This window comes from Aricia agestis, chromosome Z, assembly GCF_905147365.1.
Source record: "Aricia agestis chromosome Z, ilAriAges1.1, whole genome shotgun sequence".
Lineage (NCBI taxonomy): Eukaryota > Metazoa > Arthropoda > Insecta > Lepidoptera > Lycaenidae > Aricia > Aricia agestis.
Window position 1 is genome coordinate 18,874,177 of NC_056428.1, and position 221,861 is coordinate 19,096,037.

Here is a 221,861-nt window from a genome sequence, read left to right on the forward strand (position 1 = left end):
ATTGTGTGAAAAATCTACCAAAATATTCCTTCTTGCTTATGCTTTATAAATTATAGACTATACTTACTTATCGCAAAGTGATGTACTATAGTCTTATAGAGGACATTAATATCAACGTAAAAGTCCGCGATATCGTATGTCTGACTACTACAATTATTATTATCTTACAATAACTACTTTTTAATCTAAAAATATGCAATAGTAACGTTGCGCTGGTACAAACCATGCCAAACTACTTATCAGCAGGTATTAGTACTTACCAGATTTAATAATCTATACTAATATTATAAATGCGAAAGTATCTCTGTCTGTCTGTCTGTCTGTCTGTCTGTCTCGCTTTCACGCCAAAACTACCGAACCGATTGTAATGAAATTTTGTATACAGATAGTCTGAAGCCTGAGAAAGAACATAGGCTACTTTTTTACTGGAAAAAAAGGTTGTAAGGGGGTGAAAATACGAAAATTTGTTCAAATTAAGTTAGTTCCAAAAATTCATACTAGATGGCGCCGTGCGTCTTTTACATCGCGCTAACGCTTGACTAACATCTTTCTATAAGAGGTTTTTCGATCGTAATTTCTTTTCTACGTTATTTAATAAGTCAGTACTTAATATTATAATATACATTATACAGTGACGTAACCTTAAACCTATCAATGATAAATAGTTTATGGGTAAAGTTAAGGGGGCTAAATAAGCTTTAAAATTTGGCATAATATATAAAGTTTAATTTAAAAAAAATGAAATATTATGTGCACACTGCACAGCTGTTTTGATTTAAGGGGTACCAGGGTTTTTTTTTATAAAAGCTTTTGACACAAATTTTGTTGACATCGCGCGCTATAAACTGAAGTCCACGCGGACGAAGTCGCGGGCAACAGCTAGTTGTTTCATATTCACATTGATTTAGGGCTCCCACACTGCGAATTAGCATCGCATCGCAATGTCATTTTAATTTTGTCGCAAAATATATTTGCGTTGCGATGCGATATCGCAGTTATGTGTGGGAGCCCTTAATGGTATAGCCGTTAAATAAAAAAGGGAATTTTTAAAATATTTTTATTCAACGATAGATATAGCCCATAATATCTTTAACTACCAACAACACTACACTAGGGAATGATCTAATTTACAACAAAATTCGATGTAGTATTGCTCAGGTAACACACAATCATTATCATTACACCATAATAACAATAAATGAATAGTCACATCTTATCAAGCGCACTAAACATTCCTAGGTTTAGTAAATAATATATACATAGTTTTATATTTTTATATAGTTATATAAAGTTCAATAAGATATATTACTGCAATGTTTCCACGCTAGAGGCATCACCAGCGTCCAGCACATAGGTACCGTAAACAAAAAGATTTCAGTTAACATTCTGATATGTCAGGCTACTCAGGCACCACAGACATAGATCATGATCTATGTCTGCACCTTGTCGGATTTTTTACTGTATGTGTTATTAGCGCCCTCTGCTCCGACCTTTGCGTCATATAGGATATATAGGAATTAGGATATATATTTTGAAACGCTGACAAAAAAATTCAGTGACTCTTCGCGACACGTTTTGCACGACTAACCTTTTGGTTTATAATAAAATAGTATTTTAAAAAGATAAAACCGACTTCAAGTTGTACGTAATTAAGAATTAAAATTCCCTATCTCAAAAACCACTGAAACATAAAAACATACATACATACATACACTTTTGGATTTGGCACATTTGATCAGAAGCTGCTATAGATTAACAAATACAAAGTTCTGGAAATGTTACATACATACGCGTCGAATTGATAACCTCCTTTTTTTGAAGTCGGTTAATAAATCGTCAAATCTTCAGAAATTTTACAATGACAGTAGGTTTCTTATTAAACTTATTTTCCGCTATTTTAAGGACGCTATCACAAAAATTATTACAAAAATTAGCAGGTCAGTACGAATATCGACGTTAAGGACATTAAAATAACATTCAATATCAGCGCGCCTTGTACAGTGGCGGTTACGACGCTCGCCGTGTTCTTGATAGGGCGAAAATGTATGAAGAAATTTGAGAGCGTTTCTTATTTTTCTTAGGAAATGTTATTTATTTTTATTTAAAATATTTAGCTATTCGTACAGGGGACTAATTAGGCAACATTTTTTTTGTATATTTATTTTTCTTAGTTCAGTGTATTTAGCTATAATGGTACATAATCAAACCTAACCAAACCCAAAATCATCTTTTGCGATTGTTGTGATGGTTAAAACGTATTTAAGTGAAAATTTTGTATGCGGCTATAACATTTTTATAGCATAGACGTGGAGATTAATATATTATTATCGTTTATTTCAAACCAAAATATCCTCGCAGTGTGACTCCTAATTCTTTAAAATGGTACCTGAAAATCGCTGATATTTGTGAAAAAATGTGATAGCGTCCTTAACCATGTTACTAACATAATATATAGTATAAGTACATAATGGCAAAACAATAGTGTTACATCATACTTGCGTAGATCTAGTCTCTGGTTTATTTGCCTCCTAAGGGCCCAAACACACCGCAACGCGACGCGTAGATGTATTTCTAAATTTGTATGGATTTGACAGATTTGCAAGACGTCTCACGCAATAATTGAAATAGAAATGTATGTACGCGTTGCGGTCTGAATCGACCCGAGGACACGACAAATTTACTCTTCTGTGATAAATCGGCAATGCTAGTTTATTGTTCATTCGCGTTTTACTGTACAGTCTTACTGACAAGTTTTTTAAAGTGTAGAGTGTAGAGATGTTTGACTATTTAGACAATGCTCGTTGGGGCATGTTCATACATGCCCCCAACGAGCATTGTCTATAGTCTATACTCTATAGTATATACTAAACATCGTCGAATGTGCATGTCATAGACAACTTCGCAATCAAGACCCAAAAAAAAGTGTACAATAGGTTACATCTAAAAAAATTAATTCAAAGGCAGGTGGTGTTTCTACGTCATTCGGTTGGTTTATTGTCAAATGAATGCTAGTCGTGATCTCTTGGCTAGGTTTGACACAAGGCGACCAAATTACGTAGGTCCGCCATCTGCCTATAATTCAACATCTCTGATAATAGGGATGATGACAAGGTCAAAGATTAGCGAATTTTGTTAATAAAATAAAGAAATCACGGTAAAAAATAAGTGTTTCCAAAATTTCAGCTTGATAGCATTTGTATTTTTTTTGTTATGCGCCTTTAAAGTTGGATATTCAAGTCGATTTTTTTTTAAATTAAATTTCTTAATATTTGTATACAATTTGATAACTTATGCAATTAAAAGCAACTTTTTTTTATGAAACCACTTTCATAAACGCAATATTTAATATACCTGTCGAACAAAGTTGTCTCCCGATGCGTACAAACTACGAAAGACTGACGTCAGTCTTTCATAGCACTTTGTATGGAGCGTTTCGGGCAGGTCTTTTTTATGAGATATTTGAATTGTCATATCTTGGTGAATTTATAAGCTATCAGAGGAATTTCAACGATGTTTCTATTTTTTAAGTGTCCTTCAATTACCGATAAGAAAAAAAAAATAGTCATCATGCCTATTGTATTGTGAATTATAATATTGTTTTAACACATATCATTTTGTGCAACCATCTTTCCCTAAGGCACCACAGGCATTAATTCATAAAGCAACCCTTAATAATAATAATATTCATCGATTAAATTAAAAAGTAATATACTTTTTAAATAATGCATTTCCTGACTTCGATAGCGGGATTTGACATAACTCATCGCTAACCCCGCGTTCCATTTGATATTAAAATCGATCAAAACGCTCAAAATCACTCCTACTTTGAGCGTTTTGGTCGCTTTTAACATTAAATGGAACGCGGAGTAAGTGTCATGGCGGTAGCAAAGCGTTATGTCACATCAAGAAACTAGCAGGGGTATTAAACCTTTCATTTATGAATCAGAGATACCATAGTATTTAGAATATTTTTAATAAAAATATTATAGTCCAGATACTCTTTGACCAAAAAAAGATTTAATCCTTTTCGACCAAAGGAAGAATTATTGAAGCCTTTCATCTCACAAAACACTTCCATTAATATGAACGTCGATAAGATAAAAATAGACTTTTATTTGACTTTAAGTACGTTTCACCTTATACGAATTATACAATTTTGTTTACTTTTGACACAGTGCAACAGACGAGAAACAAATGCCTAGAACCAACGTCAAAATATTTTACTGTGATATATTTTAGGGTCAATTCACATTGCTACGTCACAAGATGTTGCGATGCATTTAAAATGACTTAAAATTTGCAAAACGCAGCCTGACTGCAAGCGACAAGTCTGTCAATCCAATGTGTATATCTGTGTCTAGTCAATAAAGTTCAGTTTTGTATGATTAATTTTACGATGCATCGCATTGTATCGTCGCGTCGCAATGTGAATCGATCCTCACCGTCAAATCGCCCCAAAAGTAGGGCAGTTGAAAAGGAGACACTTAATTCTGCTCCCATCCCAAGGACCTCTCTACGGCCATCTTCCACTGCTTGTATCTCATGTCTCTTTCGTCCTCTGATATTTTGGGGGTGTAAGTGGTACCTGTAAGATAAGAGTAAAATATTATATTTAAGTATTTACATTAATTATATTTGTTTAAATATAATAAATCTTACGTAATTTAATAGAGTAAAAATTATATCTAATATCTTATTTTTGTCTATTTTGTACGTTGACATTGTATAATTTAAAGTTACAGCACTGTAAATTTTATTTTAAAAGAATAATTTTTTAACCTCCCTTTTTTTGGTAAAAAAAGTGGGCTCCGTGCGAGTTTATTACGCCGGTTCTTTTCGCCGGGATAGTTCCCGAACCGGTGGTAGGCACCGTAGCTAATATTAACATTCTGAAAGTATTTTTTAAAAATCTACTCAGAAATAAAACATTTTTTATTTATTTTATGTATTACTTAATAAATTTATTACTTCAACCATGGGCGGGGCGTACCCAGGTAGGGGATTTTAAATAAAAGTAAATTTTCCTGGCAAATGGGTATTAAAAACGTGTTACCTACTGTGCGCAAAATTAAGTGTTGGAAACAAAACATCTTTTCAGTAAGATATTTTGTTTTTTTTTCAATATACCAATCCGACCATCTTTTCGAAACACGTATGACCTGCCCTGAAATCCTGGGTGCGCCCTTTTCTTCAACTTATTTATTATGATACATAATATTGCTCTAGTCCAGTCTACTGTCTGTATTTAATATTGAGAATGTAAAATGTTAATTGTTTTTTGTTATCAAAGATTAAATATTTGCATGTTGTTCATCATTATCAGGGAGAACATGTACAGTAGAACACACAATTATTAAGTTATACTACAGAAAACCTTATTTTCAGCTTTTATAGTGTTTTCAAACGAAAATCTAAGGTGCAATAAAAATTAGATAACTGTCAACTATGGATTTCCCCTATAGACATATCCATTTCATATTTGTAACAATCATTGGGCGCCAAATCGCTATCTTTAGGGGCGCCCAAACTAAGGACCCAAAAAATTTGCCTAAAGGGGCCCCAAAATCCTTTTTTTGCACACAGGTGCCAGTAGCCCTTACGGGGGCCATGGTAACAACGCCAAGTTGTATGCATATAAAGAAACATTTTACCTGTAGCGATTTTGATGCTCTTACTGTGGTTTTCCAAATTTTGTTCGGATTGTTCCAAGCCCCAGTATGCCACAAGGGCCGCGCCGAGCGCCGTACTCTCTGTGAAACCGGCTCGAACCACCTCTATACCTATTAGGTCCGATTGCATCTGCATCACGAGGGCATTGTATGTCATTCCTCCGTCGACCTACAAATTGTAGTATTATAGGTCATTAAAGCAATTATGGTGGTTGATATTTGACGCTAGGGGGCAGGGTGATTCTGTATGCGACAGCAATTCAACAAGCAAAACAATTTACATATCTAAGGACAAACGGCGGACACTCACGGGGCGGTTTCAAAAACTATCGTTATCCACTATTATAACTCCACCTATGGAGTTCTACATCAATCCTTGTATCAAACGGCTGTCAATTCTTACAGGTAAGTATTCTATAATACTCTAGCCACAATGTTTAACATAACAGTTCCTTCAGGTGATTGCACATTCATGTGTGCTATGCGGAGCGTTTGACGCGAACAACGTGTACGGTGCTGACAAACGTGCGATCAGATTTAACCGGCGGTTGGCATAAGGCAACATAGACTTTCCAGAAAGAGTTACATTTTGTATGTAACCTATTCGGAAATAAAGCTTTTTTTATTTCATAACAACATAATTTATTGATGCAGGAACTAAAAGTAACACACCATTACGAACAAACAAAAGTGAAAGCGAGTATAGTTGTCTCTTTTTTATATTTAAAAAAGTATAATATTTGCTGAATACCTATATTTTCTGGTGTATATGACTTTATATTACAGTCGATGATCCTACATACCTTTAAAACTTGCAGTGGTATCCCACAGTCCTCGTTCATAGCGTCCAATATATCTCTAACTTGATAGCACACCGCCTCTAACGCCGCTTTTATTATGTGGTTAGATTTCGTGTCCTCTGTTATGCCGCAAATTACACTGAAAATAACATTGTCATATACTTGTCACAGTGAAATTGTAAAGTTACTTTGTAATATTATAAAAATAACTCCTGATTGCGATTGTACGGATGCCATCACCGAAACAGATGTAAAAAGCATTATAGAAGGTGAGAAGCGTCACCATAAATTTATTGTATTTAATACCATAAGTATGTTTTATTTTCTCAGCTGATTGCTAAAATCCTATGCGATATACTCATGCCAATTTTTCCCCTTTCCACTTCCTTTGATATCGTCTTAAAAAGGACTATGAGAAGAAACGTCCCCACCAAACAACAGAGCAGAAACAGGTCTCATTCGAAAGATCTACTAGAATAGAGTTTTTTTTACTATGGCGACATCTGTCAAATACGTGGGGTTACAGTGCAATTCCATCAAACTTGGCGCGGCGTCGTCATCGTGCCATGACACGATGCCGCCACCCAGGGCCCGTACCACGAAACGGTTTTGAGACTCAAACCATTGCACGAGAATGTTGCGTCCTACTCTAACAAACGTGAAATAACGTTGTTAGAGCAGGACGCGGCATTCTCGTGCGATTGTTTGAGTCTCAAAACCGTTTCGTGGTACTGGCCCTGACACGGTGCGACGCCGCATAGTGTCCCGGTGACACGAACGGTGCACCGCGCGCCCCTATTCAGGGTGAAACTTCCGAAAAATGGCGTTCCAAACTTAAACGAGGCATGTGAAATACCTATCAAACAAAGTCGCGTAGTGGAAATATTGTCAGATTTCAATCAAACTTAATGGGCCACGGGGCAGCGCACTGTTCGTGGTACCGGAAGTCGGAATACGCGTCACGTGTCAGGGTGGCTGCGTCGTATCGTAGCGCGGTGACGATGCCGCGCCGTGTTTGATGGTGACGCGGCCTTAGGTTTTATAATAATATATTGTTTTTATTTTATTTTTTCTCTTTTACATACGCATTTCCTTACTGTGCGAATAAATAGTGTTAAAATATGGAGATCATATTAATATTATTGTCTTCAATTAAATCGCCATTTGTTTGTACATGAAATTAAAAACCAGAACAGTGTGTATCGGGTCACGCGTAATTTAGGGCTCTGTAGTACCGCTAGTTTTTGATAATTTTTATATCGTCAATGAATGTACATTTGTAACGTGTTTTTCACTACCAACAATACCATCTCATTTACGTTCAAAAGAATTTGAACGAAGAGTTTCTTTATACTTCTTCGAATACATTTTTTTAGTTGATCGACTATTACTCAATTACTTATTTATGAAGTTTTCTTAGCCGTGATAGTCCTTTAAAGTGTAATAACGTGTAATCCTTTAAAGACAACATAATATCTCCTACGAATTTTTCCATATTTCCAGAAGCAACCTGAGCTAAACACCTAAACCTGAGCTAAAATAATTTGAGCTAGTGGAAGGGGACTCTAACGATTTTTTCCACTTTAAAACTTCATATTTCACAAGTGGATCCCTAAATCGGAAAATGATCTTTGAATACTCTGAATAATATTTTTTAAAAACGTACCCAAAACGACACCCCACACGATAGGATGGACGAGGAAAAAAAATCACCCCTGCTTGATGTGTATGGGGAGGTACCATAAAAAAAAAAGATTTTATATACCATTTTGTCGCCATCATTAAGTTAACATGCCTACATATGCCGAATTACAGCTTTGTAGGTCGTATAGTCTCTGAGAAAAATCGTGGACAGACAGACAGACACACAGACTGATGGACAGACCGAAACTATGAGGGTTCCTTGTTGACTACGGAACCCTGATATGCTTTTTGTTTGTAGAAAGAAGTGATTTTTTTTGTTCAAAAATAAACACCTTTTTTTTGGAGAAAAGTTTATTTTTTTAATAAACCCAATTGATTTTGAAACTGACACTGGTACTTAAGACTTTTCTGGGTCCCAGTGAACAAATCGAGACGCATCCCATGACTGTTGAAGGGTGGGGATGGAGTCCATACAAAATCCCCCATAGGCCTTTGTCCCATTTTAGCATTAAAATTATTTATCTTAGCAGCGTGCTTCAAAATAATTTTTGAATTTGGTACCTTATTTCCAAAACATTTTACTTTGTTTTCTGCCACTGTCAGTAGCGGTCTCAGCTACTGCCTATGCCTTTTAACCCCCTAATTTTCAAAACTCACCCCCTAGCGTACTGCCGCCAATACGGCGCGTACAGCCCACTGAACGCCGACAGGAATACTACGCTGCCGTTGTCAGAGACGGTCTCAGCTACTGCCTATGCCTTTTAACCCCCTAATTTTCAAAACTCACCCCCTAGCGTACTGCCGCCAATACGGCGCGTACAGCCCGCTGAACGCCGACAGGAATACTACGCTGCCGTTGTCAGAGACGGTCTCAGCTACTGCCTATGCCTTTTAACCCCCTAATTTTCAAAACTCACCCCCTAGCGTACTGCCGCCAATACGGCGCGTACAGCCCGCTGAACGCCGACAGGAATACTACGCTGCCGTTGTCAGAGACGGTCTCAGCTACTGCCTATGCCTTTTAACCCCCTAATTTTCAAAACTCACCCCCTAGCGTACTGCCGCCAATACGGCGCGTACAGCCCACTGAACGCCGACAGGAATACTACGCTGCCGTTGTCAGAGACGGTCTCAGCTACTGCCTATGCCTTTTAACCCCCTAATTTTCAAAAGTCACCCCCTAGCGTCCTGCCAGCTGCCGCCAATACGGCGCGTACAGCCCGCTGAACGCCGGCACGAATACTACGCTGCCGTTGTCAGAGGCGGACTCAGCTACCACCTACGCCTCTTCATCCCCTTATTTTGAAAACTTACCCTCTAGCGTCTTGCCGCCAATACGGCGCATATAGCCCGCTGAAAGCCGGCACGAATACTACGCTGCCATTGTCGGTGGCGGTCTCGGCTATCGCCTGCGAGTCGCTGGCGCTCTCTATCAGACCCATGTTGTCGCGAAGCCAACCTAGCGCCGCCCCCGCTATAGCCACCTGTAAATTAAGAAAATTAGATTAGGGCCTGTTTCAGCACTTTCTGATAAAGTGCCGAATAGGCTATTTACAACTTTTCTGACAGATTATCCATACTTCATCTGTCAAGTTAAGTGGTGGATACTGGATAGCCTTATCAGGAAGTGGTGAAACAGGCCCTTAATGTAGGGTTTTGTTTTGGTGCTGCTAGCTGTGTGTCAGATTTATTTTTCTTCCTAATGCATACTTTAGCAAGGAATTAATGTTTTAACAGTTAAGCATTACGATTCGACTTTTTTTTAAGTGTTCCAACTTCCAAGCCCAAAGGGTAAGAAACAGCACCCTATTACTGTGTCTGTATTTCTGTCTGTCTGCCCGTCTTTTATCAGAATGTACCTCATTAGCCATGAATGACATGATAGCTAACCAAAGGTAATTTTCACAGACGTCTGCTAAAACGTTCTGTCGGCTCGGTTTGACATAACTCGAACAAATAACGTCAGACCGTGATCTGCCTAATTATGAATTTCTGTAATAGTACTATCAGAGAAGTTGATTCCTAAGCAGAAGGGGGACCTACGTGGTTTGGTCGCGTTGTCGCGCAAACCGACAGATCACCATTAACATTGAATTGACATGATCCGACCAAATGACGTGTGTCTGTCAACTGCCTAGGAATCAACTTCCTTGATAGTACATACAAACTTTTTCATACATACCGACCCCTCCAACGCATAGCACGGTGGAGTATTCGCACCGAGTTGGTAAGCCACTGTAGTTAGCAGACCCCGACTGGAGTCCACTCGCTTGTCTCCCGTGTTGTATAACACGAAACATCCTGTACCTGTACAAAATAAAAAAATTGTAATTTTTTTTATGATATAAGGGTGCAAACGAGCAAACGGGTCACCTGATGGATAGCAACTTCCATCGCCCATGGACACTCGCAGCATCAGAAGAGCTGCAAGAGCGTTGCCGGCCTTTTAAGAGGGAATAGGGTAATAGGGGAGGGTAGGGAAGGGAATAGGGTAGGGGATTGGGCCTCCGGTAAACTCACTCACTCGGCCAAACACAGCGCAAGCGCTGTTTCACGCCGGTTTTCTGTGAGAACGTGGTATTTCTCCGGTCGTGCCGGCCCATTCGTGCCGAAGCATGGCTCTCCCACGTATAAAATAGTAGGACACAGTTTTTAAAGAATATATAATTTATGTATCCAATATAATATTTTGACGAAATAAACCAGAGCAAAGAGTAAGTTTTAGAAACTTCTTAAAGTGAGGACGTTAATTACTCGTAGAATTTGTATGCAACTAATTCAATAACTGTCCAGTCTTGGTGATGAAATAACGAAGATCCCTTACCGTATGTAGCTTTCGCCTGTCCCTTCTGTAGACACATCTGACCGACTAGCGCCGCTTGCTGGTCGCCCAGACAACCTGACAGTGGCACTCCCTGCAGCGGACCCGATGATATGCGACCGTATATCTGAAATTATTGTATTTTTTTTTATTATTATACACTCAAGCAGAAGTACTTTTACACTAGCGAGGGCAGTATAAGCAAGAACACTATTTTCCTTTCTCGTAATCCAAAAGATGACTGATGAGACTTGGGAGAAAGCAGTAGCAGAGCCGATTTTTTACATGTCCATCCGGTTCATGAATCATGCTAATTCTTATTAGAAAATTAGGTGATCAGCCTGCATTCTCCTAATCAATCTTAGAAACCGCACTTTAAGTTGTTGCAATATGCGAATCAAACTCACGATCTCTGAGTCGACATGCAAGCTCTAATGGCACTGGAGCATGGGGGCGAGAGGCGTAGTAAGCAACAAAACAATAGTTTGATTTTTATGATGAAACCGCCAAAAGTTTCAGTCCAAATTATTAGGCCGCTCTCATAGCAATCAATGTCGATACGCGCTCAAATAAAGAATTTTATAATCGCTGAGCGCGTATAAAATTCTTCCGTTGGTTATGTAAAGAGTGTGTAATGATATTTGGATACCGATCGCCAAATTCATTTTATTATCTATTAATATATTTTATACGTGGGAGAGCCATGCTTCGGCACGAATGGGCCGGCTCGACCGGAGAAATACCACGTTCTCACAGAAAACCGGCGTGAAACAGCGCTTGCGCTGTGTTTCGCCGAGTGAGTGAGTTTACCGGTGGCCTAATTCCCTCCCCTACCCTCTCCTATTCCCTTCCCTTCCCATCCCTACCCTCCCCTATTACCCTATTCCCTCTTAAAAGGCCGGCAACGCACCTGCAGCTCTTCTGATGCTGCGAGTGTCCATGGGCGACGGAAGTTGGTTTCCATCAGGTGACCCGTTTGCTCGTTTGCCCCCTTCTTTCATAAAAATAAAAAAAATTATCACATTCACTCTATTCATACTGAGTGTCAACGCTACACACGTTGATACTCAGTAAGAACTGAGTAAACTGAATAATAAGTGTGACTGTTGTGTGAATAATAAGTGTAACTGCTTATAAAATCTACTAATTAAAAGACTACTTAATGATATATTTACCTCGGAGCTAGACTTAATCTCGGGCAACACGGCCCGGGGCACCTCAAAGAACTTGAGCAGGAGCGGCTCCCACTTGAGCGTCTGTATATTCATCAGCATGGTCCTGGAAGCATTCGACACGTCAGTTATATGTACCCCGCCCGCCGCGCCGCCTGAAACATATGCATTACTTCAAATAACATTACCGTATTCATAATAAAATTGAAATATGATCCTTGTCATTATAATCATCACGAAGAATAGTGATTTTGCAGGCCCAGCAAGCTAGGCGATCAGCACGCGACGAATTCGCAACGGATTCGCAGCGCTCGCTAGATGTATGAGCGCCGCGCAAAGGTTCTGCCCGCAAACCGTTAGCACAGTATAGCAATATTAGTCCCTACAGTAACGAAACGCCTTTGATGTCGCACGATGCCGCCACCGATGACAGGTACCGAGCAGATATGCCAGGGTTACCACGAAACGGGAAATAAAATAAAAATAAAATATTGTGCTTGTAATGAACATGTTATCATTTAATCTGTTTAATCCGCGTGTTATATTTACATATTATGACGTACTGCCAGATATTTACGTGAAACTTTATTTTTAGATGATTTTAGTTCTCTATTTAAAAATTTAATTAACCCATCAAGCCCCATAAGCTCACCGGTGGGCGGTGAGCGAGACACAATAGAATAACAATAGATTTCCAAGGATCCATGAATCACGATCGAAGGATTAATAATGAAGACGCATTCGAAATTTCGAATATATAAAATATCCAATAATTAATCACATGTCAGGTGTAAGAGAAGCACTTCAAAACCAGGGATGTCAGATGTACCAATTTCTTGGTACACATACCAGGTTTTGGTTCCACGTACCATGTACCAAGACTACTCGGTCCTTGTACACAAAAACACCAAGATTGGCCCTTGACCGACCAAAATACACTGACCATATAGAATAACCGGCAAATTTCAAAGATGCATGTAAAAACATTCCAATCAGATTTCCTTTATAATATAAAACTTTTTTATAGCAAGCAGTCTCGATAAACAGCTGTGTTGTGTGTAAAAATGTTTTTTCGAAATCTCAATTTGTTTACTTCGGACTTCTTTTCCATTGTTTGGTTAAGCAAACGAACCCGCGATTCTTATAAAAATCTTCGTTATGAATCATTTATCAATTTTTTTCAATATATTTTACATTTTATACTCGAATTATGCAGTATAATATCAAAAAGATAATGCAGTTCAAAATGATATTTCTTCCGTGCGTTCGATGATTACTGCCCTCTATTAACAGTATACGAAATTAAATTATTAATTTTTTTCACTGGGATGCGACTTCCGACACAGTTTGTCATCAGTGTTCGCAGCGCCGGAGCGGAGCACAGGCATACCAGTTTTCTGTCTCCGATACCAGTTTTCTGTCTCCGATACAAGGATTTCCAAGTGGCCGTCTAACATCCCTGTTCAAAACTCTTATTACGTGCGCGGTAAGGGCGGTCCAAAGGACAAAATGTTACACTTGGTGTGTGTACCTAGCTAGGTAGGTACTAATTAGTATGTAACAGGGTATTTGACAGAATTTTAATTTATTCTATATTGTTTCTCTCCTTGTTACACTTCTTACAACGTAAACAATAAAACAGAGATGCAAATAAATGCCGCCAAGGCCAACACAATATTAATGTAAACTGTGAGCCGATATTTATGAAAATTTAAATCCTTTTTGTTTTTTGAATCAAATTTACATCCGTACACTGAACATTTATTATAATATCCCATATTATAAGATAAGTTATCGTTTTACAACACAAAATTCGTAGACAACGCGCCAACGTCACCCCTGTGGGCGCAGGTATACAAACTCCGCGAGTTTGTGTACGCGGGCCCGCGCCGCCCGCTTCCCCGCGGGTACCCCTCCGTTGCTCTGCGCAAGTACATTCGTTTCACTACTGTAGGGATATGTCATATTGCTATACTGTGCCGTTAGTGTGATAAGACCCTAATGCTATCCCTTCAGCTTAAATCCGACGTGTACGTGAAAGGTGAGGTTTGACTAGAACCTCCCTAAATGACTTGCATAATTCATGAAAGTCCCCTAAACTCTCCTTTAATAAAAGATGTATGTTTAAAATTATGACTAAGTACATATTCTCATTATTGGCGGTGACACAGTGAGACAACATTCGCATTTGCAATATAATTATTATAGTCCAAGGCTAGCCACAAACCTAAATATTAAATGTCAAAATGTAAAATTTTTGACCTTGTGGTTTGGCTACTTAGTATCAGAGTAGACAGAATTATATGTCGTTATGTCTATTGTGTTAGTATGTTGGTTTACCTGTCAAATTCCAGATGATCCAACTGTCAACAGTTCCGAAGCAACATGTTCCATTTTTCATTGCCACTTGCACTGACTCCACATTGTCGCTCAGCCATCGTAGCTTCACCGCACTGAAGTATGGAGACATTGGTAGTCCACAGAGCGGCTGCAAATAGTATGGTTATGTCACTGTAAACTGTATTGTGCAATATTAATGTTTAAATATGTCACGCATTTCACACCTACTTTAAATTAGCTATATATTATGTTACTATTATTTATTATACACAAACTGATACGTCTTTAATTATCTTATATTTAAATATTAAGTATATATTATTTAAATGAATATATTAAATGTTTATATACATTATACATAGTACACAAGTTTTACATACTACGGGGACAAGTGCTTGCGGAAGACCAGGGACAGCGGCAACGCTGCTGTCAAAACCTGAGCGACCCCCCTTTTCTTTTTTTCGTGGCAAAGCACTGCCATGCCGTATTTTTGTCCTTTTTTCATAACGTATGTATGTTTTGTTTGTTTTAGAATGTTTTTTTTTTTTATTTCCTGCTTTTTTTTTCTTTATTGTTATTATATTCTGTTATTTTTCTGTATATTTTATAATGGTAGTGTTTTCTGTCATTTAAAATGAATAAAATTATTCTTATTATTATTCTTAAGTGTGCATATTCCGATATTCCATACTGTTAGTACTTTAATACTTGTAAGTTGCAAGTTGCAACATCTTTTTAACTTAATTTTCTATGGTTTATAATCTGAGGGACACAATCTAGATTAACTAGACTCTAGTCTAGACCACAAAATTTCTATTTAGCGGTTTTTAATCTGAGAGAGGGAACCCTTGGTCTAAAGCAGGGGTTCCCAAACTTATTTTTATACTTAAGCCCACTTTAGAACAAATTACATTTTAGCGCCCCCCATTGTTTCAATTTAAAATGCACTCAAGTGAAATGAAATAACAAATCATTCCTCTACACAACACCCCCATTTTTATTCTGGATCCCATACCTTTAGAACTTCAGCACCCACAAGGGGGCGTTTTCGCCTACTTTGGGAAAGGCTGGTCTAGGGCCAGACTATAGAGTAGACTCTATAGTCTATACTCTATAGTCTGTAAAAATAATAAAATATATAAACTTATACAATCCAATACCTATACAATATACTGTATGTAACAAAGTTAAATAAGACAGAGGACTTTATAACTATCAATAGTAATTTAAAAACCATTACACAGACATATTTCTAATATAATGGATCATTGTTATCATTTGTACTATACAATTTACACAACTTTAGATAAAGAAGTTTTTAATTACTGCGTACATCATTATAATTCAATATGATAAGAATTATAATGATGTATTTTTGCCTCATTTCTCTGGTAAACCATTTTACATATTATCACATACTGTTTATGTTCTTATGTATAGACATTAAATAAAAAGGAAAAACTTGGCCTTGTATGCATAATTAATGACTTCTTAAAATGAATGTTTTCATAATTTTTCAACTGCAATTGCAACAAAGTTTATTATCTTTTGTCTACAATAAGCAGGCACATAATATACTGAATATAATATAACACAGGCAAAGAAGAGAGTGTATAATCACATGACAGACATAATATAACATAAGTACAGTAGACCTTAAAAAGTGTTGTGCTGCATAAATATTTTATTAGTGAGATATTTTGTGTATGGTCAATGGTGGGCACGATATTATTATGATAGTTAGATATTGATTTAATAGAGAGAGAAGGTCCGTTTTTGATACTAAAGTTGTTTATTGATTGACTGATAAAATGATATGAGTACGCGCAGAACTATTGATGACCAAATGCGAACTAATCTTATTGCTAACAATTACCAAAATCATGTCAAATGCTGATGATACAATTTTGTGTATGCGCTTGCCCGTACAGTTTGTGATTTTTCTATTACAGGAATATGTCTTCCTACACCAGAGGATTTTGGAAAGTGTCAATGAGCAGCATTACCCCTAAACCATTGGATGATCAGCTTGTTTTGTGGTACATTAAAAAAATTTGTTTAAGATACCTTCAAATAATTCTTGTTCATAGTTTTGTTTGGCACCATTTCTAATAGCTTGTCTATTGTAGATGAAGTTCTCATGTCCAGCCACACTATCGCATTGTGTAGAGGTTTTCCTGTTGTTCTGTCCCACACTATTGTTGTTTCTCTCTGGTTTGTTACCCCAACTGCTATGATGTCCTGTAACATAATACCAATACAGAATAATATTCTATAGTTTTACTTCTATATGTGAATATTTTCATCAAAAATCAAAGGCTCAGGCCATAAACATAAATGTGCATCAGCCTCACAAATTTAAAAAGGCAAGTTTAAGTTGGGCTTTCACATGTGCAAGCTTATATATTATGAAACAAGCACAAAGGCCAAGGCCATAACATAAATGTGCATCAGCCTCACAAATTTAGGGTTTCGGGAAAACTTGAGTCAAAGATTAGGCCAATCTACAACATAATAAACGATTAATGATTATAGTAAGTATATTAAGAGACAAGACAAGGTAGATACAATATAGGTATTGGTCATATTGTATAAGCTGATAAGAATTACCTTGGGACTTCCTCCTAGAGCTATTAATTTCTCCACAGCCTTGTTTACACACGTAACCACCACTTCTAATATAGCCATGGGGTCCTGTTCCACCCATCCTTCCTGAGGGAATATCTGCTCCAACTCTTTCTGGTGTGTGGCAACCACATCACAAGAATTTGCTTTGAATATAATAAACCTTGCACTGGATGTTCCTTCGTCAATCGCTCCCACAAGTGGACCAAACTTGCCGAAGCCCGACATTATGGCAAAATACAATCCCTTGCTTCTTTACGCAACGCAACAGTGTGCTTATCTAATTGCACTTTGATCACCGTTCAAGTCCATAACAAAATAATAAACAAAATACTTGGAGCGGTGGAAAATTGTGGTGTGTTCCAGTGTTGCCAGATAATCTCGGCGCCGTACCCCTGAACTTATTTAATTTCCCCCCAGAATCCCCTATTTTGCCCCTATCATGGTTAAAAACCCCCTAAATCTAGGGGGAAATCCCTGATCTGGACTGTGTTCCTAAACTCTTAGCAGTTTAGGAACACAGTCCAGTGCAGCACAGAATACAAATTACTCACGGAGGGGAACATCCACTTCAATAAATTATCTTAAATCGTGTCGTATCGTGTCTCGTGGGAAAGCGCCCTAATTTACACGATTTTTACACCAAATGCAAAGTCACTATCACACAATTTTCACAGCAGTAAAGCACGGGGAGAAGCTCAAAAACAGAGGAATCGAAGCTCTACTCAACGTTAATGGGCAGCACAGTTTAGTAAATTTATTGCGATAATTAAAAAAGAACGGGATTACAATTTACAAGAAATCATTCGCGTACACAACAAAGACAATAGCAGACAAATGTCTGCCATTCTTGTGAGTTGTGACGTAATGACACAAATATTTTGTGTCTAAGTATATTTAACAAAAAATATTAGTTTTAAAATATTTCTACATTGGCAGCCCAGGTCTAGCCCCCGCTGCGATATAAGCAAAAAGTAGGGAGCTGACCACCCCGAGTATACTGCCGAATTAAGAGAACCTACTCATCGCCAGTGCTATGGTGCTGACAGGTGGCAACTCACGTAAGCGTATATATTAAAAGTCTATGCACGTAAGCAGAGTTGCCAATTTGTAGCGAATTCCCCAAATTTACGCGGTACGCCTCTAGTACAACCCTGACAGTACAACCCGTACAGACCCTGCTTAACGCGAAACAGCGGCGAACTGATTTGATATCTCACTCGCCAGTCGTCACACGGCAATGCGTTATAATAATATAATAGCATCTCGCCTATTCCTGTTGCGCAGTTATTTCGCTTTTCGCAGCGTCGGTGTACTAGAGGTGTAAACAACAAAAAAAATTGATTGTATGATCTTTTTATCCTCATTGAACTTTAATATCCCTGTTGGAGTGCCTAGAAAAAAAGTAACGATATTGTTACGGTACATGGTATACGGACACGTAGTGCCATCTAGCGACAAACCAGCAAAACTTACCGAGGGAACACAGGCAATCTAAATCCCCTACTCAATACTAGATGGCGTTAGGTGCGCTAGTACATACTCGAATAGACTGTGCTCGAACTTTCTAGAAGTGTCTTGTTTACGTGTTTACCGGTTTATTTTGTTTACGTGTTTAGTTGTTTATGTTTATTGTGATACATGTTCGAGCCTCCTAGAAAGTTCCGACACTTGTTTACTTGTTTACGGGTATTGGGAACTTTCTGGAATTCGACTCGCCATATAAAAGCCGCAGGTAGACGGAGCGGCAATTCAGTTCGTTTCGAGCTATCATCAAGGTGACGTCGGAGTGAACACAAGTGATCAATAGTGAGTGAACCAGTGAAACCTGCGACTTGGCTACGACCTAGGACAGTGATAGTCCTTAGTGTTTTGGACTTAGTGCTAAGTGTTGTGACCTAGTGTGTGCTTGTGTGACATGGACTTAGTGAATAAAGTCTTCAAGAGAGTCAGCAGGTTTTTCTCTCCAAATCCTCGAACCCTAGCACGTAACAATATTAATTAGATCCACTGAATACAAAACTAACCTGTAGTCAAAATATTTTAAAGTTGCACCAGCGGTCATTGACCTTTCTAGTCTAGGAGCTATGTGAAAATTGTTCGCACTGTATTCTAATAACTTAAGACAAAAATTGAAGTATTATCAAGACTCACACCCATATTCTTAGTTGTTTCCTTACGGTTTCCATTAATTTGCAAGAAATCATGTTTAAAAGAAAAGTATGGAAGATTTTATTGAGTTTCTGGATTATGTCTATGAAAATCCGTATTAATGATTAATCGGTTGTTTTCTTTTTTTAATCTCCACCAGATGGTATGATGATAGACACTGCTAGACTTTCATCATTTATCATTCATCAGATCATTGGAATATTATTGCGTCTTTTTCGAATTGAAATGTATCAAGTTTTACATTCTTTTGCCCAATTTTGTAGCAGTTAATGATGATATCACCGATAGTTGTCTAACCATACTCCATCTAGTTACCGTTTGACTGAAAATGAAAACTGTTTGACAATCAAATTAAAAAAATAAGAAAATGCCTCATTGTGAAAATGCGTCATACCTCCACCTCCACCTCCACTATATATATATATATATATATATATATATATATATATATATATATATATATATATATATATATATATATATATATATATATACATATATATATATATATATATATATATATATATATATATATATATATATATATATATATATATATATATATATATATATATATATATATATATATATATATATATATATATATATATATATATATATATATATATATATATATATATATATAGTGGAGGTGGAGGTATTATTATTTCTTATATATATATCTTAATATATATATTTCTTGTGTGCGTGTGTATGTGACTGAACTCCTCCTAAACGACTGGACCAATTTTGATGAAATTTTTTGTGTGTGTTCGTGGAGATTCGAGAATGGTTTAGATTTACAGTTTGGTCTACTGGAAAATGTTTTTTCAATTAATTTCTTATTTATAAGGAGTTGTTGATTTTGGAATGTTTTACATTAGATCCGGCGGACGGCGCTATCATCGCATTCAATATTATTCTATTTCAATTTTAGTTTGTCCTGACAGATGGTGCTACGATTAATTTGAAAAAAAATTTGTTATTCAATTCATGTGCTGATTAAAATATTAAATAAATAACACATAGGCTACAATTTTAACCGACTTTCAAAATGGGGGAGGTGTTATGTTCGTTTTCTTATATTCAACGATTACTCCGCCGTTTGTTAACCGATTTTCAAAATTTTTCTTTTGGTATATAGGGTATCATCCCAATTTGGTATTTTATTCAGAAAAGTGGTGATCTGATGAAGGATCCATAAGTAATCGAGGGAACTCCTCAAAACTTATAGGGAAACATATGGTGACTTCGGTTTCGTGAGAAGTATTCTAAGCATATGCTACCAACAAGTAAGATTTTGCACCGAGATATACCTGGTATACCGTGGTTCGGAAGGTGCTGAGAGAATTCCTGATTCTTTATAGATACAAGTTTGGGAGTTTCGGCGTTGTTTTAAGAACAGAAAGCATATGCTACTACGCAAATTACATTCTTCATCATCATCATCATCATCATCACTACCATATTATACCATTTCATAGTCTTTTAGATCGAGACTCGAGTTTGTCAAGCGATAATTTAAAAAAATCTATATCTACCTAATATTATAAACCTGAAGAGTATGTTTGCTTGAACGCGTCAATCTCAGAAACTACAGGTCCGATTTAAAAACTTATCTCAGTGTTAGATAGATCATTTATCGAGTAAGACTCATCATTTATCGAGAAGGTTATATTATATTATTACTCTAAGACTAATACGACAGAAGAAACTCAGGAAAATGTGGGAAAAACGGGGGAAATATTTTTTATGGGAAAATGTACCTACGGATTCTGTAAAATTTCTAATTTACGCGGGCGAAGCCGCGCGGGACATCTAGTATATATATATATATATATATATATATATATATATATATATATATATATATATATATATATATATATATATATATATATATATATATATATATATGACATTCTCTTTGTTATATACCAAAATATTCAAACAATAAAAATATTTTTTACACATTTTTTTTTTTTTGAACGGCATTTTTAAATTTTTGTGCAGGAACCTAGTTAATTACTATTTTAAGCTGAAAAATAACTCAAACATGTTAAATATTTTCGTATGAAAAAAATATTTTGGTATTACCTATGTATTGGAATTTCGATGGCACCCGGCCTCTTATGAATACCGTTGAGGTTACAACTAACTTAGGAAACAACTAAGAATACTGGTGACAGTCCACAGAGATGTAGATTCATCGGGAAACCTCATGGTAACTATTTAGTACTAGATGATGCTCACAACTCCGTTGTGCCGAAACTCGTTTACCGCGCGGGGACCGTACATTTTATCGGAACAAAAAGTATCCTATGTCCTTTCCCGGTACCTAAAGTATCTCCATGATCTCCATGCCGAATTTTTAGCAAAATCGATTTTAGCGTGAAGAGGTAACAGACAGACGGACACACTTTCGCATTTATAATATTAGTATGGATGATAATCTCCAGCTGTCTATGAACTCGAAGTAACTTCATACTCAGTTCACATCCATGATCCAGATTCCAGTATACAAAATACGATAACGCCCGGCCCTCAGACTAGAAACATCTGTCACTTCATTGTCAATGGTGGTTTAAGTATAAATAAAATCGACCAAGCGCGAGTCGGACTCGCGCACTAAGGGTTCCGTACCGCCTTAAGGCGAAAGTTGGCAAAAAATTGTGTTTCTTGTATAGAAGCCCTAAAATAATTGTATTTTTAATTTTATAATAATATTTTGTTAAAGTATAAATATAATTATGTATTTTGTGAGCATTTCAAGTGTCTACTCATTAATAATAGGTAAATAATCGGCCATGTGCAAGTCGGACTCGCGCACAAAAGGTTTCGTACTAAATAATAGGCGAAAAATTGTGATTTTATTTTAATATTATTATTAATTATCAAAGTACACAATATAATATAACTAACCGATTCAGTGCGGTGTCATTTTTTGCAATTTTTTGCGCCTGGTGGCGAAAAAATTAATATTTCGTGGCTCCTCTGAGGAAAATGTAACTAATCGAGGTATTTATTGCTTTACATGTGGTAAGAGATTCCACGTGTTTTGATTACTTTCGAGTCATATTTCACACAATTTAAAAACAGACCACGGCATTTTTAATTTATTTAGGTGAGTACAAAAGTAGGTATGAAAAAAGTGACACGCTCGTGTTCATACAAATTGGAGCAACATGGCGCTTCTATCTTGATCTATTTCTGTGGTTTGCACGATAGTCGGCCAACTTTAAATTATTGTAAGTCTGCGGGGACTCTTGTTCGAATCGGATTATTTGGCAATGAGGGATTTTCCTATATTTTTAATTTGATTGTCAAACAGTTTCCATTTTAGTAACTAGATGGCGAATGGGTAGACAACTATCGGTAATACCTGGGAATACCATCAATAATTGCTACAAAACTGGGCAAAAGAATGTAAAACTTGATACATTTCAACTTGAAAAAGACGCAATAATATTCCAATGAATGTTATTCCAATGAATGTTCTAGCTAAAATTCACGGAAGAAATAGCCCTATTTACCGATATTCACACCAAATGTCACAAGAATTATACATTTTGGTTTTGACAACATCTTACCTGCACTTGTGCAAGATAATGGATATTTAATGGCTAATATTTTACCAATAATGAATATCAAAAACCCAAAAACCACAATTTGGGAAAAAAATAATAAAAACCACACCAACAATAAAAAGTAGAAGAAGTTTGAAAGTGACATGCCCGCCAAAACTCTTTCAGTTGTCAAGTTTCAGTTTGACAAGTTTTTGTCAGCGTGTTCCTAAACTATTACCAGTGTACTGGCCTAATCGCTTAGGCCAATGATCGCTTAGGTTTAAGATATTTTGATTTATGTCACACTTGACAGTACACTGATATTTTTTGGAAACACAACCCATATGTTGTCAGTGATGCCAACCTGCAGATAATTTCAGATCGGTGAGGAACCAATAGAAAATCTAGAAGTGTCTATCCTTACGCCATCTAGTTAAGATTGTTAAAATTAAAATTAAAAAATATAAATGAAAATCCCTCATTGAAAAAGTCTGCATAGGCAAGTGGCAACCCTGCTTACAATTGGCCATTTTTAAAGAAGAAGAAGAATATAGTCAGTCTACGTTTGAACTTTGATGGAGATTTCAGCAGATTATGTAGATTGTGCTGCACAAATAGAAATGTTGAAGTGAAATTTAGCTTTGAATTTTGATATTATTCAATAAAGCCATAAGAAAAATTGATTTAGGATAGCGTCCAGCTACATTTTTGAAAGCATGAGCTAAAGTCACTCGAAACATCCAACTCAGAAAAATGTTACTTGAGTCAACATTTATGTTATAAAAATTTCTAGGTCGAAAGAAATGTGTTTTCATATACATTCTACATGTACACAAAATGTAAACAGAACATAAAAACTTTAAAATGGGTTCCAGGTTAAGGTATGTATCATAATATTATTTTTGTATCGTAATCTCTTTAACAGTTACTTTTTTATCATCATTGCGCCTCGATCATTAAGATTTGCTCATCACACGTTAATGAACAACGCGTCACTCTGAAGCTGTGCCAAATTTTTGAAGTCCTTATTAACTGAAACACACATTTGTACATTGTTCATTCTAAGTAAATTGTATAGAAGCATGTGCCAAGTTAATTTCTCCATATTGACTTACATAAACATGCAGTCTTTAAAAATTATTTTTAGCAACCTTTGTTTAACATCCTGTAACAGTATACTGTATACACCCCATATCTTGTCGTGTTTTGTAAGTTTGTTCACAATAGGGATTCGGATAGCTGTCAATTTAGTTGTGGGCGGCTCCTGATAATGAAGTTATTGATAAAAGCTTTTAATGAAACTCAATGCTCGTATTCTCTCATTCTTGTTCACTGACAAGATATTATATTCAGTCTGCTCCCCTGACCTGTTTTGTTGTTAGTTTAATACAGACTATAAATGATGTTGTGTTCAGTCGGCTTAAGTCATTTTGTTGTTAGTCTTATTACTCTCGCGAGTGGCATTAGAAGAGTTAACAGTGCATTAAAGTGATCTAAAAATGCTGTAATATTTATTATAATGATTCGTTTTATGTCATCCATGGCTTTGCTTTAGATTTGATTAATTTAATGAAGCGTTGGATGCAACTTCTTTAACAATCACTTTTCAGAGAACCTGGTAATTTGTTTGAGCTGTATTGTGAGGTGTCACCGGGCGATCATACGAGCGAGCCGCACATACTGAAGAAATATCCTGAAAACTATAAAAATGAAGAGGAGTTAAAAAACTTACCAAAGTTCACATTTCCTTGTCCTTTAGATAGGTAAGTTATAATTTTTGGAACAGCTTACTTGATAGTTTTGTCACTTTTGCTCAGTTAAAATTTCATTAAATTAACAATTCACTTAAGGAAAACTGTGTTGCAATATTTCTTGTTAAACATTGTTATTTATACCATAATGTTTCCATCATCATTGTTGAGAGAGTTGTATGATTTTAATAAAGAGTGTAAACAGTAAAAGTAGTAAAAGTGAAACAAAATAATTATAATATCATTGATAAATAAAGTTAAGGAATTTAGAGTCAAATTAAGGGTTGAATAAATTAATAAAATATGTAAGACTAAAGAAATGTCTCCATAACTTTCTTAACTGTAACATTTTTGTGTCAAAATACATGTTTTTTTTCAGTGCGTACGTTCAGCAATACTCATTTGTTTTAACATCGGTGGATTCCAAATACACCTTTTGTTTCTGCCGCTATGATCCCAAAGCGAACAAGGCGCTGGTGATTTTGTCTCATCTACCATGGCATGATCTTTTTTACAAGTAAGTTGAAAAGTTCAAACTGGACAATTTTTAATAATAACCATGTTATTATAAATGTATTTTCATTTAAATTTTTCTCTGATGATTTTTCTTCAAATGCAACTATTTTGAATGCCTGTATAAACATATGTGCAAAATTGTTAATTTCTAGCCCTAAGTAAGGTTGTGCTGTGCGTCAATATTTCACATATTACCTCTATATTCACTCAGGGACAATATTGAAAAGCATATCTTAAATCTTCATCACTATTTGACACTTTCAATTTATAAATCAAAAAAATACAAAGTTTTGTACAAAATTTTATTATCTATTTAATTTTCATTTTTAAAGAGGTTTGAGTTTTAAAAATAATAATTTCTTACTGGATGCGTACGACATAGTAAGGGAGACATAATATTAACAGGCCAAAGGTCTTTACATTATATTATAGAATTGTGTGTAAAATTATCCTTTTTGCTGGAATTGGGTTTGGCGTTACTTTGAGTCCCGGGAAAGGACATAGTATATTTTCTATCCCCCTAACATGTACCGTTTCTGCAGTCTGCGACAAACGAATTGCAGCGAAGTTGCGGGGTTACATCTAGATAATACTGTTAGTTGTTACATAAGCAAACAATGTGCTATAGATTGCGAAATTGCCTCAAACAAGCGTCTATTAACTGGGGGGCATGGTGCTTTTATTGATTTAATGTGTTACCAGGAACACTCTTTATGCAAGAGATTGATGGAAAAGGTCGTATCTATTATTTAGACTATAATGCAGACTGTAGATATTTCTAGAACATAATACATATTAGCGAAGTATTTGTTTTTGTTTTACTTGCGAAAGAAAATGTGGGATGTCTCATATATTTTTTATTTGTGCTTATGATTGGCTAATGCGATAAAGTTTTGTAAGTGGTTTTTATTGTTATACTATTTAATATTCAATTTTTATGATCTGTAAGGTGTTATTTGACAATATGTATTTTTACTACTTTAATACTTTGTGTTGTACTACTTCATGGACCTAATAATTAAGCATTTATAAATAACTAGCTGTGCCCCGCGGTGTAACCAGTGGTTTCTAAGTGAAATATGTATATATGTATAATAATTATAATCTATGAAATGTACCAATAATAGGATCATACTATAATGATGAATGGTGTAATGCATGATGATGATAAATGTGATGTTTACATTAAGTAGCATATTATATACTCTCGGTTCTTGAAACAACGCTGAAACCTCCAAACTCGTATCTATATACCTTGGTGCAAAATCTTACTTTTTGGTAGCTATTATGCTTAGAATACTTCTCATGAAAACGAAATCACCACATGATTCCATATAAATTTTGAGGAGTTCCCTCGATAACTGATGGATCCCTTCATCAGATCACCACTTTTGTGAACATCGTACCAAATTGAGATGATGCCCTATATGTCAAAAGAATCGTAGAACATAAAAAAAGAGCATAATATATCACCTTCTCCATTTTGGCAGTCGGTTAAAAATGTAGCCTATGTGTTCATCCAGGATGTCAACTAACTCCTTGTGAAATTTTGTCCAAATCGTTAGAGCCGTTTAAGCGTGAAGAAGTAACAAACATACACACTCACATAGTTTTTTATGTGCCTTATGAAATGAACAAATTTCAGGTTACTAAACTGCATAGCGAACCTAGTGAACGGTCCAGACAGACACAAACTCAACTCGTTTCTAGAAGTATCTAGATGTAGACGGCCGAGCCCAGGAAGCACATTCAAAGTGGCATGCGACAACGATGGCATTATATTCTCAGCGGAGTGCCCAGATAACAAGCTGCCTAGGATACCTGATAATGTAAGTTTCAACTGAAAGCTTTTTTTTAAATAAGGAGGCAAACGAGCAAATGGGTCACCCGATGGAAAGCAACTACCGCCACCCATGGACACTCGCAACATCATAAGAACTGCAGGTGCGTTGCCGGCCTTTTGAGACGGAATGCGCTCTCTTCTTGAAGCTCACGGTGGAAGACTGCCACTCATCAAGATGATGAGGACGGTATATTTTTGTTTTCAGGATTCCGTAGTCACACGGTACCTCCATAGTCACATGGTATCTGGATTCTTGTATAAACAAGATCGAAATCTATACAGTGTGTAACTAAAATAAGTGATGATACTTTAGGGTGTGTACGTTTTCCTTGTAGAGAGTTCACAGTGAAAGTAGCAGCGTTGAAAGACGAAAATTTTTTTTCACTTTTGTATGGGCAAGGGCCCGAGCGTCACGAGTTTCCCCATACAAAAGTGAAAAAAAATGTTGGTCTTTCAGCGCTGCTACTTTCACAGTGAACTCTCTACAAGGAACACGTACACACCCTTAAGTATTATCACTTATTTTTGTTAAATCTGTATAAATAATAAATATCAATACGAACGGGTAGGGATAAAACATTGATGTATATCATTATAATATACTATGGTCTATCCCTACCCGTTGTATTGATATCGCTTATTATGTATGTGTGTATGTGTTTTTTCACTGTAAACCCTGTTTTCTCGTTTACACAATTTTATCAATCCCATTTTAGTGGATGTGAAGTCAAATTCGTAATGTTACTAGCCCGAGAAACTTGGTGTGTTATCATAATTTACAGTATTGGATTAAGTACAGTTTTTAAATTTTTATCATTCCATCTCCCACACCTAAATTTGATGCAAATGTAACCGCGTAATAAAAAATGTAACTTTAAATCACTTTCATCTGAGTTTTCTCTTTAACTAAAACTGAGAATACTATTTATTTTCAGTGTAACCTAACAGAATACTTCAGCGCATTGGACGCTCACTGTATGGCCGGGCTATGGGCGGCCCTTCTACACGAGCGGCGAATAGCCATAGTCGCCTCCAAACCGTCGAGATTGTCCGCGTGTGTGCAGGCCGCTAATGCGACGTTATTCCCCATGTCCTGGCAACACATCTTCATACCCATACTGCCGAAACATCTGATCGATTACCTGCTAGCGCCCATGCCGTTTCTCATTGGAGTGCCGAGGAGTGTTATGTCGGTAAGTGTTAGGGAGATCGCAGACGGTATACTTTTTGTGTGATGGAGTCTGCGCCGCATAAAAAGTGGGCCGTCTGCGATCTCCCTTATCGTTTGTTTTGTTTTAACATCTGAATGCCTACCAACACCATATCAAACACCCAAGGATTTTTTTTCTAGGCAACCTATTTAATCTCTTAAGAAGTATGTACTTACTTTTATTATTTCGTCTAAAGAGATATAGAAGTCGCGCAAACGGGCGACTTATTGCTGACTTACAATAATTAAATTACACGTTTTCGTATTCTACCGAAAATTGTTTAGGATAAAGAATAGATACACAGGCTAGATGCGTCGAGTTTATCCTTGCAAACAAATAACATTATACAGTTGGTATAGTGTTTTTCTCAAAGTTTATATGAAAATAAACCTTATGTTGTCCGCACAAAGGTCAGGGTTAAATAGTATTGGTCTGTACCCTTGACGCGAAAATTGCAATAATTTCAATTGATAAATTGGACGCCAAGATTGCATTGTGACTATCAATACAAGGTGCGTTAGTACCAATTGATAAAACTGCTATACATTTATTATAACTAAGGTTTCCTTTTCATTCAATTCCATAATAGATTAAGTCTTTATAGTATTTTGTAAAGTTACTCGCTGTGGAAATTGTAAATATTTATCGATGTAAAACGGTAACGTCGTATTATTATATGCTAAAGCTGGTATTTTTATTAAAAATTCTCTTATGCCTCATTAACTAGCGAATTAGGTTTACAAAGGTAGGGGATGGTAGTTTTTATGATGAATCTTCTCTTGTAAAGCAACTTGTAACATTTTAGAAGATTCTCCACCTAATTTATTAGTTTTTAATTTGATTATTACATAATATTTCAGTCTGTCCGTCTGTCGGAAGTGGGTGAAGTGGTGATAGTGGACGTGGACGCGAACGAGCTGCGGTCGCCGTTCAACGATCTCGACACACTACCACCTGATATGGTAAGTATTTTGCATGATCGCGATAGAAGGGTTAAGAGGCCGGGTGCCATCGAAATTCTCATACATACGTTATACCAAAATCATTTTCTTATACTAAAATATTTAACATGTTTGAGTTATTTTTCAGCTTAAAATAGGAATTTCCTAGGTTCCTGCGTAAAAATATACTGCAAAATATTTAAACACTAAAAAATATTTAAACATGGATCAGCAGCTTGCCTTTTCCTGTCGTTGCTCGTTTAAAGATATAAGATACAACGGGAAAGGATAAAGCCCATAATATTATATTGCGCTAAAATGTACGGTTCTAGAGCGCTGGGCAAATGTTAGCATTTAGCATTAGCATAGCATTGCGTATATGAAACGTCGTCGGGTTATGACTATCTTTCATTGTCAACAGGTAGCTAATTTACAGAAGGCTCTGAGTGACAAGAACGCGTTAGGTGACGCCGTGTCGCGGGCGTTTCTGCGCGCGCTTGTTACTCTCATAGGAGGTTATAGAGATGCTATCAAGTGAGTATACATTATAATATATGATTTTTTTATTATTGTTTATTAGGGTAAAAAAACAATATACGGACTGTGCAGTCGGTTTCTTGGTTAATACATTTTAAAAATTACCCATTATGACAACGTTTACTACGCTAATCCATGTTGTTTGTTGCTCTCTAATACGTTTTTGAAAACTATATAATAGACAATGACGGCAATATGGATTGGTGTAAATCTAGAATCCATATTAACCCGTCGATCGTGGGAAAACGAGACAGAATAGATATTCTATTGTGTCTCGTTCACCGGTGAGCGTATGGGGGCTTGATGAATTAAATAATCTTATTTATAAGTGAGTTTATATATGTTGCTCTACAGAATAGAAAAAGGTCACATGATAACGTTTAGCGAAGAGGCATTCATCAAGACAAGGAAAAACATGCAGCCATTCCTAAAGAAAATACTCCAGTCACAAATATTTCAACAGGTAAGCTTATTATATCTTCTATGTGAAATAAAAAGCTAATTGAGTAAAAGATGAACATTGAACATACAGAGAAATTGAAGTGCTAGAAATTGCACACACGCGTTTATTTTATGATGTAAAATAAGGGAGGATTTTGTGTAATATCGCGTCGAAGTTTGCCAGAAATACTTTCAAAAAGCAGGCCCATTCATATTCTAAAATGTAAAATAATGCTTTAAATAATGCATTAGAGGTTATCTAGGTATCTAGGTATGTTTGGCTTAAGCAAGCAGAGAAAGAAAAAATAACAATGTTACATGTTATCTAAGTATAAACTAAGTATCGAATTTAACGAATGCAACCTTACTAAAGAGATTATCCTCATCTTACCTTAATTTCACATTAAAAAATCTTCATTTCCAGTTCATAGATGAGAGGTTAGAACTCCTAAACTCCGGTCGTGGTTTCAACGATGAATTCGAGGTCGAATGTAATTACTTTGCCGACCGAGTCAACGCAGCAGGCGGTCAGAAACTCAAGCAGCAGTATAAAGACTGGGCGAAGAATGTGAGGAAAGAAGGAGGGGCTTTCTTCAGAAATGTTAAAGATAAGGTAAGGGAAGCTATAGGTGTGACCGTGAGACGAATTATAACGCGTGCTAGCTCCGAGGAATTAGAGCTAATTTTGTAAGAGTTTGTTGACTGTTCCATAGAAATGGTAAAATACGAAAGTGTGTCTTGTTTGTTACCCGTTACGGTCAAATCCCTAAACGACACTGAACTAATTCATCGGGTATGAAGATACTAAATTTACGTCCGGGAATTACTTTCTTTACCCTTCGAATTGTACGGTTCCCGCGTGGTAAACGTTGCATGCAACATCTACAACACGGTCACATTAACTTGACCCAACGAAAAAAAAAATCTTTATTAATTTCTCCCACAATACAAAAAAAAAAAACACATATACAATCATTATGATGCTTAGTTAAAAATTATAGTAGGAGACTGGTGCCCTTACTAGGTTGCCCTGTGTTAAGGGGTCACCTCAGAAGGTATTATTGAATCGTGTCTTACATCATTTATAATTTAAATTCTAACGAAATATATAATATACAAGTTATAACATGCGAGCTCCATAATGACGTCATCAAACCGTGCGTCTAGTTAATTTGACCGTGTTATAGTTTCTTATTCCTTGAAGCTTACGGTTAATCTATGTTTAACACTACGTCTCACGGTTTTATATATTATGATGCTAGCTATTAAGTATCATTGTTGCTTCAGTTACGGCTAAGCGTCAATTCAGAGTTCAGACCGCAACGGGACGCGTAGATGCATTTCTAAATTTGTATGGATTTGACAGATTTGCAAGACGTCTCACGTAATTTGAAATCTGTCAATTCAGTACCAAATGGATGATTTAGAAATGGATCTACGCGCCGCGTTGCGGTCTGAATTGTCCCTAGCGATTTGTGGTTAATATTATAATTAGGCTGTTATTAAAAAAGCGAATAATTCATCAGCTGTTGATTTATTTGGTGATTTGTCGCTTAATTTACAGCTATTAAATGCTAGTACTGAATAACTATAAACTAACAGTAGTTTGCAAATAGTTGCTAATAATATCAGTAAATTAGGAAAAGCTGTTGCGAAAGAAAGAAAAGATGCGATAATATTCCAATTCCAAATATAAATGATGGTATGTAACGTTTGATATGATTATATGATTATTATATTACTGGACATTCTGCGCGGCTTTGCCCGCGTACGGCGTAAATTAGATATTTTGCAGACAAATTAGTCCACAAAAAATAGCATATGATCCTTTACTTGGTCTAACTTCTTATATGTGATAAATAACATAAAAATTGCTCCAGTAGTTCGTGAGATAAGACCTTTCAAATAATTTCCCCGTTTTTTCCACATTTTTCTCTATTTCTTCGCTCCTATTAGTCTTAGCGTGATAAAATATAGTGTATAGTAAAGCCTAAAGCCTTCCTCGATAAATGGGCTATCTAACGCTGAAATAATTTCTCAAATCGGACCAGTAGTTGCTGAGATTAGAGCGTTCAAACAAACAAACTCTTCGGAATTATAATATTAGGATGATTTGACGACCTCTGTGGCTCAATAATTGGTAAGCGAGTTGGTACCTCAAGCCGCTCAAAGCGGGTTCGAATCCAAAAATCCGCCGACGGAACAAAAGTTTTCAATGTTCCTGGGTCTTGGATGTGTATATTAAATAATCTGTATAACTAGACGTTCCGCGCGGCTTCGCCCGCGTAAATTAGGAATTTCACGGAAACCGTACATTTTTTCGCAAATCGTAGTCTATTCCAAGTGGTCTATTCTATATTAGTACCAAATAACATAAAAATTGCTCCAGTAGTTCATGAGATAAAGTTGTTCCCTTTTAAATAATTTCCCCGTGTTTTCCACATTTTCCTCTTTTTCTTCGCTCCTATTAGTCTTAGCATGATAATATATAGCCTATATTCTATAACCTTCCTCGATAAATGGGCTATCTAACACTGAAAGAATTTAAAAAAATCGGACCAGTAGTTCCTGAAATTAGCGCGTTCAAACAAACAAATAAACAAACTCTTCCGCTTTATAATATTTTAGTATTAGTATAGATAATATAATACAATTTTTAAATATATTCATGGTATAAAAATATTAAATATATTTCCGCTGTCCGGTACCTGTAACACAAGTCCTTCAGGTACCTACCTAGCACTGTGCCAGACTGACGTGATGTGAAGCGTCTATAGATACTATTATTATGAAAAAATTGTTACCACAGTTCAAAATAATAAATAAAATAATATAAATAGCCACAACAAGAATAGACTACTAGACTAGAATTTCATTTTAAGCGAAGCTTCATATATAAAGTCCGGTCTCCGCATGCTCCCAATTAAAAAAAAAATAAAGACATCTCTTTTAAATTTATTCTTGTGAACCGGACTTTCAAAACGAACGTTTAAAGCAAAATGACAATGTATGTCTCTTTAAAATATGTAGTACTAGCGACCCGCCCCGGCGTCGCACGGGTATAAAATATATTAAACTCGATAGCCTATGATCCTTCACGTGGTCTACTTTTTATCAGCTGTGCCAAATAACATAAAAAATGCTTCAGTAGTTCGCGAGATAAGCCCTTTTAAAAATTTCCCTCGTTTTTTCCGCATTCTCCTATTAGTCTTAGCATGATAAAATATAGCCTATAGCCTTATAAATGGGCTATCTAACACTGAAATAATTTTTCAAATCAGACGAGTAGTTCCAGAGATTAGCGCCGTCAACTTAGCCCTTTTAAAAAAAATTCCACGTTTTACCCGTTTTTTCCACATTTTCCTCTATTTCTTCGCTCCTATTAGTCTTAACATGATAAAATTTAGCCTATAACCTTCCTCGATAAATGGGCTATCTAACACTGAAAGAATCATCAAAATCCGTTGCCTAGTTTTAAAGATTAAAGGGAACAAACGGACATGAGGAAAAAAAGCGACTTTATTTTATAATATGTGTAGATTATTTGTAATTTGTATTGAACAAATAATCACTACATAATATTATAAACCAAAGTCGCTTTTTTCCTTTATGTCCCTTTGCTCCCTTTAATTTTTAAAACTACGCTACGGATTTTGATGCGGTTTTCTTTAATAGATAGAATGATTCAAGAGGAATGTTTATAAGTATAATAACATTAATTATAGTTATTTAGGCACCAAATTAAGCAACTTTTGAAATACGCATCGGATCACAAAAAATATTGAATGGCACGTTTATGATTTAACTAAAGATTTCTTCAGAAAAAGGACAAATTAATACGAAAAGGTTCGCCATCGTCGCTATAGATGGTCGCTTCGAAAATGTTCCTTAACGGTTTTTAGTGTCATGGGGATAGGCTTACGTACGTGGAACGTTACCGCTTTTCACGCTTTAAAATGTATAATAATATGACGTATAAAATTATATGGCATATCTAGATAATGCCAAGATGTGTAACAAAATCCCATAAAGTTAATATACCTAGCGGAATAGAGCAACAATCTCGAGCTGTCAAACGAAACCGAAATTGGTTTCATCTGTGTGTAAAAATATGTGTACGTATACACTTACACAAGCATGATTGAACATGATTTCTATGAGATTAAATTGTCAACGTGCGGCACGTGCCGACTGGACGTCAAAAAAAGAGTGCTGCTGTAATGCATCATACGTCTCTTTTTACCATGCAGTGTTACTGATCGTGACATCTCTCTTGCCTTTGTTTCTCTATTCCGCTAGGTATACTAACTTTATGCAAAATCCTCATGACACTGAACCACCCTTAAACAACGTGTTAATAGGTTAACAAACCCTATGAGTGTTGGTTGCCGCTTAGCTTGGGCATGTAGTGGGTTTGAGCTTATATTGTGTAATATTTGCAGGCGAATCCCGCGGTACAGTCGGCGGTGAAAACGGTGAGTCTACCGTGAGCCTCACTACTCTGTGGAAACACTTTACCTTAAACCCCCTAACTAATAAAAATATATATATACACACATAATTAAATAGGGTGTAACAAAACTTAAGTGATAATACTTTAGGGTGTGTATAATGGGTACTCTGTATAGAGTTGAATGTGAAATTATGTACAACTACAGTGCTCCCAAAGTGATAATGCGCATAGAAATTTTCGTAATTTTTCGGCAACGATTATACGAATATTTCCCGAGCGTCGGAAGACGTCGCTGCAAGCGCTGTTTTAAACTTAACTTTAAGAAAAACACCGCTTTGCAGCGACGTAGAGACGCCTGACGTTGCTTGGATGTTACCATGGTAACGCCGCGATGGCTTCCCAGTGACTTATTTAACACTTTGACGGACCGGCGACAACGGACAGCCGCCGGCTATATGATATTAAATATTAACTTCTATAAAAAAAAAAAAAAAAAAATTTTGTTTGTTATTATTTTTAGCAATATTCCGCGAAAACAACTTCCACCTTTAAGTAAATGAGTGAGTGTACGCATAGACATGCGTACACTCACTCATTTACTTAAAGGTGGAAGTTGTTTTCGCGGAATATTGCTAAAAATAATAACAAACTAAATTTAAACTATGGATTTCCGCAAAGTAACGCCTGATTCCATTAACTATTAACTTCTATTTCCTTTGAACAAGGTGCCAAATGCAAGTGCATTGTTTGGGGCTCTTACGTTTCATGGATTCGGGTGTTTTCGTGATTACGACAATTAGCGAAGATTTTCATGCGCATTATTAATTTGGAAGTACTGTAGTAGAATAAGAAAATAAATGGCGCTGTGGCGCTTGCCACAAATAATGATTAGTACAGACTAATGATTAGTCTGTACTAATCATTATTAGTCACTAATCATAAAAAAAGATTGATCTTTCAGCGCTGCTACTTTGTGTGTGACACAGTGAACTCTATATAAGGGACAATTACACACTCTAAAGTCTAAAGTACTACTTTTTTTTGTTATACCCTGTATAAACGTTAAAGGTATACAATGTTTCGTCTTGTTTGTTAAGTGACTTATCTAATGTGTCAGATAAGGACAAAACATCGTATAATTATGTAAAAATAACGATTGCATACACAGTGTCAATGGTTTGTAACCCCCGACAAAAAAGAGGGGTGTTAAAAGTTTGACGTGTCTGTTTGTCTGTCTGTGTGTGTATCTGTCCGTGGCATCGTTGCATCCAAACGGGTGGACCGATTTTGATCTAGTTTTTCTTCTTCTAAGGCTATTTGCCTGTCAGTCGCTAAGACTGCCCTTTTATTCGCCTTTTATTAGTTTTTTCGCACTATAGTACTTATATGTCTTAATAGTTTTCTTTTATGACGAGAAATTTAATTCCTAATAAAATACGATTTGTTGTTTACTACAAATATCGGCTTTTTTGACGACGAATTTAAATTCTTTCATACTAATATAATGAAATTATTGAATTTACTATGAATACATAGGCCCCTTTTACTGTATTATACAGATGTGTAATTTTATTGTTCTTAATATATTTTTGTATCGCCTAAATTTTTTTTTCCTATAAATAAATACAAAACTAAAAAAATAGGCGACTATGAAAGAAAGTTGAAAACTATATTTAAACCATAATAATAGGTTGTATTTTTTAATATGCATGTAAGTATGTATTTGCCTTAGTGATCATGAATATTATTCTAAAAATATTTCCACAGAGTAGTGAAGTGGCGAAATAATTGGTTACAGTATTGTGCACTTAAAAATATTAAAAAATTTCACTTCAAAATTTCATAGTTTTTATATTTTGCATGCGTATTTTAAATGATTCTTGATGTATGGTGTTTCCATTCTAAGATTTCTGTGTACATGGATGGTACATATGACAATAGGGTTTAAAGCATAATAACGGTTATCTTTTATCGATAAGAGTTATTATGCTTTGAACCGTGAGTGTTGATTCTTGTTTTACTGTACTCTATATATACATATAATTTCGTTGCGAGAGTCTGTAATATAGGCTGGCCACCGAACACGCTAAACTCGCGCTCCTTTCACGTCATACTGAAAACGAGATAGATTTTGTGCGCACAGCGCAAGTGACAAGCGATAGATAGGGCAATGAGCCTACATGTTTTGTGACCGGCCTATAGACATAATTTTAATTTAGGTAATTATGTCACATTGCAAACTTTTTTATAAGAAATATTTTTCTTGCTTTCTTCATTGTCTGACTGCTTTTATTTCTACGCTTGTAGTATCGGATACGCGCTTTCTTGGTGATGGGGTAAGTTGTTATATGCTTGTAGACCTACTTATAATCTACTTAATATGTTTTTGAGTTAAATGTTTATTTATAAGTAATTTTATAGGTATATGAAAGTATTTACTGTTCCCACGCACCAATGAACTCCTTATTAGTTAAATATTTACACAGCGGAAAGATACTTTATAATAGTTATAGATTGTGTAAAATGGAAATATTTTTTTATTCTAATGACATAATAGATATATATATATATATATATATATATATATATATATATATATATATATATATATATATATATATATATATATATATATATATATATATATATATATATATATATATATATATATATATATATATATATATACTAGATGTCCCGCGCGGCTTCGCCCGCGTAAATTAGAAATTTTACAGAATCCGTAGGTACATTTTCCCATAAAAAATATTTCCCCCGTTTTTCCCACATTTTCCTGAGTTTCTTCTGTCGTATTAGTCTTAGAGTAATAATATAATATAACCTTCTCGATAAATGATGACTCTTACTCGATAAATGATCTATCTAACACTGAGATAAGTTTTTAAATCGGACCTGTAGTTTCTGAGATTGACGCGTTCAAGCAAACATACTCTTCAGGTTTATAATATTAGGTAGATATAGATTTTTTTTAATTATCGCTTGACAAACTCGAGTCTCGATCTAAAAGACTATGAAATGGTATAATATGGTAGTGATGATGATGATGATGATGATGATGAAGAATGTAATTTGCATAGTAGCATATGCTTTCTGTTCTTAAAACAACGCCGAAACTCCCAAACTTGTATCTATAAAGAATCAGGAATTCTCTCAGCACCTTCCGAACCACGGTATACCAGGTATATCTCGGTGCAAAATCTTACTTGTTGGTAGCATATGCTTAGAATACTTCTCACGAAACCGAAGTCACCATATGTTTCCCTATAAGTTTTGAGGAGTTCCCTCGATTACTTATGGATCCTTCATCAGATCACCACTTTTCTGAATATAATACCAAATTGGGATGATACCCTATATACCAAAAGAAAAATTTTGAAAATCGGTTAACAAACGGCGGAGTAATCGTTGAATATAAGAAAACGAACATAACACCTCCCCCATTTTGAAAGTCGGTTAAAATTGTAGCCTATGTGTTATTTATTTAATATTTTAATCAGCACATGAATTGAATAACAAAATTTTTTTCAAATTAATCGTAGCACCATCTGTCAGGACAAACTAAAATTGAAATAGAATAATATTGAATGCGATGATAGCGCCGTCCGCCGGATCTAATGTAAAACATTCCAAAATCAACAACTCCTTATAAATAAGAAATTAATTGAAAAAACATTTTCCAGTAGACCAAACTGTAAATCTAAACCATTCTCGAATCTCCACGAACACACACAAAAAATTTCATCAAAATTGGTCCAGTCGTTTAGGAGGAGTTCAGTCACATACACACGCACACAAGAAATATATATATTAAGATATATATATATATATATATATATATATATATATATATATATATATATATATATATATATATATATATATATATATATATATATATATATATATATATATATATATATATATATTTACATTCACCTTTCTTATTATTATATAAACTTTGAAACGTTATAGTTGAATTAGATTTATAAATGCATGGATACAATATAATAGCAAGCTGCACCTTGTTGAAAATCAGAACTTCTGGTTAATTTTGCACTATACAAAGCAACGAATTTAGTTTAAATAGAATTAAGTCCCTCGCCTTTAAACAGTAAATATAATCGATACAATACTATTTCTTTTCTAGGTTCGTCAAGGCGGCAAGAACATGAAGTCTGCAGTGAAAGGGTTCAAAATTAAAATGCCCAAAACTGGATCGAGACCTTCATCGTTGAATACTACGGACGATAGCAGGTAAATACTACTCTTATTTTACTATTTTACAAAAGCTGTTTCTACTGATGCAAAGATTGATTTTATATTTATACAATGTTTTGTTAGAGTTTTGTTTAGACAGGGACAAAATATTCTATAAGTGTGGTGTATAAAAGTAGTGTATAATCTCTACATAGGTAATATTAAAATGTAGGAATATTGTACCGCTACTCTTCATACTGAATTTTCACAGCTCATTCTATTCATACACTTCTTAAATTTTTAGTCGCGAACAATCTTATATATATAATTCTCGTGTCAGTTACCGTACTCCTCCGAAATGGCTTTACTGATTTTTACCAAATTTTATATGCATGTTCAGTAGGTCTGAGAATAATGAGATACAATATAATTATTGCAATAAAAATATTTACACAAACAACATAATCATATTATCTGAAGAGTGAAGACCCTTAATTTAACCAAAAACACAAACATTTCAGGTTCTCATGCGGCTCCGCGACCCCCGTATCATCGGACTCTGAGAGCCCACCCGAGCGGCCGTCACGCGACCCCCCTCTCCCACTCGATCTGCTCACCGAGATGGAGTTCCTTTTCGGGGGGTCGAGGAGGGACAGCCTCCCCCCTACCACAACAGCTCAGCTGAGGATAGAGGATAAGTCGGTAAGTGTAGATATAATAGAGGTCTACATTTTATACGTATATTCATAGTATACAAGGTGTAACAAAAGTTATAATACTTTAGTGTATGTGTTCCTTGTAGAGAGTTCACTGTGAAAGTAGCAGGCGCTGAAATACCACATTTATTTTTATATATACTTTTGTATGGACAACCGGCGCGGCAGTCGTGCGCAGCGTCGCGAATTTCCTCATACAAAACTGAAAATTGGTCTTTCAGCGCTGTTACTTTCACAGTGAACTCTCTACAAGGAACACATACAAATCCTCAAGTATTATCACTTAGTTTTATTACACCATGTATACTATAGATCTGTGTTTTTCAACCTTATTATGATGCGAATACCCTGGTAGAACCCCAGGGGGTCGCGACCCACAGGTTGAATAACACTGCTATAGATTGTAAAAATGATGAAAATTCGTCCGTCCTGCTGCGATCCATCGTAACGTGCGCGTAGCTTTAAAGTTGCAGGGTTTTGGCGGTTTTCATACAAAACATATTTTTGGAAATATTATTTTCGAAGACTTAGGGCGTTCGCTGCGTTGAGCGTGTGCCCGGCGCGGGCGCCCGCCTGCCTACCCACCCACCTAGTGCTAGTCCTACCTAGTAGTTACCTAGCCAACAGACGACGACGCCGACGTGTACAAAGGCGTCAGCCAATCAGCCCATTTGTCACGTCTAGATTGTTGATCCGTCGCCCGCAGGACCGCTGCACGCGCCGCGTGCGACGGCTGAATCGCGTCACGCAGCGCTGCTCTATGGGATGACATGAAACAAGCACGCCTCGCGGGTGGGTGGCCATGGCGGGCGCACGCTTAACGCAGCGAACGCCCTTAATAAAATACATTCGTTCTATTCCATTCTCGAAGGCTAAACAAAACTAATTTTATGTGGAATATAAAATCATGAAGGAATTGATTAAGTATTGTAATTTTGTGATACTCCTACGCTGAATAAAATGACAAAATACAACAATTTTACTAAAATAATATTATGTACTTAAACTATAATTAGTTATTTAATTTGACTTACTCAAATGTTTAAGAACATTGAACGTAAGTAACATGTTTTAAGTTGAAATTAATGATTTTTTTGCTGTTTATTAGTTTTAATTATTTCACTTTTGATTTAAGCTATTTAACATTAAAATAATACAAGAACTGACAGTTATTATTCGTTTGGTTTTCGTTTAAATAACTCTTATTTAGCATGGCACCTTTGAATGACCATATTAATAATATGCGTATGCTGCTATTTGCTCGGTTTGCTGAAAATATTATGTAGTGTTTTTTTGCTTGATTTATATGCGTCGGATACGAGCGGATTGGCCGTTACACCTCGAGATCACAAGCTAATGTATGTAACGATTCATTTAAATAGCGGCGCGGTCGCGCATCTGTCGTGTACATAATATACAATTGCCTGTGATATCGCGGTGTATGCCATAAAGACGCATATAATTCGAGCCTTATTCCTAGATGTGTCCCATTCTGTAGGTCCTTTATCATTGATTAATTAAAAGTAGTTATAGTCTGCGCACCGAACACAGATTTTCGGTTATTGAGCTATTGTTACTTACCTTTTTCAATCGACCTCGAATATTTGGCTGTAACTAGGTGACGTATGCGTTGCCCCTAAACTCGCTTATCGCGCGAAAAACGTAATTTTTACGGGATAAAAGTATCCTATGTGTTTTCCCGGAACTCGAGGTATCTCCATACCAAACTTCAGCAAAATCGATTCAGCGGTTTAGGCGTGAAGAGGTAACAAACAGACTAACACACTTTCGCATGGATATTTGTCTGTCTTGTTTACAGGATATTTTCGCGTGTGAAAGAAATATATAATCTGTAGCGATAGCTATAATGGCCAAATTTCTACAAATCTACACATTCTGTGACCGTGCTAATAGTGCCAAAAGAAGTATTAAAATGCACTTATCTTCAATTACTTAGACCACATAACTAACTACATATTACAAATAAAGAAACTTTATCCTCATAAAATAAACATGATACACTTTGTAGTTATCACTTTATTAGGCTACAATCCTACAAAGACACGTTTTTTGCTTATTCACGCTTTTATTTGCGTTTCTTGATGGTATGCGCGCACCTCGGCTAGGGTAAATCACAAAGTTATAGGCACTATTCATTATTTTTTTATATCCATTCAATAAACTTGTTATTAAAATGAAATGTTGATTTAAATACTTATTTTACTACACTTGACCGAATAAATCCAAATATAGAGTGTGTATGACCATGTGCTTTACCCAGTATTCTTAGCCTAGTTTAGCAGAACACACCGTTTGGTATGCGCTAGCACTTTAAACTACCCAGTTATTGGCCAAAATGTGTCAGTTAATGACCGGGTGGTTTATGTATACTTTTGTTTTGCAGAAGACACTGTCGCCCCGTCCCCCTCCTCGCTTACCTGAACGCCCTCCCCCAACCCTCAGGTACCCTATAGTTTCCACCAGAAAACTAGTCGACCTATCCGACGCCCCTGTACCGCCACCCCGAAACACACACTCCAACCATTTCATTAGCAACATCACCAAAAACGACACAGCCACCGAATTCCAAACTACCACCATCCGGTTCCAAGACAACGGGAAGGAGAAATTGAAGTTGAGTTTGAGCAACCAGCGCCGGCCGAGTAAGACGCTTCGGCCCCCAGAAGTGACCAACAAGGGACGAACGCACGAGGTAATGATATGGGCTGTCGTACTCATATCCATAATATACTATATCATACACGATTTCTCACTGGGCTAACGGACGCACTAAATATGAGAGGGGCTTACCCAACGTGTTTTCTTTGTCGCGTCTTTATATAATCGCCGAACAAAAATGTATGGAATAGGATATATCCTCTGCCGTCTAGTGTGAAAACGTTGCAGTAATCTAATAGCGTTTTCGGCATCTAGAACTGCTCCGACATGCTCACGTCTTAACAGAATATTGACAGAATCGTTGTCAAACGTCGAACAAAACTTTTTGTTTATTGTCTGTGCTGGTGCTACATTTATAGCGTTTTCGGCATCTGGAACTGCCCCAGGGCAGGGCAGGCACGGCAGGCCGAATGGATACGGAAATAGCCGAACAAAACCGATGATCCACGAAGCACGTCGACTTAGTACTAGTGCAATACGTAGTTTATGTCCTTAATTTAAACTTCGGCTATTTTCGTATCCGTTCGGCCCACCCTGCCTGCTCTGCCCCGGGGCAGTTCCAGATGCCGAAAACGCTATAAATGTAGCACCAGCACAGACTATAAACAAAAAGTTTTGTTCGACGTTTGACAACGATTCTGTCAATATTCTGTTAAGACGTGAGCATGTCGAATTTTGTCGGTATAATTTACTGAATGTTTGTAGCGCACTTTGCCTAATATTGAAAGCGTTAGATATAAACTTGACGTTCGACTCATTTCATTCCATATATTTTGATCGGCGTTTCTATAAAGAAACGATAAAGAAAACATGTTAGTTAAGCCCCAAAGCCGTTTTTGGCCAACTAACGCTCAAAATGTTATGTCGGCGGTATTTCACCCCATGCTTCTGTACGCTTGGTTTTGTCTGGAATGTTAGTCTAGTATTCCTTTTAGTCCTAGTCTTATCTAGTCTAGCACTAGTAATTATTTTTATCAACATTTCTAAATGCTTTGTATATTGGCGCATTAAAAGTTCAGTTTTTGGTAAACATATTACGGCTATATAAAAAAAAAACCATTAAAATATTATGAGTTTACATTTACAAGTAAGAGCATTTAGAAGTTATAAGATTTAAATAAGTGATATCGAATGTTACATTTAGGAACAATTCTATGTTTATTGTATTGTTATTCTGTGCATGTATTTTTAATTATCTATTTTAAGGATTTTGAGCAGCACTAACTTGTTAATTTTTATATCGTTTTTTATTTATTAATTTGTCAGTTATTTAATAAACCTGGTCAGATTATTACTTTTTAATACGATTTTGTATAATTTTTTTTTTAAATTAAAATTAAGAGTATCATATAAGTCGAAGTCAGCGTGCTACAATTAAAATAATATTATGTCTTGTTTTAGCATAATACTGCCCAACTGAAAAATTAAAACTATTAAGTACTGAAAGTAAAATGCTTCCATATATTTATATAATAATTGTTAATTGTTAATTTAATATTTGTTTACAAAATGTTTATAAATATTCTGTATATTTTGTAACATAAATACTAATAAAGACATTGATTACTTTAATAACCAATTATTTTATTACGCGGTAACTTATTTTATCTACCTCTTAGATTTTGACATGTTAATATTTTTTTCATAATAATTAAGGAACATGTTTTTTCTGTACAAAAAACATTTTGTGGTGGTAGTGGTAGTATAAAATGGGTTACAAGTTCTGCAAATGTTTCCACTTTTAAGGTTCAAAAGAACTTAAAACGATGTTATGGTAATGCTACGTCCATGATTTGATGAATAACGCTTATAACAAATTTAATTATAGCAATACGAGAAGCAAATTTGCTAAGCTTTTATTTTGTGGTTTTAAATTTCATAACAAAGAAAGGCATGTTATTATAACAACTAAAATTACCAATGTATTATTGCCAGTGTTAATGCCAACGGTAACAGTTTCTGCAATGAAAATATTTCCTTTCTCTAATAATTGCTATAACATGCAACTATAATTTAAGGCTCTCTTATCTGGACGTCTCTATATAAAGCTAAAATTCTAAACTAATTAAAAACTGTTATGAAAGTGATTCTCACTTTGGTGCCTGGGAATTTTATACTTATATATCAGTTTTCAAATGTTTATTTTTAATGGCATCACATATAATATTTTAAATGTAGATTTGTTTTGCCACCAAATTATATGTCAGTATCAAGGATTGAAAATAAAATAAACTATGTTGTTGTAAGAGTTTAGTGACCGATTTTTGTTTTATCAAGGTAGGATAGTGTCCCCCGATTTTTTTATCTAAATGCTTGCGACAGTTACAATACAGAGTCTAGACTTTGTTATGACTAGTGACTAACACAGTTAGAACACTGGACAGTGTGAAATGTGTTTTCAAGGGCGATTTCATTTGTTTGTGTGTGTTGCTTTTCAGTGTCTTCATTTCATTACTGTAAGAAAATTGTGTTTATCTTTTTGAAATTATTAAACTTTGCCTATGAAAATATATTTGAAACAGTATTGTTGTAAAATTACTAGTTGTTAATTACAAAAAAGTTTCTTCGAAACTGTAAAAGCACATTTTTCCAAAGCCAAAATTGACAGCAACATAAAACGCGAATTTCTTTTCAGACGTTATTGAAACATTTGTCTTGGGGCGTTACGAACGGAGACTATGAGAATGTTTATTTCTGATTATGTTATTTATTGTTTCGATGGTAAGTGTGGAGTGAGCATTACAATAGCATCGCTTATACATTGCTGTGGGGGCGTTTGCCAGGGGCGTATATAGATGCTCATCTAAAGGGGCGCTCTGTTTTCAGCCCGCTGAGGAGGTGGACCTTATAAAGTTGGACGACAGTCCCCCCGATTTAGCGGATTTTGACCCCTTGAAGCGAAGGGAGCCCGACCCACTCAAGTCTACGGACAGCGCGCTACTTCACGAGTACGGTTTGGACTTCAGTCAGTTCGGAATGTCGGATTTCTCCGCCGGTTCGAGTACTCAGGACTCATCTGTACCTAAGGGATGGACCACATTCAACTAAAACTTTCTGAATGATCGTATTCTACGTTCGTGGATACTCATGTTTAACAGCAATATAACAGTTTTCTTGCCCTATTTGCAATGTAACTGTTGAATAGAAAAGGAACTGCAGAAATTAAAAAAAGCGCATAAAGGAATGTGGAATCTATCTTCCTACCTGGGAATAACAAGCGCGTAACTGACCGGAGTGGAGAAACACTGTGCAAAGAAAGATTCATCAAAGGCAGATAAGGTTTTCGAAATAGACCGCTTTCTAACATCCGGTAGGAAGGCGTGAGTAGATGAAGTGGCTAACATTTTATAACATAAGAGCAATAATTCATTCCTTCCCTTATAATTTGAACGTACCTTGTAACTTACCTACTTCATTATCAGGCTAACTTTGTAAGTATACATAAAATCTACATTTTTATTGCAATTCATTTTTCCGATCCTAAAGCCACAAATAAAATTCAAAAATTTTAGTTAGCCACTTCATCCACTTAAATCTTTAACTATTACTAGGTGTTTACGAACAATTACAGCCAAAATTACATCAGCCATGTGAGGATACAAACCAAATTACACATTATATCAGTAGTCGCGGTTGAAATCGGCCTGGAGATAATCAAACACATTGGAAATAGTGCAGAAATATTATAATAATAATATAATAATAATATCTATGGACGCTTCACACCACGTCAGTCTGGCCCCGTGCTAAGTACCTGAAGGACTTTACAGGTACCAGACAACGGAAATATATTTAATTATTATACTATACAGTATACATATATTTAAGATTTTTATTATATCATACACATATATTTTAATACACATCCAGACCCGGGAACATTGAAAACTTTTGGTTCCGTCGGCGGGTTTCGAACCCGCGACCCCCGGCTTGAGCTGCCACACACTCAACCAATTGCGCCACAGGGGTGGTCTATTTTTAACCGACTTCCAAAAAAGAGGAAGTTATATTATTGTGTTCGTCTGTTTATATATTATTTTTGAAGAGATTGTGTTGTATTACTGCTAGACTATGTCAGATATTAGACCCTTTGTCGTGGCTCTATGGTCTTTCTATTCAGCCGAAAATACCTTTAAATTTTACGACGTTTTGTCGCGTATTATTTAGGTATGGAGTATGAAAATTATTCAATTCAAGGGTGTTGTTCTGTGTCCTATTTTTGCATTGATAAGAAAGTATGATAAAAAGTTCTAATATATTAAATTTTAATTATTTCTTCTAAAAATACTAGAAAGTATTTTAGATGAAAGGATTGCTATAAGTATTAAAGTTTTTTTTTTGTCAATTCTCCGAAACAAAATTTATTTAAAATAACCTCTCGAAATATAAAGAGATCAGAATCAGATAATATTTTGCTGCAAAATATGAAAGAGACCAAGGTTGCCTGTTGTACGACTAAATTTTTAAAACGAACTGAATAATCTGGGTCATCCACCTTTATTTTATACACAAATAAGAATGTAAAAACAGAAAGAACTAATAGGGGTATAAAATAAATAATAAAGCGCATACGCAAACCGTTTTTTTGTATGTAAAGGAGAGCCAATAATTTGCTAGAGCCAATAACTATTCCATCTATGGCCAGAAAACATGAACATTATCAGCTGTTTACCTCCTAATATAAATATATACAGGGTGTAACAAAAATAAATGATAATACTTTAGTGTGTGTACGTGTTCCTTGTAGAGAGTTCACTGTGAAAGTAGCAGCGCTGAAAGACCAAAAATTTTTTTCACTTTTGTATGGGGAAACTCGTGACGCTCGGGCCCTTGTCCATACAAAAGTGAAAAAAAAATCTCGTCTTTCAGAGCTGCTACTTTCACAGTGAACTCTCTACAAGGAACGCGTACACATCCTAAAGTATATCACTTATTTTTGTTACACACTGTATACAATATACACAGCGAATATTATGTGTGCGGAAATCGTTCGACGGGTTAAGTCACCTTGTCTTTGTCTAGCTCATTTGAAAAGTCAGGACAAGAAAGCGAAATATGTACATTATTATCTAGTAACACAACGTAAATATATTTTTAGTAAGAAGGGGTTTCCTTAGTACCTACATATTTTGTTCGGAGCCACTGTGATCTTTAAATATCTTTTAAGGTGATTGTCATAATAATATGCAATTGGAGATCTATCCTAATATTATATTTTCGTTTAAATTTTTCAAAATTCATGCTGGCTGTGAATTTTTTCATCTTTGATTTTGTTAAATTCTAACTAGTAATAGATAATATAAATAATGTTACATTTAGGTTAAACACTTTCCTGTTTTTACTTTAGCAAAATGTTACTTACACAATGAATTTCTGATCACTTTTCTTTTGTTCAGTCCAGTGGCGTAAAATTGATGGGATCAGTAAAAATCGTCCCGTTAATAATAAAACGGGTACAATAAATGTATAAAAAATTCCTGACCTCACGGCCCCTTTTGGGTCGGGGGCCCGTGGCATTTTGCCACCCCTGCCACCCTATAGTTACGCCACTGGCACTGGTTCAGTCGTAAATATATATTTTTGATGTATGGTTACGCTTTTAGTATAAAAAAATATATTTAACTAAAATATTTATTTATAGTCCAATAAAATTATGACTCAAAATGGGTTAAATAAACATGAACGAACACAGTTTGGGGATTTTAAGGATCGATATGGGTGTATTCTGAGCATAAATTCCAATTTGAGGGGTTCTACTGAGGTCAGCTCAAGGACATTTCGATGGAAACGCGTTTAATTCCATATCTCGAGAATGATCAGTGTTAGGCAAAAAATTGTAGAGACCTTTTCTCTTCCAAATTAAATTTACTAACTTTTTTATGTGAAACTTTTTTTAACATTAATATTTTTCAACTTATTACTCCTGCAAGGCAAAAATTTTACTTTTTTTCTATTTAAAAAAATCGGCTAAGTGCGAGTCGGACTCGCGCACGAAAGGTTCCGTACCGTTATAGAGCGAAAATAAGAAAAAAATTGTGCTTTTTGTATGGGAGTCCCCCTAAATTATTTATTTTATTTTAATTGTATTATTGAATATTAAAGTACGCATATAATTGAAAATTTTGTGAAAATTTCAAGTGTCTATATGTTGCCACTATGGATTACGAGCCAAAAAGACCAAAAATATAACGTTTCTTGTATGGAACCCCCCTTAAATATTAATTTTATTTTGTTTTTAGTATTTGTTATTATAGCGGCACCAGATATACATAATCTGTGAAAATTTCAGAAGTCTAGCTATAGCGCTTCTTGAGTTACAGCCTGGAGACAGACAGACAGACGGACTGACAGACGGACAGAGAGACGGACATACAGACGGACAGACAGATGGACAGACAGACGGACAGACATCGAAGTCTCAGTAATAGGGTCCCGTTTTTACCCTTTGGGTACGGAACCCTTAAAAGTAAAATGTTTTTCTTACGGGAGTAATAAGTTGAAAAATATTAATGTTAAAAAAAAGTTTCAGATAAAAAAGTTAGTAAATTTAATTTGGAAAAGGTCTCTACAATTTTTTGCCTAACACTGATCATTCTCGAGAAATAACCTTGAGCTGACCTCATTAGAACCCCTCAAATTGGAATTTATGCTCAGAATACACCCCCCTATCGATCCTTAAAATCCCCAAACTGTGTTCGTTCATGTTTATTTATTTCGTAATTTGATTGGACTAATATTATATCCCTTCATCTGTCACGAACTGTCAAACCATTTTCGAAAATATATCGAAATGGTCTTAGGGTAAGACCATAAAGTTAATATACTTAGCGGAATAGAGAAACAAAGGCCTGATCAAGCGAGATGTCACTATCAGTAACACTGCGTGGTCAAAAGAGACGTGTGATACATGACAGCAGCACTCTTTTTTCGACCTCAACTCAGGACGTGCCGCACGTCGACAATTTAATCTCATAGAAATCAAGTTCCATCATGCTTGTGTAAGTGTATACGTACACATATTTTTACACACAGATGAAACCAATATCGGTTATATGACAGCTCGAGATTGTCGCTCTATTCCGCTAAGTATATTAACTTTATGGACCAACGTGAATAAATCGTGTTACGTCACATACCGACGACAGATCACGATAATTACCGTGCCCCCAAAGTGATAATGCGCATAGAAATTTTCGTAATTTTTCAGCAACGGTCCCATTTCCCGAGCGTCGGAAGACGTCGCTGCAAAGAGTTGTTTTTAAACTTAATTTTAGGAGAAATACCTCTTTGCGGTGACGTAGAGGCGCACGACGTTGCTTGGTCGTTACCATGGTAACGTCATTGGCCACGTCGCGAAGGCTTCCCGGTGAGTTATAGCACTTATTGACGGACCGGCGACAGCGGACAGCCACCGGCTATATGGTAATATCTATTTCCTTTGAACAAGGTGCAAAATGCAAGTGCATTGTTTGGGGCTCTTACGTTTCATGGATTCGGGTCACGTGTGTTTTCGTGATTACGACAATTAGCGAAGATTTGCATTGCGCATTATTCATTTGGGAGTACTACTGAGTTGACATACCCCGATGAAAAGAGTTTACGGCCGTTCCCAATATTTGATCTATCTCTGGTTTTGCCGTACTAGAGATAGGAATAGCTCACATTAGACATTAGAGGCATATATTTTATGTAAATTGTGAGCTATTCCTATCTCTAGTAGATCCGAGAAGCTTAGTAAGGAAAATGTGAAGTTTTTTTTTTTTAGTGGCTACAGGCTTACCTAATCTTTGAATCGTGAGTGCTTTATATGGAATCTTCTTTGGGGTATATTAAACATCCCCTATCTTAAAATCTTACATATCCGATGAAATTACAATATTCGAAAATAAACTTTTTTTCAACCCACCACGTGAGAAATCTGATTTCTATACCATAATAACTAGACACATGTCGGAAGCCTATACAAGCTTAATCTGACGACTGACACGCTCGAGCTTATCGCGAAATCCCCTCTTCCCCTCCCTAACTAATATACATTGATGTAATTTTTGTATATAATACGAATGTGTCAAATTGGAATTACTAGTTACTACTAGTAACTCCAATTGTATTCTGCTGATTATGTAAGTTGTAAACCAGTATAATACGAATGTATCAAATGGGAGTTACTAAGTAACTCCCATTTGATACATTTGTAAGTAGGCAGAAAATTCAGGCGATCTATTGCTCAAAGTATGCTGAATGCTTTGATCAATAATACGAAATCATTCAAAAGAAAAGGTTATCAGATATTACTTTATAATGTTTGTTTGCTTTTTAAGGAAGTTAAGTTGCAGAAATACTCTATATTTTTAAAATAAGGATAATAATAATATCCACAATAAAGCTTTCTCGTCCGAGTCTTCCATATTCCCTCACAAATTGTGTGACAGTAAAATTGTTCTGAGGCAGCAGTATTTCTGTCAACCGAAATTCTGCGACTCACGACTTAAAATTACGCTCGTTTGGTTTCACCCATTAAGTTTTTTTTCTGAATATAAATCATTCGACCTATATTAAATTATAGTTTCTATAACAATTATTGTAAACATAAATATCATATTATCACTAAAATGGCATCTGAAAGCAGCCAATGCTGTAATTTATTTGTAATGTTGTACGTTATTCTTATGTTTATTTATTTGTACATTTAAGTTTGAGTTAATCACAAGATAAATAGTTATTTAATAGTATAGTGATGTAAAATGACTATTACGATGTACATATAAGTTGTACGTATGTAAATAATATAAAAACTTTGTATTTGCCTAACTCGAAATAAGTACATATTAGATAAGCACTACAGGGGTTGCTAACTTTTTTCAATGTACGCTAAAAATATTTTTCGTTTCTTTTGCCAGAGTAAGAAAAATCTTTTTCTAAACTACGTATTAGAATATGATTTATTTTGTACCTACGAATAATAAAAACTAAGGAGTCGTAACTCCCATACTATTACTGTTTTAAATTTAGTTCCTTTTGATCTGTCATGTAACGTTAGCCTAGTACCGCTTAAGGTCACCTAAATATTGCAAATGTATTGAAATGTGTATCTAAGGTACACTTTTTTGACAAGTTTTGTGGAGCATGTTTTTTGACGGAGTTACTTTTCCTTAGTTTTTATTATTCGTAGTTTTGTACTATATTTATATATTTGAGATTTTCGATACTGTTTCATGTTTATTCATGCTCTAAATGTGCAACACCTGTAGTATAAGATGCGTAAATTATTATTACTTATTAAATATATTGTAGACTTTTGGCCATTGCGTAAAAATTGTAATTAATAATTATTGTAAACGTTGAGTTGCCTTGTAAATAACTATAGTTATATTATTTATACTTCTTTTCTTGTATTAGAACCTTTTTTGATTTTTAACTCAAATTATGTTCCTATTTGCCTTGTAATATCTTTTTCTCTTTTAAACCCATATAAAGAAATGAAGTGTTCGCGCACAAATTTATGTTAAAATGGTATTATCAAATCTCTATGTAAGTACCTACTGTTAGGTGTTAACGGCCAACGAAAAAAGACATTTAGTATGTACGCGATAGGTTTTTGAGAAATATTTATGAATTTTGTATTCTCATAACATAGTTTATATTTATGTTGATTTGATTTTTATTAAAAGTACAACTAGCTTTTTTGGTATTTTACTCGTACATGTGAAGTTATATTTTTGTAAGGTGCTGTACGATACGGGATTGTGTTTATTGTTGTCTTTTGACGGAGATTAAACGCTTTAAACTATTTATTTTTATTTACTGATGACAAGTTCCCAAAGGTTTATTACCACTTTGTAGTTGCTTGCTTTAAAGTCTACGAATAATAAAAAGTTGAAACTATTTTTTTTACTTATTTTAGCTAATAGCAAGTGCCCAACAGTTGACTACCCCTATGCAGTGCCGTAAACAGTGCGGTGCCACCGGTGCCCAGGCACAGGGCGTAGACTCTGGGGGGGCGCAAAAATGGCCAAACCAGGCAGGAGTAGGTATTATTTTTTCGGCTTGCTCCCGATAATAGTTCCCGCTGCGCCCCTAGAGCACGATTCCAACAGTAAAATAGACCTATACATTGCTTTGGGTAATATAATATCTAAAAAAGCAAGGGCGCAGTTGTAGAAGCTCGCACAGGGCGCAAAAAAGACTGTTTACGGCACTTGCCCCTATCTAGTAGCTTGCTTTACTTTGGAGTACGAAATTCTATAATTTCATTACTTTCCAACCATAATTTAATATTATAAAAATATTCGAATACTAATTACAAGCATATTTTCACTCAATTCATTAAAATATTGTATTAAGAAAAGAAACTAAATAATAATTATGAGCAATAAAAAATCTTCCAAGCTTCACAGGAAACATTTTTTGATGATGGGCTCATAGATGGCGTTTGGGTTTTTAATTTTAAAATTTTAGTTCCGCTATTCGACAATAGATGCCACTACAATGTACATTCGAATCTTTGAACGATATTTTGATGTTAAGAATTTTTTATTTTGACAACTTCCCTGTTTATCCGTCTGTCTGTTTACATTATACATATCACGTTTAAAACACTGCACTAATTTATACAAAATTTTGTATGGAGATAGTTTAAGAGTGTCCTAAAGGATATACATAATATTTTTGTTACCCGGGAAAAAGTATACGGATAAACGAATTCCGTAAACATCGCAACGAAGTTACGGGCAATATCTAGTATCAACCATAGAATTAGAACTTTGATATCGTTGGTATCAACGTCTATATCAATATCAACTTCTATTACATATAAGTCGGCCATTAAAATTTCTCAATTCAATATATTTTTTAAAATTAACTGGTGTATTTTACGTAATCAATTTAAAATAACTTTAAAGTTATTCTTGAAAATACACCACAGCAAGAATCGCTAACCTCGTTCTACTTGCAGCTAACATTATACTGTAAGTAGGTTTATTACATAGATCTACAAAGAAAATATTATACCTATGCTGTAGGTATACTTTTTTTTCATAAAACAATTGAATGCAGAATAGGGCAGATAAAACAACAATCGTGGTGTTTAACTTTTTAATTTATTTGTAATAATTATTATGTCTTAAAAAATCAAAAACTTTAAACTTAATGGCTGTGTTCACAAGGCGTCAAATTGTCGACTCGTCGAAATCCCTAACCTCTACAACCCCGTCTAACCTCGTCTAACCTCTTACTCGTCTAACCCCTAACCTCGACTAACCCCGATCCCGTTTCATTAAACACTACCGGTACTTGTCGAACTTTACCTAATCAAATTCGATATTAACATGAAACGGCAGATTTTTGATGTACGATTCTGCGAAAAACTTATTACTCATTTTTATTTCTTTGAGAGATCTTTTAGAATCTGTCTATCTTCTTTTAGAATCTAAGAGGATTTTTATGAGCTGTATCCTTACAGTTGATAAAACTTTATTTTTAAAGTAGGCTCTTTGATAAATATACAGTTCGTTACAGAATACACAATATTATACACATATCGAAATTTTGACCCAATATACACATATTTCCTATTCCTATAGGTACTTAGTTAATGGATTGAAACCTGATGAGTTCACTTATTTTACTGTTTGGTCAAAATGTGTCTTGGCCATTTAGATGCATAAAAAGTAAAAACCGGCCAAGTGCGAGTTGGGCCACGCGCAATAGTATAAGGGGAAGACTTCCGTATTACTGCTAGTTTTTGATAATTTTTGTATGATCTATGAATGTACATTTACAACGTGTTTTACGATACCGGCAACATCACCTCAGTTACGTTTCTTTGAATTTGAACGAAAAGTTCCTTTATACATCGCCGAATACATTCTTTTTAGTTGATCGATTATTACTCAAAAACTTATAAAGTCTTCTTAGCCGTGATAGTTTTTCTTATAAATTAGCATATTCCCTACTCCCGTGAATTTTTTCACATTTCCAGAAGCAACCGTTTAGCTGGTAGAAGGGGGACACTGGACTCTAACGATTGTTTCCACTTTAAAACTTCATATTTCACAAATGGATCCCTAAATCGGAAAATGAATTATGAATACTCAAAATAACTTTAAAAAAAACTATCCCTACCCCACACGGTCGGGTGGACGCAAAACAAAAAAGTCATCCCTGCTTGATGTGTAGGGAAGGTACCATAAAAAAAAATTAAGAATTTATAATATACAGTTTGTTCGGCATCATTAATATCTGCATTCATGCCGAATCACAGCTTTGTAGGTCTATCTATAGTCTCTGAGCAAAACCGCGGACAGACTGACGGAGGGACGGACGGATGGGCAGACCGAAAGTATAAGGGTTCCTTGTTGACTACGCTACCCTGAAATGGGCATTAAAATACAAAATACTTTTAAAAATATTTCGAAAAAGCGAACGAAAAATAGCTAGCTTGCTGGGCGCTATAATGTGTCCAAATCTCGGTATGAGTTATTTTCATAGAAATCAAAGAAAGACAAAAAAATTGACTTAGGCCACATTTAGTTTGCGTGACTCGCACTTCACTATATTGTCCAGAATCTTTTGTTATCTTAGGCAGTAAGCTTCATTGGAAGTTGCGACTTACAAACAGATTCAAAGCAGTTAAATGTATTGTGTCATGTATATTCCTCTACTCTCGTTGAAGAGGTTAGGAGCTTAATAGGTTTCAAAGGTGCAGCTGGTGCCACTAAAATTGCGGTTAAATGGGACGCAAGTGGCTTTAAATTTGACTTAATTGACCGGGTCCATTTTAGGATGTGAATAAATTACAAGAATAAAACTGTCTTGCTTTACCTAGGACCTATGTTCTTTATTTAGACGACTTGGACGGGAAAAGGGACCGCGTTTGAATATAAGCTTTCAGAGATTGAAGAGGCATTTTAAGTCTGAAGAGCTACTGAAGAGAAAGATTGAGACGGGGAGAGAATTTATAGGAATGAAGATTTAGTAGATAAAATGAATACCTACACTTTTAAATCAGACATAACTCTAGATAGGTACCTACATCTAGTACTTAGGTATAACTATGTATGACTAGATGCTGCTGTCTGTAACATTTTACTCCAAAAATAGTATTTCCACCTTCCTCGTGATCGACTATAATGATCCAGTATGAATCGTATCATCAATATGATATTAGATTATTTCCACTTAACAGAGGTTAGTTAGTTTTCCGCGTATCGGCTGCCGGCTGGCCTTACAAATAAATTTGGGCCCAAACTGACTAACTGCTTTGCTTAAATGTACCCGCATAAATTGCCATTTGAATTACAAATCCGGCTTCCGTGTAACCCAAAAAATAAATTAATTACTTTCATCGTAGCAGTGTATCACGTCGAAATGTTGTTTTAAGCCTGAAGGCTCAGGATTAGGTACATTGTATTGTTGGAATGACTCTGAAATTAACTCAGTCACTGAAAGAGTAGGCAGCCAGTCCTAGGCTCGTTTTATATCTGTCCGCCCGATCCGCGTGATCTCACGGTTTAGGCTGCGTTTACACCAGAGATGTGTTGCGAAGAATGTGTTTTTGAGAACCAATAGAATCGCTTCATTGACGTGAGTTTGCCATAACATCGCTCAGCGCGCCGATGCTATTGGATCTTAAAAACACATTCCTCACAACACATCTCTGGTGGAATCGCAGCCTGGGGCCAAACGGCGCGTTCGGGCGGATGCACATATATCGAGCCGATGCAATCATGGGCGTACCCAGGTTCTGGGCCAGGGGGGGGCAAATTACCCAGGTTCTGGGCCAGAGGGGGGGGGGGGGGGGCAAATCAGATTTTTCATAATCTAGGTGTTTAAAAAGAATAAAATATTAATAATTTCCAGTTGTAAAAATATTGTATTGCAAACAAAAGGCAAAAATTCGTTTTCTTAATTTTTAATTTTTATAGATAAAAGTACTAGATAATATACTTAGTATAGGGACGTCAACATGATCCCCCCCTCGGTACGCCCATTGATGCAATGCTACGCGTTTTGGCATAGGATACTTCGGATAACTATTAAAACAGTTACAGCGATAATTTTGTGTCAAAGTCTTAATGAATACAACTAAATAATGAAGTACTTACCTACTTTATAGTTTGGACAAGACTACAACTTTATAACATTATTGGAAGTGGCTTAATAACTGAAACATGATGAACGAACAAAAGTATCTACTAACAAGGATATTTATTTATTTTACAGTATTTTATTTTTGCATATTATATCTTGTTCCTCTCTTTTTAACCGATTTCAAAGAACAAGGAGTTTGTCAATTCGTCCCGTATGTAGGTAGGTACTTTTGTGATATTTCCAGAACAGCCCGGAGGTTTTTGTAGTCTAAATCACTGTCTGAATAAATGTGCTAAATATCAAAAGTATGTTTTTAAGTTTGTATTCGCATATCTCCGGAAGTACAAGTCCAATTTCAGCAATTATTTTCTTTTTGTAATAGGTATTGTTCAACTTAGGGAATACTGCAAGTTTAATCAAAGTCGGTTCTGTAGTTTTTGAGATGGGAATTTGAAATACAATTTTGATGCCGGTTTCTTTTTAACATATAACCAGCGACCACCATATAACTAATTGTCATAGTTTCCATTATGCCTTATCTCTCCAAATTCTTTGATTTTAATCTAGTGTGTCATTTAAAGCTCACTCATCTATTTCCATCATCGCGTCGTCAACTCGCGAGCTGTTACAAAATGCGTGGGTTACCTGTTAAAACGAGTACGAAGTTCCCCCTGTATTTGTGAATGTTATCATTCTGATTGTTTGCCAACTTCGTACCAACATCGTCGAGTTTGATGACATAACTCCTGTTGTTAATGCCTTATTGTCACGACTCCTGATAAGTACTTTAATAATTTGCCTAAAGTGGATTACTTGCTCGATTCTGCTGAATTATCCTACAGTGTTATATTGTATATATCGCGATATAATGAAAACTGCAAGATGGTATTCTGAATTATTATTCTGTATTCAAACCGAAGTCCAACACGTTCTATTGGTCAAAGGCAATATTAATATTATTATTATCAAGACGATTTTCTTATAATATTAGTTACTTACGTATTGATAGAGTCTATGGGTCAAATCCATAAAGTTAATATACCTAGCGGAATAGAGATACAAAGGCCTGAACAAGAGAGATGTCACTATCAGTAACACTGCGTGGTAAAAAGAGACGTGTGATACCTACATGTCAGCAGCACTCTCTTTTTGACGTCCAGTCGGCACGTGCCGCACGTTGACAATTTAATCTCATAGAAATCATGTTCAATGATGCTTGTGTAAGTGTAAACGTACACATATTTTTACACACAGATGAAACCAATTTCGGTTTCGTTTGACAGCTCGAGATTGTTGCTCTATTCCGCTAGGTAGGTATATTAACTTTATGGTCAAATCACGAAGCGAGTAATAAGTTTATGCCTACAACTATTGACCGTTGTGCAGAATTTTGTTTATAGCGCTCGCGCTGGAACCGTACATTTTTCCGGGATAAAAACAGAAAACGGTTTCTATGTTCATTCCCGGAACTCAAAGTATCTCCATACCTTTATCAAAATCGGTTCAGCGGTTTAAGCGTAAAGAAGTAACCGACCAACACACATTCGCATTTATAATATTAGTGTGGATGTCAACATTTTTAACAATGTTCTAAAAAAACAAAACGACTCTCTAATGTTTTATTCTAAGGGACCTATCAGATAGAGAGTGGTCACGCGGCCATGCGTTCAAGCAGTCAGTTTTGCGTTCTTTCTATTGTATTACATAGACTAGAGATCGCCCAATGGTCGAAATTCAACCTTAGTTTCAACGACATCAGGTAAAAAAATATTGACTTTATCATATTTTTTTCAACTCTTGTCTCTAGGACTCAGCTGCGGGGCTAAAATGGTCGCTTTGAAGAATCATGATATGAATCATGTTATGATTCATTTTTCTAAAATCGCAAATGCAACTCTGCTTGCAATTCATTTCTGTATTTTTGTTTTATTTGACATTTGTCAGTTTGACAGTTTTGACAATTCATTTGCTGAATTGATTGAGAGGTAAGTATTGCTAAATGTGACCATTTTAGCCCCGCTGATCTCAGACTGGAGTATCTAAGATTCAATAAAAAAAACTATGATCTATTTTCAATTTGTCACCTTGTTGTCAACAGACTTCAACCATAAATAAAAGAGTATAATTCGTATGTACAGGCTAGTCACTCAAAAATCTGTCATTTTCCCTAGTGTGTGTGTTGTAGTGTGTGTAATGTTTTATTTGTTAAAAAAATGTATGATAAAAACATAATTTCAAAATAATATTAGCTCGATGCACTCCTTCACCATATAAACTATAACTGTGCAAAATTTCACTCACCTACGTTTTATAATTTTTCGTCAAAAGGGATACAAAGTTTTTGGCTCACGTATTAATGAGCTATGTTCCTCTCTCTCTGCTTGAATCATGGATACTTACCTGACAGCTTGCTCAAGACTGTAGTTGTACCGGTAGTCAAAAATAAAACAGGAGATACTAGTACTAAAACTAATTATAGACCAATATCCCTGGCAACTACTGTGGCAAAAGTACTGGACAGGTTGCTTGACCAGCACTTGAGGGCCCATATTAGTCTTAATGATGCCCAATTTGGTTTTAGGCCGGGTCTGTCTACTGAAGCAACTATCCTGTGCCTCAAGCATACTGTTCAGTATTATACGACCAGGAATACTCCAGTTTATGCTCTCTTTCTCGATCTGTCCAAGGCCTTTGATTTGGTCCAATACGACAAGCTCTGGAGAAAACTCCGTGAAGATACGAATCTGCCATATGCATTTATCTCAATCTTGAAGTATTGGTATGCGAATCAGAGGAATTACGTGAAGTGGGCAGGAGCGCATTCTGACATGTTCAGATTGGAATGCGGTGTGAGACAGGGGGGGGTAAGCTCTCCAACGCTTTTCAATCTGTACATAAATGGGTTAATTGATGAGCTCAGCAGTGCTGGTGTCGGATGCTCTATTGATGGTACCTTTGTCAACAATATTAGCTACGCAGATGACACGGTCCTGCTGTGCCCATCAATTAGCGCTCTTAAGAAGCTCGTTGGCATCTGTGAGCGTTTCGCTATGGCCCATGGCCTCAGGTATAATACTACCAAAAGTGAGTTGCTGGTTTTTAAAGCTGGTAACAAGAGCTATAAGGTCCCACCTGTGACACTCAATGGTGCCGTGGTTGCACAGGTTAAAAGCTTTAAATATCTGGGGCACTGGGTCGGCGAAACGCTCAAAGATGATGAGGATATGGAACGGGAGCGCAGGGCTCTATGTATTAGAGCTAATATGTTGTCCCGTAGGTTCGCCCGATGTTCCAGACGAGTGAAAATAACTCTTTTTAAAGCATATTGTCACTCTCTGTACACGGGCAGCCTGTGGGTCAATTATAGTCAAACTACATATAGAGCCCTGCGCACCCAATATAATAATGCCTTCAGGACGCTGCTGGGGCTGCCCCGACACTGCAGTGCTTCAGGGATGCTAGCTTCAGCTGAAGTGGATAGCTTCTCAGCTATCATAAGGAAATGTGTGGCATCCCTGATACATCGGGTTCGGGGCAGCACCAACAGCCTCCTGAGAACAGTTGCGGAGAGACTGGACGTGGACAGTGCTATGATGCAGCACTGGACTCGCGTCCACCTAGTTAAGGACACTAATATCACGTATAATAATTATATTATACGTGATATTGTGCTTGTCCCATAATATATTATTATAATTCGCAATGCTGTACTCTTGCTAACATAGTTTTTAAGTTAAATGTTTACTAACACTATATGGTCCACAGACCGAAATAAAAACGTTTTATTTTTATTTATTTATTTATTAATATAATATATAGATAGATAGATAAGATGTACTCATACAGGGGGCGTTCTGACATCTGACTGCGTCAAAATTCCTCCTGTGCGACTGACCGCTAGAACGCAGAACGCTTGAACGAGTGACCGGTTTCTGTCTGATAGGTATAGGTCCCTAAAAACTATAATTGGCTAGGATAGGTATCAGTGAAAGCTCTATCGAACATTTGCCGAATAGGCCCCAAGGGAGAAACGGCACTCGAATGCGACACGACAATATCACATGCTGCATAATACTCCCCTATACACTCCGGCCTCGCGATAACTACCCTTATCTTAGAGTTATAAGACTCGATTTCCTTTGTACTTTGAATGGCCACATTTAAATATTTAAACCCTTTCGGATATTGGAGAGTTTCGTTTTGTTAATGAATTCGTGTGTCATATAATTTATTAAATGTAATTTAGAACTTGGTTTATTACAGACCAAATAACTGTTAATATAAGTTACGAAACATTTAGATGCTCTAACTTTTCGGTGCATTTTCTGTGAACTACAGAAAAGGCACTAAAAAGTAAAAGTATATTCTTCAAACGCATTATTTCTTATATAGAATTCTTTGATTATTTCTCTTTCGATAAAATAAAAAATTTAATCGTTAAAATAACCCGACAAAATAACTATTGTTGTGGCATTGTTCGTCCAAACGTATGGACTGATTTTGATATATTTTTAAAGCTGACATTATTTATATAAGTATTAACTAGCTATTTGACCGAGCTTTGCTCGGTATTCAATAAAACACGAATTAAATGACATTTTCTAAAAATGATTCCTAGCTAGATCGATTTATCACCCCCGAAACCCCCTATATACTAAATTTCATGAAAATCGTTGGAGCCGATTCCGAGATTCCAATTATATATTTATATACAAGAATTGCTCGTTTAAAGATATAAGATAAGATTACTCGTATCCAAATATTATATAATTAATTTGACGGAGCTCGCGCGGAGGTAGGTGCAGAAATTGCTTTAGCCTATACAAGGTGTAACAAAACTAAGTGATAATATACTTTAGGGTTTGTTCCTTATAATATTATAGAGTTCACTGTGAAAGTAGCAGTGCTAAAAAGCAATTTTATGTGATTTGTTTGGACAAGCGCCCGCGTGTCATGAACTTTTTCATACAAAGGTGAAAAAAAAGTTAATCTTTCAGAGCTGCTACTTTCACAGCGAACTCTGTTCTCGTTACCCATACACACCCTAAAGTATTAATATCACGTATTAGTTTTGTTACACCCAGTATTATTTTCTTTTCAATATATTTTATTGAAAAGAAAATAATTTTACAAAATCCAACCGTCTTGAGGCCTTACTGTTGTATTTATCTAAGTATCGCGCGTTTCAAAGCTTTGAGCCGCCCACTCATATACGTTAGTATAAGCCTGTCCAGTTTCCATTTCTATTACCAACCAGAAAACAATGTTCCATTGGTTGATATATAATATATTTTGTTAAAGACCTAAAAGACATTTTAATGTTGTACCTAGAAAATAAGCAATTGGATACTGGATAGCCTAATGGATCGCCTTATCTATCATACTCAAAATTTACGTAGGGACACGCAAAAAGTAACTTGGCACCTGCTTTCACAGAGCGAGGTGTCTAGTAAACTCCATGATGGATTGAGCGGGAAGAGGTAACAGATACACTTTGGAGACTCCATCCTATAATGTTATAAATGTGAAAGTGTATCTGTTACCTCTCCACGCTTAATAACCGTAACTTATGTCACAGAAAGTACCCCCTTTGGCGTGGCGAGTGTTCGTCTAAGGCAGTGTTTCCCAAACTTTTTCAGCCATGGACCCCCAGGATGTAAAGCACAGTTTTCACGGACACCCTTAATAAAATAGACAGCAAAAAAAATCGGATTACGTATGGTCCAGAGATGACACCGCGGACCCCCAAACATATACTCGCGGACCCCCAGGGGTCCGCGGACCACAGGTTGGGAAACACTGGTCTAAGGTTGATAATCGTTTACCATCAAATGATTCGCCCCATGTCCTGGTTCATTTAATAAAAAACTTATTAACACTACAAACGGGTTCCTTCCCATCTCCTTCCCACGCTTCACAAATCACGCCACGTCAGTCTGGCCCCGTGGTAAGTACCTGAAGGATTTATGTAACAGCCTACAGGTACGATACAACAGAAATATAATATTTAACACTTTTATATTATATACATTCATATTATATTTAAATATATAATAGATTAATATAAGATTTACAATATATAAGATTTGTATTATATATGATATACCCATACCCATGATCCAGGAACATTGAAAAAAATATTTTTTCACGGCGGGATTCGAACTCGCGACCTCCGGCTTGAGCGCTGACCACGCGCTCAACCACTGAGCCACAGAGTTCGTCAAACTGTTTGTGACTGTGGACATAACACAAAATCATGGTGGTGTTGGTACTGCTGATGGTTATGGGGATGATGATAATGATGATGATATTTCTAGGCATTGATCGGCACTGTTGTGTCTTGAACAAACAAGTAGGTACAGTAAGCTGGTTATGCGTGGTCGCGTACACTATTGTCCACACTGAGTAGAATGGATAATGCTAGGTGTCGGATTTACAGAATGCATTGTGTAATACGAAAATAATAGTATTTTACGGTTAGGATTCGGAAAAGCAGTTTAAAAAGTTCAGCCATTATCCTGTTATTTTATTAAGAGGATTCCACACCGCCATTTTTTCCATACAAACGCTGTCCCCTGTTTCCTCCCTGGATAATGCTAGTAGAGTTATAATTTTTTTCCTGAATATCTAAGGCCACTAATACAATGTCCCTATGTTTTCTTTTTTTTCATAATTTAATTATTAAATAAGATATGAACGTTCAAAAACCCAAAAAAATGGCCAGATTTTCCACTGTGTTCAAACGTCCAGAAAACAGATTTGGATAGATTATACAAAAAAAGCAAAACATAGGAACACAGCTCAAGCCTTTTTTTAATCTTTAATGAAAAAAGTACTTAAATCGGTTAAGTTTTGGAGAAGGAATCAGGGGACAACGAATCGTTGATTTTCTGGATTTTCTGCAGTTGTCTCTATCGCGTTCTGCGGTATAGGCTTGAGGTAAGGGAGACAGCTATAGATATTATACGTACTTTTTTTTCATTTCTCTAGCCGCTGTGGTATCCTCTTAAAAATACAAAATGCACCAAAACACGCAACTTTAATCCTATTATGGGCTACACTATATTCGTACTTTTCGTAATAATTGGTCCAGTACTTTCAGATCTCAGTACAATACCATACCTTTACAATATCTTCTCCATTTATAATTATTAAGTAGGTATAGCTATAGATTTACAAGTACCAAACAAAATAAAAGGTATAATAAAAAAATAATTAAAATAAATAATTGTTAAAAATTGTCCTGTAATAATATAAGGTTCTTCTATAGGTCGTGCTCCAATTCAAGTTAATGAAATAATAGAAGAAATTAAAATTCAAAATATAATTTGATTAATAGGATGAAATTATTGAATTCCTTGTATTTTTTTATTAAACTTTTCCAACTTCATTTTAGGGTTCCGTACTCAAAGGCCCTATTACTAAGAGGAACCCTATTACTAAGACTTCGTTGTCTGTCCGTCTGTCTGTCTCCAGGCTGTATCTCAATAACCGCTGTAGCTAGACTTATGAATTTTTCACAGATTATGTATATCTGTTGCCACTATAACAACAAATACTAAATACAAAATAAAATTAATATTTAACACTTCCATCGTGGGTATCGCAGACACAATAGATTTTCAATTGTTATGCGGCAGCCGGCTACCGCTTGGGGATTGATGGGTTAAGGGAGACTCCCATACAACAAACGTGATTTTTTGGCATTTCTTGGCCGTTATCAATAATGGCAACAGGTAGGCACTTGAATTTTTTACAGAGGCCTAAATTATATGTGTACTTTAATAATTGATAATAATATTGAAATAAAATAAAATGAATCTCTCATACAAAAAACACAATTTTTGGCTTATTTTACTCTATAACATTATTAACAGTACGGAACCCTTCGTGCGCGAGCCCGACTCGCACTTGGCCGATTTTTTCAATGTTTTCTAACTAAAAAATGGTAACTTCAATAGTTTTACATTTGGTAGGTTATTCCTAGCAAATGTACGTCCTCTGTAGTCCTGTGAAACAGTTTCGACGTGAAACAGGATAGATATCGTGAATATTCAGGGCTTGGATATCGATTGGCTCAAACGAAGGGCTCAGGCCGACCGCCGAGCTGTTCAATATTAAAATCCCGTGGCGTGATTAATTTTGTTAAGTATTTATTACTTTTGTTCGAATCCTCAGGCTGGATAAGGTTAATTTGATGATACTCAAGTATTCTTTTACGCCATTCTTTAGAGTCAATAGGTCAAATTGTAGAGCCTTTACCCCAGATTTAATATAATTATTGTGTAATATTTTTCCTGTGCCTGATTTGTTGTCGGTCGTATCATTTTGTTTGTCCTTGTAGGTTATGTTATGAGATTAGAGGAACAGTCTGTTCTTGCGCAAACACTTAAGCACTTTACAAATCACTTTTGCGTAACTGGTTTGACCATTGATTCTTGATCCCTTGACCTTTGATCCTTGACTCACTATTCAGTTTTGGCAGTAGCGGCGTTAGGAGGCGCCGGATAAAAATGGGCGTCGAATGTAAACAAAAAAGGCCACCACAGGCGCCCCCTTTTTTATTAATATTACATTATTAATATTAATAATAATCATAATTTTCTATTGTGTCTAATATAATACTCGTGTAGGCGCGTGACAGTGCCTCATTAGGAAAGTAATTAAGGGCAATATTACAACAATGTTCTGCCCAGAAAAGTTCCGTACAGGAAACAATTTGGAAGTTTTCGACCCCGAGGGGCGCAGGGGGGAGGAAGTAATGACAAAAGACTCAAGTTGGAATATGTTGAGGGCTCTTTACGATGTTATTGTCATTCGAGAATAAAGCAAAAAAGCCAAGGTTGTATCTACATATTTTTGGAGTGGAGTGTATGAAGCCGATAACTAACATTTCACAACACAGGAACAATCACTAATTTTTTCCCTTATTATAATTTGAACAAACCTTGTAACTTACCAACTTCATCATTTAGCATATCTAACTATATTACATAGCATCCACATTTTTATGATTTCAAATAAATTCCCGGTCCTAAAGCCTCCATAAATGCAAAAAAAAAACGATATTTTTCAAATTTTTACTTACGTTATTCATCCACTCACTTCAGTTGGTTTCACTAGTTATTTTGTTCACGTGAAGCCACAACATAAAATTTTCTTTAATTGAAATCGTGCGAAATCGTAGAACGTCTACGAGCGGCGTAGACATGTGCTACTAAGTTACGCAAACTTCAAACAATTTGATCAGTGAGTATGACTAATATTTAAAGTTATAATAATAATTATATTAGGTATTATATATTGTATACTAGCTGTCCCGGCAAATGTTGTTGTGCCATAAAATGATTTTCCCTGTTTTCCTGCTTTTCTCTTGAAGTTTTTTCTGTTTTTTTCTATAGACCGTTGTATACTCTCCCACGTATGTTTATACGTGGGAGAGCCATGCTTCGGCACGAATGGGCCGGCTCGACCGGATAAATACCACGTTCTCACAGAAAACCGGCGTGAAACAGCGCTTGCGCTGTGTTTCGCCGAGTGAGTGAGTTTACCGGAGGCCCAATCCCCTAACCCCTACCCTATTCCCTTCCCTACCCTCAACTATTCCCTTCCCTTCCCTTCCCTACCCTCCCGTATTACCCTATTCCCTGTTAAAAGGCCGGCAACGCACTTGCAGCTCTTCTGATGCTGCGAGTGTCCATGGGCGACGGAAGTTGCTTTCCATCAGGTGACCCGTTTGCTCGTTTGCCCCTTATTTTATAAAAAAAAAAAAAAAAAACGACCTCACGGAGCCCGAGACCTTTCTAACGAATGCAAAACCCTAGAAATCAGTTCCTGCGTTCGGGAGATATAGCGTCAGGAAGGAAAACCTCGACTTATTTTTATATATTAGATAATTAAAGGTACGTTAGGATACCTACGTAATTAAAAATACAAAAAAGTTACAAGCTAAAAACTGCCCTTAAAAACTGGTGCATGAATTTTGATGAAATTCAATGCAGATAGACAGGTGGACAATTGATTTATTTTAGCATTATGTAGCATTAAAATGGTGATTACCTAACTATGACCCTAAAAGCTAATTAATATTGAAATAATATCAGTAACAAAAGGCGGGCTTTACGTCGCAAATATTTAATGCTCTCCCTAAACCTCACGTATCAACGTAAACTTGTTAACGCACTCCCATACTGTGCGAACTGATAAGCGTATGTTTACACCATTATATCCTGACACAAACGAGTATATTATTCAGGCGAAACTATAACCCAACTAATAACAATATTTACACAGCGTATTAATTTTATACTAGATTTTGTCTATGTCTGGATCATTGGAAATGTCAGATGACAGAAAAAGACAGCGAAATCGGAAAAAATTAGTAGTACCCTGATAAATATTACCTTTCTTAATATAGGGGCTAGTGAACAATTGTGCCTAATTAATACACTATTTTTAACCGACTTCAAAAAACCGAGTTTAACAATTCGACCCATACACGTATGTTATATTTCCAGAACTGCCCAGTTTTCGTATATTATGTTAGTCTACATCTGCAGCGTCTGAAGTCTGAACAAATATACCAAATTTCTATATGTATGTTTTTATGTTTGTATTCACATATCTCACCGGAAGTACAAATCCGATTTAAGCTATTTTTTGTTGTACCTACTAGGTGTTTTTCAATTTAGGGAATGCTGCAAGTTTAATAAAAATCGGTTCCGTAGTTTTCGAAATACGGAAATTTTATTCTTATTAATTACGTACAATTTTAAAGTCGGTCTTATCTTTTTAAAATACTATTATTATTTTTTCATCGTTTACTATAAGTATGTATTGGTTGTCAGAAATTATTTTATCTTTTTTCCGGAATGAGAACTATCCCGGGACTTAAGCTGCCTACACACTAGAGCCGCCGGGCACAGCGGCATAACCCGTCGGGCAAGGCCGGCGGCCTCATTTTGAAACAATCTTGCCGACGGCACACCAAAGCTGCCGGGCCGGCGGCACAAGTCATGACAAGGCCGGGGCAACACACCAGCGGCGCGGGCGGCGGCCTGCGCCGACGTTTGAATTGCAACATTCAGAAGCCGCCGGGTTTGCCCGCCGGCATTAACCCGCCGGGTTCGTGCCGGCGGCGGCTGTGGTGTGTAGACAGCTCTAAGTAGCTCCACGCCAAATTCCATCAAAATATTCTCAGCGGGGCTAAAATGGTCACATTTCGCAATTCCTCTCAATCAATTCAGCAAATGAATTGTCAAAACTGTCAAACTGACAAAATATGTCAAATTAGTACGAATTACTAGATATGAATTGGGAGCATACTTGCATTTTGCGAATTTAAAAGAATTAATTATAACATGATACCTAATGTGATTCTTCAAAGCGACCATTTTAGCCCCGCTGTTCATAGCTTTAAGCATAAATAAGAAACAAACAGGCACATTTAGCGATTCCCAAGCTAAAGAGAAATGACTGGATCAAAATTTTAGACGTCCGTTGCTTATGCTGAGTTTAAAGTCAATTTAATGTTGGATCAGATTTACATTATTTTCAGCTCGCTCAGAATTTCTGGAGTACCTACAAAATAATATCTCATATAAATGCGGAATAAAATACATACTTTAAAGGTGACGTTCCGATTCTCGTGACAACTGACAAGCGACCGCGGCCGACAAAAAATCAAATAAAATCCCACTTTCTGAAGTAGGTTTCATTTTGTTCTACAGCCACCATTACAGAGCTGCAGCGGCGGCAATGTCTGTAGAAAATGAAACCTAAAACCTTCTTGAAGTGGCATTTTATTTGATTTTTTTTTCGGCCGCGATCGCTTGCTGGAAAAATCGGTAAGTCACCTAAAAGCGAGGCCACACGGTGCGTTGCGTTGCGTCGACGCAGCGTTGCCGTTGCGTTGTTTTACATACAATTAACCAAGGTGTTCACACGGAGCGCTGCGTCGTCGCAACGCATACATGACGGACAGCAGCAACTGAGACGAAGCGGGAGGGGGTGTTAACGTTAAAACTACTTCGTAATAACGCTGCGATGGCACAGCGTCCGTGTGGCCGGCTATGCATCAAACGGCAGCGCTGCGTCGACGCAACGCTGAATCAACGCGCCGTGCGGACTGGCCCTTAAGTTGGTACCCCTATTCCTCTATTTTAAATTTTAATATAACATTAATGCAGTTTCGTTACGTCTAGTATTGTTACGTCTAGTCCGTTTTCTCTGCAACTACAAAACAGTATTCTCATTAAATGTGAAAACAATTTTTATTAAAAGTTTGCTTAACATAATATATGAAAATTCTATTTTGCCATTTAATAGGAATTCAAACTGGATCGAATAGAAAACGAAGCTGTATAAACTAATATTATAGAATCAGGATACTCTTAGTACTTTTGTTTTTGTTTTTTACCTATGCGATGTTGTGACTACTTACTTAGAATTTCAAAGGTTTAAAGCGCTAAAACAGTTTTAAAACCTTTAAATGATAATGTTCTAAAAATGGCCGCGCTTTTATTTGCGCGTCAATTCCTTTTTTTTTTTAACATGGGGCATGTTGTGTGCAGGGGGCAATGCTTTACGCACCCCCGGCAAATTGGGGATATCGGCCGGGGTATGTGGGACTCCTGCTACCCACTAAAACACCATGGTGTTCCACTCATCGCTTAAGGCAGGGTTGCGGGTACGATAGAACCTACCGCAATGCGCGTCAATTCCCTTATAAAAATGCCATGACAAAAAGTAGCCTAGGTATATGCTTCCTCGAAGTGTATCATATATTATCCTTTTATCAAATCCTTTATCAATCACTAAAAACATGCAAGAATATAACATAGAGTTACAATAATATGTTATACCGGTAGTACAAAATATCGCCAAAAGACAATCAGGATTTTATGGGTGACATTATCAAAGCAGTTAAACACGTAACTCACATAGAACCCGCCGTAATAACTTGGGTACACGGACCCCTAAACCGTTTGACGTAGGCTTATGTTCGACCTCAGGCCCGGGTATTATGCTAATACTGTTTTTCACCGTCAACGCTTGCTGCTAAAGTCAGCTCATATTCACGCATTAATTCGTACTCGATGTTGCCCGCAACTCCGTTGCGGCAAAACCCGGGAACCATATATTTCTTCGGGATAAAACGTATCCTATGTCCTTTCTCGGGACTCAAAGTATGTCCATGCCAAATTTCAGCAAAATCGGTTTAGCGGTTTGAGTGTGAAGAGGTAACAGACAGACAGACAGACTTTCGTATTTGTAATATTAAGTATGTATTATTTTATTAAATTAATCCATACTTAATATTACAAATACGAAACACCATGCTTCGGCATGAATGGGCCGGCTCGACCGGAGAAATTCCACGTTCTCACAGAAAACCGGCGTGTGTTTCGTCGAGTGAGTGAGTTTACCGGAGGCCCATTTCCCTATCCTATTCCGCTCCCTACTCTCCCCTATTCCCTTCCCTTCCCTGCCCTCCCCTATTACCCTATTTCCTCTTAAAAGGCCGGCAACGCACTTGCAGCTCTTCTGATGCTGCGAGTGTCCATGGCCGACGGAAGTTGCTTTCCATCAGGTTACCCGTTTGTCCGTTTGCCCGTTATTTCATTAAAAAAAAAAAAAAAAAACTAGGGGATGTCCCTATCTCTGTTGCGTGAAACTGTACATTTTTCCGCTACAAAAACTATCCTGAGTCCTTTTCCGTCTCTCAAAGTATCAACAAACCGAATTTTGCTAAAAACTGTTTCAACCGATTAAGAATTTCATCTTAATAGGTTCGGCCTAAGTGTGAGGAGACAAACGCATTTTTGCATTTATAATATTAAGTAAAGGACAAGAATATTCTCTCACTTGCACATACAAATTATATTATACATATATATTTAATTAGATGACGCGTTACCTCTTTACGCCCAAACCCCTGATCGGATTTTGCTGAAATTTGGTATAGAGCTACTTTGAATCCCCGGAAAGGACATAGGATGCATTTTATCCCGGAAAATGTAGGTCCCCGCGCGATAAACGAATTTGGTGCAACGGGATTGCGTCTATAGTTTAAAATAAATGATATTGCCTTTTAAACGCATTCATGAATTATATTTTACAGACCATAAAGGTGAAATGCGAAATATAAATATTTTAAATTAAATTTCATAAGTGATTTAAATGAATTAACACATAATTGGATCGTGGTAAAAGGAGATTTATTTTTTTGAGATCATTGCAAGAAATAAATGTGTGATATTGTTTTACCAATTTCTATTTATCAATTAAATAGAAATTGGTAAAACAATATCACACATTTATTTCTTGCAATGATCTCAAAAAAATAAATCTCCTTTTACTCGACGAAATATTAAACTTGCAAACAAGTAAGGCCAGGTTCACACGGCACAATCCAGCACGTTTCCTGCACGTTTTTCGCAATCTACGTCTTAACGTATAGTATACAATGTATATCGAACCATTCACACGTCGACGATCCACGATTAACTTTCATCTAAAATAACCTAGACTTTTAATTAAGCTAGTCTGAATTAAAATCTAGAAATTAATTATTTCCAAACACGTTTATGTAGATGTTATTACACATTAGAACATTCTCTAAGACATAGTCGATTGATCAACGAACCCGAGGTGTGTTGTATGGGTAGGGACTAGGGTGTTTAAGGGACGAAGGAGGGGTGCGCCCTTGCTAGGGATGTGATATAATTACGAGGCTCGATATTTCGGCCCTTTTCCTATGATCAATATCACCATCGTTGACGTAATTTAAAAACTCAATGAGAAAATAATAATTGCACACTTTTTATGCAAGTAAGTTGCGAAATATAACGGTTGTATACTTAAGTGTTAAAAATTTCAAATGGCATACTTACTAATTTCTTATTTAAGTACTGCAGCTTTGCCTATAAATAATATTTTAATAGTCTCATATCAATGAAAAGTTTGGACGGAAATAATACGCGATTATTTACTGTCGAAAATAATTTCTTCTCTAAACATTGAGAAATATATTATTATAAATTATTATTTTCAAAAAATTATATTCAAGCTGATAGCACAAGAATATCGCGCACCATACATTGTTATGGACACGTTCACACTGTACTACATTATGCTATTATACTATAGCGTAATCTGAAACCAGCTTAATTTATATTATATTTAGTATTTACCAAATATTTTTACCAATTTTTTTTCTTTAACCTATCTATCGTCTTCGATAAGTCTTCGATATTATAAGCGAATTAAGATATGATCAAATATCGGATTGGTAAAGGCTTACATAACCGGAAAGGTTTCAGGGGTGTCTAAAAATGGTTTCGGGTAACATACCTATAGGGCGTCAGTCATCACTACACCCAAGCTGTACTTATGCGTTAGTAGCTCGGGGCACCTTGCGCGGGACGGACTCTATCACGGGATTTCCCTCCAGACATCGTAAACATTATCGTGACATAAACAAACTGTTCAAAAACAATTAAACAAACGCAATTTATTTTTAACAATCGTTGCGTGGTTTCAAAATGATCGTGCTGTATTTTACGGAGGTTTCTGTAGTTCAAAACTCTTACGATGTATAAGAGGTTGGCGCGCTTACATCGTTTTTGATTAAGGTAAGCGACATTGTTGGCTTTTTGCATTCATTTTCATTATGTTTACCCCTGTATTGTGTCGTTAACCGTAATTCGAGAATGCGTGAGTATACAATACTAAAATTCGTACTTTATTTTCTCGCGTAATGTTGACTTTCAAAAGTTACATAGATGATATTTTATATATATTTTAATAAATTAGCAAGGTAATATTTTGACCTAGCTTGCGAATAATATTTAAACGTCTCTTGTTTATAAAGTACTTTATATATTTGGTGTTATAATTTCATTATATTTCCCAGCGATTGCTAATGTAATATTTACTATGTAAATGTATTATAAGTATTAAGAAAGTTTCTTGAAGGTATATTTTATACAAATTTATCTAGTTACACAGATGACTTACACCGTACATTTTTAAATATCAAAATTATTTTATGAGCCATGTGCTACGAATAATAAAAACTAAGGAAAAGTAACTCCGTCAAAAAACATGCTCCACAATACTTGTCAAAAAAGTATAGGTACACATTTCAATACATTTGCAATATTTAGGTGACCTTGACGTTACATGACAGATCAAAAGGAACCAAATTTAAAACGGTAATAGTATGGGAGTTACGATTCCTTAGTTTTTATTATTCGTAGGCTATGTGTAACTAATTTTGATGATGAATTAATTATTATTATTATTTAATTTTATGTATTATAGCTATTGGAAATATTCATGAGTATACTGGTAATTTAGGTGTAATATGAGGCTAAGTATTAAACATATAAACGATGCGTTATGGTTATTGCTCAGGCGATAAAGTAAATTTATGTGCCAGCGAATATTCTCATTTATATTGTATATTCTTCTTTATTTTTGTTATATTCGAATCAAAAATAAAGTGAAATTGAACATTTCTTTTCATGGCGAACAAAATTTTAGTCAAAATATGTGACTTATTTACACACATTATTATTTACACGTCGGTTTTTTTACACAGACTATTTTTTAAATCTTACATTTGTTATTAATGGACCTAAACAAATATACTGTTGCCCATGGACTGCAACACCAGAGGAATGTTAGTTGTTACACATCTTGTAATTTCTCTGGTCCTGCGCACTTGTGTTTCTGGTCCTTATGGCACCTAACATCTATCCTGAACTAATTTTGGACTTATTTACTTGGCGAAAAACATACTATCGCTAAGCATTTTCTTCTATGTACATAATTTTGAGTCAATGCTTTTCAATGCAATCTATATAGGTATATAAAACTCAAAGGTGACTGACTGATTGACATAGTGATCTATCAACGCACAGCCCAAACCATTGGACGGATCGGGCTGAAATTTGGCATGCAGGTAGATGTTATGACGTAGGCATCCGCTAAGAAAGGATTTTGATAAATTCCAATCCCAAGGGGTTCAAATAGAGGATGAAAGTTTGTATATAATAATACTTCTTAACGCGAGCGAAGCCGCGGGCAAAAGCTCGTATAATATAATGTCATAACAAAAATATAGGAATTATTACATTTATACAAACAATGTAAAATCCTTAATAATTTCTCGCGATATCCCTCGAAACTCGTACTTTTACGTATCGACCGTTTTTCGTATAATCTTTCAGATTCAAGAAAAGTTAATATTCAAAATTAAAACTTTCATCAAAGTTTGAATATTAATATTTATACCGCAGCTCTACGAATAATTTTTATTATTCGTAGCCGCAGCTATTTGATAATGAGAGTCCTAAAGATTGACGTCTTACTTTACATAACGGGATTCTGTTATATTCTGTTCGTTTGGAACTAGCTTTTCCCGCGATTTTGTTCGCGCAAAATAATAAAAATCGGCCAAGCCAACGAAGCTAGCGATACGAGCGAGTCGGACTCGCGCACTAAGGGTTCCGCACCGAATATAGAGGGAAAGTGGGGAATTTTTTTATTTTTTGTATGGGAGCCCCTTTACTTATTTATTTTATTTTAATTTTGTTATTTAATAATTAAGTACTTACACATAATACAATTGAGGACTTTGTAAAAATTTCAAGTGTCTACATGTAGCCATTATAGATTAGGAGCCAAAAAGGACAAAAAAATTACGTTTGTTGTATGGAAGCCCCCTTAAATCATAACTTTCTTTTGTTTTTAGTATTTGTTGTTGTAGCGGCACAAAAAATACACAATCTGTGGAAATTTCAGAAGTCTAGCTATAGCGGTTCTTGAGTTACAGCCTGGAGACAGACAGACAGACGGACAGACATCGAAGTCTCAGTAATACGGTCCCGTTTTTACCCTTTGGGTACGGAAACCTAAAAATGCAAATAAACGACTTATTTCAAGTATCATAATTCATAATATAGTCTGATTTTAACAGTATGCAGTAGTAAAAACAAACTATTGAGTGGTAAATGTACGTGTAGAGCTACAGCGGTGTAGCTTTTAGCTTTTAGATTTCGTAGCAGCTTATCTCTCGTAGCAAGGCTTGTACAATAGGATTTTAGAGTTGGAATTATCCGAAAAAATTCACGAATAGTTCGATTCAAAGTGTTATATCAGGGGTTGGCAAGTAATTTTGGGTGGGGTCCGAATACTGTGGGAAAATTTTAACGATGTCCAGAAAAAAATAAACTTGTCCTATGTAGCTTAAAAATATTATTTTAAGTAATGAAGGTATACGTATACCTTATTTTTGTATTCATTGATACTTGGTATAAAATACATTAAGTACTTACAATAATATTTCTCGGTCCGAGTTTCGACCTTTCGCGGTCCGCCTGTTGTCGACCGCTGTGTTATATTACCTATAGCTTTCGTAAAATCTGTAGAATGGACGGTAAAACGAGCAAACGGACTGCCTTAAGGCGCTGTGGTTGTCGCAACTACGTAAGATGGGTTTTTTAAATATATTTTTTTTGTAAAGGAAATGTCATTATTTAAGTATGAAAAAAGTACCGTTTTAAAATTGAGAAAATTTCCTATATGCAAAGGTATATCAGTACACAATTTTATAAATTCTGCTCGATAGAAAAAATCTCAAAGAATAAATAAATACTGTTATAACGCTGTTGCCTGTTTTTTATAATTAAATTATTTTATGGCTAAATTACACACTTTCTAGAAAAAACAAAAAAAAATGACATTTGTCGTAACCTAATCTAAACGATTTGATATAATATTTGATTTGTGTAATACTAAAAACAAAAGGTTTTTTCTCCTATTTCCTATTATCAAGGCACGCGGCGAGCGCGTAACCGCCACTGTACAAGGCGCGCTGATATGAATGTTATTTTAATGTCCTTTACGTCGATATTCGTACTGACAGACATCGACCTGCTAATTTTAGAGACTATTGGGCCTTAAGGTACGCGATTGCTTTGTCATACTCATGGATACAAAAATACTTATAGATGCTTATAAAGATAATAACTAGTTTTAATTAATATTATTAGCAAGTAGTTATTATTTCTATAAAGTAGTTAAGAGAACGTTCGCCATCTTTGTACGACTATACGGACATGAAATACATATATTATTATATCCAACAATACTTAAATCATTGAATGATACCTATATTTCAAAATAGTTAAAATGACTGCATGAGAGGAATAAATACTAAATTTTTCATAAGAAACCTTCGTTATCAGATTACTCAAAAATTCGGGCGTTTTCATTTTATTAAAATAAATTATGACTTTAATGTATTCAGGTAACATACTCATCGCATAATATTTGCCTGAATGTCTTTTAATTTTTTCCCTATAAGGTCAACTTGCACCAGTCTGGGTTAGAGTAAACCTTGGGTTAAATATTATGTTATTTCTCTTGTTCCTCGCATTTATGAGAAAAAGGAAAAATGTATGGTATTTTAAGACAGGATAAACTTTTTTTTAAAAGGTGCTGGTTGGCAGCGGGCGACACGATGCAACCGCAGATGACGTGTGGCAGCGACACTACTGGTTTGTATGTATTTCTGCGAAATACTCTCCGCAGCTAGTGACACGAAGCTAGCGACACTTATTCATAGAAATACATAGAAACCAGTAGTGTTGCGACGACACGTCGTCTGCTGCAACATCATGTAGCCGGCTTCCAACTAGTACCTTAACTCGCATCGTCGCAAGTGGTCCGCGCAAAAAAATAGAGCTATACAAGGCTAGCTATTAATTAAATATATAACATACTAGCTGCCCCGGTGAACTTCGTGTCACTTTAAAACCTTCCCTGGGCTTCTACGAATATTTTAAGACTAAAATCAGCCCAATCCGTTCAGCCGTTTTCGAGTTTTAGCATTACTAACACAATTGAAAATCCATTTATATATATATATATATATATATATATATATATATATATATATATATATATATATATATATATATATATATATATATATATATATATATATATATATATATATATATATATATATATATATATATATATATATATATATATATATATATATATATATATATATATATATATATATATATATATATATATATATATATATATATATATATATATATATATATATATATATATATATATATATATATATATATATATCTTAATATATATATTTCTTGTGTGCGTGTGTATGTGACTGAACTCCTCCTAAACGACTGGACCAATTTTGATGAAATTTTTTTTGTGTGTTCGTGGAGATTCGAGAATGGTTTAGATTTACAGTTTGGTCTACTGGAAAATGTTTTTTCAATTAATTTCTTATTTATAAGGAGTTGTTGATTTTGGAATGTTTTACATTAGATCCGGCGGACGGCGCTATCATCGCATTCAATATTATTCTATTTCAATTTTAGTTTGTCCTGACAGATGGTGCTACGATTAATTTGAAAAAAAATTTGTTATTCAATTCATGTGCTGATTAAAATATTAAATAAATAACACATAGGCTACAATTTTAACCGACTTTCAAAATGGGGGAGGTGTTATGTTCGTTTTCTTATATTCAACGATTACTCCGCCGTTTGTTAACCGATTTTCAAAATTTTTCTTTTGGTATATAGGGTATCATCCCAATTTGGTATTATATTCAGAATAGTGGTGATCTGATGAAGGATCCATAAGTAATCGAGGGAACTCCTCAAAACTTATAGGGAAACATATGGTGACTTCGGTTTCGTGAGAAGTATTCTAAGCATATGCTACCAACAAGTAAGATTTTGCACCGAGATATACCTGGTATACCGTGGTTCGGAAGGTGCTGAGAGAATTCCTGATTCTTTATAGATACAAGTTTGGGAGTTTCGGCGTTGTTTTAAGAACAGAAAGCATATGCTACTATGCAAATTACATTCTTCATCATCATCATCATCATCATCACTACCATATTATACCATTTCATAGTCTTTTAGATCGAGACTCGAGTTTGTCAAGCGATAATTAAAAAAAATCTATATCTACCTAATATTATAAACCTGAAGAGTATGTTTGCTTGAACGCGTCAATCTCAGAAACTACAGGTCCGATTTAAAAACTTATCTCAGTGTTAGATAGATCATTTATCGAGTAAGACTCATCATTTATCGAGAAGGTTATATTATATTATTACTCTAAGACTAATACGACAGAAGAAACTCAGGAAAATGTGGGAAAAACGGGGGAAATATTTTTTATGGGATAATGTACCTACGGATTCTGTAAAATTTCTAGTTTACGCGGGCGAAGCCGCGCGGGACATCTAGTATATATATATATATATATATATATATATATATATATATATATATATATATATATATATATATATATATATATAAATATATATTTATATTATACTAAACCTAAAATATAAAAGAAATTTGTGTATTTTAGGTTTAGTGGTATTAAAGTTCAAATCGACTTTTAAGTATTATGACAAATCTTTTGTATGGGAGTATAGAAAAGTGTTGTTTTTAGACTTTTTTTCAGGTATTTTTTTTTAGAATTTTTCTCTCCGTAAGAACCATCCTCGTACTTCAAGGAATATTTTAAAAAAAGATTTAGCGAAATCGGTCCAACCGTTCTCGAGTTTTGCGCTTAGCAACACATTCAGCGACTCATTTTTATATTATAGATTTAATCTTATAACGTTTTGCGTTTTTGTATCACATCTAAAGTACCAAACTATATTATATTTCGTTTTACAATTGCATTTGTTCTTAGCAAATACATCTTATAACCAAATTATATGTGTAAATATATTAAATATAAAAATAAAAGAGTATGCGGACTCTTCTTCACTACGATAAGGACACATCTGAGGAGTGACGATCTTTGATCTGTAGTGTACAGTCTTTGGAAGTTAAATTACGGCCCGAGTGTCGACGGTCTCGCTAACTTTGCGAATGCTCAATACCTAAGTCACTTTCATGTGAAACTCAAATTTTAATTCGTTCACACGCGGTAGGCTCCCGTATTTCAGATAATTGAGTTTCGTGCTACGCGAACTTGCACTCTGCTTTTTGGTAATAAGGCGTATTATGGTTTGGAGATCGAGAAATGTCGTGAGTTGTGTTTCTGAGCAAGATAATGTTTACTTTGCATTAATTTGGCCACGAATGCGCAAATTAATTAAGTTTTTGCGTGGCGATGTAACGCAGGAGCCGGTTTTATATTACGTATAAATCCACATTTTGAAAGTATAGAACTGAAGGTATTAGAGTTACCTATAACCATTTATGAAAAACAAAAAACCCGACTTTTCCGATGTAAGCTCTTACATTAATTAAGATAAATTTACTGACAGCTCCGAAACGCGTAAATTCTGCAATCTAGGCTCATACAAGCATTTGTAACTTTCTTCTTCTTCTTCTTTTTAATAATGGCTCCTTGCCAATGTCAGAGTGACATTTGTGACTTTTCTTTTGGCACATCCGGGTAAAAGCCCAAATTCCAAAATGTCATAGCCCGTAGGTACAGCGTTATAATCACTTTATGAAAAATAACATTCCAACCTTTTTGTTTGCTGGTCAAAAGCCGATAGGTTATTTTTAATATACCAGCTGTTGAGAATGTTTAAAATGCCGCTCTCGTCTTGCGGGCACACCTAAACGATTTATGTTCAATAAAAAGGAAACCACATTTCTTGTGTCGTATCTATGCGTTTCTACTTTTGTATTCTTATCTTAGAACCCTATAAATTTTAATATTGTGGAATTCAACTCTGGCGTCTGGAAATCTTCGCGACTGTATTTATGTTATGTGTGCAACGTTCTTAATGTCTTTTGGGAACCATTTATCATACCTGTAACGTTTGCAAAGAATAACTAAGGCCGCGCTCGGGAGGCGCACATTTTTGCCTCGTAATGAAAGAGGGGTCAATTCAGACCGCAACGTGACGAGATGCATTTCTATGTATGGATTTGACAGATTTGCAAGACATCTCACGCTCACAAAATATGTCAATTCAGTACAAATTTAGAAACGCATCTACGCGTCGCGTTGCGGTCTGAATTGACCCGGGTCGCAACGCGACGAGGCGAGGCGAGGCGATTGACAGACTTCAATTGCGTGAGACGCCTTGCGAATCTGTCAAATCCATATTTTAGAAATACATCAACGCGTCGCGTTGCGGTCTGAATCAACCTGGTTTAATGCTATCCTCGACTTTTGTCTTAAAACTCATGTTCACAAGCTACATTATTAAATGTATTTTTACGTAAATTAAATTAGCTTTAATTATCTTATTTGCTTATTAATGCACAATATACTTCTCGAAACCGTAAGTTGTACAAATTTGCGTCCTATCTCGCTACCATTTTCCAACTACTGGAACGCATCATTCACCGTAGATTAGTATCATTTCTTAACAAAAATGCTATAATTAATAGCCGACAATTTGGTTTCCAAAAAGGAAAATCAACAGAGTCTCTGCTCTCACAAATAAAGTTATTGCCTACCCGGATAAAGGTCAACGCTGCTTGGGCGTGTTGCTAGATCTAGCAAAGGCGTTCTAGAGACGATTTCCATACCTATTCTATTAAAGAAACTCGAAGCATAATATGGTGTTAGGGGTATAGCTTGAAAATGATTTATCAGTTACTTAACGGGACGGAAACAGTGCATTCAAATAGGTGGACAATCTGAGTGCTGCTAGATCTATCTCTTACGGCGTTCCAGAGGGCAGTATTCTTGGACTGACTCTCTTATTTATATGAACGATATTGCCTTTCTGCCCTTGTCTTGTGCGGAAGTTTACTGCTACGCGGATGACACTGCTCTCATTTTTCACGGTCCATCAGAGAAAGTAGTTTGTCGCGAGGCCGAAGGTGGAATATCACTGGTCTTGAACGGGTTTAGTGCCTATTCACTCTAAATACAACTAAAACTTATTTCATATTTTTCCATAAAACATCTGCTTAAATACCTTAAAGGTGCATACCCACTTTTGTCTATCAGCGAAGCCTATCTGCTACGACTGTCTCCAAATACAAAGATCACCTGACATAAAATATCTAGGCATAATTCTTGACGAAAAGCTGTCTTTCAAACACGGTAGTTTGTTGTGCTCTCGTATTAGGAAAATAATTCCAATAATAAAAAACATCTGCAACTCAGTCGATTTCCGTATGCTCAGAATGATTTAACTAGCATTGTGCCAATCGATAATCAACTATTGTATACTAGTTTGGGAATGTATATTCTCATCCACCCTGATCTCCGCCGAAAGAGCACAGAGGGCCTTGAGTACGGCCCTCTGTGCTGTAGGATTACACAAACGTCGCTGATAAGAAGTTAATCAAATAGAAATGGTTCGTCCTACGTAAATGTAAGGAAATAATTACAAAAACTTCTTGCGAGGACGCGCTTTCGTCTTCAATTTTCGTCATCATCTTGCATTCAAGCTTATAAGATCGCAATCGTTCAACGTCCGCATATATTCACAAACACACACACAACCCCCCCCCCCCTCCCTCTTTTAATATTATTATTTTAAGTGTATTTTTCTAAAATTTCACGAGAATGTTCCGACTGGCCCCACAGGACAGGGTATGTCTTTTGTATTTCATACTGACATAATATTTCTATAAAGATCTGTACCACACAACGGCATCTACGACATCGATGCTGTAAGAAATGGTACACATGACGTATCAATCATAGGCCGAATGTTGAAAGACCATGGGACGATAAAGACGGTACGGTAGTTAACAAAGGCCTAAATCGCTTACGTCAAAATTTAAATGGGCCTGAAATAGTTCGCGCATCGAATACATTGTTCAGTGGAAATAAAAATAAAAGTGATTTTTATTACGCACGAATGTTCCCCAGAGACACCGCGTCAATTTATATCGAAAAGCGACGACACGCGACGCCATCCGACGTTAGTTGTTTTTACATTAGACGATAACGACACGATACAATTCGATGACAAAAGTTGGTTCCGTAATGACTCCCTGGGCATTTTAAGTTAGTATACAGTATGCACTTAAGATTTTGTTGGTTCTTTTAGGTAAATTTAGCTAAATAGCGAAATATACTATACATACTAAACAATTCTACAAAATTCGTATGCCATTTTACGCTAGAGACTATGTGTGAATACTATATAATAATTTATTATTTTTAACGGTTCGAAACATTAAGAATCAATTTACCTATTAAGAAATTTACCAAAGGATTAAAAAAATATTTATATTAAAGCCCGCAAAACATACTTACTTGTCTGCTGATCATCACGATATTATGTGCAGTATCGTATCGTCTTATGTAAAAACTCTTCTTTCACACGTAAAAAACATTTGCGAGATATAGAATTCAAATTAAAACCGTAAGGGACATGACGGTATGGAATTTCAGATATTCTATTGCCTATTGCACGTAACTGAAATAAAACGTATTTGTTTCTTTCTGTTGTACCTGTGCACAGACATAGATATGTGCACCTGTGCCTATGGACGATGGCATTTATTAAGACTATTTAACCATACTAGAGATCGCCCAATGGTCGAAATTCGACCTTAGTTTCAACGACATTAGGACTACTACCTATATTTTGTAAAAAAATATTGACTTTATAATATTTTTTCAACTCTTGTCTCTGGGACTCAGCTGATCTCAGACTGGACGTGTAAGCATTGTCTAATAGTATCTCAGATTCAATAAAAAAAACTATAATCCATTTTCAATTTGTCTACTTGTTGTCAACAGACTTCAACCATAAATAAAAGAGAATAATTCGTATGTATAGGCTTGCCACTAAAAAATCTGTCATTTTTCCTAGTGTGTGTGTTGTAGAGTGTGTAATGTTTTATTTGTTAAAAAAATGTATAATAAAAGCATAATTTCAAAATAATATTAGCTCGATGCACTCCTTCACCATATAAACTATAACTGTGCAAAATTTGATTCACCTACGTTTCCCCATTTTTCGTCGAAAGGGATACAAAGTTTTTGGCTCACGTATTAATATATAGATTATAATGAAAGTTAATTGCATTCAGGTGTTACGTTAAATCAGCTTAATTTAGAGCCATCTTGAAATAGGTCACAGCTGCCGTTATAAAGAAAAGAATCACCGTCCACCTTATATCGATCTGGCCTTAAAAGAAAATTCGCAGTTCTAATTGAAGAGAATTTTGTCTGCCGCGGTTTTATTAGAGTAAATTACATCATCATCACCACGCCAGTTGTCCGTTTATCTGTAAGATATGTTTATTTCCTCACGACTCGATGCTAAAATATTTTTAGTATTATAAGATATTAAAAGTGATTGATATTATGGTAAGTAAATAAAACAATTAGAAAAAGTGGGCCACTAAGTGAATAGTCAACGGCCGGTCTCGTTGAAATGCGTTTACGCATCCGGCATCCCAGGCAGTCTGGGGAGGCTACCGGGGTTTATGGGACTCCCCGGCGGTCGTGGAGGCCACTAAAACCCCGACGGTTTTCCTACTTTTCCGCTAAAGGCCTGCTTTTCCGCTTAAGAGGGCGACTAAGAGGGCGAGGGAAAAAATCAAACATCGTCCTTCTCTCTTCACACTAACGCCCGTCTTTCATATGCCAGGTGGAAAAGAACGACGCGGATTCATCGCCAAATTAGATTTTTCTCAATAACTCGATAAATATACAACATTTTAAAAGTCCGCTAGGTCGATCTCTCAATGATAGAATTTTATACAATGTGTTAAAATATTAACTTAGTTCAATGCACGGTTACGGCAATAAATGAAAAAATTCTTGAAAATTAGATGCATCTTTGTGATTTTTTCGATCGATAAAATTTTAATATATCGTGTTTTTGCTCAGATCGAATTCTCGGAAATATAATGTAGTATCTAAAAATATAGCTTCGAATGACATGACATTTTTAAATGAATCATTAACTACTGTAAGAAGAAGAAGAACTACTGCAGTTGCTTGCAAATTATTATTTTTAATGCAAACGCCTTGGCGGGGGCAACTCGATTTGTTTGGAACTATACATTTTTATGGGATAAAAAGTATTCTATTTCATTCCCGGTGCTCAAAGTATCTCCATACCAATAGAGGCAACAGACAAAGGCATTATCTTATTTTTAATATTAGTAAGAATTGCTTGCAAATTCTTTTTTTGTTTGGCAAAACACACTTTTTATATAATATTGCGCTGTTCACTTTATGTAAAAAATTATATAACGGTATTTTGTTCATTTAAGTTGAGGTGTTTTTGCGCGAACGAGGTGGTTGGGAATGCGGTCAACAGGCCGACACGAAGGTCAAGTTCACGCTATACTAAACCTAGATTAGGGCTATTGCCTATTTCATACTATACGGCTGGAAATATTGAAAATTAAGTAAGCGGCGCCCCTAGACGATCAATTTTATTGTGCAAGATATTGCATGATAACGTATTGTGCAATATTATTGACCGTCTAGGGTTAATTTTGAACGTGCCCGCCTTTCAATCATATTGTCAAATAAACTGTTTAATGAAATTGAAGCGTGATATTGCACAATAAAATTATTGATCGTCAAGGGAGCGGCTAAGTTATTGAAGTTCCCATAACTTCAATACCCTGTAGATACTCTATCGGCACATTGAACAAGCGATTGATATTTTTGTATGTTACAATGTGGAATTACAGTTAACGCTAGTATGTTTAACCCTAGAGCTTGTTGTCAGCTAGTTATTTGTGCGAAGTCAAAATGGTGGAAAGATAATTTCTAGCACAATAGACTGTGCACGGGTAGGTTCTATGAAATATTTATGAGCATTTTGCTATTGAATTTTATCGTCTTAATTGCCTCATAATTTTCAATATAAGTGATAATTTATAAAAACTAGATTACGTTTTTCAGGAATTCGTTTATTACATTTGCAGTGGTAAAACAATCCAATGTCTTTTTCCTGGCTAAGGCCAACTTAAAATGTGTTCATCTAAATCGGTAAATCGGGTTAGAATGTCAAGCATGAAGAGGTAACAGACAGACCGACAGCCGCACTTTCAAGTTTCACATTAATTATAATATTAGTAAGAAAGTTAGGAAATTTAAAAAATAAACATCTTAATTATTTTGATTATATCTAAAGTGTATTGAAGCAATTCTCTTATTAATTATAATTTTTTAACAAAAAATTTAACCCGACATCCAATGTAAAAACAATATTCTTAAAATTACCTAAAAAGTATGAAATAATTCTTATTACTGATTAGTGCCTTTTTCAAAATTCGACTAAGTAAATCTCAACGAATTCTGTACTCAATTTTCATTCGTTTGAAGTCGGTACCAGTCCAGAACTGAGATACTTGACATAGAACTTAGCCAGTACCGACTTCAAAAGAGTAAAAATTGAGTACAGAATTCGTTGAGATTTAGTCGATCTCAACGATAGTTCTGTTCGGTACCTTCGGATCCAGGGCATAACCTGGTGCCAAATCTTATTTTTTGGTAGCATTTACCTCGAATGCTTAAAAAAAACAAAATCACTATATATTTCCATACACAAGGAGTCCTCTCGATTCCTTATGGATCCCATCATCAGATCACCATTTTTGTGAACATGGTACCAACATCAGATTCAACCCAGTACAACAACAAAATAATCATGAAGATCGGTCCACGCACGGCGAAGTTATGGTTGAACATACAAAAAAAATAAACGGACGATCATAATGATATAACCTCCTCCTTTTTGGAAGTCGGTTAAAAAGAATGCACATTAACTGCTTCGATAAAGCCAACACTTTATAATACCACTATGAAATAAAATTCCTTATTTAACTATATTGTACTAGATGACGCCCGCGTGATAAAAATTCGTTTATCACGCGGGAAGCGTACATTTTACGTGGTAAAATGTATTATATGTCCACTCAAAGTATACCCATACCAAATTTCAGCATAAAGATTCAGCGGTTTGGGCGGAAGAGGTAACATACAGACTAAGGTACAAACAAACAAACGTTTAAGGCCCGTATAAATAGTCAGTACTTAAGATACGACCCGGTCTCAAGACGCGGTTCGGCTCTGTGATTGGTCCATATTTTGACAGCCAACCAATCACACAGCCCGAACCGTGTCTTGAGACCGAGATGCATCTTGAGTACTGACTATTTATACGGGCCTAAGTTTGCCTTTTCCCAGCAGTGGGATAGTACGAGTATATAGGCTCCAAAAAAAACTAAGTGCGGCGAGATCATGAATCGGTTATCGTCGGCTGTACATAAACGCGGTATCTTATCACAGACAGGCTTCCATTAGGAGTGATAACAACTGGTATTAAATCAACATCCAGTGGATTAAATTATTAATATATTATTAAAAGGATTTTTGATTTATGACATAGTATTATTTTTTTTTAGAATTATCATGCCCCTACTTTAGAAGTTAGAGGGGGGGACACACATTTTACCACTTTGGAAGAGTCTCTCTCGCAAACTATTCAGGTTAGAAAAAATGATATTAGAAACCTCAATATGATTTTTAAAGACCTATCCATAGATACCCCACAGTAGCCCCACACGCATAGGTAAGATATTTTTTTTTTGTTTCAGTGAACAGTTGTACCTATAGGGACCCCTAAAATTTTTAATATTTTTTCCATTTTTGTATCAAAATCTTAATGCGGTTCACAGACTAAATCTTTAAATAGTGTAGCTCTTATAGTTTCACACTTAACACTTATGAATTTTCAATCAGATCACGTGTCCCTGTACTCCTGACGCGAGTTTAACAGTTTTTACCCATGCCAAAAGTGTACAACGCAGATAAAGAAGATTTCAAAATTACCTCACCTGCTGAGCGCGACATCTCAGTCGGGCAGTCCTCATCTAGCTTATTTCTTTCATTATTGCTTCAGTCTTAATATTGACTTTTTGCAGATAGAAATTACTGTTATGAAGGTACAAAGACAACAAAGACATACTTAACGTTGGGTCATGATCAGTATCCATGATTGCCAGCATGTTTGTACCATTGAAAATTCATAGGCAGTTGATGGACTTACGTCATTTGGTCGGATTACGTCAATTCAATGGTCATCATCTGTCGTGTTCGACATATTGACTCGATCAATCTTCGTAGGTCCGCCATCTGCCTATGAACCAACTTCTCTGATAGTACATCCGTCCACACTGTCTGCATAATTATTGATCACGTCGATCTCGAAAAATCATGATGCGTAGATATGCATTTCTAAATTTGTATGGATTTGACAGATTCGCAAGACTTCTCACGCAATTGAAATCTGGCAAATCTCTCGATCTCTGGCTCGATGCACTTCTCGCCCGCCTCGCCTCGTCGCGTTGCGGTCTAAATTGACCCTAAGGGTTGATTCAGACCGCAACGCGATGCATTTTTAAATTTATATGGATTTGACAGATTCGCAAGAGATCTCACGCAATTGAAATCTGTCAAATCCATACAAATTCATGCCGCGCCGCGCCTCGCCTCGCATCGTTGCGGTCTGAATTGACCCTTACGCAACAGAGAGACATAAATTGTATTTTAATAATAACTAAACGCTAGAGCTTCGTTTACAACAAGCGTTGAAACATACCACCTGTGTTTTGTTTACTTTAATATCAGACTTAGGGTCAGTTCACATTGCAACGTCGCGAGGTGTTGCTATGCATTTTTATTTACTTAATCAAAATTGTAACAGAGAGCCCGTGAGCAGCAAGTCTGTCACTCAAATGTATATCTTCTTGTGTAGTAAATAAACCATAATTTTGAATGACTCCTTTAAAATTGTTAAGGCCACATTGCTTCGACACGATGCGCCGTCTGCACGGGCCTATAAAACATGGGCCTAGCCATAACATACGCTGTTACGTCGCAACGTAAAAATCTACATGTGCTATTGTTGTTTTGAGATACGACGCGCGACGTCGCAAGTGCTGCAACGCAGGCTGGATTTATGGCGTCCGCGTGAACGAGCGGCTTGGCCGCTACACAAACAATAGTACCAAGTATGTAACGATCTATTTAAATAGCTACGCGGTCGCGCTGTCTTTAACATAGTACAATAATTATTAAACTAGGCATTTGCATCCATTGTAGTATGTGATAATTTATACAATATATGGTTTCCCAAGCGCATACGGCATTCTCGTTACGTAGTCAGCCTAGTCCAGACGAAAGAACAGGTCAATACGTCTGGAACCAACCATGTGCGGGTTTCCTCACGATGTTTTCCTTCACCGTACGAGCGTCCGTATTATGTACTTGAGATCAGAAAGTGTCTCATTGGTACATGCCTCCACCCGGGATCGAACCTGCACCCTCTGCGAGTGCGAGCCAAAGGTCTACCCATTAGGCCACGGACGCTCGGACGCAAAAAAATCGAGCCTTATGGCCTGACCTTACACCTGCCCTAGTAGACAAGTGGCAAGCGATTATCGTAAACGCTAACAAAATGTATGCGATTTGACATAAGTCATCGCTTCGCTAGCGAATACTAATGTCAAATCCCATACATTTTGTGATGTTGGCGTTGTCTAGTCTGGGGGGTGAGCCCAAAACCTTTTCGTTTTCGCTTCGTTATAGAATCGCCAATGAAAATGAATGGAATTGACATAAGGGTACGTTAATATGACGTTCGACGAAGTATCCATACCAAAGTATTGCCATACCAAATTTAATCAAAATAGATTGAATAGTTTAGACTTTAGGCGATAATCATTAAAGTTTATTGTGCGGGAACCGTACATTTTCTGAGACAAAATTAGTATTCCGTGTCCTTTCCCAAAACTCAAAGTATCTCCATACCAAATTTCATCAAAATAGATTGAATAGTTTACGCGCAAATTATAAAAGTATATTGTGCAGTAAGCAGTTATTTTTCCGGGACAAAATATATCCTATGTTCTTCTTCGGGACTCAAAGTATCTTTATACCAAATTTCAGCAAAATGGGTCCAGCCGTTTACGCGTGATGTCGTGACCACGCGAAATATAACGTACCGCGCAGCTTCGCCCGCGTAAATTAGATACCTATTTCACAGACAAATTAGTCCACAAAAATAGCCTATGATCCTTCACGTGGTCTACTTCTTACCTGTGCCAAATAACAGAAAAATTTCTCCAGTAGTTCGTGAGATAAGCCCTTTCAAATAATTTGCCCCGTTTTTTTCCACATTTTCCTCTATTTCTTCGCTGCTTTTAGTTTGAGTGTGATAAAATATAGCCTATAGCCTTTCTCGATAAATGGGCTATCTAACACTGAAATAATTTTTCAAATCGGACCAGTAGTTCCTGAGATTAGCGCGTTCAAATAAGCCCTTTCAAATAATTTCCCCAATTTTTTTCCACATTTTTTTCTATTTATTCGCTCTCATTAGTTTTAGCGCAATAAAATATAGCCTATAACCTTTCTCGATAAATAGGCTATCTAACACTGAAAGAATTTTTCAAATCGAACCAGTAGTTCCTGAGATAAGTGCGTTCAAATAAGCCCTTTCAAATAATTTCCTCCCGTTTTTTCCACACTTTCCTCTATTTCTTCGCTCCTGTTAGTATTATCGTGATAAAATATAGCCTAAAGCCTTCCTCGATAAATGGCCTATCTAACACTGAAATAATTTTTCATATCGGACCAGTAGTTCCTGAGATTAGCGCGTTCAAACAAACAAACAAACTTTTCCGCTTTATAATATTATCTATACATCTGTACATACATACATATAAACTGTTTGTAATATTGAAAAAACCGTTTTTTACTACATGCATTCCTATCTTTATACGCTACACACACCAAAACAACATTTTTTACAATTTTTGTCTGTATGTCTGTCTGTCTGTCTGTTTGTTCCGGCTAATCTCTGAAACGGCTGGAGCTATTTTGCCGGGACTTTTTTTGGTAGATAGCTAATGTAGTAAGATGTAACTTAGGCTACTTTTTAACCGCCTTTCAAAAAGGAGGAGGTTATATTTTACTTTTTTCATATATTTTGTTAGCAGACTATCCATCTTTGTTATTATACTATGTTGAAGCGGACGAAGTCGCGGGCAACAGATAGTATATATATAATATTCGAAAATCAAAACCTTCTGGGGCAATCTTTTTAAAAGATACGGTCAGAGTACCTCAATCACTTAGTTTAAAAAGCTGTTAAAAATCTATCGCCTGGTAAGAACAACTATTTCATCTTGAGAATAAAGTGCTCACAGGTCGTCCCGATTTGTTGTAACACCGAGCGTTTCATTTAAACTTCAATTTCTTTTAAACTTGGAGGTATAATAGATTTTCTGATTATACGATGCACCTTCACGAATATTCATAGGCGGTTGGCTCAGCGGATTTTGTCCAGTCACTTCAAATATACTTGTTACTGTTGTTTGTTTGAAATTCGATCATAGTTGCATCACGCAGTCTGTTTCATCAGCCATTATTTTTTTTTACTAAAATTGAAAATATTGCACTATATAATATTAAAACGAGAATTAAAAGGGCTAAAATAAAATAATATTAAATATTTATTAAAGTTATGGGTTATGGCTGCTTAGTAATGTCAATTCCAAAATCCAAAAGCCCATCAGTAGATGTTTGGTTTAGAGCCTGTTTCACCACTCCCTGATAAGTGACGAATAGTCCGTTCAGTTGTCTGTCAAGTGCACCTGCAAGTATTTTTTGGATCGCGATAAGGAACTTCCTTATCGCGCGTTCGGCGTAAAGGGGCTTGACAGAACGATATTTGACCTCGACACTTTTTATTAGTACCTGCTTGGTAGGGGCAGAGGGCGTTGATAGTATTCCTGTGCGTTAACTAGATGGAGTTTTTTTAATAATTTTTTTGAGTGTAAGTACAGGTTTTTGGAACATAAGAAATAACTTCGTGCCATTCAGGTGTCTCACACCTCTCCAGTTTTATTTTTAAATATAATATATATTTTTTATAAAATTAGGAGGCTAACGCGCAAACGAGTCACCTGATGGGAAACTACCTATGCCTATGGACACTCGCAACATCAGAAGAGTTGCGAAGTGCGTTGCCGGTTTTTTAAGAGTCTGCACGCTCTTTTTTAAAGGCTTGGCTGGCGGCAGTTCGTTCCAGGGTTTTACTGAGCGTGGCAGAAATATACGCGAAAAATTAGTCTAGCCTCTGTTCTGCACTTGAGCTTTGCTGATAATAGGCATTTCAAAGCTTTTTAAGCCACACCCTTCTTATAATTTGAATAAATTCTCCTTTGCGGTCCATTTCTCTAAAGTTGGCCCCAGAATTAATTACTGGGTATTAAAACTTAACAGACAGTCAAGTCGTTTCTTTTGAAGAACGCCGACTTATAATTACTTTTTAATAATTTGCACAAAATAATAAAGAAATATGAATAGGCTTAAAAATATAGAAATAATCGGCCAAGTGCGAGTCGGACTCGCTCACGAAGGGTTCCGTACCGTTATAGAGCAAAAATACGCCAAATATGGCGTTTTTTGTACGGGAGCCCCCTTAATTTTTTATTTTATTTCAATATTATTATTAATTATTAAAGTATAATTAGAATTTAGGATTTTGTGAAAAATTCAAGGGCTTAGCTGTTACCATTATTGATTACGAGCAAAAAAGGCCACAAAAATCATGTTTCTTGTATAGGAGCCCCCCTTAAATGTTAACTTTATTTTGTTTTAGTATTTGTTATTATAGCAGCAACAGATATACACAATCTGTGAAAATTTCAGAAGTCTAGCTCAATAGCTCTGTCTGTCTCCAGGCTGTATCTCAAGAACCGCAATCGGTTCTTGAGATACAGCCTGGAGACAGACAGACAGACGGTCAGACGGACAGACAACGAAGTCTTAGTAATAGGGTCCCGTTTTTACCCTTTGGGTACGGAACCCTAAAAATGAATAGGCTTCATCTATTAATTTTTCAGATGATTTTGGCCACAATTTTGTTTTAAAAAAAGAAGCGTAGGCTGCGTTATAGATACATTTTTATAGGACCAATATTGATGTTTTTAGAACTGACATGATCGAAAGTGTCCTTAGCACGTCCTTAGCAATAATTCATCATCATGAGCCCGTTTAGTGTTAAAAACCGGCCAAGTGCGAGTCGGACTCGCCCATGAAGGGTTCCGCAGCAGCAATAAGGTTTATTCTTATGAAATTACTAGGTTTTTGATTCATTATCATATTTCAGTTGATTTAAAGAAAGTTGATTTAAGGTTTACATTTATGACGTATAAAAAAAACTCCTTGCTAGATCTCGTTCAAACCAATTTTCGTTGGTAGTTTTTATAGTAGTGTACATCATATTTTTTTTAGACTTATCATGCTCTTACTTTAGAAGTTAGAGGGGGGGGGGGGGGACACGTTTTACCACTTTGGAAGAGTCTCTCTCGTAAACTATTCAGGATACTAAAAACCTCAATATGCTTTTTGGAGACCTATCCATATATATACCTCACACGCATAGGTTAGATGAAAAAAAAAATTTTTGTTTCAGTTGTACACCTAAAACCCCTAAAATTTTTAATAATTTTTCCATTTTTGTATGAAAATCTTAATGCGGTTCACAGACTACATTTATTTACCAAGTTTCAATAGTATAGCTTTTCGAATCGAAAAGGTTCCGTTTTTTTCCATGTGGCTACGGAACCGTAAAAATAGCTAGAATGAAAGGAAGTAAGCAATTTTAATCGATTCAACAATTTGCATTTTTGTAACCTAATCTAACACTTTAATCTGTCTTGAATCTTTTATTTTTTCTTTATTGTTATTTCAATTATGTTCTGCAAATATTAAAACACAAAAGGATTTTAATAAAATAATTTTAACATCCTCGACTGTACAATTTTTACTGCAGATTAAAGTTCACAGAGTTGATGATAATGACCCCTGCGCCCTTGTACAGGCGATATTCATGCAAATGTGCCCTTCGCTATTCAAACTACGAGGGAAAGGTTTCCGTATTGTATGCTCTCCACTTTACAGAACAAATTAAAAACTTTTATAATGGCCGACTCACGGATACAAATACAAAAACAAATTAAAAATTCCGTAAGCAATAGCCCCAGCACTGATCTTGGTGACTGTTATGTGGTTGTTGTATGTCATGGACATCCAAAGTAACTAGTTACTGTTGGTACGTGTTTTTTTTTAATGAAATACGGGGGCAAACGAGCAAACGGGTCACCTGATGGAAAGCAACTACCGTCGCCCATGGACACTCGCAGCATCAGAAGAGCTGCAGGTGCGTTGCCGGCCTTTTAAGAGGGAATAGGATAATAGAGGAGAGTAGGGATGGGAAGGGAAGGGAATAGGGGAGGGTAAAGAAGGGGATTGGGCCTCCGGTAAACTCACTCACTCGGCGAAACACAGCGCAAGCGCTGCTTCACGACGGTTTTCTTTGAGAACGTGGTATTTCTCCAGTCGAGCCGGCCCATTCGTGCCGAAGCATAGCTCTCCCACGTATAAATTAATGATGAAGCATGGCTCTCGGTTGGTACGGTGGAATCTTGGTTAGTAATAATATAACACAGGAACCGTACGTTACAAAATGTATCCTAAGACCTTTCTTGCGCTCCAAAATACTATCTATGTACCACGGACGTAAAAAAAGTACTATGTACACGTATAGTTTCGTTTACGCGGCATCAGCATGTCATATTGCTTTACAATATTATATTATTGCTAGCTGTCCCGGTAAACGTTGTTTTGCCATATAAAGTATTTAGCCCGTATTATCTTATATCTTTAAACGAGCTATTCTTGTGTATATATAAAATATAGATAATTGGAATCTCGGAATCGGCTCCAATGATTTTCATGAAATTTGGTAGGTATTTTAGGTAGGTTTCGGGGGCGATAAATCGATCTAGCTAGGAATAATTTTCAGAAAATGTCATTTTATTCGTGTTTTATTGAATACCGAGCAAAGCTCGGTCAAATAGCTAGTTTTATTGAAGTGACTAAATAAGTATGTCACCATGGCAACGTCCATCGCTATCACGTCGCAAAACAACAGTCGCCGTCAGTCTCGAGGTGTAATAATTTACTATTATTTATTCAACAAATGCACTTATCAATATAAAAAGTACCCAGTAGCCGATTCTCAGACCTACTGAATATGCATATAAAATTTGGTTAAAATCAGTAAAGCCGTTTCGGAGGAGTACGCTATCTAACATTGTGACACGAGAATTTTATATATTAGAAGATTATCAGAAGTAGTCGATATATAAATTATATTTATTATTTTTCAATTTTCTGATTGAAAAAAATTTGCTGGAAAAACCATACCTTACCTTAGAACTTGCTGACATTTCTTAAAAAGGTAACACCAAAATATGCCTTACGTAAAAATATATGCTTTACGTAAAATATAATATTCCCTAAACGAATTATGCTGAAACCCTAACAGTCTTGTTGTTAACTGGTACGCTTGTTGTTCGTAACGTATCGCTGTTTGTTTTCTTTATGTTTCGTTATTTGTAATAATTCAATGCCTTGTATAACATGAATCATTTTTTCAGACGCATTAGGGTTGTTACTTTAAAATAAAATTCCTCTTGCTAATAAAATGATTTCACTGTATCACATAAAGAAGTTTAGATATTTTGTAAGTTGTATCTATTTAAGACTATTTAAATAGAAGACGTCATTACTTAATTGTAAGTTGAATTTACTATGGAATTAATAATGCAACGTAGTTTATAATGTTATAAGACGTAATGATTTTTAGATGTACTAGGGTTACGGCTTTTCCACAGAGCTCTTATCTATATAATACTAGATGTCCCGCGCGGCTTCGCCCGCGTTAGGAATTTTACAGAAACCGTACATTTTCCCATAAAAAATAGCTTATGTCCCTACTCCCTTCACTTGGTCTACTCTATATCTGTGCTTAATATTGCCACAAAAATTACTCCAGTAGTTCGTAATTTTTAATATTTCCCCCGTTTTTCCCACATTTTCCTGCGTTTCTTCGGCCGTATTAGTCTTAGCGTGATAATATATAGCCTTACTCGGTACTTCTAGTACTTATACTCTGACTTACAGTCTTACTCGATAAATGAGCTATCTAATACTGAAATATGTTTTTAAATCGGACCTGTAGTTCCTGAGATTAACGCGTTCAAGCAAACATACTCTTCAAGTTTATAATATGAGGTAGGTATAATTTTTTTTAATTATCGCTTGAAAAACTCGAGTCTCCATCTAAAAGACTATGAAAAGTACCTATAACAGGGTCATTATAGGCTCATCATAAGTCATAACCATGGGACGATGCATGGTATAATATGGTAGTGATGATGATGATGATGATTATGATGAATGTAATTTGTACAGTAGCATATGCTTTCCGTTCTTAAAACAACGCCGAAACTCCCAAACTTGTATCTATTAAGAATCAGGAGTTCTCTCAGCACCTTCCGAATCACGGTATACCAGGTAGACCTCGGTGCAAAATCTTACTTGTTGGTAGCATAATATGCTTAGAATACTTCTCACGAAACCGAAGTCACCACATGTTTCCCTATAAATTTTGAGGAGTTCCCTCGATTGCTTATGGATCCTTCATCAGATCACCATTTTTGTGAATATAATACCAAATTGGGATGATACCCTATATACCAAAAGAAAAATTTTGAAAATCGGTTAACAAACGGCGGAGTAATCGTTGAACATAAGAAAACGAACATAACACCTCCCCCATTTTGAAAGTTGGTTAAAATTATAGCCTATGTGTTATTCTGATGTATAAGCTATATTATTGTAAAGTTTTATTAAAATCCGTTCAGTAGTTTTTGCGTGAAATAGTAACAAACATCCATACATCCACACATCCATACATCCATACAACCAAACAAACTTTCGCCTTTATAATATTAGTAGGATTACGTATATATCTTCAGAAAAACCGGCCAAATGCGTGTCGGGCCACGCGCAATATAGGATTCCGTACTCCGTAGTACCGCTAGTTTTTGATAATTTTTGTATAGTTAATGAATGTATATTTATAACGTACTAGCTGACCCGGCAAACGTTGTTTTGCCATAAAAATAATTTTTAATAATGTGAACAACACTTATTACTTAGGGGTATGAAAAATAGATGTTGGCCGATTCTCAGACCTACTCAATAATTATGCTCACAAAATTTCATGAGAATCGGTCAAGCCGTTTCGGAGGAGTACGGGAACGAACATTGTGACACGAGAATTTTATGTATAAGATTTTATACTACTAATAACATCATCTCAGTTATGTTCAAAGGAATTTGAACATAAAGTTCCTTTATACTTCGCCGAATACCTTTTTTTTAGTTGATCGCCTAAAACTCAATAATTTATGAATTTGATGTGATAGTTTTCCTTTTAAATTCAGCATATTTTCTACTTCCGTGAAGTTTTTCATATTTCCAGAAGCAGCTGTTTTGCTGGTAGAAGGGGGGGGGGGCCCCCCCCTTCTACCAGCCACAGTACCAGGTACACAGGACTCTAACGATTTTCTCCACTTTTAAACTTAATATTTCACAAACGGATCCCTAAATCGGAAAATAAAGATACACTCATAATATTTAAAAACAACTATCTAACGACACCCCACACGGTGGGGTGGACGCGAAAAGAAAAATACACAAAAAGCGCGTTTACATCGCTACAAAACGCCGCCATGTTCGAAGCGATCGCTAGCTGTGTGCCCTAGCGCCCACAGCGCACGGGGCGCTCAGTCACAATGCAAACGCGCTTCAGTTACTGCTCAAAGTACATACCCCCCTTCGTTTTACTTCTCACTGTCACCGGACACGGTTGCGCGTTTGCATCGCTAGAGTTGCGCGTTGTAAATGCGACTAACAAGTAACAATCGTTAGTAGCGATTCAATCGCGCGTTCACGAAAAGCGCGTTTGCATCGCTACAAAAAACCGCCGTCTGCTAGGGACCTAAAACATAATATTATTGTCTATTATATTCCAAGATATAGGACAATTCAATTGTGTATTCCTATTTCTCGATAATGTAGGTTCGGCTGTTAGTACAACAAAGTGGGAGGCGCACGTTTTGGACGCGATCCAAACTCGAAGATAGAGATCAGGATACGTGAGATGTTTGACAATGAGGATCGATTTAAATATACGTATACAAGCTCGATGCAGCTTAAAACGTCATTACGTCGTATAAATATACGTGGGTGAGCAATTTTTCTGTATTTATGAAAGTGTTTTTTTAAACCAGAAAAGCGATTTAAATGTTTTTGAGTGTGTGTATTTTTTGACACGCTCTTAAATGTAAATTAAAAACATGTATACCTCAAATATAGGAATAAGTTTATTACATAACTGTTGTTTAATTTACAAAATAATTGTATTATGTGACTGTAACTAAATGAAGATTTTGAGTTTTGACATACGCGGTACGGCCCTGGCCCCATACATTATTTTTATTATTATTTGTCAAACATTTAATTTAATTACATTAAAGTAGTTAATGTTTTTCTCTAAGTGCGGCAATAAACGCACAATTTGCAATATTTAAAACTCACTTTTTAAGTACATAATAATATGTGAACACATACTAAAAAATCAGGCTAGATTCGTGCGACTCACCCGCGTTGACATCCCTGCGAGAATCGACGGGCTATTACTCAATCACAGGAACAATACAACGATTGTTCATTTACTCACACATATATACGCTAACACATCTATCGGACTTCAGTCTAAAACTGGCTGTCCCGGAAAATGTTGTTTTTCCATATAAATTATTTCTAGTATCAATATAAAAAGTGGATCGGAAGAGAAAACCTATTCTCGGGCCTAACGAATGTACCTACATAATATTATACAGAATTACAATAAAATAGGTTGAGCCATTTTTGAGGAGTTCGCGCACAAACACGAGAATTTTATGTATTATGCTGGCACTTTACATGGCTATATTTTGTATTTGCGTATTTGATGTATGCGCCAAACAATCAACATGTGTAAGTTTGCTATTTGACGGCCATGTGTGAAGGTCGTATTTGAGTGGATTTCAACAACTTGCATTTTTTATATAATTTTGGTGGAAATTTTTGTTTCCACCAAAATTAGAGATTAGGTGTTTACGGGAAACTGGTACGACAACCACCAATGAAGTGAATGGCGTATTTTTTATGCTTTAAGAATCAATAATATTTTGTAAAAATAATGTTTTACACACCCTCTTACCCACCAAAATTGGAATAAGCGAGAAAAATAATCTTTAAAAAAAACTACGTGCACTAAAGTTATAACACATTTACTTTATTATAAACAAACCAAAACTCTACCGATATTCAAAATAACAACATGAAATTATTGCCACAAGTATGATCATTTAAGCACACCAAAATTGCATAAAATCGAGGGCTTTGTGATAAAACGGTTTTCTTTCATTCTGGCTGGAAACTGGTACGACCCAGCTCACAGCCACTTCATAAACGGGTTAGCGTGTGGCTGAATGAAGTAAATGGCGTATTTTTCATGTTTAAGGGATCAATGGTATTTTGTAGAAACAACATTTCGTAAATGACACCAAAATTGGTAAAATCTCCGCGACTCACTAAACTGTTTCATAAAAACTCAACTACAGAACCTAGTACAATAGAATTCATATATGATATTATCAAGAGACAACTATATTAAACGACTACATAAAGATAAAAATCCAATCCAGTATCAAGTTTTTTGTAAATCGGTCCAGATATTGCGTAAAATAGGTCGACGACAAGCCACCAAAATTGGAAATCACCAATTTATAATAATAATAATAATATAATATCTATGGACGCTTCATACCACGTCAGTCTGGCCCCGTGCTAAGTACCTAAGGGACTGGTGTTACAGGTACCAGACAACGGAAATATATTTAATACTTCTATGCTATACATATTATATTTAGGATTTTTATTATATCATACACATATTTAATACATATCCAGACCCGGGAACATTGAAAACTTTTTGTTCCGTCGGCAGGATTCGAACCCGCGACCCCCGGCTTGAGCTACCAACGCTCTCACTACTGAGCCACAGAGGTCGTCGTTTATGTTTATTATCTTGGAAAATAATAATTATTTTTTAAAAATAATGACACGGCCAAATTAAAAGTAAAAATTCGACCTTAGTTTCAACGAAATTAGGACTACTACCTATATTTTGTAAAAAAAAATATTCACTTTATCATATTTTTTTCAACTCTGGGACTCAGTAGAGCTGATCTTAGACTGGCCGTGTAAGCATTATCTAATAGAATCTAAAATTCAATAAAAAAAAACTATAATCCATTTTCAATTTGTCACCTTGTTGTCAACAGACTTCAACCATAAATAAAATTCGTATGTATAGGCTTGTCACTCAAAAATCTGTCTTTTTTCCTAGTGTGTGTGTTGTAGTGTGTGTAATGTTTTATTTGTTAAAAAAGTGTATGATAAAAGCAGTGATAAAAGCATACTTCAATATAACCTCCTCGTTTTTTGGAAGTCGGTTAAAAATAATATTAGCTCGATGCATTCCTTCACCATATAACTATAACTGTGCAAAATTTTTCGTCAAAAGGGATACAAATTACAAAGTTTTTGGCTCACGTATGATAAGTATATATAATATAACTCTTTAGAAAACTATATTGCAAGAATTCTTTGATGAAACCTTAGGTTCCAAATGGGTTCTCAGTAGATCCTTATGTAAGGACCATGAACCAAGTAAGGCCACTCTAACGGGAAAATGCTTGTTATTCGTTTATTGACTAAATAAATTAAGAAAACAAATTATCAAGTAATGCTCTGTTTTATGAGGTATCATTAATATGATACCTAATATAATTATTACCCCTGCGCACCCAAAAAAGAAAAAATAATAAAAAAAGAGATACAGTGGTGGGAATGTGTGGTTGGCCAAAGCCCGATAAAAAAAGAGTGTAAGGACACTTTTATGATGATGATGAACAAATTAAGGTGCGATTGTACATTCACGATACAGCGGAGGATATTTCTACATCAATCTTTATTCAATATTATCTATGGAGTTGCCCAGAATTTTAAACAGAGTATAAGCGTCCTCACAAATTAGTACGTAAATTATTCATTACATTATTCAATTGTAATGTAATAAGAATATCTTTCTTTCTCTTAAAAGTATCTTGCATAACAATATTACGACGAAGAAAATAATATTATTGATAATATTATAATGCAGTCATAGGTATTTTAAAACTTAATTTTTAAGATTAGACTTCAAGTGAAGCATCATGCAATAAGCAATGTAGCTAAAAAGAAACAGTTATGTATAATATTATGCTTTTATCATACATATTTTTGACAAATAAAACATTACACATACTACAACACACACACTAGGAGATTTTTATTGACAAGCCTATATACACGAATTGTATCTACTCTTTTATTTATGGTTGAAGTCTGTTGTCAAATTGAAAATATGTAGATTAGTTTTTTATTAAGGCCGCCGGCAAATTGTCCGAAATTTCTGATCAGAAACATATGAACTGCCATCCGCTCGAGTACTCTGGTGTTTCGTCCCAAGGTTTTTAGGCCCAGTGGGCCCAATGACCAGATATGAATTTTTAACATTTTATCATCTGGCGATTGTCCCACTTTTATGATTCATTATTTTCTGGCAAGAAATTTTGAAGTAGGCACAAAAACACACACAAAAATAATCAGTTATAACCATAATATTGTTTTGTAAATTTAAAAAATATCTAACCTAACCCAACTTAACCTATATCCTATAGCCCCCCAAAATTATTTATTTATTTTAATATTATTATAACATATGAAAAAAATATATAACTAAGAACTTTGAGAAAAATTCAAGTACCTACCTATTGCCATTATTGATATAGAGCAAACAAGGGCAAAAATTCACGTTAGTTGTATGGGGGCCCCCCTTAAATATTAATTTTATTTTGTTTATAGTACTTTTTATTACAGCGGCAACAGATAAACATAATCTGTGAAAATTTTAACTCTCTAGCTATTACCGTTCTTAAGTTACAGCCTGGAGACAGACAGACAGACAGACGGACAGACGGAAAGACAACGAAGTCTTAGTAATAGGGTCCCTTTTTTACCCTTTTGAGTACGGAAACCAAAAAGAAATACATCCAAAAAGAAAAAGAAAAAAATCGGCCAAGTGCGAGTCGGACTCTCGCACGAAGGGTTCCGTACTGTTATCTAAGAGGGGAAAGTAGTGGAAAAAATTGTGTTTTTGTATGGGATATACATTAATTATTTATATTATTTAAATGTTATTATCAAATATTAAGGTACGTATATAATTGAGGATTTTGTGAAAATGTCAAGTGTCTTAATGTTTGGGAGTCCCCCTTAAATATTTACTTTATTTTCTTTTTAGTATTTGTTGTTATAGCGGCACCAGAAATACACAATCTAAGAGTAAAAATTTCAGAAGTCTAGCTATAGCGGTTCTTGAGATACAGCCTGGAGACAGACAGACGGACAGACATCGAAGGCTCAGTAATAGGGTCCCGTTTTTACCCTATGGGTACGGAACCCTAAAATATGAACTAAAAGAAAAAACAACGTAAACCAGCTTAAAAAAAATGAAATCCCACCAAAAACATTTTCATGTAAATATGTTGCCAAGATGAGAACATAATATTATAGTTCGTCGTGTCATAAAGTAGTGAGATCTCATGTGGAGCCAAGTTTCTAACCTTACATACTCAGCCCTAAATCTAAAAACCTTAATTTTATACTAAAGCGCGGCAAAATATTTGATAATAATATTATAATGTGTCAGCCGCACGAGAAGAATCTAAAAACTCTACACATTAGTCAAAATTGGTGGCTTGGCCTTTTTGTTATTACTACAATCTTCCCCTGACTATCCCTATACATATGAGCTTAGACCTTTAAAAGCACACAACAGATTTTGATTTTGATTAAAGAGCAAGCTATCTATATATTAATACGCAAGCGAAAAACTTTGTAACCCTTTTTACGAAAAATGGGGAAAATTTCATGCATCTAGCATGAAATTTTGCACAGTTATAGTTTATATGGTGAAGGAGTGCATCGGGCTAATATTATTTTGAAATTATGCTTTTATCATACATTTTTTTAACAAATAAAACATTACACACACTACAACACACACACATGAGAAATGACAGATTTTTGAGTGACAAGCCTATACATACGAATTATACTCTTACTTACTTACTTATTTATGGTTAAGTCTGTTGACAACAAGTTGACAAATTGAAAATGGAGTATAGTTTTTTTTATTGAATCTAAGATACTAAAAGACAATACTTACACGGCCAGTCTGAGATCAGCTGAGTCCCAGAGACAAGGGTTGAAAAAAAATGATAAAGTCGATATATTTTACAAAATATATATGTAGTAGTCCTAATGTCATTGAAATTAAGGTCGAATTTCGACCATTGGGCGATCTCTAGTAATATTAATTATGCATAATGTAGCAATCATTCTGTATATTATACGGTTGACGCCTCCGTGGTCTAGTGGTACAGAGCGCGGCTCTTGACTCGGAGGTCGTGGGTTCGATTCCCGCGTTGGAAACATGTTATTTCCAAGTTTGGTTAGGACAATGCAGGCTGATCACCTGATTGTCTGTCAAGTAAGATGATCCATGCGTCGGATGGGCATGTAAAAAGTCGGTCCTGCGCCTGATCTCTCGCCGGTCATGTCGGTCTGCCGTCCCACAGGGTTATCAGAGTAAAAGAATAGAGAGTGCTCTCTTGTGTACTGCGCACACACTTGGGCACTATAAAATTACTCCTACGTAGCTGGCCTGGTTTCAATGAAACCGGCCACCGTCACCGAAACCGGTGTGGGAGCTATTATATTATTTATTATTATTATATTATACGGTTACATAATTTATTATACTAAGTATATCATTATATAAGTATAATATAACATGTAGGTAAAGCAAAAAAGATTGCCGAGACTGCTAGCTTATAACAAATAGAGAGAAAAAACAGTGTATTTAAGTAGGGAAGTCGCTTAGCGTAGTGATGGAGACAAGAAACATTAAATCGTAAAGTGTCTCGTCGGACCGGAAAACTGTTTAGTTCTCGAGATAAACTGAGACGGATTGAAAACGTCCCGCGCCGTACTCAACAATACTATTGCTTAGTGCCATGAAAATAATCTTTTATACACCAAACGTTTGTAATAATGCTTTTCATACCTCCGCGGACAATACTATATTTTCCCTCTTTCTTATAAAAATGTTTACTTATGTTTACTATGGATAGACTTTGAATAGTTCTATTCAAAGTCTGTCCTCTGTCGGTCCTGTCTGTTCTTGGTATATGGGAAAAGTAGCATTACAGGTAAAGACAGCGGAAATATTATGTGTCATCTACTTAAACATATTATAAAACAAAGTCGCATTTTTTTCCCTGATGTCCCTTTGTTCCCTTTAATCTTTAAAACTACTCAACGGATTTTGATGCGGTTTTCTTTAATAGATAGAGTGATTCAAGAGGAAGGTTAAAGGCATAATAAAATTAATTAAATAGTGGAGAAATACTGTTATTATTGGGGTTTCTAATGTGATGTCGTAAATAATTACATTTTTTCCCGTTACATTGCAAACGCAGGCTGAACGCTACGAGATTTATCAAAATAATGTACCAAGTATTGTACACATTGAAAAGGTCTACAGAAAACTCCGCGATGGTATATGTCTATCTATTATGGATATCCCACAATAACATAATATTTTTGTCATTTTCATTTTACGACAAATAATGGTTAACTTTCGAAGCAATTTTTTTTAATGAAATAAGGGGGAATACGAGCAAACGGGTCACCTGATGGAAAGCAACTTCCGTCGCCCATGGACACTCGCAGCATCAGAAGAGCTGCAAGTGCGTTGCCGGCCTTTTAAGAGGGAATAGGGTAATAGGGGAGGGTAGGGAAGGGAAGGGAATAGTTGAGGGTAGGGAAGGGAATAAGGTAGGGGTTAGGGGATTGGGCCTCCGGTAAACTCACTCACTCGGCGAAACACAGCGCAAGCGCTGTTTCACGCCGGTTTTCTGTGAGAACGTGGTATTTATCCGGTCGAGCCGGCCCATTCGTGCCGAAGCATGGCTCAATTTGAATAAATACAGCATTAATCCTTATGCAATTAAATAACTTAAATGTACGTTGTTGATTTAATGTAGATATCTATATGGCCCTGTACATCATACGATTTAAATGAATATTTTCGAAGGTATTACAGATTTAAAACTTGCGGGAAGTAGCTTTTACGGCGGTACAAACCAATGCGGGCCACGGGTAGTAATGAATACAAGTCAAAACTGCTGAATCGATTTTAATCATTTTTTCAGTGGCTATATATTTTATGCCCGATGCGAAGCCGGGGCGGGTCGCTAGTTATTATTAAAAGGTCAATAAAATGTAATCATTTTTTCACTGCAAAATTTTGTCTTAGTCTGTTCTAATCCTCCCATTCTTTCATCATACATAATAAGATCTTGCGATTCTTAGGCAGGATCTACACGGAGGAGGACACTCATTGATATTATGTACTTTGTAAAATATCTCGTATATCATAACTCACATGACTATATTCTGCTTCAATAAATCATGAATAAATAATGCCGGTGTTATCCCTCCGTACCACAATTTTATAAAATACTGAATCCAATTTATTTTGGTCACCGAACGAGGGTTGGTATTTTCACAAATTTGTATTTTCTGTGATTTAACAGGTCAGATGGCCTATTTTTATAATTCGAAGATAAATAAATATTAAGTTTAAATAAAACCTCAATTTTTCATACGAAATTGTTCCTACGCACGCGACATGGAACGTGACATTTTTTATATAATAGGGCAAAGCTAATAATATTGTAGGTCCGACTTGAATAATGCAGTCTAATAATAATTTGTATTAATCAATTATTCTAATTAAGCATGGACAATGGACATCAATAATTTTATACGATGAATGCCGTCCAATAACTCCCTTTACAAATATTTCGAGACATCCTGTATTTTATAAACAACTAGTAGTTTCTAACGACCTACGCAAAATGTAGCCAATATCCTAGACCACACACGCTTAAGGACATTGAATAGCACTCAATATCTGTGACTCCATCAAAATCCAGCCGCTTGATGTCGTCATCAATAGAAACTGATTCATATGAATCAGAAGATTAAGTAGCTTATTACTTGCAGGGTCCAGCATGGCCATCATCCAGTCATGCTGCTGCTGGCGCAGCCTCCGGCGAGGGTGCTACGCCGCAGCGCTCTACACGATGGTAAGTACTATCAGAGAAGTTGATGGCGAACCTATGTAATTTGGTCGCGTTAAGTCAAACTAATCCGACCGGTCACAACTAACATTGAATTGACATACTAACGGCCGTTCCCAATATTTGATCTATCTCTGGTTTTGCCCTACTAGAGATAGGAATAGCTCACAATTGACATAAAATATATGTCTCTAATGTCTAATGTGAGCTATTCCTATCTCTAGTAGGGCAAAACCAGAGATAGATTAAATATTGGGAACGGCCGTTAGCCGACCAAACGACGTCTGTCAATCAATTTCCTGGATGATACATCACTTGAACTGTCCCACTACATCCCACCAACTTTCTGTGATGCCGGGATCGACAGCGGTAATCACGAAAATGCTTAGTGAAGGATGCCTGAGGCATATGCTAAAGCCTTCAGGACCTGCAACAAAGAACAGAAAAATAGTACCGCGAAGTAATACTCACATTTGATTTACAGAAAAAAAATTGTAGCACTAGCTGGTAGGTAAACTTACAATTTAAGAAAGCCTTTAGCTTGAATGGACTTAATCTGAAAAATACCAATCCTATAAAAGTAACATAAATAACGATAAGTAGTAAGACCCCTTTCTACGTTGTACCAGTACGACTCTGTATATAGAATGAACAATGAATATCAATGATTAACGGTCAATGACAAATATCTTTGTCACCTACCTTAGTAATCGCGTGTATTGGACCATCTTTGACCAACATGGAAAGGGCGCAATATAGACAAAAACGCCTGTCTAGTCTCTACATACAACTCTACACGTTTATAGTCATGGGCCAATATGGAGAGACTGCTTAAAACGTTATTTTTAAACACGTCAGTAGGTTCCTTATACTCTGGATTTAGGTTAAAGAGGCTTTTAATACTGAGATGTCTTCAAAGTAATTGATCGCAATTATAAGTATCAAAGGAGGCTGAGAGCAATTTTACATTCAATATAAGACTGAGTACGCTCCCGATTCGTAATTGCAATCGCAGGCTTTTAAAATATATTTGGCTTTAAAATAAATGAGTAGAAAGTCACTTAACTCCAAAAAATGTTCCTCGCAATTTAATAAGCGCGATACAAGTCCAGGAGCACCGTATATTTTACCATTTCATCATAGCAAAAAGGGATCCAGGAGAAGGAAAAAAGCAGGGGCATGATTGAAAAGAATGGCGATAATTCCACCGACAGGATTTGAATGACAAAAAGTTGGTTGGACTTTTTAATGTCTTTTAAAACATTATCTTTTGTTACTGTACTTCGTTAATTTACATGTAATAATTTCAATGATAACAAAGAAGTTTTCAAACAAATTTGAATTTAAACATTAAACCTAAAGCACAGAATAAATAATAGTAAAGGATAAATGTGTTTAGTTGACTAAATAAATATTAACTTTCGCTAATTTTGATCAAACTATGTTCGCGTTATTACTAGGAATCCTAAATTATGCCTTTTTGTTTAATTTGGAGCCTCTGTACACATTTAAGTTAGTGTACTTTCTATGGAATATACCAAAAACAAGATATTTATGTGATTACCTATTAAGATTTGACATTGGTAATACTAGAGATCGCCCAGTGGTCGAAATTCAACCTTAGTTTCAACGATATTAGGACTACAAAACTAAAATATAGGTAGCTAAAATATAGGTAGTAACCTATATTTTGTAAAAAAATATTGACTTTATCATATATTTTTCAACTCTTGACTCTGGGACTCATCACTCAGCTGATCTCAGATTGGCCTGGATTGGTAAGCATTGTCTAATAGTATCCAAGGTTTAATAAAAAAAAAAACTATAATCCATTTTTTTATCACCTTGTTGTCAACAGGTGACAAATTGAAAATGGATTATAGTTTAAAAGTTCAACCATAAAATATAATAGTATAATTCGTATGTATAGGCTTGTCACTCAAAAATCTGTCATTTTCCCTAGTGTGTGTGTTGTAGTGTGTGTAATGTTTTATTTGTTATTTTTTTTATGATAAAAGCATAATTTCAAAATAATATCAGCTCGATGCACTCCTTCACCATATTAAAAACTATAACTGTGCAAAATTTCATTCACCTACGTTTCCCCATTTTTCGTCAAAAGGGATACAAAGTTTTTGGCTCACGTATTAATATTAATTAGTAATATTATGATTAGTATATGAGTAGCAAATCAAGAAATGGCGAATAAATAAATAAAAAATTAGTGCGTTGCTGCCTATTATAAATATTATCGAACTCCTTTTCTAGATAATTATGTTTAATGATTTGAAACAAAATTATCTTATAAAAATGTGGCTTAAATTGAAGCTATAAATTATTTAACCAATTATTTAACTCAAATTAACTTAGGTATAATACAAAATCAGAATTATAAGAGCTCCACTGGATCAGATGAAATATTTCCGATACAACTCAATGACATTGAAAACTTTCTCAAAGGCGGTCTTTCAGTCCTTTGTCGCTTCGGATATCACTTTCCATTAGCTGAGCTACCTTACCCTTTTTATAAGAGTTTCTTTACGAGCCAATGTATCTATTCAGTCTTTGAATGGTCTGAGCAAACGCGCTTCCGATACAAGACATGATATCAAATTGCCACTTTTTTTTTAAAGAACTTTTGTTAAAGGACTTTAACATTCTTGATTAGGGTTAAATTAAGGTTATTTCATTCAAGTGTCATTATTTGTATTGTTAATAGAATCAGGCGTTACTTTGCGGAAATCCATAGCGTAAAATTTAATATATTATTATTTTTAGCAATATTCCGCGAAATTTTGCTAAAAATAATAATGTGAAATTTGTATTTACAAAATTAAAATCGTAATATTTTAACACTGGGTTAACTTTAACTCAGATTTGTGTAAGTCTGCCTAGTAATAGTAGTATAGCATAATAGTTGAGGAGCTGGCGAACAGAACCGGATTAGTCCGCGAGAAAAAAAATTACACAGTGGCTAAAAAACTAGTATCAACTACTATTACTATAACTGAAGTAATCCGGTTTCGTTTGAAAAATATGGACCTTTTAAAGCCTTATTTACCGGTTTTGATTGAAAATATTAACAGGGATTGACGCAGATGGGCCAATAGAAGAAGATTCGAAAAAAAAATACTTTCGCACTCTGGTGGACTTGTCCGGCTTTGTTCGCCAGCTCCTCACTGTTATCCTAATATGAAAAACACAGTGCTCACAGGCAGACAGATAGATGCATTTTTGGCAATATCATAGTAAAGTAATTTATGCTATATAGTTAATAGTTATAGATTATGTTTATGACGCTAATATTAATGGGTATGAAACCCTAAAAGAGCTTGTTAGAATCTCGGGAGCAAACTGTATACAAACCTAATTTAAGCGTGACATGAATCAGAGTCTTTGGTGTGCTTTCACTGTAATTACTCTTCTGTAAACACTGAATGCCGCAATGCGTTACTGCAGTGTCACAATGCAATTTAGATCTCATCACGAAATACAAAGTATTAATAATAATATCTTAATAATATCTATGGACGCTTCACCGCCAAGCCAAATATAAAATATAAAGAATATTTTTTCGAGTATGAGACACGTAGATCATAATTATAATAATATTGTATCCAAAACGATAGTCCAAAAAATTCTTTACTAATTTTACTAAACCTTTGAATAAAAGGTCTAAAGATTCATACAGAAATCCTCTTACATTTTAATGGACAACGATTGACATGTGTACGAAATAGTAAGGGCATTACTACATTGCATTGTAATACAATAAAGTTGCTTCCCGCTGTTTGTCTTTGTAGGGAACATAATATTATGTGGACATCTTTAAAATTACGCGATTGCGTTTTTTTATAGAGTGAATCAAAATGAAGTTTTACTTGTACAGCCTGCCTAGCATACGCCAACGAGATATCTCACTCTCGAGATAATTAAAAACATACTCGTCATCAAAATCTCGACATTATCTCGACAAAACTCTATATGTTTGTCATGCTAGGGTCAATAGAATTGAGGAGACAAACCATCAAACATCGAGAAAACATGTAGAGTGAGATATCTCATTGGCGTATGCTAGGCAGGCAGTTTATTAGAAGGTTTGTGAATTGTGCGTGCCTATAATAGTATATTGAATATTACCAAACAAGGTTTTTTGAGTCAACTAGTATTAAAATTATTATTTAAATGCACCTTGTTTGTACATTTATGAGTCAATCTTTTGAATTATAGTGTTTGCCAATGCCCCTCACACTAGGTTAGCCAAGGCTTTTCGGCGTAAAGATACCGTTTCGATCAACGCGGCAAGCGACCGCGACCGACAAAAATTCAAATAAAATTTAACTTTATGACAAATACTGTAGGTTTCATTTTGCTCTACAATACTACAAAGCAGCGGCTAATATCGGTAGAAAGTGGAACCTTTAGCCTATAGACTAGTAAACGAATGCCCAAATTGGGGGTCTGCTTGGAAAAGTCGAAAGCAGAAATTTTAACTTTGGTACTTTGTTTAGAGTAATTAGGAGATAAACATACTAAAAGTCCTGACCCCTCCGAGGTGAGCCCGAGGTTATGTCTCTATAATCTCTGTAATCTCTGTAATCTCTGTAATCTAACCTTTCCTGGATTTAACCGTACATCATTACCTTGGAGAATTTGTTTATAATAATCAATACTAGCGAATGGTGCAATAATACACGGTGTTTTATTTTTCCTAAGAAATAAAAAAACACCCTTTATTATTGCACCATGTGCTAGTTTTGCTTATTATAAACAATTTCTCCAAAGTGATATTAAACGAAAAAATCAGGCAAAGGTACGATATTCAACATTTTATTGTTTTTTGTATGAGAAAAATCAAGTTTGTTGTATGAGAGCCCCCCTAAAATATTTAATTTATTTTGTTTTTAGTATTTATTGCTATAACGGCAACAGAAATACATAATCTCTGAAAATTTTAACTCTCTAGCTATTATCGTTCTTGAGTTCCAGCCTGGAGACAGACAGACATACATACAGAAGGACAGACAGACGGACAAACAGACGGACTGACAGATGGACAGACAGACGGTCAGGAAGATGGACAGACATCAAAGTCTCAGTAATAGGGTCCCGTTTTTACCCTTTGGGTACGAAACCCTAAAAAACACACTTTTGAAAATCGGCCAATTTTAGAAGCTCATAGCGAGGCAATGTGGCAGGCATGTAAAAGACAAAGTTGTAGACAATTTAATTAGATTTTATAATGTAGTACAAGAGAATTTCGTACGAAGCACCGTTTATGATGAGTAAGCAAAAAACCAAAAAACGGGACCTTCTTTGCCTGACCCCCAACCCCCCCCCCCCCCCCTCCATCGGGCTCACCACGGAGGGGTCAGGACTTTTTGTATGTTTATCTCCTAACTAGTCTAAACAAGGTACCAAAGTCAAAATTTCTGTTTTCGACTTTTCCAAGCAGAATCATTCGTTTACTAGGCTACTATGTCATAAAGTGACATTCTTATTTGATTTTTTGTCGGTCGTGGTCGGCAAAGATTTGAAAGCCACCTTAAGTGAATCAATAGGGGCGTTGTACAAAACTTAGACCCTACTTTACATTTTGTCTTTGAATTTTGCCCACGCCAAAATAATTTATAACAATAGACGAGGTATGGACTTTCATGAAACAAGTCCCAAGACAAATAAGATTAAAAAATGTTTAGGAAACCTTTGAATTTGCTGGAGCTGATGACAACGAAAGCCTGAAACAGCTACCATGAAAGTAATCGAATCTTCTGTGAAGCTATTTTTTCATCAAACAACTGATTTAAACATCTTTTTGTACAAAAAATTACTCCTATGTATATGTCCTAGCTAGATTTAAAATTGATGTGATCAAAACCTTGTTACTAACAACAGTATTACAGCTTCTTTTCAACAATTAAGGACCTGATTTGTTTTCAGGTATATTTCTCTGTGACCATAATAACTATGGGTCACTTCATAGAGGTGGAACAGCGGTATCTCAACGGCGACATGACTGAGCCGGAGTCTGAGAGCTTCCTGGAACCAGAGAAGATCACGCCAAGTGAGTGCATAGAATAAGGGAGCCCACACTGCGAGTTTTAGCCCGGCCGCACATTGTCCGAAATTTCTGATCAGAAACAATTGAACGTTCGCGCTGTCTCTTACATTTTGTACTGAGCCGAGTGAGCTCGATCTCGCCGGAAGGATATTTCGGATAGTGTGGTGGGGTCCGGCGAAATTCAACTGTTTCTGATCAGAATTCGGACAATGTGCGGCCGGGCTTAACCGCCAGCATTTTTTCTCGCAATTCTATAAGGCATCCATTACACGGTAGGTTTAGCTGTCAGTTTTACCACAGTCATGGCTGTTATAACTGATGGATAACCTACCGTGTAAGAGCGTGACAGACGGTTGCATGAAGTTGATTGACGAAAATCTGGATATTTTGATTTTTGCTTCATGCAACAATCAGTCACGAATTTTGAGTGAGTGTTGTCACATTTGATAAAATAGGAAAAAAAAATTGAATCCTATACCTGACTGACATAAAACTGAAGAGAATTGAGTGACCGTCTAATACCATTCGTCAGTCCATCAGTCACCATCAGTCAAACATAATTCATGATTGACGGAATTGACTGTCGCTTGTATGAGCTTGTAATGGATGCTTAAAACACATTGAATTTTATGCGAGTATCCGCACTTTCGATAAAAATATCGCATAAGTTTATATGAATAAATTCGCGCGAATGAAATTCGCGGTGCGGACACTAACTAAAACTCCAATAAGTGTCCTGACAGTCAGGATGCAAAAAAAACTACCCACCACTAAAGTATTCCTAGTTTTCCAATTAGAGAGCATAATGCGACTCAGTGGCGCTTATTGTCGAATTATGCTGAAACTACTTTTCTGTCAGAGTTGGTATCCATTGCACGCATCAAGCGAAAGCACTACTTTTGATAGTGCTCGATTGTGCGAAGCGATGTTGTTGTTGAAACATTCAACGTTAAGCATTATGCCGCATAATCAGTGGCGCTTAATGTCGAATTATGCTGAAACTACTTTTCTGTCAGAGTTGGTATCCATTGCACGCATCAAGCGAAAGCACTACTTTTGATAGTGCTCGATGTGCGAATCGGTGTCGTTGTTGAAACATTCAACGTTAAACATTATGCCGCACAATGCGCTATAATGCTCTTATTGGAAAACACCCTCGATCATTTTGTTTTGTTACGCCCTTAGATATCTAATTCCTTCTGTGCCAAAAAGTAATAAAATGTTACAAAATATTTGTGTCCGGTGTAAGTTTCAATCTCCCGTTAGTTTGAAACATTGCCAATATCCTTACAAGTGCTTTGAACTTAGTTACGAAATTTATTAGTTTCACTTCACAACTTGCCCGATATAAATAGTTCATTCTGTGTGAGTTCACATTCTGACAGCATAGGTATAAATAACCCGGTTGACGTGCACCTACTGTGAAATTCATGGACGTCCGTGAATAAAATGACTTGCCATGTCATGTATGAATGACTTGCCATGTCAGCACACTACGTAACCTACAATATCCATGAACAGTGACGGATTAAGACTACTTGATGCCCTGAGCAATCCATGCCTGTGTACCCCCCCTCCTAATCCGTATGTCAACTAGAGAATCGGTCTTTAAACTTTTACCACCTAAAAACATTAGTTTTTTACTAGAAACTTTTTTGGTGACGTGAGAGTGAGACGTGATGCCCTAAGGACGGATGATTTTTGTCCTTCTTCTGGTGCCCCCTCAGACGTGATGCTTTAGGCAATTGCTTAATTTGATTACGGGTTAATCCGTCACTGTCCATGAGGAATGTTCCGCATAGTTCCGAGAGAGTTCCGAATTATAATCCAGAGTAATATTGGCCAGCGTTCACGACGTATTGAATCCGCGCTATTTTGTACCTGGTGAGACAAATGTGACGTATTACTTACTAAACAAAAAACAAAGATAAATTCATATACGCTCATATAATACAACACAGGCAGGAGCCTGTGTTGTATTTTCTATATAGTGTAGATTCATCAACCAAGCTTGTAGAATCTGAATGTGTGTATACTGGGTTCTATATCGGAACACATCCAATAAATCATATTTTTTTGGTAACAAGTCTTCGACGTTTATACGTCTTAACTTTAAAATGGGTCATATAATACTAGGTTCTCGATTTTTCACAATCGCAATATGGAGTCGCAGCACGAACCTGCTACGTATACATTGAGTATAATATTGTATTGCGAGCGAATAGCAGCACAATATACAGAAATCTTAACTTTAGAAATAGAGAAAATAGGACATAAAAGATTATTTACGTGGGAGAGTCTTGCTTCAGCACGAATGGGCCGGCTCGGAGAAATACCACGTTCTCACAGAAAACCGGCGTGAAACAGCACTTGCGCTGTGTTTCGCCGAGTGAGTGAGTTTACCGGAGGCCCAATCCCCTACCCTATTCCCTTCCCTTCCCATCCCTATCCTCCCCTATTACCCTATTCCCTCTTAAAAGGCCGGCAACGCACCTGCAGCTCTTCTGATGCTGCGAGTGTTCATGGGCAACGGAAGTTGCTTTCCATCAGGTGACCCGTTTGCTCGTTTGCCCCCTTATTTCATAAAAAAAAAACTAAGAAGTTGTGTTAAGGCGCTCCACAGTGGAAAATTTGGGACCGTATCGGATCAAAAATCTGTAACTTCAAGGTTTTTCATCGTATTGTATTGAGATTTGGCACATATATACAGTGATATACAAAGATTTAAAAAATAATCAATTTTTGTATTTTTTTCAATGTATACATATTTATTTAAGGTTAAAAAAATAGAAAAGAGAAAAAAAGTAATACGGGTAGTTATATTGTGTTTATTTTTTATAAATAAGTACTAATATGAGTAAAATTAAGAAAACCTAAACAATTACTTATCACACAAGCATAATAAAATACATAAAATTATAAAATCGTATAGTACCTATATATATCTCACACCAAACTAATTGATCTCAGATAAGACAAATGTTATAATATTATTGGTTTTATATAACTAGGTTTAATTACCTGTTGTATCTAATTGTTATTATCCTCGCTATTCCTAACTAAAATTACTTCCGGTGTAAATGTAGGATCACCTTCAGGTACCACCTTCAAAAGACTTAGTGCCTCTTCATCAAGATCCTTCACATTTCTCACATAAGGTTTTCTTAAACTTGAAATGTATGGATCTGAAGTATATAGAAGCGTTTTAAATACGTCTTCATTTGTAGCTATACATAAATTTCTTGGCATGGTGCAGGCACATATTTCTGTAGTCTTTATTGCGCGACTCTTGTGCATCTTCCGATAGTTGCCCAATAGGAAGAACAGAAAAATGTTTGATCACGTTTTCTCCGTGTATAAGTTATTTGTGCACGGAGGATGGCATGTAGTACCAATCATAGTTACTAACACAAATTCGCGCAGTTTCTAAGGCATAAACTCCAAATTTTTCGGGATCGATCATCATTCCAGAAGATAGAGCTTGTAAAATAATTTACAAGCGTTTAATCAATGTTTCATCAACACCTGTTATGTCCGCTGAGCAAGTGTAATTGTAAAAGAACCTTCGTGCTGTATTTCCATCACTTGAGTTTCCACTTACTTGACGAGGTTTGTCGATAATTAATCCTAGCTCTTCCCTGAAACGTTTTTGAACAAATTCCTTCTTTTCTTTCTTCAATTTCTTTTTTTATTCTGTTGTAGCAGACCAAGTCAAGATTTTAGCAAATGTTTAATACCATTTCCATGCTGCGAATCCAGGCATGCAATGTGGATAATCCATATTGGTAAGCACTTTCATTTTCAGGTCACTTGTAATAGGTCATTCATATCCTGACTCCAGCCAGCTTGTATTATTCCGAATAAATTTGTCCTTTTTCCGTGATGCTTGAGCCCAGCGCTTATTGAAAGAAGGCAGAATATGTCTTAGAATGTCACCAATTACAAAACACAAGTCGTTTTCAGTAACATTTAATGTTTGCTGTAGAACTATGGACAACGATTCCAAGGTTCTGCCACGCTCGATATAGGGAATGATGAAATCGCCCTTAGTACAGTTAAAAGTTGACAATTTAATGGAAATAAATAATTGAAATAACTGTTACTTAATATGAAATACACGCTGAAGTGTGCAATTTGAAGATATTTGCTTCCCCTTATATACTGGTTTTATTAGATAAAACTACGTACTAATATCAATGTTAAGGCATATTTACTCACGCAGGACGAGTGCAAAATAGATGATAAGCTATTGCTATCAAAATATTGTGGTTAATATTGTTTTTGTAAACTATGTCAGCAGTAACCGCAAAAGTTACCGAACTATCTACTCCGACCTCTATCACATTTTTTCCCATAACTTCCAGGACCACAAACTTCCCCAGATGATTTTTTTAATTTTTCATTTACGAATAGTTAGGCTATCAAATAACACAAAAAGTTGCGCGACCCACGTGGGTAAATGTGAAAACCTTCGACGAAAAAAAAAGAAATGAAAAATAGGGCATGTCAATTTGTAAGTACTTACTTACTCAAAAATAAAAAGCATATTAAAAAAAGTTAATAGCTCATTATTAAGAACATAAAATATCCTTTTTAAAAATGTATAAAACTGCATGCATGTGCTAAATACTTTTTTCAAAATATTCATTTGAATTATATGTATGCAAACATTTGAATGAGCCATCCGCTACTTCAACTTACTTCAACCTATGATAAAAAAATATTTATGCAGTTTTAGTAGAAAAAAATGTCTGATTATTTGGTTATTAGAGTATCGAATTCAATAAATATTTCATTCAAATTGTGATATTTTTAAAAACCATTTATGATATGCTCTAGTTCTACCATTTTCCATAGTGCGCTCCCCCTACGAAGATGCCGTAATTTACCGTTTTTAGAGTATTATTAACTCATAATAAATTATGACCCTAATTCTCAATTTATGCAAAATATTGTCAATTTTCAAATTAGTAGTTATCCACTTCATCCACTTACGTCTTCAAATATGACTTACCAAAAATGTATTTGTTATTCAAATGTCTAGACATTGTAATAACACAGTGTAAAACATTTACATCGACGATATTTCTATTAATTATCTACATAATAACAGTGCACGCTTAGTACGACTTTGTCGCCCAATTTCTAATACAAACAGAAATGGGATGAGAAAAGTAATGTTTGCTTTACCAGTGGTTCTTAACCTTTTGATGCTATGGAACTTTCTCGATATAGACTTGATAAGTAACAGTATTTCTTTATCACGAGGACAACGTGACACTTAACTGGGAGTAAATGAAGAAAAAGTGCTCTTGTGTACTGCGCATATACTTAGGCACTATAGAATTACTGCTGCGCAACTGGCCGATGAGACCAGCCACCGTCACTGAAACTGATGTGTGAGGTACTAACTATAATCTCTCCGAACATTTACACAGCGACGACTGTTTGAGGACCACTACTTTTGATGATCACGTACCTTAGTGAATATACTGATGCGTGATAGCAGCTTAGGAGCGTTTTTAATATTATGAAATCAAAGAGTTTTTATATCAAAAGATGGCCCCGAGCGAGTTTCTTACGCCGGTTCTTCTCGCCGGGTTAGTACCCGAACCGGTGGTAGGCCTCATGTAGACGTTCTCAAACTGTTAACTTTGTTAACCTATTCAGAAATAAATATTTTGATTTTGATTTTATACTAGACTGGATATTGCCCGGTGCTACGCGTAGAATATTGATTACGCGGTAACCATATATTCCACCACATGGCTTTAAAGTAAGGCCAGTTCGAAAAGACTGATTCTTAAACTTCCAATCTGAAGAAATTATGTGGAATTCTCTTACATTAAAATTCATGTAGACACAAAAAGAAACAAAGTAACGAAATAACCGAACAGAATATTGAAAAATGGCATGGTAATTCTGTAAAAAAATCTTGAATATCACCATAAAAATATACTTCAAATTCGAACATCTCGTAATTTTCAATGACAATGATATGATTTTTTTTACAAAAAGGATAGCTTTTTTATAGTTTTAGCAAAATAACCGAATAGATTTTAAATAAATGATTCGGTCATTAAAAAAATAAAATAAAATGTATAATTTTCTCCTATTTCGCCCTATCAACAACGCGGCGAGCGTCGTAACCGCCCTACACAAGGCGCGCTGATATGAATGTTATTTTAATGTCCTTAACGTCGATATTCGTACTGACAGACATCGACCTGCTAATTCAGGGACAGCCTTGCCTTAAGAACCTACAATATTTTTTGTTAAGTATTCAAAATCCTTTAACATGTAGTTTCTGAGTATAGAGGCCTTAGTCAGACAGACAATTAGCGTTACTAGCCTCAACTGACGCAAGTGGTGTAATGTTTTTTATTGATAGTGCCAATTTCTGTACAAAATAATTATAGTAAAAAATAAAAGTCTTTCTAGACCTAGACTCAATTCAAAATTATCCTCCAGAGGAATTTTCAGCTTTGTTTAGTTGTTTAATGACTTTCAGAAGAGCTCCATACATTATGTATGAAAAATTAAAATAATTTTAACGAAGGTCTTTGACATCAAAATCAGGTCCAAAACAAACGAAAAAAAAAACTCTCGTTATCATATTGTTTTGTGAACCCAAAAAGGTTTACAATATACGAGTTTTTGCCGTAATTCTCTATAACATACAATTTCCATTAGCACTGTCTCAGAAATAGAAACAGCCTAAATCACACCAATAACAAAATAAATTACTTAGACAGAGTTTGTCACGCTTCTTATATTTTGGATCCTATTACTGTTTCCAGGAGGGTGGAGTGTTGTTAAATAAATAATATTTAACCCCTTGACGCTATCGAGGGGTAAGGAAAGCTCCTTGATCATTATATTTTCATTTTCCTTGCGAGCCAAAATATATTAATTCTACAGTAGAATCAATATCAATCAATCGCTGTAGAAAGTATCGCTGTAGAAATTCTACGCCGTAGCATGCTACGGCGTAGATGGTGCTACGAGCTTCGGAGATCACACAGTACCTATTGTTTGTTCAAAAGCTAAGCTAAGTTTATATTTTATTTATTGAAGGAAAACTTACAGCTAGACATGGACATTGGACATATAATGATTAACATAGAACCATAAGGCCAAATAAGAGTTTTCATCGGTAGCAATATTATGTATAGCTAAATAACAATGAACATACAACAAAAAAAATATCATGATATTAAAAATACAAATAAGTTATTACTTGTATTACAATCATAATAATCAATTCTAATTTATAAATACCAAAGTTTATCAGTATGAAAATCTGTTTCTTCTTTACGTTAAAGCTACTGAACCAATATTACCAAAGTTTTGCGCGGAGATGCTTTGAGCCCTGGGGCTCAAAGGCATATAAGGTCATATAATAGTTTAAATTTTTAAAAATGTAAAGTTTCCCTTAATAAGTGATTTTTGACAAAACGATGAAATTTTATTACATATTTCTTGATATCTCTACGGCCTACGCCCTCTTGCAAAATTCTGAGACTAGTCTACTTCAACATATGGTTAAGAGGAGTCCACACCGCCCTTTTTTCCGTACAAACGTTGTCCCCTGCTTCCTCCCTGAATAATGCTAGTAGAGTAATAATTTTTTTCCTGAATATCTATGGCTACTATTCGCATGTCCCTATGTTTTCTTTTTTTTCATAATTTAATTATGAAATAAGATATGAACGAAGAAAGCGATTATCTATCTCTCTGGGCAGTGTAGTCGCAACTGCTTTTTCTTATCTCTTCTCTCTCTTTTATCTCTCTTCCTAATCTTCCGATCCACGTGGTATTGTTCTATAAACGCTGTGAAAGCATAAATATATTGACATTCATAGGGCCGAAGGTCGGTTGAAGCTCGTGACCTGTAAATTGTTATTATAAGCGCGCGCTCTGCCGTTCTACCTTCCAAATAGCTCTATATAAGCTATAGCTGGCATTCCAGTAGCTTAGAGCTTTAACGTGGGTTAATAGAGCTTAAAAATATTGTAAGTTTGGTTAGGACAATGCAGGATGATGGGTTAGAAGGATCCGCCTGCATGCGTTGGTTTAAAATATTTAAAATCGGTTCTGCACCAGTCTTACCAAGTTACTATCAAAGAAATTGATTAATATTTTATTATCAAATGGTGGACTTACGTCTTTTTTATTTTTTTTTATTATAAAATTGGGGCCGTCTATGGACTGTTCGCCCATATTCTTTTTTTGTTATTTTATTATTTAGATTTTCGCACCAAGGATAAAATTATAAAATTGAAATAATATTACTGTGGTGGACTTACGTCATTTGATTGGGTTATTCTAGTCAATGTTAGTCGTGATCTGTCGACTACACTAGGCATAATCCGACTAAATTATTAAGGTCCACCATCAGCTTATGAATTAATTTTTCTGGTAGCACATCTAGTTTATATTATGTTCATTAATATAATATAATGTTTGTCTGTTTGTTACAGTAACGGTGTCACTGAATATAACCCTGCTCGCCTGCAGCACGCTCGGTCTCATATCGTGTGTGTTACTCATCTTTGGAGTTTACAAGGTTAGTTTTTAAGCCCAGCTGCAAATTATCCGAATTTCTGATCAGAAAAATTCGGTCGTCCCGTCCCGCTCATACATTTTGACACCTCAGAATTCTGATAGTATGCGGGGTCTACAACAAAATGTATGAACAGAGTGCGTTCCGGCGGGCGTCCGAATTTTTCTGATCAGAAATTTCGGATAATGTGCGGCCGTCCTTAATCTGTACTTTTTATAAGCCTATACTGTTATAACTTGAATTTCCACCAAGAAGCTACAGTACATTCAATATCAAGTATACTGTTATTACGCTACATTTATTATTGTGGTAATTATGCTGCGATTTATTTGTATGACTTAGAATGTTATACTTATAAGCTAACATTTGTAAACGGTAAATTCTTCTATGCCGTATTAATTAGTCAATTGTGTGATCTGAACTACACTAGGATATAAATAAGCTATAAATAATGTAATTTCCAGCTAAATCGTATACATAAAAAATCCACAGCTAAACATACAACCTCCTCCTTCTTTGGAAGTCGGTTAAAAATACTATACTAATTTGTATATAGCAGCTATACATTATATACGGGAGTATTGTCTTTTTCAGTTAGGCGTTACTTGTTTTCTGGACCATTTCATGAAAAACAAACTTGGTAAAAGAGCAATGGATCCGTAAGTTAAACATGCTTTGTTTAACTTACGGATCCATTGCTATTTTTTCCGTTAGACAAAGTTCGATTAAAGTTGACTTTTCAACTATAAACAGAATGAAATAGTTTGTGGCAGTTGCTCTGCAAAAACTCTTTATTCATTTCTCGTGAATATGTATTTTCATTCGACATTGTTGGGAAATAATTGCGTTCTATATGAATTTTTACTGTCATTCTACTTTTTTACTGCCTCGTCCATAAAACAAAGCATTAGCACACCACTCGGAGCTATATCATTGTATAATTTAATACAAAATGTTGTATGAAATACATTGCGTGTAATAATAATACGTAGTATGAAATGTCATAATAATATTAATATGCTCTAAAATATATTATAGTCATTTAAAAAGGCAAAATAAAACAACTACTATAACTAACTAACAACTAATGGCTGGTTTACACGTGTTAAGTTGATAAGTATTTAACTAAATTTTATGTTACTTATTGCATGTAAACACACAATTTAGTAGCAAGTAGCAAGTTAAAATTTAGTTAAGTACTAAACAAGGAAATTAAAATTTTGGCTATTTTCTGTTAAGTTGGCAGGCGGGGCTTGTCACTTGACACATTTCGGGCAGGCACTTCAAATTAAGTTAAAATTTAGTTACTACTTATCTACTTAATACGTGTAAACCAGCCTTAAGAACCCGGGAGTCCAACAAGCAAGAAAAAACAGAATTTATGCAGTTTCATTCAAAAGTACTTTATGTGCTAGCACTAACGCTACTATGCTACCTTACTCTACCTCTAACACTCACAATCGTAATGAAAATGGCAAAAACAAGTTAACACACACAGTCAACAAGTTAATATCCCGTGAAAATAATGAGCGGAAACAGGTTGACATAAAAATGGGATGGGCAATAATGTTAGATGTTCGGCGTGTACACGATCATTTTACCTTTACGATGATCAATATGTCCTTGGCATAGAGGTCATGTTAAGGGTGAAATATAGTTGAATGGACTTTTTATTAGCCAACTTGTACAAAAAACTTTAACACAACCCTTAACTCGTTTACCGTGTTAATTGATAGAAAAATACATACTTAAATCCAAAAAATATTGTTGAAAGTTTGTTTGTTATTTACCACCGCTTCGCGTTGGGTTATGATAATTACCACTTGATCGTAAACACTTGTATTATTCAAATCCATTCATACTTCCATACTTAATATTATAAATACGAAAGTGTGTCTGTCTGTCTGTTACCTCTTCATATCCAAACCGCTGAACCAATTTAGCTGAAATTTGGTATGGAGATACTTCGAGTCCCGGGAAAGGGCATAGAATACTTTTTATCTCGGAAAAATATACGGTTCCTGCGTGATAAACGAGTTTTGGTGCGACAGAGTTGCGGGCGTCATCTAGTTAAACTATAAACCAACGTCAAGAGGCCGCCTGTCCCTGGATTTTAATGAATCCTGTGGACAAAATTATAAACTTATATGTTTTATAAAGAGGTGATTGTTTTATATAAAGGTATTGTCGAGACTGTCATGTACCATCGAGGAAATTGATTCCCAGGCAGTTGACGGACCTACATCATGTGGTCGGCTTATGTCAATTCAATGTTAGCTGTGATCGGTCGGATTTACACGTATTAACAGTCAACTAAATTTTAACTTATGACTTTATACTTACTTGACTACATTTGAACTTGCTACTTGCTACTAAATTTTATGTTTACATGCAATTAATAACTTAAAATTAAGTTAAAATTTAGTTAACTACTGATCAACTTAATACGTGTAAACCAGCCCTTAACGCGACCAAATTACGGTCCGCCATCTGTCTAGGGGTCAGCTTCTCTTACACTACAAGAAAGCCGATCGCTGTAGTTGGACTGATCGCAGGCCTGGTCATATACCAGACTTGTGCACATACGGGAATGTATAAAACTAGTTCGGTTGTTTCGGCCTGCGATCAGTCCAACCTCGCTGTATAAGGAGCTATAATAGGTAGAAATATTATAGAATCGTTTACACGGAAATCCAAGAAATGTATATTATCATAAAACGTTTTCAACCAAAAAGGGTTTTTGATATTCCGTTTGTCACTAGGTGCCGCTACGTAGCCTTATAGTCTATCGTGTCAACCCGCTGTCATATGTCACGATATAGCTATCATGTGTCACGATATAGGTGTCATAATATATGTATATTTGACACGAAAGATCCTACGGCTACATAGCTCCATATAGTGGCAAATAACATATTGAAAACCCTCATTACTTTGTAACAAGTTTGTTTTTACTTCGAAATTTTGTTGCCAAATGTACAATTTACAGTAGGATGACACGGTAAATGTTTACGTGAAATGTCTGAAATCATATCTCTCCGAAATCAAAGGGATATACAGGAAATTATTTCGGCTCGGTCAAGGTTACTGTCGAACGCAGGTCGGCGCAAATTCAATTCTACCGTCGTACAAATAAAGGCCCTTTTCTAATGCCCCGCTTGGATCAGAATTTTCACAATTTATTAATGCCTGTGAATAGAATACCACTTGGGATTGAGCAACCTAAAGTTGAAATTATTCGAGAATTTCATTTATAATGCTGGTTTATATCTGCGATTCTTATTATTTCTATGTTACGCTTACATAATATTAATACTGGCGCAATCGCCAGAATTAATATTATGTACTATGTTTTTGGACAGTACGTTTGTATGTGATAGAGTATGTATATAGGAAATTATTGTTTGACTCACTCTGCAGCCTGAACAGCTTGACGGATTTTAGCTTGAGAAGAGTTTACTATGAGAGTGACGTTTAGTGTATATTATGATTTATGACATACACTTTGAACTATTTAATATATATATATATATATATATATATATATATATATATATATATATATATATATATATATATATATATATATATATATACTAGAGATCGCCCAATGGTCGAAACCTTAGCTTAGCTTCAACGACATTAGGACTACTACCTATATTTTGTAAATAATTAATATAGACTTTATCATATATTTTTTTAACTCTTGTCTCTGGGACTTAGCTGATCTCAGACTGGCCGTGTAAGAATTGTCTAATAGTAAGTATCTAAGATTCAGTAAAAAAACTATAATCCATTTTCAATTTGTCAACTTGTTGTCAACAGACTTCAACCATTAATAAAAGAGTATAATTCGTATGTATAGGCTTGTCACTCAAAAATCTGTCATCTTTCCTATGTGTGTGTGTTGCACTGTGTGTAATGTTTTATTTGTTAAAAAAATGTATGATAAAAGCATAATTTCAAAATAATATAAGCTCGATGTACTTCTTCATCATATAAACTATAACTGTGCAAAATTTCATGCACCTACGTTTCCCCATTTTTCGTAAAAAGGGTTACAAAGTTTTTCGTTCGCGTATTAATATTATGATATACTATTTGACCGAGCTTTGCTCGGTATTCGATATGTATTTCAATCGGGTTTTTTAGTTTCTCAAATTACCGTTTTTACTCTTTATCTCACTTGCGTTTTTAGGGTTCCGTAGCCAAATGACAAAAAACGGAACCCTTATAGATTCGTCATGACTGTCTGTCTGTCTGTCTGTCTGTCCGTCCGTCCGTATGCCCGTATGTCACAGCCACTTTTCTCCGAAACTATAAGAGCTATACTATTGAAACTTGGTAAGTAGATGTAGTCTGTGAACCGCATTAAGATTTTGATAAAAAAAATGGAAAAATTATCAAAAATTTTAGGGGTCCCCATAGGTACAACTGAAACAAAAAAAATTTCATCTAAGATATACGTGTGGGGTATCTATGGATAGGTCTTAAAAATCATATTGAGGTTTTTAATATCATTTTTTTCTAACCCGAATAGTTTGCGAGAGAGACTCTTCCAAAGTGGTGGAAACTACTAACGAAAATTAGTTTGAACGAGATCTACCTTAAATTAACTTTCATTAAATCAACTGAAACATAAAAATAAATGAAAAACCTTTTAATTTCATAAAAAATAAACCTTATTGTTGCTGCGGAACCCTTCATGGGCGAGTCCAACTCGCATTTGGCCGGTTTTTTTAAGTTCATTCATAAGTGCTGTTCCAAAGATTACATAGTATTTTATAACCTAAGATATAGTCAAATGGAAATAATCGGAAATGATTCGGCAGTACGATAATAGCAGCTTTAAACAGAACAAATTTTCCATTTACAATTTTCCTTTTTGTTACTCTTTGATCTTCCGAACCCCGATTTCGAGGACGGAAAATCATATTACGTCAACGGAAATATTGTAATGACGTTGACCGGTTGTTCCGACGATCCCTTCGTTGGTTCCGTGAAGGGTTCCGTGACGGGTTCCGAAACTAATCATAATCACAGTGACGAGGATGCGAGCTAAAAATAGAATCTGCGATCCGTCCTCAACATTGCTGTGATTAATAATAACGATTAATCGTTTAATTGTTTAAACTTTATGTGTATTGAAGTAAAGTTTACAGTGAGCTATTATTGTAACATTTTAGGCGTAATCGTAAACTTTTGGGACTGATCGAGCGCTAACTTTATCTACATACTTTAAGTATCTACATTCTTGTACCATGTACCGATCACAAATTTTTTTTCTTACGACAAATGAATTATTTCATTAGGCATATAATTATAATTACCCACATACTGCACGGCGGACATTTTCACGCCAGAAAGATAGGTGTGTGTGTGTGTGTGTGTGTGCGTGTGTGTGTGTGTGTGTGTGTGTGTGTTTGTGTGTGTGTGTGTGTGTGTGGACTGTGGTGTGTGTCTGGGTGTGTATTATTACTTACTTTCCTACGCTGCGCCGGTAGTCTACTCTCCCTCCGTCCTAGGAATTATCGATCTTATGTACCCTAACAAAAAAAACACATTGTTAAAAAATAACGAAGTAACTAGAATATTGTAAGCTATTTTCCTCTGTACATGCGGGAAGTATATTATAGTAATTTATAGGATCTAATAAGGCGTTTAAGCTCACTAGTATACCTATAACGTGTAAAGGTTGTTGTTCGAGCATAAATTAGTTTAACAACTCCATCTAATTAGTATTACTTAGCAAATTGATCATCGCTAGACATAAATTCAGGTATCCTAACGTAAATGATCTATAAAGTAGATTTATTACTTATTACCCCATTTTAGTATCAGTCATAAAACCTAATGTAGGTAATACACATATTATACAGAATATAATGTGTTAAAGGTGAAAATAACTGTTCCCATGTTTTACAATAAATATTAACCTGCAATTTTCGAGGCGGTAAAAGAATGTCGGGTAAATTATACTCATATTTTTTAACCGAGATAGAAACCTGGCAGGTTTTCATTATCTATATATTAATACGTGAGCCAAAAACTTTGTATCCCTTTTGACGAAAAATGGGGAAACGTAGGTGAATGAAATTTTGCACAGTTATAGTTTATATGGTGAAGGAGTGCATCGACCTAATATTATTTTGAAATTATGCTTTTATCATACATTTTTTTAACAAATAAAACATTACACACACAACGACACACACACTAGGAAAAATGACAGATTTTTGAGTGACAAGCCTATACATACGAATTATACTCTTTTATTTATGGTTGAAGTCTGTTGACAACAAGGTGACAAATTGAAAATGGATTATAGTTTTTTTATTGAATCTTAGATACTATTAAACAATGCTTACACGGCCATTCTGAGATCAGCTAAGTCCCAGAGACAAGAGTTGAAAAAAATATGATGAATTCAATATTTTCAGTCTTAATGTCGTTGAAACTAGGTCGAATTTCGACCATTGGGCGATATCTAGTTATTATAATTATGACAGGTAATTATTTTGATGTATTATCACACATAGCATATTGCACGACTACGCCGTAGCACCGTCTACGCCGTAGCAAAGAGCAGAATAATTATATTATTTTGGCTTGCAACCAAAATGTTATTAATAATTAAATAGGTCAGTAAGATTTTCCTATCCTTTTTTATCCCTAAAAAGTGCAGTTTTCCCGTGGGGCTGTAATGCTGCGGGTAAGAGATACTTTTTTATCAGGTAAGACGAAAAGAGAAATTAACTTTATTTTACTCTCTGGAGGGAGAATAATATAGTTATTGTATAGAAGTGCCTTCCTATTCGCCGGTAGGAAAATATATGTAATTTATCAATGTCAAAAATAATAATCGGTTTGCGCTACCAACGCGCCACCAACTGGGCCACAGAGGTCGTCAAATGTCAATTTTAAAAATTGATCCCAGTTCCTATAAGTTTGAACGGGTAAGGTTGGGGTAAGATCCAAATAAACCGGTATATATATAAAACATATGTAATTTATCAATGTCAAAAATAATAATCGGTTTGCGCTACCAACGCGCCACCAACTGAGCCACAGAGGTCGTCAAATAAATGTCAATTTCAAAAAATTGATCCCAGTTCCTATAAGTTTGAACGGGTAAGGTTGGGGTAAGATCCAAAATAAACCGGTAGGTATACTGGCCTATGCTCATGAGTCATGACGTCTATAATCACTATACTGTTGATGATATTATTATGACTTTGTTCAGATGTCAATATAATACGCCAAATATCTCATCAGAGGCCCTCGAGTATAATATGGCGTCGGATTCAACTGACCCTCCAGTACTATAATATGGCATCGGGTTCAAGTCTAGATCAATGCCCATATACTGGGTCGATTACGCACGCATAGTATGCAATCCATCACGTATACGATAGTTGTTACAGCAGAGGTATCGCCTGTCAAAGCCGACACATCTAAGCTCGGTCGCCCAGATATTTAATAATTACCTTGTATATCGCTTCCCTGCTAGTAATTATGTACGATACAGTCTGTGTCGTAACTCAATATGCCGTGCTTCCGTTAGTGCTTTGTAGCTTCGTTAATATGTACCATCAAGGAAATTGATTCCTAGGCAGTTGACAGACCCACGCCATGTGGTCGGCTTATGTCAATTCCATGTTAGCTGTGATCGGTCGGATGGGTTTGACGTGCCCAAATTACTTAGGTCCGCCATCTGCCCAGGAATCAACTTCTCTGATAGTACAACTAGATGACGCCCGTATCTCCTTTGCGCCAAAACTCGTTTATCCCGGAACCGTACATTTCCCGAGATAAAAAGTATCCTATGTCCTTTCCCGGGACTCGAAGTATCTCCATATCAAATTTCAGAAAAATCGGTTCAGCAGTTTGAGGGTGAAGAGGCGACAGACAGACAAATAGGCAGATACACTTTCGCATTAGTAATATTAGTATGCATAACACCATGTTACAGAAGAGTTACAGCTTTCGGGTCTCAATGTTTCTTCATACATACTAATGCGAAAACATATCTGTCTGTCTGTATGTATATTTTCACGCTTAAGCCGCTGAACCAAAAGCACACACAACCATGATAAAGTAGTTTTAAGTTTTAACCTTGACGAAAAAGAGGGGTGTTTTTTTTCCTAATTTATGCTCATTTGTCGAAGTCATAATTTTATATTACTATTTCGTGTTCCTTTCTACCATTTTTTGCGACGTTATAACAAAAATAGTGATTTAAGTACACCCAAAACTGACCCCAAACAAACAAGACGCTGAACTGCTACTCACCCAACAAAAGCTAGATGTGCTACTTATATCTGAAGCTCATTGCACCGCATCCACTAGCATGAAATTCAATAGCTTTGAATGCTATATAACTTTGCATCCTGACGGAACAGGTCATGCAGGCACAGCAATCATAGTGAGAAAATCACTTAAACACCACATCATGCCGAAATATAAAACATCATACCTCCAAGCTACTACAATCGCGGTTCAAGATAACAAGGGACTAATAAACATTTCTTCTGTGTATTGCCCTCCGAAACATAAAATATCAGAAGACATGTTTAATGACTTTTTCAAAACATTGGGTACGAGATTTCTGGCGGGGGGAGACTGGAATGCCAAGAACACAATATATTGGGGCTTTAGATTATCTACTACTCGGGGACGACAACTTAAACTATCTATAGAAAGAAACAAATTAACAGCAATCTCCACATGTGAACCTACATACTGGCCTACGGACACGTGCAAGATTCCTGACCTGCTGGATTTTTTCGTTACTAAACGCAGGAGTACCTCAAGGCTCTGTTCTAGGTCCTGTACTCTACTATAGAATAGAATAGAATAGAATAGAATACGTTTATTTTTTCCAACACACAACATATACAGAATAGAAAATAAAAATTAAAAAGGACTTAAGCTATGTACAATTATAATTATAGGTATATGTTATGTGATGTCAAAAATTGGCCCCAGCTCAGCTATACGCAGCAAGCAAGCTTGCTGCACTGGTATTCTGCAGGGGCCAAAGAGTGACTTCACAACATAACATGCAGGGATAAACAATAAATAATTATGACTACAACAGCTACAACAGTAAAAATAATAGACAGAAAAAAGAAAGAACAAAGAAATAACTTATTACTTACTTACTATAAATAAAGATACGTGACAGGTGTACAAGCATAAGAACTAAGATTATTGCCAATTAAAATACAAAAGAAAAAAAAAATAGTTTGACAAGAAAGGCATATCTAATATAATAATATAATCTATGGTGGGAAAAACACATGGATAATTAACACATGAAAATAAGGGGGTAAACAAAAACTATGTATACACCTATGACCTACCAACATCCCATGAAGCCGAGACTGCTACTTACGCTGATGACACAGCAATTCTAGCGACGAACAAAAACCCCGTCACGGCATCTGAAAAACTACAAAATGGACTAAATTCAGTAACCTAATAGCTTAATGGCTCCAAAAGTGGAGCACTACAAAATCTGTGCAAGTCACCTTCACGCTGCGCAGAGAGGACTGTCCCCCGTCTCCCTAGAGAACACAGTTCTCCCCCACCAAAACAGCGATAAATACCTAGACATACACCTAGACAGACGCCTAACATGGCAAAAACATATAAAAGGCAAGAGGGACGAACTGAACATCAAATTCAAAAACCTGCTTATAGTTTTACAAACTGATTGCAGATAAAATTGGACAAAAAAAAAAGTACACCCAGCTTTACCCGGGACATTTTTCTGAATCTTATGACACCTCATCACCAAGTTTTTGGGCATTATTATAATATAAACAACAATTGAACAACCTTTCTTTTAAAATTTTGCCGTACTAGGATAAACAGATGGCTATCAAATAGCTTTCCAGTAAAAGCACATAAAAATCAAGATGTTTTTATAGCTGAAATGTTCTTTGCAGTACGTCGTGTTTTTGTCTTTTCTATGCCGATTTTTTTAATGGAATAAGGGGGCAAACGAGCAAACGGGTCACCTGATGGAAAGCAACTTCCGTCGCCCATGGACACTCGCAGCATCAGAAGAGCTGCAGGTGCGTTGTCGGCCTTTTAAGAGGGAATAGGGTAATAGGGGAGGGTAGGGAAGGGAAGGGGAGGAAATAGGGGAGGGGAGAGTAGGGAAGGGAGTTAGGTCTCCGGTATACTCACTCACTCGGCGAAACACAGCGCAAGCGTTGTTTCACGCCGGTTTTCTGTGAGAACGTGGTATTTCTCGAATATATATATTAATAGTACCGAAGCATGGCTTTACCACGTCCCACGTCAAATTTTAATGATTTTAGTAAGAACTTAGCGAGCTATAAAATATGTGGTTGGTAAAATTATTTTATGCGCTTAAGAACTCGGCGCATATTTACACAACGTACTAATTTGGTTTAATGACTATTACGACTTCATGTACTGATAAAAATCGAATGAAATATTTCAAAACAAATTTGCTGTATTAGGTTAAAATAAAATATTATGTTCTATTTTATTTCAACCTCATACAGCATTCATAAATAAACCGACCGCAGTCGTTTGGCGCAATGATTTTTAACACTATTATTGTCTGTAAGGGTTAATTCATACCACAAAGCGACGCGTATATGCATTTCTAATTTTGTATGGATTTGACAGATTTGTATGACGTCTCACGCAATTGAAATCTGTCAAATCCATAAAAATTTAAAATTGCATACTACGTGAAAGTGTCGCGTTGCGATCTGAATTATTGACCCCAAGGTGACATTTTACAAACCAGCAACTGCTTTGTAAAATGTCACTTTATAAACACAAGTTGTGCAAAAAGAGACACTCACGTCTTGTTGACGTCTACTTGACAATGTCATCCAAGTACCTCAAGGTTCTTCTAAGGGTCAATAAATTTACGTTTGTTTGTTTCAGGACATAAAGTATATGCTGCTGCCGTGGGTTTTCTCTATGGGTACAGAAACTCTTGTGGAGGTCATCAACCTCATCTACCTTTTCTACTTACAAACTGTAAGTATAAACCTCTTTTATATAGTTCGTAACTTTTTAGAACCTCCTTTCCCTTGGGTGTAACAAAAAACTTGAAGATCTAAAGCTACGTTTATATACATGGTGTAACAAAACTAAGTGACAATACTTTAGGGTCTATATGTGTTTGTATATAGTTACTGTAAAAGTAGCAGCGCCGAAAGAGCTAAATTTTCATGAATTTCCCCAACTTTCATTGTGAATTGAATACATGGACTCATGTCCTAAAGTATTATCACTTAGTTTTGTAACATCCTGTTTAAATGCTAGCTTGCATTACTCTTTAATAATATTCTACTCCTGAGACTAATATATTATATGTAAACAAACATAATATTATAAGTATTTAATATATTATTGTATTTAAAAACTATTTAATGTTTGAGCAAAAACTTTACTTTAGTCGTCTGCCAGATGGATAATAAAATATGTTTTACATTAAATATTTTGTTAGAGAAGTTTATTTTAACTCATATTAATTAGAAATTATGGTTCAACGTGAAAAGTTTGCGATGAAATAGCACATCACAAGGACATTAAGTACTAAACAGGGCCTTTAGTCGGAAAGCTAGAAATCAAATATGTGATACAAGTACCGTATAATATGACTATTGTTACATATCAGTGTTGCATTTAAATTCAAATTCAAATTGTTTATTTCAGACATGGTCCATATTATAAATTTAAAATTTCGTACATTTTTTATTTTTTTATATAAGTATGTCCAATGTCCATACATTTTTATTATCGAAACTATCGAAAGCAACCTTGGCTGCTGCTCCCGCTCCCATAGCGAAGTAAGTTGAAAAGTTACTAAAGAGACGACGATGACGATTAAAGAGACGCGTTATGTTCAGTCCCGTTCACTTTTGATTTCCAACTTCGCTTTCAGAATTGAAAGGAATAGGCCATTTAGCCAAGACATTTTCGTTATCAGTTCGTTATAGAATCGCCGATCACAATGTATGGAATTAACATAAGCGTTCGTTAACATGACGTTGACGTTCGACTCGTCTTATATCAACTCCATACATTTTGATCGGCGATTCTATAACGAAGCGATAAAGAAAAGATGTTGGCACACCCCCGCGAACAATAATTGGAAAACATACTTAAAGTACCTTTACAAGCTCCGAACTGTCACATACATTAACTTTTTAATCGTAAGACATCTCTCATACACGACTTAAAAGAGCACAAATGCATTGATGAAGCAAAACATTTACCTCACTACTATAGATATTTCGTATAAAGCACTTATATTAGAATTTAGAGCTAAGTACTAAGCACTTTAGCTTAGCTTCCCAACATGCTCTGAGTATTTCAAATCCTACGTAATCTTAATGTAAAGAGCAAACAAAAAGTTTCAGTTTGACTAAAATCTAATAATATATAAAATTCTCGTGTCACGGTGTGCGTAATTGAACTCCTCTGAAACGGCTCGACATTTTCGGATATTATATGAGTACAATTATTAGCCAAGTTCCAGTAGAAAGTTTCGTGCGCTCATGCGCTTGCGATGCAATATAAAAATTTCATATAATTTCTTACTTTGCCGTCAAAAATAAATGAAGACATATTAAGTGGAAGAACACGATAACTAAAATTTTGTAACATATGGACATTTACTCATTTTTCCCCTATAATTTGAACAAATCTTGTAACTTATCTACTTCATCACCTGGCTAATAATATATCTGGCTACACATAAATGCACAGTTTTTTTTTTTCAAATCATTTTTCGGGTCCTAAAGCCTACTAACCCTAAAGTGTCGATTTTATAATTCATTTTTATACTTGAAAATAAGCCCCGAATTGTTTAATTTTCTAAAATTAGATACTACATTATATTTCCGAGAATTCGATCTGAGCAAAAACACGATATCTTAAAATTTTCTCGATAGAAAAAAATCACAAAGATGCATCTAATTCTCACGAATTTTTCATTTATTGCCATAACCGTGCATTGAACTAAGTTAATATTTTAACACATTGTATAAAATTATATCATTGAGAGATCGACCTAGCGGATCTTTAAAATGTTGTATATTTATCGAGTTATTGAGAAAAAACTAATATAAGAATCCGCGTCGTCCTTTTTCACCTGGCATATGAAAGACGGGCGTGAGTGTGAAGAAGAGAGTGTGTGTTGATTTTTGGGGTTAGTCGCCCTCTTAAGCAAATAAAAAAAACTGCAATTTTCAAATTCAAATTGATTGCCAAAATATGTAAGGATAAAGAAATAGTTTTATTTTTATTTTCAAATAATTTAACTAACTCTATCAGAATGTAGAACTTGGTACCTATTACCGGTTCGGGGGCTAGCTCGACGAGAAGAACCGGCGAAACAAAATTAATTATTTAGTTATTTCTTGTTAATCCTGCAGGAACCATACAAATGCGATAAAAAGTGTCTTATGACCATTTGGAACATAATTACTAACTACCTCTATATGAGTGAGCCTACGATAAAGATAAGTCTAGTTGATTCCGAGTATGTATATTAAACTGTTGATGTCATAATTTATAGCTTCAAGAAACATAAACCGCTACCACAGTATAACATAGTTGAGTACAATAATTCAGCTGTATCCTAAAGTCAAACTACTGAGTACTGAGTCAAGTTTTACGCGCACGTAGCGTGAATCGTGACACTGTATTTTTTGTTGCTTGAAGTTATCTAAAATCCTTCTTATGTATGCGTGTGCCCCATGAGGCGATCTTGTACAGAATATATGATTTACTGCATATTGAATTGCGCTATAATCTAAAGACGTAAAGAACTCTATCCAATTTTCTGCTATTCATTCTTTATTTAATTTTCTCAAAGACTCCTCTTATTATGTTTAGTTTTGAACTTTCTTAGTGGGATTGTTTACGAGTTTCAAAGAAACATAAAATAATAATTTTAATTCTTCATAATCTTGTTAGGAGAAAATGTTTTACCGTCTCAAGTATTCTATTTTCATAATACATCTTAGATTACCTGCAGCTGAAGTACCATTTAATACATATTATAATAACAATTTGTGAGCAATTTGAATTCTGAGGAATTTGAAAAAATAATAATATTGTATTTTTTTGTCTTTGTTAGTAGAAATTTTCTATTTAGACGCCTACATTCTCATATTACTATCAAATATTTATTACTACTCATATTATGATATCAACGTAGAGGTAGATGCATTTTATAATATTCTCTCATTCATATTTACTTTTAATCTAAAACTCATTTTCCTTAATTCTTACTCAATCCTTGGTGTAAAATTGTAAATGAACAGCATTTCTGAGAATTTTAAAAATATGTTACTTTAATTAGTGAAGCCTCACAGAGACAGGGGTCTCTGTTTAATAGAATGACAAGAACTGAATGTTCCAAGCCGCTCAATTCAACTGACTGAATTACTTTATATACTTCATTATTCGTACTTTCGAATAGTTAAGTAAAGCTACGACAACTTTTACAAAATTGTATTGATTTAAATAACGTGAAACATCACATAACATGGACCAAGACAAGATCGCTGGATAAGGCTCGATTTATATGCGTACCGCCCGAACGCGCGGTTTGGCGGCTAAAACGCGAAATCACAAACAATTATTGTATGTATGACAGCGCGACCGCGACGCCATTACTACCGCAGGCACGGTTGATTCGGGCCGCAACGCGACGCGTAGATTCATTTCTAAATTTGTATGGATTTTACAGATTCACAAGAGGTCTCACGCAATTGAAATCTGTCAAATCCATACAAAATGCCGCGCCGCGCCTCGCCTCGCCGCGCCTCGCCTCGCCTCGTCGCGTTGCGGTCTGAATTGACCCTTAAGGTGCTCCCTCACCGGTAGCATTCGCTAGTAATATAAAGTTACAGAGTCGAGCATCAGTGAGGGAGGAGAACCGAGCATTACAATACGCACCTTGCGCTTGTATACAATGTGTAATATCTATATAAGTACAACTTGTAATATCAATGATACGTGACAGTAAAGTCAACTTACTGTGCTCAAAATCGAATCTGTAAAGTTACATTACACGAAAATGCTCGCGATGAGGGAGCACCATAATAAATCGTTACATTGCTTGTGGTATTATGTAGACTGGAGAGGATACATACATATAAATCAAGCCTTGGTACTTACACTTACAAAAGAAGTCTACCTTTGAGTTAACTTCGATATGGAGTTTATTGGCTATTTAACAATCATTACAATATTATATTATATATAAAATTTATAAAACTTTAGTAACGTTTTTCATGTTTGCCGTAGCAAGCCGGGATTGAGGTAAGAATTTTTTAAATTCCCTAACCGAGACACATTCATTTTACATTATACGACTATAATTACTATTATTCAATGACGTAGAGGAGTACATATTAATGATTGTTACAAATAAATCTATTACATATACTCAAATAAAATATAGTCGCACGTGTAAAATATCTCTTTGCAAACCGCATTTTTATTGTAACGTAAATAATGATATTTATTTTCGTGTCGCAAATTTATTATTTATCTGCCTCAAATTGTTTGCTTCAGTAAATAATTGTTTATTATATACCAAAAATTTATTATTATTATTAGACCACACCTTTCATAATTTAAACATAATATTTAAAGATATATGTTTATTGACAGTTGTAAATCAAATTAGAAGCTCAATATTGTGGTAATGTTGATAAAAAGTAAATTCGAAGTCAAAATTCTCCTCTTTTTATTTGAAGCGCAATAAAAATATTTTTATTTCAGTCGATAAACATGCAAGAGATGTTAAAGCCTTAGAGTTTTTGAATTTTGTGCTTTATTGTCCTATAAACGATTCATATTCGGTGATAAAGACTGCCTTTTAAACAACTTGTTACGCCATGGCTCAAGAGCCAGCAACAGTCAGATATTTTTATAAAAAACTGTTAGTGTTCTGTTTAAGACTCCTATAGAGGTAAGAGAAACCAGCAACTATGGAGTTTCGGTCACGGTTACTTTAGGAGGTATCCAGTTTTGAAGGTCTACCTGACCTTGGATTAAAGTATGAAGCTCCTGAAATAGACAAGAAATAGACGTCCTTAAGAACTGGACAACTCCTAAAATAATCGCGACCGAAACTCCATTGTCGTTGGCCGTTCTTACCTCTATAGGGGCCATAAACAGAAAGATTTACAGCTTTTAAAAAATTACGAAAGACTGGCTCTTACTCGTAAAGCGAAAACGTCATTCAATAAAATACAATATTTTTAACACAAGTCTTTAATGTAGCTTATCGCTTCCATATAATACTATAACTAAGGCTACGCTCACAAAAAATGATATTGATTCAATCGTATCATTTAAGCTATTTTTAAGCAAGTAATTGAAGGCCTGATTACACCTACCGAGGACAGAGGCGAGTGGCGAACACTCGGTAATCGGTAGGTTTAAATAAATTCTTATCTTCCTTAAAAGTTATATTCATTAGCTCCAGTAGTAATAAAGAAATAATATGCAACAAATCAAGTTCCTTTAACATGAACTACTTCTGAGAGAAAAATATAATGCCACCTGTCCATTCCCGGTAACTAAAATAATATAGCTGCGTAGACGTGCTAATTAATATCATTACAATTATTTAATTTATGGCTTATAGAGAGAACAAACAAAATACTGCACTTTCGCATAATTATAATAACAGGGATGTCAACAGTATGTTGTTGCATGTTTTGTTCAGATTAATTTATTAACTACTGCTTGTATCATGATTCATGCCATGCTATTGCAAGCGAAATCAAAAATCCCTGTTAATACGATTGAAAATCTTTAAATTTATGCATATGCAGGATTGCAAATTTTAGCTGAAAAATCAAACGGTTAGGTCAGTAACCGTCTGCTATATATAAATCCTAAAATATCCGTAGTTAACTTAAAAAAAACTTATATTACGAGCACAGTACAACAATAGTGTAGATTGTAGAAGATACTTAGCTGCAAGAAAGTCTCTTTCTGTCAGTCATATCTTCTTAAGAGTCCGGGTGCCATCGCAATTATTCTCATACAAACGTAATACCAAGATCATTTCCCATACGAGAATATTTATCATATAACATATTTGAGTTATTATTCAGCTTAAGATAGTTATTACCTACGATTACAATTTAGTATGTAAATATTGTAATCGTTCATATTTTTGGTATGTTAATGTTTTGCAGTGAATCTTTGTACAGGAACCTAGGTAATTACTATGTTAAGCTGAATAATAACTCAAATATGGTTAATATTCTCGTATGGGAAATTATCTTGGTATTACGTTTGTATAAGAACTGCGATGGCACGCGGACTCTTAAGCCGCAAGTGCAAGTTACTTTGAGTCTCAGGTAAGAAAAAATGTACAGTTCCCGCGCTCCCGAGTAAGTAGTAACACAAGTCAATCACAAAACTAATTTCATAGGCCAGAAAAATATTTTTTGCGGTGACCCCAAAAAATCTACCGTGTTTATATGTTTATGTATTTAGCAAACAATGTGGATTACGGAAGGGCGTAAAATTTTTATGTAGGTACGGATACGAGCAAAAAGTCCCTCTAATTTAGAAGGGACCAAAACATAATACACTAACTTGGTAGATCCCGTACACAAGAAAAAGTTTCCCAAACAATTTACAACTTCGTCCCTTTATGTTAATTACTAAATATTGTTTTAGATTATTGAATGGGATTTTATGTTTTGTAAATTGAATTCCGCTTTATGTGTTATCCCTCTTATGAGGAAACGCTGCCGACATTAATACGATTTTTGTGCTGCAGAAGCGAGCTATACGTTCAATTTATAAAATGTCAGCTTTTGAATCTCTGAGAGAAAAGTTTAAAGAAATTAGTATTCTAACTGTTGCTTCTCAATACATTTTGGATAATGTATTAGTTAAAAAGATTCTTACAACCAAAAGTGACAGTCACGGAAGAAACACTAGAATTTAGAAATAAGTACAAACTAGAAATACCGGTGATCAGACTTAGTAAAGTTAGTAAATCTTTTAAACGTCAATGTATACGCCTTTACAATAAAATCCCAGAAAACGTTCAAAATCTTTCCATTAATAAATTTAAAAAAGTAGTCAAAGAGTCAAGAGTAAGATAAGGTCAATGATTTCATAAGCGATGGCACATCTTGGGAGTAGGATTATTTTATGACTTACAATTATGTATGTATGTTAAAATTGTTTAATTTTAAGTTACAACATTGTAAACCTTATTTTAAAATATTAATTTTTTCTCACTTTTTTCGTAAAAAAGTGGGCCCCGTGCGAGTTTCTTACGCCGGTTCTTCTCGCCGGGTTAGTTCCCGAACCGGTGGTAGGCATCATGTAGACGTTCAGAGAACATTTGCAAAAATTTATTCTAAATAAAAAAGTTTGAGTTTGGCTCTTAATCCACTTCAATAAATTAATGATTTACACGATTACATTTTTTAGATACAACGTGATCGAAGGATACAACTAACATCTTACAAGCCTCGATTTTCGTACTAATAATAGTCTGTGAACAACTGATTCAATTATCTTACATCTATTAACACTAATTCGGTTGAACTAGACAATGGAATATCGAACAAAGGACTACTAGTTGATCTCTGAGGAGTTATCTACTGAACATGTTACAAGTGTTTTTAAAGTCATGAAGTGCCCGGTGTTGCAAGGCTTTAAAACTTTTCCTACGTTTCCAGATATGATATCCATTGAAAAATTGGATGTAGCACTTTTTTTGTTCGCACTAAGACTTCTAAGAGCAATAAATAAAATTAGAGAAATTCTACGAATAATAAACCTGAAATAAAATAGTTATATTATTTTCTTTAAATATATATGATACTAATTTTATGGCAAAATATAAATTTAAAGTTCAGTATTCAAAAGTTTTGAATTTGTGACCCCAAGTCAATAAAATCATGACTGTTTAAAGCATAAACTTTATGCCAATTTGAAACTTTTTTTGTCACAAGTCACAACTCCGAAGTAACTCACAACACATAATATACGTATAAATATATACAAGATGTTATTATATATACTAGAGATCGCCCAATGGTCCAAATTCGACCTTAGTTTCAACGACATTAGGACTACTACGGTCTATATATTTTTTTAAAATATTGACTTTATCATATTTTTTTCAACTCTTGTCTCTGGGACTCAGCTGATCTCAGACTGGCCGTGTAAGCATTGTCTAATAGTATCTAAGATTTAATAAAAAAACTATAATCCATTTTCAATTTGTCAACTTGTTGTCAACAGACTTCAACCATAAATAAAAAAGTATAATTCGTATGTATAGGCTTGTCACTCAAAAATCTGTCATCTTCTTGAGTGTGCGTATTGTAGTGTGTGTAATGTTTTATTTGTTAAAAAAATGTATGATAAAAGCATAATTTAAAAATAATATTAGCTCAATGCACTCCTTCACCATATAAACTATAACTGCAAAATTTCATTCACCTACGTTTCCCCATTTTTCGTCAAAAGGGATACAAAGTTTTTGGCTCACGTATTAATATATAGATAAGATTGTCGTTATTTGTCTAACGAAGACATCGTTCCAATAGCTTTCAGTTCTGTTTGATCATCGAATTATAATTCCTTGGAAACTTCATTCATCCAAGTTAGAATTATACGAGTATCAGCTTAGTGCGTTTTAGACGTGAAGTTTTCATTATGTTATTTGTGAAATATTGTATTGAGTATTATATATTTTATGAAGGTTGTTGTCCTGGGGAGCGTCCACAAACTACGCGTATTAAAAATGTTTTTGAAATTCGTTATTTATAATCCAGAATTAATCAGAAATAAGTGTCCTTATATAGACTGATTAATGATAAGGTTTAATTGAATCTTTTTCAGGGTTCCGTAGCCAAATAGTAAAAACGGAACCCTTATACATTCGTCATGTCTGTCTGTCTGTCTGTCCGTCCGTATGTCACAGCCACTTTTCTCCGAAACTATAAGAGCTATACTATTGAAACTTGGTAAGTAAATGTAGTCTGTAAACCGCATTAAGATTTTGATACAATTAAGAAATTTAAAAAAACCCCGCCAAACAACTTTAAAAAGTAATGAAATAATATAATATTTTACTGACTTTAATTTTAAATAATTCCTAAGTGTAAAGTGATATTTTAGTCCATAATTGTTGTCACGGTGTGTCGGGGGACCGCTAACAGTGTCTTTTGCATTTTGTATCGCCATATCACTGATTGTCTCGATTCGGTTCGCTGTGAACTGACCCTTAAACTATAATGTTATGTGAAATCAAACATCTACATATTTAGCGGTCCCCCGACACACCTTGACAACAATTATGGACTTAAATATCACTTTACACTTAGGAATTATTTAAACTTAAAGTCAGTAAAATATTATATTATTTCATTACTTTTTAAAGTTGTTTGGCGGGGGTTTTTTAAATTTCTTAATTTAATTTTATTTCATGTTTTTTAAACTTGTGTTGGTTATAGTGCAGAATAATTCCTATCAACAGGATTATAATATTATATCCCAAATCCCAATGAATACCGTCTAGGAGTGTCCTTTTGGATAAGGCCGTCAATATGAGTCCAAACATGAAACCTCCACTTTGGGTTCATAATATGGAGCTCGGCTCCTATGGAATCCAGGTGATGCTGCAGCAGCAGCATGCAAAAATTTATTGGTTATCTACGTCTTACTAGTTGTCGCAATTAAAATGAGCCCAAACACGAAACCATTGCTCTAAGTTGGTGAGGAGTTGGGTATCCTATTGATTACCAGGTGATGCTGCAGCACCAGGTCAACTTTCCATTAATGTGTAAATATTCATAAATGTCACGAACTAGAATGCAATAAAGCCCACCAAACGACTGCAAGTTGCTAATCGGCCCTTCACGAACCAGATGAACCGCGAATTTTTCAGCACGGAGCAGGCTGATGATGATTAACTATAGCTAAGAACACTCTCAGTTAAGTCAGCTTTCAAACAAAAAAAAACTAGATCAAAATCGGTCCACTCGTTTGGATGCTACGATGCCACAGACAGACAGACAGACAGACAGACAGACAGACAGACAGACAGACAGACAGACAGACAGACAGACAGACCGACAGACAGACACGTCAAACTTATAACACCCCTCTTTTTTGTCGGGGGTTATAAATGGAAAAATTATCAAAAATTTTAGGGGTCCCCACACCTGAAAATAAAAAAAAATTTTTTCGTCTAACAATGCGTGTGGGGTATCTATGGATAGGTCTTCTAAAGTAGAGGCATGACAATTCTAAAAAAAAAAAAATAATATGATGTACATTACTATAATGTAGCTGTTGTAGTCATAATTATTTATTGTTTATCCCTGCATGTTATGTTGTGAAGTCACTCTTTGGCCCCTGCAGAATACCAGTGCAGCAGGCTTGCTTGCTGCGTATAGCTGAGCTGGGGCCAATTTTTGATATCACATAACATATACCTATAATTATAATTGTACATAGCTTAAGTCCTTTTTACTTTTTATTTTCTATTCTGTATATGTTGTGTGTTGAAAAAATAAACGTATTCTATTCTAAATAAATAAACGTATTCTATAAAAACTACCAACGAAAATTGGTTTGAACGAGATCTAGCAAGTAATTTTTTTATACGTCATAAGTGGTAAACTGCGATGGTATACCTTAATTTAACTTTCATTAAATCAACTGAAATATAAAAATAAATCAAAAACCTTTTAATTTCATAAAAATAAACCTTATTACTGCTGCGTAACCCTTCATGGGCGAGTCCAACTCGCACTTGGCCGGGTTTTTTTTATGAAATAAGGAGGCAAACGAGTAAACGGGTCACCTGATGGAAAGCAACTTACGTCGCCCATAATAGAGTAGGGGAGGGTAAGGAAAGGAAGGGAATAGGGGAGGGTACGGAATAAGGTAAGTAAGGGATTGGGCCTCCGGTAAACTCACTTACTCGGTGAAACACAGCGCAAGCGCTGTTTCACGCCGGTTTTCTCTGTGCCCGTGGTATTTCTCCGGTCGAGCCGGCCCATTCGTGCCGAAACATGGATCTCCCACGTAAAGTTCAAACTTATTTTTAAAAAGTTTCAATTTAAACTTATAATGCATTATACATAATAATATACATTTCAATTATTTATTTTCATTGAAAATATTATGTAGACCATCTTGAGTAGTATAATACTAACAAATTAGATTACTCATTAATCCCGAAATATTAAAAATCGCATTAATTTGGTGGCGTTAACTTCTTATACATCTAGATCAAAAATAAAGCAACACGAATCTTTCAGTGAGGCAATAACTAAAATGTATTGGGGACTATAAAAATGTTTTATTAACTTCGATAGTGCTTAGCTCGGGACGCTTTTACGTAGCTCCTTAGGGAGAAATACCTATCCAATTACTGTATATCAGTTCTTCTCTTTGAAACTATTTCATAATGTTAACTGGACCTTTTAATTACTCGAGTGCGCGGGAGCATTATGTTTTCGATCCAAGACCTTTAGACGGAAGCTTGAACATTTTTTCGACCTCCATCCGTGAAGAAAAAATAGAACGAAGATAAAAATTCAAATAATAAAATTTCCAAACCACAACCATCTTTAAAATTGTAGTTTTCTCACTGTTGAAACATAGCTTTCTCGAAGGCTCTATTCAATAACAAAACCACATAACAAATTGTTATTAATTAATGTCACCAGACATCTACCGAAGCCGATCGTGCGGTGAACATCGGTCTCTGCCCACGTCGTTTGCGGTAGGCGGTGATAATCTAGGGGCTTTCTAATCTAATGAATACTACCTAGGAATACTGACCAGTAAGAGCCAGGCTACAGCACTGAGTTGCGGCGTCGTATCGGAAAAACATTGCACTGAAATACGATGTAATGTCGCAACGCAAAAATTTAATCGGATACGACATTGTACGATAAGACGCAGTACTCTTCACGATGCGCTGTCGTATCCGCCACGATGCTTTCTACGGCTTCGTAGATTTTCACGATGCGACGCCGTAACGCAGTGTTGCGGCCTGACCCGATGCGGTTTCATGTGACTAACACTTAGTCAACATGAAGGGTCAGTTAACATTGGATTGTGTAAAGCAACGCTGCTCAACCCCAAGCCCACGGGCCATAATATGGCCCGCGAAAGAATTTTAAATGGCCCGCACAAGGAAGTTTTGAATATCCCGCCAAACTGAGACATCCCGCCTAATTGGCTGCCGCGAAGGAATCGAATTAACTGAGCAACATTTTTGTGACTTGTTGCTACTGTCAACGTCAGATTTTTCACCCAACATAAACAAATTGTTAAAAGACATACAGCTGCAAAAATCTCATTAATATCAAAAAATAAATGTATGCTTATATAACCCATTTAAGTTTGATTGGTATTATATTTAATTAAGCCTAAGTTAATGGCCCGTTATAAATGTCGGAATCCACCGTTTGGCCCCACTGTAAAAAAGGTTGAGCAGCCTTGGTGTAAAGCAATGGTATGCTTTTTTGAATGACCTATTCAACTGAATGTGGGTCAAATCTGAATCTATACTTAATCTATCTTTTCAAGTTTTAGGGGGTTTTACTCGGGCTACAAATATAAAAAAAAACGTTAAACTAAAATATTTTTCTTTCAACGAGACAAACTTGTACATTTAATATTTATTTCTAATATGCTACATGCAGTTTTATGACATTCAGTATTTTAGGGGCTTCGGGAGAACTTGCATAAACGATCCCTGGGATACTGCCCATTTTTTGAGTTATTAACAAATTCCAAGCAAGGTCTCTAGGTACTCGGTAATTATGCACACAGTTATTAGGTGAATATAACGACTGTTATGAGCACAAACAGAGGACGTTATTAAGCACACCTTGGGACAAATTTGGCCCCCGCTTAATACATGTTTCATCTGTTGAGATAACATTAAATCGACGTCCTCCTAAATACAAATTGCGAATCAAATTATGCCTCTTTGTTTTATTTACCAAAGCACAATGATAAATGAGTTGCCAAAATAAAAGCCGACTTTGACTTTTGTACTTTGGTTGAATTAACAGGATGTAGAATATAAGGATGTCTGGAAGTAAAATTACGTAATATTGTTAGCATATAAAGAGTTCTTAATACCGGGAGCTCAATCGGATGGAAATTGGGATTCAAACCATATCCACCTGTGGGTGATTTACTAGTACTAGTTCTGGTAGTGCGATCATTGGCCAATGCTTAGCGCGGCGTGCGTTTATTGGATGTTGTCGCGCGGTGAAGTTTCCGAATCCGAGTCGATTGGGGATCGTGAATCGGGAGCCTGGCCTAATTTTCTGAATTCTTGTGTGACAGCCAGACTGCAGGCCGATCTATCTATTTGCAATCGAGGTTTTGACTGACCAGTTCGATCGGCCACTACTTCACGAGTCTTTGACGTCGAAAAGTTTTTCATCCCTGTCAACCAAAGTTTAAAACTACAAAAACCAATATCCAATCCTAAATAAAGAAACGGTTTCTTATAATCTAAATTCTTGTGATTAATGAGATGAAACTTTTGCACAGTAGTCGTGACAGGTTTCAATTATCAAAAGTTATGTTTGTATTTTGTATTGTACTTTAGCGAACGTGTAGCATTTATATTATTAGTTAGCCTCGGCATCCACTTCGTCTTTATTTATCTAAAAAGTGTAAATCGGAATACAAAATTAAAAACACGATACAGATACTTCATAACACAAAAAATTTCATATTGATTGAGTAATTTTCACAAAAAAGTAATTAACTAATATTTACATCGTCCTGACGCTGTCGGGAGAAAATTAAAATACCTAGTTGGGCGACTGATACAAATTTCAAACAATGCTAAAACGTTACAAATAATTTTACTAGCAACGATTCTAAATTATGATAAAGTGTTTTAACGAGAACAGTTTTAGTGACTTAGTGGTTTTGGTTAAAAGTAATAGTTCACTAAAATCACAATTTTAGTGGACTATTAGTTTTAGGGAATGATTTTATTGAATTTTAGATTGTACAGATGATATAAATATAATATAGAGCAGCTATATCGATATGCTGTAGATATTATTATCACGGCGAGCGAAGCGAGCCCTTAGCCCGGGCGCGCACTAGCGGCCAGGCCGCAGCCGCAGCCGCGGCCAGGTCGCGGCGGCCATCAAAAGTATGGTGTGGCCGCTGACCGCGTTGCGGCCAGGTGCGCGTCGTCTATGGCGGTTTCATACTAAGGTATCTATCTTGATGGCCGCCGCGGCTTGACGGCTAGTGCGCGCCCGGGCTTAGGATATCATGGATATCCCACAACCTAAACATTTTGTTGTACACTTTACGGAAAAACTATCACACCTCGATTTGTGTTTTAACATAGTAATTTAGGCTTTAACATAATGAATAATTTTATATAGGATTTTATTGTTGGACTCCGAAAATTTGTCACTGTATAAGTACATAAATTGGAAGACGGCGAACTAATTGTAGTGATGGTTTTTGTCTACCTCTCACTTAACGAATATAAAAAAAAAAAACTTTCAAACCTTTTCAACAGATCACGGCAAAACTCGCCTATTCTACGAAAAATTTCTTTAATCGTTTTATCTTTAGGTTTTTCAATCACCGCCTCCTTGATATCTTATATTAAAACATTTTAGATCTCTCTCGGAGATAATATTAAAACATCTTCAAAACACGACAATCACGAGAAGGACCGTCTTCCCTAAAGGGATATAACATAAAATATTTTTACAACCCCCCTCCCTTCTCGACGCATTTTTCCACTTTAATTATCAACGCTGCTTAATTCCGCTTGAAAAATTTCTCTGGAACGTTGTATTTCAATTATGAATGATGCTATGCTATCTATGTTTACGGTAACTTTACACTCAACAATTTCAGTTGAACGTGTATCTAGTACCAATCTGAGCTAAGTTTAGAGGTTTAAGTGTTGGTTGCTGGCCTGTCGATATTGCCAAATATTCAAATATATGCAGAGAAAGGAGATACAGATCCTAACGAATGGAATAGAATTCCGATTATGTTACTAAACAGTGCCGCCGCACCATTATTTGAATAATGAAAACCTAAAAACTAGCTAAACACAACTAATAATAGTAGGTGTATTTTAGGTCGCGACTGCGTAAATAACGATTATACATTACGAAACTCTGAGGATCAAAAACATCACCTAAAAACTACACCTTAATACAGCTCTCTACACCTTAATAACGTGCTTTAGTCGAGATAAGCTACGGCTGTAAAGATAAATTTATTCATAACTTATATAAAAAAATCTGAACTGCTTCGAACGCAACTCAAGACGTATTTTATACTCTTTAAAAATAAATAAAAATATCTCCTCAAAGTAGTCATTACAAACAAGAAAATAAAATCTTCTTGCCATTACTTTTTTTAGTTTACATAATAAGTTTTATTTTATTTAGAACTTTATATAGTTTATATATTTTACTAGATGACGCCCGCAACTCCGTTTCAAAAAATTCGGTTATCGCGCGGGATCCGTACATTTTTTTAGATAAAAAATATCCTTTCTTTTTCGGGACGCAAAGTATCGCCATAACTAAAATTACCGATTTTCATGCCCAAACCACTGAACCGATTTCACTAAAATCAGTGAAATCGGTTCAGTGGTTTGGGCATGAAGAGGTAACAGAAAGACTGACGGACAGACATACTTTCTCGTTTATAATGCTAACCAAGCAATACTAACCATCGAAAATCAATATTAACGACATAAGCGAACCGCATGTAAATTACATTGAATTTCATAAAGCTAGCTGTAGAGGAGAAAGTGTAAAATAATAAAGTCCGCCTTATTATAGTATACCTCAGAAAATAATGCCCGTAATAACATGATTTAATATCGCGGAGTAAATGAGAAACAATTTTCAATTCAAACGCTAAGGGGCGTACGGACGAGCGATCGCCATGCGACACGTTGATTTTTTAGGCATCTTGTGAATATTTTGTGTATAGGTACTTCTAATAATAATTAATTGATTTGATTTGGAACATAATACAAAAAAAGTTATAACTTTTTTGACTCATAAACAAAAGACACATTAAAAAATTTTCATCGCCTTAATTATTTTCGAGAACAGTTATAAAATCAAACACTTTTCGAGAATAATTAGCAAATAAAATACTTGCCTGTGTAGTATATAGGTATTTTTATTGATTTTTGCGACAGAGAGTAAAACACCTTCAACCGATCTATTTTACAATCAACTACGTTACAAACTTACAACTAGCAAATGCGATAGCGTCAGACTTGTGGCTCGTCTACTCCGACAGTCAAAAGATCAACTTACCTTCAACCTTTTCGTTTCAACAATGACTTGTATTTAGTACTCCGACTTGTATTCTACAGAGTTAACCCAGAATTTGGGTCAAAAATATTTTTACGGTTTTCTCTCCCAACCTTAATTCTAGAGTTTCTTAAGAGGAGTCCACACCGCGATTTTTTCCATACAAACGTTGTCCCCTGTTTCCTCCCTGGATAATGCTAGTAAAGTTATAATTTTTTTCCTGAATATCTACGGCCACTAATACAATGTCCCTATGTTTTCTTTTTTTTCATAATTTAATTATTAAATAAGATATGAACGTTTAAAAACCCAAAAAAATGGCCAGTTTTCCGCTGTGTTCAAACGTCCAGAAAACAGATTTGGCTAGATTATACAAAAAAAAGCAAAACATAGGAACACAGCTCAAGCCTTTCTTTAATCTTTAGTGAAAAAAGTACTTAAATCGGCTAAGAGAAGGAATCAGGGGACAACGAATCGTTGATTTTCTGGATTTTCTGCAGTTGTCTCTATCGCGTTCTGCGGTATAGGCTTGAGGTAAGGGAGACAGCTATAGATATTACACGTACTTTTTATTCATTTCTCTAGCCTTTGGTGTATCCTCTTAATAATTCTGTTGTAGTGTAACGCTCGTATTTTATTTTTATTTTATTATACAATAATATTTCCATTATGATATTTCGTAGCAATCTATACTTTAATATTATAATTCTGCAGAGTTTGTTAGTTTGTTTGTTTGTTTGAACGCGCTAATCTCAGGAACTACTGGTCCGATTTGAAAAATTCTTTCAGTTTTAGATAGCCCATTTATTGAGGAAGGTTATATTTTATATTTTATTACGCTAAGACTAATAGAAACGAAGAAATAGAGGAAAATGTGGAAAAAACGGGGGGAAATTATTTGAAAGGGCTTATTTGAACGCGCTAATCTCAGGAACTACTGGTCCAATTTGAAAAATTCTTTCAATATTAGATAGCCCATTGATCGAAAAAGGCTATAGGCTACATTTTATCACGTTAAGACTAATAGGAGCGAAGAAATAGTGGGAAATGTAGAAAAAACGGGGGAAATTATTTAAAAGGGCTTATTTCAACGCGCTAATCTCAGAAACTACTAGGCCGATTTAAAAAAATCTTTCAGTGTTAGATAGCCTATTTATCGAGGAAGGCCATAAGCTATATTTTGTTATTCTACAACTAATAGGAGCGAAGAAATAGAGGAAAGTGTTAATAAAAAACAGGGGAAATTATATGAAATTGCTTATTATCTTAAGATTCTTAAGAACTACTGAAGCAATTTTTATGTTATATGGCAAAAATGAAGAATAAACCACGTTAAGGGACATAGGCTATTTTTTTGCGGAAAAATGTACGGTCGCGAGAAATTCCTAAATTACGCAAGCGAAGCCGCGCGGAACATCTATATATAATAAAATCGTAGGAAAGTCAATGCTGTACATTGAATATTTTTGTACAATAAATAATACTTGGGACGTGATCTACTATACTAACGCGGACGAAGTCGCGGGCAACAGCTAGTAAGAAATATTCTGCTGAGCTATTGACGGTGAATTTTTAAAAGGGCTTGGTCGGCGAAATCCGAAATAGGCGATAGCGAAAAGCGGTATTAAAAGGACTTGCCAACTATTTTTCAAAATTTATTTTTAATATATCATCCATCAATCGTCAGCCTTACAGGCTTGGTTTTTTAAAATTAAATTGAACACTTTCGAACCAAATTAAAAAAATGTGTACCAACTACTACATTTCTAGGCTTCAACCAATTTTGTGTTTTTCACCCAAAAGTCGGAGAGAAAAGCGAAGAAACCTTTTAGTACTGTAATGTCGTTATGAGAATAACTTTGAGACGGAGGCAGTTCAAAGGCTTTAATGTCATTTTTATAGCACTTAAACTGTGTCACTGAGTTGAGTTTGCCGTACGAAGTGAAACTTTCAGTCAACTATGGAATGAAGACTTTCGAAGCGAGCGGATGTAGTCCTTCCTAATCTATCTATATATATAAAAGAAAGTCGTGTTTGTTACAACACTTATAACTCGAGAACGGCTGAACCGATTGCCATGGTTTTTGATTTGTTGCATTTGTTTCCGTCCCGAATAGCAGAATACATCTTAAAAACAATGAAAACTCGATATGTGTAATGATTAATGAATACTTTATCATTTCAATAGATGCTGGTTTGTTTATTACATGTCAAACATTTGTTGTCCAATCCTGTCAAATAGTGTAACAACTATTTTTTTTTTGGAGCTTATGGCCTGGTTGCTGAGACCTTTAACCCGGCCGCACACTGTCCGAAATTTCTGATACGAAACATTTTTAAAATAGGTTTTGATGATTATTGCGCACATGTTGCCCCCCCCGGGAGTGTATTTATTTTTTTGTAAAATGTCTACAAAGTTCAGGTACTGTTATATTTGTTTGTTTTAGACATTAATTTTCGAAATTTTTTTACTAACCGAAAATAATACCTAAGATTGCCATTATTGGTTCCGCCACCAGAGCCATTGTGCTCCCTGCTTTATGGCGAAACACTAGAATCACGACATTTTCCTTCGGTTTTCCTTCCTGGCGCTATAACTCCAGAACGCACGAACCGATTTCCACGGTTTTGCATTCGTTGGAAAGGTCTTGGGCTCCGTGAGGTCTATAGAAAAAAAATCAGAAAAACCTTCAAGAGAAAAGCAGGAAAATAGGGAAAATAATTTTATGGCAAAACAACGTTTGCCGGGACAGCTAGTAAGTTATAAAAATATCTACACTTACATATTGACGCTGTAGTACTACGCTTTATCCTTGTCTATTACTTTAAAAGTCGCTTGATAGACAAGGATAAAACATTCTATAACTGTAACAGACTTTAAGTTAATGTAACGTCTGCGGTGTAGAGATTTATATAGGCCGCGGACGACTTTAAGATTGCTTCGGAAAAATGGAAAGTCTCTTAGGCGGGGCGGGGAGCGAGCTGGGCGGCCGCGAGAACACCGGAACACGCTATCGGTTGGTACTTGGTCATTGTATTATTATTGGTTGTTCATTATAAAATAAAAATCGACCAAGTACGAGTTGGACCCGCGCACGAAGGGTTCCGTACCATTATAGAGCAAAAATAGAAAAAAAATGTGTATTTTCTATGAGAGGCCCTCCTTGATTATTTATTCAATTTTAATTTTATTATTAATTATTGAAGTATAAAATACAACTGAGTATTTTGTGAATATTTTAAAAAAAGGTTGTCATCATTGATATCGAGCAAAAATTGTTAAAAGATCACGTTTGTTGTATGGGATTAACCCTTACCCTTAAATAATTAATTATTTTGGTTTTAGTCTTTGTTGTTATAGCGGAAACAGAAATACATAATCTGTGATTATTTCAACTCTCTGGCTTTTACCGTTCCTGAGTTACAGCCTGGAGACAGACAGACGGACGGACGGATGGACGGACAGACGGACAGACAACGAAGTCTTAGTAATGGGTCCCGTTTTACCCTTTAGGTACGGAACACTAAAAAAACATGACTAGCTGATTCTTAGACCTAAAAATTCTAAAAATTGTTTTATATGTCTGAGTAAATATGGAACAAATCTTTACAGAATGTCAACGTATTGACCTACCACCGATATTCGGGAACTAACCAGACGAGAAGAACCGGCGTAAGAAAATCAATGTTGTTGTTACCGTTATTAGATACGAGCTTTTGCCCGCGGCTTCGCTCGCGTTAAGAAGTATTATTATATAAAAACTTTCATCCCCTATTTGAACCCCTTGGGGTTGGAATTTATCAAAATCCTTTCTTAGCGGATGCCTACGTTATAACATCTACCTGCATACCAAATTTCAGCCCGATCCGTCCAGTGGTTTGGGCTGTGCGTTGATAGATCACTATGTCAATCAGTCAGTAAGTCACCTTTGAGTTTTATATATTATACATAGATATAGATGGCCGCAATCCGCGTCGAATACTCTCATCATTTTCACCAAGAAATCTTAAAGTTGCATGCAGTCTATATCACCGCAAAAACTGAGTTTGGGATGAGTCCTTTCAATTTGGATTATCGTGTATTGTCGACAATTTTATATAAAATATGACAAAAGTAATTTGTTCGATGTTTCGTGACAATGGGACTCGGGAATTTATCGGTATTTCATGGATTTACTGAAACATTCAATGGTATGAATTTCCTGAGGCAACATTATTATAATAATAAATTCCTATACTTTTTCTTTAACAATATAAGGCAAAATTTTAAATAAATGCGGGTAATAAGTAGATATATATCATAATAAAAAAATTATCAGTCTTTTTTCAGATTTGATTTCAGTGGCGAATGTAATTTTGAAACGTGTCCTGGTTGTTTGTATTGTCCATCTCAGAAATACGAAAAATAAAATTAAATATTCAAATATCAAAGAGAAAGTCTCTATTGAAAGTTGAAATAGACTCAAACTTCTAAAATATGTAACTAATGCTCGTACCATGCTGACATCAAAGCTTTATTCAGCTTTAGCACTTGTTCAAACTTCGAAGTTGTACATATCGCGCGAGAAACTATGAAAGGATACATTAACACAATAATTGTACAACTCAGTTTGGATGAAAAAAATTAAAAAGTTTTACACTGACAATACAAATTTGAACCTTATTTATATTCTGAAATGGTGGAAATTACATCGGATTTGTATGTCCTGTCATATACCCTTATTTCCCGCGGGAAAGTTTGACTTCCAGGAAGTAGGAAATAGCTCGCGTTAATGTATCATAGGTATGGCAAAGTAGGTCCAATAGTTGGCGGTGATCATAATATTATTATTGCCACCTTACATTTTATGCCTTTAGAGTATAATTATTGTCCTTTACATTTTTATGCCTTTAGGCTTTAGTGTATAATTATTGTCCTTTAATTACAGATAACAAAATAATGTCAATAATGTCTGATTACAGCTGATAACAAAGTACATTTACAAGGTACATTTTTCGGGCATGAAAATTATACTATGTCCTTTCTCAGGAGTCGGGGCTCAAAGCAAAATCGGTTCAGCGGTTTGGGCGTGAAGAGGTAACATACATACAGTTATACTTTCGCATTAATAATATTAGTATGGAAGTATGGTTATCCTTAACAGTTTTTTGGGTAAAAAGACATCAAAAAAAAGATTTCTTCAGTTCATGATAACTTAGGCTTCGTCCACATTTGTATCATTTGCGCGATCAGATCTCCGATCAGATCTCTGTCGCGTATCATCGAAGCGCATCAAAATGAAACGCGTGTCATGGTACGCCCCGATCGCTATTAACCGCGTATCTGTAGGCCTACCACGAAACCGTTTTGAGACTCAAACAATCGCACGAGAATGCCGCGTCCTGCTCTAACAACGTCATTTCACGTCTGTGATAGTAGGACGCGGCATTCTCGTACGATTGTTTGAGTCTTAAAACGGATTCGTAGTAGGCCTCCTGATACGTGTTGTATCAAATACGCGCATGATCGGCAGAATGATCTAATAGGCTTCCACACTATGATACGCATACTTGATACGGCGTGATGATCGCGACGGAGATCTGATCGGAGATCTGATCCCGCAAATGATACAAATGTGTGGTCCACCCACCTAAAAGGTAGGGACTAGGGAAAGCGCAAAGCGCTGTCATGTCCTCAGTTATATCGTGAAGTCGAGCCATGTTTCTTCCGTATTTTCGTACAGTTTGATACGAGCCGCCGCTACGAATGTTAATCCACTTACCAACAGATGCACGCTGCTCGTAACACATTACACAAAACATTTCGCGCATGGGTGATATTTTGATCGAATATCCAACGTGCCTCGAATGGGAAAAATGTTTAGGAAATTCTATTTCGACCGATTCGGCGATCTCTAGTGTAGAAATCTGTGTATAATATAGTTACTATGTGTATGGTGTGTCTATGTGTATTAATTAATATATTTTCCTTGTTCCAGCTCAACTTCAACCCAATAACATCGTTCCTGTTTACTCTGGACTTCTTCATTATTGTCCTCAATGTAAGTAACTGTAAATATAAATTAAATATTAATTGGCTATCAATTTTTAATAAGTTTGTTTTATTTCGGGCTCTTAAACTAATCTGACCAATATTTCATAAGCAAATGCAAATAAAAATAGAAAAAAATTTTAGAGCCAATTTGTCGATAAAATGTGACATCAAAGGATCGGGGACCCTGATATCGGGACACATTTTTTTTAATGAAATAAGGGGGCAAACGAGCAAACGGGGCACGTAATGGAAAGAAACTTCCGTCGCCCATGGACACTCGCAGCATCAGAAGAGCTGCAAGTGCGTTTAAATACAATAAGATAAAAAAACACCCGTAAAACCACTTTTAATCACAAATTTTATAAATTTCATTCCATTCATTTTGACGGTTCGTCGTCCGGCTACTGCACACTACCGAAAATCGAAACTATCGAAATTATCAATGAACTATTCACAAGTTCAATTAATTTAAAATGGCCCATTCACTATCCTGCATTGCAGTCCGCCGTGCCGTCCGCCGGCTTATGCAGGATTGTGAATGGTGTCGCAGGCCGGCCGCCATGCAGGCCTGCGACACCATTCACTATCCTGCATAAGTCGGCGGACGGCAAGGAGGCCTGCCGTGAATTGGCCCTTTTAGACGGGTCCGTCCGTCTACAGAAGCCATAAATGTACTTCACTTAACAACCAACAGCTAAATTAAAAAAGCGAGATTATCGGTAATTTATTCGACACGATACCAGTTAAAAAGTACTTATTAAGTACAAGTATCGAGTACAAAAGTATCAGTACCGAAAGGAAATGTACTCGATACCATAAAGTATCGATATTTTTTTCGTGTCCCTACATGCAGGTACTAATAAAAAAGCGTCGAAGTCAAATCAAGGTCAAAATATGTGGTTCTGTCTAGCCTTCAGATTTACCGAACGTGGGAAAAGGAACTTCGTTCCAAAAAATATTGACATGAGATAAATATTTAGTAGTAAGTGTATATAATATAAAGTACTATATTAGATGACGATTGTAACTTTGTTGCGCCAAAATTCGTTTATCGTGCGGGAACCGTACATTTTTCCGACATAAAAAGTATCTTATGTCCTTTCCCGGGACTCAAAGTATCTCCACACCAAATTTCAGCAAAATCGGTGCAACGGTTTGGCCTTGAAGAGGTAACAGACAGGCATACAGATTACAGACAGACACACTTTCGCAAGCGCGCAACACAGCGCAAGCGCTGTTTCACGCCGGTTTCACGCCGGGAGCCGGCCCATTCGTGCCGAAGCATGGCTCTCCCACGTATAGCATGGCAATATATATTTTATTATATTGCCTATTTAATTCACTTGTATTGAACTTGTCTATTTGGAATATTATGGTATAAGTTGTAAGTATAAGGTGTCACAAAAACCATCTTGTCAGTAGACACAATTCATCAATGGGGTACAACACGTTAGGGTAACAAATGAGTTCGAACCCGAATTCCTTTCCAGTAAATCTATTTATTTTTATCTTTCTTTTGTTGCACCCATTTACTATTGTTTGTAACCACCTTTCTTATTGTTGAAAAGATAAAAATATATGTTTCTAGTATTTCGGTTTTCATAGTCATTACATATTGTTATGTGCCCGTTTTTCTGACAGGACAATTTTGTCCACGACATTATTCGTTGATAGCTTTGATCGAAAGCGTATGATATAAAGAAGCGGACAACAAGCCCGTAGATGCAATCATCCATACTATAATATTATAAATGCGAAAGTATCTCTGTCTGTCTGTCTGTCTATCTGTCTGTCTCGCTTTCACGCCAAAACTACTGAACCGATTGCAATGAAATTTTGTACACAGTTATTCTAGAGTCTGAGAAAGGACATAGGCTACATTTTGATGTGGGAAAATATCTTATTTCCATGAAAATATCGATGAAAATTAATGCGCATTGCGCGTGGCCAGCGCTCATCCCGGGGGTCCTGGGTTCGAGTCCCGCAGGCGGAACAAAATGTTCCTGGGTCTTGGATGTGTATTAAAATAATATTTCAAAAATCTTAAATATATTTTATGTAAGTATAATATTATAAAAAATCCAGAAATATATCGATGCAATGAACATTTTAGTTCTAATACGATTCAACAGATGGCGTTTTATTTTTTACTTCATTGTAACATAGAACTAATCATACTTATTAGTTATTTATGTTTTTGTTTATAGTTTTTAATACGTTAGAATATTATGTTTAATAATATTATCACTTGGTATAATAATAATCAATCTATCTTATCTTATAGAACTCCTACTGCATTTCTAATATATGTGACAAGTTGACAACAGAAGGCGCTCTAAAATAAAGGAGTTCGAGTGTACCGTGTTGGCCTATATTCCATCCAGAAAACATATCAATGCAATCAACATTTTAATTCTAATATATGAAAACAGATAGCGTTTTAATTTTTACTTCATTATTGTAACAGAACTAATCATACCTACTTTATTATAATATTATGTTGTTTTTATTCATAACTAGCTGTTGCCCGCGACTTCGTCCGCGTGGACTTTAGTTTACAGCGCGCGGTGTCAACAAAATTTGTGTCAAATTTAAAAACTTTTTAAAACCCTGGTAAGTAGTACCCCTCTTAGGGCCGAGCTACACCGGAATGGCAGCGCTGAAAGGGCTCGCCTCGCTGCTGCCATTCCGGTGTAGCGCGTCCCTTAATTAATCAAAATACCCAAAAACAGCTGTGCAGTGTGCACATAATCTATACTAGTATTATTAATGCGAAAGTATCTCTGTCTGTCTGTTTGTCAGTCTCGCTTTCACGCCAAACGCCAAAACTACCGAACCGATTGTAATGAAATTTTGTATACAGCTAGTTTAAAGCCGGAGAAAGGACATAGGCTACTTTTTTACTGGAAAAAAGGGTTGTAAGGGGGTGAAAATGCGTGAATTTGTTCAAATTAAGTTCAAAAATTCATAATAGATGACACCGTGCGTCTTCTACATCGCGCTGACGCTTGCTTAAAAGTCTTTCTATAAGAGGTGGTATCATCTTACATTTAAGTTTTGATTTTTTTCGATTGTTATATCTATTCTACGGTATTAAATAACTCAGTACTTTATCTGTGCAGTGACGTAACCTTAAACTTATCAATGATAAATAGTTTATGGGTAAAGTTGTGTAATTGGGGGGGCTAAATAAGCTTTAAAATTTGGCATAAAATATAAAGTTTAATATAAAAAAATTAAATACTTATTGTGTGCACACTGCACAGCTGTATTGATTTAATTCAGTGGGAAAAATCGCGAGAATTATCTTGTCCCCTTAAAATATATGATTTTATATATAAAAATTTTAACAAGTGCTATAGTGAATGCCAGTACGAATATAAAAATATCATTAAACCAAAACGAACAAATAATGAGTGGATAACTAAAAAAGTAATAAAAGTATGTAAATATCGAGACTTATTATTTAATAGGTGGTTAAAGGACCCTAGTAACATGATCTTAAAGTTAAATTACAATGAAGCACGAAACTATGCAAACTCGGTAATACAAAAGAGTAAACAGGACTGGGTAAAATCAAAAATTAATAGGAACAAGAAAAATCCAAAAATGTTATGGCAATTATTAAACCAATTAACCGGACGAAATAAAAAATCTATAGACGAGATTATAATGAATAATTTTGGGACCAGTCAAGACTCGCCATATAAAATAGCATGCTCGTTTGCAGAATCTTTTCAGTCGGGTGTAAAAAAATGCATCACGAATTGTGACATACCTTTATTAGACAAGTCTTTATATCGTGATAATGCGAATGTATCAATCCGATTTACTCCTGCGAACCCTAGCTCAGTTAGCAAAATAATAAAAACCCTTAACAGCAATAAAGCGCCTGGCATCGACGGATTAAGAGCTGTAGACATTAAAAGGATAAGTTCTTCAATTAGTAACGTAATAGCAAACCTTATTAATTCATGTGTAAAAAATGGAAAATATCCACAAATTCTTAAAACTGGCATTGTCAGACCAATTCATAAAAAAGGCAACTTCACAGCACGCGAATATTATAGGCCGATTACTATATTACCTACGATAGATAAAATTATAGAAAAATATATTTACAAGCAGATATATGAATTTTATGAAGAAAATAACATAATAACACAGAAACAGTATGGATTTCAACCAAAAAAGAATACCACACAACTTTTAACAACATTTACTAACAGCATAAACAAACACCTAGACGAGAAAAAACACGTATTAGTAGTATTTATAGATTACACTAAGGCGTTCGACACTCTAAATCACAAAAAACTGATAGAAAGCCTTAGTGATAGTGGAATTCGAGGCCCGATGCTTTCCTGGTGCAAGGATCACTTAGATGGTAGAAAATACGTTGTAAAAATTGAAGATGCTGTTAGTGATGACGTAGATTCCGATGTAGGCACAGCGCAGGGATCTGTTATAGGACCTGCACACTACATAAACTATGTAAACAATTTAGCAAATTTAATAAAGCACTGCGAAATGTACCAATTCGCAGACGACACTTGTCTGATTGCTGCAGGTAAAAATATAAAAGAAATTGCTCGCATATTACAAAATGAGCTTAACATCCTAGTAAAGTGGTCGCACGATAAAGGCTTGGTAATAAATGCTACCAAAACCAAATTAATGTACATTAGCTCAAGCCAAAATAGGTTTAAGCCTACGCCCAAAATTATTGTACACAATCACCATTGCCTTCATAAAGGACTGACACTACAAGACTGTAATTGCGAGGAATTAGAGGAAGTAGATACCCAAACATATTTAGGACTTGTGGTAGACAGTCGCTTCAACTGGAGCCACCATGTAGAGAAAGTATGCAACGGACTACGCGCCATGCTGGCCAAATTTTCCATAATAAGGTTTAATATTCCTTTCCGAATCTTATTGAATCTATATAAATCCCTAGTTGAATCAAAAATATCATACGGCCTGTCTAGCTACGGGCGAACATGCAGGACACACTTAGAGAAGATATACTCACTACAATTGCGCATATTAAAAACGATAGTCCCAGAACGTATTAAAAAATTACATTATCATGGCCTGTTTGACTACTGTAAAATCATGCCTATTCATAAAAAAGTAGATTATACCATACTGCTAGAAGAATATTTTAATGACAATTTAAAAAAATATTACATACCTAATTATAGTAAAACTCGTAGTGCAGCAAAACCTAAATTAGAAAAACCGAAGTATAACAATATTTATGGAAAACGCAGACTAGAATATATTGTGCCAAATTTAATAAACCAATTACCCACAAGTCTACAAAAAGAAATTACCCAAAAAAATATTAAATATAAACTTAGATCCTACTTTATTTCCGCATAATTTATTTCATATAATACATAAATATAATACAAATGTTAATATTATATTAAATATCAACATTGGTAGCACTCTGTATAAGGCGTCGATTAGAGACCGGTTTCCTGCGCGATGCAATTCGTTGTTGAGAATAAATAAACAAGGCGCGGGCGAGGCGTGCCGCGTGCCAATCGGAGCTCATGTAGGCAACTGTAGTGTCAATGAAAAAATTGTTTATCCATAACTACTCGAGTATTTATGATTAAATATCGGTGTAGTACGAGTATACTAAATTGTGTATTCCTTTGTATTAGGAAATGATGACGGCTAATGGTACACGGTAAAGTTTCTATAAGCTTATGATGTACCATCAATCTTTGTTAATTTATTTTGTACTTTTTATTAATAAAATAAAATAAAAAAATAAAAAAAAAATTATTTAATGATTGACCAGGGTTTTTTTATAAAAGCTTTTGACACCAATTTTGTTGACATCGCGCGCTATAAACTGAAGTCCACGCGGACGAAGTCGCGGGCAACAGCTAGTTATAAAATAAAATAAAAACTTTAGGCAGACTTTGTGCATGAACCCTTAGGCTGTTTGCACACCGCCTCCGCGAGCCCCGAAAAAAGCGGCTTACGGATCTACTGTCTCATGCAACGTGCAGAAATTCGTTATTTTGCAACTTACTCTTTATCTTTTTTTACCGTTTGGACCGTCGTGGTGTGAAACACCCTAACACTACACGCGTAGAAATAATTCTCACAAACCAAATCGCGATTGATTCTGAGTGTGACAGGCCAAATGATGGCACAGATAAAACGTGGCGCCAGATATATTGATTCACATATTGTATGTTACTGATATACAAACACTTGTATGTCGCAAATATTGCGTGATGTTTGCTTCAATAAAACGCTGATTCCTAAATTCCTAAATATAATATATTGTGCTCGAAATTCGAATACAAGGTCGCTAGAAATTTTAGTCAATAGGCGAGGGAAATTTAACTTGTCTACTTTTCGAAGACCTTGGGAGAGGATCCAGATGCAAAATACGTTTTTATCCCATAAAAAAGCTAAACTACTTTAAACTTAGTGTATACTAACCTTTAAGTAATTAGAGAAAAGTTTAAAGTTGCTCTTGCCCGAGTTGAAATTAACTTAATAATAACATTTTAAGTTTAAACTGAACATCTTAAGACAACAGCTAGAAATTCGTTCTATTATTTTATAAGAAGTTGCACACAGAGAGAGCTGTAAAATGATTGCTTTAGTAGTAATAGTGTAGTAGTAAAGCAAGCATTTAGCGGATATAAATAGTACTAGATATCGCCGAATTGTCGAAATTAAACCTCAAATAAAAAATTAAATTGGAGTTACAAAGGATCATGGGCATTTTGGTATAAGTCTCAACTGAGATAAAATATATCAGTACCATTAGATAGCTCTTAGTGAGTAGATAAAAAAGTTATATGGCGCCAAGCCCCTAGCAACTGTACTTTTTGAAATAATGTACAGTCAACGTACAAGGCCGGCGTTACCGACGTAGTTTTTGTCGTCTATGTAGTAAGATTTATTTGCGCTTAGAAAGGTTACGAATGTCTTGTCTTAGACAGTACACCTTAGATTTACGCTCACAGTAGTAGTTTAACCCCTCCCTCATACTGCTCACCCTTGGACGGCGGAGCAGGTAACGATGACAGAACAGAAAATATAAATAGAAGTGTTGACATAAGTGTATAAATTGTATTAAGTACATAAATCCCTTAACTTAAAATCAGGGACAAGAGCATTATAAAAAAAAACATCCCCGTTTGATGTGTAGGGGAGGTACCTTAAAAAAATATTTTAAAGATCTTATACACCATTTTGTCGGCATCATAAATTTGTGCATTCGTGCCGAATTACAGCTTTGTAGGTCCTATAGTCTCTGAGAAAAACCGCGGACAGACAGACGGAAGGAGGAACGGACAGACGGACGGACGGATAGACGGATGGACGGAAGGACAGATGGAAACTATAATATAAGAGTTTGTCGACCCTAAAAATAATCATGCTATAATGTAACGTGATGTTATCAGCATGATTAAGCAGAGAAATTCATCTTAATACGAATTTGGCCGAATTTCAGTCTTGAAATAAGTAATTGTTTGTAAAAGTCCATGAATAAATTAGGAGGGAATGATACGAAGTTCACCGGGTCATCTAGTTAGTATATAAATCTGCAAAGGCCTTATAAATAATAACTCATTTATGTACAGGTAAAATTAAGGCGTTAATTACGAAGACGTTTTAATTGCAAGTTATTAAGTAAATTTATTGCAAGTTAAATTAAATAAATAATTACGTCAAGGCATTGACCTTTCTTTTGTCTGGAGCTCTGTTAATTCTCAATTAAACTTAGGTAAGAAGTAATTAGTCAATTAAAACTTTTCAATCTAATCAAATAATGTACTTTGACGGGAGTTTGCAAAATTTTAACATTTGTATATTTTCTTGAAAAAACGTGTGAAATTGCTTACAAAGCGAGTGATAATGTTGAAGCACAAAGGACAAACAAAATTAAAGTTAATGATGATAATATAACTGAATCAAATTTTATCAAAAGCCGTTTCGTACAGGTTGTGTCTTGTGGGTGTCTTTACATAATTACCGCTCTGGAAAGCTCTTTGACTCCTAGTCACATCAGTACTAACGGTGCCGTCTTGTAATGTGTTACTTGAGATACAGCTGTATTGAAACCCATAAAGATAATATATACCTAGCGGAATAGAGAAACAAAGGCCTGAGCAAGAGAGATGTCACTATCAGTAGCACTGCGTGGTAAAAAGAGACGTGTGATACATGACAGCAGCACTCGTCTTTTGACGTCCGGTCTGCACGTGCCGCACGTTGACAATTATTTAATCTCATAGAATTCATGTTCAATCATGCTTGTGTAAGTGTATACGTACACATATTTTTACACACAGATGTAAACCAATTTCGGTTTGTTTTTTAGATTGTTGCTCTATTCCGCTAGGTATATTAACTTTATGATTGAAACCACACTTTCTTGTCAATGTCAACTAATTTCGTGTCGCATCCATAAAGTTAATATACCTAGCGGATTAGAGAAACAAAGGCCTGAGCAAGCGAGATGTCACTAAACTAACTTTATGGTCGCATCAGGCCAAAATGATAACTATAAAGTTAGTGTGATTTTGAGAGAGTAAGTACGCTACCGTAACTGAAAAAAAATATCAAATGAAATGCCACTTTATGACTGTTATAGCCTAGGCTATAATAGCCTTTTCATTTTATACCGACATTGGTCTAGAGACCGAGACGGCCGCTGCTTAGTAGTTGCGTAGACCAAAATGAAACCTATTGCCATGTTCATAAAGTGGCATTTTATATTTGAATGTTTGTCGATCGCTGTCGCGTGTGATAGAAATCGGAAGGATCGCTACGCTCGCTCGCAGGTAGAGGCACATAATGCATGTGTACAGAATTTAAAAATAATGTGTGGTCCTCGTAAGTCGTAGCTACCCATTAGGTGGTTGATCAATCAATCAATTACTGATCTACCAATAACTTGATCCCGTGAAAGCATAATCTCCCATATCAGTTCTCACTCCACCAAAAATATCTACAATTCGGACACTGCTCCTTTCCATTTCATTCTTGTCAGAAATCTTTAAATTGTGTTTGGCCTATGAAGCCAATCGTCATCTATCGTGACGATTGGCATTTCTCCTCAGGGTGACCCCGTGCTATGCCGCAATGGGGGTCGCGGGTGCGTCAGGAAATCGACGGAAATCGTGAGGTTACAAACGAGGTATTTGTTACCCCATTCCGTATATACCTATAATCTATATACCTCTGGCTCTAAGACGAAATGTTACCTCTGTAGATTCCATTCAGATATTTCTGTCGTAGTTTCTATGTGAATACTGAATGATTCTCATTTTATTGGTATAATTAGAAGGATCTCTTCTTTAAATGAATAAAATAGCACAAGGCCCCTGGATGTTTGAGATCGGATACTATCATACTACCTTTAGGAATTAGGGGCCCCACATCAAAGGTTTTTAGGGATCATTCACTCACGTTTTTCCTGTAGCCGGAGGGCCCGTATAACTGCCCCCGTAGACAAGTGGCAAAACGCTAACGCTAGCGCTAACGCTGACGCTACAAAATGTATGGATTTGACATTAGTATTCGCTAGCGAAGCGATGACTTATGTCAAATCGCATACATTTTGTAGCGCTGATGCGACAGCGGTAGCGATACCGATTTTGCTACTGCGTAGAATGAACAGGCATTTTTAAACGTTTCACCAAAGCTTGTAAATGCAGACATGTTTTTAGAACATTGACAAACAAACAAATTTTATCAACTGTATCTCTTACTTTTTTTTTATTTTTTTATATCTTTATTCAAATAAAGGGCTTTTGCGATGCCAGCCCATCTCTTAATTTTCAAAATAGTTACACGATATACGCCATACATTGGTTCGTTCGTGTTCTGAGGGTCCGACGTTGAGTAGGACGCTGGAAAAGCCGCTTAGTTGACGGACAATACTGTACAATAGTGGTGCTGTTTATATTTTTTATTTTTAAAAACTATGACCATAGTCACATCATTTTATGTGTATACTTATAGCAGACCCGGTAAATGTTGTCTTGCCATATAAACGACTTCTACTATCAATAAAAGAGTAGATGAAAACCTATTCTCAGGCCTAACGAATGTATATACAAAATGTAATTAAAATAGGTTGAGCCGTTTTGAAGGAGTTCGCGCACTTACACTGTGACACGAAAATTTTATATATTAGAATATCTAAAAACATATTTGGTCATTAAAATAGAAACTACACCAAGAAATAACTACCACAAGAAATACAGTAACAAACAGAGAGCTTTGTCCTTCGATATCAGTCCTACTGATACAACCATCTAATTAGGATCTAAGATCACAAAAGAAACGAAGTGAAGAACCAATCAGAGGTTCATTTCTGTAAGTAAACACCACTGTTTTAACAAAGAGAATTTGCATAAAAAACTCAGTGATGCAGGGGGGGGCAGAGGGGGGGGTTGATAAGTAATAACACGTAGTGATGTATTTAATCAACTACCAAACGCCGTCTTATACTCGTAGTAATAATAGACTATACACTGTCTTACAGGTTACTTAATAATATGCACCGTGAAACATTACATACATTAACACTGTCTACTAGCTATACCTAGTATACTATACGCGAATTTGTACAACGCGCTAAAATCGTACATTTTGCCACGATGAAAACTATTTTACGTCTTTTTACGAGACTACGGAGCCATACCAAATTTTAGTTGAATCAGTTCAGTAGATTAAGATATGGTGGAAAGACACACTTTCACACATTGGTACATAGAATTCGTATGCCAAAAAGTTAGAAATTGCTGACCTAACCTAAATTCAGCATTAGAAAAGATTCCTCTGTAACTTTTCCTTTTTCTGAGAGACCATGGGATCAAAGGTGCCGGTTGGCAGTGGACGACATGAAGCAATAGCAGACGACGTGACGTCGCGTCGCGACGCTACTGGTTTGTATGTATGTATTTCTATGAAATAGCCTGCGCAGCTAGCGACACGGGACCACGGGACGATACGGGGTCGTGGAGGGAGTCCGGTGTTTGTTAGATCCGGGACATCCCTCCTTTTTGCGGCTGAAGGCGAACCGCAGGTGGTTTTAGTGAGTAAGAGTCTCACATACCCCCGGGGTGCTTCAGCTAACTGAGGCACATCCCCAATCCGGGGCACCCATGATGGGTTTCCCCTGCGCAAAAAAAAAAATAATAAGCTAGCGACACGAAGCTAGCGACACTTCATAGAAATACTTACGTCTTAGGGTCAATTCAGACCGCAACGTGACGAGGCGAGGCGCGACGCGACGCGACCTAAATTTGTATGGATTTGACAGAATATGTCGTCAGCGTGAGACGTCTTGCGAATCTGTCAAATCTATACTAGTTTAGAAATGCATCTACGCGTCGCGTTGCGGTCTGAATTGACTTTTAGGGTCGCGTCGCGCCTCGCCTCGTCACGTTGCGGTCTGAATTGACCCTTGGGGTCGCGTCGCGCCTCGCCTCGTCACGTTGCGGTCTGAATTGACCCTTAGGGTCGCGTCGCGCTTCGCCTCGTCACGTTGCGGTCTGAATTGACCCTTACATAGAAACTAGTGTCACAACGACACGTCGTCTGCTGCAACTTCATGTAGCCGGCTTCCAACTTGTCCCTTAAGTTGTTACGGATTTGTCATAGGCGCAATATCGAGCTTTCAACCAAAATATTGTCACGAAATCGATAAAGTTGAGACGTTTCAATTACTTAATTTGTTTATAGTAATTTCAGCGTTGCGGGTGAACTTGAAAATGAAAAAAAAAACGCGAACAAAACACATTCTCCGAAGATCCATTTTGCAGGAGACACGACACTTTAATTAAGCCGAGGGGGTGAAGGGGGGTGAAAGGAAGGGGTGAAATGATTTATTCCTGTCATAAATTATTGTCTAATTCCCTTTAAAAAGTCGAACATAATTATTTCAATTTGCCGTAATAAGCTTCAGAAAAGAATTCACAGTAGACAGTTTTAATGTTTGGTCATTTTGAGGGCTTTAACGGTGTGACCTACCCACGACCTACCTTACCTTATGGATTCGTAGGCAGATCAAACCTACATTATTTTCAAACTCAAACTTTTTTATGTAGAATGTTTTTATTAAAAATGTAAGTACTATTTCTATTGATTATAATTCACATCGAATGACATTAAAGTCTAACAATCGAACGTTGAAATGCATAAGTCCAAAGTAAGCTAGATAAAGTTAGTGAATACAAGGCATCGGATTATGTTATACACCATTAAAGTGTCGAAATATGCATGCAAATGCAAGTAAAATCCCTTCATGAAAATTAGTTACTTTAAAAGCATTTGTTTCATACTTTGATGTTGTAGTTGAACTAAATAGTCTACTCAAAAGTCTCACTTTGTTAATAGTAATAATAATATAATACCAATCATTATTTCTCTTCACAGGAGAAATAAGGATATAATAATATATCAAGAGTATTTTAACCCTTAGATAATTTTAACCCCAGTAGTCTTGAATAATATAGGTACGCAAAGGGGTTCAAAATTTAGTCAAAATGGTATTAACTGAATATCTAGTTTAAAAGCTAGTAAGATTCAGTATGATCTTAGCTACTTCATCATCATCATCTTTTAGCCACTTACAGTTGAGTAATTAAAATCGATTTCTATAAAATATTAATATTTTGCGTTCAAAGCGTTTAATTAGTGTGTGCTAGCTGCGGCGTGCATGTAGCACCAGTTAACAGTATCAATATCAACAGTACCAGTAAAAAATACAGTAAAACAATTCAACTGTCTTGTAATCAAACTTGCTCAACACAGTGAAGTCACACACAGTGTCATCCCTTTCAAATCAATCTAAGAAAAAAGAGATGACACTACGATGTTGCCACTTTTTAATTTCTTCACTTTCTTGACAGACTGTACATACATGCCTGGAAATATTATTACTTACATTGTTTTCTACTCGAAGGTATGATTCTCGATATTATGTTGAAGATTTTGCAAATGGATTACTGTATTATACAGTTGTTACACCGCAGCAGAAGCATAGCACCCTAAAGTAGGCAACATCAGAATTTTTCGGGTGGCATCTCAAGCAAAGATTTTTTGCTGCACTCAGAAATGTGTGAAAAAAATTGGGGCTTACATAAATGCTTATCAGCGACCATAATATTATGATAGTCCGTCATGGGTCCCATATACAGGGGTAGTGCTTTAAAAAAATAAACTAATCTTATCAGGCGTATTTGGTTACAACGAAAAAAAAATAATAAAATTACCAGTTTTGTCTAATACATAAAGAACGAAATTTTAAAAATTAATAAAATTACCATCTACAACGAAAAAACATTAATAAAATTACCAGTTTTGTCTAATACATCAAGAACGAAATTTTAAAAATTAATAATGAAAACATGGCTGTCTAGCCTGTTAATTATTTTAAGTGATGTCTTAGTTAAGCTCAAAGCTTACTAGAACTGAAAACAAAAAAAACGATTGATTTATTGCGACAGCTTAGTCAGCCATTAGAGTGAAATGAGTGGGAAATTGAATTTTATGTATTTTATGTGAACGAGTGACATTGAATGGAATTTATGTTTAGGGTATTTCGCCGGGCCAAACAAAGACGTCAGTGGATGAAGTGGGTAACTAAGAATTTGAAATCTGTCGTTTTTTCCATATATGGAGGTTTCACGACCGGGAAAATTCGATCCGGATTGAAAATAAAAAAATGTTGATTCAATGAATAGCTAGATATATTATTATATTAGTCAGCTGATGAAGTAGATAAATTTCTTTAAATTATAAGGAAAAAATGAATAATTGCACTTATAAAATGTTAGTTATCACTTATCATCTTCATCCACTTACCGCTTACATCTACTATTTGATAGTTGGGGAGGGGAAGAGGGGATTTCGGGATAAGCTCGAGCGTGTCAGATTAAGCTTGTATAGGCTTTCGACATATTATGTCTAGTTATCATGGTATAGAAATCAGATTTCTCACATGGTGGGATTTTTTTTAATATTGAAATGTCATCGGATCTGTCAGATTAAGATAGGGGATGTTCAGTATACCCCAAAGAAGCTCCCATATAAAGCACTGATGATTCAAAGGTTAGGTAAGCCTGTAGGGACATTTTAAAATATAAAAAATAAAGCTTCATATTATTTTCCTAACTAAGCTTCGCAGATATTTTATTTTGCACTAAACTAAATGATTTAGTCCTTGTTGTCTAAAGTATATTTATAATTAACCTAAACAAGCAATTTTCTGGATATATTTTCTTTTTCAAAACTTTAAAATGGGTGCAGTTTCTGAACCCACTGCTAAAATAAAAAACGCTCTTATAATTTTTTTATCAGTGTCATCTAATGTACAAAACCTACTAGGTCTCCATGACGTTCGAGTGACTACAAAATTAGCACCTTCTCCTCCCCTACTAAAACAACAAAATGTATACAGGTTTACAGAGAGTTACTCTGGTGTCCATTCATTAATTGAAAAGGGCATTTTTTGCGAAGCCTGTGAAAATTTAATAAAATTCTACAAAATTCTCGTGACAATAATTAATGCTTTTGTGATTTCAATACTCGATGCTCTAGGAGTTTGTACAATGTATTTTTTTGGATTCAGCATACCTACTTTTTAGTATATACTCAAACAAATTGTACGTCATATCCTTACAAATGGATGATCTGTCTGTTCGTCTGACTGTCTGTCACTTCTTCACGCTCAAAAATCTGAACCAATTTTGCTGAAACAAGAGGTACTTGGAGACCCGGGGAAGAGCATAAAATACTTTAATGGGAATAAACGGCTCCTGCACACCGCACAAAAAAAATTGGCGCAACGTAGTCGCGGGCGTCATCTAGTATTAAATTATATTATTATGATATCCTTTTTAGGGTTCCGTACCCAAAGGGTAAAAACGGGACCCTGTTACTAAGACTTCGATGTATGTCTGTCCGTCTGTCTGTCTGTCTCCAGACTTTATCTCAAGAACCGCTATAGCTAGACTTCTGAAAATTTTACAGATTGTGTATTTCTGGTGCCGCTCCAACAACAAATACTAAAAATAAAATAAAGTTAATATATGGGGGCTCCCATTAAACAAACGTGATTTTTTTGGCTTTTTTTGCTCGATGTCAATAATGGCAACAGGTAGGTAGGGACATGAAATTTTCACAAAGCCCTTAGTTGCATTATAATATATACTTTAATAATTAATAATAACTAGCTATTTGACCGAGCTTTGCTCGGTATACGATAAAACAAGAATATTACCGTTTTAAATTTGGTTCCTTTTGATCTGTGATGTAACGTCAGCCTAGTACCGCTCAAGGTCACCTAAATATTGCAAATGTATTGAAATGTGTACCTAAGGTACACTTTTTTGACAAGTATTGTGGAGCATGTTTTTTGACGGAGTTACTTTTCTTTAGTTTTTATTATTCGTAGGGGTCCCCATACAAAAAACGCAATTTTTTGTCCTAATTTTGCTCTATAACGGCACGGAACCCTTAGTGCACGAGTCCAACTCGCACTTGGCCGATTTTTTATATTCCATCCCCTTCGGTATCTGAATAACCCTACTCCAAACTAATAACATTTTTATTTAACAAGCAATATTCCCAATTAATTTGCGAAACAACTACGCAAGGGATTGGACCCAAAAACTTTTATGAACTGTCCTTCTACCACATCCCCCAATTTCGTCGAAGTGATTTCAGATTGAGAACTATAATTTCACTCACAAAGCGCGCAAATTGGTCTAGGATCATAGAATTCCTCTATAAAAATGTTCAATGAAGCTTCATTTCAGCCGATTGTTGAGTTGAGAATAGTCCGCATTACGACAGACGACTGACTTCAGATTTTCAATATTATTTAAGATACAGAATTTATTATGGACTAGAGAAAGTTTGAGGGGGTTATTTAGTCAAGTGGTTTAATTTTATCTAGATATCTTTCTAGGGGTTCGTACTTCAAAGTGAGAAACCTTGGAGTAGATTTTGCCTACACAGAATTTCGTTTATCGCTCGGAAACTATAATAGGTACTATCAGAGAAGTTGATTCCTAGGCAGATAGGGGGAATGTAGTTTGGTCGTGTTATATCAAACCCAGCCCCCCCAGCAAAAGACAGATCACAATGAATTGACATGATCCGATTAGGAATCAATTTCCTCGATGACACATCTTGCTGCCTTATAAACTATTGTATATTATCTATATATTAATACGTGAGCCAAAAACTTTGTATCCCTTTTGACGAAAAATGGGGAAACGTAGGCGAAATTTTGCACAGTTATAGTTTAAATAATGAAGGAGTGCATCGAGCTAATATTATTTTGAAATTATGTTTTATCATACATTTTAATAACAAATAAAACATTACACACACTACAACACACACATTAGGAAAAAAGAACAGATTTTTGAGTGACAAGCCTATATGTATAGGTACGAGTTATTGATGGTTGAAGTCTTTTGACAACAAGTTGACAAATTGAAAATGGATTATAGTATTTTTTTATTGAATCTTAGATACTATTAGACTACGAATAATAAAAACTAAGGAATTGTAACTCCCATACTATAACCGTTTTAAAGGTTCCTTTTGATCTGTCATGTAACGTCAGCCTAGTACCGCTCAAGGTCACCTAAATATTGCAAATGTATTGAAATGTGTACCTAAGGTACACTTTTTTCACAAGTATTGTGGAGCATGTTTTTTGACGGAGTTACTTTTCCTTAGTTTTTATTATTCGTAGCTATTAGACAATGCTTACACGACCAGTCTGAGATCAGCTGAGTCAAATATAGGTAGTAGTCCTAATGTCGTTGAAACGGTCGGATTTCGACCATTGGGCGATCTCTAGTTAGTATAATATTATACTTTCCCCGGCCTTTAAGTCTCCATACCAAATTTCATCTTTAAACGGCTCCAGTAGTGGTATGAAGATTTAACAGATACACCAGACAGAACACAAAAGTTAAAATATCATAAATCCTTATTAAAAACTATTGTGTCATATAATAATTATGAAACAATTAAACATTGAATTTTATCTCACCTATATTATAGGATGAGGGCTTAAAATTTGGAATTATTCGAAACAATACAAAGTTTATGACAATAAATCATAGAACATAAATTATTGTGTAACTAGGTACCTAATTGAATAATTTCACAGGATTAATTCAATTTAATTCGTCATTACAAACAAAACAAGCTGCAAGACAATGCCAATGCGTATGTTATTGTTAACTTTATAATAATAACTCCCACACGGGTTTTGTTGACGCTGGCCGGTTTCATTGAATATTAATGTAGGAGTAATTTCATAGTGCCCAAGTGTGTGCGCAGTACACAAGAGCACTCTCTATTCCTTTTACTCTCATAACCCAGTGGGACGGAAGAGCGAGATATCCGGCGCAGGACCGACATTTTACATGCCCATCCGACGCATGGATCATCTTACTTGTCAGACAATCAGGTGATCACTGATCAGCCTGCATTGTCCTAACTAAACTTGGAAATAACATATTGTTACCAACGCGGCAATCGAACCCACTACCTCCGGTGTCGAGAGCCATGCTCTAACCACTAGACCACGGAGGCGTTAACTTTATAATAAGGCTTTAATACAATAAATGTGGAGCAATTAATTAACAGGCATATTAATATTCATATCTTAAGGTGACTTTCCGATCACTTTTCGCCACAAGCGGCGGCAGCATGGGTCGCCGCACACAATATGTCAGTAGAAAATGATACCCTACTTATGGTCTATGTCATTTTATTTTGTCGGTCGCCGCGTAAAAGATCGGAAAGTCACTTTTAGATCTACTTTGGTTGGGTAAAATCATGTCAATGTTCATCGCAATCTGTCAGCTAGGCTTGATAAAGTTCGACCAAATTACGGAGGTCCGCCATTTACTTTTAAATAAGTTTCTCTGGTTTAACTACATAGTTATCATAAAAACGGTCCAGTGATTCAGTTTGACTCACAAGTCACAACTAGCATGCCGTGTCTACTCGTACCGCGTCCAGTGTTGCGGCTTTGAAATAATTACGATTTACGACATAAAAGTATCACAGCATAATATTATTATAATTGAGGAGTGTCATTTCAAAAGGACTTATTAATAATAATAAAACTTATTTCCACTTTTAGAACAAAATATGTGTGATAATGATGAGCTTTTGTCAAAGTTCGATTTGAAAGGTATGGCTGAGTATACTCTATGTTGTTTGCAATCTGATTTTTTTTGTTGTGAATTAATATAAAATACTTACTACGCTGATAGTAAAACTCTAAGAGTTCGATCAGAAAAATCATAACTCCGACAGCAGCTGACCCTAATGCTAGCGACATAAGGATTATTTTCTTAAAAATAATAACATTGTAGGAAAGCATGCAATAAAAACCCAACCCTCGCCTTTAGTAATTAATGCTTTAAAAATGCAATTTCTAATGGGGTTATAAAACACCTCTGAAATATTACAAGCTTGTTATACTAAGACCTACCTATCTTCATGCCTAAGTTATTGGAACGAAGTTCCTTATCGCGCGTTAGGCGTAAAGGAGGCTAGACAGAACGATATTCGACACTTTTTTATTAGTACCTGCATGGTAGGGGCAGAGGGCGTTGTTAGTATTAATGTGCATCAATTAGATGGCGTTTTTTGAGAATAAACAGCGACGCGTTGTAAGTATTCTCGATTCGACACCTCTCAAGTTATTTAGTAAATAGTAGTACTAAGTTATTAAAGCCGTTAGTACTTGAGTGAGGAACAAACGCACAGACTTATACACACATGGACAGACACCAGAAAGACGCACATGCGTCATGCACGAGTTGGTGGGCAGACGGATAGATACAGATAGAATTTACACTTTCACATAATATTTTACAATATTAGTATTGCATAGACCATATTATGCAAAATTGGTATTTTTTGCAAGCAAAGCTATTCAAATAGGAGGGTAGGAACGAAACAGTTTCCGTAAGCCGATTAAACGCGGGAAAACTAGTCGTTGGTTGGTCACTTCTAGCGCTTACAATTCTTTCAAAGTCACATTTTTAATGGAATAGGAAAAATTTCACCGTTCTGAGTGCGAGTCTGACGAAACAGTTAAGTTGATTGAGAAATGAATATAATTATTATGTATTTTCGTCTCCGCGATATAGCGTGACTCTTGACTCATGAGTCGGTCGTGGATTTGATTCTTTGGAAAATTGTTATTTCCAAACTTGGTTAGGACCTCAGAACAGGAAAATAAGGTTAGGACATTAGAGGTTGATTGTCTGACAAGATGGCAATTCGTCAGAAGGGCATGTAAAAAGTCGGTGCTATTTTTATTGCGTCGTGTCGGCGGGATTCGACACCAAGTTATAACGCCTTCAGGTCATTACTGATCATAAACTCAGTTCCTCGAGATAGATCAATTAAATGATCCATAACAATATAGCAAGTTATGGACTGTCAAAATATAAAAGCCCCATAAAAATGCCGTAAAGCAAATAATTGTCCGCCATCTTGGTATAGAGTGAGCGTTTACAGCTGTGAAAATTGTTTGTAGTATTTGCATAACTTGAAATGTCTCTGATACTCGTGCGAGTTTAAAAAGGTGTGATTTTAATTTGACGATAACATTGTATGTTTATACCAATGTATTACTATTATTGGTCGGTGATTGGATCGGACATGTAGATGCGGTGATATGCGAACATAAACATAAGAACATAGTATACATACATACTGTATATGTACACTTTTGGGCTCATTTGTTCAGACACTGATATAGATTAACATATACGAAAACTGGGCAGTTCTGGAAATATTACATACACACCGGTCGAATTGATAACCTCCTTTTTTGAAAGTTGGTTAAAAGGAAGCCAAAAAAAGTTGCCAAAAAAGAAGACTGTAGATCAAAAACCTTACACGGTTAGTTTATGTCACTACTGAGTTATTTTGTATTTTGAATTCTAAATTATAATGAAAATCTCTTAAGAAAATCCAAGCGAGTAAAATTCTTATTGTGAAGGTCGCTATAGCATATTAAATTGTAAACAGACATTCAACGTTGAATGCTCAGACAAGGAGCAGGTAATCCCAAAACCGAATATTTTTTGACATTCTATGTACCATCGAATACAATTTTTTTAATGAAATAAGGGGGCAAACGAGCAAACGGGTCACCTGATGGAAAGCAACTCCGTCACCCATGGACACTCGCAGCATCAGAAGAGCTGTAGGTGCGTTGCCGGCCTTTTAAGAGGGAATAGGGTAATAGGGGAGGGTAGGGATGGGAAGGGATGGGAATAGGGTAGGGGATTGGGCCTCCGGTAAACTTACTCACTCGGCGAAACACAGCGCAAGCGCTGTTTCAGGCCGGTTTTCTGTGAGAACGTGGTATTTCTCCGGTCGAGCCGGCCCATTCGTGCCGAAGCATGGCTCTCCCACGTCTGATTGATTCATAGGCAGTTGATGGACTTACGTCAATTGATCGGATTATACCAATCTTTATATATAAAACTCATTATTATTTTTAACAAAAAATTAAAACCGACTTCCAAGGTAAAAACAATAATAATATGAACTGAAAAGTATTAAATAACTCTTACTCTATAAAAGTGCCTTTTTCAGAATTCGTCTAAATCTCAACTATTTCTGTACATATACTACAGTCTTCATTATTTGAAGTCGGTACCAGCTAATTTTATCGTGAGTTCAGTCAATGTCAGAATATCTGAAGCTTTTGGGACTGGTACCGACTTAAAAGTAATTTCACTCTTTTTAGTCATCTACAAGATAAGGCTTTATGCGTAAATAACCACTACGAATGAACTATTCACATTATGTTACTGTAAGCGAAATTGTGGTAAATGCTTGCAGTTATCTAAGCGATGCTGCAATTTAAAAACTTTTATCTTTAAAAGTTCAGGAGTTCTGTTCAGTGCCTTTGGACCAAGAGACACCTTCGTATGAACTTTCTCTTATTCGTAACATATGTTTAAGTTACTAGAAACAACATTTTAACCACTATGAGTCTTTTGATAAATTTCAAGGATTGCTCATAGATCCCATCATCAGCTCACCACTTTCGTAATTATTATACAAAAATCAAGATATATCCTACACAACAACACAAGAATTTTGAAAATCGGTCCACAAACAGCGAAATAATCATCAAAAATATCTGTTTCGATGCAAAATATCACGAAAAGCATCAATAATTGGGTCATAATGTGATGGCCCATGGCATAATTATGATTTTCATGATGATGATCAAATAAATTGATGTGTTGGCTTATGCTTTCAGTTGTTTAAATAACGCCGAAATCCCCGAACCTGTATCTATAAGGATTCAAAAGTTCTGTTGGGTACCTTCGGATCCAGGGTATAACCTGGTGCGAAATCTTACTTTTTGGTAGCATTTACCTCGAATGCTTCAGAAAAAATTGAAATCACTATATGTTTCCATACAAATTTCAAGGAGTCCCCTCGATTCCTCCAGGATCCCATCATCAGATCACCACTTTTGTGAACATGGTACCAAATTTGAGCTAAACCCTATACAACACAAAAAGAATTTTGAAAATCGGATCACAAACGGCTGAGTTATCGTTGAACATAAGATACATACAGACGAACGTATAACCTCCTCCTTTTTGGAAGTCGGTAAAAAGTGACTAACTGACATGGTGATCTATCAACGCACAGCCCAAACCACTGGACGGATCGGGCTGAAATTTTGCATGCAGGTAGATGTTATGACGTAGGCATTCGCTAAGAAAGGATTTTGATAAATTCCAACCCCAAGGGGTTAAAATAGGGGATGAAAGTTTGTATATAATAATACTTCTTAACGCGAGCGAAGCCGCGGGCAAAAGCTCGTTCAATATAAATTGTGATCTGTCGGATAGGTTTGACATAATCCGACCAAATTACGTAGGTCCGCCATTATAGTATATTATGTATGTATGTGTGCAGTTCACTGTATTGCATGTAAAATTCTAGGAAGCGCTTTTCAATATTTTGGTCAGTGATACTGAAATTTTATTGTCAGCACCGACGGTCAGCGAGCGGTCAACGCGATACTAAAATAAGCCTCAACAAAGATGATTACATAATATTTGATAACCCATTCGTATCGTAACGCGCTAATGATAATAAATCTCTCTCGTTTTATCGCGGCCATATTTCCTCGCACCACGAATTTCCCAGGAGCCCTGCCCTACGTCTAACTGATGCGGCCTATGTATCATGTCACGTAGGCTACATAAGTGCCTTAGATGTGACGCTTTATTATTTGATATTGAAGAACGATCATCGAAGTAATGAGAGCTAAACTATGAGCAGCTATTTCACAAACATCAAAGGCTCATGATAGTGAAAAAGGGTATTGTGTCTTCAGCTTTTTCTAAAATCGTAACTACTATACTCCACTCTGGTTAACTTGTCGCTAGCGGTCGTTGACTCCCTGTCAAAACAATGAAGTGTCAGATATTGTAAATCGTGGTTTTATATGGAAAATGACAAGTTTTTGACAGGGAGTCAATGACCGCTAGCGACAAGTTAGCCCGAGTGGAGTATAGCAATTTACGGAACACCTATATTAGGCCAAACCTACGCGACCACGCGACTGCAAAACGGGAGCGTCAATACAAAACACACATTTGACAACTTGTCAAAATGTGTGTGTTTTGTATTGACGCTCCCGCTTCGCAGTCGCGTGGTCGCGTAGCTCGTAGGTTTGAACAAAGCATTATGTGTAAATTGTAATGCAAAAAAATCGTGACTGCAACGTCATAAATTGTCTCCAACTGGGAGGCTATATTTTATGATGTTGCACTCACCATTCCAAGTATCTATACTAATATTATAATTGGGAAGAGTTTGTTTGTTTGTTTGTTTGAACGCGCTAATCTCAGGAACTACTGGTCCGATTTGAAAAATTCTTTCAGTGTTAGATAGCCCATTTATCGAGAAAGGTTATAGGCTATATTTTATCGCGCTAAGACTAATAGGAGCGAAGAAATAGAGGAAAGTGTGAAAAAAACGGGAGAAATTATTTGAAATGGCTTATTTGAACGCGCTAATCTCAGGAACTACTGGTCCGATTTGAAAAATTCTTTCAGTTTTAGATAGTTTATTTATCGAAAAAGGCTGTAAGCTATATTTTATTACGCTAAGAGTAATGGAAGCGAAGAAATAGAGGAAAGTGTGGAAAAAACGGGGGAAATTATTTGAAAGGGCTTATCTCACGGACTACTGGTGCAATTTTTCTGTTATTTGGCACAGTAAGAACCATACAGTAGATAACAGTAGACCACGTGAAGGATCATAGGCTATTTTTTGGGGACTAATTTGTCTGTGAAATATCTAATTTACGCGGGTGAAGTGGTCACGACATCACGCGTAAACGGCTGGACCCATTTTGCTGAAATTTGGTATAAAGATACTTTCGAGTCCCGAAAAAGAACATAAGATACATTTTGTCCCGGAAAAACGTACGGTTACTGCACAATATACTTTTATCATTTGCACGTAAACTATTCAATCTATTTTGATGGAATTTGGTATGAAGATACTTTCAGTCTCGGGAAAGGACAAGGGATACTTTTTATCCCGGAAAATATACGGTTCCCGCACAATAAACTTTTTATGATTCTCGCCGAAACTATTTAATCAATTTTGATGAAATGGCATGGCATGGAGATTGGAGATACTAATTTGAATCTGGGATGGGACAAGGATTTTTTTTTGTCCCGGAAAAATGTGCGGTTTCCACACAATATACTTTTCTGATTTGCGCGTAAACGACTCAATCGATGTACGGGAACAACTAAAAACTAAAGTCCACACGGACGAAGTCGCGGGCAACAGCTAGTATCTATATATTAATACGTGAGCCAAAAACTTTGTATCCCTTTTGACGAAAAATGGGGAAGCGTAAGTGAATGAAAGGACAATGCCCAAAAAAAACCCATAGTCGATTAAAATAATTTATGTACAGCAAAGTAGAGCATAAATAGTAGATTGAAAATATGCAATTCATTTTTTTTTAAACCATAACCGCAACCGATAATTTGAAAAAATAAATCTGAGATACACAGTGTGGTATCTACTTCGAATCAACTAGTTATTTCCTTAGTTTTTGTGATCTTTCTCGTGAAAGCGATGTTGATAGACAATAATGTACAATTAAACAGAAAAAAAAATCGGCCAAGTGCGAGTCTGACTCGCGCACGAAGGGTTCCGTACCGTAGGGATAAATTGTTTTCTGTATGGGAGCCCACCTTAATTATTTATTTTATTTTAATTTTGCGATTAAATATTTAAGTGCACTATGTGTGCATTGAGGATTTCATAAAAAAAATCATGTGTCTACATAATATAGCCATTATAGATTAGGAGCCAAACAGGGCAAAAAATCACGTTTGTTGTATGGGAGCCTCCCTTTAATCTTAATTTTATTTAGTTTTTAGTATCTGTTGTTACAGCGGCATCAGATATATCTGATGCCGCTGTTTTGTATACACAACGCTGGTTGTGTATACACAACCTGTGAAGATTTCAGAAGTCTAGCTATAGCGGTTATTGAGTAAGAGCCTGGAGACAGACAGACGGACAGACATCCAAGTCTCAGTCTCATCGAAGTCCCGTTATTTGGGTACGGAACCCTAAAAAAGTATGTCAAATAAAATATATTTTAAGAATAAACTAAATCACAAGTGGCTTCACTCTACATCCTCTATCGGTTGTATCACGGGGAGTGCTCTAAGAAATTGTTCGGAATCATACCACCTGCAACTTTTCGCCATTGCCCCACGCAAAAAATATACCATCCTCATCACTTTGATGAGTGGCAGTCTTCCACCGTGCGGTTTTTGCGTAACTTTCTGCTGCACACTGTAAAACTCTGAAATAAACTGTCACTATATTTTCAATACGACCTGCAAACCTTCAAAGGCCGGCAACGTACTTGCAGCTCTTCTAAATTCTAATGGTGCGAGTCTCCATGGGCGACAGTATAGTTGCTTTCCATCAGGTGACCCGTTTGCTCGTTTGCCCCCTTATTTTATAAAAAAAAAACGATCATATAACCGATATCGTCTACTTAATAATCCTAAAAAAACAGTACATATTGTATACAGATTATTTTCTATACCAAACTAACATTCTATACTGTCAGATATAAAAGTGATAAATATTTAAACATTAAATTCATAAATACATAATTACAACACTGTACATCTGTATTAAAAATATTTTTACTAGGTACTAATCGCCACACTATCGTTTGTAGCATCGCGTCGTCCTGAATATCATATAGATTCCTATAAGAAAAGTCAATTAGTTACGATCGTTTTTAAAGTACTCGGTGATTGTTTAATCCAAAAAGGATATTGTATTTGGGATACAGTATAAGTAGTCTACTATGCCACATATAAATGGTTTCAATCGATTACGGGTTTTTGGTCCATACATTTTTGGGCATTCGCCTTTTGCACAGTTATAGTTTATATGGTGTAGCAGTGCATCGAGCTAATATTATTTTGAAATTATGCTTTTATCATACATTTTTTTAACAAATAAAACATTACACACACTACAACATACACACTAGGAAAAATGACAGACTTTTGAGTGACAAGCCTATACATACGAATTATACTCTTTTATTTATGGTTGAAGTCTGTTGACAACAAGATTACAAATTGAAAATGTATTATAGTTTTTTTTTATTGAATCTTAGATACTATTAGACAATGCTTACACGGCCAGTCTGAGATCAGCTAAGTTCCAGAGACAAGAGTTGAAAAAAAATATGATAAAGTCAATATTTTTTACAAAATATAGGTAGTAGTCCTAATGTCGTTGAAACTAAGGTCGAATTTCCACCATTGGGTGATCTCTAGTACTTGGAATTGTGACTGCAATGATTACTCCGGGGCATTTACTATTACAAAAATCTATATTTTGGTACATATGCGAAACTCGAGCGGCCTCTTAAGTTAGCTTGCACTGCACGGGACGATGACAAGAATTAAGTTTAAAAGCTTCTTAATTTAAAAACCGCTGCTTCAGTTACTCTTTAGAAGTGATCTTCATATGAATATCAAAGGGGTTTTGAAGAACTGATTAATTTCGATCGTGCAAGAAAGTAATTAAATTACTAGGTCGATAAGAAAGTGAAACGTGCGTAAAAAGAAAATTTTAAGCTAGGAAATCCTCCTGACGTTGTGCCTGAGCTGATAATTAATTACAGTTAAGAACATTATTTTGATCACGCCAGAATCACACAAAAAATCTAAGATACTTGTAACGGCGCGTTCAGAGTTGCGCGTTTTCTGCTGTATTGGAGTTTGGGAGAACACGCGAGCTGAATCCGCGCGTTCAGTAAATGCAGAATCCGCGCGTATAAATACATCCTAACATTTCTCTATGTTTGTCGGAGCTTGTAAAAGTGATACTAGCTCGAAGTAATTAGGTATCTACCTTAAAAAGTTCGCGAGAGCCTAATTTGTTAAACCCGCCTAATATACTTGTGGAGTCAGCTTAAAACTATTTGAAAACTCGTGTTACAAGTCTTAATTAGGGCGGGGGCGGCCGCTGGGCGGATTGGGCGGGCGGGTAATTCCTGCGACACTGAAATCGCTAATAGCTATTTCAGTGTCGCGGTTTTGTTTATTTTACGTGAAAACTCTGCACGCAACTTTCAAGGCTTAAAAACTAAAGCCTTAAATGAGGTTTGTAAAGATTTTTTCTGAATATGAAATAGGAATGTCTGACGATGCAGTCGAAAAGTCTATTACTCGAATTCATGCACGACACTTTTTGCACTGCACACTTTTTTGGGCGATTTTGCTTCCGCGCGCGGATCTACAGGGCGATTCACGATTTCCGTTCGACTCGGATTCGGATACTTTACCGTATGGTCGTTGCCTACTTTATTGGATATCGCGCGATTATGTTTTCGAATTTGAGTCGAATTGGGCATTGTTAATGTTTGAACAAGTTGCTCGCATCTTGTCTTTTTAGGGTTCCGTAGCCAATGAGAAAAAACGGAACCCTTATAGATTCGTCATGTCTGTCTGTCTGTCTGTCCGTATGTCACAGCCACTTTTCTCTGAAATTATAAGAGCTATACTATTGAAACTTGGTAAGTAGATGTAGTCTGTGAACCGCAATCAGATTTTGATACAAAAAAGAAAAAAATATTAAAAATTTTAGGGGTCCCCATAGGTACAACTGAAACAAAAAAATATTTTTTTCGTCGAAGCTATGCGTGTGGAGTACGAGGGCTGCTATTTATGTATCCGGAACTGGCCACTTACAAGAACAATATTTAAAAAGTAATTACAACATTTGAAAATAGAACTCTTTGGTTGAAGAATACATTTTGTTTCATGTGACTGTCAATTATTTTTCCATTGTGGCGTCATTTTGAAAATTGCGTGTCTTCATTTGCCATGGATTTAACGCGTGAACATTTTCGTGCAATGATTTACTACGATTTTCGGCGTGGGCTAAATCAACAACAGTGCTTTATTCAACTCACCGCAACTTTTGGAGATGAAGCACCATCAAAAACCACTGTTTATCACTGGTACAGTGAGTTTAATCGTGGGCGGTCTATGCTCACGGATGAAAATAAAGAAGGTCGCCCAAAAACAGCTGTTGTCCCACAAAATATAGATGCTGTGCGGGAACTAATAATGCGTGATCGTCATGTTACATATCGCGAGATAGAGGCGTCCTTAGGCATAAGTATGACGAGCATACATAAGATATTACACGAACATTTGGCTGTAAAAAAAATATGTTCGCGTTGGATTCCGCACAACTTGACAATCGATCAAAAACGGGCTCGTGTCGATTGGTGCAAAAAAATGATAAAAAAATACAACCGTGGTACGTCAAAAGCCGTTTATAATATCTACACAGGTGATGAATCTTGGATCTATGCATATGACCCCGAAACTAAACAACAGTCAACGGTGTGGGTGTTCCAAGATGAGCCGAAACCAACAAAAGTTACTCGTGCAAAAAGTACTTTGAAGCAAATGGTCGCCTGTTTTTTTGGAATTAATGGACATGTGGCTACAGTGCCATTAGAGAATCGTAAAACGGTTAATTCTGAATGGTATACGACCATTTGTTTACCAGAAGTCTTTGAAGAAATAAGAAAGGACAACCGACAACGCAGAATCATATTATACTACGCTTTATTACGCTACTATATCACGCTATTATATCACGACAATGCTAGCTGTCACACCTCAGCTGAAACTACTCAGTTTTTGGAGGGTCAAAAGATCGAATTGACTGGTCATCCGCCGTACAGCCCTGATTTGGCACCTAACGATTTCTTTTTATTTCCATACGCGAAGAACAAATTACGTGGTCAACGTTTTTCGAGCCGCGAAGAGGCTGTTGATGCGTTCAAAATGCACGTTTTGGAGATACCTCAATCAGAATGGAAAAAGTGCTATGAAAATTGGTTCCAGCGTATGCAAAAGTGTGTCGATCATCGCGGCGAATATTTTGAAAAGCAATAAAACCATATTAAATGATATATGTTTGTTTCTTTTCTTAATTCCGGATACATAAATAGCAGCCCTCGTATCTATGGATAGTTCTTGAAAAATTGTATTGAAGTTTGTCATATCATTTTTTTCTAACCTGAATAGTTTGCGAGAGAGACTCTTCCAAAGTGGTAAAATGTGTGTCCCCCCCTCTAACTTCTAAAGTAGGGGCATGATGTCTAAAAAAATATATGATTTACATTACTATAAAAACTACCAACGAAAATTGGTTTGAACGAGATCTAGCTAGTAGTTTTTTTATACGTCATAAGTGGTAAACCTTAAATTAACTTTCATTGAATCAACTGAAACATAAAAATAAATCAAAAACCTTTTAATTTCATAAAAAATAAACCTTATTTTTGCTGCGGAACCCTTCGTCCAACTCGCTACTAAGCCGGTTTTTTTCTGTTCTGCGGGCAACACTCGTGGGCGATAACACGCATTACAGGAAAAGCGCCTTTACCAGGAAGAGACAACGTGAGTTTGGAAAAATATTCACATTGTATAACTATAAGTAAACTGGTTCGAAGAAAGATCAGTTCCATAAATGATTTTTGTAATAATATTTTAAATAAAAAAAAAATTCTCTTACTCTTGCAAATTTTCAATTTATTATAATGTTCTCGGATGAAGATCTTGCAGATTGTAAAATATATGTTGGTTAGACATGATCATACATTAAGTATGAAACCCCTGATGTTTTCGTTGGTGGAGTTCTGCTATAAACACCTCGAAAGGTTTAGTGATGTTCTGTTTATGTCGATGTTGTTTTATCGAGATATTATGCTAGAAGGTATAAATGTAATTATATGGTAAGGTAACATAATATAACAAAATTTTCAATGTGTCTTCTTTATGAAAATCTTTTGAAATCAAAGATTCTTACCTAATTAAATTAGGTACCTACTTATAGTTCTTTATTGTTAGTACTATACAATGATTATCATGTAACACAAAAATATGATACCTTAACGTTTTATCCCGAAATAGTAATAATAGATGGCTTGAGGCAAGAGCAAAAGCTTACATAATACAACTGAGTCAATTTTTGCACCTGTTGTGGAAATTAACTTTTACTTTCAACTTATAAAAAAAACCGGCCAAGTGCATGTCGGGCAACGCGCAATATAGGGTTCCGTAGTACCGCTAGTTTTTGATAATTTTTGTATGGTCAATGAATGTACATTTATAATGTGTTTTACACTACTAACAACATAATTTTAGTTAAATCACGTTCAAAGGAATTTGAACGAAAAGTTCCTTTATACTTCGCCGAATATTTTTTTTAGTTGATCGACTATTACTCAATAACTTACGAAGTCTTCTTAGCCGTCATAATTTTCCTTTTAAATTCAGCATATTTTCTACTCCCGTGAATTTTGTCACATTTCCAGAAGCAACCGTTTAGCTGGTATAAGAGGCACTGGACTCTGACGATTTTTTACCACTTTAAAACTTCATATTTCACAAATGGATCCCTAAATCAGAAAATGGTCTTGATATACTCATAATATTTTAAAAAAACCTATTAAACGACACCCCACATAGTGGGGTGGACGCGAAAAAAAATATCATCCCCGCTTGATGTGTAGAGGAGGTACCATAATAAAAATATTTTTTTAAGATTTTATATATCATTTTGTCATTAATATATGCATTCATGCCGAATTACAGCTTTATAGGTCCTATAGTCTCCGAGTAAAACCGCGGACAGACAGACGGACAGACAGACAGACAGACGGACGGACAGACCGTAACTATAGGGGTTCCCTGTTGACTACGGAACCCTAAAAATGCTGTTAACGAAATTGGCCCCTACACACAACACTTAAACTTCATAAAACCTTTAAATATCGATAATAACCAGCACATCACTAGTGTTTGTAGTAATTTAACGAGTGTTTCTCATCTATACTGCTGGCTGCTCATAAAACACAAATGGTTTTTTCATAAAACAACGTTACGATGTGTGCAAAATACGTTCCATATTATTTAGAAACGTTACGCACGAAGTTTGATGAAACGTGTAATTAAATTATTAAGCGTATTGAGAGAAGCCTCTTTTCTCACATTTCCTTTAAAGTTTTCTGAATATGAATTATTAAAAAGTATCTTATAAAATCTTATAAATGGAACTGCCAATTGGGAAATATTTTGTACCAGTTTTATTCACAAAACTTTTTGATGTCATGTAATCAAAACTTTTTGCATACCTCATGAACTTATTTATTTCTTTAATATATAACTTATCTTAAAGAAATAAATCAGTACATCATATAACCTATCTTAAAAATTTTAAGTATGACGTTACTACATCCGATAGTGGATAGGACATAATATTATTAGGTATACTTGTCATAATATCGGCCGTGTGCCGTGTATGTGTTGGTGAGCCGCTCACCGCTCATATTAGTATGCTTGCGATGCTTGTTTGAAGTCAGCCTACTGGTTCGATGTGTGTATCTTAAATACAATTTCTAAAAAAATGTTTTTTTTTGTCAGATGTACGCGATGGTGTGCGTCATATCTCAGTTCCAGGAGTACATGGACGGGCGAGGGACCGCCGCGTTTGACTACTCAGATAGGGTAAGTATTCAATGAGGCTTGGCCGCGGCGCAACCATGCTCCCAACAGGCTTAGCATAGTCACCATAGAAAGGTTCATGTTAACTAAGGAATTCTGTTAGTTTGTCCGTAAAAAGTGTCAGCGTTTCTATTCTTTCGTATTTCTACTGTGGGCATGCTAAGCCTGCAGGTGCTTAAGTCTAGCACCTCTACTTACTTCGATTGAAGGTGTCCCGCGCGTCGAAATACGAACTGAGGTTCGGATTATAAGAATCGGCCCACGATATGTTAGTTACTAATATTGTCAATAATTTGACACGAGTTAACTAAAAAAGAAAAAAATAATAAAACTATTCAGGTTCGCGCTAGGACCTAGACCGAAATAGATATATATATATATATATATATATATATATATATATATATATATATATATATATATACAGTGTGTAACAAAAACAAGTGATAATACTTTAGGGCATGTACGTGTTACTTGTAGAGAGTTCACTGTAAAAGTAGCAGCGCTGAAAGACGAAAAAAATTTTTCACTTTTGTATGGAGAAACTCGTGACGCTCGGGCCCTTGCCCATACAAAAGTGAAAAAATTTTTTCGTCTTTCAGCGCTGCTACTTTAACAGTGAACTCTCTACAAGGAACACGTACACACCCTAAAGTATTATCACTTATTTTTGTTACACCCTGTATATATATATATATACCAACAATATGCGCGAGTGAAAAAAGAGACAAGTAACGTTGAAAGTTAATCAATTATTTCCGTGTCACGTGTATTTACGTGTACATTTTATGTAAAAAGAAGATAGGTTTTAATTTTTATTATCCGAAGAAATTTTGTCACAACAATCTTATCGTCAAAACCTACGAATAAGTCAAAACACATTAATTTCAAAGAAATTCCATTTATAATTCTCGGATTTTTTACCTAAGCTTGAGCGAAATGATAAATAAATTCTTGACAACTTTCTACGTCTTTTTGTATCTTTTGATGAATTATCTTTTCAATGTTAATGCGTAAAATTGTATCTTGTTGAACTTGTTCTACTTTAAGTAACGCAAATAAAAATAATGTTAAAAATTGTTTCATAAGGTTTATTCTTTCAATAAATTGGCGACCGGCAATTTTACCGTTTTTATAATAATATTATGGCAGCCGTCTGATGGGCAGACAGTTAATCAATCAACGTATTGGCTATCGCAGAACAGATAGGCTATTATTCAGCCCCTAATCTGTTTGCCCTGGGCCTGATTGACGACCTATTGTTGTGTTTACATCATTTGTTCTACGTTAAGCTTGTAATGCCTAAATTTTTCAAATACAAAATTGCCTATGTGACACACGGCGGAACAATTTATCGTAGCGACATAGCGACATATCGAGCCATATTATGGTTATGTCGACCTATAGCCTATTGCTAAACATAATCATTTTGGACATCATTTTCAGTACCTAATTGACAATTGTACAAAAATATTAGGTGTTTATTTCGGCTTTTATTAAATTGCTTTATCAATATTTTGTGAGGGTTAATTCAGACCGCAACGCGACGAGGCGAGGCGCAGCGCGTCATAAATTTGTATCTATTTGACAGATTTCAATTGCCATCAAATCCATATTATAAAGGCCTATGCGGGATTTTGTGTGGACCCCGTCCCCACCCTTCAACAGTCATGGGATGCGTCTCGATTTGTTCACTGGGACCCAGAAAAGTCTTAAGTACCAGTGTCAGTTTTAAAATCAATTGGGTTTATTATAAAAATACACTTTTCTCCACAAAAAAGGTGTTTATTTTTGAACAAAAAAACACTTTTTTCTACAAACAAAAAGGATATCAGGGTTCCGTAGTCGACAAGGAACCCTTATAGTTTCGGTCTGTCCGTCTGTCTGTGTGTCTGTCTGTCTGTCCGCGGTTTTTCTTAGAGACTATAGGGCCTACAAAGCTGTAATTCGGCATGTATGCATATGATGGCGACAAAATGGTATATAAAATCTTTTTTTTATGGTACCTCCCCATACACATCAAGCGGGGATGATTTTTTTTCCGCGTCCATCCTATCGTGTGGGGTGTCGTTGGGTACGTTTTTAAAAAATATTATTCAGAGTATTCAAAGATCATTTTCCGATTTAGGGATCTACTTGTGAAATATGAAGTTTTAAAGTTACACGTTACAATTAATGTACATTCATTGACGATACAAAAATAATCAAAAACTAGCGATACTACAGAGCCCTATATTGCGCGTGACCCGATACGCACTGTGCTGGTTTTTAATTTCATGTACAAACAAATGACGATTTAATTGAAGAGAATAATATTAATATGATCTTCATATTTTAACACTATTTCTTTGCACATTAAGGAAATGCGTATGTTAAAGAGAAAAAATAAAATAAAAACAATATATTATTATAAAACCTAAGGCTGCGTCACCATCAAACACGGCACGGCATCGTCACCGTGCCACGATACGATGCAGCCACCGTGACACGTGACGCGTGTTCCGACTTCCGGTGCCACGAACAGTGCGCCGCTCCGTGGCCCATTTAGTATGATTGAAATCTGACAATATTTCCACTACGCGACTTTGTTTGATAGGTATTTCACATGTCTCGTTTAAGTTTGGAACGCCATTTTTCGGATGTTTCACCCTGAATAGGGGTGCGCGGTGCACCGTTCGCGTCACCGGGACACTATGCGGCGTCGCACCGTGTCAGGGTGGCGGCGTCGTGTCATGGCACGATGACGACGCCGCGCCAAGTTTGATGGAATTGCACTGTAACCCCACGTACTTGACAGATGTCGCCATAGTAAAAAAATCTCTATTCTAGTAGACCTTTCGAATGACACCTGTTTCTGCTCTGTTGGTTGGTGGGGACGTTTCTTCTCATAGTCCAAAAGAAATGCATCTACGCGTCGCGTTGCGGTATGAATCAACCCTTACGTACAAAATGTGCTATTCACATTTTGTACGTAACAGTTGTTTTTTTAGGAAGAATAGGCAAACATTGTTCTATAATGAGTGTAGATACGTATGCACTTTTCAAAGTTTAGACCGAAACAAAAAAATAGCCTGTAAGCAAAATATTATTGAATGGTTATCGCGTCTGCTTCTGCTACAGAGGATATAATATGAATAATAATTATTGTTATTAATATTATCAATAAAAGCAAATAATTCGACCAATTTAATGGCAATGTCAAATCATTGGTTGGTATGGAATTTATATGCCAATTTGATACCAAATCATTGGTTAGTTCAGTATTTTCAAATATTGATTTTCTTATTTTGATGTGTTACATGAAAATTTTTAGGCCCGTTAGATGTTAGGTCCTAAAAAGAGACCTTCATCAAAGTTGCAAGTTTGGGCAAGGTAATTTTCTAACAAACTTTACATGGCCGAACCCGTGTTAGTTTCTGTAATAACTGTCTCACCCTTCGACCTATCTTTGAGTTTGTATGGCCACTTTATAAAAGTGAAGGTAAATAAAGAGTATTCAATTTTGGGGTGGGTGGTTTTGTTTAAAAAATACTTACGTTTAAACGCGAAGGTGTGTGTCTATCTGTCTGTTACCTATTGACGCCCAAACCCCTGTACGATTTTTGCTGGTTATGGAAATATTTAGAATCGTGGGAAATATACGTGGGAGAGTCATGCTTCGGCACGAATGGGCTGGCTCGACCAGAGAAATACCACGTTCTCACAGAAAACCGGCGTGAAACGGCGCTTGCGCTGTGTTCGCCGAGTGAGTGAGTTTACTGCAGGCCCAATCCCCTATCCTATTCCCTTCCCTTCCCTACCCTCCCCTATTACCCTATTCCCTCTTAAAAGGCCGGCAACGCACTTGCAGCTCTTCTGATGCTGCGAATGTCCATGGGCGACGGAAGTTGCTTTCCATCAGGTGACCCGTTTGCTCGTTTGCCCCCTTATTTCTTAAAAAAAAAAGAATCCCGGGATAAAAGTATCCTGTCCTTTACATAGGATACTTTTGGTCCCGGAAGATGTACGCTTGCCGTGTAGGTAAACGAACTTTGGCAATGGATTTGCGGGCGTCTGAAGGTGGCTTTCGGATCTTTGCCGCGAGTGACCGCGACCGGTGAAAATTCAAATAAAACGCTACTTTATGACAAAGAATATAAGTGTCATTTTCTACTGACATTTTGGTGGCGACCCACGCTGCCGCCGGCGGTGGCGTAAAAGCTAGTTGGTAGAGTAAAATGAAACCTATCGCCTATGTCATAAAGTGGCATTTCGTTTGAATTTTCGTCGGTCGCGGTCGCTCCGATCCGAAAGCCACCTTTAGGGTTGATTCAGACCGCAACGCGACGCGTAAATGCATTTCTAAATATAAATGGATTTGACAGGTTCGCAAGACGCGTGCAACTGAAATCTGTCAAATTCATACAAATTTATGCCGCGCCGCGCCTCGCCTCGCCTCGTCTCGGTCTGAATTTACCCTTAAAGTACATAACAAAACGTTGAAGTCTATGGAAATCAGAGCTGTTTTTTATGGACGCCTTCTTAATTTTTATCGGATCATCAGTCTAGACTAGAGTTATAGACGCTATGGTAAAACATACATGCAAACATTGCCAAAATCATTTTCCTTTGTATTCGAGTAAGCCGACAGAGCAGAATAAATAGATCCGTTAGTGCATTCAAAAGAATATAACAAAGGGTGATCAAAGATGTTTATCTTCTAACGATAAATTCAGTGATACAATCAACATTTTCATCTTAAGTGCTCTTTGTGTTTGAAAACACCTTTGATAGACGCTTTTATTCGCACGATTGAGACATAAGCGCTTAGTTTGAGATAAGAGTACTTATTTATGTGTTTTGGATGCGTTCGTGGAAATTACATTCGAAATTTAATTTGAAGTTTTGCCAGTTTTTGTCTAATAAGCATGTTTTATTGAGTATCAATTGTTATACTCGTCAATAATCAGTTTATACACCGTAAATAAAGGCTACATAATATGTAAATAGAGGCTACATATCGACGGGTGCAAAGTAAAAAGAGTCATCTACAAAACATCAACTTTTCAGGAGAGCGCATAATAGGAAAAAATGCTCCCATTTTGTCAATTTCCGATCAAATTTATTGAAATTTTCATCATTGTTTCATTATTTATTAATGAATCCACATGTATATTTAATTTCTTCTAATTATGTTTAATTTACGAGATATTGTAGTTGTCTGCATCTACATTGCGCTTGAAAATATGACAACTGAGTTAACTACCACTTGGTCGTTTCTACGTGGGAATTAAAAATTATATTTATTAAAGTATTTTTACCGATTACTAGTACGATTATCAGTAACTACGTAAAGTGTAACACTTTATATTATTAAAATTATTATTAAAAGTAAGTTATATTATTAAAATATGAAGTTAAACGTTTTACATCTTAAACACACCAAGTTCAGAACATAATTGCGTAGATATCTTTTTCTACGTTGTTGATTCGGTGCAAGGTACACGATTTAGAAGGAAGTTAAAATATGAAATACTAGCTTTTGCTCGCGGCTTCGCTCGCGTGGAATTTGAAAATCGCGTAAATTGCAAATATTCCCGTAAGCTCCCTTAGAAACATGATGTTTTTCCAAGACCAAAAGTAGCCTATGTTACTTTTCATCCTTTCAATTAAGTTTATGCCAAAAAACAATACGATTTGTTTCTTCGTTAGAGCGTGAAGGAAGGACAAACAAACAAATAAATAAATAAACATATTTTCCCATTTATAATATTAGTATGGATATACTTAGGAATCATTCATTTACTTTCGTAAAAATCGTATTTTCTCACAACAAAAATGAAATTCTGTGTCAATACTTTAATTATTTTAAACTAATTTAAAAATTATTCAGTATCATTATCAGTACAGGAACTATGTTGTAAATTATTAGGCAGAGGCTTATTAAGTCTTTGTACTTGGCACTTGTAAGCATGATGGGTTCATTATAACATCATAAGCATCGCCGGACGTTTTACACCATCGGAGGGGTGCATACGATTTTTCAGAACACAAAATGAAATTTTATTTCAACGATTTCTCAATTGCTTCTCGTGATCACAGAGATCCCAAAACCGGTCAAAGATAAGTTAATAGAAAAACTTCGCGAGAGCTTGCAAATGCCGGGATATGATGTTACGCAGGTTGCAATTTACCATTTCTGGACTGATGTAATTGTTTACCTAAATTTTGTCGTAATTTACGTCTCGTATCAATACACGTGTCTTTATTTCTCAATCGCCTTTTCTTTAGATCAATATTTAACTGACGTCTTTTTCTACCGTTTAACGAGGAAGGCGTAGAACATTCACTTGATGCCTCCACTGCCGAAGAAGCATCAATGGTGTTGTCTATAGAAGATTTAAAGTTTGAGAGGGACAATATACTCGATGGCCTGCTTGAGTTAATAAACTCAAGCAGGTCATAGATTATATGAGATCAAAGTATCTGTTTAATAAAAAAGAATATATAATATTTTGATCTAATACTGATAATGGACGCGGCGGACTTGAAGTGATGAACTGTATTCTGAGGGTGTTGGCGTATTTGTTAATTTGCTGAGATCGACAAATTTTCAAAATCATTTTATATTTCAGACTGAGAGTGAACTGGTGTGACTGGCCTAGAGTATTCAGATCATGGGGACTTATCTTACAAAGTTAACTTATATTCATTTGTCTTCATCGGTGACACATCAAGGTTTTCTATAAGATGTTCAATAATTTCATCGGGCAACACAGTATTTTGCTCGATAAATCTATCACTTATGTTCTGGAAACTTTCAACTTCTTTAAAAAGTCGTTTTGGACTTTCTGAACATGAAAAAACAGTAAAAAATAACAGTAACAAATTAGAAGTCAATTAATATAGCTAACAATAAGAATTAACATAAATAGGTACTCATAAACATAATAAACAATACTAATTTGCAAAAGTAAATTGAGACATCTAAATCACAATCGCAACGTAGAAAAAGCTATATGGCAGATAGCCGCTTATGCCGCATAACATGACCCCCGCGCGTCCCGCGTATAGACGACCAGCGGTAGTTATCCGCATCTACATCGTGCAATTTCACAAAACAAGAGTAGATGTCTTCTTTTACGTGACAAAAGTACCAAAAATAAGGTGATATTTGAATTTTTGTTTTTGGTATGTTGTAGAACATGATATTTTAAGCTAGTTTCTACAAAAAAACGAAAAACTCAAAATTGCAGATGACTTTTTTTACTTTGCACCCGTCGATATTCATCAAAATGATCAAAATTTTGACTCCTCCGAAAAAAAAACTCATTTCATTCAATAAATACGTAATAAATATCATATATAAATATAAATATAATAAATATTATGTAACGAGCTTTTGCCCGCGGCTTCGCTCACGTTAAGGAGTATCTGGGAGCACGGTAGTGCTCCAGCCAAGCTTTTTAGTAAAGGCACGGCCGTAGCATACTTTTCTCGAAGCGGTTCGCGGCTTTTTTACACCCCCTTTATCTTCGATGTTAACAAAGCTAGGGATTTAGAATTTCGGTGACTAGGAGCAAGTATTAAAACTAGCTTAACCTCCAAATGACATAACATTTCGATAAATAGTTTAATAGTTACGACTTACGGATGATCAAAGTTACTACATTTTGTCACTCACTGACTGACAGATCATCAAAATTCTAAGGTACTTCTAGCAGACTTAGAACCTTGAAATTTGGCAACAAGGTAGGTCGTTATCCACAATGAAAGGAAAAATTATAAAACTGGCCAAGTGCGAGTCGGACTGGCGTACATAGGTTTCCATAGAGTTAAATTTGTATGGGAGCCCCCCTTAAATCACAAGTTTATGTACTTTTTATTACTTATTATTAAAGTTGAAATAAAATTAAGTATTTTCTGAAATTTTCAAAAACCTTACTTTTACCATTATGGATATAGAGCAAAAAAGGGCAAAAACGTGTTTGTTGTATGAGACCCCGATTAATCATTTATTTTGTTATAGTTGGACTATTAGCTTTTATAGCGACAACAAAAGTACATAATTTGTAACAAAATAAAATATCTAGCTATTGCGGTTCTCGAGATCTAGCCTCGTGACACACGGACGGACGACAGACAGACAGCGAAGTCTAGACCCTTTGGACAAGGATGAAAACGGGGATGACTATACGTGGGAGAGCCATGCATCGGCACGAATGGGCCGGCTCGACCGGAGAAATACCACGTTCTCACAGAAAACCGGCGTGAAACAGCGCTTGCGTTGTGTTTCGCCGAGTGAGTGAGTTTACCGGAGGCCCAATCCCCTACCCTATTCCCTTCCCTACCCTCCCTATTCCCTTCCCTTCCCATCCCTACCCTCCCTTATTACTTATATTCCCTCTTAAAAGGCCGGCAACGCACCTGCAGCTCTTCTGATGCTGCGAGTGTCCATGGGCGACGGAAGTTGCTTTCCATCAGGTGACCCGTTTGCTCGTTTGCCCCCTTATTTTATAAAAAAAAGGAAACCTAAAAACTGAAAGTATAAAATAACTGTATTAAATAAAAGAAAAGATTTTTATGTTTGTGGCTTTGCAAGAACATTAAAAATTAGTTTCGACTTTATAATAATTATTTTACGTACAAAAGGAAAAATAGTGTTAAAAAGTTAACAATGAAACTATGATAATTAAATTCGATTAAAATATAAATGAAATCAGAACTGCGAATTACGATGTACACTCCATACTCGCTCGATAGATGGTGTGGCACTCCCTTTATAATATCGCGGTATCGCTTGTTTGCGGAGTATAATTATTATGGTTTAAAAAATCCGGGATAGGTCGTAATACTCAATCGAAAGTAACATCGGTGCGCGAATAACCTCCTGAAAGTTCAAAAGTTGTTGGGCTATCGTCATAAAATTTGTACTTTGTAGAAGTACCTACCTACCTGTTATTATCTATACATATAATACGTGAGCCAAAAACTTTGTATCCCTTTTGACGAAAAATGGGGAAACGTAAGTAAATGAAATTTTGCACAGTTATAGTTTATATGGTGAAGGAGTGCATCGAGCTAATATTATTTTGAAATTATGCTTTTATCATACATTTTTTTAACAAATAAAACATTACACACACTACAACACACACACTAGGAAAATTACAGATTTTTGAGTGACAAGCCTAAAGCCCTATACATACGAATTATACTCTTTTATTTATGGTTGAAGTCTGTTGACAACAATGTGACGATTAATTGAAAATGGATTATAGTTTTTTTTATTGAATCTTAGATACTGTTAGACAATGCTTACACGGCCAGTCTGAGATCAGCTGAGTCCAGAGACAAGAGTTGAAAAATATATTATGATAAAGTCCGAATGTTGTTAAACTAAGGTCGAATTTCGACCATTAGGCGATCTCTAGTCATAATATTAATACGCGAACGAAAAACTTTGTAACCCTTTTTACGAAAAATGGGGAAACGTAGGTGCATGAAATTTTGCACAGTTATAGTTTATATTATGGTAAAGGAGTGCATCGATATAATATTATTTTGAAATTATGCTTTTATCATACATTTTTTTAACAAAAAGAACATTACACACTACAACACACACACATGAGAAATGACAGATTTTTGAGTGAAAAGCCTATACATACGAATTATACTCTTTTATTTATGGTTGAAGTCTGTTGACAACAAGTTGACAAATTGAAAATGGATTATAGTTTTTTTATTGAATCTAAGATACTATTAGACAATGCTTACACGGTCAGTCTGAGATCAGCTAAGTCCCAGAGACAAGAGTTGAAAAAAAATGATAACGTCAATATTTTTTACAAAATATAGGTAGTAGTCCTTGTCGTTGAAACTAAGGTCGAATTTCGACCATTGGGCGATCTCTAGTTATCAATAATTTTACGACCTAGAATATATACCTAGAGATAGAGAATGGGTGCTAAGCTAAGTACAGAAAAGTTTTAACGTGACCTGAAAAGAAAAGAAACCTTAAAAAAAGAAATGAAATCCCACCAAAACATTAAATGTAAAAAGGAGCCAAGCAAAATATTGCATAGCCATGCAATATATCTATCGTAAAAAGTTTTCAGATCACATTCAAGCCAAGCCTTATTTTGTAATTTAAATCAACATTCAGTGAATTTATCAATAGTTTTCTTTATTTTATAAATATTATAGTGGCTTGGCAATGAGCACTAGAGAAATAATCAGTGACTGATTGGATTTATTGGGTACCATCGTCCACATGCGTAGTTACATACTAAAAAACACTTTACGCTTGCCGTTTGTGTAAGTTTGAAGTATGAACTACCCCAAATATGAAGTTTTATATTTGTTTTTCTTGTGGTCATTGCCGAGCCACTATAATAATTATAAAATAAAGAAAACTATTGTTAAATTCACTGAATGTTGATTTAAATTACAAAATAAGTTGAAGGCTTGGCTTGAATGTGAAACTAACACAATAATATGCAAATCGGTACACTGATTGTACTACTTTAACCAATACTAATATAGATCTAGCCCGCATTAAACAGTAATAATATTCTTGGGGCTTGGGCCAATCAAATAAATACATATAAGAAATCATAAAGTTAATATACCTAGCGAAATAGAGAAACAAAAGCCTGAGCAAGCAAGTGCAGAGATGTCACTATCAGTAACACTGCGTGGTAAAAAGAGACATGTGATACATGAGAGCAGAAATTTTTTTTTACGTCCAGTCGGCACTTATCGGCACGTTGACAATTTAATCTCTTAAAAGATGCTTGTGTAAGTATACACCATAAAGTTAATATACCTAGCGGAATAGAGCAACAATCTCGAGTTGTCAAACGAAACTAAAATTGGTTTCATCTGTGTGGAAAAATATGTGTACGTATACACTTACACAAGCATGATTGAACATGATTTCTATGAGATTAAATTGTCAACGTGCGGCACGTGCCGACTGGACGTCAAAAAAGAGTGCTGCTGTCATGTATCACACGTCTCTTTTTACCACGCAGTGTTACTGATAGTGACATCTCTCTTGCTCAGGCCTTTGTTTCTCTATTCCACTAGGTATATTAACTTTATGGTGTACATTTATACAAGCATCTTTCTAAGAGATTAAATTGTCAACGTGCCGAAATTGGTGGTGGCCGTGTGAAATTGGTTTACATCTGTGTGTAAAAATATGTGTACGTATATATACGTACACATATTTTTACACACAGATGTAAACCAATTTCGGTTTCTTTTGACAGCTCGAGATTGTTGCTCTATTCAGCTAGGTATATTAACTTTATGGAAAAAATAGATAATTATTAAGATACCAGTTTCTAGACTTGATTTCGAAACTTATTGATGTATATAGATCAATTCTGCTTCATAGTCTTAAAAAGTACTACTAAAATACTTCAGGTTGTATGTGTCCCAACTCCCATGCATAGAGTTCACTGTGAAAGTAGCAGCGCTGAAAGAGCAACTGTTTTTACTTTTGTACGGGCAAACTCGAGAAATGTAGACTATTTGTTGACATTATGCAGGTATCCTTTAAATATTTTTTCTTTTTTTTTTATAATTATCATTGAGGAAATGCATGGAGAAAATTTTTATTAGCGTTGAGGAAATGCATCGCAAAAGGATGGTCACCGGGGTATGTGGGACTCCCCAGGAGGGTGAAGGTCGCGCCCGGGCATACCCACTAAAACCCCAACAAGAAAAGTATCCTTTTAACCTACCTCTTTTTACAGCTAGCTGCTGTCCAGTACACGGCGACAGCGCAGCAGACGACAACCACCAGCACAGCACAGAGCGGCAGAAGACGGTCTGCGCCCAAACCCACTCCCAGCAGGATCGATCCTGAGGAGTTCTCGGAGGCACCCACTAAAGTCATTAGTAAGTATCTATAATAATTATTGTAGACGTGATCGGTTGTATCACGGGGAGTGCTCTGAGGAATTGTTCGGAATCATACCACCTGCAACTTTTCGTCATCGTCCCACGCGAAAAATATACCATCCTCATCACCTTGATGAGTGGCAGTCTTCCACCGTGCGTTTCTCGCGTAACTTTCTGCCGCGCACTGTAAAACTCTGGAACAAACTGTCACCGGCAGTATTTCCGGACCTATACGACCTGCAAACCTTCAAGAAAAGAGCGTATTCCCTCTTAAAAGGCCGGCAACGCGCCTGCAGCTCTTCTGATGTTGCGAGTGTTCATGGGCGACGGTAGTTGCTTTCCATCAGGCGACTTGTTTGCTCATTTGCCCCCTTATTTCATGAAAAAAAAACGTGAGTGGAGGAACACTATAACTAACAGTTAAAATTGCCTTTAGGGCGGTATCCATTATTTATGTTGAAACTAGTGCAGCTGATGTAATATCTTACTGCATCGATACACTATTGTTACGGTACATGGTATATGGACACGTGGTGCCATTTAGCGACAAACCAGCGAAGCTTACCGAGGGAGCACAGGCGAGGTGCGCAAGTACATACTCGAACCTTCTAGAAAGGTCCAATGTTTGTTTACGTGTTTACCGTTTACTTGTTTGCGTGTTTACGTGTTTTAATTTAGACCTTATTACTGAGTCCATAAGGTCTAAATTAAATTCAATTTACTGCACTTATCGTAAGGACGGCAGTTTTATTGTGGTACATGCTCGAGCCTCCTAGAAAGTTCCCACGGTTGTTTACTTGTTTACGTGAATCGGGAACTTTCTGGAATTCGTCTCGCCATATAAAAAGCCGCAGGCAGGCCCGGCGAGTCAGTTCAATCTGAGCGATCTTCGAGGCGACAACAAGTGATCAATAGTGAGTGAACCATTGAAACCTGCGACTTGGCTACGACCTAGGACAGTGATAGTGCTTAGTGATTGGACCTAGTGATTAGTGTTTGGACTTAGTGCTAAGTGTTGTGACCTAGTGTTTAGTGCAGTGTTAATAAAGTCTTCAAGAGAGTCACCAGGTCTTTCTCTCCAAATCCTCGAACCCTAGCACGTAACACTATGCAGATTGACATAGTGCTGATCCAAGTTCTAACACTGAAACCAAGTAATGCTGACGCTGACTAGATATCAGCATTTACTCTCAAAAGACTTCTATTTAAACAGTTTAAATAGAAGTTTTTGACTGTACCTTGAATAGGTACAGTATGCCTTGATGCTATAGTCAAAATATATAGCGATTACTTTTTAGTCTAGGAGCTATAGTGAAAAATACTCGCACTGTATTCTGTAACCCTAAAAATTGAACTCTTATAGAGACGTAGACTATAGATTCATCGGAAAATCTCTTGGAAACTCTTAGAATTTAATAATCTCCAACTATTTATGAGTGTGAATATACTTCATTCACATCAAGCATCATAGTTGGGGAGGGGAAGAGGGGATTTCAGGATAAGCTCGAGCGTGTCAGATTAAGCTTTTATAGGCTTCCGACATGACGTGTCCAGTTATCACGGTATAGAAATCAGATTTCTCACATGGTGGGTTAATTATTTTTTTATATTGAAATATCATCATATCTATCTGATGAAATGATACACGCGAGGACTAAAAATATAATACTATAATATTATTGAAAGAAACACAAAATATATTGTACACGGACGTAGCTAGTTACAATGTTCTTATATGTCTGAGGGCGAAAGTTTTTTCTTGACAAGTAAAATGTTTTCTTCTAAATTCAAAATATGAATTCCAAATAGTTTTCGTTCACACTCCAACATCCCCCCTTGAACGTAAACCCATGGCAGCAGCGAGGGCTTGCAGCTTGCAGCGATGGAGGCCCTTTGTCAGCGCGTCAGCCACCATGTCCTCAGTTAGCACGTACTTGACTCGTACTTGCCCGGCCGCAACCTTTTCTTTAACGAAGTGATGAACCTGACGTCAATGTGCTTACTGCGGGCACGATAAGCGTCAGAACCTGAAATACGAATGGCGCTTTGATTATCACAGCACAAGATTATCGGTGACTTTGAAGCTTTATGAAAAATATCATTCTCGAGCTGCTGGAGCCAGAGCGCTTCTTGTACCGCTGAAGCCAGTGACATATATTCCGTTTCGGTACCAGAAAGGCGACTGTACTTTGTTTTTTGGAGTTCCAGCTTATGCATGCTCCCTGAAACATAAAAATATATCCCGTACAAGATCGTCTATCGGTAGCATCACTAGCCCAATCAGCATCACAATAACCAATAATATTTTCATCATTTCTTTTAAAGGTTAGCTTCATATTCATTGTCCTTTTTAGGTACCGAAAAATTATTTTAACAGCAATCCAGTGTTGCATTGTGGGACTGTTATTAAATATGCTTACATTTCATGTGATACTTTAAAATTGCAGTCAAGCATTGAATCTGTATAATATTTTCTTGATATACAGTGACTGACCTAGAGATATTTTTTCACAGTCTTCAGTTTGTGATATATTCAGTCCAATACATTGTTGAGCCGTGCCAAAATCTTTCATTTTAAATTTTTCTTGCAGTCTTTCTTTTAAAATATTTTTACTGTTCAATGTTCATAATGTCCGGTATTCCTTTTTATCTATTTAAACACCGTCGGACTCATCCTATATACATATTTTCTTCTCCCAGTAACATAACTATCATCAAATTTATACATTACATTCTCATTTACATATTTTCTTTTTCCTTCATTTCTATTCTGCCTCATGTTCATGAATTCAGAACCTGTAAGGCTGGCTCCACAAAGCTCTTCTTTTCTCTTTCTTTTATTACTATACTCATCGTGTGCAGTATACATATTTACATTTCTATTTACATAATGTATTTTCTTTCTTTTTTTCTTTACATTTGTCTTATCGTCAAAATGCGCAGAGCATGTGCCTGTGTGCTCTAGATCTACATTATATTTTATTCTCGTCTGTTTTCTAATATCTGTCACCTCAACATATTTCTTTGACTTATTTACACTATTTACATGAGGACTACAATGTACCATCTTATAATTCTCATTACATTGATATTCTCCCTTTTTCCTATCTTCGGTAGTGGCCGTGAACGCTTTGCCACTATGACAATATGTCAATAGCTTATACTTTCCATTCTCAATCATTGCATTGGCGATTATATCTCCTCGTTTATTCAATATTGTGCAGCCATTTTTATCGAAATTTACTCTGTTTCCTTTCCTTATGACTTCGCTTACAGAAAGTAAGTTTGTAGACAATCCAGGTATATAAAGAACATATTTTACCTGTATGTCCGTAAGAGCGCCAGTTACTTCATTTGGCACTTGAATAGTAACTGTGCCGCAACTTTGAACCTACAAACTATTGTTATCGGCGACTCTTATTTTGTCAATAGGCGGGACCTTCTCATCTTCGAGCTAGTGGCGATTCATCGTCATGTGCGCCGATGCTCCAGAGTCCACATACCAGATTATACCATCATTGCTAGACAAGGCTGAAAGGGCAACAAAAGTTTCCTTCTGTGCATTATTGTTCTCTTTCTTATTTTTAAACAAACAATTCTTGCTGACGTGGACATATTTGTTACAATTGAAGCACCGGGGCTCTTTTGGTTTGTCTAACTGGCTAGAATTATTATGGGATTGAGTTCTATGCTTGTTAAATTTTGAATAAAAAGCTGTAGTAGCATTCGATTTAACCTCCTGTAGTAATTTGGTTTTAATGAGATCGGCACTAATTTTTATTCCGGAGCTCTCCAGACCCATAATCATCGGCTTGTATCTCTGGTAAGCCGGCTAGCATCAGTGTTCCAAGCCACTCATCGTCTACTTTAAAACCTCCTACTTTAAAGTCCTCGCAGTTTGTGAGCGGCAGTCATTATTTTGCTTATATACTCCTCTACGTTTGTACTTGTTTCTACGGTTGTGTTTATTAGATCTTTCAATAATCCTACTTTACGGAGCAGGCCTGAGGCCTCAAAAGATTTCGATAAATTTTGCCATACCATTTTTGCTATCGTTGCATACTGGACATGTACATAGAGCTGTGGGTCGATAGAGAGTATGATCTTGGACTTAGCTTTAATATCCTTTTTAGGATCCACGGAGTCCCCGGAGATAAACTCCCATAGTTCTTCGTGCATGAGGTACGCCTCCATCGCGAACTCTTGCGAAAAGTAATTGTCTCGCCCCATCAATTTCGGAATAGAAAAAGCGTTTGAAGCCATTTCTATTTATTATAAGCTGAAAATGGAGCGGATGAAAAAATTGCAACGATGACGCGGCATGAAGTGACTTTTTTTTGGAATTTGGAAAATAATTTTTACACATTTTTTACATAAACGTGCGGCCCATAACCTGATGAAATGATACACGCGAGGACTAAAAATATTATACTATATTATTGAAAGAAACACAAAATATATTGTACACGGACGTAGCTAGTTACAATGTTCTTATATGTCTGAGGGCGAAAGTTTTTTCTTGACAAGTAAAATGTTTTCTTCTAAATTCAAAATATGAATTCCAAATAGTTTTCGTTCACACTCCAACATTAAGATATATAGCTTCTTTCGTATACCCCAAAGAAGCAATTCCATTTAGCGTGTTAGGTAAGCCTGTAGGGACATTTTAAAATATAAAAAAAATTAAGATTCATATTTTCCTAACTAAATGATTTAGTCCTTGTTGTCTTAAATATATTTATAACTAGATGTCCCGCGCGGCTTCACCCGCGTAAATTAGGAATTTTACGGAAACCGTACATTTTCCCATAAAAAATAGCTCTTATGTCCCTACTCCCTTCACTTGGTTTACTCTATATCTGTGCCAAATATTGCCATAAAAATTGCTCCAGTAGTTCGTAATTTCTAATATTTCCCCCGTTTTTCCCACATTTTCCTGAGTTTCTTCGGTCGTATTAGTCTTAGCGTGATAATATATAGCCTATAGTCTTACTCGATAAATTAGCTATCTAACACTGAAATAAGTTTTTAAATCGGACCAGTAGTTCCTGAGATTAGCGCGTTCAAGCAAACATACTCTCAAGCAATATTAAGTATAGATTTTTTTCAATTATCGCTTGACAAACTCGACTCTCGATCTAAAAGACTATGAAAAGTACCAATAACAGGGTCATTATAGGCTCATAAGTCATAACCACGGGACGATGTATGGTATAAAATGGTAGTGATGATGATGATGATGAATGTAATTTGCATAGTAGCATATGCTTTCTGTTCTTAAAACAACACCGAAACTCCCAAACTTGTATCTATAAAGAATCAGGAGTTCTCTCAGCACCTTCCGAACCACGGTATACCAGGTATACCTTGGTGCAAAATCTAACTTGTTGGTAGCATATGCTTAGAATACTTCTCACGAAACCGAAGTCACCACATGTTTCCATATAAATTTTGAGGAGTTCCCTCGATTACTTATGCATCCTTCATCAGATCACCACTTTTGTGAATATAATACCAAATTGGGATGATACCCTATATACCAAAAGAAAAATTTTGAAAATCGCTTAACATACGGCGGAGTAATCGTTGAACATAAGAAAACGAACATAACACCTCCCCCATTTTGAAAGTCGGTTAAAATTGTAGCATATGTGTTATTATGATGTATAAGCTATATTATTGTAAAGTTTCATTAAAATCCGTTCAGTAGTTTTTGCGTGAAAGAGTAACAAACATCCATACATCCACACATCCATACATCCATACATCCAAACAAACTTTTGTCTTTATAATATTAGTAGGATTAACCTAAATAAGCAATTTTCTGGATATATTTTCTTTTTCAAAACTTTAAAATGGTAGCCATTGGTTTCTGAACCCACCGCTAAAATAAAAAACGCTCTTATTTTTTTTAATCAGTTTTACCTAATGTAAAAAACCTACTAGGTCTCCAGGATGCTCGAGTGACTACAAAATTAGCACCTTCCCCTCCCCTACTATCAAGTATGCAATTTGCAAAACACGATAGGTATCGACTACAAACATCTGTCACTTCATTGTCAATCGCGGTTGGTATAACGATGAAATATGACAAGTTTTTTGAGAGGGTGTCTATGACCGCTACGAACAGAATTTAGTAATTTGAGAATACTCGTACATCTTATACGAGTGAAGAATTACCATGGAAAAATGGTTGAGAATTGAGGAACTCTACCTACCTCGTCATGTAGAGGTTATGAAAAGCTGCCCTATACACGGTAAATATACTCTATGTTTCACGAAATATATACTAAAGCAGGGCTCCCCAACCTTTTTCGTGCTGACGTCTATCGTTTAATAACAACCACATACATCCTGTACCTTGTTACGCCGACGTGTTTCCTACATTTATCCTCATATAATGAGGAAGCTTTTCTTAGTGCGATTAGAAGTATACAGGGCGTAACAAAACTAAGCGATAATGGCATGTCGCTATTTAATATGTATCACTACCCTCTGCTGCAAGTTTTCCCAATAAAATAAAATAAATATAACACTTTAGGGTGTGTTTGAGTCCTCTGAGTAGTATTTCACTGTGAAAATAGCATCGCTAAAAAAGTAAATTTTTCTTTGTGATTTGTATGAGCAAGCGCCCGATCGTCATGAATTTTCCCATATAATATTATACATAAGTAAAAATGTTATACTTTCAGCGCTGCTACTTTTACAGTGAACTATATATTACATGGATAAGGGGACGCATGCACATTCCTTATTGTATATTCATGTCTTATGAGTTATCACTTAGTTTTGTATATAATAAAACGGATTGCGCGACGCAAAGGATAATTCCTTTCACATAATATATTCGCCTATACATGTTTTGATCACTACGCTAAAATTATAACCTGAGAAAAGTGTTTTATAAGCGTTTCGATACTATTAATACGCCTTTGATTGGAAAGAAAATTGTTTTACAGGATCTTTTATACTAAGTACTCACATGCGGTTATGCTCGATAGTTTTACTCCAAATCGAGTAATAATTACTGTGTTGACCTCAAAACTGATAGCTCGAAGGCTCGCATCGAGCCGCTCGTAGGATTGATGGAGCTGGATCGAGCCGGATTGATGGAATGAAATATATCGATTTAGAATAAAACTATCGAGCAATGCTGAATGTGTGGACGAAATCCCGAGCCGCGGGTTTTGCTCGACGTTATTGCTCGATTGAGCAAAACCGTACATTCTTAAATAACTATTTAAAATGCCTTTGGTCCCAGTTTTCCACCTTCACAAAAAATCCCCAATTAAGAGGATACACCAGGGGCTAGAGAAATGAAAAAGTACGTGTAATATCTATAGCTGTCTCCCTCCTCAAGCCTATACCGCAGAACGCGATAGAGACAACTGCAAAAAATCAACGCGTCCCCTGATTCCTTCTCCAAAACTTAACCGATTCAAGTACTTTTTTCATTAAAGATTAAAGAAAGGCTTGAGCTGTGTTCCTATGGTTTTTTTTGTATAATCTAGCCAAATCTGTTTTCTGTATGTTTGAACACAGCGGAAAATCCTCAGTAGTTTTAATCGAACAGTCACGTCCATGTGAAAATTATAATTTTCTCCTATTTCGCCCTATCAAGCCTATTAAGGACGCGGCGAACGTCGTAACCGCCTCTGTACAAGGCGCTCTGATATGAATGTTGTTTTATTAATGTCTTTTACGTCGATATTCGTACTGACAGACATCGACCTGCTTATTTTAGGGAGGGAGCAGCCTTAAAAATGCAATTAGGCGTATTGCGCCATTTTTTCCTGTAATAATTAAAACAGAGTCTTGACCAAAAGGCTTATATCATTCGGCAAGGCAAGGGTAGACCCCTTAGTTATCAATATTTAATTACCTCGGGTCTACCATAAACAAGATGCTTCTTCGTTAACTATTCATCGCCCAAAATACGCTGCGAAAACTTGTGAAATGTTAACACACTTAAAAGTGTAAAGCTGGGCATACACGAGCTGCGAGTCAGTCCAAATGGCGTGTTGCAGTCTACAATAATTGATAATTGAAACTCTTAAAGTAAGGAAATCTATGTAGTTATTGCCTATATTTTGGGACTCGCCATGTGCCGCCATTCCTAAGTGATTACTAATGCTAAGTACTCACATACGGTTTTGCTCGATAGTTTTACTCGAAATCGAGCAAAAACCACCGTGTGGACCGCAAAACTCACAGCTCGAAGGCTCGCATTGAGCCAGTTTGAAGGCTCGAATCGAGCTGGCTTGACAATTTTTTTGACACTAGTTTTTATTATTCGTAGCTAATTTCCTTCGAACAGGAGTAAAACTATCGAGCAATGCTGAACGTGTGTACGAAAGCCCGAGCCGTGGTTTTAACTCTACATGATTGCTCGATTGAGCAAAACCGTATGTGAATTGTGAGTGCTTACACTAACGGCCATTCCCAATATTTGATCTATCTCTGGTTTTGCTCTACTAGAGATAGGAATAGCTCACATTAGACATTAGATACCTATATTTTACGTCAATTCAATGTTAGCTGCGATCGGTTGTTTGTCAAACCAAAGATAGATTGAATATTGGGAACGGCCGTAATAGTATGTGTTTAAGGGTCCCTGTCTTATTATTGAGTTCGATGTCAAATTAGCAGCTCTGTAAGTATAACTTTTTTTTTACTTTAGGATGTGAAAATTAATGACGCTGGCCGCTAAGGCGATTGCCCATACAAATCACAAAAAAGATTCACTCTTTCAGCGCTGCAACTTTCTCAGTAAACTCTTTGGGACACATACAAACTCTAAAGTATTATCACTTAGTTTTGTACACCCTGTTTAGTCCTAATCGATTACTATTATGAGCGGCGAACATAACCAAAGAATTTCAAGAATACTTTAAATAATCAAAAAATGTTTTCGTTGAAAACATTTTCGTATTTGCAATGATAAAGAATAATAATTTGTTATAATTAATAGTTAATAATCTAGAATCTAGAATCTAGATTGATATTTATGGATGAAAGAACGTCTTAACTTTTATAATAAAAAAGGCTGGCGTATCTCCTAAAAAAATTGCTATGCCCGCCCTATGAGCGTCTTATTAAAAATTTGTAGTTTGTTTTGATTCTCAAATGAAGAGCATTAATGTCACGCTCACGACATACGATACTGGCCGGAGTTTTTATTGGCGCTTTATCTATGACTAGCTGTTTAACCGAGCTTTGCTTGGTTTTCGATAAAACACGAATAAAATGACATTTTCTAAAAATGATTCTTAGCTAGATCGATTTATCGCCCCCGAAACCCCCTATACACTAAATTTCATGAAAATCGTTGGAGCCGATTCCGAGATTTCAATTATATATATATATATATATATATATATATATATATATATATATATATATATATATATATATATATATATACAAGAATTGCTCGTTTAAAGATATAAGATTAAAGCCTAATCATGATTCCATAATAACTCGAATAATAATTAATGATGCACATACCTTACGTATAATTATCTCCTTTATATAATTATTAGGCATGTAATGGCGAACCTTGTACTCTTCTACTACAAACATATTATGGAAGTAATACTGCAGGTGATCTATCCAATTAGGTGACGTTAATACGAGTATTGGAAATCACTCCACGTGGAGTAAGGTGTTTGGTTAAGGTAAATTAAACGCGTGTTATTCGCTCTGAGAAAACACGGGACTTACACAGTACACACGTGGTGGATTCTAATATAGATGTGGATAACTTAGTGATATTGTCACCTTTTTGCCAATACAATATGATACAATGATTAGCACGCTCAATAATTGACAAGATCATTAATAACCGATATTAACAATTATATTTTATTACGAATTAATCATAGTTAAATAATTTATAGAAGTTTTAGAGAGTTCATTAAAGGTAATGGGGAAAAAGATAGGAAGTGTATCGACTTTATGTCAAAACCTTATAAGAACCTCCTTATATACCTATAACAGATAACTATATGTATACATTATATACCTAGATGCCATCAAATGCGTGCGGCCATGTCCCTTTTATACTAAACTAGCGATCCGCCTCGGCTTTGCACGGGTTTAAAATATATAATAGCCCTAGTCCACTTAGGTGATCATTTTATGAGTGATATAGGCTTATGTGATATGTCACTCATTTGCACAGTTGGAAAGCTTTTTAATATCTTTGATAAAAGTTTCTTGAGGCTTATCTAAATTATTGGTGTTCTATGTCTGGTCACCTCAACCTTAGACCCAAGATAAATAGTGTGTTAAGTGGGCCTCACAAAAGATACCCCTACTTAGACTTGTAATAAACATATTCAGTATAGTATTCAGTCAAGTAACTTGATACGCCTATTGTGTTGTACGAATCTATCTTCAGTATGAATAACATTTCTTTCGGAATTTAGTTTTCAAAAGTCAGGATGAAGACGGTTCTTTTTTTATGCCTTATGCTAAGTACTCACATAAGGTTTTGCTCGATAGTTTACTCCAAATCGAGTAATAATTACTGTGTGGACCGCAAAACTGACAGCTCGATGGCTCGCATCGAGCCGCTCGAAGGATTGATGGAACCGGATCGAGCCGGATTGATAGAATGAAAATATTGATTTAGAATAAAACTATCGAGCAATGCTGAATGTGTGGATGAAATCCCGAGCCGCGGGTTTTGCTCGACGTTATTGCTCGATCGAGCAAAACCGTATTTGAGTACTTAGCATTACTGAGTGTAATTCATATTATTATAGCTGCAAATTATAGCCTGTTTCTTTCCTCTTTTTTAGAATTCCGTACCCAAAAGGTAAAGACGGGACCCTATTCCTAAGACTTCGACGTCTGTCCGTCTGTCTGTCTGTATATCTCCAGGCTGTAACTCACGAACCGCTATAGCTAGACTTCTGAAATTTCACAGATTGTGTATATCTATTGCCACTATAATAGCAAATACTAAAAAATTAAATTAAGAAATTTAAAAAAACCCCCGCCAAAACAAATTTAAAAAGTAATGAAATAATATTTACTGCCTTTAAGGCTAGGTTATTCCAAATTCACGTTTCTAGAATGAGTAATTTTTAAAGAAAGCGTCATTAAAAAAAACTGAAAAATATATACATGTATAGATACATCTTCTAACTAGTGACTTTTACGGTTAGAAACACAATACAGATAATTTTGCTCGATAAAAAAAAATTCCGAAACAACCTCGATTTTAAAAACATTTTCAGTTTTATAGGACTTACAGGGACTCAATCAAAAAATAATTTGGATAGTTCGATTACTATTCAAATTTTACAGGGAAATGTACGGATACATGTTTAGTTATACTATTTTTTATCTAAGTAAAAAGGTTTTTTCTCCTATTTCGCCCTATCATGGACGCGGCGATCGTCGTAACCGCCACTGTACAAGGCGCGCTGATATGAATGTTATTTTAATGTCTTTTACGTCGATATTCGCACTGACAGACATCGGCCTGCTAATTTAGGAATAACCTCCCCTTAAGTTCAAATAATTCCTAACTTGTGTAAAGTAATATTTTAGTCCATAATTGTTGTCACGGTGTATCGGGGGACCGCCAAATAAACTACAACCTACAACCGCCAAGTCGCTGGTTACCTATCTCGATTCAGATCGCTGTGAATTGATCCTTAAACTTGTTATGTGAAATCAATCATCTACATTAGCGGTCCCCCGACACACCGTGACAACATTATTATGGACTAAAATATTACTTTACACAAGTTAGGAATTATTTGAACTTAAAGGCAGTAAATATTATTTCATTACTTTTTAAAGTTGTTTTGGCGGGGGTTTTTTTTAAATTTCTTAATTTAATTTTATTTCATACTTTTTAAACTTGTGTTGGTTATAGTGCAGAATGATTGCTATCAACAGAATCATATTCTCATGATTACCATCTATCAATGTCCTTTTCCACGGACAGATACACACACAGACAAACAGACAGACAGACAGACACGTCAAACTTATAACACCCCTCTTTTTTGTCGGGGGTTAAAAACAAAATAAATTAAAGGGGAGCTCCCATACAACAAACGTGATTTTGTTGCTATTTTTTTTGCTCTATATCAATAACGGCACCACATAGGCACTTAAAATATTCACGAAATACTCAATCGTATTTGTACTTTGATAATTAATAATAAAATTAAAATTAATAATAAAATAAATAATTAAGAGGGGTAGCCATACAAAAAACACAATTTTCATCCTATTTTTGCTCTATTGTGGTACGGAACCGTGCGTGGATCCAACTCGCACTTGGCCGATTTTTAAGAAAGCTTTAGTTTCTTGAATTGTAACCTTTAGTTGGTAAATTAGTAAAATAATAAAGTTAAAGGGGGGGGGGGCACCTATCTATTTGAGAAGTTATATAGAAAATATTCATAGGGTTTTGGATAATATTATGCAATCATAACAAATGCAACCAACTGCCTAAACCTCTAAACTGACTGTCAGTCTTCGTTCGATGTTCTGGCGACATAAAGTGATTACTGAGGTCCTAGTTTGGGTCGTCCCGAATTAGACGCAGGTAGGCTTCCGTGTTTGCTTCACTTCTCGCAAATTGGATCGCAATGCTCGTATTTGACGCTGAATTTGTTTTGCACTCGTCTTCGAGAATCTTATAGCGTGTGTTGCGTCAAACAAGCGTCTTGAGTTTTTGTTTTAGAGTTAAATCTTGTCCTTGTTTCTAGAGTAAAACAAATTGTTTTGTTTGTTGATTTGTGTGTGATCTTTGTGACTACTTACATTATATTTTAAGGTACTTAGTGGAATCGCAAGTGTAATAATCAGTCGAAATGTGTAATGCATAATTAGCCAACAGGCATATGAAAATATTCTTAAAGCTAAATTCAATCACACACTCTCGCACACGAAGTTCTCAGATAATAATATGTATTCATAGACCCCACAATTATTTCTATTTACTTTTATTGTTGTAAAATTGCTCGCAGCAACATAATATTTCGGGTCAGCTGTTGATGTTTGCTTTCACGGTAGTAAAATATTTGATATGGACGTTTATGCACCACTTTACCAATCGGAAGTTAAACACTTATTAAAATAATCAAACGAAAGTTACGTATCATAATATCTCTATAATATAAGAGTAAAAATTATATAATGCACAATATTTTACTTTCATATATAAAATCTCCTACTCCTATTTTCATCTGATTAATTTCGTTGCGTTGCGGGTCCCCAGACAGTGTTAACATGTCCCTCGTTAAAAAAGATTTTTGTGGTTGGATAACTCTGTCGATCCTGGCGACATAGGAGATAACGTGGTGGGAATGACTGGTGCACCAACGTCCGTTAAAAAAATTACCTTCAGCACTCTAATTGCTTTAACCAAAGCCTTTCTAACTAAATATTTGAACTCTACATAAATGTAAGTGTTTGTTACAGCGTCAGTACTGTCCAAGCCGAGTCGGTCGGCTGTGAAGAAACATGTACAGTTCCCGGACGAGCAGAGCTGTATCGAGGAGGCCACTGAAATTCCAATGGAAGAGGAGAAATCCAGTGAGTTGATATTTTTTTTTTACTTTCATCAGCATTATAAGCAGAAATAAGATACTACCTGATCGTTTTGTTAACCGCCACAATAGCCACACAGAAAGTCAGAGTAAGGGTGAATCCAAACGAGCGTAATTTGTGAGTTGTGAGTCGCAGAATTTCGGCTGGCAGAAATTCTGCTGCATTCAGTTTCATACAAAAGTCCTGTTTATTTCACACGAGCGTAGTTTTGTGAGTCTAGGTTTGTATGAAAAGATATTTACGCGGCAGAAATTCTGCGATTCACAAAATTACGCTCGTTTGGCTTCACCCTAAAACGACACTAGTTTTGACTTTTGATTAATGTCACGTAAACGATAGTAGAGGGTAGGTTATTTATGATTCAAAATAAATTATCGGGTATAGCATGTATACATGGGTGGCAATAATTGCTTTCCATCAGCCGAATGTCTGCCCATTTTACTGTCCATTCGACACAAATAATGTAAATCAGTGATACAACAAACAAGACCGCATTTTTTGTCCTATCACTGATAAAGGAAAGGTGTACGATCGTATCATCACACCACGTCAGTCTGGCCCCGTGCTAAGTACCTGAAGGACTTGTGTTACAGCGTACCAGACAACGGAAACATTATATTTAATACTTTTATACTATATACATATATTATTTAAGATATTTATTATATAATACACACATATTAAATATGACCCAGGAATATTGAAAACTTTTTGTTCCGCTGTCGGGATTTGAATCCCCGGCATCAGCGCTGACAATGCACTCAACCACTGAGCCACAGAGGTCGTCAAATTAAATAGTATCATACGTTTACATACCCTTTTAGGAGCTTAACAGCCTACCCACGCTAAAAAAAGTTTTATTTCGCAAAATCATTACATTTAAAAGCAAGTCACGCCCTGCGAGCGGCGTGTTATTAAAATTTAATTTATTTTGTATTACGGCCGCGTTGTTTGCCTAACAACTACCTCTGAATATCCGATATACGTAATTTAGAATATCAATTTAACATCCATATTAATTATCTTTTAACGGTAAAATATTATGGTCATTCCAGCAACATCAACTTTGTAGCGACGCTTGACAGGGAACCTAGTACCCTAGATATTAGGTTCTTATTCCAAGAGATGTCTGAATCTTATTGAACTCATATTTTCAGTAATAAATCAAGAAATTTAGGAGCAGTTAGTAGGTAGATGTACTTGAAATATACTAGTAAGACAAGTGACAAGAGATTATCGTAAATGCCAACAATGTGTTAAGTTAAGTCACCGCTTCGCTAAAGAATACTAATGTCAAATCCTATACATTTTGTTAGCGTTTACGATATTCGCTTGCCACTTGTCTAGGCCCTCAGGAATTCTCAGGAAGGTATATTTTCAAATACAAGGTCTGAAAATTATTGGCGAGCTAGCCTTTCATGTTGAAAGCTATTTTTCACTTTTTCCCGGCGCGGTCTACGCTAAAAGAAATTTTCTATAAAGCTTGCTCTACATTAAAATTATGAAAACCTCTAAAATATTTTTATTGGGAAGATAAACTAGGAAAGTTTTTCTAGTAATAAGGAAAAACGCTGCACAGAAAAAGTTGTTTCACAAATAAAATCAACATAATTTTATATTCCTAATGAAAATGTTTAAAGTATCATTAGCCCGTTCCTAGAGCAGCAAACAGGATACACAGATATTTAAATTAATGGAATTATATTATTATGCCTATTAACATAGTTTTTAAGTATTGTAAACTACCAATTATGGACTGAATATCTGAAATAAATGATTTATACTACGAATAATAAAAACTAAGGAAACGTAACTCCCATACGTTTCGAATTTGGTTCTTTTTCGCACATTAAAATACAACAATGGCTACAAAACACTCAAAATGAAATAAAGCCGTTGACAATAATTGTCACTTGATGCATGTATTCGGGTCACATTTTGTAGACGCGTGGACAAATTTTTTGACACAGTTGCTCTTCCTTAGTTTTTATTATTCGTAGGATTTATATTAGGTATACAGGGTGTAACAAAAATAAGTGATAATACTTTAGGGTGTGTACGTGTTCCTTGTAGAGAGTTCACTGTGAAAGTAGCAGCTCTGAAAGACAAAAAAATTTTTTCACTTTTGTATGGGCAAGGGTCCGAGCGTCAGGAGTTTCCCCATACAAAAGTAAAAAAATTTTTTCGTCTTTCAGCGCTGCTACTTTCATAGTGAACTCTCTACTAGGAACACGTACACACCCTAAAGTATTATCACTTATTTTTGTTACACCCTGTATATTATTAGTATTTTTACCAAAGTACTCCATCCTAACATTATAAATGCACAGTTGTGTTCTCTTCATAGTGAAATCACAAAACTGACACTACTGACGATATTTTTCACGAAAAAGTATACGGTTTGGGCGCATTCTACATGAATAAAGTTGTAGCAACATCTAGTAATTTATAAACGCCGCTTAATTTACTGGGGAAATATTATATTCCAATGTTATTCTGCTTTCGTTTGGAGTCTTTCAATTTTTGTTTCGTTGCTTCATAAATTTGGATTTATAATTTTTAAAATTGTGAATTAATTATACGAATGTATTGATTATGTAATAAAAGGTTGTATCAAAGTGATAATACTGTATGGTGTATAATATATATGTTCCTATACAATAGAGTTCAGAATGAAAGTAGTAGCGCTGAAAGAGCAAACTTTTTTGTGATTTGTATGGCTAAGCGCCCCAGAGCAGCATCACGAATTTGCTTCTTTAAGCTAGAGATCAAGCTTTTTATTTCACCTTTCTATATTTTTACGACCATCTCAATTGAAGCATCATATTACCCACATCCAATACTTACACGTAGAACTGGAAAATAAACCTCAAGATCTAATATAGAATTAAAGGAAATCTTAGAACCACAGCCACTTTTGTAATTACTTCTCCTCTGCTAACTTACTTAATATTAGCAACAACTACGTGATAATTAGTTGCACAATCTTAGGACTTAACTACACGATGCATTTCATTAGCGCAGAAGACGCGCGTTTTAAAGGTCTCGTGTTTAATTCTCAGTAGATTAGAAATATGATAATCGAGCCGAAAGATATTGTGAGTTGAGAGCTCTTGTTCGACGCACCTGAATGCTGATCGGTGCTTCAAAAACTTTAGTAGAATAGAAATATAGTAGAAAAAGAGCAATAGTCCCAGAAAAAGATCAGTTAAAGAAATATCATGCTATGTTTCGACACTATCTGTTTGTTGCGAATTGAATTTTAAAATCGCGTTTAAGAAGCGTTATCTAGGCGTTGGCAGCGCGATTTAAATATGCCGTGTGTTCACAGCCTTAGCAACACTATTAAAGTACTAAGTAATAACATAAGATGTAGGGAAAGTTTTTGTTGGGGACCTTAGCAAGTTATTCTTAATGTATTATTAGTTTGTCAAGTTTAATTGCAATTTGCAGTCCTTGAAAACTTCAGCGCAGAAGGGAGCAAGATGTATGTACTAATGTAATGAGTCATTACTAATGACTAATATACAAGATACGACAATGTACCATCGAGGAAGTTGATTCCTATGCAATTGACAGACCAACATTATTTGGTCGAATATGTCAATTCAATGTTAATTGTGATCTGTCAGCTGGGTTTGACGTAACCCAACCAAACTACTTAGGTCTCCGATTTGCATAGGAATCAAGTTCTCTGATAGTACTTACTATCACAGAAGTTTATTCATAGGCATTAGGTGAAGCTGAGCTCTAGGGTAGGTATATAAATGACAGAATCACTGACTCATTCAAAGTGTTTGTCGTTACGTAACGTTAAATTAAGATATTTAAAAACAACAGCCCATTTCAAAATTTTAGATAAAAGTCAAATTTCTCAGCACTGAGTGGGTTGATGATGATGAAGTATAGCTAAGAACACGCTCGATAATGTCAGCTTTCAAACAAAAAAACTAGATCAAAATTGGACCACCTATTTGGATGCTACATTCTTTATCATAAGAAGATTGGGTAGGTAGATATTCGTTTGTTGTCCGTACAGAATCTCATATTTCCAGATCGCTTTTAATATTACGATGGTTGGAATTCGAAATAACCCAATAAATAGAACGACATCAAATGTTGAGCCAATTTCATTATCGATATTATGCAGAATATTTAAATTGAGTTTTTAACGGACGTGGCTGCTATTTTCATTTTTGGTACGTTACACTCATACGAAAAAGGGACGAAATACGTTTTTATCACGTTGATAAATCTAGGTACGTTTTCGTTGTGAATAGATGGAATATATATAGTAATGTAATAGTTAATATGAGCAAGCAAAGAGATATTGATTTCAGATTATGACTTAGGAGATTAGCGTAAAGTGTAGCTCATTCTCTCATACTTCTGTCATAATAATTATATTATTGTTTTCTCTATAACACGGCCTTTTACGGCTTTCACAATTTCCTACGGAAACAATAATAATTTTAACTTAATAATTATTTATTTTTATTTACTTATTTAAATCAGGCATCTTGGCCCATATAACCCTTGACCGTCAAAAATAGGTTTTAAGTTATAACTTAAATCCTATTTTTTTGCTTAAGTAGGTCAGTACAAAATATAGGTATTTGGTTTCCCTTTCATTACGCTACTTTTACCGTGCGATCTTTACTTCTGTGCCGCCAAGAAATGTTATTGATAAGTTTGCATTAAACGTCTCTACAAATTCCAATATTAACCTGCTTTACACATCACAAGGTTCTCATCACATCCGATTATTATTAAACCGGCTTTACACCCCAGGTTCCCGCGTGATCAGCTCCCTGTGGATGGAGCTGGAGTCCCAACCGGCACCGGAACGCTGACGGCGGCGCAGCGAGCAGTACTATCGACCGGTATCGCGCGCGCGCATTGAGCGCCGCAAGATGTCGGTGGTAGCGCCGCCCGCGCATGATGACTCTTTCCTGTAAATTGGACGTGGACGTGTAACGATGAAACTATACAGTTTGGTCCTAGTTACATACGTGTGGTATTTCGACGTCATCCGTACGCGAGCTCCGAGGAATGTTAAAGAGTGATGTTTAGCGCAAAATCAGCCCGATTCTTAAGAAATTGGATCTCAAAGTATATTCAAAATTGTATAGTTATGCTTATTATTGTCGTTGCATGTACTGTGCAGTTTTATCGTTACGTGAACTGCGGATCTAGATCACGAATGATCTTAAGCGGAAAATCCAATTTTAGAATTTAGTGTATTGGAGACTGCAAAAATCGAGTGGTGATTGACAGACGATTGAAACTTCTTCGATTTATCTTCGAGTTATTTGGCCGATTTATAACTATAAACAACTTTACGTGATTTTTGTAAAATTTTTTAACGATCTAGCAGGATAGTGTAAATAAATATGGCTTAATTTTTTTTATTGTATAATATAATTTTGTCTTGTAAAAATATTAAAAAGTACCTAGCATTAAGTTGATTGATTTACATATTTTATAAAAAAAAGTATATCTACCTTATCGATGTCAATATTCTAAAATATTATAACAAAGTCTATTAAATGTAACAATTTACAAATAATTATGCTTGTTGTATATAAGACAATGCTGAGCCTGTAGTATTAATATTATAACTAAAAGTTTAACACATTAGGCCAAATAATAATAATATGTAATAATAATATGTAATAATAATAATATGTTAATAATAATAATATGTTAAAAGTCAAAATACTATTAAGAAATATAGGCAATTATTGAATGTCCCCCTTTCTTATCTTTTCTAAAATGAACTCTGTTCTTATTATTGTAACAATAAAAAAATTAACTCTAACAAATTTTATAATAAATTTATTGTAAATATCAATTCCTAGTCATAACCTGTAAATGGTCCAAGTTTAAATATAAACTCATTTCAACGTATAACCTTCATGATAATTGATACATGTTATTCATACTCATACAAACACATAGCATTTATTTATAAAAAATCAATATTAGTAGTATAAACTAACCTGTTTCGCTGAAATTTATATTTACGTTTATATTTAGGTATTATACAGGTTGTGACAAAACTAAGCGATAATACTTTAGGGTGTGTATGGGTGGGGTATGAATATTTCGCTGTGAAAAAAGCAGCGCTGAAAAAAAAATATATCCACAGCCGAATATAATAATTATAACCTTCAACCTTTTTGGAGGTAACTTTTTTAAACTTTTGTATGGTAAAATTCATGACGCTGCGCGCTTGGGCGCTTGCCCTGGATACAATTCACCAAAAAAATTGCTCTTTTAGCGCTGCTATTTTCACAGTAAACTCTATATAGAAACACATAGACACTTTGTTTATACATAAAACATTATCACTTTGTTAAACACTTGACCGTTATTTGAAGCATAATAATTGAGATAGGCACTTCCGTTTCCGCAGATTTTACCTCCTTTTCTTTCCTGAATGTTGGTAGCTCTGTCAACCTTGGCGCCATCATCAAGCAGGTAGAGGGAGAATTCCCACTCGACTATGATCATTGGCGTTTTGTTTTCCGCACCGCACAGTCGTGCTCAGAAGTCATTACGTATTATACCTCCTTATTATATAACTCCCAGTTATATAATTTAATACAAAGTGAAATAATTTCAGTGTTGTGTTTTTACCGTTTTTCAAGGTTTGGTAATTCACGCAAGTTATATTTTTATACATTTTTTCTTTAGAAAAGATGAACTTTTCATATTAATAACGATTTTATATAAATTTAAATACTACATTTAAATTTTTAAATATTAATTTTCTAGTTAAGTTCTTGTGTTTGTGTTCTTTCCTAGGTTAAGGTAGCTATTAATAATGAATAACGAATGTGAATTTGTTCATGATTCGGCAGTGACACCAGCTAACGTTAGATTTGAAACTACCCACTAATGTGGTTGATAAAAAAGGCCTTGTTCTCGTGCAAGGTCATCTAGTAGTAGTAGTTGAACAAATGATTCGAGCTCGTCATCGACTTCTACTTCACACAGCAAACGTAAATCGAGGCGCCACCGCCACGAAAAGGGGGGGAGCAAATACAGACTGCGCTATAACCACCCTTTAGCTAAATTAACTCAAGAGGTTAATGAACTTAACAAAGAGGTTAATTATTTTTACGAAAACCGATCTATTTTTCAAAGTCATGCAATTGCATCGACGATAATGTAAGTCGGGAATTGTATAGCAAATCAAATGAAAATGAAACGACCGTTAGCAATTCTTTATAACCGAATCTTGTTTTTGAAATTGAAACAAAACTTAAAGAAACGTCCGTTACGAAAACTTCTTTTTTGGGGGTTTTGGCTATATTAATAAAAATATTCAACATAATAACGAATGGTCAGAAGTTCGTTATTCTGAAGTTCAAGATTTTTTTTTATCATATACTAGTTTTTGTTGATTTAGAGGTCAATGATGACCTTAAATATTTAGATTTCAAAAAAAAAAAAAAAAGCTCACGTGCACAAATCATACGCGGCATTATTATATTGCGTACTTATGCAGCGCGGAGCATTGAAATCTGCTCTTAAGAAATTGTTACAATGGTCACACGCTTTAAGCTTGACCCCTGAAGGTTAAATGAAACCGTTAAGGATTTGTATCACAACGTCAGAGTTACTTCAATTAATTTGTGGTCTGAGCTGGGCTTTGAGATCTATGAGGTTTTCAAATGAGAGGCAATGCAATTATCAATTTCGTTCATGACCCAGTTCTGGCAATCATTTTATCTAAGTTAATTCCGAGTTGCTGGTGTCACTACTCGAAAAGACTGAGGGATCTCGCAAAACCTTTGTTGCGAATAGTCAGAATAATGTTGCTGCCGCTGCGCAAGCGGGTTCTAGAGCAACAGATTGACTCGCCGCCCCCCGCAGGGGCAGGCTAAGAGTTATATATCCGCGCAGGGTATGTCTCATGGATGTTGTGCTAGCTCGCACATTTCCCATGCTCACCAGTCTGCGCTAGGCTGTTCTTACAATCGTCCCCCGCAGGGACAAACAATAAATTTTGAACCACGGTCAATGCCTAGCAATGCACGAAGTTCTTTTCACTCGAGAGCTTAGCCTACCCCCGCAGAGGCAGACTCAGAATTATATACCCGCGCAGGGTATGTCTCATGGATGTTGTGCTAGCTCGCACATTTCCCATGATCACCAGCCTGCGCAAGGCTGTTCATAAAATCGTACCCCACGGGGACAAAGAAATAATTTTGAACCACGGTCAATGCCTGGCAATGCACGAAGTTCCTTTCACTCGAGAGGAGCTCGATTGGACAACTGAGGGAACTTCCACGGCAAAAGTACCCGTGAATATGCCGCTTCTCTTTCGGATCTCGGGAATCTCGGGAATGCCAAAAAACGTAAGTACTGACAATCAAAAATTCAGAGCGGGTCAAACTTTGAAGTTTTACCGCCGTTTCTCGTTGGCAGCGCCTAGATGCTCCAGGTTATTATTATAAAGATTCTAAAAGGGTACCGCATACCATTCATGGAGAAACCACCTCGGTTCATTCCAAAATTAAACCAAAATCATTTTTCTACCACAGAGTCGGAAGATATGTATCTCCAAATTCGACAAATGATATTCCAGGGTGTATTAGAAGTTGCCAGCCCCTTGCCAAGTTTTATTTCGACAATGTTTCTGGTCCCTAAGGTCGACGGGTCCTGCCGTCCTATTTTCAATCTTTCCACTCTATTCGATTATGTTTTGACTCAGCCATTCGGGCTCATAAATGTTCAACTAATGACAGTTTCGTTTTGCAACCCGACGATTGGCTTTGCAAAATATACCTGTCCCAAGCTTATTTTACCTGGCAGTCGCTCCATCGCACTGACGGCTCCTACGTCTGTATACAAGGGACAGTTGCTGCAAATTACTTGCTTATTGTCCGGTCACCTGCTTCCCTGACCAATTGGGTTAAACAAACCCTCAGAGAGCAAGTTCTGCGTATCATCGTTTATTAGGACGATTATCTTATTGCTTATTAAAACAAAATCATCCTACAGAAGCATGTCCAGATTTTGCTTCAAAGACTTTACTTACGCCTCAACAAGACCTGGTATTTCTAGGTGTTCGTTGGAACACGTTTCAAAACGAAAAGCTACTTCCAGGCGAGATAATGTCTAAAATTGATCAAAAGATTTTACCAGTCCTGAGTCCTGACAAAGAGTCTGGTAGATCTAAAGACCTTGCAGAGCATCCTCGGTCTCCTGAACTTCGCCAGTTTCATAGTACCGAAGGCTACATTACCGAGCTCTGTCTCTTCTCATAGACTTGGATAAGTCCGCATTTCCGAATCGCTGCTCTCTACCGAGACAAGCGTTACGTTTAGCGACGATCTTCGGTGGTGGTTGCAAAGTCATCATCTATCAACTTCCATTCATTGGGGCCCACCATCGCACTGCTTGGCAACAGATGCGTCGGACCTAGCTTGGGATGCTCAACTCGACCACCTTTTCTTAACGGGGACATGGTCAGCATAAGAAAGTTTCATGCATTACAATCAGAAAGAGCTTCTAGCGCTCTGCTTCTCCGAGGTCAGCAGTCAGCACCAGACTCTCACTCGCTCGACAGTTCTTTGGCAGAGCGACAATCGAACAGCTATAATCTATATTTGGGACGAAGGTCGCACCAGGTCAGATGCCCTGATGGACATAACCATTCAGATTTTTCGAGTTATTGGATCATTCCCAAATCTGTTAACTTCTTGCACGGAGAAGATCAGAAAATGCGGCTTACTTGTGTGACCGATCTATTTGCTTCCGCCGAAGCTCATGTAGTAACTAATTATGTAACTCTCGACTTGACCGATCAAGCAGGTTTATATCACGATGCCTTGTCTCAGGAGTACCCCCTAGCCTAGGTGTTTAATTAATACCCAAAGTCCTGGCTCACCTAAATCAGGCTCAAAGAATTTATCTCCTAGTGGTTCCACGCTGGGAACGAGTATTTTGGCGGGCAGATCTCAAGTCGAGTGCAATAGCAGCACCGTATACGATTCGCGATCTGGAGAAATACACAATCGACATTTCAGCGGGGGTCCCTCTTCCAAAGATCAGGAAATGACCCTGGAAGTATAGAAATGTGGGGGTAGTCGTAAAATTGTAAAATTTCTGAGGCTGAGATGATAACCATATAAAATTATTGTTATTATCATGGCGACCTTCTACTCTCAAAACTTATAAAGTTGCCTGGTATAGATGGTTATCTTGGTGTAAGTTTCACAGATGTGATGCTATGATGCTCACAAGCCGACGGCCACAGTCCTTGCAAAATTCTTAGCTTATGTATTTTTAATAGATTAAGCTCTCTTATAACACTATTTTCTTACATAAGTTTTCTGGCCCTTTAAGTTCTTACGGTTTGGTAAAACATGTTAAAATCTATTGCATTGAAAAAGCTTGTACAACATAAATTAAAAACTTATTGAAGTCTTATACTGTTGACGCCAGTTGACGCAAGTAATTTATTTGTATTTTCTAGACATACAGATATTTTGCTTTTGTTTTCGTCGGGCAGACGTGTACATGATCTTACACACTGTAAGAATACAGTGGTTTAAAATTCTTAATGTGATTAATTTATTTAGTCATAACTAAAACGAACAGTTCTGATTCTAGGCAATCTAGCTGGAAGATTTTAAGCAATCCCAGTAATAAGCAACCTTGCTGTTTACTGGCTTAAATGCTGTAATCACTTTTTTCATCGCAGGCGTAGCGATTTGCGAAGCTAAATGTGCAATTTATTTACGAGTTTGCGAGGAAAACCATCTGCCGCCTTTAGCTGGCGGTATCAAAAGTCAAAACTAACTTGTCTGAGACAACTGTACCACCAGGTAACGTCCGCTCAGCTATGGCTGAAAGTTGGATAGACAATGTATCCATGCATGAAATACTTTTGGGGCCGTTATTGAAAATCGGTACAAAAAACTAGTACTTTAATCTAATTCTAACGATTTAAGAAATTATTTTGTTCCTTTAGTTGATTTCATTATGTCCATATCAAAGCTTTTACAAGTTGTATTTTTGATTTGTCAATCAGTTTTTGGTGTAATAATTGTGTAAAAAAGTGTTTGAACACTGGATTTTCTATTCCATCACTCTTATATATAACGGAAGTGCCTATCTCAATTATTATGCTTCAAATAAGGTAAGTATTTAACAAGCGTTTTATTTCAGGGTAAAACGCTGCTATTTTGTTACAGCTCTTATGATTGGTTTTGGAACAGATATGCAATAAGTATAATATAGCGTAGGAAGTATAAGTATTTCTTATTATCAACGAGGCAGGATGGCAGCAAAACGTCTAACAACTCAATATCCTTACTAAGGAAACGCTTGTGAGTTGTGACACAGACTAGAAGTATCAGTATGAGAAAGTAAAATACAGTTACTTTTTGTTTATTTTGCCGTAAAAAATTTAAACAAAAGTGCTAGTCAAGTTTGTATGAGATATTAAGTACTTACCTAAGTTTGATTATTTAATTTGGCTATACATTATAACAAAAAGTGCTTTTTAAGTTTTTCATAAACAGCATAAAGTTATGTATTGTGGTATGTATTTAGCTAAGTCTAAAATCTAAATCAATTGGAACGTACTAACACTGTAAATACCATTATAAAATATGTTGTGTCAAATAAATCAAATATATTTAAATACATAATATTATAGGAACATTAATAAAAAAGCATAAAATTATATTAAGGGACGGTGGGGCAAGAAAACCCAAGATTCTATCGAAAAGAAGACGTATTATATTATATTCTAAAATGTAAGTGCCGTACCTTGCCCTATGGTCCCATATATATTGGATCTCAGAGGTAATTGAGTTGCCAGAGGGTACAGGGTACATGGAAATGTTAGGAATTATTAGGAACGATGCAACGATGTTTTTTTTGTGCACTTTTGTTAAATGTTACTTAGTTGAGTTTGACCAGATATATATCAAATTGTGAATAATATGTTGCAAAATGTTAGACTAAGAGACTAACATTAATTGACCATAAAATTCAGAATCGTGTCTATAACGGTTGATTATAAAAGACTTTGTAAATTATAAAAAATATAATTATTAACATTAAGTATATCTAATTTATCTAAAGAAGTATTAAATAGCTAAGTAGATGTATTTTATTTTTGTTTTATTTCAAGAAACGCAGTTCAAAATGTTTTTTTTTTGTTGTAATTATCTGCTTTTTGACACCTACATAAAATTATTTTTATAATCTTCAGTTTAATAGTTCTTACGTCTGTTCCTACCTAGCTATCAATATAATTTCTATTGTTATTGGTATACGTTTTAATATTAATACTTTCTTTAGCGTTGTAATCTTTTCACACACTTGCTGAAAATACTTTTCTATGGGCTGTCGCTACATGTGTTTTCTATTTTTAGACACACAACAAAAGCAAAATAATAATTAATGTGCATGTAATTTAATATTATATATTATAAATGTAATAAAACAATGTTGTGTAAAGCTTGAAGTAACACGAAAATGTAAGTTTATTATAATATTATGTTATTTATAACATAGATTTAATAATTAATAGATTCCACAGATATTTTAGTAACATTCAGTACTTACCTATATAGAATAACAAAAGAATAGTTCAATCGTTGTTTCTTATAATTAAATAGAGATTTCGTGTTTTGTT

The 221,861-nt window shown here is 35.7% G+C and overlaps 3 protein-coding genes across 7 annotated transcripts; 2 read left to right on the top strand and 1 right to left on the bottom strand.

Annotated features, from left to right (window-relative positions):
• Positions 1-3,822: 3,822 nt before the first annotated feature.
• On the bottom strand, positions 3,823-17,436 carry LOC121739142 (glycerol kinase). Its single transcript, XM_042131480.1, has 10 exons — positions 17,057-17,436; positions 16,514-16,687; positions 14,447-14,594; positions 12,110-12,261; positions 10,938-11,061; positions 10,296-10,420; positions 9,428-9,597; positions 6,473-6,608; positions 5,652-5,838; positions 3,823-4,585 (listed from the first exon to the last, which is right to left on the bottom strand). Exons 1-10 carry the CDS (start codon positions 17,297-17,299, stop codon positions 4,485-4,487), a joined length of 1,560 nt encoding a protein of 519 aa, XP_041987414.1. The 5' UTR covers positions 17,300-17,436; the 3' UTR covers positions 3,823-4,484.
• Positions 17,437-23,368: 5,932 nt separating this feature from the next.
• Positions 23,369-45,597, top strand: LOC121739104 (DENN domain-containing protein 1A-like). 5 transcript variants are annotated; one of them, XM_042131431.1, is made up of 15 exons: positions 23,369-23,690; positions 24,420-24,572; positions 24,940-25,077; positions 26,722-26,905; positions 27,855-28,112; positions 28,991-29,092; positions 29,493-29,605; positions 29,963-30,071; positions 30,474-30,662; positions 34,492-34,524; positions 38,668-38,774; positions 39,239-39,419; positions 41,838-42,146; positions 44,748-44,833; positions 44,939-44,999. In XM_042131431.1, exons 1-14 carry the CDS (start codon positions 23,674-23,676, stop codon positions 44,808-44,810), a joined length of 1,956 nt encoding a protein of 651 aa, XP_041987365.1. In that variant the 5' UTR covers positions 23,369-23,673; the 3' UTR covers positions 44,811-44,833; positions 44,939-44,999. The 5 variants fall into 5 exon arrangements, with proteins under 5 accessions (XP_041987365.1, XP_041987363.1, XP_041987367.1 ...); XM_042131429.1 differs by lacking the exon at positions 44,748-44,833 and having other exon boundaries at positions 44,939-45,597; XM_042131433.1 differs by lacking the exon at positions 41,838-42,146.
• Positions 45,598-71,629: 26,032 nt separating this feature from the next.
• On the top strand, positions 71,630-214,167 carry LOC121739183. Its single transcript, XM_042131532.1, has 11 exons — positions 71,630-71,838; positions 104,414-104,496; positions 110,431-110,554; positions 119,035-119,120; positions 130,053-130,148; positions 134,436-134,450; positions 152,470-152,532; positions 183,638-183,721; positions 195,466-195,610; positions 209,066-209,179; positions 213,986-214,167. Exons 2-11 carry the CDS (start codon positions 104,422-104,424, stop codon positions 214,045-214,047), a joined length of 864 nt encoding a protein of 287 aa, XP_041987466.1. The 5' UTR covers positions 71,630-71,838; positions 104,414-104,421; the 3' UTR covers positions 214,048-214,167.
• The last annotated feature ends 7,694 nt before the right edge of the window (positions 214,168-221,861 follow it).

Bases quoted from the DNA above. Each gene is read 5' to 3' on its own strand.
- LOC121739104 (XM_042131429.1), top strand. The intron at 30,072-30,473 runs GTAAGCTTATTA...CTTCATTTCCAG, and splicing joins AGTCACAAATATTTCAACAG to TTCATAGATGAGAGGTTAGA. The intron at 38,775-39,238 runs GTAAATACTACT...CAAACATTTCAG, and splicing joins AATACTACGGACGATAGCAG to GTTCTCATGCGGCTCCGCGA.
- LOC121739142 (XM_042131480.1), bottom strand. From the start codon at position 17,299: ATGTCGGGCTTCGGCAAGTTTGGTCCACTTGTGGGAGCGATTGACGAA. The intron at 12,262-14,446 runs GTAAACCAACAT...CATATGTTTCAG, and splicing joins GATCATCTGGAATTTGACAG to GCGGCGCGGCGGGCGGGGTA. The intron at 10,421-10,937 runs GTAAGGGATCTT...TATTTTGTACAG, and splicing joins ACAGGCGAAAGCTACATACG to GTACAGGATGTTTCGTGTTA.
- LOC121739183 (XM_042131532.1), top strand. From the start codon at position 104,422: ATGGCCATCATCCAGTCATGCTGCTGCTGGCGCAGCCTCCGGCGAGGG. The intron at 119,121-130,052 runs GTTAGTTTTTAA...TGTTTGTTTCAG, and splicing joins TCATCTTTGGAGTTTACAAG to GACATAAAGTATATGCTGCT. The intron at 195,611-209,065 runs GTAAGTATCTAT...TGTTTGTTACAG, and splicing joins GGCACCCACTAAAGTCATTA to CGTCAGTACTGTCCAAGCCG.